The following is a 288,358-nucleotide window of genomic DNA, read 5'->3' on the forward strand; positions in this document are numbered from 1 at the left end:
AACAAGCATCTACAAAAATTATTTTATCCTTTGAAAAAGCTTATTAAGAAACTACATGATTGAGGCATACCTCTTAAAGGCTACATGTACAGTTAGGAAAAACTTCAAAATGGCATGCTAATTGCCAAATCGAAGAATACTAATGAGTCACTGAAATGAATATTCAGCATCTCATTAGCATGCTGCCGGCCACAGCACTTCAGAAGTCCTGCATTTCACTCACGCGCAGCTCATCTCTACGGGGATCCATTTCAGCTGATAGGAATATGGGGATTTCGAAGTTTGCAGGGTTCTTTCAAAAAGGACCCTGGTGTAGACGAGCCACGCATGAGCAAAATACGGCACTTTTGAAGCGCTACAACCACCATCATGCTAATGAGTCCCTCAATATTCATTTCGGGGCCTCATTAGCAGTCTTCAATTTGGCCATTAGCATGACCATTTTGAAGTTTTTCCTAAGAGTAGACACAGCCAAAGTGTAAAAGTTTATTTCTTTAGGACTCCCATGTTACAGCTAAGTAACTGGATGGCTATGTTGCAAATTGCCAAATAAATTATCATCACTTGTGATGTGTCTTTTCTCACTCTTCTTGTGAGCTCAACACTACAAACAAAATTAAATCTTTTCAAAATGTTTAGTTCTGTGTCTCACTCTCTCAAAACAAGAAAGAAAATCTTCCCTACATTACTAAGAAAATCTATTTGTCATTGAAGTGCTCCCAAGTTTGTAAAATGCTGAAAGTAGAAAATAATCTGAAAAGCCCTTTGAAATGTATTGGGTAGCGTTCACAGTGTGCATATTTTTCCATTGAAATTTACTCTTTTTACAGTGCCCAGACTTTAGCTAAAAGCAGTTACTTTTCAGCATCTGTGACAATCTGTTGGTGTTGGTTTCAAGCTGAAAGAAAATTGTTTCAGGTAGTGATTGTCAGCCTCCAAAAGATTTAAAGAGAACAACAGTAAGTTAGTAAAATAGTCTTGGCATTCAAATTTCATCAGATATACTCAGAGCATTTTTGTAGGATGAATTAGAAGGTTAGATAGTCTCAGAGGGGTATCTGTGTTAGTCTGTAGCTTCACAAATAACAAGTAGTTCAGTAGTAAATTAGGCTATGTCTACACGACAGTTATTTCAAGACAAAAGCCGTTATTTTGAAACAACTTTCATTTGTCTCTTCAATAATCTCTTTGACTATGGTTACACTAAAGAATTTTGTCAACAAAACAGGGGTTTTGTCAACCAAACATGCCCAGCTTTTATATACAAAATGGGTTTTGTTGACAGTGTGTCAACAAAACTCGGCTCTTTCTCTGGAAGCGTTCTTCCCCAAAACTTTGAAGCATAACACCTTTGTCAACAGATTTCTGTTGACAAAACAGCCGTGCAAATGCGCCAGGGGCCTCTTTCAACAGACAGGGCATCCACAACAAGGGACAGCCCTGTCTGCTGGGCTTCCGTGTGCTTGTCTTGTTGAGAAGGCAGCTGGGCTGTCCAGCTGCGGTGTCGACAGAGTGGAGCATCTCACGATTTGCTTTTGTGCATGGCTGCACTCTGTCAACAGAACTTTTGTCAGGAAATCTCTTCCAACTGTGATTGCTCTTGACAGAGCACTGTAGTGTAATTGTAGCCTTAGGTTTATTGCTAAGAATTCTGGTGTATCTTTCTTTTCCCTGAGTGGCTTCAGGTTTAGGACCTTCTTGCTTAATGTGGCATGAAGATCACATTCCAGACTAGAATCTTCTTACTTTTAAGTAAACAAGAGGTTTTTTTTTGCATTAAAATTGCATATGCAGAAAGATGCACACTACCTTGACTGGAGATTCCTGACTTCTGAATATTTAATGTTGCACCATTCACGTATTCTTAGTGTCGTTACTTTTACATGTAGTAAATTTTATATTTTATGAATACACGTCTCTCACTCTGACATGCACACACACACACACAAAAACACATGTAGGTGACAGCCATGTGGCAAATTATGTTGCTACATGCTAAATTAATGTATAACACTGTCATTGTTATGTTACATATTTTCCCCATTAAGGAACGAATTCCAAATCAGTATTTCTTTGAGAATGGCTTCTGCTGAGAAGTCACTCAAATAATTAATTATTATGAACTTTTAAGGTAATAACATAAGAAATTAGGTGATAACAGCAAATTCAAAGTTGGGAAAGTAGGCATAGGAAGGATGATTAAGATACAGGAATGGGATTCAATGGGTCAGATTCTCTCAGCTGTGCCATAGAAATGGTTTGTGAGGTTAGATTTAACTTCCCTGTTCTTTAGTGTCCTTTGCCAAATGTTTACCTACCCCATAGGTCACATTAGTTCCTATTTGTAATTAATTTGTATGTTCTTTGTTCACCTGACAGTGGGAAGCACAAAATGACTGAAAAAGTCTTCATGTTATACAATATTCATTCTGATCATTTCTCAAGATTCTGTTCTTTTTGCCACAAAATTACCATGTAACCTGAAAGAACAATCTTCAAGCAACATTCCAGAAAGTCACATGTTCTTCCTTACACCATGACTTCTTTGTCTTCTGATGATAAATTCTATGAAGATGGAAAGGAAAAGATTAAGTTAAACAAGCTTAGGTTAATTTACATATGGGTATATTAAGACACTCAGTCATATGCCATCAATTTTAAAAAAAGCTTTAGTGTCTTCTGGCTGTATTCATACTATTCACTTCTTTAAAAAATTAAGTTCAGATAACTAAATGAGGATACACATTTGATTTCTCGAGTTACAAAAATCTTCATTGTTTTGATGCAGAGAGCAGGCTTTCTGGAGGGCAAACCAAACACATTAATGGTTTGCAAACTACTAGATACAACTTGTCCTCAGCTGAAATAGATAATGAAAATCACTCAGTTTTTGATGTTTTTATCTGTTCATAACAGAGATTGTAACTTTTTCTAATCACAGCTGGATTTAAAAGTGGATTTCTTTTGACAGATGTTTGATAGGAAAAAAGTTGCTTAAGCACATAGTAGTTGGTCAAATAAAATTACAGGGGATACCATATGTGTGCTGGTAAAAGACTTTTTAAACTATTTTTTCTCTCTTTATTTTTAGAAAAGTATGTTATTCATTATAGACCCAACCCTGAAGTCTTTACTCAGGAAAACATCCCAGTGATGGCCATGTTAGCTTTGAACGAATAAGCACTTCAGAATTGGTACCCAGGGAAATGTGTGTTTAAAGACTTGAGAATTAAGTTTCAAAATATGTACATGTATATATATGTATATGTATGTCCCTTTTTCATCTTAAGAGATGGTGGTTAGCGATGGCAGTGAGGATCTATGGACAGTGTTTGAATCTGCAGCTTCTCTCAGGGCTTATCCATGGCTTATCCATCCAATATTGGATTTGCACAGTTGATTGCAATAATCACATCAGTCTATTTTCAAATTCTTGAGTTGGAGAGCTTCTAAGCTGAAGTTCTTTTACGTGGCTTGCACATATAATATTAAAGGATGATGTGCACTGTCATAGCAATTGTTGTCACGTATTTCTATCTGATTATGTACATTCCCAGGATTTTGGTTCAATGTTGAATTTTTACATGGCGCTTTTGCACATATCCTTGAAACTTAGCTTTGGTCTTCCTCTTGTTCTCAACCCACATGACAGTTCACCAAAGAAGATTTCTTTGGGAAGACATTCATCACCCATTCTTCTCACATGACCAAGCCAACATAGTCTTCTGCTGTTGAAGATCGCTATAAGTCTGGGTATGCCAGATCTTGACAGGACATCTGCATTTGAAACTTTATCTCACCAGTTGATATTCATAATTCTCTGGAGGCTGCGAAGATGGAAGCTGTTCAATTTTTTTATCCTTGTTGAAGTAGTTGTCCGTGCCTAAGAACCATATAGCATGATATTCAATACACATGGCTGGTAGATTAGTATCCTTGTTTTCACTCTCAGTTTAGGATTATTCCATACTCATTTTGTAAGTCTGCCAAAAATAGTAGCTGCTTTCCTGATTCTGATGTCCAGTTCTTCACCCATGTATAGGTTTGTGGTGACAGTAGATCCAAGGTAACAGAACTGTTGAACTACATCGAATGGGCCATTATCCAGAATGACAGAGGTATACCTTGAGTGAATACAACAGTTTTCTTCAAGTTTATGTCAAGGGAAGACAACTTGCAGGTTCTGGACAGAGAAGCCATCAGTGACTGTAGTGTGTGTTCATTATGAGCCACAAGAGCTGCATCATCTGCAAAGAGGAGTTCTCTAATGAGGACTTTCTTGACCTTAGTTTTAGCCTTGAGTCCTGCCAGGTTGTAGAGAGAGTCATCTAATCTTGTGTGGAGCAATACATTGCTGCATGAATTCTGAAATACGCAATTTAATAGAACTAAGAAGAATATGCCATAGAGGTTAGGGGCAAGAATACATCTTTGTTTGACTCCACTGTTCATCGTAAATGGTCAATGCAGATCCATCATATTGCACTGTTGCTTTCATGTTTTTGTAAAAGGGTGTGAGGAGCTTGAGTAGTGTCGGTGGGCAGCCAATCTTGGTTAATACTCTGTATATTCCTGATCTACTAATTCTGCCAATTGCTTTTGTGAAGTCCTCAAATGTTATGAAAAATGGTTTTTCTTATTCTCTGCATTTTTCCTGTAGTTGTTGATGAGAGAAAATCATGTCCTTTGTTGACCTGACAGCCCTGAAGCCACACTATGTTTCTGGATAGATTCGATCTGCAAGTTTTTGCAGGTATTTGGGAATCACACGGACAAGTGCTTTTCCTGTGATGCTCAGTAATGAGCCTCAAAATATACTTATCAATGAATTGTAATTGTTTTAATTCCTTGCAGCTATTCAGCAGTTTTCTTATGTCCATTCAGCAGGTCTTCCTATCCATCCATCCATCATGAGAAGTAAAGTGTCATCATCATCATCATCATCACCATCAATAACCATGGGCTCAGCGCCCATTAGGGTCTGATGCCTCTCTCACTATTCCTTTCCACCTTTCCTGTCCAGTGAGGAGTGACTTAGTTTCTGTAGAATGGCTCCACACCAATCTACTATATCATCTATCCATTCTCTGTAGCATCTTCCTCTCCTGTTCGAACCATCCATTATGCCGAATTTCAGGGTCTTGATTTTTGGTACATTGGTCATTCTGCAAATATGCCCAGACCTCTGTAGGTTCCATTTTATAACCTTCTGCAGCAGGTTCTCTTTCGGCTGTATCTTTCCATATAACTCCTTATTGGTGACCTTTTGCATTCATCCTATTCTCAGAACCTTTCCATAACAGCTCCTTTCGAATGCCAATATTCTTCTTTCTGAATCTTTCGTTATCACCCATGTTTCACATCTGTACAACATGCTGCTGAATACACATTTTCAAGATGCTCAGCTTTCTTCCTAAGCTAATTGCTTTGCTTTTCCACATCTTATCCATCATCTTCCAACTCACTCTTGCTTTTGTTATTCAAGTCGCTATTTGTTTCTTACAGTCTAGATCATACATTATGTTGCTCCCCAGGTATGCAAACTTGTCTATATTTTTCTAATTCAATACCATTGACACTGATCTTCCTTTCTATTTCCTTATCTCCAAATGCCATTGTTTTTGTTTTATTGATGTTCATAATCAGTCCGTACCGCTTCCGTTTTTTGTTTAGCACCTCACCGTTTTCGCTAGCTTATCCTCATCTTCCTCAATGATAACTATATCCAACTGACAGAGACCAAAAACTACAAGAACTTTACCAAATATTCATAAACCTGAATCACCCACCAGGAGAAGTAAAAAAACAAATTGACAGGGCCAGACGAATACCCAGAGACCAACTACTCCAAGATCGGCCCAAAAAAGCCAAGAACAGAACACCACTGGTCATCACCTACAGCCCCCAACTCAGACCACTGCAACGAATTATTAAAGACCTACAACCTATCCTTAATCAGGATGCTACACTCCAGAAGGCCCTGAATTACATGCCTGTTCTCTCCTACAACCTCCCAACCTCATGAGGATCCTCAATAACAGCCACAGTCTATACCCCAGGAATACCAGTCCTGGAACTTTTCCCTGCTACAAAGCCCGCTGCCAGCTTTGTCCACATAACTTCTCTGGAAATACCATTACTGGACCTAACCAGGTTACTCACAGAATCACAGGCACTTTCTCATGCTCCTCTACTAACATCATATATGCCATCATGTGCCAACAATGCCGAGGTGCTTTGTATATTGGACAGACTTCTAACTCCCTTAGACAAAGGGTCAATGGGCACAAAACAGACATCAAAACACTCCAGATCCTCAAACCAGTTAGTCAACATTTTAATGGAATGAGGCATTCTGTCAATGACCTAAAGGTATGTGTGTTACAGAAAAGGAATTATCGCTCCATTTTGGAAAGAGAAGCATCTGAACTGGCTTTTATATTCAAATTCGGCACATTAACACATGGTTTAAATCGTGATGGGAACTTTCTGAGTCACTATAGGGGCTTGTCTGCATACTTGGCTCAATCTAATTCTTGACCTTCCCCCCCACCCCTCCACTCTCTGATTTGCTCATCTTGATTATCTTTTTCTGACTTGTCCTCCTTGCTTACTGTTTTTGGTTCTCTGTGCCTTAAATATTGAGTCTGTTCTGGTCCGGCTACAGTCTGATGAAGTGGGTCTGTCCCACGAAAGCTCACCTAATAAACCATTTTGCTAGTCTTTAAAGTGCTACTTGACTGCTTTTTGTTTTTATATCATCCACGAATCTCAAGTTGTTAATTCTTTTCCCATGCACAGATATCCCTTCTACCTCTTCCTTAATCTCGTCCATCACCCTCTCTAGCTGGATGATGAAGATACTTGGCAATATTGGTTCTCCTTCTCTTATACCTGTACTTGCTTTAAAACAACTTCCCAACTCCCTGCGTGTTCTCACCTCTGCCTCCACATTGTCATTGATATCCTTCAACAACCCTATCAGTCTGCTATCTACTCCATATGACTTCAACACTGCCCAAGTCACTTTCTCATCTATACTGTCAAATGCCTTTTGAAAATTGACTAAGCAAGTGTGTATGTTCTTGTTCTTCCATCAAGCTTTCTCTGCTATCAGTCTTAGTGTCAATATCTGCTGTATGGTACTTTTATCTTTTTTGAACCCCGCTTGCTGATCTGCTATATATTCTTCTATCTGTGATCTTAGTCTCTCCATCAGTATCATCATCAGCGCCTTGCCTAGATAACTCGTTAGGGCTATCGTTCTGTAGTTCTTGCACTCCAATGTACTTCCTTTCTTGTGTATTGTCACTAGCACAGATTTTTTCCATTCCTTAGGTGCCTTCCCTTCTTTCCAGGTTATATTACATACTTGGTGTATTTCCTGAATCATGCTTTTTCCACCATATTTGATCATCTCTCCTGTGATCTTATCGTTTCCAGGGCTCTTGTTTTTCAGTCATTTCACTGCTTTTTCTACTTCCTCCTTTGAAATATCCGTCTCACTTTCAATGCTCAGTGCAGATATCTCTTTCAGATCTTCAGTCAATCTCTCTGAGACAGTCGGGTCCAACTGTGCTTTGTATAGATCAGTACAATATCTCATCCATCGCTGCACAATCTTCTCCCTGTTTATGAGCACTTCCTTATTCACATCTTTGATCACCATCTGCTTCAGTTGCCATTTCCTATTAATATTCCTAATCATTTTATATACCTCCATGGTCTTACATTCACCATAATACCTCTCTATATCTTCACATTGCTCCTCTAACCATTTCTCCTTATCCTTTCTGGCTGCTTTACTTACCTCATTGCACTTCACCCTATATTGGTGTTCTTCCATCTTGGAAACATCTCTTCTGATCTTCAACACTCTCTTCTTTTGTACCAACTTCAGTGTCTCCTGAGTAATCCACTTCTTTTTGATCTTGTCTTCTTCTGGAACAGTCTGCTCGATTACTTTTTCTATCGCCATAGCTATCCCTCGCACTCTGTTATCTAGGTCTTTCTCTGTGGTGATATTCCTAACCTTCTCTTCAAGCACTGCTCTGTATGCATTCCCTTTTTCTTCCTCACCTCGCCTCATCATGTTTCTTCTTTTCTTAAACTCTGTCCTACACTTTCTTTTGAGTTTTATCTTGATGTTTGCAATCACTATACTGTGGTCTGAGTCTATATCAGCTCCTTGGAAAGTTCGGCACTCCTGTACTTATGTCACCCATCTTCTTATCAAAATCATATCTATCATGTTCTTGGACTTCCCGTGATTTGATCACCATGTGCACTTCCTACAGTCATTTTGTTGGAATCACGTGTTGCAGATCACCATCTGATGCTCTGTAGCAAACTCTAGTAGTTTCTCACCTCATTCGTTTCTTTCTCCATATCCAAACCTTCCCATGACTCTCTCCCAACCTTCATTATCTGTTCCAACCTTTGCATTCCAATTTCTTCCAATGATCAATACATCTTTCTCTGGTATCTCCTCCACCGTCTTTGTCAAGTCTTTATAGAATAGCCCAATCTCCTCCTCTGTACTGTCTGATGTGGGTGCATACACCTGAATGACTGAGATGTTGAACAGTTTTGCTTCTAATCTCGCTACTACCATTCTTGCACTCACCGGTTTATACCTTAATAATGCTCCTCTAGCTCTTTTGCTAAGAAGGAATCCAACTCCTGCTTCATGCTTCTTCACAACCACACCTTTCCTGATGCCATCCAATGCATCTCTGCCAGTCCAAGTATATGACATCGATATCTCTGCATCTGCTTCCGAAGCAGCTCTAATTTTCCAGTTGCCCACTGTGTTCATTCGTTCCAATTGATAGCATATGTGTTAATTGTAATTTTCTTTCGGTAACCAACTTATGGACCCAACCCTGATCGTTGGATTGGTGTCACGGACCTTGTTTATCTGGGCGAAGTCTTAGTCGGCATCTTTGATCATTTAGTTGTACTGGCATCAGATTTAATTCATATTGTTGCTTCATGGTCAGCACACCGACACTCACCTGACCGACCCTCTCCTTCATCCAGGGTTGGGACTGGAATGGAGCTCATAGAGGCTTCATGGAGGAGTTAAGTAAAGTGTACTAGTCATTAAACCTGGCTCTGAGTTATGGTATTGCTGCTTACCTGCTGGGTGACTTGGCTCGAGACACTCAGGGACTGGTTCCCAAAAGAACAAGAATAAGAGTAATCAGCTGCACCTGAAATCAGAATTGGTCTTATGCTCTCTTACAGCTCAGTTTCTTTATTTGTAATTTAGAGTAATAGAAGATTAAGGCATTTTAGAGCCTTGGTTGTAAGGTGCTACAAATGTAATGTATAATTCAGCAAAGTGACTAAATTTACTAATTTTACTGCTGCATTTTTAATAAATCTTGCTTCATGAAGGTGGAAAACAAACCCTGGGTTTGTCAACACAACTTGTGGAGTGTGTACACCGAAAATGCATTCTGTCGATATACAATTGACAGAACTCCACACTTTTGCCGACAGCATTCTGCCTCTCCTCCCTGAGTCAGAATTCTTTTCCCAACAGAATCTGTCAATAAAGAAGCTGTATGGATGCTCTGGAGGTCCCTCTGTCAACAGGCAGGGCTTTGAGGTCACTGGACAGCCTTGTCCCCTGTGCTTCCAACTTGCAGTTCCGTTGAGAAAGCAGCTGGGCGGTCCAGCTGCTCTCTGTAGACAAAGTGGATCAACAGATCGATCCACTTTCATGTGTGGCCATGATCTGTTGACAGAAGTTTTGTAGGAAGATATCTACCGACAGTAACTTCTGTTGACAGATCGCTGTAATGTAGACAGAGCCTTAGGTAGAGGGGATAAGATTAAGAGAGTCAATTTCAGCTCCTCTATTCAGGAACATAGAACAAATTTTAGTGGTGATGGAATAGCAAAAACAGATGAAGACATGGAACAGTGTTTAAAGGACCTTTCTGGAAAAATCAACCAGTATATGTAGCGGAGAACATAGGTTGTAAGTTAACATGGATAGCCCTTGCCCAAACATACAATTATATCATGACAAAAATATGGAAATAAACTGAGTGCTCTTGACTGAATTAAACTGAGCTACTTGGAAGAGGTTTTAAAATCTCAGCTAGTATTTGCAAACTTCAACATATTTTAGGGACAACTTTCTTGAGAGAAAATTAGTTATACCTAGAGCACCGTCTGCAGAGAAAACCAATCAGTTTGCTTCTTCTCTTCCTCCCTTTTCACCCCTGGGGATCCTATCTGTGATTGGGAAGCATAATATGTGCCTATTGTACAATGAGGTGATGAGAGTGGTGTTGTCACCCTTAAGTGACTACCAGCTGGTGCCATCAAATCAAAAATAGTTGGAAAATCTGAGAGGGACACAGAAAAGTAATCCTTTCAAATTGCCACAATATTTACCGGAAAGGGAGGCTTTCAGGGGAAATCAAGCATGTAATCCTGTAAGTCCTCTGCCCGGACATAGCATGAATGAGTACACAGGGTACCTATTGAAATATGGTAATGATCACAGCTCTGCAGCCTATGGAAAGAATGAAAATGAACACATTTTTCTTTTTTCTCTTTTTTTTAAAGGCATGATAAAGACCAGCTATTCAACTCTCTGTTTCCAGGACTCAGAGCAATCTGTTCAAATCATAATTAGAAACATCCAGTTACATTATTCTGCTTTTATTATAGGTTGGATGCAATGGATGTTGGAGGCTTTTTGGCCCATTTAGATTCTCTATAAGCCCATATATGTTATATATTACCATATGTATGTAATAGACATTTTAACTTATAACATTAAAATACTGCTTAACATTAAACCCACCCATTTTATGGCTGTCCCATTTCCTATTAATACTACTGTGCAGCAGCAGTAACAAATAAGAAAGCCGATCGATTTAAAGTTCAAGTTAAGTTGCATGAGTTCCCTACAGTGAAGCAATTATTCCCTCGGAGGTTCTTATTTTCTTTATCACACCATGAATTCCTCAGACGTCAGTTGGCAGTTTCCACTGTGTATTTACTTGTATTGCGAAAAAGAATCCTAGAATAGTATTTAAGGACAGATAGATTTCTCTCTGTGGATGTTTACTAAATTTGGAATTTAACCTCTCAAATCACAAGCTTTTTTCCTTGGCAAGTCTTATGTGTGTTGTTCTAAGAAGTCTGTCTACCTTTCTGGCCTTGTGAATTATTTTCTGCAGAACATTTCACCCTTAAATATATATTACTTATATTTAAAAAAAATAAAGTAAATATATATAAATTTGGGTTCTTATAATAGCAACATTTACATTTAACTGTAAAATTAGAACTTCAGCATGCACTTGGGCTTGTAAGAATATAGAAAAATAAGAATGGCCATATTAGGTCAGACTAATGGTTTGCCTCACTTAATGTACTGTCTTCTGATAATGGCCAGAGCCAGATGCTTTAGCAGCAGTTCCTAAACTTTTCCAGATGGGGACCCATTCTGACAATTCAGGAAGACTTGGTGACCCAAGGCAATTCAAAGGGGTGTGGGGGAAGCAGTGTCATAACTAGATATTTTTTAGCCTGAAGCAAGAATATAAAATTGTGCTCCTTGTGTTTATATATTAATAATTATTCCATAAAAAGGGAAAATACATTAATAAAATAGTATTACTGTTTATTTATTACATTTTATTATTTTCTTACTATTACTTAAACTGAGCTGTGGTGGGGGAAAGACATCCTCAAACAGCTCCCCACTGCCCCTGGCTTAAATTCCACACTCTGAGGCTGGAGGGGCTGAGAGTGAGTCACAAAGAGAAATATGAAAACTGAGAAATCAGCTACATAGAAAAGTGTGAGGGGGGAATGGGGGGAGGGAGAATGGGAGGGTGAAAATTACTGCCAGAGACTATTAAATGGCGCTCCTGGGATCACTATGAATATCAAAGACACAGAAGCAGTCTTTGTAATGCGTAAGGCGGTGCAAGGTCCATTTTTTTTCACTGTGGGCCACATGGTAATTTTTTAAATGTTCCAGGGGCTGAACAGAAAATAGCGCCAAGCCACCACCAGCATCCAACCCCCCCCCCAGCTTTAGACCCGCTCACCCTAGCAGCCCCAAACTTCTCCAAACTTTAGAACCCCCACCAGCCCCAAACCACCCCCAGCCTCAGACCCCACTCCACAGCAGACCTAAATGGCCCCTGTTTTAGACATTCTCCCCCTTCCAGCCTCTTCACCAGGACTGCTAGGCTGGGCAGCACTTCCAGCCCTCCTGCTCTCAGCAGGTAACAGTTGTTAAGACCAATTAACTCAAGTGTTAGGCTTTCAGCACCTGGGCATAAGGTAATTGCTATCTCTAGTGATAGAGATAGCTCCTGGAGATGGCAGCTATCTCTACTGATAGATAGTTGCCTGAGATGGCAGTGTTAAGAAACTGCAAATAGTTTCTTGAAGAGTTACATGCAGCTTGGAGCTGCCCAGCAGGTGACCCTCAACAAATCTAATTTTGGCCCATAGATTGGGAATCTGTGCTGTAGAAGGAATGAACAGAGTAATTTAATAATTCATCAGTCTCTAGTTGTTTAGTCCCAGCTTCTGGAAGTTAGTGGTTTAGGGATATCCAGAGCCTGGAGTTGCATCCTTGAGCAATTTGACTAATTGCCATTGAAGGACCTTTCCTCTGTCAACTTATGCAACTGTTTTTAAACCCAGTTATACTTTTAGCCCTCACAACATCTCCTGGAAGTAAGTTGACTGTGTGTTGTATGAAGATTTTTCCTTGTGTTTGTTTTAAACTTGCTATCTATTAATTTCATTGATTGACCTCCTGGTTCTTGTGTTATTTGTAAGGTAAATAACTGTACTTTATTCAGTTACTCTGCAACATTCATAATCTTATAAGTCTCTATTTTATCCCTCTTAGTCATGTATTCTATAAGCTGAACAAGCTTATTTTTTTTAATCTCACCTCATATGCAAACCATTCCACACCTATAATCATTATTGCTGCCCTTTTGTATATTTTTTTCAAATTACAATATATCTTTTCAAGATGATGCAATTAGAAGCACATGCAATATTCAAGATATTGATGTACCATGGATTTATATGGTTGCATTATGACATTTCCTGTCTTATCTATCCCTTTCCTTATGGTCCCTAATATTCTGTTAGCATTTTCGACTGCTTCTGCACATTGAGCAAGTACATTCAGAAAACTATTCTTAGTGGCTTCACCATCTCTTTCCCGAGTGGTAACAGATAATTTAGACCTTATCATTGCACGTATATAATTTTGATTGACAGACTACTCAAACTACTTCTACGAACATATGGTAGTTATACAGAGATAGGTTTTGATTATTTATTGCCCATTATACCAAGTTAAATTAAATTGATAGTCCTTTTTTTGTTCTAAAACATGAAGAACTTTAGAATGAAATAACTGCTGTTTTTCAGGTTTATATTTCTTCTTTAAAGCAGCCCGGACTGCAATAGATGTATGGCATCAGTGTAAATATGTTATAATCACATCCTAATTCTCCTAATGATCACCAATCATCTATGCTTCTAAACTTATCTGGGTCTGGGCAGCCTCTAGCCACAAACTCTGGCACATTGGGCACATTATCCATATGGAGCCCTTATAGGGAACAGAAGCTAAGTCATTTGCTACCTGATGGTTATGCTGAACCCTGAACACACTCCAGATGCTGAAGTACACCCTCCCAGAATTTCACCCCTAGCGTACAGTTCAACCCTGTAGGGACACATAGAATCAAAGAATACTAGACGTGGAAGAGACCTCAAGAGATCATCAAGTCCGGTCCCCTGCCCTCACTGACAAACGTAATCTGCAAGCAATAATCTACCTTCCATCTCTGCACAAACTTTACCCTGTTAGGCTGCAGCTGCACATGCATGATCTTTCAGAAGAGTGCCATCTTCCTCCAGAAGATCCATGGAGTGTCCACACATTAAAAGTGCTGTTCTGGAAGGAATCCAGAAGACCACACCCCATTTTCCAGATTCTGTACTCTGCTCCCAAATCAGGAAGAGTGGCTTCTTCCAGAAGCGTCTTCTGGAAGAAAGCGTGTACAAATACTCCCTCACCCCTTCTTCCTAAAGAGCAGTCCACCATGGTAGTGACCAGATGGAATGCAGAGATTTTCCAGGCAGCCCCAGCGGGGCTCTATGGTCTCTGGCTCTAGCCACTTTTAAAGCTGCAAGGACCCAGAAATCCCGTGGCAGGAAGCTGAGAGTGTGGAGACAGGCAGCACATGCTGGGCTGCCAGGCACACTGCTCAGAGACACCCTGCAGTGATTGCTGAGCTCTGAGCCCGATTGATGGCCAACAGGCAGACACCCTGTGTCCCCCCAGCACAGCTGCAGGGAGCCAGTTGAGGGCATCCAAGATCACAGGGCACTTGAAGAATTCCCCCAACTTTGTGCATCAGATGGCCCACCCTGGAACACTCCCCAGGGCTGTGGCCATGTCTGCAGATGACACCTGGCATCCCCCTCTGTGGAGAGCCCCACGAGCTACACACATTCTCTGGAGGGCCCTCAGGTTGCATGGCTGTACTCAGCTCACCCACTCACGACGGGGCAGGGACTCCCCCGTGTCAAAAGCGCCCCCCCCACCTTGCCTGCTAGCCTGTTCCCGGGGGGGAGGGTCACACCATAAGCAGCACCATCACCAAGACTATGCACTGCATTGGCTGGCATGCTGGGAACATGGGACACTGCTCTGGGGGCATCCCTGGGACACGGCTGTCGCTTGGATCCAGGGTGTGGATAGCTCCCCAAGCAGGGCTGGGGGCATGACATCCAGGGCCAGGATGTGGTTCTGAACCCCCTCCCTTTCCCTTCCCTCCCCAGCCATCATCTTACAGCAACCCCATCCGAGGGCCAGGAGAGCCAAACGAGGAGCCCAGGTCCCACCAGCCCTGTCTAGGCTATTCAGCCACCCTCCAGCACCAGAATACACTGGCTGAGAGGCCACTGGCACTGGACAAGGCTGAACTTAACTGGTGGTGGGAAATGTGGTGAGAGGTTGTAGGGATGCTTTGCACAGTGGGTGGGGCCCTCACAGAGCTGCTCCAAACTGCTCTTTCCCCAGCCCCCCAGCTGCTCCTGCTCGAGTGGATGCCCCTGAGGCCCTAGTCACCCTACTTCCCCTGGGTCTTTCTGTGGCAGCTTTCATGAGCCTTGGGGCCCATGGAGGCCCTCCACTTCGTGAATCCTGCCCTCTGCCCCCACTGAGGCTGATCCTGTGGCTGACTGCCATGACCTCCTTGTGCTCATGGCCCCATCAGTATCCTGACAGGGATTGTTCACCCAGGGCAGGAGAGGCTCAAGGCTCTCCATCCCATCCCATGTGTAGGACCCCTTCCATCCTTGTCCCTGTCCCTGTCCCCATTAAAGTGGGTGTGCCTTCATTTCCTGACCCCCGCCCCAAGTAAATACTTGTACAGGTTTCAGTTCAAACATGTACACTTATTGTTTTCTAGTTATTGAAAAAAAAGTTTTAAAGTGTTTGAAAGTTCTATGTAAATGTAGTTTGATAGTTTCCAACCCCCTCTTGTCCCTGATTATTGTGGGGGTGAAGGTGGAAGGGAGCCTGTGGGGAGGGCTCGGGTGAAAGTCAGTACCACCATGGGCAAATGCCTCCCTGAGTGCTTCCCATATGAGGACTCTATCATGGTTGAGCAGCCGGTCAGAGACCATGGTGGGCTGCTCATATCTGCGGGCAGGCTCAGCCCTCCAGCCCTGAGGGAGGAGTCCCCTCAATGAAGTTGTGGAGGGTGCAGCAGAAACCTAGGACCTGGGGGACATTTTCCACTCCCACATCAAGGTGCATGAGGAAGAATCTGAATCTTGCCTTCAAGTGGCTGAAGGCACACTGCATAGGGTACTGAACCTGTGTGAGCCGAGCATTGAACAGTTCCTGGGAGGGGGTGAGGTGTCCCATGTATGGCCACATAAGCCAGGGATGCAGGGGGTAGGCTGGGTCACCCACAAGGCAGAGCAGCATGGCAATGTACCTGATTGCATGCTCTTGCAGGTGGATATAGGTGCCAGCCTCCATCCAGTGGTACAGAATGGAGTTGCAAAAGAGACATGCATCATGTGCCTGGCCTGGCCAGCCCACGTAAATGGCAGTGTACCACCCCAGAGAGCCCACCACCAACTGGAGCATGAGTGAATGGTACACCTTGTGGTTCACATAGCAGCACTGTGGTCCAGGGCCCTGATGGGGATGTGTGTCTCATCAATCGCCCCAAAGCATGGGGGGAACCCAAGCTCAGCGAAGCCCTTGATGACCGTGTCCAGGACCCCAATGCACATGAGCCTCTGTACCAACATGTTATTGATGGCTCTCACAACCTGCAGGAGACAGAGAGCGAGCACACCCTCAACCCCCTCTCCAGGCCCCCTTCCTGCCTACAGGACCCTCTGTCCCCACTCTTTGGTACCCCTCCAGCAATGAGCCTGTGTATGTCCCCCAGGGCTTGGCCTCCCTGTCTCCCCTAGTCCAAGCCCTCACTCCCCGATTCTCCCCCTTGCCTAACAGCCTTCTCCCTGCTCCTCTAGCTGGGCTGGGGCCAGGAGCATGGCTTAACTTAAGGATGGCAGCCCCAGCAGTGGACTTGCCTACCCCAAATTGCTGCCCAATAGACCGGTAGCTGTCCAGGGTCAACAGTTTCCATATGTTGATGGCCATGCACTTCTTTATGGACAGGGCTTGCTGCATCCAGGTATCCTGCCATTGGAGGATTGGGAGCAAGCCAGCTGCAATTCTCCAGAAAAGTCTCCTTCAAGGGACTCTGCATCCAGCGTGCGTTGTCCCACTCACGATCACCCTGTCCCACCAGTTGGTGTTGGTGGTGTGGGTCCAGACACGTGGGATGGTCGGGGGGGGCGGGGGGGCACAGCAGGGGCTGTGTTGGGTCAGGGCCTACTTCACCACAAGAGGCCGAAGAGGGTGTCCAGAATAATGGCCAGCATCTGGGTCAGGGCAACCCTATCGGTCTGCAGCTGCTGGGGGTCCATGACTGGTGGTTGGGGAAACCAGGACCACAGACAGGCTCAGCACAGCAGGCCTCAACAGCTTGCGCAGGGAGAGGGTGTTGGAGAGGGGCCCTTCAATGCCCCATGTGGCTGGCAGCCCCAGAAGAGCTCTCTGGCCATGCAACCCTATCCGTGGCATTTCGTGCCCTGTTCTTCTAAAACAGCGTTCGTGACGTGTAGACGTGATCTTCTGGAAGAAGAGGCGGCTCTTTTGGACTGCATTTTATGTGTGGATGCAATCTTCTGGAAGACGATCCTCTGGAAGCTGTCTTCCGGAGGATCCTTTTGCAGAAGATCATGTATGTGTAGATGTGGCCTTAGGGTATGTGTACACAGCACTGTTATTTGAAAATAGCAGCCACTGTTTCAAAATAACTGTGGCTGTATCTACGCTAGCAAGTTTTAAGAAAAGCTGGCCCTTTTTTGAGAAAACCCACGGAATGTCTACGCACAAAATGCACTCTTTCAGTCTGAAATAAAAAAAATGTGGCCCCTTTTCCAGCAGACCTCTTCCTCTCCCAGGTAAAGAAAAGCACCTTCTTCCAAAAGTTTCCTTCGAAAACAAGCATGTGTAGATGCTCTGCATGTGCTTCTTACAATATATTTTTATATGAAACTACTTCTGTATGCAGCAGTGATCACAGTTTTGTTAAGCCCTGTGCAGTCAAATACGAATATAAGCTCCCTTCCCCCAAAGAATTTACAATTGAAGGAGAAAACTGGCATAAGAAATCTGGAGGGACACTAATATAAATATATTCTGTGCTTATAGCAATGATTATTTCAAGATAATTATATAAATTTAGACATCCTTTGGCACCTTATAGACTAACAGATATTTTGGAACATAAGCTTTCATAGGCAACGACCTGCTTCATTGGATGCATGAGTGGAGGGGAGAGCGGTTTCAAAGTAATATTTAAAGAGTGGGGTCCCAGTAAAAGGGAGGGCCAGAGCTGACAAGGTCTATTCAGTCAGGGTGGAAATGGCTCGTTATGGGTAGTATGTATTAAAAGAGGAAAAAGCAAAGAAATATCCCTCTGAAACCCCCCGCGCCCCACACTAATGCATCTGACGAAGTGGGTCTTTGCCCACAGAAGCTTCTGCTCTAAAATATCTGTTAATCTATAAGGTTCCACAGAACTTCCTGTTGTTCTCGAAGACACAGACTAACACAGCTACCTCGCACATAAAATTAGACATAACTTTACTCATTTTTAAGCTGTTATCAGTTGGCTGGTTGTGTGTTGGCATCTGGTTAGAAGAAGACCTTGGGAAAAGGGAAGTGACTGAATGTCAGAGCAGAGAGGATGTTCCAGGTGCCATGGGTAGAATGGAAAAAGAAACTGGGAGACTTGTGAGATGCCAGCAAAACAAGTACACAAGGCTGGTATGCTTGCAGTAGAGGATTCAAAGAAACTGATAAATGATGATAGAGTGGACAAGGCTGTGAGAAGCAATAAAGGTGAGAACAAGAAGACAGCACTTAGTGCAGTCAAATGAGGAATGAATGGGGGAAGTGATGCTGTCACTAATGGTCCAAATTTCTCCTTGCTGTAAGTTCCAATAACTTCAGTACAAGTAATATTTCCCAGTGTGTTTCAACAGCTTCCATTACTCTGAAATTATAATGATGTTTCTGCGGATAATTGCTGGTCAGAGACCCTCCCCTCACTCACTATTCTGCTTACCTCCACCATTCCTTTTTTTTTCCCCTTTTTTTCTTTTTACTTAGTAATCTTATGATATTTAAGAGCATGCAATTTCATTCACAATTATTTTGTAATAGAAGTTATAATTTGACACTTCCATAACACATACCTGGGAAAGAAGTAATTGATTGCGGCTCTTAATTTTAAAATATGTATGGACCATCAGCCTCATTGGAGCAAAGGGTGCCCTGCAAGACAGGTCACAGAATGCACTAAATTGTAGTGTTACTGCAAATGGAAGTTACAGAAATAAGCAAAAAGGGAAAGAGCAATTGTGTCATCGGGAATTGCAACTGAAACTGCAGCTCACCAGCAATTTGATAATGGGTCAACAAGCAGCGCTTGCTAGTTCATGACTATTATCTACATATATTCCCACTTACTACATGCCAGCTGAGGCCAATTTTCAGATGGGAATTATAGCAGCTGTCCCTGTGGAAAATAAAAGAACGTCACTTTAAATTTTGCAAGAGTTTGGACAAGATGTCAGCTTGGTGCTGGAAACGTACAGTGATACACGTTTTTTCTGACCTGAACATGTTGCATCAATTTATGTTCATGAGGTTGTTATTTGTGACTTCCTCCTTTCTTGTTCTTTAACTAACTTCTGTCCAAAAAGGATATATTCTTCCTGGCTAATGACCACAGTGCAAATGCAGCACTCTGTTCTGCTGCTGCTGTCTGGAAAGCTTTCTGGATTTACATTTGTGATGACAGTGTTTTGTCATCAAATAAGTGTTAATTATTGGGGTTAAATCTCTAAAAATAAAACCAAAGAACCCCACGTAACCCCTACAACTCCCCCTCCCATCCAAAACAAAAAAGCAGTCCTGCAGCACTTTAAAGACTAACAAAATAATGTATTAGGTGATAATTGGTGGGGGGGGGCTGTCCTTTCATCACCTAATACATTATTTTGTTAGTCTTTAAAGTGCTATAGGACTGCATTTTTGTTTTTTTGTTTTTGTTTTTTTTAAGAATATGGACTAATACGGCTATCTCTCTGTCACTACCCCTCCTAGCCAAGTAATTTATGCCCCAGCCTAGATTACATAAACAGGTTTCTGCTTTAAGGGCTTTTGTGGACAATTGAATGTATCTGTTCAATTTGTTGGATGTCTTTCTGCCATTATAAATATATGTGAACTGGTTTGGAGTCATATAAGTGATTGGTACAGCTGATCTTTTAATAACCATTTCTGGTGTTATCTGACTGCTTGTGATTCATCTTCCACATCCTCAGAGAGGTTGTTTTTGAGTTCAGGACTAATACTATTCCTATATCAACTCAATGCTCAGCCCAAAAAACTAATAAAACGAGGGGGAGGGGGAGCGGAATTAATTGTCATACCTCAATTTTCCATTCCTTCTAGTTTTCCACTCCAATTTATAAAGAAATCCATCTTTGTAGTCTTTACAAATCTATAAAAAACCCACTTTTACCTCTGATAATCCTTTTATGCTTTTGCATTAATATAACTGAGTTGAGGACGTTATACGTCAAACCTTTCTCATCCAGCACCCTTGGGACCTGACTAGTGTCAAATGAGAGCATTTGCCAGACCATGGAAGGTAAATATTGCCTAGCACTTTACCAACACTTCCACTGCTCACTGAGCTCTTAGAAGACATTTAGGGGTAAATTACAGATAAATAACAGAACAGAACACTGAGAGCCAGGACTGGTGGCTGTCAACAAATTTGATAGGCCCACAGGAAACTTGGCCACCCACTTGATAAGTGATTGTACAGCTAACTAAAATCACGCCAGGTTATGCATGTTGCCAGACAAGAAAGTTCTGGATTAGAGAGTTTGAACCAATATTAAAGATGTAATGAGTAATGAGTAATATAATGAGTAAATAATAACATAATTTAGAGAACATGGGACTAGCAATTATTCTACTCCTAATGAGCTTGCTATAATTATTTTTCCCTTGAATCATAGAATCATAAAATTCTAGGGCTGGAAGGGACCTCAGGGCCATGTCTACACGTGCCTCAAACTTCGAAATGGCCACGCAAATGGCCATTTCGAAGTTTACTAATGAAGCGCTGAAATGCATATTCAGCGTTTCATTAGCATGCGGGTGGCCATGGCACTTCGAAATTGACACGGCTTGCTGCCGCGCGTCTCGTCCAGACGGGGCTCCTTTTCGAAAGGACCCCGCCTACTTCGAAGTCCCCTTATTCCTATGAGCTCATGGGAATAAGGGGACTTTGAAGTAAGTGGGATCCTTTCGAAAAGGAGCCCCGTCTGGACAAGACACGCGGCGGCAAGCCGTGTCAATTTCGAAGCGCTGCAGCCGCCTGCATGCTAATGAAGCGCTGAATATGCATTTCAGTGCTTCATTAGTAAACTTCGAAATGGCCATTTGCGTGGCCATTTCGAAGTTTGGGGCACGTGTAGACGTAGCCCAGGAGATTATCTAGTCCAGCCCCTGCCTAAAGAAGGACCAATACCAACCAAATCATCCCAGCCATGACTATGTCAAGCCAGGTCTTAAAAACCTCTAGGGATGGAGATTCCACCACCTGTCTTGGTAACTCATTCCTGTACTTTACCACCCTTCTGGTAAAAGAGTTTTTCCTAATATCCAACCTACAAGCAAAGCCATGTAAGGGACAGATGTTTCAAAACCAGTTAGGTGTGCAATTGTGCCTCTAACTTTAAACTGTAGTTATTTAAATTGTCTGTGAAAGGTAGACAAGAATATGTGGCAATGACCTGGATTGGCCGTTTGTGTATGTATTCAGTTTATTAGCATGAATAATCATCCCCCCAAATTAAGCACAGAGGTGCTCATGCATTTAGCAAGAGTGCCTAATTTTTTTAAAAAAATCATTTCCATAATAGCTGTTTGTATGTGTATATTTTTGTTAATCTAGTGAATCTAGTGTTTATCAAACACGATTAACTCCGATCCCAGATGTTTAAAATCCTCCACCCAAGCATGTATAAAGCATGGGCAGCGGCAATGAATGATTCTCAACGCTGCAGCACCAATATGCACCACTTATACCCTTGGAGGATGACCCTGGGGAGAGGGAAACAAGCTCAGTCTGTGTGCCTGTTCAGTACTTCATTTCTGCCGATACCCCCATGGGCTGAGAACTGTACCCTAAACATTAGACTAGGTGAGACCATTAACCTCCTTCACAAGGGCCAGTGAACAACTCTTGGATTAGGATAATTTTATTTATCATTTGTACCATGGTAGCAAACAAAGGTCCCAATGAACATAAGATCCCCTAATGGGATAGTGCTAGCATAATGTGAGCTGCTATACAGTAATATAGAAGATATGGGGTTCCCCCTAATAAAGCTTACAACCCTAAAGGATAATTCACTGGCGACATCTACATGTGTAGCATCTGTCCACAGAGGTCACTGTCAACAGAGAAACTGCAACAATACCTCCATCAACAGATTCTGTCCACACACCAAAGTGGCTCGCAACAGTGAGCCGCTTTGTCGACAGAAAGCATCTACGTGGACTGGCTGATCTGTTGACAGTACCCTCCCCATAAGCCAGGAAGGCAGGCATGCATGGAGGGAAAGCCCTTCCTGGAACACAGCTTACATGCGCCCTTAAAGGCCCCACCCTACCAATCCATGCTCCCTGCCTGTGCTGAGGTTTACCTGCCTCTTGTAGTGAACACTAAGCTGTTGCAGGGCTCCTCGTTTGAGCGAAACTGCTTTTTCCAAACCATTCTCCACCTCACTGACCCCTCTCCCTTCCTGATACCCAAACCCCCAACCCTACATCTTCCCAATCCAACACCTCCCTGCCTGACCCCCCAGACTTCCCGACTGTGACCATGGCAGAGCAGTTCCTGAGTGCACGCAGGAACATGGACCAGCTCCTGTTGGCCCTGCTACTGGCCATCATCAGTCTCTACAACCGTATCTGGAGGGATGACCCCAAAAGATGGCCTGCAAAGCAGACCCTCAAGGGCATATTAACACCACCACACTCACTCCCTTGGGTGATCAGGTGAATATGGTGGCACCTCACCAGCTCTGATTGGTGGGACCAGCTGGTCCTGGGGCAATGGGGTGACCCGTAATGGACAGAATTTCAGGATGCACAAGGACCCATTCCTAGAACTGTGCAACTGGCTTGCCCCTGCCCTGAGACATCATGACATCAACATGCAGCCAGCCATCTCTATGGGGAAGGGGGACACGATCACCTTCAGGAAGCTGACCACCCCAACACCCACTGCTTCAAGGATCACCAGCTTGGCATTGGCAGGTGTACTGCTGGGGCTGTCATGATGCAGGTAAGGAAACCATCCAGCTTCAGTCTGTGAACAGCAGAAATAGGTAGGCAGAGGGCTGAGGTGGGCAGAGGGAAAAGGGGGAGATGGACTGGGGGACAGGGAGTGGGGAGAGAGGGACAGGGCAGAGGGGACAGGGAGAGGGTGAGGTGGGACAGGGGCTGAGGTATGTGGGGCTCACTGTAACCCAGGGCCCCATCCCCCCAGACCCTCATGTGTGTGTCTGGTTTGCCCCACCCACAGGTGGTGGGAGCCATCAATTCAGTCCTGCTGTGGAGGTTGGTGTGGATTGGCAATGTGTATGCCCTGATCACTGGCTTTGACCACATCTGCTTTCCCAACTGTTTCAAGATGCTGGACAGGACCCACATCCCCATATGGGCACAAGAACACAGCTCTGGCCAATATCTTAATAGGAAGGGATACCACTCCATGGTGATGGAAGTACTGGTGGACCACCAAGGATAATTCTTTGACATCTACATTGGGTGGTTGGGTGTGAGCTATGAAACAAGGGTGTTCTGGAACTCCAGTTTGTTCCAGCCGATGGAGGCAGGCACATGTGTCCCCCGCCAGAAGCTGGCCAACAGGGACACACAGATGCCCCTGGGCATCATCAGGGATGCAGCCTACCCAATCCTCCCATGGCTAATGAGGTCCCCACACCAGGATCCTGGACCCCGCTCCCACCCAGGAACAATTCATTGCCAGGAATCCCATTGAGCTTGCCTTCTTGTGACTGAAGGGGAGGTTCTGATGTGTCCTGAACAGGCTGGATGTGGGGAAGCAGAATGTTCCCCATATTGTGGCCGTCTGTTGCACCATTCATAATTTGGTGGAGAAGAAGAGGGAAGACTTTCTGCAGGGGTAGAGGCTAGAGGGCAGTGGCTCCTACAAACAGCAGAGTGCCACACCTAGCTGTGAGGCACATGCCAATGGGGGGGAGGCACATTGAGGAGGCTATGCAGGGGTGTCTCTCCTGCAACCCCCAATAACCCTCCCCAGGTCAGCTCCAGGAGCCTCCCCATGCCTATGGCACTTCCAACTCCCCACCATCAGCCTTACTGTCCTCACACACAACTCACCGTATCCAGACCCAAAAGAAAGCACATGAGTGTGGTCTTAAAACAACCAAACCTTTACAACAAGAACCAAAATCATTTGCCAAATGATAGGTAACTGTGAAAGACCTAAACCAACTAAAGTTCTATATGGACTATACATGTGAACTATGTACATAACTATGAGGGAATTAAGATGGGGGTCCTCTGAACTGGGAAGGGGGCTCTGAACAGGGAGGAGCTGCTATCCTAGGGATGGAGTGGTTGGCCTCGAGCCATGCTGACCAAGGGTTCTCCATGCACCTCGTGTCTGGGGCCCAACTCAAGGCTGGGTCAGGGCTGGGAGCATGGGGAGGTAGGGGTGGGTGAGGCAGCCACAGGGTCAGGTTCAGCAGCAGGGCCAGGGAGAGCAGATGGGGTCTCGGGGGTATAGGTGTGGGTTAGTGCTGCTGCCCACTGCCAGGCCTATCACAGCACCTGGGGTGTGGTCTGAGGGGCAGCAGGGGTGGCCAGGGGGGACCTCAGCAGTGGGGGTCAAGGGGCTGGCAGGGCCTCAGGATAACAGGCTGCTCCTCGACCAGATCCAGGGCATGATCCACCTGGGGTAGCCACAGTTTTGAGACTGCACCTGGCTCTGCAACTGTTTCCTGCAGCTGGTCCCCATGCACTTGCAGCCATTCCCGGGCAATGGCTTTCTGCTCCCAGGTGGCAGCTACCAATACCCAGTAGCCATCATCTGCCAGGTGCCAATGGACCCTTGGACCGTGGATCCATACCAGGGCAGTGATGTGTCCTCTCTGGGTGACACTCGTCCAGGTTCCACTGGCTTGGAATCCTCACTGGGGCTGCCTGGATGGGTAGTGGGGCTGGCCTGGCCCTGGATAGGCAGCTGTAGGGTGGGGATGGTGGGGAAACTGGGGTTATGCCACTACGCAGCCCCTCCAGCCCACCCCCAGTCAGCAGCCTCCCCTCCCCCGCCAGCCATGGGATGGGTCCGTCTGAGCTATGCTCTTCCATGCCCCCTGGATGGTGGGCCATGCTGGACATGGACATTGTGGTGTCATGGGTGCTGGCCTGACCACTGTCCCCTTTCAGGCCAGCCCCAGAAGCTGGTACCCCGGGGGAGGGCAGCCATATAGCAGTCCCCATCTGTGGGCAGCAGGCACTGCCAGGTGCAGCTGGGGCCTCCCCTGGGCCTACCCCCTCTTGCATGCAGCCTGTAGCACTCTCCAGAGGGTTGGGTGCTGGCCATCACCTGTGGCCATGTCCCATAGTGGGGAGCCATACCCCACAGGTGGGGTGTGTGAGACGAGCCCATCGCCCAGGTTGCTGGTGCACTCCCAGACATGACAAGGGTAGGTGGCTGCCTGCTCTGAGGTTCTGGGGTTTGGCTGTCTTGTTGTGGGGCTGTGGGCGGCCCAACAACTGTGTTTGGTGGCCATCCATGGGGTCTGAGTGGGATGTCCCAATGGTGCATGGCACAGGTGTCACGACTGGGACGTTGGTGCCTGGTGGTGCTGTCCTATCAGGGACTGTAGCTTGCCCTTGCTTCCCCCACAAACGGGAATACACTCCCTCCAGGAGGCTCACAGAAGGGTGCCGGGAACAGGTCCAGGGACGACTCTGCCTACACCGCAGGGCTGGAGAGGCTGGAGGAAAGGGTGATTGTCAACATGCCCTGGCTGGAGTCAGGGTCGGAGGCCGAGACATCCTGTACCTCTGGGGATGATCCCAAGTCTGAAGTGGTGGCCTCTCTGGTGGGGACCATCACCAGTGTCCACCTTCTACTGGCCTGGTGCCCCATCACCGCCACCTAGCATGAGATGCAGGGCCTTGTAGCGGGGACAGGAGGACAGCTCCCTAGTGGAACCAGGCATCCCTGGCCCACAGGTAGCCCTCGCGCAGCTCCTTGACTTTTGCAATGACCTGTTGGAGGGTGCGCACCAGGTGCCAGTGCTGCAAAAGGGCTCCAGCAATGTGGCCATAGCCAGGGGCATTCCAGCATTTGGCACTGGGGTCCAGGATGAGTGGCTCATCCACCCAAAGGGCTAGCAGGTCCCAGACCTCAACACTGCACTAGGATGGTGTCTGCTTGTGGATTGCACTAGTGGGTTCCTGGGATGGCTTGCAGGATCCTGGGAGGTCCCAGGCAGCGTGTGCCATGTTTGTACCAGGTGGGGAGTGGCTGCTGGGGCATGGTACTGAGCACGTGCTGCCAGCATGCGGTCACTTCCCCAGCTTCCTACATGGGGCTTCTTGGAGCCCTCTTCCTTTAAGGTAGGGTGGAAGTAGTAATCATGGAGCCCTGCTGGCTGTGGAGAGTGTGGCTCCAGCTGTCGGCTGCCATGGAGGACCCACTGTGTTGACAGAACTGTCTCACATGCATCCTGTTAACAGAATACTGTGAACAGAGGCATTATACCTGAACGGGGAGAGGCATAACTCTGCCAACAGCCGAGTTATGTAAACAAACTGTTGACACAGAGCTTTAGCCAGAGGAGTTCTTCTGTAGACAGATGCTGGCATGTAGATGCAGCCATTGTGAGTTGCCGGGAAAAAAGGATGACACGTGCAACCAAATTTAATTTTTATAAAAAATCCCCCAAATTATGTGTCCCTAACTGACCTTCCTCTAGCCTATGTCTACACTAGAAGCATCTGTCAACAGAAGTTACTGTCGACACAGAAATCTAGATGCAACCTCTGTTGACAGATTGTTGCAACACACAAGTCCTCTGTCAACAGAGAACTTCCAGGCTGCACTTCCCCCGCTGATGAGAGAAATCAGAATGACAGCTCTGCAAACAGGTCTCCCTGGCAACCAGAAGCCCTCTCTATCGACAGAAGTGTCTGCACGGCACTTGTGTTGATAGTACTCCGTCAACAGAGCTCTCTAGTGTACACACAGCCCTAAGGTATTGCCAGTTCTCTCCCACCACTCCCTTTTTAAAAAAAAAATTAAAATCACCTCTAGCCTAATTTCTATTTTTATTTCATATGCCCACTAATACACAAATATTTATTGAGTGACTTTTTAAAGATTAAGATTAAAAATGAAAAAAAAAATCACTTTCCTAAGCTCCACCAACCCACCTCCACACCACCGCCAACATTCTATAACAAGTCAAACCCCAACATCGGCCTAAAGGCTTTCTGAATATTACTGGCTAGCAAAAATGACCAAACATTCTGACACCACTGAGGAGGCTTTGAGACCTTCCATGAAATTCAGCTGCATCTTCCTCCCCTTTGGGGCCCTTGCTCATGGGATAGTGGAGAGGAGATTTAAATCTGAGGCCTAAATCTCAGCTGTGGAGGGTGAGCAGGCACCTTCTTGGTGCCCATCTCCACTGCTGTTGCTTCATCTGCTGCCAAAGAAGTGTCTGATGCACTTTGCAGTTTTGGGTTTTCCCTTCAGAAATAAATGTCTTTGCACCGCAAATAGCTGCTCCACCTGGATAGTAGAGACCATGAGGCCTACTTCAGGGTTGAGCAGATACAGGGAGGAAGTTATTTTTAATCACAAATTAAAATAGTGCTGGAATAGTTATGAATCATCATAGATGCTTATAGTTCCATATGAGCAAAACATCCAGTCTAATCAGCATTATGCATAAACCAAAACATTAGAGGGGAAGAAAATACTTAGCTTCAATATTAAAGAGTTGTTATGTATTGTTTACTAGTGCAAGAAAGATATTCAAAGACAGAGCTTTGCAGTATGAGAATGAAGTGTGCTTCACTTAGATCAGATTCTGCACATTTATTTACTGTAGAAGTAATGAAAGAACCTGGGTTCAAAATGTATCATCTTTGTCAAGAGGAATTCTGGTGTGCCGATTTAAATGCAAATTTGCGCTCTTTTTATTTATTTGCAGCATATGCTCCTTGGCTGCAGTACATGTCCACACTTTGTATTGCTGCTTTAAAACAGATGCTGCAAGGAGACAAAGCAGCATGAATTTATCATTAATGTTAGAAATATTGAAATCTTTCAAGAAGAGCACTCTAAACATAGAGTGAAAATACCTGTGATTGTCATTAGAATTATAAATTGAAAAGAAGCTGTACCATAAATTGTAACAAGAGTCAGCTGTAAAATGACTTTGGGAAGACTTTGTTTTCAATTATCCTGAGCACTTATGAAACCAGTTAACTTGTCACTTTAGGATTTTTATCTATTGATCGTGCAGCAATATGAAATCCTTTGTTTTTGGAAGAATTTGTGATATATATATATATATATATATATATATATATATATATATACCCTATGTCTTCTTTGCTAGCTCAAACTCCCACCCCCACCCACCATCTTCATCTGACACACTTAGAACGTAATGTTTTCACAGTTGTTTTATTTTCAGAAAGTATTTTCTGTTAGGAGACATTTTGTGTCAAGTCAACTCATGCATTTTTGCAACATATTGGTATCATTGGCATGGTGTGTTCTCTTTGGAGTCTTGTTTTATCTCTTTCTGCATTCAGCAGAAATTCATTCTGCCATTCGAAAAGATGTGGAGTTTATCTAGATTGTCATGCCTTTCCACAGCATCATGTAAACCAGTTGGGTCAGTGACATTTTGATTGCTGCTGGCCAGAAGTAGCATAATCTAAGATGATGTCTTCTCTTATTTACAGACAGGCGAGTGAAAACTGGTGGTCAAATCTTATCGCCTCCAGCTTCTTGTTAGAGGAATAAATGTGGAAAATGCACAGGTTTTCATATTTACATGAATTGATTGATCAGCTGTCAGAACAGTGGGATTCCTAGCAGACAGCCAGTCCAACTTTTTTTGCTTCATCGAATTGTGACATGCTGCTTCAGATGAAAAAAGAAGTAGTTTGTCTCTTGTCTGTAAAAGGTCTTCATGTGAACTTGACATTGAGTGTCATCATGCTCCTTTTGGAATACTAGGATGAATTACACTGTCTGCCCCTAAAGGAATGCTTTATTTGTACACTTCAAAGAAATAATTTGTCTCTATACACCATTCAGCCTCATTTTGAGATGCTTTCTACAGGTAAGGAACTATATAAAAAGAAGCCTGTTGTCTTCCATAGTATTTTCTAGTAATGTGTTGTTTTACCAGTTGGAAACTGTTGTTTTACACAAGTAATGTGACAAATGAAAGTTCCATTCAGTTATCAAAGTGATCTAAGCAGTTAATACCTCTCTGAATTAAACAAGTAAACAGTGCACCTTAGTGTATACATATCAGGTGATGATTTTTCTAAATGGTACAATTTTATAGAGACTATTGTATATATTGAATGTGGGAAACATACCTCTCAGTAAAATGCTAAAGCCCATGCCTACTGTCAACAGAACTTGGCACTTTTGTCGATATCCTTCTGCCTCTTCCCCAGGAAGTAGAATGCCTTTCACAACAGAATCAACACGAAAGCCATGTGGACACTCCAGGGAGACCTCTGTCGACAGACAGGGCTTCCAGTCACAGGGCATCCCAGCCTGCTGTGCTTCTCGTCTGCTGTCAAGAAAGCGAACAGGAGATTTGCTTTTGTGTGTGGCCACAATCTGTAACTTCTGTTGACCGATCGCTCTAGTGTAGATGTAACCAGAATGCTTTGCGTGTTTTCTTAACCAGTCTACATGCTACCAGTATTGAACTTGTACTACGTAAAGTACTTGGGGATACTTGGAGAATTAAAGGAGCTATCTACATCCATATTCTATTCCATTTCAATTGTTCATGGTATTTCCATTTTGGGGGTCCTAATCCTGAGAGTTGTCCCAATCGATCACCACCTTGTTGGGGGGGGGGACGGGGGCAGGCTTGCATGTCTCAGTGACTCCTAAAGCTACGTCAGCAGAAGCCTAGTGCTTCTGTTACATCCACCCATGCTGGGAAGGTTGAAGGGTAGAGACCAGACTAAGTGTGATCCCCTCGTCGTCCAAGTTAGAGGTTCAGCTCAGGGCTCACAACCCAGACCTAGAAAAAGACTACGTTATGGAAACAGCAACAAAGAATTTTCCTACAGCTTTGTTCAGTGGCCTTCCTAAGTCTTCTATGGGGACATGTATGAGTGACAATAGTAAAATCTGTGAGAAGCTACTGCCACAACAATGGACACCAAGAGAAAGACCAGAATTGGATTCTGGAATATATGTACTATGTATGACACTGGAAAGCTAGCATAAAGAGTTGCCGAAATGAGACAATACCGCCTATATGTCTTTGGTGTTAGTGAGAGTAGATGGACAGGATCAGGGAGATTGAAGATTTCTTCAGGAGAAACAATGCTCTACTCTGGAATAGATAATGACCAGAATCATGAGGGAGTGGCCATTACTCTTAAGAAGGGGATTGAGAAATGCCTCAACTAATGACAGTGGTAAAGAAATTAAAGACACATTCTACGAGCAGCTTCAGGCAGAAATGGAGTCTACTATACACCATGACCTTGCTATAGCAAGGGTGATCTGAATGCCAAAGTGGTAAGTGACAACACACACTGTGACAGGGCCATGGGCAGATATAGGTGTGGCACCATGAATTACAACTGTGAGACCTGTAGGGTTTTGTTCCATCAATAATATGGCCATCAGAGGTATTCTCTTCCAGCACCACAACATTCACAGGCTGATTTGGTATTCACATTCTGCTTGTGTGCTAACCAGTTATTCTCTTTAGCACAAAGCTGTAACTGAATGCTTTTTATATGCTAAATTCATATCAATTATATAGCCAGTATATGGAGTAAATACTATAATTTGAAGATACGGAGTAAAGACAAAGGCTGAATTTTCTAGTTGTATCACGTTCATCATTTTGGCCTTTTATGAAAAGATCTTGAAATATCTCCTTCTGTAGATATGTATTATACTAAATAACTGTTAATAATAATAATTAAGTCTGGGTGCATACTTCAACAACACTTCTGTGAATATGTGCTCACATAAAAAAAAGTATGGCTTGTGTTCATGAGGCTTTTGTTTTTGTTTTGTTTTTTTCATATGTTCTAGCAAATAGTTGCATTAGTAGGATTATTAACTGAGTATTGGGGAAAATATTCACAGAAAAATTATATTAATTCATGTTAATTTTAACATTCAAATCTTTAGTACTGGAAACTGGGTTCTAAGAATAATATTCATCTAGTCTTAGAAGAAAAAAGCTTTATAACTGAATGCACAATAAGACTAACAGCTCATATTTTAAAATATAGGTATTAGTACTCATATTGAATTTTTCACTAACACTGGGCAGCCCTGTTTGCAGATCTTCCTGTCAGCCATTTTGTTGACGGGGGACAGGCAGTCTGGCTGCTCTCTGTCTACAGAGCGGATTGCCCTTTCAATCTGCTCTTTTGTGTAGACACAATCTGATGACAGAAGTTTTGCTGGTAAATCCCTTCTGACAGTGACTTCTGTTGACAGATGCATCTCATGTAAATGTAGCCTTTGTGTTTAAACAGTTATAAAGCTTTAATTTTTTGTATCTCAATGGCTACTGCCATTAAATAATTATATTTGACCCCTATAATTTCAGGCAACTCTGAACATATACAGTGATTACAAAAGTTTTAAAATAATCATTGTTAGCTTTCAAAAATATATAAAGAATAAAAATTGAATTCTGTCAAACCTACACATAACACGTTTCTTCTAAGATATTCTGTATTTTTTCTAATAGAACTACCAGGTACAAATGCATAAATATTAATAGGTATTTAAAAATCAAAAATTCTTTTGTACCTTGAAAAAGATAGTTCTTCTGTTGTCTATATTTACTATGAGCGTTGGTAAAACTATTGTTGATGTCACTGTGAATAGGCATGAGTGAGTAAATGTGGATGTGGTTTGTACTTAAAACATGTCGAAAAAACAAACCTTGCAGACTTTCCTCTTCCATAATTTCCATTGAAGCCTGTAGTTTTGTCTAAGGACTGTAGGATGAGTAAACTTTAGATTCAGTCATAACAGAGGCTCTCACACTATTCTTTCACAGGGTGGCTGTAGCAATTATGAAAGACCTTTGATATCCTTACTCAAAGTTTAAACTTCAGTGAAATCAGTGGAAAGACTCCCTTTGCCTGCAACTGGCTGTGATCCAGGCCTCTTTCATAGAACATTATAGCTGAAGTTTAAATGAATGGGATCACTATTGTGAGTAAAGGTGGGACAAATGTGCCTGAACTGCTTCCCTGAATAGAACTTACATTTAATGGTATTTCTGATGCTTCCAAATGATTTTTAAACACATCCTTAATAATAAGGACTTTGGTTTGTATAAAATTGACAAATCTGATTGAAGCTGTTCCATGGAAGTTTTTTTTTGTGTTTTTTTGTTTGTTTTTGTTTTTGTTTTTGTTTTTTTTTAAACCCAACATCACAAAGGCTACACCTACATGACAGAGATCTTTTGAAAAAAGATCTCCTGGAAGATTTCTTTTGAAAGAACTTCTTTCAAAAGCATGTGCCCACACACAAAAAAGCAGATCAAACGAGTGATCTGCTCTTTTGAAAGAGAGCGTCAACGTAGCCCCCACTCTTTCAAAAGAGCGGGCTAGGGATCAAAAATGAAGACTGTTCATTGGAAAGAAGGGCCCTGCAGAGCAGCTACACACATTTTCTTTCAAAAGAAGCTTTCAAAAGGGGGCGCTTTTCCTGAAAGAGGAAAGGAGGAGTGATTTTGAAAGGAGCACCACATTCTTTCGATTTACTTTCAAAAGAACACTTTTTGTGCGTAGGTGCTCCATTACTCTTTTGAAAGGGCCTCCTTCTTTGGAAAAATCTTTTGAAAGAACGTGCTAGTGTAGACTCAGTCATAATATTCTTTTCTAAAATATCCTATTAGAATCTCCATGATTTCAGTAGTCACTGGGAGATTGACACTGATCCCAGGAGACTCCAGGCCAATACTGGAGAGCTGGCGATCCTAGCAACTAATAGATAAAAAAGGGCTATGATGATGATGATTACAGAAGCTAAAGTGAGCTAGATACGCAAATTCCACTGACTGTCATGGGAACTGGCACTCTATCACAGTGCATGATGTAAAAAGGTGACCTTTTAACAGCTACCAGTTCTTGTCAGGTAAGATCTCTTAAGTGACAAGGGCAAGATTTATAAAAATAACCTAAAATAGTCTTAAAACAGTGAGCATCTACCCCCATGTATTGACTTCAGCAGGAACTCTTGCTTGGTCAGAACTTTGCTGTATTAAGGCTCACCCAGATTTGGGAGCCTAAGTTTAGTTTAGCTATAGTTTACAATCATACACAATTACATCTTATATTTTAAATTCATAATAGAGACTTTTTTTCTTCTCAGCACTGCTGAATTTTCAACAACTGTCTTTCTAGATCTTCCTGACATGATAGAACTTGTTATGTTCAGGGCTTAGTGTATTTTCCCTTTCATTCCCAATTTTAAAATTGCATTACAACATGGATTTAAGACAAAAATTATCAGCTTTTGGATCCTTTGAAACACAGAAGCAAACTGAGCCCTATCATAAGTGGGCATCATTTCATTAAAGTTAATGGGAATCATGGCAGTTTAGGGTGATGTTCAATTAGAGTTGTGCTCATCACATAGGCTCTGTAGGAAAGCTAGAAAATAGAAAACAATATTACAGAGCACTACCAGCAGAGGTCATTGGATAATTTCACTGTCCTCGATGGTAAAAGCATCTTCAAAATCTCTGGTCAGAACACACTGTATGCTTTAAACATTTGGGTCAGAATTCTTAAACTGAGTTTTTGGGAAGTTGTTTATTATTAAGCAGAATTAATTGAAACTTGGAATTTCCAGCCTGCAGAAAAGCCAGTATTTTAAAATTTATTTTAGTTTGAATAGGAATGCATTTTCTGCTAGCTCACTTGCAATGTTCTGTTTTGGTTTCTAAAACTGAAAAGCTTAATGCTTTGGTCTGAGTTAGCCTTCTTAAAGTTTTAGATTGTAGTTCATTGTAGTAAACAAAACTTCCAAACTAAAAAATGTTTAAAAAAAAAAAAGTTCCATTCTGGTAAAGGTGAAATAGTCTGTTTGACTATGCAACATCCCATTTGGTTTTTTTAAATGAAATGTTATTGGAATCAACATGTTCCTATATAAGAGGTTTAGATTTTGATTAAATTACATTTTCTCATGAACAAACATCCCAACCTTTTCTCCCTGCCACCCAGAAAAAAAAAGAAAGAAAGAAAGAAAGAAAAATTCTGCTATATAAATAAGGGTTTGTTGTGTGATTCAAAAATCTGTAGTTTTTAATAAATAATGAGTCACAATGATTTGTGTAAGCAAAACAGATGGGGGCAACCACCCCACCTGATTCAACATACGATATTTCTGTTTGACCACGATCCCTTAATTACTTAAATATTTGCTTAACTTTAGGCAGCAGGAATCTTTCTAGTGACATCAATGAGAGAAGAATTAGGCCACTGATGAGTCCCCAGTCCCTTTAAATTACCACCAGAGACCTTTTTCGACAGTCCAGGTAATGCTGAAGTACTGGTTGGAGGAGGCCAGCCCTAGCCCTGCCCCTTCTGGGGGCTCAGAGCTGGGCCTTTGCCGTCTTTCTCAGGTGCTGACAAAGTCTGTCAGATGCCCTGCTGAATTACCTATCCCCATCCTGTTTTTTTCTTTCCTCAATACCCATTCCCAAACAACCCCCTTCACCCCTCACTACAGATCATTTTCCATTTGCATTCTCCCTTACTTTTGAACGTTACGTTCCCTTCCCACCCAGTGAGCATTCACATACGCTATTTATTTTTCCATCAAAAATAGTTTCAGGAACATCAGAATAATCTGCTGTTGCTGAGATCATCTCTCTCAACAAAATAAAATAAAACTACAGAACATTCACCACCTATACCATCATGTGACACAGGTAGATTTTGCCTAGTAAGTCTCTGATTTCTCTTTCATTATCAGAATTCTCAGATTTCTGTTTCAAGTTGCTAGAATCTGTGAACTTCATTACTATTTTCCCAGGGGAAATGTATTTCAGGAACACCCTCATTCAAAATGATCCCATATTTGGGTCACAGAACTAGGGCAGGAGCAAGGTTTTTGACATCCTAAGCAAACTATAACTTTGCCCCTCCCCATTCACTACAGAGAAAAATGAGAAGTCCAGAATAAGTTTTCACATTGTTTTTCTTGGCATTGAAAATGAACAATGTAAAAATAAAAATAATTTCTTATTATTTTTTCTACTTTTCATTAATCTTAACACAATTTTGCTGCTTTATATACACTGACAAGCAGCTGACATTTTAAAGTTTTAATTGTTTTGAGTTATACGAATGTCTCTGGCCGGCATTATGAACAGTTGCATTTCAAGTTGCAATTGTCTTCCTTCCAAAGGACCTGATTTTTGGAAGTTCTGAAAATCTTTATTGCTTGATAATCAATGAAGTCTGTTTTGAGTTGTATTGGCCACCAATTTCTGCAAATATTTAAAACTTTGTCTTTCATGCTTTTGTTTTTGCAAATTGGGTAGTAAGTTGTCCGAGACAAAGTTTTTAAGCTATTTCATGTTCTTTTGAAATGGTGGTCAGTCCAACACATCTCTTTTACAGGATAGAGAAACAAAGGTATGCATTTGCCAATTTTAACTTTGAAAAGCTACACTGCCCACTAACGATTGAAATGGGAAAAGTCAAATGATTTTGAAGAACAATAAAGATGTTGGGAAAGCTGTCTGTGAGTGTGTGTACAAAAATAAACTGCAATACATCCTGATATGTAAGACATCTTGGAATTCACTATGAAGTAGCCTTCCATTCACTGCACTAATGTACTGTGTAAATATCTTTTAAATCTCCATATTTTAATTCCAACTCTAGCTTCAAGCAATGTGCTAATATCTGTTGTGAAGTCTTATTTTGCAAACTGTAGACATCTTTGTGGAAATCAAGCTGTTGTATCTGTTCAAATAATTTTTAACTAGCTGGATTGCAGTGTCCAGGATTGAAAATTATAAATTTAATCTGAATGTTCGTTTTGGATCCTGAACTAATCCATCTTTTGCCTCACACGTGAACAGTTGCTTCTTTCTCGATATATGTGCTGTTTCTTCTTTGAAGTCTGCTGGTAGTTCAAATTCTTCAGGAAGCTCACAAGAATCTGCTAGAGTCTTTTCAAACACTTCAGCACTCCAGCATTCCTTTCTTCTATAGCATCATTATGTCAATGTCCTTTGCCTGAAGATTTTTTATGGTAAAGCTAAAACAAAATATCATATTACAAAATGAACTTACAGAGGTCATTTGCAAAAGCTTACGAATCAAGGATTCTCTTGGTGAGAATGAAGACAGAAATCAATAGACAGCTCAGGGAAGAACAGTCCGGCCTCAGAAGAGAGAGATATCTTGTATTGACTGGCCAGATAGCAACTCTCAGAGTGATCATAGAAAACTCACTTGAGTGGAACTTCCCACTGTACATAACCTTCTCAGACTTTGAAAAAACCTTCAACAGCATTAACAAAGACACTTTGGCTACATCTGTACTACAAAATAAATTCAAATGAATTAATATTGATTTTGTAATTCTGGAATTTATAAGTTCGAATTTGACCATCCTCACTTCCCATGTGCTCCTTACAAAGTCGACTCACTGCTGCCACACTCAAATTGGCAAACATTAACTGTTGCAGTAGTGCATTGTGGGAACCTGTGCCACAGTTCCCTCATCCCTGTAGAATTCTGGGTATGCTCACTGGTCTTTGAAATCATCTTCCCACATTGCATTTTTCTCATTCCTCTCCCATGCTCAGCAAACGCCCATTTTTCCTGTTGACAGGAAAGAAAAGTAGGGCATCCACACAGACAGCAAAAAAGTTTACAGAAATGTCTTTCTTCTGAAGCTCAGTTCTCCATGACTGCATCCGATCCCTGAAAATAATACAGGGGCCCTGACTGTGTTCTCAATGTTAAAAGAAAGATGATAGAAAAGTTTAGGAAAAGTGGTTTTTGACTTTATTGAAAATAATACAGGGACCCTAAACAGCATAAAGAAAGAGAAGATAGGAAAGTTTTTCAGAAAAGATTATTGCTGAGGGGATAGTCTTTGGCTTTCTGGTGCACTATTAGTCTTCAGTGCAATGACTGTGTAGTCAACTGGCCATCTACTGAGTTCCCCCCTCCCATCCTTGCAAGTGATCCCTTAAATAATACTTTATTCTCAAAGATAGAAGAAAGAGGATACAAAAGTCCATGAAAAAAGAATGTTTGACTTTCCCCTTCATTATATGTATATTGCCTACATGGGTGCAAAGGCTGTGTTCTCAAGTGGCCATCCACTGACTGTCCCACTGTGTGTGATCCCTGAAAATAATACAGGGACCCCAAAAAGTGTGAAGAAAGAGAAGATAGGAAAGTTTTTTCAGAAAAGAGAGTTGCTGTGGGGACAGTCTTTGGCTTTCTGGTGCACTATAAGGCTTCTGTGCAATGGTTGTGTTCTCAACTGGCCCGCCAGTGAGTAAGCCCCCCTCCCATCATTGCACGTGATCCCTTAAAATAATACAGGTGCTCAGGCTGTATTCGCAAAGTTAGAAGAAGAAGGACAGAAAAGTCTAGGAAAAAAAGATTTTTGAATTTATTGAAAATAATACAGGGACCCCAAAAAGCATGACGAGAGAGAAGATAGGGGAGAGTCTTTGCCTTTCCGGTGCACTATAAAGCTTCTGTGCAATGACTGTGCTCTCATCTGGCTGTCCACTGAAAGTCCCACTTCCCATCATTGCATTACCTCAAAATAACACAGGGGCCTGGATTGTTTCCTAAAGTTAGAAGAACGAGGATAGAGAAATCTAGGAAAAAAGAATTTTTGAGTTTCTCCTTCACTACATAGATAATGCCAACATGGGTGGTGGCAGAGAAATATAATACACTAAACTTAAAATGCTGTGGGCATGGGGGTGGTCTGTGGTGGGGGGGAGGCAGTTGAAGTGGTCCTCCCCGTGGATCTTAGCCACCAAGGGAGACTTCTCCCCGGCAGCAGCAAACCTCCCAGTACCTTAGCTGTTGGGGGACAGTTCCCCCTGGGGGCAGCAAGCCCCACTGGTCCCACACTATGGGTGTGGGGGCATTCAGTGGGGGCTTAGTTGAAGTGATCTTCCCTGTGGATCTTAGCTGCTGGGGCATATGTCCCCCGGCAGCAGCAAGACCCAGTGGTCCCATACTATGGGACTGGGGGTGCCCACTGGGGGGCTAGTGGAGGTGGTCCTCCCCAAGCTTGTTAGCTGCCAGGGAAAACTTTCTCCCAGCATCAGCAAGACCCCTTGTATCTTAGCCACTGGGGGAGTCTTCCCCCCAGTGGCAGCAAGCCCCCGAATATCTTAGCCACCTTTGGAGCCCTAAATGTGTGCAATCTATGACATGGTGCTGCCTGGCAGCATGGTCAGCACCGAATGGCAGGCACATCCTTTTATTGGGTTGGGAGCGACCCACATGATATGGCAGACTGCGGGAAAGACCTAGACTGCCTGGCACTTGTGCAGAAGAAAGGGGGTTCACACACAAATGTAAGCTGCTGAGAAGTTTCTCAGCATCTTATGCAAGTATGACTCCCACAACAGCCTTGTTGACACATTGTGCGGCAGGGCAGTGGCTGGTACCAGGCAGCACAGAAGAAAGTAACAAGTGTAGAGACAAAAAAGCAGTCAAGTAGCACTTTAAAGACTAACAAAATAATTTATTAGTTGAGCTTTTGCAGGACAGACCCACTTCTTCAGACTATAGCCGTACCAGAACAGACTCAATATTTAAGGCACAGAGAGCCAAAAACAGTAAGCAAGGAGGACAAATGAGAAAAAGACGATCAATGTGAGCAAATCAGAGAGTAGGGGGGTAGAAGTGGGGGAGGGAGGTCAAGAATTAGATTAAACCAATTATGCAAATGAGCCCCTATAGTGACTCAGAAAATTCCTGTCCCAGTTCAAACCACGTGTTAATGTGCCGAATTTGAACATAAAAGACAGCTCGGCTGTCTCCCTTTCAACAGTGGTGTGAAAATTTTTCTTCAGTAACGCTCAAGTCTTTTTTTGTTAGTCTTTAAAGTGCTACTTGACTGCTTTTTTGTTTTGATAGCACATAGACTAGCATGGCTCCCTCTCTGTTACTATTCAAGTGTAGAGACAGAACCACACACTCCCTGCAGGGGCTATTTGTAATGGGTAGATGCACTCACAGCACTAATAGTAAAGAAATAAAGACATTTCTCAGGCTCTCATACAAACATGAGCCAACAGCCAAAGGCTTGCTGCTCCCTCTTGGAAATTCACGGTCTTCCTGTTACCTAATTAACTGGAGTGCAGAGGCCAGAGAGGAGTACTAACGGCATTGTGGGTTGTACAGGACACTGCTGGGGGCTAATAAATTTGATTTTAAGATGTGGTGCTTCCACAATGGCCTTTAATCGAACTTGTGAATTTGAGCTTGATGCTACACCCATCAGGTAACTGCAATATTGTATTCAATATTAGTGCTCCCTAAATCAAACTAATGGTAATTACAGTGAAGACAGTCACGTGGTAATACAGCGCTAACTGCCTTAAATTTGAATTTATCTCGTAGTGTAGACACAGCCTTAGTGGAAACTGTGGCAATACGTGGCATCCCGTCCAAAATTATTAACTTGATTCATTCAATGTATGAACCCTCGACATGCCAAGTTGTTCACAACGGTTTCTTGACAGAATCCTTCAGCATACTGGCGGGAGTGCAACAAGGGTGCCTATTGTCACCTTTCCTGGTCTTGATCACAATGGACTGGATTATGAACAGGACAAGAGATGGCCGTCAATGAGGCAGTTAGTGGACACTTTTCAAACAGCTAGAGGACATCGATTTTGCTGATGATATCACCCTCCTTTCACACCAATAGGAAAGCATGAAAGAAAAGGTCACAACACTAGACAAAACTGCCTTGATGACTGGACTGAGCATTAAAAAGGGAAGGACCAAGATGATGAGGATCAAAGCACTATCACACTAGGAGGAGATGACCTGGAAGACATGGAGCAGTTTACCTACTTGGGGAGAACTATGGGCATAGATGGAGAAACAGATAAGGATATCAGTGCCAGGATAGGGAAAACAACAGCTGCGTTCAAGATTCTCCATCCCATATGGAGTTCACAAATAATATTTGTGAAGACAAAACTGTGAATCTTCAACACAAATGTGAAGGGAGTACTCTTGTATGTATGTGAGACCTGGTGTACTAAAAAGTCTTTAGATCACAAGCTACAGACATTCATAAACAGGTGCCTGAGGTACAATCTTCAACTGGCAAGACTTCATCACAAAAAAGGCACTTGGGAACAGAGCAGGACAAGAACCAATTGACTTTGAAATCAAGAGAAGAAAGTGGGGATATCTAGGCCATGCTCTCAGAAAACCATCATCGTGCATCAAACTCTCACGTGGAACCTGCAAGGAATACTCAAAAGAGGAAGACCTTGGACAAAGTGGAGAATGTCTACTGAGACTGAAAGACAACAACTGGGGTACTCCTAGAGCCAGCTACTAGTTTTGCCCCAAGACAGAGTGAAAGGGAGGAGACTTGCAAATGACCTATATCCCACGCAGAGCATAAATGTCAAGTAGCAGTAATAGGCTTCATCTGCACATACCATATTTCTAGATGATCCTGTTAGGGTTGTATCATCAGAAATTTCAATTACTTCATTGTAGATAATTCCAAACTCTTACTGAAGAGGCCTTAAGACATTAATTCAACTCTATCATCTTGTTTGACTCAATGATTTCAGAGTTAGTAAACACATATGGAAATGAAGAACTTCCCAATAACACGTTTAACTTAAAAAAAACCCCACATGTATGCACTGAACCAGGTCAAAGAGATTATTTGCCTCTAAACAACATCTGACATTGTCATTGACAACCAAGTCCAAGGATTGTGTACTAAAAGGAATGATTATTGCCCACTGATTCATTTCTATTATTCTCTACTGTAAACCATTGTTGGTACCATTCATATTCTTGGCAGTCACTCAGTAATGAGTAGGATGTCTTCATGGCACCCTCCTATTTGTCAGACTATTTGTGAGTTCACTGCTCAGACCAAGTCTGTAGCCACAGGTCTTATCACAGAAAAAGCAGGTGTTGATAGCTGTTGGAGGGGTGTGGGGCATTTTTTGCTGCTCTTTTCTTCTTTCTCATCTCCTTATCTGTGCTGTAGCAGGACCTCTCAAACTGTGTTACCTCCTCATAGACTTCTGCTCTCCACTCTGGATCATCCTGGACAAGGTTCTCCAAAGTGTTGACACTGATGATACAGTTTTTCATGTGTGCCTTCAGCATGTCCTTAAACTGCTTTTTCTGCCCCCCCCACCACCACTTTTCCTGCCTTTCTTCTACTTGGAAAACACAATCTGTTTTGGTAGGTGCTGGTCAGACATCTGAACCAAATGGCTATTCCAACTAACTTATTGGTGAATGAAAATGGCTTCAAAGATGATCATGTTCAACTCTTCCAGGACTCTAGTGTTCATGTGCCTATCCTCCCAAGAGATATTTAGGATTCTCCTGAAGTAGTGTTATCATATGGTTCAAGTACCTTCAAATAACACTTGTATGTTGTCCAGGTTTCACATACATACAGCAGCATTGGAATAACCACTGCATGATATACACAGAGTTTTGTCTTGGCGTAGATGTCCCAGTTTCAGGCAGGCAAAAGGAGAACTTGCACAGCTCAGGCAATGCCAGATTTCTGCATCAATGTCAACTTTCACAGAAAGATGACTTCCAAGTTATGAGAAATGCTCCACACGTGCCATCATATTACTCCTATTGTTCTAGCTTTGGCTACATAAGTTCTCAATAGAGAATGACATTCCTTCACGCTCTAACACAATTCATTTAGTTATAAAAGCATGAGTAATCTCCTTCAATGGTACAACCCCCCAAAATATTCCACTTTCTGTTAACAGCACTGTATATTTTTTCATTCATCCCATGGAATGCTGAGTTTTGCTGACCCTCCAATATTTGACTCCAGTATTCTTCTTCCTGCTTGATGACATGTAAATTTTCTTCAGCAATAGTGTTCTGTTTTTTTATTGTAATGTAAGTTCTTTCCAATTTTGTAAATTTTCCAAATGTTCAGGACCTTTTTCATTGGAAGACAGACAGAATTGAAGACATGTTTTTTTTCCAATCCTTTGAACTATTTTCTGTAAGTGAGGTACTAATTGCATGACTGCCAAATAGCTTGCAGCAGAAGCAAAACACATAGTCTTTTGACTCTGAATATTGTAACCATTGCCAATATATTTCTTCCCCATTGGCAAGTTTCCTCTCATAATTGAGTGCAGAAAATTTTCTTTTATCTCTGTCCTTTGGGAAATGAAAATTCCTAATCTTGTTCTGGTCCATGTTGCACTAGAATTTGTCACACATGATCATCATATCTGGGCCATGAAGCACACTCTTCATACTGAGATGCTATGTCTACACTAGAGGGTTTTGTCAGCAAAATGGGCATTTTGTTGACAAAACCCGGAGAGCATCAAGATTCACAAGGCATTTTCTTGACGGTAAATATGTAGAATGCAGCACTTTTGTTGACATGACAGGGGAGCAGGATTTTGAGTTATGCTTAACTTGCATTAACACAAGTTGAGCGCAACTCAAAATCACACATTTGGAGGATTAACTGTTCATAATCTTCCTTGTGATTCTCCTTTAGCAACCTTATTAAAACCTTTTACCTTTTAAAAATTTTAAGTCCAACACAATAGGAATTCTTTCCGGACAGAGTGTGTTTGGGATCATAGCTCATAACGTGGCAGAACAGCTGTTGTGGGTCGCTGGCTTTCACTGAGCAGTGAGCAACACTGATTCAGCTATGTGTGGCAAACACTGGATTATCAAGAGTGACTGAACTGTCAGAACTCACTCACAGGCAATAAACCCAGGCAGCATCCTTGCAAAATAAGGCCATGACACATTTTAACTGTATGTACATATAAAGCCCTGTTCCACAATGTGAAATAAATAATATAACTCAAGTTCTGATGTGCTAATTATGCATTGTTTTACAAGTGCATTATTTCATATTTTCATTTATAATAGATAATATATGAATATATTGCTTTAAACAGAGAGAAAAAAACTCATTTCTATCTAATTTGGTGTTGCTTAAAGCCAGACACCTTAGACAGCCACCTAGTTTGCCTGTATCATCAGGTTCTCCCTACACTAAACTTGCCTCATACAAGGAAATTTCACGGCAATCCATGAAAGCCAGAATCTAGAGCACTTAAAGAAGCTTTCTTCTCAACAGGAGGGATTTCCCAGTGTTACCAGGAGCAGAGCGGCCACTCTGCTATACTATTGTATGAAATTAGAGGGAGAATGGAGGGGAGGAGCTCTATACAACAATCAGCAACAAAGCTCGTTCTGATGTGCTCTACACTACAGACCTATATAGATATTGCACGTTGAATCTCTTTAATCTGGAGCTCTCTCATCCAGCAACATCCGTAATCCAGCATGATTTTGGTTAGCTGGATGATCGCTTATCTTGGGTGAGGCCAAGTTTCCTGTAATCCCATGAAGTTCACTTCTGGCCACCAGGCCTGTTTCTCAGTGTTTTGTGCTGTTACTTAGTTGTAATTTACCACTCCATGGCTACGTCTACACTAGCCCAAAACTTTGAAATGGCCATGCAAACGGCCATTTCGAAGTTTACTAATGAAGCACTGAAATACATATTCAGTGCCTCATTAGAATGCCAGCAGCCACGGCACTTCGAAATTGATGCAGCTTGCTGCCATGCGGCTCGTCCAGACACTTCTTCTTTTCAAAAGGACCCCACCAACTTCAAAATCCCCTTATTCCTAACAGCAGATAGGAATAAGGGGATTTCGAAGTTGGCGAGGTCCTTTCGAAAAGAAGCCCCGTCTGGATGAGCTGTGTCAATTTTGAAGTGCCGCGGCCGCTGGCATGCTAATGAGGTGCTGAATATGTATTTCAGCATTTCATTAGTAAACTTCGAAATGGCCATTTGTATGGCCCATGTCTGCTAAAATACAAGTAATCAATGAAACTGTTGGTAATGTTGCTAGACAATATTGACTTACCATGCTCCAGCAAATTCTGCCATCCAGCACTGCTCAGGTCCTTAGGGGGCCCAATTAGAGAAATTCAACCTGTACGCTGTTGCTCAGGGACAATCCACATGCCTGAGTAATGCCTATGTGCAGAGCACTATGGAAACAGTAGAGTTTCTTCTGCACACATCAGCTGCCACCTCTCAGGGAGGTTTATTAAGTATAGTTAAAGTGTCTTCCTCAACCATATACAGTGGTGATGGAACATTTTACATGAAGACTTGCTCTCAGAGATGCATGGCATGGTCCTTTCAGCTCAATGAGATAGGCTCAGATGGAAGGTAATGCCCAGTGGGGACGAATGCCGTTTGAAACAGTAGCTTTCAGTTGTAGGAACTGGTCTTAGTGTTGGAGCATTTCTGATGAATTTCAAGCATGTCTGTTCCTAGCACTTCATCTCAATATCTGTAGCGTGTTCTTCATGTATGATCTGAGCACGTCTGTTCTAAGCTCCATGCCTAGAGGGGGCAGAGCTTCCTAAGATCCTGGCCTGCTTCCACAAAGGCAAGTGCCCTCCAGAGTGTCATTCACATAGAAGGAGTAGGAGGGTCAAAAGCCGATTGGTAGGCAGGGACCCCCAGATCCAACTGCGTATGCAAGACAGTGAGTAGGGCTCAGACCTCACTAGAGTGACAGCAGAGGCCAAGATTATGGAACACATATAGACAGGGCAAGGTACTCAGACGTATCAAATGTGTCACACAGGGAATGTGAGGTTGACTCTGCCCTTAATATGAACTGGCCCTCTGCCACTCATTCTCATGGCCCCTCAACCAGTGTCCTTCACCTTCCCTACCAGCCATCTATATAATCCCCGCAAACTCCTATCATCCATATTTTGCCTATTTCTACACCCACTAAAATACCTCTCCGCTACCAACAGGCATTTGTTTTGCGATATATTTTACCACAATACTTTGATGACTTCCCTCTCCAATACAAAATTAAATAAAAAAAAACCCCACTATTTTAGGAATATGCCTTTTGACCTTTTACAGCTTTTTTTTCCCCCAAGATGAGGCTTGCAAAGATACTGGATCATGCTGAACAGACTACCATTCATCCCCTTGAGCTATTCAACTAGCATGAAATGGCAAAGGCTAAAAATTCTATTATCACCTCTGTTCATATATGCCCTGTGTAATGCATTAGGTTCACAAGCTTTAGAAGTGCTTGGGATGCACCTAACTGCAAAGTCAAACTCTCTTGCAAACATTTTAATTTGATTTCTCCCAAAGGTCTGATGGGCATTATACACTGAATTCAGTCCCTGATCTGGTGTTCTGAGCCCTGGTTTCACCTCTGTCTGTATGTAAAAAAGTCTTGCCAAAGTAGATGAACGTAAGAAAAGGTGATTTGGGGAGAAGAGTGGAAACCCCTTGACTAAATGGTCTCTAATTTCGATCACTGAGCTCACTCTAAATCACCATCAGAAATATAAAATGTCAAAGTAATACAAGTAATCATTTCAGGGGGGCTGACAGCTTCCATGGGATCACTAGAAAGGTGTGGGGAGGCTCAGCTCCTCTACTGGAAGGGGTGTGGCCTTTGGAAGAAGGGGCAGGGCAGCTAGACCTCAGCACCACTCAGACCACAGAGATGGGTTCCCCACCCTCAGAGCCTCACAGACCATGTAGACTGGTGGTTCAGTGGCAATCTGAAACGTGCAGGGCTCCAATCGCAAATGCTGTTTAAGTACCAGTGGTGTCATTTGGGATCCCTGGGCCCCTTTGAATTGCCAGGCCCCAGGAGAACCATCTCCTTTGCTCGCCTGTAATGTCCCGTCGGCAGGCCTGAACCATCTGGGTTTGAGAGCACTTAGAATAGATGGGTTTCAATCAGAAAGGGCTTTTGAACCTACAGGATAATAGAGCTCGCACTCCACCCTAATTTAGGTCCAAACTTGCTAAAATTTATTCATGTGCACAAAATTGTGCACTGAGAGTAATCTCACTGAATTTATTTACCATGGCTGTGTTTACACTGAGCCCTAGTGCCAGCAGTTTCATGCAAGAAGCAGTCTTGAAAATGTAAAGCCGTGGCTCATTCGCATATGTGAGTGGCTGATGTGCACATCCATCAGGCTAATTTGCATATTAATGGCAGAAATCAAGCAGTGTAGATATGGTTCTGCCAGCAAAAACACTCTTTGCTGGCAGTCCCTTATGCCTGATTTTCTTCCACAAAGCGGGTTTTTGCCAGCAGAACCCCATCTACACAGCTTGAGTTTTCCTGCAAATATGCAAATTAGCTATATGAATATGCACATTAGCTGCACGAGTCTGCAAATAAGCACTGTCGTTAGGGCTCAGTGTAGACACAGCCCATGTGTAAAGTTTAGCATGCAAGTAATTCTTTGCAGGATTGGGGGTGAAATGTTCTGGGAGAGTGAGTATCTTTTTTTAAGTGTGATTGTTGTGGTTAGTGCTACAGCACACTGATTTCTTTAGTCAATACAAATATACTAATAATTAATAAGAATTATAACATTAATACTGGAAAGAACCTGTATCTACCTCCTCAGGCAGAGTGAAACTGATGCCTCTGACTTTGAAGGATTGAGTAGGATTTGGGTGGTGTATAGGCCTCATGCTGTTTCTCTGAATGAGGTCAGTTTCACCCCCCCAGTGACACAAACAACTGTTCTCAATATTTAACAGAAAGTATATTAATTTCTTAATAAACAATAACCTGGATGAAGCCTCATCCTCTTGATAGATGTCATCTACAGGACATCTGTTCATAGCCCATAAGTCTGCTTTACTATGGCTCACTTTACATCTCTGCAAAAGAAGTATCACAATATTATCCATAACATAGACTGACTGATTAATGTCTGAGACATGTTTGAGGTGAAAAATAAAGCAAAACTGTGAAAACTGTGTCGAGACAATGGACACATTGCATAGACATGGGCAGCTATTTCAGGACACCCTCACACCCCAAAATAGCATCCGCCATGTTGATATAGCCATAACGATAAAAGCTGCCAGGCCAAGTTTGTTGTAAACAAAGCACAGTCCTAACTTCCCCATGTCAGATGTCTACAGCCGAGGCTAACACCCAAATGCCCATTACAATGGACCCATCCAGTCAGTGCCAGGACTGTGGCACTGTCCCCAGGCCAGGCAAACGGAATTCTTTGAGGTACACTTTTATACACAAGTACAAAAACGTTACACCTCACTCCTGACTTATTAGGTTACCACTCTGTAATGTACATAGATCCACCCATTACCTTGTGCATGCATGGTGGTTTCTTCCAAACATTGCTATCCATCATTCTTTCATCCTGACCCTATCCTTCGCATGGGCCACTATTGTTCTTGTTATCTATAGGGAGTATTCCATCCACGGGTGCTTTGGTACTAACCAGAATGATTTTTATCTATCAGCCTATCAGTTCAGACTCTGTCCTGAACCTGGATCTGTACATCTGTTATTTGTGAAGAGTGTGTTGGTACCAAAACAATTCTTCATGAGCTGTTCTATTACCTGTCTGGGATGTGCTCCCAGTCTTGCTCACAGCTTAGCATTAGCAAAATCTTGACCATTGTGGCTTAGACCTCAGGGGCTTGTGTTTCAGTCCCTCATCTTACAACACTTCCATCACATCCTACGCAGCACAGAAGTGAAAATTCTCATGATTATGAGGACTATGAAAATTGTTTTGATTTCTTCATATTGGAAAGTAAATGATTGCATTTTATTGCCTTGTGGTAGAGAAGAATGATCCAGAAATTGCAAACTCCATCTAGGGGATATTGAAAATAAAAATGGCTAAAAGGTGTGTGTTTAGACAAAGTGATTTACAGTGCAGCTATTATGGCTGACTCTGGGATGAGATATATGGTTGTTTGCAAATAGACATTATACAGACCATCAATCTAACACTGGGGTCTTCTAAGTTACATCTTTTAGTCCCTGATGATTTTCACTTTCCCAGTGACTGTGACGTGTTTTGAGAATCATGAATTCTTTAGGGTTTCTTTCAAGCTTTTAAGCAGGGCTATTCAAAAGGACTTCTGTGTTGTTTTGTCTATTGGCTTTTACAACACATTGCCGGAAGTCAACACAAAGACTCTTTTAATAACAGGAACAATCCTGACTTGAGTAGCAATTATCGCTGTTACTGATTCCCTATCTTCCTCTTCTTTCATTTATTCTTACTTCAGTTCCAGACTCCTTGTTCTCGTTCTTTCTCTATTTCAGTCATCTTTCTTACCCTTCAGACTGTTTCCATACCTTGCTTCTGATTCATGTCTTTCTTTCTCCTTTCTCTGGAGATATTTATTTTCATGCCACAAACTTGTTTTATTTTTTCTTTTCTAGCCCTTTATTTTATTTAAAGTAAATTTTACAATGTGGTGTGGTGCTACAGTCTCTAAATTAACAGAGTGACAATTATCTTTGTTACTTGCTTCAAATTTAGAGTTTCTAGGTAAACAAAAACACCAAAGAGTGACCCCAGATACATTTGCTCCTGCAAGGTCTAGTCTATTTTATGTTTTATTAAAGTTACAATTAAAGTCAGTATTACCCAACCATATAGAAATTCTATAGTGACTGTACACAAATCATGAATATTGTTATACTAACATCCTTTACCACAGTGTTAGAGTCTGATGGGTGTCTGTTGCTTTGATCATCACTACAAGAATGTTTACAGCTAGAGTTCGCAGCGGGAGCTCAGTTTTCCCATTTTGGACACCTCAGTTTTATAATGTGATTCTCTCTACACCTACATTCTGCAAATGTCCATAAAGGTGACTGCCACATTTTCTTTTATAGGTCTGTGTCCCCTGGAAATTTAAGGGATTCCAATTTTCTATAGGCTGGGTAAGTTCCCTTTTTTCCTATTAGAAGTGACACACAAACTACATCATATGATTAAGACCCATGTATAATACAGATGTATCTTTATGATATATTTATGATCTAATATTAATCTTCAGGGTAATTGTATACAACATTATCACTTGGGGCCTCTTTTCCCGTAATCTTAGTGTATTGGGTTACTTTCTAGTCACTTACATCATCACTTTTTGTCTCTAAGACCTCAGATAGCTAAGCTAAAATATTGCAGACATCCACCTACAGGTTCTTGCATTTCATCTTGTTTTATTTATGTCTTACACATAGTTCATTATCTGTTTTATACTTATAGAAATTTACAAATGAACTCTAATGTACAATGAATATTTGTGATATAACACTAATGACATCACAAAATAAGTGAATAATAACTAAAATAATTGGCCACATTCTTGTTATTTAAATTTCCCATTTCACTGATTATAATTTTCATCATGGTTTCAATTTGTTAAAGCTCAAAGGTTACGTATAGCACCACCCAAATATGGGGCTAGCTGAGTGACACCTCCAAACCCCTAAATTTCATTCACAGGAGTTTGTGCTCTGCTAGTCGATTATAATTGTCTCCAAGCTCACGTTTGTGAATGAATTGGTACCACTTTACAGTAAATATATTAATCAGTGGAGGAGGCTGATTTTTTCAAAGAACTAATCAGAATAAAAAAACAAGATTTTTTTATATATATACTATATAAGTAGCAACACACAAAGTTAATTTAGCCCTAGGCTAATATATATATAATGCTGAATTAACTTCCTCTGTTGCTACTTATTTCCAAATACCATACCCAGCCCTGGGTTACTTTCTTCTTTTCACCTTCTTTTATTCTATCAGGGGGCCAATCCTGAATTTCTCACTCAGGCAAATGTCCTATGGAACTCAGTGACCTGTTTACCATCAATTACTATTAATTACTGTGGTTTAATTGAGTAAGAAATTCAGAACCATGGCTTCAATGCAAATCTCGCAAATGGATGTCAGATTTAGGTCCTTGAATTTTAAAGTCATGACAATACCAGCTAGAATAAAATAATATAAATTTTTGAATTAGAGTTGTCTTTATTGGTTTCCCTGACTCACTTTCTGCATGGACAAAATCAGTTTCTTCAAACCCAGAATGTGCTCTTTATTTCACTGATGTACATGCAGGGGAACTCCACTGACCTCCATGGAGTTACACTGGATTTGCAAGAGAGAAAATTGACACTTGTTTCCAGTCTCTATTGTATATGTTGCAGGTCTGGGCCACCCAGTCCAACAGTAAAACCTAGAAGAAAGAACTAAAGGGGAAAAAAGTCTCTGAAAAATTGTCCCATAAAAGATTAGTCTAATGATTTAATTCAAAAGGCCCCATTCAATCATGCCTCATTCAGCCTCTCCTCAGCAATTGAGGCAAACTGATGGGAATCCTTCGCTGGCAACTTTCTGAGGGAAATATCTTTAGAGTTGATGGGGTGTGAACCGATTGTGGAGTACCTGCTTCTTGTACAGCTTAGAGGGCAGTTTCCTTTCTTGATATATTTTCTTTGGTTATTTTCATTAGAACTCTCTGAGTTTTATACTTTACCCATCATTGACTTATTTGGGCATCTACTTTACTAAGATTTGACTAAGGCTGTTGGAAGATGGCATGCTTTAAAATATACTGTAGCCTCAAGCTAAGATTCTAAATAATAACTTATTGCCCTGTCTGTGTCTCCTCTCAATTACACTCATCTCTCATGAGTGTTGTCTGCAAAGCTTATTACAAAGCCAACAACTAAGATAACACCACAAAACCCAGTGTTTCTTTAATGAAGCACTAGGGTATCATGCAACTGACCTTTGAAAGTATATCTAAAATGGTAGTTGGTTGTTTTTATTCCTTATCAGGTTTCAAAGAAGTCAAAGCCAGAAAAAAGAACAATCGTACAGTACAAATGTTCCTGTGAGCTGACACAAAAGAGACGTAAGCATGGCAGAAGCAAATTAATTAGAAGAAATCACATGAATGAATTCACCAGTTTTTGTCTAGTTCTAAGAGGTACTGACTAAGGCATACAAGATTCAGCAAGATTCTTAAAACTAGGCACAGACTTGAGCACATTGCCAAATCTAGCTCCAAGGTCCTTATCTTGAAGACATTTTGCACACTCTCATCACATATCCGACATTCTATCATTCGGAACTCTCAAATAACTGGCATTTTAACCTGAAGTAGATTTTAGCTATGTTTTCCATAGGTACAGTGAAGTAAAAGTAAATAAAAATAAATACAGCAAATACAGTATAAGTGTACAGGGTACAATATGACTGTTGTTGGTAAATAAAGTACTATGCATATATTTTTGTTTTTTTTTAACATATAACCCTGTTTTTCCTTAGTGTTATGCATTACTAGGTATACCTCCACATTATCCAGAATATTTGAATATCTTGCAACCTCCTGGTCCGCGGGCTGCCGGATATGAAAGCGTTTACTGTGCTTTGTTCAGGTGAACAGTTTCAATGAGCTCAGTACAAGATCTCACTTATCTAAACATAATCGTATGCAGGAATTTGCATGACTTGGGGTTTAGGATTCAACAAATGTATTCTAAATTTGGCCTATGTGTCCCAAAGTGGAGAAGAGCTCCCTACTTGATAAATTATTTGTGTCACTCAATAATACACTAGGTGTTTTTCTTCTTTATGCATGTTCTATAGAATAAACACAGCAGTTGTATGCTCTTGTAATTAGTTTTCTTCTGTTTTTGCCTTCCCTTCAGAACAGTATATTACAGTTTATTCCAGAGTTCAAGTAACAGTAGGAGAGTATACTTACCTGATTTTTTTCCATACAGGGCAAATTCTGCTCTCAATAACACCATATTCAATGGCTTCTGTTTACTAAATTAGGCTTCAGTTAAGGACAGCTCTTAAGCACTTAAGTCCCAATGGGGATTAAACACATGTTTAACCCTTTTACTGAATAGAGATCATTTCCTAAAATGGGTCCTTAATTATTTTAATGAGGAAATTGCTATTGCCTTATCCCTCAATCTCATTTCTGTCACACTTACATGCAATATATAAATTCCAGCTTCTAGCCAGTAGCAGCACACAGAGCTTATTAGGGTAGGAAAAAGCAAGATGAAAGCCTGTGAGAAGGAAACCTCTTGTTTGTGAAGTATTGTGCATCACTGGTTTGATTTACAGCTATTGATGAAATAACGCTATTGTTGCCTGCTTGGCCGTTACTCCACTCATTGCCTCCTGCCAGTTTTCTTGGAGGTGGTGAATTGTGAATTGCACTGTGAATTATACTGTGCCCCTAGAAACAATGCATCAGTTTCCTGAACGTTGCTGCTGCTGCCAGATTGGCAGTGCTCTTTCTGATTAAAGAACATTCCTGACACACAACGCAGGGAAAAGTGTAAGTGATACAATACACATTTTGTGGATCTTTTGAGAGAGCTGGGGCAATGAGACACATCATCCTCTGCTGGAGAAAGATACTTTTTGAGGTTACAAATCAAATTATGTGATGGAAAATGTGCAGATTAAAAACTACAGCCGGTTTTCAGTTATATCTATATATTTTAAATTCAGTACCATGCCTTCAATATACCTGCTTTTTTAAAAATTAAGGACAACGCGCTAAACGGTCCATCTTTACAGTGAGGGAGTAGACAGGCTGATTATCCAGCCATCCTCTGACCAGTAACCTGAGTAAATAAGCTGTGGGATCTTTAAAAGCCTCTGGAAAACCACAGTGTCATTTCTTAAGAGAAATTTTTCAGAGCTGAACCACACTTGGAAGCAGAACCAGAACCAGAACCAGAACCAGAACCAGAACCAGAACATCCCCAAGCCCTGCAAGGGGTGATAGGTTTTGAATCTGAACCTGGCTCCATATGAAGCATCTCCTCCAAAGCAAGATAACTCCAGTCTTGAGGGTATGTTACTGTTTAAGTACCTCTCTGATTTAAAACCCTTTTTTAGAAGCCCCTGTAGAATCTGACAGGTGAGCAGATCAGTATCAAGATAAACTCTTCCTATTATGAACAGAAGCTATGTACCAAAGCAAGGAAACAACTTCACATTATTGCAGCTGGCCGCAGTGCTGCTTACCGGGTGCTAAAGATTTACAGCTCTTTACACACTCACATATACCTTTCAGACAGACACAGGCATGTCCTATCTGTCCCCAGATTGTGTATTTTGTAAAACAAAACAAGAGTAAATACATATTGATGCAAAATTTAAATCATAGACTCATTTCCACATTACATAAAAAGTTCTGTTTGACACAGTAAAGTTTGTAAGCCTCTTGTGCAGTAAGCCACAACCATCCTTTTCAGGGAAAATCCAGAAGTTATAGATGCCTCTTGGTGACTACGTGGCCCCTGGCTTCTCCCAGCTGACAGACACAAAGCTGCTTGTGGTGCAGTTTCTCCCAGCTGGGAGAAACTGTGCCACAATCAGCTGTATACCCGCCAGTCTCCCCAGCTGGGGGAGCCAGGGGCTGGAGGGGTGGGGGCAGTTTCCATTTGCTCTTAACTCATATTAATGCGAGTTAAGCACAAACAGAAATCATGCTTCTCAAGGGTTTACTGTAGTCAAATACCTTAATCCTGGGACCATCCTTTGAGCTCCAGCAATCCCCCACTGTCTTATTCAGAACACACATTCCAGCTTCTGCAATAAAAGAAGCAGGGCTCATCTAGACAATAATCTTCTTCATTATAGAATCCCGATTCATTGCCGGACTGGTCCACCCTGAACCTGGAAAAAACGACGACATGGGGATGTCTGCACTACAGAGTTGTTCTGGAATAGCTTGTTCTGGAGTTATTATTCCAAAATAAGCTGTTCTGGAATAACACGTCCACACTACAGGGAAGCCCTCAAATAAGCAAAACTTATTCCAACATAATCCACTCACAATAGACTCTATTTCAGATTGGATCCCCTAGAAATATTGCTTTCAGGGACTCTAGTCTGAATATTATGTCTACTCAGCAGCTTAATTTCTGAATAAAATATTTTGGAATAGCTTATTTCAAAATAGCATCCATTTCCTGTCTACACAATCCCTGTTTTGAAATACCTGTTTCAGAATAGGCATTATGCCTTGTAGAATGAAGTTTACCATATTTGAAATAAGCTGTCTGCTATTTCAAAATAATTTTGAAATAACAGTTGTATTGTGTAGACACTCGCAAAGTTATTTCAGTATACCAGATGTTATTCCGAAATAACTTTGCTGTGTAGACACACCCTACAGCTATGGCTACACTAGAAGCATGTATCAACAGACGTTTCTGTTGGAAGACTTTTTCCGACAAAATGTCTGTCAGCAAAGTGCGGCCATACACTGAAGAGGATCAAAAGAGTGATCTACTCTGTCAGCAGAGTGGCTGGACTGCACAGCTGCTCTCTTGACAAAACAACCAACCAGAAGCACAGCAGACAGGGCTTCCCAGTGTCCTGGAAGCTCTGTCTGTCTACAGAAGGCCCCTCCAGAGTGTCCATGTGTCTTTTTTGTTGATAGAATCTGTCAACAAAGGTGCTCTTCCTCATCTGGGAGAGGCAGAAAGTTATCAGCAGAAGTGCCGAGTTTTGTTGACAGACTGTCAACAAAACAAATTTTATGTGTGGACATGTGATGAGTTTTGTTGACAAAACTCTTGTTTTGTTGAAAAAAACTTTCTAGTGTAGCTGTAGTCTATGTGATCACATAACTAAAGATTAAATCCCAATTCAAACACCCAAGACAGCTGAATTAAGGTTGAGCAGACAACCTTAACTCTGGCATTTCCTAACATTGGAGTGTTTAACTTTGCAACTTTAATGTTCTTTTTGCATATTTTCCCCTCACTCATATATAATTTCTTAGTGACAGAGAGGGAGCCATGCTAGTCTATACACTATCAAAACAAAAAGCAGTCAAGTAGCACTTTAAAGACTAGCAAAAGAGTTTATCAGGTGAGCTTTCGTGGGACAGACCCACTTCTTCAGACCATAGCCAGATGGTCTGAAGAAGTGGGTCTGTCCCACGAAAGCTCACCTGATAAACTTTTTTGCTAGTCTTTAAAGTGCTACTTGACTGCTTTTTGTTTTGATAATTTCTTAGGTTTATAAAAAAACAAAGTAAAAAAACATAAATTTCATCACATTCTATAATTCTGATATCCACATGCTTCATCAGCAGGATTGGAACATCAGTTCTACTATACAGAGCTATGCTATATGAGTTAATGAATAACTGACAGCAATAGAAGATTATCATTTTTGTGGACCACCACTAAAAGGTGATGAAGCACTTTCCAGTGGCTTGCACAGATTTTGGCTGACAGAAGAGGAATACCGAGACACAGGAATCCTTTCCTAGCTCATCACAGTTCATCTGGTCCAACTCCTTTCTTGAGTTGTCTCTCTCCTTTCCCTAGCTCCACTGGGTCCCATCTCAGTCTTCCTTCATGGGATCCCCATCCAATCATCTTCTACCTCCTTCAGTTCACCCACAAGCACTCTATTCCCATTTCTTTGCATAAGGAATTTTCTGACATGCTTGGCCCTAGTCCCACTCTCTTTGCCAAGCCAATCCCAGTCTCCCTGTCATAGTTTATCTTTGTCCCCTCCACAAAAATCTCATCTCAGTTGTGTTCTCACTCAACTCCCCCTCAGGCTGTTTTTCCTAGCGTATTCCCCTCACCTCCCAGTCTGACTCTTGCCCCATTCTATCCAGACAGCTTCCACTGCCACACTGCTTAGTGTTAATACAATGACAGCACAATAGATACAGGCCCACCTGCTTTGGATTCTGGTGCTCAGTTTGGCTCCAGACTGGCCTACTGCTGCCACTTAGCACACTGAAAGCCTGGGTTAGAGCATGATCATCATGGATGAAATATTTGGAATTTTCATTGTGAAGGTCTAGTAGGTCATATCTGAACATGTACAAATTACACCTTTTCAAAGGTTTGTAAGTTGGCTAAATGAAGGTAGATTTTCCTCGAGATGGCAAAAGGCACCTCCCTGACACTAAGGACAAATTTCAACTTCCTGCTAGAGCTCCTCAAGTAAAAAGTCACTGGATTTTTTTAACATAATACCATGTATTTTTGAGTAGTGATATTTTCAGAAACAGCTGATTTTTTGTGCTGTTATTTTCCAACGAATTTCAATCTGAAGGAAACACCAAGGCTGTGCCTACACTGGCTCCTTCCTTTCAATATGGGCATGTTAATGAGGGAATTTGGAAGATCCTAATGAGCTGCTAACATGAATATGCAGCATCTTATTAGCATAATGGTGGCTCGTGTGATTCAAAAGTGCCACTTTCAGAATGCATGCCGCCCATATGGAGGGGAACCTTTCAAAAGGACTCCCCGACTTCAAAAGTTCCTTCTCCCTCAAATCAATAGGAAGAAGGGGCTTTCAAAGTCAGGGGGTCCTTTCAAAAGGTCCTGTCTACATGGGCAGTGTATGTTCTGAAAGCAGCACTTTCGATTCATCCACAGCTGCCATTATGCTAATGAGATGCTGCATACTTATGTCAGTGCCTCATTAGCATCTTCTGGACTCCCTCGTTAACATGCCCCTTTTGAAAGGGAGGGGCCAGTGTAAACACAGCCCAAGTACACAATATTTCAGCTCACACAACTACAATTTTTGTAAAGTAATAATCAACTAAAAACAAAGTCTAATAATGGTCATTGTCAGGCAAACTTTACAATACTCGTCTCTCTGACCCTACCTTTATCTATCTATCTATCTATCTATCTATCTATCTATCTATCTATCCAAAGCAGCTAAGTCAAAATGGGACATAAATATCTATCTATAGAATTCTATTAGCTTGTTAATAACAACTTCACTTCTGTTAAACAATATCTGATATTGCAGTTGTGAGTAGAGCTTTAAACTAGGTTCGCTGGATGACAGTGACCAAAACCCTGAGGGGAGAAAGGAACTTGGAGGCCAGGAAGAAATGCAAAGAGGAATGTACAACAACAGTGGACTCCCGGTTTGAGTAGACAGGGTGGGGAGATCGACTGGTTATCTAAGGTGTTTGTACACCAATGCCAGAAACCTGGGTAAGAAGCAGAGGAATTAGAAGCCCTGGCCCAGTCCAAGAACTATGACTTGATTGGGATAACAGAGACTTGGTGGGATGACTCACATGACTGGAGGGCTGAAAGGGTATAAACTGTTCAGGAAGAACAGGCAAGGGAGAAAAGGAGGAGGAGTTGCACTGTATGTAAGAGAGCACTATGATTGCTTGGAACTCCAGTACATAGAGGGAGAAAAGCCTGTTGAGAATCTATGGGTCAAGCTTAGTGGTGTAGGCAACACTGGAGATGTGGTGGTTGGTGTCTGTTACAGGAAGACAAATCAGGATGATGAGGTAGATGAGGCTTTTTTTGGACAACTGAGAGAAGTTTCCAGATCGCAAGCTCTCATTATCATGGGGGACTTTAATTACCCTGGCATCTGTTGGGAGACCAATATGGTGGTACACAAGCAGTCCAGGAAGTTTCTGGAGAATGTTGGGGATCACTTCTTGGTACAACTGCTGAAGGACCTGATCAAAGGTTGTGCGCAGCTCGACCTGCTGCTTACACACAGGGAGGAACTAATAGGGAAGGTAGAGGTGGGTGACAACCTGGGAAGCAGTGATCATGAGATGGTAAACTTCAGGATCCTGACCAAAAGAAGGAAAGAGAGCTTTAAATTACACGCCTTGGACTTCAGACAAGCAGACTTTGACTCCTTCAGGAACCTGATGGGCAGAATCCCCTGGGATGTTACCATGAAGGGAAAAGGAGTACAGGAAAACTGGCAGCATTTTAAGGAAGCCCTATTGAAGTTGCAGAAAGAAACCATCCCAATGTGCAGCAAGAGAAGTAAATGTGGTAGGAGACCAGCCTGGCTTACTGGGGAAATCCTTGGAAAACTTGGGCACAAAAAGGGAGCTTACAAAAAGTGGAAACTTGGACACATGTCTAGGGAGGGATATAAATGTATAGCTCGAGAATGTAGGGCAGTTATCAGGAAGGCGAAAGAGCAAGTTGAATTGCAACTCGCGACGCAAGTGATGGATAACAAGAAAAGTTTCTACAGGCATGTTAGCAAGAAGAAGGGGATCAGAGAGGGCATGGGGCCCTTACTGGATGAGAGAGGTATTCCAGTGACAGATGATGTAGGGAAAGCTGAAGTACTTAATGCTTTCTTTCTCTCTGTCTTCACAGACAAGGACAGCTCCAAGACTAATGCGATAAGTGATGCACTGTGGGATGAAGGTGGACGGCCTTTGGTGGGGTAAGAATAGGTTAGGAGCTATCTAAAAAAGCTAAACGTACATAAATCTATGGGCCTGGACCGAATTCATCAGAGGGTTATGAGAGATTTGGCATATGTCATTTACGAGCCCTTTGCCATTATCTTTGAAAAGTTGTGGAGATCAGGAGAGATCCCGGATGATTGGAAAAAGGCAAATGTAGTGCCCATCTTTAAAAAAGGGAAGAAAGATGATCCAGGGAACTATAGGCTGGTCAGTCTTACATCAGTTCCTGGAAAAATCATGGAGGTGCTCCCCAAGGAAGTCATTTTGAGGCACTTGGAGGAGGGGAAACTTATCAGGAATAGTCAGCATGAATTCATGAATTCATGCCTGACCAATCTGATTAGTTTCTGCAATGAGATAACTGGCTTTGTGGATAGGGGAAAATCAATGGATGTGATTTATCTTGACTTTAGCAAAGCTTTTGATATGGTCTCCAACAATATTCTTGTCAGCAAGTTAAGGGAATATGGATTGGATGAATGGATGATAAGATGAATAGACAGCTGGTTGAAGGTCGGGCCCTGCGGATAGTGATCAACAGCTCGATGTCAGGATAGTGGTCGGTTTCTAGTGGAGTGCCCCAAGGTTCAGTTCTGGGTCCTGTTTTGTTCAACATATTTATCAATGACCTGGATGTGGGGTTGGATTGCACCCTCAGAAAGTTTGCAGATGACACTAAGTTAGGAGGAGCGGTAGATACGCTGGAGGGTAGGGATAGGGTCCAGAGTGACTTAGACAAATTGGAAGACTGGGCTGCAAGATATCTGATGAGGTTCAATAAGGACAAGTGCAGAGTCCTGCACTTGGGCCGGAAGAATCCCAAGCATTGTTACAGGCTGGGGTCCAATTGGCTCAGTAGTAGTTCTGCAGAAAAGGACCTGGGAGTTGTAGTGGGTGAGAAGGTGGACATGAGTCGACAGTGTGCCATTGTAGACATGAAGGCTAATGGCATAATAGGTTGCATCAAGAGAAGCGTTGCTAGTAGATCCAGAGAAATGATTATTCCTGTTTATACAGCTTTTGTAAGGCTGCATCTGGAGTACTGTGTCCAGTTCTGGACCCCCAATTATAGGAAGGATGTGGATACACTGGAAAGGGTCCAGCAGAGGGCAACCAAAATAATTAGGGGGCTGGAGCATATGACCTATGAAGAAAGGTTGAGGGAATTGGGACTGTTTAGTCTGCAGAAGAGAAGACTGAGGGGGGACTTGATAACAGCCTTCAACTTACTGAAGGGAGGTTCCAAAGAGGCTGGAGAGAGGCTGTTCACAGTGGTCACAGATGGCAGAACATGGAACAATGGTCTTAAGTTGCAGCTGGGAGGGTTCAGGTTGAACATTAGAGCCGTGTCTACAAGTGTCGGCTACTTCGAAGTAGCCACGCCAACTTCAAAATAGTGCCCGCCACGTCGACACGTGGCGAGTGCTATTTTGAAGTTGAAATCGATGTAAGGTGGCAAGACGTCGAAGTCGCTATCCCCATCAGGAGATGGGAATAGCGCCCTACTTTGACGTTGAACTTCGAAGTAGGGCACGTGTAGTCAATCCGCGTCCTGCAACATCGAAAAAGCGGGGTCCGCCATGGTGGCCATCAGCTGAGGGATTGAGAGACGCTCTCTCCAGCCCCTGAGCTCTATGGTCGCTGCGTGCAGCGGCCCCTTAAAGCTCCCCGCCCCCTGCGTTCCTGTGCAGGAAGCTGACAGCGCGTGCAGGAGGCAGCACTGCCACACGGCCAGCCTGCACACCTCCCTGCAGCCCCAAGCCACCAGCCCCGCAGCGATGGCCACTAGGCAGCCCCCCAAGCACCCCCAGGGCACCCCCCTGCAAGGGGAGCCAGGGCTCCTAGACAGCCAGCCAGTATGGGAAGAGGCAGTGGGGCCCCTCCTGGGTGGAGGCCAAGATCTGGGACCTGCTGGGGCTCTGGGCCGAGGAGGAGGTGCTCCAGGTAATGGGTAGCAAGAGGCAGAACATGGATGCGTTCGCTTGGCTGGCCGAGGGCCTGGCTGCCCGGGGTCACCCTGCCTGCACTCCTGACCACGTGAGGAGTAAGGTTAAGGAGCTGCGGCAGGGTTATGCCCAGGCCCAGGATGTGGCCAGCTGATCTGGGGCCGCCACCACCACTTGCCCCTTTTACAGGGAGCTTAGGTCCATCCTGGGCCCCCGGTACACCTCCTCCCCGCCGGCCACTCTTGACACCTCGGCCGACGAGCCCCAGCAGGCCCCGGAGGTGGAGTCTGCCCCGGAGGCAAGCCCTTCACCCCGGGGCCCCCCCAGGAGCCCACCCCTGGGACACTGGAGGAGGAGGAGGGGCAATCCTCCTCCAGCGACGAGGGGCTGCGGATCGTCATCCCATCCCGGAGCTCCAGCAGGGCGTCCGCCCACAGGGTGTAGGAGCGGACCTTCAGGTATGTACCCCCCCGGAGCACACCCCCGGGGTTAAGAGGCGGGGACAAGAGCTATGACCAGGGCCCTCCACATGCCCAGATGACCATGGCCCCAAGGACAGCAGTGGCATGTCCCAGTGCATCAGTCCCTGTCCCCCAGCAGGACAGCGCCATGCCCCATTCCTGGGGATGTGGGGAGCGGAACCTAGGGTACCCCATGGGGGGTGGGACACCCATCAGCAGCAGCAGCATCTCCCAGGGACGGGGATGGGGAACCAGCAGCAGAGGGGTGGGGGGACAAGGGCCACGGCTCGGGGCCCACACTAACAGCTGTCTCCACTCTTCTTCCCCCCCGTGTTCTGCAGCTGTCCCATCGGAGGGCCCGGAGTGCGCCGGCGAGGTCTCCGTGGTCCCGGAGAGCCCACCGGGGCCATTGCTGCAGGCCAGCCCCTCGGCAGAGCACCGACCAGCCCCAGGATGGGGCCAACAGCGGAGCCACCACCTGAGGATGGCCACAGACCCCCAGCTGCTCGCGAGCCTCCGGTGTCAGCTGGAGGTGTCAGAGCGGCACCTGTGGGTGTAGGAGTGGCGGCTGGAGCTCCAGGAATGAGCGCTGGCCTGGCGCCAGGAGGCATGGGGGGCCTTCATGTGCACATTTGAGCTGATAGAGGACTACCTGCCCCCCATGCCGTGCCGCCCGCCACTCTGCCTGCCCTGCTCGCCGCTCCACCCACCGCTCCGACCGCTGTCCCACCACCGTCCACCACCCTGGGGCCTTCCGCCGAGGGGGACCTGGGGCCTGCTGACACCCACCGGCCATGCCTGCCGGTTCGCCCGGCCCCCACCCAGTCTCGTCCAGGGCTCAGGCCGAGGCGAGGGTCGGGTCCTCCAACCCTGGGCGCTGGATAGTAGAGGGGTGCGGGGCTGAGGAAGTGGCCCTCCCTCCCCCTTTGTACATATCTCCCATCATATATTTGTATATAGTTTGTGTTAGACCCCTGTTTTGTTATGGTACCTGCCCCCCATGTAAATAGTTTCCCCCTTTTGTTCTACTATAAATATGTATTTGTAGTATTAATAATAAGAGAATTCACTGTTTTTTGGTTTCAAAAACAATACGTCCATTTTTATTTGCAAGGAAAGTGGTGGGGGTTGTGTTCTTGGGTGGTCTGTGGTGTGGGCGTGGGGGCAGGGAGTGTTGTGGAGGATGGGGGGGTGCAGTGGGGGGCCTGCCAGCATTCACCCCACGGCCTGGTCGAAATGGGCCCGCAGGGCCTCCCGGACCTGGATCCCCTTGGGGTGCCCCTGGTGACTGGGGGCAGCGGGTGGCTGCATGTCAGCCCTGCCAGCCTCCACAGCCCAGCCCTGAAAGAATGCCTCCCCTTTGCTCTCGACCAGGTTGTGGAGTGCACTGCACAACCTGGGGGATTTTCGTGGGGCCTGCATCCAATCGGGTGAGGAGACACCTCCAGCACCCTTTGAGGTGACCAAAAGTGCGCTCAACCATCTGGCACGCAGGGTTCAAGCGTGTGTTGAAGGGCTCGTGGCTTGCTGAGAGATGGCCCGTGTAAGGGTGCATGAGCCAGGGCCGGCGGGAGTACGCCGCATCTGCGACAACACAGAGGGGCATGGTGGTGTCCCCCATAGGGATCTCACACTGGGGGATGTAGGTCCCTGCCTCCAGCCGGCGGCACAGGCCCGAATTCCTGAATACCCGGGAGTTGTGGGTGCTGCCAGGCCAGCCAACATAGAAGTCCAGGAAGCTGTCCACCAAGGCCTGGAGGACCACCGAATGGTAGCCCTTCCTGTTCAGGAAGCATCCTTTGCTGTGCTCTGGAGCACGGATGGGGATATGGGTCCCATCCAGAGCCCCAAAGCAATTTGGGAAGCCCAGGCTGGCAAACCCCGCGATGGCGGCATCCGGGTCCCCAAGCTGCATGAGCCTGTGGAGGAGCAGGGCATTGATGGCATGGACGACCTGCAGGGGAAGGACATGGGAGAGCACCAGTGAGGGGTGTGCAGGGTGTGTCTGGCCCTTCACCCCAGGGCTGCCCTCCACCCCAGGCCTCCCTCCCCCAGGGCTGCCCTCCACCCCAGGGCTCCCCCGCAGGCCTCCCCAGGTCCTCTTACCTCCATGAGGAGAGCCCCAATGGTGGCCTTGCCCACGCCAAACTGCTGCCCCATGGATCTGTAGCTGTCTGGAGTGGCCAGCTTCCAGACAGCGATGCCGACCTGTTTCTCGACCGTGAGGGCACACCACATGGAGGTGTCCTGGTGCCTCAGTGCGGGGGTGAGCTACTGGCAGAGCTCCAGGAATGTCTGCCGGCTCATGCGAAAGTTCTGGAGCCAGCGCTCATTGTTACACTCGCCGAGCACCAGCTGTTCCCACCAGTCGGTGCTCGTGAGGTAGCTCCACAGGCGGCGGCGTGTGCGGCGGGGGGAGGGTCGAAGGGCAGCAAGGTCTGGGGCTGCTTCCTCTTCCCCTGGGGGCAGCTCCTCTTCTGCGAATAGAAGGTGGTCAGCTGCCTCCTGCATAGCATTGAACAGGGCAAGCACTGCTCCTGCAGGGGCGGGTGGGTGGACCTCTGGCTGCTGCTGCTGCTGCTGCTGCTGCTGCTGCTGCTGCTGCTGGGGGTCCGTACTGCCTCGACGGGGTGTGCGTGCCTGTAGCTCTGCAGACCGCGTGCTGTGCAGGCTGAGTGTGTCTGGGAGGGGCCCTTTAAGGGAGCTGCTAGCTGTTGTCCTGGAAGTGCTAATCCGCCCTGTGACCCTGTCTGCAGCTGTTCCTGGCACCCTTATTTTGATGTGGGCCACTTTGGCGTGTAGATGCTCCCCTGAAGCGCCTACTTTAATGTGGTGCTGCCCAACGTCGATGGCACCAGCCCTGGAGGATGTGTAGATGCTATTCTCGAATTAAGCTATTTCGATGTAGCATCCTCGTGTAGACGTAGCTTAGGAAACACTTTTTCACTAGGAGGGTGGTGAAGCATTGGAATGGTCTACCCAGGGAAATAGTGGAGTCTCCATCCCTGGAGGTGTTTAAGTCTTGCCTTGACAAAGCCCTGGCTGGGCTGATCTGATGGGTTTGGTCCTGCCTAGGGCAGGGGGCTGGACTTGATGGCTTTTTTAGGTCTCTCCCAGCTCTATTGTTCTATGATTCTATGAATTGAATGAGCAAGGTGTATTCATTAATTAGCCCCAAATTGTGCTCACTAATTCAAATCCACAGATTCCTTCAGTTCCTACAGTGTGTATTCACAAGACATTTTGTTTCCAAACAGTTTTTCCCTCACTTCCTATTCAACTCTGTAATTGGCTACTCAATTCCTAATTAATATTAATGACTCAGTTTACCGGGGAAAAATGTTCAACAAAGCAAAAACTACAGATCGTACATGGATCATTAAAGTTATATTACCTTAAGCATTTGAGAGGTTACTTCTGCACAACATATAAATAACTCATCAAATCAGCCACATCACCTTTCCCTTGTTGTGTTTCCATATTATAGATGCAAGCACACTGTAGAAATGGACGAAATTTATTATTGCCTTTCACCCATGAAACACTCACAAAACACCTTTGAATAATTTCTTGTTTATAATAAATTGACGGACAAAAGTCAGAGTAACAATGGGAGGAAGGGATTAAAAAATGAACTTGGAAAAAAAAAGATGCTAAAAGAGGGCGGAGAGGGAAGACATTGTGTGCTGTGTGCTCTCCCTCACAAATGCCACTCAGTAAGGACTAGGCTGTGATTTGGACTGACAGGTGAGTAAGAACTCCCCAGTACATTCCAAGTACAAGTGCAGCGGAATAAGCAGGCACTATGCACTCACTCAGGAAGGCAGGGAAGGGAGAGCATCCTAGGAATAAAGCAATCTTTGTTGCATATAAGTACAAGTCAGGAGTACCTGAGGAGTCACTCCATTAAATTCAGTGTGGAATTGAACACATTCAGCATGTTGTTTTCAATACAAGAAATGGTTAATGGAGACCAATAATTGTAATTTAAACTTGTTCTACACTATACAGCAGTGGTTTTATATGGCACACTGATGCGCCGTGAGAACTGTCCAAATGTGCCATGGCTTTGCTGTGGACAGTGGGGCTGTTGCTGGCAGGATGATGACCCCCCAGAGGGCCCACACTGCTGTCCTCTGGAGGTTAACTGACTTCCTGGAGTGGCAGCTGCAGGAAGACTGGGGTGGTGGACACGGGCCAGGGGCCAGCTGACATCCCACTTAGATGCCATTACTGGTGTCGCGTGGGATCAGTTATTCCAGCCACCTATGGCTGCTGTCCCTACTCCCCCTGCCACCACCACTGCCCCACCCCTGCCCCCCTGCACTTGCCTCCTCCACCTGCCCCCATTGCCCTGCCCCCAGTAGCCATCCTCAAAGAGGTGTTGGATCTGGTTCAGGGGCTGATGTCTTTGCCCCCTCACTTGCCTCCAGGCCCTCCCTGCCATGCCAGCCCTCCCTGCTCCGCCATATCCCCCACCATGCCTTCCCCCCTACCCCACAGACTTCTCCCAAGCCCCACTCTGAGCCTGACCCCACGGCAGCCCCACTGGATTTGTACCACCCTATGCTCCGAGCCCCAACCCAGCCCCGACAGGGACCCCAAGCTTGCGGTGGGAGGGGATTCTGGGGTTGTCATCGCTCAGGGTCCTGATTTCCCATGGGGTTGCAGCCCCTGCACCCATTCCCTGGATTGATGCCTCCCACCCCCTGTACCATGACATCCCATCCAAGTTCACATGCGCCCCCATCCCAAGACCCCCCTGCCACTATATATAGTTAAAGTGCATTGCTCTGTGTAAATAGTTTGTTATGATGAAGCTTATTTTTCACGTTTATCTTTCTTTAAGTGAACAAGTTATTTGAACACCATGCCTGTGCCTGTGTTCAGTGGGGATGGGTCAGAAGGGTTCAGGGGGAAATGAAAGGGGTCAAGGTGGGGATGAGGTAGAGCTGTGGGCCTGAGGTCCCCTCTGGGCATGTCCTGGAGCATGTCATTGGGGTTCTTGAGAGAAGCTCTCCAGCAGGACCTCATGGCTGCAACCAGATGGGCATGGTGGATGGCAGCTGTGCCCAGATATGCATACCCATGTCTAGCATCTTCACCCCCCACCCCGGAAGGAAGGCCTCCCCATTTCCCTCAACAATGTTGTGGAGGGCACAGCACACCCCCATGACTTGGAGGAGACTATGCTTCCCCACATCCAGCTGGGTCGAGAGCCATCTAAACCATGCCTTCACATGGTCAAAGGCACACTCGACTTGGTTCTGTGCCAGGCACATTGAGCATTAAAGAACTTGCATGGGTCCAGGTGGCCAGTGTAGGACCTCATGAGCCACGGTATGAGGGAGTAGGCAGTCTCTCCCACCATGAACAATGGCATGTCCACATGCCCAACTGCCAGCTCCCAGAGGGGGACATAGGTGCCCACCTCCATTCTCTGGCACAGGCTGGAGTTGTGGAACATGCAGGCTCTAACTCCCAATGTACACATTGAGGAACTGTCCCTGGTGCTCTGCTAGGGTCTGCAGTACCATGCAGTGATATCCCTTGCAGTTTATGTACTGGGACATGCTGTAGTCTGGGGCACGGATGAGGATGTGGGTCGCAGTGATGGACCTGAATCACTTTTGGAACCACAGGACAGTGAAGCCAGCCACAACTGTGTCCAGGTCTGTGACACTGATGACCCTCCAGTGCAGGAGCATGTTGATGGCCATCACATCCTGCAAGGGGAGGAAACCAAACACACGAGGGACCGAAGGATGGTGTCCCTGGGTCCTGGTGGGCTCCTCTGCCCCATTCTGCCCCCTTTCCATCCTGGGCTCTTCAGGTGCCTCCCCATAAGTCCACCCCCCCCAGCGGGTCTGTGTGAGGTTGGGATGGCATGGTCCCATGGGGATAGGGCTTCCCCCCATATCCAACCCCAACCCTCACATCCTTGCCCCCACTCCTTTAGTGTCCCCTTTGGGAGCCCTCCTATTTCCCCACCCTGGGCAGGCCCTGCAGCTTGAGAGTGCCTGACCTGCAAGAGGATGGTCCTGATGGTGGACTTCACCATACTGAAATAGTTTTGGATGGCACATTAGCTGTCTGGAGTGGTGAGCTTCCAGATGGTGATGGCAACCTGCTTCTCCACAGGGATGGAGGGGTGCAGCCCGGTGTCTTCCCTCCAGAGGGCTGGGAGGAGTCAGAAGCACAGCTCCAGGGAGGTGTCCTTCCAACATGAAGAAGTTTTGGAGCCACTGCTGGTTTTCCCACTGCCCCATGACCTGCTGGTCCCACTAGCCAGAACTGGTGGTGTACCTCCACATCCACCTGGTCACCTGAAAGGGAGGGCACAGGTGGGCCCATGTGGCAGCCACAGTGTGCTCCTTAATACCAGTATTGGGATCAACCCTCAGAGGAGGTGGAGGACAGCCATGATTACAGTGAGCAGCAGCTCAAGCAGCTGCACATAGGTCCAGCGCAAGCCCAGGGACTGCTCTGGCACCATGGCTATCTGGAAAGTGCAAACTCTCACTGAAAGCCTGTGAGCTCTGCACCGGCTATGCTGTCCCTCAACGAGGTAGGAAAGCCTCAGCATGGGCAAGTAACATGGGTCAGGGGCGTCCCTTTAAAGATGCACCTGTTAGGGGTCCCAGAAGGGCTTGCCAGCCACGTGACCCTGTGTGAAAGGGCTCTGGGGACTGTTTTGTTGAGAAAGTGGCTGGACACATAGCTTTTTCAATCTGCTTTCATGTGTGAATGCACTCTGTCGAGAGAAGTTTTGTTGGAAGATCTCTTCTGACAGCAACTTCAGTCGACCGTTGTCTCTAGTGTAGACATAGCCATAGTGTGAAAAAGTCTAGTACGTTTCTGGTCTATCACAGGGTCTTACTGGTAGCTTTTGGATGGGTTATGTTCGTATACCATTCAATGCATTCACTGCCATGTCCGTAATACAAAAGATAAATGCTATATTTGGGGTGTTGTCATTCAATATGGATGTTATCATCTGGGCATGTGGTTTTACTTTGGGAAAACCAAGTGGATGAACAATCCTTGCTGGGTTGCTCATTTGCTATGGTTTTGCTTATGTTGTACCCCAATTTAAGAGTGTGGTGGCAACAGCTTTTGTCATGCTTGCAGTGTTAGATACCTTGGTATATGTACCAGATTTATATAATGGAAGTGGAAGAAGAAAAAAGTGCAGAGTTAAAATATATTCATTCACAGGGCAGTGGGTGGCAAAGTGGATATGTTCATAGCAGTTTGCAGTTGCTGGGTTGTTTTTTGTATTGCATTTAGTAAAAAGTTATATAAAAAGGCAATATACTAAGAAAGTCATATAAATAATATTCCTAATAGGAGTACTCACTTCAGTTACATAAAAAAACTGAAATCAGGCCATCAACAACTAATATAGCCCTTATCTTTGCTTTCGTGATTTCCTGTAGAAGTGATTCAGCCCAGATTACATGATGCATAAGGGGTAGAATTATCTTATACTCTAGTGTAGTCCTTCCCAGCTAGCAGATGGAGACAGAAGCCATTTGAAGCCATCCACTCTAATGTCTGCTGAGTCACAGAACCATTTATTGATTTCCCTCATTTGCATGCCTATTTTGAAAGAAGAATGTGAATATAGACACAGCCTTCATGCTTTCAGATTTCCGCAATAGGGACTAAGCTGGACTGAGATCTCTGATTGCCAAAGGTAGACTAGCTCATTTAGGCTACGTCTACACGTGCAGACAACATTGAAATAGCTTATTTCGATGTTGCGACATCGAAATAGTCTATTTCGATGAATAACGTCTACACATCCTCCAGGGCCGGCAATGTCGATGTTCAACTTCGACGTTGCTCAGCCCAACATCGAAATAGGCGCAGCAAGGGAACGTCTACACGTCAAAGTAGCACACATCGAAATAGGGATGCCAGGCACAGCTGCAGACAGGGTCACAGGGCGGACTCAACAGCAAGCCGCTCCCTTAAAGGGCCCCTCCCAGACACAGTTGCACTAAACAACACAAGATCCACAGAGCTGACAACTGGTTGCAGACCCTGTGCCTGCAGCATAGATCCCCAGCTGCTGCAGAAGCAGCCAGAAGCCCTGGGCTAAGGGCTGCTGCCCACGGTGATCATAGAGCCCCGCAGGGGCTGGAGAGAGAGCATCTCTCAACCCCCCAGCTGATGGCCGCCATGGAGGACCCAGCAATTTCGACGTTGCGGGACGCGGATCGTCTACACGGTCCCTACTTCGACGTTCAACGTCGAAGTAGGGCGCTATTCCTATCTCCTCATGAGGTTAGCGACTTCGACGTCTCGCCGCCTAACGTCGAAGTTAACTTCGAAATAGCGCCCGACGCGTGTAGACGCAACGGGCGCTATTTCGAAGTTGGTGCCGCTACTTCGAAGTAGCGTGCACGTGTAGACGCAGCTTTAATGACTGTAACAAGGTGACTTGCCTCATTGAGGCTGTTTCTACACATTCCACTTTTTCCGAAATCGTCATGCTAATAAACGGCCTGGAAAAAGCTAATGACTCCCAGATGTAAATTTCTGGGGCCTCATTAGAATACAGTCACATGATTTGATGTCTGGAAGAAGCTCTACCAGACTCCAAAACAGAGTATAGCGGCACAGCCCACAGGGGATTTTCAGGAAGAAGAGTCTTCTGGAAGGACGATGTGCTTCCTGGATATGCCCTGGGGGCTGCACCTCTACACGCTCTTTTGGAGTCCAAAAGAGCTTCTTCCAGACTCTGAGTCATGTGACCATATGCTAATGAGGTGCCAGAAATTTACATGCATGCCTCATTAGCATTTTCCAGGACATTTATTAGCATGCTGCTTTTGGAACAAGTGGTATGTGTAGAAGCATGCTACAGGTAGAGGTCTGGGGCCTGCCTGTCCTAATTATTAAGTAGGCCTACCTGAACTGGTATCATTGTCAGGCAATGCCCCTATAAGAGACTGCAGAAAAAGAGGGGAATTCCTTTTAGGGAATGCCCTGAGCACAAGGGAGCTGCCTGGACTAAGAAAGGCTGACTAGATCCTGAAACCCAAGGGAAATTTGGGGCTCTGCCTGGCTTAAGACGGGAGAAAAGATTTTCCTCTTTAATGTTGAACTTTAAATTAATGAATTAGATGCTTAGGAGGGCTGTTACTGGATTCATAAAAAGCCTCTTTTTGAGTTTACTGAGGATCCAGGAGGCAAAGCTGAAGGGAGGTCTTCCTTGTAGTCCTAAACTGAGACTAAGAGAGGATGCAAGGGAGAGTCTATCTGTTGGTAGTGACCCTCAGTGCTGTGTCTTCTGAGGAGACAGGAGGAGAGTGATGGTCAAACATGCTGCTTGCAGAGAGGGTCCCCTGGTAATCTGGTGGTAAACCCCTATAGGGTCCTTTGCAGATAAAGCGTCAGAGAAAGCATCAGTAAACTAGCTTTTGAAAGTAAACCCCATCTTCGAAAGAACAAAAAAAATGGGAAGAAGGGCTCTTTCGAAGATGGGTTTACTTTAAAAAAGAGTTGCGTCTACACTGCTTTTCTTCTTTCAAAAGAAGAACATGCAAATGAGGTGCCAAATATGTATATCTGTACCTCATTTGCATTTTCAATGTCCTGAATTTGCACACCTCTTTCAAAAGAGGAATGCAAATGTAGACAGAGCCTTAATGTTGTGTAAAATAGTGGCGTCTCCCACTTAAGGCAAATCACTTTTTTTGTGTTTGGACATGCAACCTGAAATATTCCTTTTCTTGGCAAGAGGGACAGTAGCTATAGTTCACTAAGCATCCCAGTTTCAGAAGTACAGGTATTACTCTGCAATTGTTCAGTTCCTGTCAGATGCTATGTGGTGTATATGAAAGGAATGGAAATAAATCCAATATCAGGAACTGGAATGCACACAACAAATGTACAATGAACACTTTAACCTCCCTGGACATTCAATGAAGGATTTAAAAGTAGCCATTCTTCTACAACAGGATTTTACCACAAGATTACAGAGGGAGACATATGAATTGGAATTCATTTTCAAATTTGGCACTTTTAAATTAAGACTTAACAGAGATCTCAATTATCTTACGTATTACAAGAGCAATTTCCCACCTTTAATACTCGCACGAATGGTACATATTCTACTTAACTTAATTTGCTTCATCTACTGGTCCTATTATTGACCGGTAACCTCCCTTTTTTTCCCCTCCTTCTTCCCCCCTCCTCCCATCCTTCTATATAAACCCAGGATTCTAATTGTCTTCTCCAAATGTGAAGAAGTGGGTCTTACCCACAACAGCTCGTTACCTACTAAATTTGTTAGTCTTTAAGGTGCTATAGGACTGCTTGTCATTTATGAAAACGTGTTCATCTCAACAGAAGATTTTTGTAAGAAACACAGAAACACAGAAATAAATGGACACTATGGTTTTTGAACAAAAGAAAGAGTGTCCACTTCTTGCCTTATTTTCTCCGTGACATTTCAACATCCAGACTCCCTCAAAAAGTGTAACCACAGCAACAGAGATAGAGAGATATGGAGTGACGGTGGCAACTCTGACATTTATTTTGAATCTTGAAAACAATATTATGCATTTACAGCATAGACATTTTCCTAATTGAATTCATCCTTGTGGACTTACCAGCTTTCCCTCCCTCCTTCTGACCCCCTCCCGCAATCTGATAAGCCTGCTTTGAGTTCTGCTCACATTTACTTTTCCAGTCATGGTTCATAGTCCTCTGAAAGGCTCCTGTTCAGGAGGGAGAGTTTTGGTTGGTTGTGTGGCCTAGTCTTTTTAACAGTCTGTGTAAAATGCAGTAAATGTCAGCACACCATTTTGTTCACTGCTGGTCGGGTACAGCTGTTGATCACAGCTCACCAGTAATACCAAGATAAGTGAATACATTTCCTTGGAAAACTAAAACTTTCCTTAGATTTTTCAGTTGCTTTCTCAGGTGGCAGTTTCCTTCTGGCATCTTACAACCACTACTGGAAGCAAGGGGCTGATCCATGCTGCCACGTTCCTCTTGGGGCACCTCTAAGTTCTGCACATTAATTTAAAATAAACTCCAAGGCTACGTCTACACTAGCCCAAAACTTTGAAATGGCCATCCAAATGGCCATTTTGAAGTTTACTAATGAAGCGCTGAAATACATGTTCAGCTCCTTATTAGAATGCCGGCAGCTGCAGCACTTCGAAATTGACATGGCTCACCGCCACGCAGCTCCTCCAGGCGGGGCTCCTTTTCTAAAGGACCCCAGCAACTTTGAAATCCCCTTACTCCTATCTGCCATTAGGAATAAGGGGATTTCAGAGTTGCCGGGGGTCCTTTCAAAAAGGAGACCCATCTGGACGAGCTGCGCGGCCGTGAGCCGCATTAATTTTGAAGTGCCATGGCTGCCGGCATTCTAATGAGGCACTGAATATGTATTCAGTGCTTCATTAGTAAACTTCGAAATGGCCATTTGCATAGCCATTTCGAAGTTTTGGGCTAGTGTAGACATGGCCCAAATGTTTAAGGCATGGTATGTAAATAAAATGAAAACCTGAGCAAAACTACCCACTTCTAGGTTCATTTTGCCAAGTCAGCCATTTTATTATGAAAGTACAAGAGCAGCAAAAGGATTTCTGATCTCACATTCAGCATGTGAATGGGTTGTGTTAGGCTTAGGTTTCACTGGAAGGTGTGCAATATTTAAATTTTATCCTAACCTGTATCCATTCCAATCTCACAACTGCCATTGAGCCTAAGAGGAGCTGGGCTGTCCTGGCTCCCCAGCCAGGATGAAGTAATACCGCATCTGAGTCAGGATCAGACCTTTTCCTTTCAGGCTTTATTTGTTATTGACATTCAAAACTCACTCATGAAGTAAAGCAGAACTAAGCTGTTCCTGTGGCCATGTAGGGTACATCCTGAGATTATGGCCCCTTTTCATCTTCAGAGATTGTGGTTAGCGGTGGTGGTGAGGATCTATGGGTAGTGTTTGAGTCAGCAGCTTCTCTCATGGCTTATCCATTCAATATTGAATTTGCATGATCAATTGCAATAACCGCATGTCAGTGTATTTCCAAATTCTTGAGTCTGAGAGTTTTTCCTTCTAAGACAAAGTTATTTTGAGTGACTTGCACATACACTATGGAAGGGTAATGCTCCCTGTCTTAGCAATCGTCACCAGGTATTTCAATCTGATGATGTAGATTCCCAGGATTTTGGATCAAGGTTGAATTTTTTCATGGTATTTTTGCATCATCTGTGAAGAGGAGTTCCCTAATGAGGAATTCTTGACCTTAGTTTTAGCCTTGAGTCTTGCCCAGTTGTAGAGAGAGCCATCTCTTCTTGTGTGGAGACATAAATTGCTGCATGAGTTTTGAAATGTGCAATTTAGTAGAACTGAGAAGAATATGTCGAAGAGGGGAGGGGCAAAAATACACCCTTGTTTGTAGATCCATCATATTACACTGTTGCTTTCATGTTTTCATGAAAGGATGTTATGAGCTTGAGTAGGGTCAGTGGGCAGCTAATCCTGGTTAATACTCTGTATAGTCCTGATCTACTGACGACTTTTTTTGTTCTCTGCATTTTTCCTACAGTTGTCTACGTGAGAAAATCATGTCCATTGTTCACCTGCCAGCCCTGAAGCCACCCTGTGTTTCTGGATAGACTTGATCTGCGAGTTTTTGCAGGCATTTGAGAATGACAGGGAAATGCTTTGCCTGTGATGCTCAGTAACGTGATGCTTCTGTAGTTGTTGCAGTCACCCTTGTCACCTTTGTTTTTATAGAGAGTGATGATGTTTTCATCCTTCATGTCATGTGGGACATCTCCTGCTCTCCAACATTTTAGGAGTAAATCATAGAGGAAGGGGAAAAGCAGGATGTTATTTGCCTTCAGGACTTCAGCTAGAATTCTGTCATTTCCTGGTCCTTTTCCACTGGAGAGACCATCAAGAGCTTGAGAAAGAGCTTGAGAAAGTTCCTCCTCCATAGACTCTGCATCTAGCTCAGACATTTCTGGAAGAGTTGGGATGAGGTTGTCAAATTCAGGTTGCGTGTAGATGCGTGTAGATGCGCTGTGGGATTTTTCAAAAAAACTCACTAGTGTAGACATAGCCCCTACGAAAGACAGAGAACTTTACTGGAGACCCAGGTTGGGATTTTGACCTGAAGATTTCACTTGATATAAAGGCAACTGTTAAGGGTAAGAACTCACAGGTAACTAGATTGTTAGGGGAGTAGAATTACCTGTGTGTTTTTGTTTGATTTGGAAACTCATTTTGGTCTGCTTATTCTTATCTATAAGCACTTACATTCTAATGTTTTGTTTAATAAAATATTACTTTGTTTATAATCATAACCAGTGTAAATTGTTATTATTTGGGTGAGTCACCACTGTGCACATCTCTCTTTCATACGTAAAGGGGGTTTACTTAATAAGCCCTCCCTGTTGCCATTTTTTGCACACAGAGGCTATGTCTACACGTGCACGCTACATTGAAATAGCTTATTTCGATGTAGCGACATCAAAATAGTCTATTTTGATGAATAACGTCTACACGTCCTCCAGGGCTGGCAACGTCGACGTTCAACTTTGACGTTGGGCAGCACCACATCGAAATAGGCGCTGCGAGGGAAAGTCTACACGCCAAAGTAGCACACATTGAAATAAGGGTGCCAGGAACAGCTGCAGACAGGGCCACAGGGTGGACTCAACAGCAAGCCGCTCCCTTAAAGGGCCCCTCCCAGACACAGTTGCACTAAACAACACAAGATCCACAGAGCCGACAACTGGTTGCAGACCCTGTGCATGCAGCATGAATCCCCAGCTGCCGCAGCAGCAGCCAGAAGCCCTGGGCTAAGGGCTGCTGCACACGGTGACCATAGAGCCCCACAGGGGCTGGAGAGAGAGCGTCTCTCAACCCCTCAGCTGATGGCCGCCATGGCGGACCCTGCTATTTCGATGTTGCGGGACGTGGATCGTCTACACGTGCCCTACTTCGACGTTCAACTTCAAAGTAGGGTGCTATTCCCATCCCCTCATGGGGTTAGCGACTTCGACGTCTCGCCGCCTAACGTCGATTTCAACTTCGAAATAGCGCCCAACACGTGTAGCCGTGAAGGGCACTATTTCGAAGTTGGTGCCGCTACTTCGAAGTAGCGTGCACATGTAGACGCGGCCAGAAAGCTAATTTATTTGGGATTTTGATACCTTCTCGGGGTTGGTTTCCTGGGTGTTGTGCCCTAGAACTACATCCACCCAGAGCTGTGGTTAAACAATGTCTGCCATTGTTCTGCAAGGGGGTGGTAACCCCAACTCTGTGCCTGGGCTGGGGGAGACCAGAGGATCTGGCTCAGCAGAACAGGGTGGTGGGAAACCTAGAGACCAGGAAGGTGTGTGTCACTGGAATCATCAGCATTCCCTGGAACATCTCAAGGGGTTTTCTGTGACTGAAGCCTGTCACACACTGCTTTATCGGAATCAACCAAGCCCCTCCCAACTGGGTCTGATAGTGCCCTTTACCTAGCCCCAAAACCTGATATGCTTCAGAAGAGTTATTGGCTCGACCCAAGCCCCTAGCCCTTAGAGGGTCAGACTGCCTGATTACATGCCTGCACCAAGAGTGTAAGGTTGGAGATAGATTTGCTACCTGTTCAAGTTCCCCAAGAATTATCCCTTTTGTGAGGTGGCTATCTCAGAACATCTCTAAGTGTCTTCAAAACATGATGCCAGGCCTACAGTTGTATACACTCAGGATCATCCCAGATTCCTCCTGTAATTTTGCATCGCAGAGATGGAGACCTTCACTGTGGGCAAAGCAATTTTCCAATGCTCCCAGCTTATTTCTGTCAGTCACCATTTTTATGGTAGTTTTCTAATGATTGTGAATAATTCTGTATTAAAATTTATGATATTTTCTATAACTGTATTTTGCAGTGGGAAGACGTTAAAAACTGTCCATCCATGTAATATTATGTTTTTCATTATTGCATACGCAAAGTATAAAATAAGACCAATTTAGAATTAATGCACTGCTTAGGATATTGCTATATCAATATTTTCACGACAGGATGAATATGCAGTAACATCAACATTCAAAAACAATACATTTCCAGGTAACCTATACTGTAACTAAAGGTAAGTCACTATAAAATAAGGAATTCACTTGTGGAATTTCTTAATTAATTGCATGAACCATCTATTTTTACTTCTGTATTAAAAGTCAAGATATGTTTACATTCAAATGAGACACAGTGTAGTTGTTCACTGTTTTAACACATTACCTAAATGTCTCATACCTCTACTGCAAACTGAGTCCATCCAGCCTCGGATACATAAAGAACAAAATGATCCCCATGAGTATTGCAACCTACTAATCTCTTCTGCCCATAATCTGATATCTCTAGTAAACTTAAATTAGTTTTCCTATAAACTGTCTGTATAAACAGTCTTACGGGAAAAGAAATCAATTGATTTACCACAGTTTTTCTATTAAAACGGTTATTTATAACCTATGTTTTAAATGGGTTATTGGCAGTCATTGTGTCAATATACATAATCATTTTGTGTTTGCAATGTACAATGTACATTGTTTGCAGTGTACATAATCATATTAATGTTTTATCTTTCATAGAGTGGCTTCCACCCCCATGCACATTACAGACATATGCATACAACTTCTCTGAAGTGCAGCAACATCTGGGGTGAAAAGTAGCAGCCAACTGCCACACAACAGTATGAAGGCTGGAGAAAGCAGAGTATTTTGGCAAAGTCCATTATTGTATGAGGGGTCTTTGGTGGCCATATTGAGTAGGGTGAAACTTCATTCTTAAAGTATTATAGAAAAGACCCTATGTTGATAGACCTGTTCATTCCAGTGCCTCCCCACTACAGCTAATTGTCACAAATGGGATATAGTGAAGCGCCCCTCCCTTCCACCACTAGCAGGCCAGCAAACCTGGGGAGAGCTGTTAAAGAAAACTGAGCACCTCATCTGGATGGAGAACCACTAAGGAAAGTGTTAGCCACAAAAGGCACATCTATTAAAAAGTATTTATTTGTTTCTTGTCACCATATAACCAAAATACATCATAAATACCTTTATATTTGTCTTTACAACATCACTTTGAGATAGGGAAGACCTAAGAATGTCCCTTTTTATAGAGAACTAGTCTCATGTTTACACTATAAGTTTTAGAGCCTGGGTCTACAGGCTTGGGTTTGAGCAATGGTGCTAAAAATAGCAGTGTAGATGGTCCCACTCAGGCTGGAGCACAGGCTCTGAAATTTGCTACCATAGTTCCACCCATACACCACCTTCATACACCTGGATGACTTGCCCACATTCATACATGTCAGGTGTAGAGCAAGAATTGGACTAGCTCTAGAGTAGATCAAATTATTTTGTGCTCAATGGCCAAACTGAAAAATGTGGACGATTATTTGGTTCGCTTGGAACAGACTCTAAAGTTGTTTTCCTCAATAAAACAATAAAAAATGTTGTTTGGGTCAACCAGAATAATTTGAACATGATTCTGAAATTAAATGTCAAGCCAATTGGTTTAGAAAATACCAAAATGAAACATTTCAAGGTTTATGAAATTAAAATTTCAGGGATTTTTTTCCACCAAAATTATCTCAAATTTGGGTCAGCACATAGCTTCAAAGCCCTGGAAAATGCATTTACTGGCAAATTTACTGGTCACAAAAATTAAAAATTCATCAATTCTTCCCAGATGTCTAGTGCCTCAGTCTATAACCTCAAACTCAAAGCCATTCTTTCTTCTCAGAGACCCTTTTAAAGCAGTGTGTTTCTGCAGCAGTGCCTAGATTAGGTTGTGACATAAATGCCACAATCTAGCTCCTAATTATTGAGCTAATCTAAGCATAACAAGGTTCATAATTTATGTTGTCAAACATTTTGCGAGAAAATTGCCTATTGTGTTCTGTTCGTGTTTTTCATTAATATCGTGTAACTTGGCTTCTGCAAAGATTAAAACCTAAGATGAATAACTTTGTGCTCAGCTTGAGCATACTATTTGATAATTCATCTGAGATCAGTAATGATTAAATGAATAATTTAATGTACCACTATGCATACTTTTAGGCAGCTTTATTTTGTTCCACCAAATATACTTATTATTTGCAATAATATGCAACAGTTGGAGAATTAAGAAAAGATAAAGACGTTACACTCCTCTTTGATTTTCTTTGTTTTCCATTCTGTTTCCCTTAGTAAGCACTTATTAAAATGTTTTCTCTTGCATAAATGATTAGATGTTGTTTGAGGGTTTTATAGTCTCAGCATTATTAAATTTCCTATAAAATATTGGTGTAAAATTTGCCTTTAGTTTCCATTTTACATATGTTCCCATGTGGATAATTATGAAGTAATTCATATTATTTGTTTTAATGATTCTTTTTAAGGGAACCAGATCAACTTGTTGCAAGTGGAGATTTCTATGTTACGCTAAATTTAAAACAACAAGAAATTTGTATAGATAAGGACATACTTTGTCTGGTAAATTTTCAGACTTCTAAATTTCTCAGACTAATTAAAATTTTAAATTTAAAACTGCATTTGTATTATACATTTAATATTACACTCTTTATTACTGATGGGTCAACAATTCATGATAAAAAAAAATATTTTAGGCCCTAAATCTGTAGTGAATTATCTGAGAATAAGCTTCATTATTTATAAATGTATTCATTATTTATCTTCACTATATCTATTATTGGAATCCCAATCATCCAAATTTCATGAGTTACAGATAAAAATCATGAGATTATCTAGCAAATGATGTTATTTAAACTAACAAATAAATGGGCGGGGGGGTTATGTGACTGATCGTGTGTGTGTGTGTGTGTGTGCGCCCGCACTCGAGCTTGCATTTTGGTGTGTACTAAGGTAATGTTTTCTAGCTTACCCTTGCATCCATGAGACCTGTAAATTTATTACTTTCAACAAAAATTAAGATTCATGTCTAATTACTTTACTTCAAGAGCTGGAACTTTAAGCATATCATGAGACTCACAATAAAATAGTAAGAGGTGGCAATTACTGAACTAGCATATGTTACTATACTTCTCCTGTACACTTCACCATGAGTTGCTTTGAATCTGTACTGTTCTTAGAATGCAGTTTGCACAGTAGAGCTGGTCACCTGGTGTGGAGCTTCTCAGGGCATCTGGGGCTGTAAGGCTATGTCTACACGTGAAGCCAACATCGAAATAGGCTATTTCGATGAGTAACGTCTACACGTCCTCCAGGGCTGGCAACATCGATGTTCAACTTCGACGTTGCGCGGCACCACATCGAAATAGGCGCTGCGAGGGAACGTCTACACGCCAAAGTAGCACACATCAAAATAAGGGTGCCAGGCACAGCTGCAGACAGGATCACAGAGCGGACTCAACAGCAAGCCGCTCCCTTAAAGGGCCCCTCCCAGACACAGTTGCACTAAACAACACAAGATCCACAGAGCCGACAACTGGTTGCAGACCCTGTGCCTGCAGCATGGATCCCCAGCTGCTGCAGCAGCAGCCAGAAGCCCTGGGCTAAGGGCCGCTGCACACGGTGACCATAGAGCCCCACAGGGGCTGGAGAGAGAGCATCTCTCAACCCCTCAGCTGATGGCCGCCATGGCGGACCCCGCTATTTCGAAGTTGCGGGACGCGCAACGACTACACGGTCCCTACTTCGACGTTGAACGTCGAAGTAGGGCGCTATTCCTATCCCCTCATGGGGTTAGCGACTTCGACGTCTCGCTGCCTAACGTCGAAGTTATCTTCGAAATAGCGCCAGGCATGTGTAGCCGTGACGGGCGCTATTTCGAAGTTAGTGCCGCTACTTCGAAGTAGCGTGCACGTGTAGACACGGCTTAAGTCACATTGTCATCTGCATGACTGAGTCTTGCTTGTGTCGGGTGTTAACTCCCTAATACTGTGGTTCCCAAACTTTTCGGCATCACAGCCCCCTTTCGATTTGTGAGAAAACCTCCCACCCCTCCCACCTCTTCTTTACCATCATCCAACTCTCCCTTTAACAAAAAATCAATTTGTAATTTACAATAAATGCAAAAACTCAATATAAAAATGTTATTTAAAATTAAAAATAAGCAGAAATAGTTTTTCTTGGCCCCTTGTGGGTGCCTGGTGCAGCCCCAGCTGGCCAGCTGCCTGAGCCCTGTGCCAGCTACCAGAGCTGCCCACGCTAGCTGCCCACCTACCCAAGCTCTGTGCTGACAGATCCACTCCCCAACCAGCTACCAAGGCCAGCCATCAAGGCCAGCTCCCTGCCACCCACCCAAGCCCTGTGAGCCAGCCGCCTGAGACGCCCACACAAGCCCTGCGCTGCCAGGGCCAACCACCCACCCACCAGCTGCCCTAGGCCCATGCTGCTGGGGCCAGCTCCCCACTTGAGCTGTGGGCTAGGCACCCAAACTGCCTACCTGAGCTCCACGCTGACAGGACCAACCCGAGCCGTCTGAGTGCCGCATATCAGTGGCCTGAGCCACCCACCCACCAGCTGCCCAAGCCCCACACTGCTGGGGCCTGCTGCCCAGCCACCAGCCACCCACCCCAGCCATAGGTCAGCTGCCCAAGCTGCCTGCCTGAGCCCCACACTGCCAGGGCCAGCCACTCACCTGCCAGCCTGAGCCACCTGAGTCCTGCACTGCTGTGGCCAGACACCTGAGCCCCGTGCTGCCGGGGACAGCTGCCCACCCTCCAGCCACCAGGGCCAGCCACCTGCACACCCACCAGCTGCCGGAGCCAGCTGCCCACCACCTGCCTAAGTCTAGCACTGCCGGGGCCAGCTGCCCAAGTCCCATGAGCCCCACAAGCTGCCTGCCTGAGCTCCTCCCACAAAGCTAGGCACCACAGCCCCCTGCTCTTACCCCATCCCCCTCCCTCGAGCCACGCACACCCAGCCCCCCAGCTAACATCATCCTATTCCTCCTCCCCCTCCCGCCCACCCCACACTCACTCCCCTTCGTGGGAGGCAGCTCGCTCCACGTGGGTCTTCACCTGCTGCCTGCTTTTTATAGAGGATGAGCTGGGTCACCCACATAAAATGGCAGGGGCTGAGAGCTGGAAACAAAGGCTGGATCTTTCTTCTAGTGTGGGAATGATGGGGGGACTGGGTCACCTCGCTCACCCCCTGGAATTTCTTCACGTCCCCCCAGGCACCCCAGTTTGGGAAACCATGCCCTAATACTAGCATCCTGTCAGCCTTTCAAGTACTGTCCTCCAAGCTGTATCAGCTGTGCCTTTACCCTACAGGGTGACAGTAGATGCACCCCTCTGTGGCATCAGCCGCTCCCTCTACCAAGCACTCAGTACCATCAAGAGCCACCACGGACACCAGGCAATGTAGGACTGGGGTCCAGCTCCACAACCTGGAAGGGACAGAGCCAATAGTGGAAGGGACGGGGCCTATGGCCCTCAGCCCCAGAGATGCTGGAACTGCTGGACTGACCCTTCTCCTCTACTCCCTCAAGCTGCACATAGATGGACCTGTGCTGCCATGGCAATTCAAAGGGGCCTAGTGCTGCAGCCACCACTGCTACTTTGGCCCCTTTCCAAGGCCAGGCCCAGGCCTGGGGCAATTGCTTCCTTTGCCCCTCCCACCCCCATTGGCAGACCTGCAAGCACTTGATACCCATGAAAATCCCAGATCCTCCTTTCCAAAAAGAACAGTGACTCCATTTTACCAGTTTTTATAGTAAAAAAAAAGGAAATGTATATGAGAAAGGACAGAGTCAAACAAAAACAGGTGAGAGAGACAAAAGAGTTACCTACACAACAAAATAATAAATTTGAACTAAGACCTACATTTACTAAGTTACTTAGTTTCTTTCCTATCCAATAAATTTGATTGCCACCCCAAAGTTCAGACTCTTGCAGTGCTTGCTAGTCCCCAAAAGCCCGGACTCTTTTAGAAAGTGCTCCCCCACTCATTTAGGTAAATCCTAAGGTTATGTCTACACTTCCATTCCTCTTTTGAAAGAGGAATGCAAATGAGGGAAACAGAAAATGCAAGTGGGGTACTGATTTACATATTTTGTGCTTTATTTGCATACTCTCATTTTCAGAAGAGAGTCTTTTGAAAGAAAAAACAGTGTAGATGGCGCTCTTTTGAAAATAAACCCCATTTTCGAAAGAAGTCTTCTTCCTGAAACAAAATAGGTTCCTTCAAAGACGGGGTTTATTTTCAAAAGAGCCCTCTCTACACTGCTTTCTTTCTTTCTTTCCAAAGAATCTCTTCCAAAAATTGATTACGCAAATGAAGTGTAAAGTATGTAAATCAGTACCTTATTTGCATTTTTAGTTCTCCTAATTTGCATTTCTCTTTAGAAAGAGGAACGCAAGTGTAGATGTAGCCTCAGTATCTTTCTCTGCATTTTGGTATACTGATTCCATTTTTCATTTTTCCTCCCAAGCATGGTGATACACTTGTTGTCATATCTTTCCTCTTCTCTTCAAAGTGGTTTTAATGTTCAGATTTTGTTTTCCATTCATTTTTCTGTGTTGTTCAATGCTGGGCAATTAAGTAATACATTATATAACTGGCTTCCCAGGAAGGGGCAAAAACACTTTCCTACTTGAATGGGTCCTCAGGAAACATGATTCCCTTATGATTCACGTTTACTCCAATGTGCGTCCAATTAAGGATGTAGCTTTCACTACTTTTAAATTATTCCTTGCATATGGTCATCTTTCAGTGTTTATGAGTATCAATATTACAAGCTTTCTGTGGAGAACTCACATGATACCTTTTATGGATTAATCCTGTGGAGGTGGTGCATGAGGTATAAATGACGTTGCTGAGTCTGAGACAGAGAATGAATGTTTTGCTACCTGGTGCCAATGCCTCTCAGTCATAACCAGTGTTTCTGGGCCTCAGATTGCTGAACGCATCTCTCAAAAAGAATTCCCCCAATGGTGATGGAAGTGCAAATGTTTATTCACACAAGAATGTGTGACACTGTTTCCATGATGTTTATGAATTAAAAAAATACCATTTATTCATGTGTTTAAGGGAGTGAATAAAAGCAGTTATCAATGCCACCGAAGGTTTTTTATTTAAAAAAATGTAGAATGCATCAAAAATGGAATAAATTTGTTAATTGAATGACTGTTGTTATGTCTCTGCGGTTAGATAACTTGTGCTCATGGGACTAAGGAGCTGTTTAATTGCAGTGTAGACATTTGAAACCGATTTCTGCCTGAGCTTAAACATCTACACTGCAATTAAACAGCCCCTTAACCCAGGTCATCTGAGCCTGAGTCTCCTGGCATGGGCCAGCTCTGGGTTTTTAACTATAACGTAAACATACCTGAACATGAAAAGTTTAATTCTTTCTCACTTTAACAAGTTCTTCTCTCCCCACTTTATCTCTAGCCTTGGAATATTTCTGGTTTTGTTAAAGATCCAGTGCTTGGAGTCATAGGATTAGTTTAGAATCTCAGTTTTTCTAACTATATCACTAATGGCTACAGGTTAAAACTTGAAAATGTGATTCCAGTGTTCAAAAACCAGGAGCCAAGTAACACCCATATTTTAATATCATGATTTTAAGTCATTCTTATTATTGTGGAAGAGCAGACACATGGTTTTTGAGCACTTGGGATGGGCAATACTGATTTATTCTCCAGGACAATGTGTCTGTTAACTGGGATGGTAGAGTATGCAGGTGGCTAAAAGAACAGCATATCATATATTCTTTTAAAGTGATCATGCAAAAGTTACAACAATAATTAAGTGTCATCTCTAATGGCAGAGTGAGATCTGATGACATTTATTTTAATAAGAAGTTGGGGATGAGGCCAGTTACTATGATGAAGTAACTTGCCCTGTGTATATGGGAGGAGGTGGTGGACTTGATATACCTGGACTTCAGCAAAGCTTTTGATATGCTTTCTCACAGTATTCTTGCCAGCACACTAAAGAAGTATGGATTGGATAAGTGGACATAAGGGCTACGTCTACACTAGCCAAAAACTTCGAAATGGCCATGCAAATGGCCATTTCGAAGTTTACTAATGAAGCGCTGAAATACATATTCAGTGCCTCATTAGCACGTGGGCAGCCACAGCACTTCGAAATTGACGCGGCTCGCTGCCACATGGCTCGTCCCAACGGGGCTCCTTTTTGAAAGGAGCCTGCCTACTTCTAAGTGTCCTTATTCCTATGAGCAGATGGGAATAATGGGACTTCGAAGTAGGTGGGGTCCTTTCGAAAAGGAGCCCCGTCTGGATGAGCTGCATGGTGGTAAGCCTTGTCAATTTCGAAGTGTCGCGGCTGCCCGCATGCTAATGAGGCACTGAATATGTATTTCAGCGCTTCATTAGTAAACTTTGAAATGGCCATTTGAATGGCCATTTCGAAGTTTGGAGCTAGTGTAGACATGGCCAAGGTGAATAGAAAACTGGTTATATCACCAGGCTCAATGGATTGTCATCAATGGCTTGATGTCTGGTTGGTGACTGGTATCAAGTGGAGTTCCCCAAGGGTCAGTTCTAGGGCCAGTTGTGTTCAACAGTTTCATTAATGACTTGGACTGCGGGTGAATTGCACCCTCAGCAAGTTCACGGATGACACTAAGCTAGGGGGAGACGTAGATATGCTGGAGAGTAGGGACAAGGTCCAGCGTAACCTAAACCACTTGGAAGATTGGGCCAAAAGAAATCTGATGGCATTTAAAAGAGCAAGTGCAGAGTCCTGCACTTACGTCATAAGAATCCCAAACTTTGCTGCAGGTTGGGCACGGACTGGGTAAGCAGCAGGTCTGCGGAAAAGGACCAGGGTATCACGGTGGATAAGAAGCTGGACATGAGTCAACAATGTGCCATTGCAGCCAAGAAGGCTAACAGCATATTGGGGTGCATTAGTAGAAACATTGCCAGCAGATCTACAGAAGTGATCATGGCTCTTTAGTTGACACTGGTGCGGCCATATTTGGAATATTGTATCTAATTCTGACCCCCCATTACCAAAATGATGTGGGCACATTGGAGAGAGTCCGGTGGAGGACAACAAAAATGACTAGGGGGCTGCAGCAGATGACTTATGAAGAGAGGCTGAGAGATTTAGGCTTACTTTGTCTACAGAAGAGGGAGGGGTGTGTGTTGGGGTGGGGGGTTGATAGGACTCTTCAACTACCTGAAGTGGGATAACAAAGAGGATGAAAAAAGTCTGTTTTCAATGGTGGCAGGCAACAGAATGAAGAGCAATGGTCTCAAGTTGCCATAGGAGAAGCCTCAGTTGGGTATTAGGAAAAACCATTTCACCAGGATGGTGATGAAACACTACAATGAGTTACCTTAAGAGGTGGTGGAATCTCCATCCCTTGAGGTTTTTAAGTCTCAGCTTGACAAAGCCCTGGCTGGGATGATTTCGTCGGGATTGGTGCTGCTTTGAGCAGATGGTTGGACTTGATGACCTCCTGAGGTCTCTTCCATCCCTTTTATTCTATGAAGAAACTAGGTAAGTGTAGTGAGCTTTTAGGTCCAGGAATCACTGAGAACAGGGAAATGCTTAGAGAGGAGGTTCTGAGTGACAGTAGGAGGAATGATTTCATTGTGGTTGGTAGCACTGATTTCAATGGGAAAGGAAAGACTATAGGGTGATGATCATGAGTCAGAAGGTCAGATGCTAGAGAGAGTCAGAGAAAGAGGGCAGTCCTGAACACAGGGATGTCTAGTCCAAGTGGATCCTTTGGGGGAGGGGAGATTGGTCGATATTTAAGGGAATTGAACTGATGTTAACTAGTGTACAGGACATTTTAAACTGCTTATTCCATTTGAAATCCTTGGGTATGGCTGTTAGCTCACTGAGAGTTCACTTGGAGCTGATCTCACTGACCCTACCCTTCAATCCCAGGGAAGTAATTTTTTCTCAGACACCACGATGGTGGATTTCTCAAAAGCATTTTCTGCATGTTTTCACCTGTAAAGGAAATGGTCCAGTTGTAGGACTTCAACTCTGTGCTAGTTGCCTTTATGGGGTATTCCAATGGAATCACTAACAGATTAGTCATCTCTCCCTAATTCCTCATGCTCTAACTTCCTCATGAGTGCTGGCCCAATGCAAGCATTTATGGCACGGCTCAATAGGCACAGTTTTTCAAATATCTTGATGTACCTTGATGATTTTTGAAAGACAACTGAGGTATGCTGATAAGTCATCTCTGAACTGGAGCCTGATAAAGGCACATATACTATTAAGTCTTTCCTGTCCTACTCTCCAGACAATCTAGAAGCCAAAAACTGGTCTGGTGACTGTCAGGCTAGGTACATAAACCTAACAGGAGGAAGAGCAGCTCAGTCTTCTCATCTTCACTCCAGGAAGTGTCAAGTTCACTGGAAACTCACCCCAGTGTGATAGTAGCAAGAAACTCCACAAATCTTAATCTTTCCATGCCTGGGTCTTTCTTCGGACCTGTTCCTAATTCTACTCCAGACATGTTCTAATTCTGGCTCCACTGGAACCCTACTCTGGAGTCCTGACTCCAGCCCTGACCCCTCGATCCAACCACTAAATCCAAGAGCCATGGCTTTAGCAGCTAGGCCTGAGCATCCCTATCTTGGTTTCTGACTTTTGAGGCCATGTCTGAATTTTTTTTCCAAAACAAATTTGCAAATTCACCTTAATCATATTATTTACATAGGGGTATTATTTCCCAAGCTAAACTCGATAGAGATGAACAGGGGCTTCAGATGTAAGATGTGAGGCAACTCCTGGCATGCCACCTGGAAAAAAATAAACCATTTTGTTAATCACCAAGGCTTTGTATCTATTATTCATCTTGGAAGAATAGTCAATGGGAGCCAGCATAGGTGATTTCCAGGTGGATAACCTCCTGCATTACCATGGCTTAGGAAGTGTCTCAGACCAGTCCCCAGCAATCTTTACAGGATCATTTGACAAGGGATCAAACAGCATTCATTAATTTTCTTAGTAATGATTCATTTTTGGGCATTTGCAGGGCTGGTACCTGAGCTTCCATACAAACTTTTACCAAACATTATGTTGGTATCGTAGCACCTCAGAAGGACATACACTTTGGGAAGGTAGCTCTTTAATCCCTTTTAAGTAAACTCCAAGGCCTACCAATACCAATTGTGAGTCAGCTGTAATATCTGTAACTAGTCAAAAAAACAAACAAACCTTATTTACTTGCACTGTAATTGTTGTTCTTTGATAAGTGATGGTGATGTGTATTTCATAACCTACCCTCCATCCCCTCTACACTGGTGTCTCTGATCTTGGATTTTGATGGAAAGAAATTAAGGATAGTCAGGCAAATGCTATCTTTATATAGCCCTGGCAGGAGCTACAAGGTCCAGAAGGCATGAGTATCACCCTAATGGTTGTTGCTAAAGCACTGTGCATGGGCTTCAGTGTGCTCGGTGCACACGCACCTTAGTGGAATACACCCACATCCTGAAGAACAATGATAGTATAGATAAATAGCTAATCTTTTCTTCTAAAGTAATTCATTATGGAGATTTAATAATTTTTTCTTCAGTATATTATTTTACAGGGGTCAACACTGCGAAGTTTGCAGTATATTTTGGGGATATTTTGAATGTCCCTTAGCCAGGAAAGGTTATTTGTGTGTGCGTGTGCGTGTGCGTGTGCGTGTGCGTGTGCATGTGCATGTGCGTGTGTGTGTGTGTGTGAGAGAAATTATTTCTTGTATAAAGAATTCCTTTCATACACCCTGCATTTTTCTTTCCCCAGAGGCAACGATGTCAAAACCCCTATTTGTCAGTCTGTATTTACAAATTGTTCTGGAATTGCACGTTAATGTGATAGAGAATAACCTTTTCCATTCAACCTCCAAAGATACATCTAACAGAAGCAATGTCTAATAAATGTATCAAGGAACCTGTTATGCTGCCTCTGGCAGTACAGGTGCTGCCAAATAGTGCAGTCCCACTGGAATAACAATAATCTTTTTATCTCTGGTTTAAAACCATATGTTTCCACAGCCTGCAAATGCCTGATTTTTAAGCAATCATGACAAATGGTTTGACATGGTCCCTTCCATTTCTATGAGATGTGATGTGTCTGTGACATAACCAGGAATTTTGACTGAAATGTCTGTGGTCACTTATATGAAAATCATATGGGTCATCAGTTGGGAAAAGAGTGTAGGCCTTCAGCAGAAAGAACATACACTCCGACCACTTTACATGACCAAGTTATTATTTCCACCATGCAGGCCAGTTAGCAGCCAGGATGAAAATGAGCTAGAGATGCAGCCAAGCACAGAACCACAGGAAATCCCAAAAACAAGACAAGAGGAACACACACCAGCTATATGCCTTGTGTGCAAGCATTGCCAGGGAAAAGCTGTGGATGGGGCAGGGGCGGGGGGAATGATGTTGAGAGCACCTTCTGGTAGGTGGCTAAAACCATGGGGGTGGACCTGTACAGTATCCAAGGAGGGTATTTATGCTCTCAAAATTGTCATCTGATCTTGCTCTGAGGTAGTCTCAAAGGATCTTCTCAGGCACTTTTCAATTTTCAGCTGAAGATTCCATGGGAGTGCAAGGGTCAGCTCATCCCTATGATAAGTTTCCCTGCCAATTCACTCCTGCAGCTGCAATGATGGCACCAGAGCAGGAGACAGCCTGGTAGCATATGGGGAAATTCTGTAATCACTGCCCTCTAGGAGAAGCTGTCATTTTCACTTGCCCAGCTTCAGCATAGAATTATCCCCCATAGATATGGCAGCCTGTGGACGGTGTGTGAGTTTATACGTATGTGGAATTTTAAAGCACCTTTTCTCACACATCTGCCGCATTACCCAGCATCACCCCCAACCTTTATCTCTATTTCCCCCCAACCCTTCCGAAAGTGGGGATAAATTCTCACCATCTCTGAGACCCTGAGGTCTCACTGTGGTTTCCACTCAGAAGGCAATGGTAAAATAAACCTTCTACCAGGACAGCCTGGAATGCAGGCATGATAAATGTTGCAATTGTTCAAAACAGCAAGCCATTGTTTTCCTCTTCTTTCATCTACGTATCCCTCAGGGAATCAGACCCCCCTGCCACAAGCTGCCTCACAAATCTTCAGAGAAGAAGGAAGAGGTCCAGGGAACACACCCTCAGAGAAATCGTGGGAATATGACCACAGAATGGAAATGCTGTGGAAGATTTATAGGGAAACCAGAAATTAGAAAACTGATCAGTGAGACATCAGATGGGAAGCACAAATGACTATGAGGGACCAGCCAATAAGGGAACAGTATAGGCAATAAAACAGCAAAAGGATTTAATGTGCTCCATAGCCCAGATCAATGAGCTGCACTGGTAAAGTCTCCCCAGTATGGAAAGCCAGCCTAATTCTGATGCCATGACCCCTCCACACATGTCCATGCCCACCCCGTCTGGGCATCTTTTCTCCCCAGCTCCAGTCCCCTTCCTCACCCACTCCACCCCCACACCTTAGCTATGACCAAGATAGTTGAGTTAAGGTTGGGATTAGGGTTAGTTTAAAATGGAACACAAGAGAGCTGGAAGCCTTGGGAGGATTCCAGGAAAAGCAAGAGCTGAAGGGTCAATTTCCACATTACCAGGAAACCTTGCAGTTCCTGGGGACTTCCCACAATGCCTACTGAGGAAGTGAGATGCCAGGCATGGTGGGATACACATCTACAATGCACTGCTGTTATTTTGAACTGGGGCCCTTTAAAAATGGATGCTTGGTTTTGCAATGTTGTGGCTGTTTGAATGCAATTTTTCAATTTTATATTTTTCCACTTTGAACCATCAAAAATGTATCACTGAAAAAAAAAGAAAGAAAAACATGCAGTGTAGACACAGCTTCAGTCAGAACTAACAGCCTTCAGAATAGGACAGTGAGCACTAGGATTCAGAGATCTTGCAGCTTCACCATTGAGTTAACTTTTGCTTGCTAATTGCTTTGGTCTCCTTGATCTCCTTCCTGTTGTGCTGCTTATAAACCAGACTGATGATATCCTGAAAATGCCTTCTAAATGACTTCCTTATCAGTAACACATTCTCTTCGCTCCCAGGAGGTGCAAAGGAGAGGTGCATTCTGTCATTTCCATGAGAAGACAGAGTGTCCCTCCCCTTCAGAAAAATTACAAACCACAAGACTGAAATGCTGTGATTAAGCCAGGCAGTTACTTCCATGCTATTTTTTTTCATGATGACAGTTATACCCCATGAATGTAACATGACACCCTACTCTGGTCCCTTTGCATAAAGCCTGTGGCACAAAAGGTCATGAAAACACTCAGATCTCCCTAGCTAAGGATTCTCCCAGGTAGCGTAGAGCTGGAATAAGTAGCCTGTATGCTGCCTCCCTTCAGCCCTCAATAGTGGAAGAATTCTCTGCATGTTTCCCAGGCAGAGACACATGACCAAAGTCCTGCTGTGCCTCAAAGATACCTAGCTAGTGGAGCGTTCCTTGAGTGCTTCCATTATAGAGACTTGATGATACCGTAAACTGCACTGAGGCACAATCCAAGACTTGATTGTCTCCAAATTAGGAAGCAAATATAAGCACGGATTCTGTGTGTGCTCCAGGGCTGTTTTCTGTAGGCAGGAGGCTCTGGGCAGAGACAAATGGAGTTGTGAGGGCCTACATTTGGGGAAATGGGGGTGGGTGTAAAGGCAGAGAAGAGGTGAGGTGGGATGGAGCAGGGGAAGGAAGAGGGAGAGCAGCTTGAGTGGAAGGGGTGGAAAAGGAGTGGTGTGGAAGCAGGAGAGGTGGTAATAAACAACAGCGGATTTTTAGATATAAAAAGTAGGATTTAAGTGAATGCAAGCGAAAACAGAGAGACCAAAGTACGTTTCTAAGCCAAAATAAACAAACCAGGCCAATTAAACCTAATGCACTGAGAAACTTGTTATCAGCAAATTCTTATCTTAGTAGTAGTTCTAATCATTTTCTCACAAGCAAGATAGCTTCCTTATTTGGACTTTATCCTTCCCCTCATTCAGTTTTAATTGTCTCCAGCATGTGTTTTGGGTGGTGAGTTTGGGGTCTCCGGGCATCTGGAAACTGTCTTCATTGTTTGGTTTCCCACTTCTGTATCCCCATTGCCCAAATCAGGAATTTCTTGTGTTTGGTTAAAACTTTTCTTACCTTGAATGGAAAACTACAAGATCCAGAATGGGTTCCAGTGTCAGGTTGCCTGGCAACATGACTTGGCAGGACCAAATATAACCCAAGTGTAGGAAAAACAAGACTATTCACAGGCTGTTGGTTTGAGCACCAAGCCATTATGTTTCGAAAGTAACACTAATGGCCTCTATTAGCACGTCTCAATTTATGAACAGATTCAAACTTCAAATTTCTAACTTCACATACAAGAATGGTACATTCACTTAAATAGAATATATAAATTCAGAAGATCATAACTTTAAAAATATGTAACATGATGCATTTTGCCTAAAGCTTCGAGTTATGCATATTCATAAGCCAATTTTCATAAAGCACAGGGGGAATGACAAACAGTTTAAAATATAGTTAAATTCATACTTTAAGAAAGGGTGAAAAACATGCCAGTTTTTGGCAAGAAAAAACTGAACATTTCCCTTTCCATTTTTGATCAACACTAAACATTTTGGAGAGGATTTTAGTTCAGAGCCACCAAACCGCTGCTCCCAATCAATGATTTGCTGAGCTGTAGTCACACTTTTTTACTTGTTCACTTGCCCTTTGAGATGGAGGTACGATGAACTAAGAGTCCAGTTTTGCTTCAGCAACTAGCAAGCTAAAGACCATCAGCCCAGGTTTCACTAAGAAATCAAAGTGCATTGGTCCCAATATAGGGTGCAAAGTCACCAAGGAGAGAGGGAGTATGTGGACCTTAGCTCAGCTGGAACTCAGTGGGGTAGCCTGGGAGGGGACCCACTTATTCCCTTACCTCTAACAATTTAAAGTATATATTACCTAAAAATGTATGATCATCAGGCTTTTTAAATCCATCTTTTTCTGAAGATAGGTAGATCTATTTTTTTTTCTTTGCAAGTCCACAGTGCTATCCAATAGAGAGAATTCTGCAGCACAGAAAATGTCTTTCTGGAATGCGGGAGATCAGTGCTATAGAAATAAACTTACAAAACAGTGCTCCTGTCAAAAACATCTAACAGTAAAATTAACTGCCCATCAAGGATGTCACAGTGGTCAGTACACTGTAGACAAAGGTCATTTACCAATTGTGGCAGCTGAGCACAGAGCCTCTGACTTCACAAGCCCTTGGTCTCTGCCACTGGAGCTCAAAGAAGAAGATTTGTTAACTGTTATCATACAGGAACAGTTTTAAATACACAGGTGAGCAGTTCTGATTTTCTACAATAGAGGAGAGGGGTTCAGTTCATTACAATGCACTTTGGTCCATATGTGCATGGAGCTCCTGATTATCGAAAGTGCTCAGTTCCTGTTTATGCACCTGAATGAGGTGACCAGCTTTTCAAAAGCATACAGGATCCAGGACTTTCCAGGGTTGCACAACAGGTAGCTAGGCCCTCTTAATGGTGGCTAACATAGCTACAGACTCCCTCCTCAAACCCTATGCCACCAACACTCCCAGCTATCTCCGAGATACCACTGACTTCCTCAGGAAATTACAAAACATCGAAAAACTTCCTGACAACACCATCCTTGCCACCATGGATGTATAGGCTGTGTACACTAATATTCCACATGAAGATGGATTAGAAGCGATCAGGAATATCATCCCTGATGTCACCACAGCCAATCTGGTGTCTGACGTCTGTAACTTTGTCCTCAGCCACAATTATTTCCGATTTGGGGACAATTTATACCTCCAGATTAGCGGATCTGCTATGGGCACCCACATGGCCCCAAAATATGCTAATATATTTATGGATGACTTGGAACAATGATTCCTCAGCTCTCGTCCCCTATTACCCCTCCTTTACTTACGATACATTAATCACGTCTTTATGATTTGGACACATGGTATAGAGATTCTAGAAGAATTCCACAGAGACTTTAACCATCTGCACCCTATCATCAACTTATGCCTCGACCACTCCACATGAGAGACACATTTCCTGGACTCTACAGTACAAATCAAGCATGGCCTGATCAGTATCACACTCTACCAGGAACCCACTGACCACTATACTTACCTACGTGCTTCTAGCTTCCATCCTGTACACACAACAAGATCCATTGTTTATAGTCAAGCCCTTAGGTACAATCGCATTTGCTCTGATTATACTGACAGAGACCAAAACCTACAAGATCTTTACCAAACACTCATAAACCTGAATTACCCACCAGGACAAGTAAAAAAACAAATTGACAGGGCCAGACGAATACCCAGAAACCAGCTACTTCAAGATAGGCCCAAAAAACAACAACAGGATGCTATTGTTCATTACCTACAGCCCCCAACTCAAACCACTGTAATGTGTCATTAAAGACCTTCAAACTATCCCTAATCAGGATACCACACTCCAGAAGGCCCTAGGTGACAGTCCTGTTCTCTCCTACAGACAACGTCCCAACCTTATGAGGATTCTCCGTAGCAACCACAGGCTATACTACAATACTACCAATCCTAGAATTTTTCGTTGCAACAAGCCCTGTTGCCAACTTTGTCCACATATCTATTCTGGAGATACCATCACTGGTGCTAACCAGGTTATTCACAGAATCATGGGCACATTCTCACGTTCTTCAACTAACATCATATATGCCATCATGTGCCAACAATGCTATGTACATAGGGCAAACAGTAAACAAGCTTCAACAAAGAATAAATACACACAAAATAGACATCAGAAAATTCTCAATTCACAAGCCTGTAAGCCAGCACTTTACTGGAGTGGGCCATTCTGTTAATGACCTGAAAGACTGTGTTTTACTGAAAAGGTACTTTAACGATTGCCTGCAGAAAGTGAGAGCTCTCTTTTATATTCAAATTTGACACGTTAATGTGTGGTTTGAACTGGGATGGCAATTACCTGGCCCATTATAAGGATTCTTTTACATATTTTGCTTTATCTGACTTTTGACTTCCCTCCCTCCTACTGCCCCTCTGCTCTTCTGATTTGCCCACCTTGATTACACTTTTTCTGATTTGTCAACCTTGATAGAAAATTTTGGTTCCCTGTGCCTTAAATATTGAGTCTGTTCTGGTACGGCTATGGTCTGAAGAAGTGGGTCTGTCCCACGAAAGCTCACCACCTAATAAATTATTTTGTTAGTCTTTAAAGTGCTATTGGACTGCCTTTTTCTTTTAATAGAATATAGACTAACGTGTCTATCTCTCTGTTACTATAGCTACAGCTTGTGGCTCACTTAAGGACGTATTACTGAGACACAATTTAGCCCATGGCCCAGTCTCTCTGGCTCTTTTGTCTTCTCCTACACCAAAGTTACTCAAAATTAACTGTACTGACGTCAATGAAGCCTCACTGATGTAAAACCAGTATGTGAGGAGGACGGAGTATGGAGGACAGAGTGGATTCTAAGGTTATGCTGCTGAATTCTGCAGTCACTACAGCCTGTGTGTGGTTTTCCAAAGAAGGACCCAAATAAAACACATTACAGTTAGTGGCTGTTACACTGAAGTGATGAAGCCCTCATAAAACAAGCCTTTATTAGTAGTACAGTGAACTCTTTCATATCTGGCATTCTGTCATCAGGAACTCTCAACTGGCATTTTAACCATAAGTAAATTTTATCCATAAGTACAGTATAGGGAAAGAAAAATAAATAAATATGGGAAATAAGTTTACAGTGTACAATATTACTTTTGTGGGTAAATATAGTACTCTGTATACATTTTTGTTTGTTTCTTAATATCTAATCTTGTTTTACTTTAGTGTTATGCATTGGTAGGTATGACTCTCTAGTACCCAGAATATTTGAATACCAGGCTACCTCCCAGTCCTGGGGCTGCTGGATATGAAAGAGTGTACAGTAATAAGCGTAGTCATAGGTTCAACTTTAACTAAGTGAGCCATTAAAAGTGGAATGCTGAAAGCAAATGAACTGAATGACAAAGTAAAACATGCCCACGGCAATAAACAGATTTTTAATTTGTTTAACTGCCATCTTGCTGGTGTCTGCTGTAAAGAAGGATGTGACAAAAGAATCCTCACTAAATTCTAAAGTCTAAATGCTAAATAAATTAGCAATCACAGTGGCACTGTGCACAGCCTATTTATCTTTCATGGTGCTACTATTGGCACTCTCCTCAATTTTGCTTTTGCTTTGTCAGGACTCAGAGCAGCCTCTCCCCTCCAGCAAAGAGGGTATATTTCAACAGGGTCTTCAGGTCCAAATCCTGAATTTTTAACACAATCGGGGCTCTGTCCCATCCTCTATTCTGACAGTTCAAAACAGGCAGAAAACAAGCATGACAAGCTGCTTGTGGACTTCCCTGGTCTACTGGGAATTTCCAGGCAGTGTTTCGCTGGAACCATGCCATCCCTTTCCCAACGTATGTAGGAGACATGATGAGGCATAGGGTTGGTTGTAGCAATGCTCTACTCCAAAAAAGCCAGACTGCAGGATGCAATTTATCCTGGGAACCAAGAAGGCTCCAAGATAAGAGTGAAAGGTTATGGCTACACTACAAAATACCTCTGAAGTTGCTTACTTCAAAGAAGAGCATCTACACATGAAAAGCAGCCCTCCTTTACTTTGAAATAGGGCCCCTCTACTTCGAAGTAAACTGTCTACAGACTAATAGCCCCTGCTTCGAAGTAAGGGGCCAGGAAATGATGCAGGCAGGGGTCACATGGCCGACAAGCCCTTTCAGGCTATCAGCCAGCCAACCCCTTAAAGGGCCCCTCCTGACACCCCCACCATGCATGGGCTTAAGGTTTCCAGGCTGCACACAGAAGAGCAGATGGCATGCTGGGCAGAAGAGCTGCACATCATGTTTGACCAGATGCTCCCCAAGGAGGACCTCCTCAGCATTGTGGCCAGCCTGCCTGCTGTGCTGCTCACCATGCTCTTCTAGCAGCACAGCTGGGTCACCTGCACTGGCCCCATCCTCCAGGGCCTGGCCAGGACCCTGCTGCCCATCCCTCAGGCCCCTCTGATCTGGCACTGATGGGTCTTTGCCACCAGCGCTGAATGGTGGGACTGGCTGGGGCTGGACTGGGACGATGAGTGGTGGCTGAAGGACTTTCACGTGACCCAGAAGACACTGGAGGACCTCTGCGACTGGCTCACCCCAGTCCTCCAGCACCAGGGCACAAAGATGCATCTGCTGCTCCCAGTGCAGAAAAGGGTGGCCATCACACTGTGCAGGCTGGCCACCCCGACAGCCACTGGTCCGTCACCCAGCAATTCAGAGTTGGCAAGGCCACCAGAGCAGTGCTGATAGAGGTAAGCCTGGTCCATACCACAGACCCACCCTGGGGAGGGGGCTACTGGACAAGGGGAAGGGGGCCCTTGGCAGGGAGGGGGCAAAGGGAAGCGGGGTGGCCACTTGCTCTGACATTCATGAACATGTCTCCTCCACCCTGCAGCTCATCCAAGCCATGAATACAGTGCTCCTGCAACACATCATCACCCTCGGGGACCTGGATGCCACCATTGCCGGATTCTCGGACCTGAGGTTCCCAAAATATTTTGGAGTCCTGGATGGGGTGCATGGGGCAATCTGGGCCCCAAATCACAGTGGGTGCATCTACATTAACAGTAAGGGGTACCTCTCGGTGATAATCCAGGCCCTGGTGTATGTGAGGGGCTGTTTCCTGGACCCATGCATGGGGTGGCTTGGCAGGGCCCATGACACCTGGGTGTTCTGGAATTCATGGCTGGGATGCCACATATCCACTACACCCATGGTTCATGAGGCCCTATACCAGATGCTCCACTCTGGCCAAGAACACCTTCAACAGCCACCTCAACCATGGCAGGGGCACAATAGAATGGGCATTTCAGAGGCTGAAAGGGAGGTTGTGCAGCCTCCTCATGTCTGGATGTCAGCCTCCCAAACATCCCCATGGTGGTCGCTGCCTGCTGTGCCCTCCACAGTCTTGTGTAGGAAAGACGGCATCTCTTCTACTAGGGCTGGGCCACAGACCCGGGGGCCGGGTATGAGCAGCTGCCTGCTGTCCTGTGTTGCCAGGCCTAGAGGGCTGGGTCAGAATCCTGGAGGCCTTGTGCCAGACCTTTGCCCAGGGACTGCCCTGACCCTCCCAGCCACATTCTGTGCCCTAGGCTCCCCACTATCCCTCATGCTCCCCCACCAAACATACCCCTTACCGGTCCTCTCATCAACACAGTCCCACCAAGCACCAGGGACCTGGGGTTAGGGTGGGACCACTACTCAGAACCGTTGGGGAATAAATTTATTTGACCAAACAAAACAGAGCATGTCAAACAATATACAGTGCATGGGGGGAATACTCCATGGAGGGGAGGTGGGAGGCTGGTTGGAGGGACCGAACCTGGAATGGAGCTGGGTTGGGGAAGGACTCAGTAGCCCAGAGAAGTGGAGAGCCAGGAACCATGGCAGCTGCAGGTGTAGATGCGTCTACCACCCGAGTTCTGGAGCCACCTGTGGGGATGCAATGGGTCTGGGCCATAGAGAGGTAGGTGTGGGTTGGGAATGCCATGGTCTCAGTCTCTGCAGGACATGCGGGTGAGGGTCCACTGGGGCCTGGGCAGGTGTGCCTACCCCCTGGCCAGGAGCCATTGAGCCAGCTTGACATTGGCATCCACAGAGAGATCTGCCATGTGGTGGGCACCCTTGGGTGAAGTCCTAAGTGGGGCATGTCTTCAGAAGGACAGTTGTGGGGAGGCAGCTGTGAGATGGGCTGGTGGTAGGACAGGAGGTTGGGCGAGGCAGGTGGCCAAGGCCTGAGCCAGGGTGTCCAGGCTGCCGGCCAGCTGCACCCACACCTCCCGCTCCATCACCAGCCAGTACCGGAACACACCAGTCATCTCCCGCATGACCACCCAGTTGGCAGCTGCCTCCTCGTCCAGCCAGTACTGTCTGCCACATGGGGATGTGGGCTATGGCCACATGGAGATGTGGGCTGGGGTGATGGGGCAGCATCCCAGCCCCCTGCAGCTTCATGCAGCCTGTTCTGCTAGGCTGTGGTGGCTGCCCAATGATGGACCTGTGGAGACAAAAAGGGACAGGGGGATGGCACATGAGTGCTGGGTCCCAAGCCTGGGGGCCGGGCAGGGCCTCTGCTCCACTGTCCCCAACCCCACTCCCCTGCTGTCCAATGGCTGTGGGCCCCATGGGATCCTAGTGATGGTCAGGCTGTGTTCAGTGCTCCACCTCCTTCTTTGGGCATGAGGGCTGCGGGCTGTTCCCATGTGGGGGGGCCCATCCCCGGGCTCTGTGACATCCCGATCACCCCATACCTACCAGCAGCAACTGCCAGAAGCTCGGGTGAGGCTCGGCTGGACAAGGCTTGGATGGTCATCCCACAGGAGGGCGATGAAGAGGGTCGCATCACTGGAGCCCTCGTTAATGCCCTTAGCCTCAGTGAGCCAGTCCCCGTGCAGGGGACTGATGGTGCTGGAGGTGCCTGCCTCCTCGTCGGTGTCTGCAGGTGGAGGCAGCGGTATCCACCATGTGCTCCATGGTGGCTGCCTCTCTCAGCCCCAGGAGCCTCTGTAGCTCCCTGTAGTGGGGCCAGTGTGCAGGCTGTGCCCCTGACCAGATGGCAACATCATGGGCTTTGCAGTAGGCCTGCCTCAGCTCCTTCACCTTGATCGAGACGCTGCTCCCAATGTGGCTGGGGAGTTCTTTGGCAGTATGCCCACTGGACAGCCTGTTGTAGGCCTCCTCATTCCACTGCTGGGTGCCAGTTTGGCTAAGGACCTCCTCCTCCCCCCATAGAATGAGGAGGTAGTTCAGCTCAATTTTGGTCCAGGAGGGTCCCCTCCTGGCACTTGCCTTGCACGGGTGCTGTGAGCCCTCAGACTTATCATCTGGGGACTCTGGGGATTCAGGGGAGTATTGCTGTGCTGCCATGGTGCCTGGAGCACGCAGGCACTGGCTGGAGCCTTGAGCAGGGGCAGTTGAAGTGGGAACTTTTGCTGCCTTTGCTTGTTGCACACTCTCAGCTTCCTGACTGGGGTTGCCAGGGGGCTGGTTCCTGTCAGGCAGCTGGCAGGGATCATTGAGCTGTGCCTGGACTGGCTGTAGTGTCTCTGTGCTCCTGGGGGACGCAGGGGAGGGCGCCGCCATGGTAGACCTTTTACTTCGAAGTAGTGAGTGCAGAACATCTACACACCCACTCCTTTAAAGTTAAACTTTGAAGTAGGGCACTACTCCACTCCCAGGAATGGAGTAGTGACTTTGAGGTTGCCTCCTTTACTTCGAAATTAAATTCCAAGTAAGGGAAAGCATGTGTAGACGCTCTGCAGGCTACTTGGAAGTAGTGTCTTGCTTTGAAGTTAACTTTGAAGTTATTTTGTAGTGCAGATACAGCCTAAGGCTGTGGCCACACTTGGCCAAAACTTTGAAATGGCCATGCAAATATTCAGTGCCACTTTTGAACGCCTGCAGCTCGGCATGGCTACACGGGGGTCCTTTTCTAAAGGAGCCTGCACCTTTCAAAATCCCCTCATTCCTCTCAGTGGAGGGGATTATGAAAGGTGCGGGGTCCTTTCAGAAAGGACCACCATGTAGCTGTGCTGAGCTGCAAGCGTTTAAAAGCGGTACTTTCGAAGCACCGTGGCCAGAAGCATCCTAATGTTAATAAAGTGCTGAATATTGGCCATTTTGAAGTTTTGGCCAAGTGTGGCCACATCCTAAGTGTGTGTGGTTTGGAGGTGGGGAGGACCGTAAAGGCTATCCACAGCCACTTTTCTCCTTCCTTTAAATCAAGGGCAGTGTGATGCATTCCCTTTAGAGTCACTGTGTCAGTCTTATAATTCATATACTGACTCCATGGCTTCACAGATTACAGAAATGTTTTTATGTTGTCCTTTTCGCTCTTGCAATCTTCCGTCTTCCTATGACCTAGAATGTGGTAGCTCAGTTTTCACCCTTCCTTAATAAATCGACCACCTCAGAGCTGTGGTTTTTCAAATTGCGTAGTTCCCAGAATGCCATGCATAAGTGAATTTAAACTGTTAGTTATATGTAAAATAGTATAGAGACCTTACTAGGCGACAGTTAGCTCAATGGCTAATAAATGAAGCAAAAATATTTTCATCTCCATTTTATCATCATAGTCCAAGTATTTAGATCTCAACTGTTAAAGTTTAATTTGTTTTTTAACAACAGAAACTGTTGATGCAGCGAGCATTTTTAATTTTATTTTATTATATTTTATTTTATTTAGAATGGCAACCACAACTGTGGTTTGGAACTGCTAGCTTAAAACATACCAAATTCATTTTCACAGTTAATATGAAGCTTAATGGTACGAGTTCCTGCACAGCAAGAACAGAGTCAGTCCACCAGAATAGAAAACGATTTTAAAACTAAGTCAGCATTTTAAAATAATTTGACTAAAAAATGCTGCTTTCCCCCCTTCAATAAATCCCTGAAAGGCATTATGAAAGTTTTCCTGCTTAATTTACGTAAACATATTCTGTCACAAAAATAGCTATTTACAATGTTTGGAAGTATTTTTTAATAAATGTGTTGTAAAAGCCATAAGTACCTTTGCACCTCTAATGTTGATTTTAACCAGTGTTGTGTCCTGCCCATTTAGGACCCTTGCTTTCCAGCTTCTTATGCAAAGAGAAGAAGTGTTTGCAGTACTCTCCTGGGACATGACATGCCTGGGTTCCCTATTCAACCACAGGCTTCATGTGTGATCTTGGCCAAGTTATTTAGCCTGCCTGTACCTCAGTTTCCCACCCTCCAGCTACAGAATGGTAATCACACTCCCCTGCCTCATGGAGCTGTTGTGATGATAAATGCATTAAAGACTGTGAGGTGCTCACATACTGTGGCAACAGAGGACAGATAAAAAAACAAGATAGTTAGATGTGTTTATTGTATGTTTAAGTACAGTGAAGCCTTGAAATGCACGAGTGCAGTTAGCACTTAACTCACATTAACACGAGTTAAGCGCAACTCAAAATCCTGCTCCATCCACCCCTTGTTCGGTGCCCCGACACCTTGTGGTCCCAGTTCAACCCCCAGCCCGCAGTCCTGCTCACCACCTGTGCATGGCTCCGGTTCACCCACCATCCCCTTGCCCAGCTCTGGCTCCAGCTCACCACCCCCTAGCCCTGGTTCAGCTGCTCCAGCCCCAGTTCAACCCCCTGTGGCCCAGCTTACCACCCAAGCACAGATCCATCTCACCACCTCCAGACATGGCTCTAGCTCCTCCCCACCCCCCAGCCCCAACCCACTGCCAGGCTTACCCCTCCCCAACTGACTCCCCAACCACAGACCCAAGACTTGCCTTCCAGAAGGAGCGCCATGTGCTTCTGGTGCTTCCTCAGCTGCAGAATGTGCATTCTGCTGGGGAAAAAAGCCACCCTCCAACTTATGTGTAATTTGAAGCACACGAGGGTGCATGGGAAAGCAACACTCATGTAAATCGAGGCACTACTTTATGCTTCATGTTGAAGCTAAGCTTTTTTAATTTACTTACTTTTGATATTAGATTACTATTGGCTAGATGGCTTTTTTAATTTTTAATTCCCTTTTCTAATGTTTAGTATCATGGTCCTTTTTTTTTTTTGCATGATTCCTCCCCTGAGGATATCGAACAAAATCATTACCTATTGCCTAGTGGCATGGCTGTAGTTATTTTTGGAAGCAATTTGTGTGAATAATATATAGCGTTAAGTAAATAACATATCCTCTCTTCTCACATGCTACAGCACTAGCTGCTTCAAGAATCAATCCATTAGAATGCCAAGAAGTTGCTTCCTTAAATTGTATCTTCTTGTGACATTGGACCACTACGTTTGAGGGTAAGCCTTCCACTATTCTTATTTTATTAAATTTCACTGCCTCTTTCATTTCTTTGGAGAATTATGTGGGATAAAAGTGGCAATAATTTATTTCCTAAGTAGCATTTGGCCACCTAGTGAGCTACTAATTTAAGACAAATATTTGTTCACAAATACACAATTTGTCAGTTAATAAGAATAATCAGTTAGATTATTCAGATATTACTCAACAATCTCTAATTCAGAGATTCATGAATTATTCAGCAAATACCAGTTTGCAAACTGTAATTTTACCTAACTTCTTCACTTAAACTGCAAGTCAAATATTATAAAATTTGAGTGATTCTACATGGGCCACAGATATTTTCCAAAGAAAGGTCCATTTGCAACCAGAAGTTTTATGTCCCCATGAGTACAGTCAAGTAAATGTATTTCTAATATGGCCTTTAATCTAGTTATAGTGATTTACTGAAATCATATTTTGAATAAAATTTCTTATTAGACAGGGTATTTATACTGTTATCCTATCTAAAACTTTAACCAGTTTCATTACAGTTACTTGTGCCTCGCCAGTGTTTCTGTGTTAAACAGTTCATATGACTAATTAAAATGTGGTTCTAAATTCTATTTATTACTTCTGTTATCTTATAGCATACAGACATAACACGTTTATGGGCACTGCATGCTCATCTAATTTAATATTTCTCTAGTCAGTGAAACCTCATCACACAAGAGGGGCCCTCAAAAATGAGACTTTTTTGTTTGTCTTCAATTTAGCCTGCCATATTCTATCCATGTGTTCTTGCTCTCAGTCTGGAGAGGTGAGGCTGTCTATGGGTGAAATGTGAAATGTACAAATAAAGATTTTAATTTAGGTTTCTGAAAAACAAGAGAATTGTGTATTTGAAAAACAAAACAAAAAAGCAAACCAAAAAACCTATGTTGTCCCCGTTCCAAGGGGGAGAACACACAAGGAGAAATTTTACTGAGAGAATTCTACATGGATTAGGTTTTCACACTCAATTGTATTCTCCCTTCTTTTTGGTTAATGTGACTGACAGCAGATAACAGGCAGGGAGGATGACTACACAACCATACTTGTCTCCTCATGAAACTATGAGTCCTATGGGTCTTGGAGTGTACTTTCTTGTATCTTCATGCCCCCCACCTAGAACAGACAGCACTATGGATCACTTGCCACATTCCTCCAGCCTGAGACAGTACACTGTTTTGCCTCTTCATAAGAACATTGAACTGAGGTGAAGTTAATTCTGCAAAATGCATTAACTTTAAGAAATGGATGCTCTATCTGTTTCCTGAAATAACTGTGGAGGCCAAGAAAGACCACTTCTTCAAATGGTGATATCTCTCTGTTGCTAGCTTTGGTTTCTGGAAGCTTGCAGACCCAAAAGACAGAGGCTGTGTTGGCAGGTTTATGTTTTCCTGTAAAATGCTCGGTGGACAATTGAGTGTTCCCTCACTACACCATGATTAAAAGACTAGGGTAGCTACAGCAGTGAAGGGTCCTAGAAAACATGGGATAGACTGGTTTGACTTGGATACATATACCCCTGGGTGTACCCAGAGGTCTTCCAGAGTAAGGGCCATCCTGATGTGGAGGCAGGGCCTGGGGCAACCTCCTTCCTCAGTATCTCAGGTGCAGGGTTCTGGGCAACACCCCCACGCCACAGGTACTGCCCCTTGTCTGCCCACTGACTCCTTCCCTACCTAGCCTGTCCATTGATTACTTGGGGCAGGCCATGGGCGGGGGTGGCAGGTGGCAGTAACATGGTGTCACCTCCCCTCAACCTCCCCCTCCAATCACCCCCCCCAGCACTCACCACACAATGTGAGTGGCAGCCTGCTCCACTCTGCCATGCCCTTCTGGCCCAATGACCCCTAACTCTCCTCAGACAATGGGGAATGGAGCCTGCTTCCCACTGCCATGGAGAAGCAGGGCTCAGCGGGCTGGGAGGCCATGGCAGAGCAGATCAGGGTGCTGCTCACACCATATGGTTCGTGTTGTGGGAGAGGCCAAAGGGAGGTCACCCTGCCCAAGTTATCCTCCCATCTCCATAGGATGGCTGGGATGGCCACTGCAGGACCCCCAAAAGTATGGGGTGTGGGGCAGCCATGGCACGTTATTCTGTGAACAGGACAGCTTTGTCCAGGGGGTATATCAGTTTATTTAGATATTTGCAAATTTTACAACAGACTACTTTAAAAGCACTAATGAAGTGACAACATTGATGTATATATTATACATGAAACATAAGTAGAATACTTATATTTCACATGATGTATTTTATAATTATATGGTACAAATGAGAAAGATAGAATTTCTTCTGTAATAATATTCTGTGACACTTCTAAATGGCTATGTCCGATTTTGTAAACAATTTGTTTTGAGGATACAAGAGACAAATCAATCATGAAACGGGTACAGTAGTCTGGAAAGTTTGAGATCTATTGCCCTGAAGCAAAGAATAGATAGCCACAGTGCTAAGCACAATTTAAATAAGCAGTAAAAGCTAGCCTCTGACTCAAAGATCTTACATTTTGAATAGCCAAGGTAGACAAAAACTTGAAAAGTCTTTAATATTAGTTTATGTATTTAAATATTTATTTATTATTATGCCATTGTATCTATCCCAGAACTGAAATGTAGAGGCTATGTCTACACAGCACACTGTTGCTGGTCGGGTCATGTAAATAAGGGCACTCGTTATTGAAAATGGCTGTCATTTGCATAGTCATGCACCTCATTTGCATAGTCACATGAGATCGCTGTCCCAGCAGAGGCTTCTGTAATCACAAAATAAGCTGTGTAGATGGGGTTCTGTTATCCAAAGCACTTCTTGTTGATAGCCCTTTATCCCTCATTTTTTTCAGGGATAAGGGTCTTTCAACAAATGGGGTTTTCCCTGACAGAACCCCATCTACACAGCTTGTTTTGTGATGACAGAAGCCTTTGCCAGGAGAGCGATCTCACATGGCTATGCAAATGAGGTGCATGAATATGCAAATGTGTGTCCATTTGCATTAACAAGTTCCCTCATTTACATGACTATGCCAGCAGTAGTGTGCCTTGTAGACATAGCCAGAGAGATTAAAATGACTTCACCTGGATCACACAGGAAGTCTGTGACAGCTAGAGTATAACACAAAAAAGTTCCAGATTGTAAAGAACATTTTCAGAGGACAAATAAGAAAAAAAACATAACACATATTTTTTAAAAATCTAATTATTTTTAAACCTGTCTTTTGATTCTGCATGGCCTGACTCATGACGTTTGAAAATTGGAATCTGGCAATCCTATCATCATGTGTTTTATTGAGGACACATCTATAGAGTCTTCCATTACAAACAGTTTAGAAACATGAATGAAGTATCATAACAGTCCTGACTGTAAAGTTATTATTCAAATTCTATCCATTAAGCAACCTTATTCTCAAAATTTTAAGATGCTTCTCTAGAGATTGTTGAAGTAGTAGTCTCAACACAAATTGTGTAAATTTTTTCAAGTTAACTTATTTCAAACATCTACCTGAAAAAAACTCTCCCAGATCCAGAGGGACATTGCCTTTCTCTCCAAATGCAGGAATATGGACATTGTACCCAAGGGACTAACAGTGAAAAACCCCTTTACAATCAATGTACTACGCCAACTACAGTGAGAATCTATGCCCATGCTCTTGAAAAAGTACAGACTAACACGGTTATCTCTCTGTCATTATTTCAAACTTGGTGCTGTCCAAACAGCACTGAAGTTCAAAATAAAGGACTATTTTGAGGTTTCATCTGTCCTTCTCATGACAAGGGACAGCAGAAACAGAATACCACACTTGACATAGCATGGCCAAAACCCCCAGAATTTCTACTTAGGGATACGTTTGTATCCCAAAATAGCAACAATAGTCAAGCCATAGCCCAAATGTTAAGTAACATATTTTTGAGAAACAGGAACAGGAATCCAAATGTATGTGGCAATGATAGCCCGCTAGACTGTGGAAGCTTAACTATCCTTGAAGCTGCTTATTTTAGAGAACTTTTTTGATGTCATCTTTTTCATCTCACTCTTTCATTTAACCAACATTAAGCTTCCTAAATAAGGACCTTCAAAAAGTTGGGAGAGAGGGAATAACGTGCCAATAAATCTTTATTCTCTGCTGTCCAATATAGAAGGTTAATTACTATAATGTAAAACATCTTGAGGAAAAATGTTCAATGCAGATATTACCAATTAGCCCACAAATCTCAGATGCAAAAATACACAATTAATAGCCATTGTAATTACATAGTCATTGTAATTACAATCTAAACGTGAGAGTCCAGTGTCAAAAGGAAGTGAAATCCTTTAATTAGCCAAGATTTAAAAAGCAAAAAGAAAATTGAAATGTTCTGGGTTAGACCGGGAAAAGAGACGTTATTGCATTATAATTGTGAGGAGAAGGACAGAGATTATAGTTCATTACAAGAAGAAATACCAGGCTTCTTCATACATTATGGTCGTCTTTGGACTGTGGAATGTTTATTAAACAAATTTGACCATTCCTAACAATGGCGCAGCTGCACTGGTTGTAGCAAACCCTTGTGATGTAAGGTCTGTATGTATAATCCTTAGAATCCACTCCTGCATGGGTAATACTGGCTCTGTATGTGCTGGTTAGGCCACCTATAACAGCAGCCAGGAGTATAGCTAAGACTGCTTATAGAATGTATCTTCAGTGTCTCACAGTTGGGATATTTCAAGAGGTAGAATTCTGCTCAGGGTAGGTGATTCAAATGACACATCTACCTTATAATATGGAACTGAGCTTGTGTATTTGTGGCCTGTTAATAACTGAGTGCAATTTTAGAATCATTTAAAATCCTATGCAAATAAAAGTGGCTCAAGACAAATCGGAAGAATGTGCAGTTATTTTTTCCCCATTCCATTCAATGGGATTCAAATTTAACCAACGATGTGTATGAAAATAAATGGATCTTTCTGTGCATTTTTGGAAGGGACTCCTCAGTGCTGGGCAGTTATGGCTACATAGTACATAAACATGAGCTCCAACTCAGTCTATGCAGTGCTATCAGTAAAGTTTTTATCAGTACTATAATAATTGTTACAGGAACATAACTGTAACTTAGACTTTATTAGGTATGGGGAACTTGGAATAGATAACAATGGAAGCATTCATTAGGATAATGAAAGACAAAATTAATAATACAGAAACTCTGTCTCGCAATGGTTACAGCCAATATACACCACTCTGCTCTCTCTCAACACCTCCCTAGCAAACAGTGAGTTTAAGTGCAGCTTTTCATGGATGGTGCAGTGCTGAAGATGATGGCTGTGTTAAAATAAAGTAGCAAAACAAATAAACAAGGATTTTTTTTAAAAAAAAAACATCCACATCAAGGATGGAAGGACAACTCTGGTGAATATCTGCTCTGGATTTTATTATGTGGTTAGGCTGACTTTTGCTAGTGCAAAGTGACTCTCCCTTCATCCTCCTGGGTTTCTGATCTCTGCTTAGTTGACACTGTTTGTTGTCACATGAATAATCAAAGGGATCAAAAGCTTCCCTGGCATAGGAATGGTGAAGGCAAAAGGGTCCTCTGGATTATGTTGCTTTTCTTTCTGCTATACACTCTAAACACAGTCAACCCCGAAAGTAAAATCACCCTTTAATCTCTGAGTTCTCTTGTTAGTTGGTTCTAGTAGTTTTGCTGGCCATTTCTGTCTCTGCCTTGGAACTGAGGCTGTTTGGATAGCTGGATTTCATTCTACAGTGGAATATTCATATACCATTAGAAGTTTCAGAAGAGTAGCTGAGTTAGTCTGTATCTCCAAAAACAACAAGAAGTCCTGTGGCACCTTATAGACTGACAAGTATCTGTTTAGGTGATTAAAATGACACATTTACCTCATAATATATCATTGAGCTTGTATATCTGTTAGTCTATAAGATGCCACAGGACTTCTTGTTGTTTTTACCATTAGAACTCGTTTTGCATAAACCATCTAGCTCAAACAAGGAAATCACCATTCACTAAAAGGAAATTAATGCTCATTTTCATTTCCCATATGATTCTTTTATGCTCTGCTTTGCTTGATTGCATCCTTTTTTTGCTTTGTTTCTGTAGTGTAGACACACTGACTATTCTTATGAGCTTTTCAAAAACAGAGTAGCTCTTGTATTGCCGTAGGCCAATATTGTTTACCAACATCATGTTTGTAATGCTTGGGTTGATTATTGCTTCTAACAAAACAATCCCTTGTGTTTCTGTGATACATTTGCATATGTTTCAGGCTTGTATATGTTTTGAAATAAGCATCTTGAAGGAAAATACATTTTAATTGGCCTGCTAGGGAAGGAAATACTGTGATTCACAAACTCCAGGCATGGAAACTTACATTTCCATGGGAAGCAGAAGACAGAGGCATAAAAAGTAATACAACATCTGCTGAAAAAATTCACAGAGAGCTCAGTATGATGTGTGTGACATACAGCATTTTAGAAATTTCCCTTCACACCTCTTTTTTTATTAAAAAAATCAGTTTCTGCAGAATCAAATGTTTTATGTAGAAAATTTATGATTTTTCTGTTGTAAATTTTTCAATTTTTGTCTGGAAAATTTGTACAAAATATTTTATTGTGCATCAGTTTGACCTGAGTCAAAATATCTCATTTTGATAAACTGAATTAAAACAATTTTCCTGCTGAAAACACAGACATTTAAAATTAAACTCAGGGAAAGTGTTAACTTTAAAACTATGGAAACCTGTATTATTTTGGATTAAAACCAAAATATTTGACCTAGGCCAAAAATAGTTCAATTAAGAATGATGCAACTGTGCCTCATTGGAATGATAGTTCAGGTGCCTAAGGTTCTCCTTCTTCCCAATGGACAGGGCTGTCTGGATGGACTACATCTCCCACAATGCATTACAGTCGAGCATTCAACATCCCATCCCTTACTTGGAAAAGAGAAAGTGGTAGAGCTGGGGAAAGTTATTCACTGTCATCAAAGCAGCACAAAGAAGCCAGAGTACACCTATTTATCTGCCCCAAATACTGTCTAGCAGAGCATCTGACTGCAGACCCAAATCCTAAAAGGCATTTATGGACTGAAATAACATTGACTTCAAGATCCTAATGCCTTCCATCTTGTGTTAGGTATTTACCCCTGTACAAAGTGAGTGTGAAATCTTACTATGTTCTAATGGTACACTAAATTTACAACAGTATAAAGGTCTACACGAGGCGCAAGTCCATTGTCCATTATGCTCTGTGATTCCCTCAACCATTACCCGGGTACTACATCTAACTTTCCCCAGGCCATACTGCACCAGGCTGCTCCTTAAGACTTATCATTTAACTTTGAGAATTAAATAAACTATGCAGTGCACATGTTCAGGAATTCTAATAACTCTTATTTTTGTGAAATAATGTTGGGGTTTTTTTTGGTCATAATTCCAAGGGAAGTCATGAACAGCAAGAATGCTGTACCTCTGGCAAAACTCTTCATTAAAGATTGCAGTTAAACTGCTCAGCACTTATTTTAGAACTGCTAATATTTACATCACTGCTGTTTCAGGCTAGTCATAACAACCAAGTCTCTTTGCCTAATTACTTCATTTCCTTCAGGGTCAGCTAAAAAAATGAGATGTGTACACGATGTGTCTAGATTTAAGGAGAGGGGCATAACACATACTCAAAACTGATCCTCGGGAAAAAGGAAAAAAATGTCCTTTGATCATAAATTAACAAATATTTTAGTATATATGCAGCTTTTTAAACCAGCCTCTTACATACAAAAGCAGTTCAAACATTTTTATTCTGCTTGGGCCTGATACTCTACTATCCTGGAAACTGTATAGATGCCTAGGAGCAAAGAATGCTACCCATACTTAAACAATGGGAGACTCGGTCCTGGGAAGCAGTGAATCTGAAAAAAAATTGAGGATTAGGTTGACTAATTAGATTAACAGGAGCTGCCAGAGCTATGTAGTAGCCAAAAAGGCTAATGCAAAACATGGAGGCATAAATAAGGGAATCTTGAGTAGGAGTAGAAAAGTTATTTTATATTTGTATTTTGTGCTTATGCTACTGCTACAAGAATATTGTATCCAGTTCTGTAGTAACAGAGAGATAGCTGTGTTAGTCTATATTCTATCAAAACAAAAAAGCAGTCCAGTAGCATTTTAAAGACTAACAAAATCATTTTTTAGGTGATGAGCTTTCATGGGACAGACACACTTCTTCAGACCATACCCATACCAGAACCGTCAATGCAATGCTGTAAAGATGTAAGGAAGACTGGAGGGAAGACCCCATCCATTCCAGATTGCCAGCCCTACTCAGTACAATGCACACACCTGCTATATGCAGCGGATCTAGAAATTTAACCAAAATGCATAAAGAGCAGTAGGATGCTTTTCCATTTAGGAGAAGGCCTTGAGCTACAGACACTAATTAGCACCAAACTGCAACACAGTTTTCAGAAATATCCAAGCACTTCGCCTTAGTGCTCTGGCACATATACATCGATTAATCAGATCTGCTTTCTTCACCCTAGTTCCTAATCTGAATTATTTTACAATTGATTTATAGTTACCTCATAGAATCATGGGGCTGAAAGGGACCTCGGGAGGTAGTCAAGTCCAGCCCCCTGTCTAACACAGGTTCAACCCTAACTAAATCACCCAGACAGGACTTCTTCAAGCAGGAACTTAAAATCCTCTAGTGATGGCAATTACACCATCTCTCTAGATAATGCAGTCTAGTGCTTCACCACCCTCCTGGTGAAATAGCTTTTCCTAATATCCAACCTGCACCTCCTGCTCTGTAACTTGAGACCATTGCTCTTTGTTCTGTCATCCATCACTATGTTTGTGTTTACACTTCCATTCCTCTTTTGAAAGAGGCATGCAAAAGAGGGAAATTGAAAATGCAGATGAGGTGCAGATTTACATATATAGTGCCTTATTTGCATATTATTCTTTCAAAAGAAGAAAAGTAGTGTAGACTTGGCTTTTTCGAAAGTAAACCCCATCTTCGAAAGAATCTTCCTTCTGTTTTTTTTTTAGGAAGAAGGGTTCTTTGAAGGTGGGGTTTACTTTGGAAAGAGCCACGTCTACACTGCTTTTCTTCTTTTGAAAGAAGCTTAACCATTCGGTACCTAGCCTGTAACAATGCTTGGGCTTCTTCCATCCCAAGTGCCAGACTCTGTATTTGTCCTTGTTGAATTGAACCTCATCAGATTTCTTTTCACCCAATCCTCCAAATTGTCTAGATCACCCTGGACCCACTCTGGATACTGACTACCCTCCAACATATCTACTTGTCCCCCTAGCTTAGTCTCTTCAGCACATTTGCTGAGGGTGCAGGGCATTCCCTCATCCAGGTCACTAATAAAGATTTTGAACTATACAGGCCTAGAAACAATCCTTGAGGCACTCTACTTGAAACCAACTGCCAACAAAACATAGATCTGTAGATCACTACCCATTGAGCCAGATCATCTAGCCAGCTTCCTATCTATTTATCCAATCTATACTACTTAAATTACATCAAGAAAATTGTGAGAGTGCATCAAAAGCTTTCCTAAAGTCAAAGTATATCATGTCCACCATCTTCTCCATATCCACAGAGCCAGTTACCTCATTATAGATGCTAATCAAATTGGTGAGGCATGACTTGCCCTTTGTGAATCTATGTTGACTATTCCCAATCATTTTCCCCTCTTCCAAGTGCTTCACAATGGATTCTTCGACAATCTCCTCCACAATTTTTCTGGGGACTGAGGTAAGGCTGACTGGTCTATAGCTCCCTGGATTGTCCTTCTTTTCTTTGCCTTTTTCCAATCATCTGGGACCTCTTCCGATCGCCACAAGTTTTCAAAGATAATGGCCAAAGACACTGCAATAACATTTGCCAATTTCCTCAATACCCTTGTGTTCATTAAATCCAGACGCATGGATTTGTGTGCATCTAGCTTTTCTAAAAAGCTCTTGACCTGTTCTTTCCCCGCCAAGGGCTGCCCACCTCCTTCCCATTCTGAATTGCCTAGTGAAGTACTCTGGGAGCTGACTTTGTCTGTAGAGACAGGGGCAAAAAAATAATTGAGTACTTCAGGTTTTCCCACTTCATCTGCCACAAGGTTACCTCTCTCATCCAATAAGGGCCCCATACCCTCCTGGACTACCCTCTTATTGTTAACATGCCTGTGGAAACCTCTCTTGCTACCCTTCACATTTCTTGCTACCTGCAATTCCAAGTATGCTTTTGCCTTCCTGATTACTCTCCTGCATTCTTGACCAGTATATTTATACTCCTCCTTAGTCATCCATCCAAGTTTCTACTTCTTTTATGCATCTTTTTGGAGTTTAAACTCTCCAAGGGTTTCATCAGTAAGCCAAGCTGGCTGCTTACCATATTTGCACACTTTATATTTTTAAGTTAGAATGTTACAATTTGTATCTTTTCCTTACAAATAATACACTAGTTTTAAATATTTAGGCTATCTCCCTTTTAAAACTTGACAGGCTGAGAAGATGCAAATATGCTACAAATATAATCTCTATCTTGCTTTTCAGTCCCTCTTGACAAAAAATAAAGCAGGAAAACAGCTGCACTATACCTTTTATCTCCTCAAATGCCCCAGGCTAACCAAATCAACTTCTTACTTTAAAGTGTAAAGCAATCTCTTAATTCATGTATTTCCATGTTTCCAGCATCGTTAGCAGTTGGTAAGGAGAAGCCTCTAAATCCAGTCTAAATCACTAGGCCTCTCTCCTGCATAACACAAACTTTTAAAGAATAAAGTTAGATCAGACTGTAGTGACTAACATTTAATGCTACTGAAGAACGACTTCCACTGTACTTAGTAATGTTGAGACATACTATTAATGCTGTCCTGACGGAAAGTGATGTACTACTATTCCCGCCAATAGATTGTATTTATTATTCCATGAACTAAAAATGACTTCTCTGGCCAGGTCTACACTGAAACCTGTGCTGGTATAATAATGTCAATAGCAGTATGATATTTTTACAACATATCTATCCCAGAAGCCCTAGGAAGTGCATAGTTATAATAGCAGAAAGATTTTTTCTCTCTATCCCTTGGGACACTTATCGGAACATCCTACATACTACTGCAATATTTGTATGAAATGTTCCTTGTTTGAAAGCTAACAACACACCGGTTATCAGAGTTTTTTTTTTTTTCTAGAAAAAAGATGTCAGAACTCAAGCCCCAAACTGCCCTCCCCCACCCTCAGGTTTAATCCCCCCACTGCCTGCAGCCTCAAACTTAGGTCCAGTGATGGTATCTCCAGAATAGATATGTGGACAAAGTTGGCAATGGGCTTTGGTGTAAGAAAAAGTTCTGGGAGTGGTGTTCTTGTGGTATAGACTGTGATTGTTGGTGAGAATCCTCATAAGGTTGGGAGGTTGTCTGTAGGAGAGAACTGGCCTGTCACCTAGCACCTTCTGGAGTGTGGCATCCTGATTAAGGATAGGTTGTAGATCTTTAATAAGGCTCTGCTGTGGTTTGAGTTGGGGGCTGCAGGTGATGACCAGTGGTGTTCTGTTCTTGGCTTTTTTGGGCCTATCTTGGAGTAGCTCGTCTCTGGGTATTCGTGTGGTCCTGTTGATTTGTTTTTTTTTTACTTTTCCTCGTGGGTAATTCAGGTTTATGAATATTTTGTAACGATCTTGTAGTTTTCAGTCTCTGTCAGTAGGATCAGAGCAAATGCAATTGTACCTAAGGGCTTGACTATAAACAATGGATCTAGTTATGTGTGCAGGATGGAAGCTAGAAGCATGTAGGTAAGTATAATGATCAGTGGGTTTCCGGTAGAGTGTGGTACCAATCAGGCCATCCTTGATTTGTACTGTACTGTCCAGGAAATGTAACTTTCGTGTGGAGTAGTCGAGGCATAAGTTGATGGTGGGGGGCAGATTGTTAAAGTCTCTGTGGAATTCTTCTAGAGTCTCTATACCATGTGTCCAAATCATAAAGATGTCATCAATGTATCGTAAGTAGAGGAGGGGTAATATGGGTCTAGAGCTGAGGAATTGTTGTTCCAGGTCATCCATAAATATATTAGCATATTGTGGGGCCACGCAAGCGCCCATAGCAGTTCCACTAATCTGGAGGTATAAGTTGTCCCCAGATCAGAAATAATTGTGGTTAAGAACAAAGTTACAGAGGTCAGACACCAGACTGGCTGTGGTGACATCAAGGATTGTAATCCGTCATTATGGGGAATATTAGTGTACAGAACCTCTGCATCCATGGTGGCAAGGATGGGGTTGTCAGGAATTTTTCTGATGTTTTGTAATTTCCTCAGGAAGTTGGTGGTATCTCAGAGATAGCTGGGAGTGTTGGTGGCACAGGGTTTGAGGAGGGAGCCCATGTAACCGGAAAGTCCAGTGGCATGGGTGCCAATACCTGAAATAATAGGGCATCCGGGGTTTTCCAAGTGTGTGAATTTTGGGAAGTAAATAGAATAATCCAGGTTGGGGCTCAGATGGTGTGTCTGAGTGAATAAGGTCCCAAGTGGTAGCAGGGAGCTCCTTAAGTCATTGTTGCAATTTCTTTTGGAATTCCAAAGGATCAGTGGAGAGAGGTCTGTAAAATTCAGTGTTGGAGCGTTGTCTGTCTGCCTCCTGTTCATAGTCTGACTTATTCATGATGACAACAGCACCCCCTTTGTGAGCTGGTTTGATTATAATGTCTGTGTTATTTTTGAGACTCTGGACAGCATAGCTTTCAGCATAGTTGAGATTGTGGCTCGTTTGGTGTTGTTTGCATATAATGTCAGTCTGAGCATTATATATAATTATATACTATATAATATCAGTATGAGGATTCTCACAATCACAGTCTATAGTGCAGGAACACCAGTCCTGGAACTTTTCTTTGCAACAAAGCCTGTTGCCAACTTTGTCCATATATATATTTTGGAGATACCATCACTGGACCTAACCAGGTTACTCACAGAATCACAGGAACATTCTCATGTTCCTCAGCTAACATCATATATGCCATCATGTGCCAACAATGTCCCAATGCTTTGTATATTGGACAGATTTCAAACTTTCTTAGACAAAGAATTAATGGGCACAAAACAGACATAAAAACACTCCTGATCCACAAACCTGTCAGTCAGCATTTTAATGGAGTGGGCCATTCTGTTAATGACCTGAAGGTTTGCGTCTTACTGAACAGGAATTTTCACAACAGATTGGAAAGAGAGGCTGCTGAACTCTCTTTTGTATTCAAATTTGACACATTAACATGTGGTTTGAACCAGGATGTGAATTTTCTTGGTCATTATAGGGGCTCTTTTGAATACTTGGCTTAATCTAATTCTTGACTCCCCACCCCCTTCTACCCCTCTGCTCTCTGATTTGCTCACCTTGGTAATATTTTTCTGATTTGTCAACCTTGGTTACTACTTTTGGTTCTCTGTGACTTAAATATTGAGTCTGTTCTGGTATGGCTATAGTCAGAAGAAGTGGGTCTGTCCCACGAAAGCTCATCACCCAATAAATTATTTTGTTAGTCTTTAAAGTGCTACTGGACCACTTTTTAGTTTTTGTCCTAAACAAAGGAACATATCAGGTTCTCCACACCTCATTAAAGAGAGAAGTGAGGGTGTGGCTGTAAAATCCCCCTCCAGATGATACTTGATCCTCTTCAGAGAGCTAATGAAAGGTCTATGAGCCACTGAAGTCTTATTTAACAAGTGGTAGCTAGGTGGTGCCTGGTGGCATCCTGCTCTGGTTCTCATGGAGAGAATTCCACCCTCCTTGCCTCCTAGTCTTTCATGGATTTTATCTTCGCAACACCACTGTGAGGTAGGGAAGCATGATCCCCACTTTTCAGATTAGGAACTGAACTACAGAATAGGTGAGTGATTTACCTAATCTTACACAGGAAGTCTGGGACTGAAACAAGGACTGAGTACAAAGCTTTCTGAATCTCAGTCCTGTGCCCTATTCACCACACATTCCTTCTCGCATGCTTCTTTCTAAAAGGCTTTTTCATGCTGGTGACAACATCACTTTATATGGCTCCCCTATATCAGTTAGATCTTCCAGTGTCAGTTTTAGGGATTGTCTACATGGTTCTTTAGGCTTTATTATCAGGATGTAAACTCAAGTGTGTATCACTATATTTTACGCTATCTAGCCAATGTAGACATGGCTGGTGTGCGCTAAACTTTCCCGAGGCTGTGTCTATACTACAAGATAAATTCAAATATAATTCAGTTAGCTCGATATTACCATGTGACTGTCTCCACTGTTAATACCATTAGCTTGATTTTGGGTGCATTAATCTTGAGATTACAAAATCACGGTTACCTGATGAATATAGCACCGAGCTCGAATTCTGAAGTTCAATTAAATGCAGGTGTGGAAGTACCACATCTTAAAAGTGAATTTATTAGCCTCCAGAGGTGTCCTGTATGTAACCCATAATGCCCTTATCAGTGCCCCGCTCTGGCTGCTGCTCTCCAGTAACAGCAAAAACCTGCATTTACAAGTGGGAGCCGCGATACTTTAGCTTTGGGCTCATGTTAGTATGACAGCCTGAGAAATGTCTTTTTTTCTATGCTATTAGTGGTGTGTGTGCATCTACCCATTCCAATAGCTCCTTCTGGGAGTTTGTGGTTTTTTCAGTACACTTGCTATTCTTTTCTGCACTGCCTGGCATTTCCAGCCCCTGACATACCACACCACATGTCAACAAGACTGTGCTGGGGGTCATGCTTGCAGAACAAGCCAACAAATTTCTTCTCAGCTGTTCACATTTGTGTGCAAACCCCCTTCATTCCTCCATAGGTGCCACACAGTCTGGATCTTTCCTGCTCTCAGTCACATCATATGGGTAGCCCCCAACCCAACCCAATAAAAGGATGTTCAGAGTTTGCAATACTACCAGTCACGCAGGAAAGAAAGTCTGGACTTTGCTGCTTCCATGGGCAAGTCTCCCCCAGCAGTTAAGATACTAGGAGCTTTGCTGCCACCACAGGGAAGTCTTCCCCAGCAGCTAACGGGCTGGCTGCTGCTGCCGAGAAAGGAAACTCAACTGCTCATCCATTAACCATCCCCCTCAGCCCATACTTAGGCTTGCTACCACTGGGGGGAAACTAAAAATTCTTTTTTACCTTCACTTTTCTCTCTCCTCTTTCTTCTAACTTTAAAAAAACAGTCCAGGACCCCATATTAGGACTCTTCCCAACACAGTGTATAAGGAAAATATAATTCTTTATTTCTACATTCTTCTCAATGTACAAAACATTCCAGGCCCCTGCATTATTTTCAGGAATGACATTTCTGCAATGATGGGAAGTGCGATACTCAGTGGATGGCCAGTTGAGAACACAGTTGCTGCACCCATATTGGCAATATAGTGTATGGGGAAACCAAAAATTCTCTCTTCCTATCTTACATTCCTCTCAAATTAAAAAAAATTCCAGACCCCTGCATTATTTTCAGGAATAACATTCCTGCAGTGATGGGAGGTGGAATACCCAGTGGATGGCCAGTTGAGAACACAGTTGTTGCACAGAAGCTTTAGAGTGCACTGGAAAGCCAAATACCCTTTCCATTAACACCATAATGAAGGGAGAACACAATTTTTTTTCTTCCTGCATTCCTCACAAATTAAAAAGCATTCCAGGCCTCTGCATTATTTCCAGGGATCACATCATGTAATCATCAGGGTGTGTCCAGTTGAGAACAGAGTCGCTGCACCTGTGCTGTCAGTATAATGTGTGGGGAAATCAAAAATTCTTTCTTCTAATTTTGAGTGTCTTCTGCATTATTTCCAGGGATTGACATATTTTCAGGGATCGGGAGGGGAATCATGAAAATGCAACGGGGGAAGATGATGTCAAGACCCATGAGCAGACCCAGAATGCTACGGGGATGAGGAAACTGTGGGCTAGCTTCCCACAATGCACTACTGCAACAGTCAATGTTAGCCAATGAGTGTGTGGCAGCAATGACTCAACTTTGTGGGGAGCATGGTTTAAAGTGAGGATGGTCAAATTTGAACTTATAAATTCCAGAATTAGAAAAGCGATATCAATAGATTCAAATTTATCTCGTAGTGTAGACATAGCCCTAGCATACATTACCGTAGTCTTGTTTCAAACAGTACTAGGGACCTTCCAGGATTCACCACCGGTCAGTTAGTGTGCACAGGAGGGTACACTAGAATTTACACCTCTAGGGCACATTAACATTGGACAAGCCCATAGTGTCATAGGGTTTAGGGCTAGACAAGACCATTAGATCATTTCACAAAGTTGTCTTCTGTGCTGTACAGCTAATGAGATGTCCAAATGAGGGCAGAATTAGTACTGCACATTACCAGGATAGAAAGAGAATAGAGGAGAATAAAAGTGCACTTCTTAATCTAAATCAAAATACCAAAACAAAGCCTGTGAGAGGAAAAGGCTCCTTCTATGTAGAAAGGTTTTATTAATTCCAGGTGACAAACTTGCTGTCTTTATGCACAGAGAAATAATACCGGAGGCTGAAGTGCATTGTATCACAGACATTGTATTTGTAGACTGTAAGCGCTGGCAAGGACAAGCCAGAAAAGAGAAGCATTTTTCTCCCTTTGTCCGCTTCCCCCTGTAATAATGTGAAAGCAACAGGCCGTTATAGCGGTGTCTTAGTAGCTGGATATGAGGGAGAGAGATGATGGCAAGCTGTGCTGCTGACACAGTGTCACAGTGTAATGGGGCATGATGAATCGTCTTGGTGATATGTCAAGCCTGGGAAATTTCAAATGGCCTGGTTAAACTGCCCTAAAAGATTGAACTGCATAGAAGGGTTCTAACAGGCTTCTTAAGCTGCTATTGTTTGAGGATTGGGCAGGCATAGGTAAAACTCTGAGGGCTTGCCCCATCATCATGGAGTGTTGCACATGATGGCCACATGATGGAAAGGTCACTAGTTTTATGTTTGACAATCTAATAAAATATTTCTCTTCCGCTTCTTCCTTCCCTTACAGAAGTGTTCTATGACTGTTGAAGTGGTAAGGCACATTTCTGGCATGCTCCTAAAGTTGATATTTCCAGTTTTTAACATCATCTTCAGGTAAAGTCAACCTTTGCTACTATCTAGTTCTAGTAAGCTCAGTAGGCATTGTACATTCGTTATTATGATATGCAATAAGTTACATAGCACATTTCATCCAAGTATTTTACAAGTGGCATTAATTGTTTTACAGTATGATTATGTCAAGGCTAATCTCCACTCTGATATTCTCATTGGAGAAGATGGGGCCTCACAAAAGACTTTAAAAATGCCTTGACTCTGTAGACTTCTGATTAAAAGGTTCCCAAAGTTACAGATTCCCTGACCCTGGGACACAGATGCCACCACCCAAGTGAGAAAACCCCTCTTTAAAACCCAGAAAGACACACTTGGGATGTCTCACTGTGGGCTAACCCCGAGCTCTTAACTCTCCCTTAGGAGAAAGCTTGAAAACAAAAAGGAAGAAATTAAGCTGCAATCTGACCTTAGGCATGCATATACACAGACCCTTCTCTAGGACACAGGAATCAAATAATTGACTTTAAGCAAAAAAGTTTAGTTATTAACAAAACAGAAGATATAGTATACAAATAAAGCAGTAAAGCATACATGTTTGCTAGATGTTACAGAGCAACTTAAAAATAAAGTTAGATAAAAGTAGAGAATTACTAACCTAGGATTCAGTTTAAAAGTTACAGTACTGGGTGGGGGGTATATCAGCCACCCTAAGAAGATCCACATCGAACCCAAAATAAAAAATATCCTGATCACCACTGACTGCGCCCTTCCTTTCCACTTACCTATCTGTATGCCCAGATCTCCTTGGGGCTTGGATATTTATTGGATTAATTAAAAAAATCTCTGAATCTCTCTCCTCCAGCCACAGAAAAGAAAGGCCCCTCAGCAGGAAACTGTTTCAATTCAAAAGATCACTTTCTCTTCCCATTGGCTTACCTGGCTGCTTACCAACAGAGAACCCACTCTATCTCTGGGTTAACCCTTTACAGGCATTCATTCTTTCATGACAACTTACGAGGTTAAGAAGTATAAGTATCCCCATTATGCAGCTGCATAAATTAGGATGCAAAAATGCTTATGTGTGTTTAAGGCCAGGCCATGGACAGTCCTGCCTAATGGTCACGGAGGGAGCAGAACTTGGAGTAGAGTGGACCAGGCTGAGTAGGCAGAGCCCTAGCCAGGTGTAGACTTACGATGTGTAAGGATGATCCAGGCCGAAGGGCCAGGTATCTGGAGTCGAAGGTCAGAGCTATAGTCAGGAGTCCTTGAGAATCAGAATCCAAAGATCAGAGACAGAACATCAACCAGAGTAGGGGAGGAACCATGAGCAAGGGCCAGGCATGAGGGAGGAGCTAAGCACAGAAGCAGGGTCAAAAACATAGCTCCAGGTATGGAAAGCTATTGAACAGTCAGGGACCCATGCTTGTTGCATTGCTTAAAAATACACCTACTGGACTCCTCACCCTATCAGGAGGCCAGGTTCATTAGCTGAATCACCCGAAGGCAATCAATTGGTTCAGCTGTGGGTCTCTGACATAGAGACTTGGCCAATTGCCCTACAATGCACAAAATGTCTGTTGCAGAACCAGAGCCCAGGATGGACCACTGAGGTTTCATGGTATACTATTGTTTAGGCAATGTGCTACCACAAGAATAGCTATCAGAGAATTTGAGTTCTAGCTTCAGCTCTACAAGGCAGCAGATCATTTCAGCTTTCTGTGCCTCAGGTTATCTTCTGGTCAGGTAGGAACAAGCTTAACTCACAGAGGTTGGGATACTTAATTAATAGCTCTAAACAGCTTTGTGGTACACAAATAAAAGGTTCTATACAAATAGACATACTATCATTGTTAGACCTGTAAAATGTGGCTAATGCTGCTAATGGAGTGTTTTGTTTTAACACACTGCCTCTGTGAGGATTTTATCCATTGAAGCACTTTGAGGTCTTCAGATAGAAGACACTATGGAAGAGTAAAGGGTTTATTAATTATGCATTATTGTTACTGTATTTACTTCAAAGAGGTCCTAGGATTAGTTTTCGAGGATTAGTTTCTATTTTTAATTTTAGTATGGTGCTTTGAAGATTAAACAACAGTATATTTTCTCCTTATACTTCAGGGCAGACAGAAAGGCTATGATAAAAATTAATTTGATCAGCAGTCTAACTGGTCAGGATACTAGAAGGCAAAAATTCTTCCCCTTCACATGCAGCTGTTTTGAAATGCCTAAGACATATGCGAAACCTCAGCAGTTTGTGTTGGTACAATTATATTTGAATAAATTGAATGGCTTTCCTCATAGATGCTTATAGAAGGCCACCTAGAGTTATAGGAACAAAAACAATTTTGCTCATCAAAATGCCCAGATTTGGATCAGGACAACATGTCAGCATTTTTACCATTCAAACTTCAAGTCAGCACAAGGTTCTTAACAACATTCCTAACTTTTTAAACATATGATTAGACTCATGGGCTCAAAGTAAAGATCATGCTGAAATGAGGGTTGAAAACCAGCTCAAGCTTTTGTGATACTATTTGGTTAATTTCCACTTTACAACCAGTTGTAACTCATCATGTATTTGTACAAGGTGACAAATCACCACTTTTCTTCAGAAATAGTTTTTTTCTCTTTCAGGAAGCAGTACAACATTTGAGTCACAGTATGGAGTATATTTTCCTGCAAGAGTGATAAAAATGTTATGTAGCTTTGTTGTTTTCCTCCCAGAGGTGTCTATTTTTGGTAAAAATCATTAAAAAAGTTAAAAAGGGCAGAGTGAAGGGTACTTGGTCAAGTCAGTTGGCCAAATCAATACAGAAAGAAACGGATATATTTAAACAAGCTGTCAACTGACTAATACTAAGATCTAATGTCCTAATATTAGGATAACATTAATAGATGTATGCACTTAAGCAAAGATACAGATGTAGTATGATTAGAGCTGGGCCATAAAAGTTTACATTTAAATCACTTTAGTTATTTAGAATTGAACTATTTTCACAAGCCCACCCAGAGCCCCTCAGAATTTTGCCTTTGACTTCAGTGAGAACAAAAACAGGTCCTTGTATTTTAAATGCCATGAATTTTAAGAATAATTTAAAAACACTGACAGCAAGTAATAAAGTTTTATTAATGATATTTTACCATTGGCAGTGACTGCTGTCAATTTTCTTTTTGTCGTGTCTGTGCAATGGAGTTGGAACTTCTGAGCATTATGACATGGAACAAAATGTCTCATACCGATTATTTCCTTTCAGGTACCAACTCCCCTATTAAAGACATGAGAGGAAAAAAGAAGAAGCAAATGTTTCTTCTGTTCATTTGGCGGGAAGCCCATGAACAATCCTGCTTCTTCCAGCCATGACTCTGATTGCTGCTGATCATGTGTGCGTGATATTCAGATTGCTAATGGCAGGTCCAGAGAGTGAAATTTAACCTCACTTGAATTTCCTCTGCACATTTAAATTCTGTTTATTCCAAGTGCAAGGTAATTTCAAAGGCACAAATTACTTTTCTCCTATGGTGAAACTAAACTAAGCAGCATTATTAAAAGTCAAACTTTTGCTTTGAAAGGATAAAATCAATTCAATCTGCTTTGAGCATGAAACTTTTTCCTCATCTCCAAGTTACTTCTGAATTAGCTACTGGGGAAAGAAAGACCATTGCGTTGTTTTGGCTTCTATTGCTTCCTCAACTTGAATGTAATTGAAGAAGTGAATTTGATAATGGTATAGCAGTAACAAACAAACATTTTAACATAATTTTTGGTCTTTCTTTTTGACAATTCTGGTTCATATTGAAATTTTGTCTGCAAACTAATTTTGTACTATTACACTGTTCTGGATACCATTGTGGAGCCACCAGCAGGGTATAAACATATTCATCATCATCATCATCGTTATCAATAACCATGGCCTCAGCACCCATTGGTGTCCAAAGCCTCCCTCGCTATTTCCTTCCATCTTGCTCTGTCCAGCACACAGTGGCTTAGTTTCTGTACACTAGCTCCACATCCATCTACTATATCATCTATCCTTTCTCTGTGGGGTCTGCTTCAGTATCTCCTCCAGTGTCTTTGTCAAGTCTTTATAAAATAGCTCAATTTCTTCCTCTGTTCTGTCCAACGTGGGTGCAAACAGCTGAATGACCAAGATGTTGAACAGTTTCACTTAGAAGCTCACTACTGTCTTTCTCTCACTCACCAGTTTGTATCCGAATAATGCTCCTCTATCTCTTTTGTTAAGAAGGAATCCAGCTCCCGCTTCATTCTTAATTTCGTTCCCAGTCCAAATGACTTCGCAACTGCACTCCTCTCCCGATGCCATCCAACGCATCTCTGCCAGTCCAAGTATATCTTATTGGTATCTCTCTGTCTTCTTTCAAATCAACTCTAACTTTTCAGTCACGCAAAGTGTTCAGATGTTCCATATTCAAATTGATATTATAAGTGGTAATCGTATTTTTTTTTTTTGGTATCCAACTTATTGATCCAACCGTGATCACTCGATTGGCATCATGGACCTTGTTTATCTGGATGATGTCCGAACTGTCATCTTTTATCAGTTAGTTGTACTAGCATCAGATTTCATTTTTATTGTTGTTTTATGATCATCTCATCAACACTCTTCTGACCAACACCTCTCCTCTACACAGGCTTGGACTGGCATGGTGCCCCGAGAGGACTCATGGCAGAATTATAAACATAGTCAAGAACCCCATTAACTCATCTCCCCAACCTACTTTCTGCAGGCTTTCACTTAATTGCTGTTATCTCAATTTTTCAAGTGAAATAACAAGACGCTCTAATGTCATGATTGATAATTGAGTCCCAATTACCAATAACCATCCTGTGTGCATATCAGAGACAATGTGAGGACTAAGGTGACATCTAAACAGCAAAGTTATTTAAAAAACAAACAAACAAACAGCTGTTATAAATAACTTTGCAAGCATCTACACTACGCATATGCCATTTTGAAATAAATTCAAAATAGCATGTCCATTATTTCAAAGTTCATGAACCTCACTGCAGGAGGAATAATAGCTATTTCAAAAGAGCTATTTTGAAATAGGCACTGTTAAGACACAGCATAGTGCTATTTCGAAATAAGCCATACTGGCATCCAATGGCACTATTTCAAAATGGGCACTAGATGTCCAGACACATTATTTTGAAATAGGTGGATTCTATTTCAAAATACTTTCTTTTGTGTAGCTGTGTTATTTTGAAATTAGCCATTTCAGAATAGCTATTCCAGAATGGATTTTTTTTCAAAATAATGCTGCTGTGTAAATGTAGCCTAAATGTCCAATTTTGTAGCACTCCATTTACTTCCATCAGAATCATGCGCATGGACAGATTGGTACAGCTGGCCCTAAGTTTTATTAAACTGGGATTGATACTGTAGGTGACAAATCTGTCCTGTTAAGGATCTTCTCTTCTATGATGCCTTAGACCTTACTCCCATCACCTGCATTCTACTGGCTCCCTCTTATGACACATTTAATAATTGAAATTGGACTTTGCAACAGCATGGAACACTTTTAAATTTTGGATTTCACTGAAATCCCATTTATATGACCTATCCTAATGATGATTGTTGATCAATACATGCTGGCTAGTATAATTTTTTATTACTAATGATAGTTATATAGCTCAAATTGGCTTTTTATAATTCAGTTCAATTGTGGTAAATATCCCATAATATCCTGCACTGGGTGAAATAAGTTTTGGCTTAAGTATATAAGAAGATGGTCAGGGTCAGGTGTTTTGCCATTGCATAAGCAGGGGGTTACTCTCATGGACCACTAGTGGAATGCTGCAATGGAAAAGAACAAGATGTGTGATTGGTCCATCTTGCTACACACCTAGGAGTTCATTCCCTGACCAGGAACTGGAATGTTGCCATCCAAAAGGAAGATAAGGACAGTAATGCAATAACAAGTTAAGGAACTGGGGAGAACCATTAGTTTGGGACTTAAAGATAATTTTATAACTTGTAAAATCATCCTATAAATATTCCAAGCCTAATATGTCAGCTCCAGGAGCTCACCTGCCTAAGGCGAATGTAACAACACTGCACAAGCAAGCTTCCTGGAGACTGGTAACACATAAAGTCTTTTTCCTGTGCTACACTATTATTGACTCAAAGCAGAAAACCTGACTGGCATGGGTTATTTGGTGTCTTGAGTATATTCTGTAATGAATCAAAGTGTGGTCAAGTAACTGACTGTACAAGTTAGCCACAAATTGGTGAGCTGAGACAGGAGCTCTCGAGCCAAAATGTCAATCAAACCAACCACTGAGGTTCACAGCCTAACTGTTCAGAGGGCAGAACATGCAGTAAGTAGTGGAACGGTAGTGTTTGTGAATCTCACATACACTTGCACAGCTAGCCAGATGCCAGGTCAGATCTTCTAGAGGGAGGTGTTATAATAATCGTTTTTTCAGGAAAATGCCTTTTAAAAGGATCCAGTTTTACAGACAGAGCATGGTAAAGCACTTTAGAAGACATGCTAATGAATGAATTCCTGGGTAAAAAGCCATCTTTTAATAATATATATAGATTAGTCATAAGTGAAATTTTCTGAGAAAAAGGCACAGATGCAACAAAGGCTATAAACAGCCAAACACCAGGGCCTTAAAGTTAGCACTAATAATAGACAAAAGTAATAAAGGAGCTCTTTAAACTTTTTGTAAGAAAATATTTAATTAAATATGGGGTAGTTTACCCATGCAGGATATAAGGCACAAAAACAACCTCAACAATTCATTATGGCTACGTCTACACTAGCCCAAACTTCGAAATGCTGAGAGGAATAAGGGGATTTCTAAGTTGGTGGTGTCCTTTTGAAAAGGACCCCTATCTGGATGAGCCACGCGGCAGCGAGCCATGGCAATTTCAAAGTGCCGTGGCCGCCCGCATGCTAATGAGGCGCTGAATATGTATTTCAGCACTTCATTAGTAATTTTTGAAATGGCCATTTGCATGGCCATTTCGAAGTTTTGGGCTAATGTAGACACAGCCTATATGAAATAAAAGTTTAACAAACAACTTAATCAAATAAGTAACCAAATAAATAAAAGAAGGGTCAAAACTACAACAAAATCAAATAAAAACACAGCAACTGAAAGACATATGGAAATATAATATCCCTCTTGCTTACAGATTACAATATAGCTGTGGCCACACTTGGCCAAAATTTCGAAAAGGCCATGCTAATGGCCAAATTGGAGGATATTAATGAAGCATTGAAATGAATATTCAGTACCTCATTAGCATGCTGCTGGCTGTGGTACTTTGAAAATGCCACTTTCGATCATGCATGGCTCAGCTGCATGGGGGTCCTTTCTAAAATGCTAATTGGGGCGACAGGAGGAATAAAGGCACTTCAAAGTAGCATGGGCACTTCAAAGTGCCTGTAACTACACGCATGCTGGCACTCCAAGCTTTGATTCTTTGAAGTTGCTGTGGGGGAGAAGTAGCCTAATGAAGTGCTGCATATTCACTGCAGCACTTCATTAGTAATCTCCCATCACCCTGATTAACATGCCCCCTTTGAAGTTGGGGGCAAGTGTAGACAAGCTCTTAAAGAGTGAAAAATCCACTTATTCTTCTATCACAGGCTGTACAAATATATAGATTGCGTTATGAACAATTTGGCCTTTATTCCACTTTATTCCACTGTAAAAAAACCAGAGTTAATCCATGTATAAATTAAGGTTAGTGAAAACAAGAGAAATGTATGACGAACCAACAACAAAGAAGTTTATCATGTTAACCAGTGTAAGTTGTTTAAGGGTGTACTTCACAGACTGGGAGGATAGAAGATATATATGCACAGAGAAGAAACCTCCAGGTCTCAGAAGAAGCAAATATATTGTATTTTAGAAATGTTAGACTAGCCAACTACACTTCAATCTGTCAGATATAGACAAGTGAGTAGGAAATTGATTATGCATATACTATACAAATCACTAGCCATGACAGATCAAACTGTTATTTAAATTGTATATTATCAAGCAAAGTTGAACAGGGATATTATGAAAATAAAATATAATACTCTTCTGAACATCGGGCACCAGAAACTGTGTCCAAATCCACAGTTCATGGCATTAAGTGCTTAGATTTGAGATAAAAGAACTGGTATGAACAAAGCGTTCCTTACGACCATGGCTGTGAAGATACAGGGTCTTGCAGACATAAAAGCAAAGACAGACAAGACAGGGTCAGAGAGTGCAAAGATGGATCTTAAAGTATCATAGCATGACAAAATCATTGCTTCTACGAATATGGACTGTGACTAAAGTTTACTTTTTCCCATGCTGACCTAAGGCCTCTCATATTAGTGTTTGGAGTGAGGAATACATTCTACTTTGATTTGAAAAGACTGACTTCCTTGCCTCATTGAAAATACTTAACTGGTTATCATAGAATCATAAAATTCTAGGGCTGGAAGGGACAGTCCAGCCCCCTGCCCAAAGCAGGATCAGCCCCAACTAAATCATCCCAGCCAAGACAATGTCAAGCCAGGACTTAAAAGCTTCAGGAATGGAGATTCCACCACCTCTCTTGGTAACACATTCTAGTGCTTCACCATCCTCCTTGTGAAATATTTTTTTCTAATATCTATCCTACACCTCTCCCTCTGTAATTCCAGACCATCGGTCACCACTGTGAAGAGTCTCTCTCCATCTTCTTTAGAGCCCCCTTTCAGGAAGCTGAAGACTGCTATCAAATCACCCCTCAGTCTTCTCTTCTGTAAACTAAATAATCCCAGATCCCTCAGCCTCTCCTCACAGGTCATGTGCTCCAGCCCCTTAATCTTTCTTGTTATCCAAGGAAAGACTCCATGGAAGTCTAAATTAAAGTGTAAGAAGTGATAGTGAGAGAAACTGGAGCCCCGAAGTCAGTCAAAGAAGTATTGAGACTGCTTTGCCCACTCTTGTGGAAAAGGGTGGAATCTTGGGGTCTAACATGCTAAAAGGTTTACTCACAGAAGGCTGTTTAAGCCAAGACATGGCAAAAATTCTGTAAATCCATTATCTCTTATGGAGGGTGTATTAATAATTTTTAAAGTTCTTTGGGGAAGAAAAAATATATAAGTGTTATGGGGTAATTGATAGACGTATACTTGTACACATATTTAAAGAACTCAGAATCAAAGAAGAAAAGAAAACATGTTAAATATCAAATACAAATCAACTTTCTTTTAACTTTGAACATAATACTTAACTCAAAAAAACTTCTGTTGGTTTTATTTATTTATTTATTTAAAATAAAACCAGGTGCAGCAACTACAGCAATTAATATTAACCTGAATTTGATTATTTGGCTCTTCAGCATTTCATTGGATTATGTTGACTTTGTAATTTGATTGCTACGCAGATGTGAGCTGTGCTGATTGCATTAAAATATGCAAAGGAAGTGAAAAAATATTAGCAAGCAATATGCAGAAAATCTCTTCCTCCCCTATTGCTAATACTTCCTTTAAGGGAAAGAAAAACATCGGGTCTGAACTATTATAACAAAATCTTAGCCATTCTGATTGCTATTTTATTCTCTCTATATCGAAGCTAATAACTAGGCTGTAATAATATCAGGAACTGAAGAAGAGCTCTGTGTAACTCAAAAGCTTGTCTCTTTCATCAACAGAATTTGGTCCATTACAAGACGTTATGTAACCCACCTTGTCTCTGTGGTGCTATCTGATATGTGAAGGCACTATCTTCTTGTGTCTGTCCCTCAGATGAAGTTCTTAAAAGTAATATACTTGAGAGTGATGTCACTGAATGTGTCCAGTGAACAACACAATATGGTGACAAGAATTATGGAAGATCTTGTTTTAGGTCCTAACACTAATAAGGGATGCCACTGTCCCACAGGTATCTTAGGTTTTGTCACCATATAAATATATGATACATTGCACTCTTAGGCTGGAGGATATTGATTGAAGGACCTGAAGAGGAAGGAAGGGCAGTTTCCCTGTTGTTGCTTACATTGCCCTAGTTTGATGTAATTCTCTCTCTATGGTCTGGAACAGAGTCACCGTGTTGGTTTTTCTTAGGCCTATATAGTTTCAACAAATAGGCTAATTAACCTCATAATTCAGTTAATACCTCCCCTTCTTTACCAGCTTCTATTCTCCTGATCCATGAAAGAATACAAGGAAGTCTCCAGATGGGAACTCACCATACTGATGCATCTCTGTGAGGGAGAACCCATAGTTAGTCTAGCACTAACTTGCCTCCAATTGCCAGTAAAAGTGTTAACTTTAAAGTTTTAAACTTAAATAAACTCTTAATATTATTCATAAATAACTCAATAATCAGGCATATACATACAGTTTTTAATTGCTTCTACAAATACCTCTGGTGTCTAATATTGTACTAAACCGTGGTAGCAGGATTTCAGTTACTTATGCAAAAATCACATCTGCAATTGATAGAAATATTTATCAGTGTGTTCACTAAAATGAAAAAGCACTGAAGCAGGTAATAACATTTAAAACAAATAGGAAAGCACAAATAAAAATGAAGCATTTGAATAATTACACAATATGTGCCACAGAATAAATGATATCAAATTCCACTTCTGTTTCAAATCAATAACATTGAAATGTGACAGAAACTTGATGATGGTGTGTAACTAAAAATTTAATCCAGTCCAAATATCTTTTCAAAACACTTGCAGGCAATAAAATTTTTGCAATTGTTCCTTACTGAACAAAAAAAAAAGGTTCCTAGGAAATGATTAGCTTATTTTATAGCTAATAATAAAAGAATAGAGAGCTTGTCAGGAGTCCTGTTCCCAAGTTGAATTTGCCAAATAAAGAGAAGTAATATATGACTGAATAACACAATATTTGCTATATATTTAGTTGCTTTGAGGAGGTTTTATATAAAGGCCATTTGACAAAATGTACCACAAAAAACATACATAATCAAGAAAAAAATAAAAAGACAGACCTCTGTAGAACACTTCCATTCACCAATGAGAGCTTGTGCTGGAAGTAATGTCATGGAGAGAGGGCTTTACAAGTCATTGGCTACGTCTACACGTGCCCCAAACTTCGAAATGGCCATGCAAATGGCCATTTCGAAGTTTACTAATGAAGCGCTGAAATGCATATTCAGCGCTTCATTAGCATGCGGGCGGCAGCCGCGCTTCGAAATTGAAGCTCCTTGCCGCCGCGCGGCGCGTCCAGACGGGGCTCCTTTTCGAAAGGACGCCGCCTACTTCGAAGTCCCCTTATTCCCATGAGCTCATGGGAATAAGGGGACTTCGAAGTAGGCGGGGCCCTTTCGAAAAGGAGCCCCGTCTGGACGCGCCGCGCGGCGGCAAGGAGCTTCAATTTCGAAGCGCGGCTGCCGCCCGCATGCTAATGAAGCGCTGAATATGCATTTCAGCGCTTCATTAGTAAACTTCGAAATGGCCATTTGCATGGCCATTTCGAAGTTTGGGGCACGTGTAGACATGGCCATTAGGAGCTTGGTCTGTCTCATACTTTTTGTAGGGCATTAATTAGAATGGGCATGTGTACACTAGACAGTTTTGTAGACAAATCTGGGACTTTGTAGAAAAAAATTTGCAGAATGTCTATGCACAAAATGCATTTTGTCAACAAAAACTGGAGCATCTACATAGCTTTTTTGTCAACAGCTTTTGTTGACAAAATGCAGAGCAGATCAAAAGATTGATTCACTTTTATGTGTAGACAGGATTTGTTGACAGAAGTTTAGTCATGCCATCTCTTCTGACAGTAACTTCTGTAGACAGATGCTTCTAGTAGGACATAGCCAATGGGTGTTGTTGGTCCATGTCTTCAGAAGGAAATTTTGGAACAAACTGATAAAATAAGCAGTAATAAGCCACCAGAAGCAGATGGTATTTATCCAAAAGTGCTGAAGGAACTCAGGTATGAAATTACAGAACTACTAACTGCGCTCTTAAAAATGACACTTAAATAACTAGCTAATGTAATGCCAACTTTGAAAAAATGTTTGAGGGACAATCTTGTCAATGATAGTCCAGTAAGCCCATTACTAAGGAAATTGATTGAAATTATAGTACAGAACAGAATAGTCAAACACATAGATAAACATGATGTGTTGGGGATGAGTCAAATCAGCTTTTGTAAAGGTAAGTCTTGCCTAAGCTAAGTATCAGAATTCTTTGAGATGGTCAAAAGTAGGTGGACAAGGATGATTCCGAAAGTCTTTGACAATGTTTGTCATTAAAGGTCCTTTAGCAAACTAAGAACATATCTGTACTACTAGGGTAATGACAGAAAGATAGCCGTGTTAGGCTGTACTCTACCAAAACAAAAAAAGCAGTCATGTAGCACTTTAATGACTAATAAAATAATTTATTGGGTGATGAGCTTTCATGGTACAAGATCACTTCCTCAGATCATAGCCTTACCAGAACAGAGTTAATATATAAAACACTGAGGTCCAAAAATTGTTTTCAAGAGTGGCAAATCAGAAGAGCAGAGAGATGGTGGGAGGGGGCAATTTGGTGGGGAGAAGTTAAGAGGGAGGTCAAACATCAAAGTATGTAAAAGAATCCTTATAAGAGGTCAGGTAATTGCTGTCCCTCGTCAAACCGTGTATTAATGTGTCAAATTTGAGTCTGAATGTTAGTTCTGAGCATTCTCTCTACAGGCAGTTGTTAAAGTCTCCTTTCTGCAGAACACAAACTTTCAGGTCTTTAACAGAAAGGTTTATTCTATTAAAGTGCTGGCTGACAGGTTTGTGTATTTGGAGATTTTTGATGTTTGGTCTATGTCCATTCATTCTTTGTTGAAGAGTGTTTGCAGTTTGTCCTATGTACAGGGTGTGAGGGCATTGTTGGCACATGATGGAATATATGATGTTACTTGAGGAACAGGAGAATGTGCCCATGATTCTGTAATTAACATGGTTAGGTCCAGTGATGGTACCTCCAGAACAGATATGTAGATAAAGTTGGCAACAGGGCTTGTTGTAAGGAAAAGTTCCAGGTTTACTATTACTTGTGACATAGCGTGTGGTTGCTAGTGAGAATAGTCATAAGCTTGGGAGGTTGTCTACAGAAAAGAACAGGCCTGTCACCTAAGGCCTTCTGGAGTGTGGCATCATGATTTAGGATGGGTTATAGGTCTTTAATGATGCATTCCAGTGGTTTGAGTTGGGGGCTGTAGGTAATGTCAAGTGGTGTTCTGTTTTTGGCTTTTTGGTCCTATCTTGGAGTAGCTGGTTTCTGGGTATTTGTCTGGCCCTGTCAATTTGTTTTTTTTACTTCTCGCGGCGGATAATTAAGGCTTCTGAATGCATGGTAGAGAGCTTGTAGTTTTCATTCTCTGTCAGCAGCATCAGAGCAGATGCATTTGTATCTCAGGTCTTGACTGTAAATGATGGATTGTGTTGTGTGTGCAGGATGGAAGCTAGAAGCATGCAGGCAAGTGTAGCAGTCAGTTGGTTTCCAGTAGAAAGTGGTATTGATCTGGCCAACATTGATTTGTACTATAGTGTCCAGGAAATGTGTCTCTCATGTAGAGTGGCCAAGGTCTAAGTTGATGGTGGAGTGCAGATTGTTAAAGTCTCTGTGGAATTCTTCTAAAGTCTCTTTACCATGAGGCCAAATGATAAAGATGTCATCAATGTATCATAAGCAAAGGAGAGGTAATAGGGGATGAGAGTTGAGGAATCGTTGTTCCAAATCAGTCATAAATATATTAGTATATTGTGGGGCCATGCAGGTGCCTATAGCAGAGCCACTAATCTGAAGGTATAAATTGTCCCCAAATCAGAAACAATTATGGGTGAGAACAAAGTTACATGGGTCAGACACCAGATTAGCTGTGGTAACATCAGCAATGATATTGATGATAACCTGAATTCCTTCTTCATGTGGAATATTAGTGCAGCGACCCTCTACATCCATGGTAGCAAGAATGGTGTGGTCAGGAAGTTTTCTAAAGTTTTGTAATTTCCTCAGGAAGTCAGTGGTATCTCAGAGATAGCTGGGAGTGCTGGTGGTGTAGGTTTTGAGGAGGGAGTCTCCATTTCTGGATAGTTTGGTATTAAGGGTGCCAATAGCCGAAATGATAGGGTGATCAGGGTTTCCAGGTTTGTGGATTTTGGGAAGTAAATAGAATAATCCAGGTTGCTGCTCAGATGGTGTGTTTGAGTGAATAAGGTCCCGAGTAGAAGCAGGTAGTTACTTAAATTGATGGTGTAGTTTCTTTAGGAATTCCAATCTGGGATTAGGGGAGAGAGATCTGTAAAATGCGGTGTTGGATAGTTGTCTGGCTGCCTCCTGTTCATAGTCTGACTAAATTATAATATTCTGGCTGTTTGAGTAACAAATCTTGAGTTAATGTAGCTTAGGTTGACTTACTGCAGTGTCCACATCATTTTGTGTCAGCAAGATATGCTCTCACATCAACTTACCTTACTCTTCTCATTTCAGTGGAATACTAGAGTTGACCATAGAGCTCTCTGTGGTCAGTTTAGTGGGTCTTCACTAGACCCACTAAATTGACCCCCACTCCATCTATTTCAGCAAAATCAATCCCCTGTAAGTGTATATACATGAAAACAATAATGAAATAAGGTCTTCTCACGGCTGAGTAAATAGCTGAAAGATACAAAACAAAGGGTGCGTGTACACTAACTGGCAACTTCAAAGTAGCTGGCACAATGTTGAAATAGTATGCATCGCATCTACATGCACCGTGCGCTATTTCGACATTGAAATCAACGTTAGGTGGCGAGATGTCAAAATCGCTATTCTCATCCAAAGATGGGAATAGCGCCCTACTTCAATGTTCAGCGTCGAAGTAGGGTGTGTGTAGATGATCTGCACCTTGCTACATCGAAATAGTGGGGTCCTCCATGGCAGCCATCAGCTGAGGGGTTGACAGACGCTCTGTCCAGCCCCTGCAGGGCTCTATGGTCACCACGTGCAGCAGCCCTTAGCCCAGGGCTTCTGGCTGCTGCTGCTGCTGCTGCTGCAGCTGGGGGTCCATGCTGCATGCACGGGGTCTGCAACCAGTTGTCGGCTCTGTGGATCCCATCTGTGCAGGTCGAGTGTGTCTGGGAGGAGTCCTTTAAGGGAGCAGCTTCGGGCTTTGCTGGCCCTTTATTTCGATGGGGAGCGCTTGTGTGTGTGGACGCTCTGCATTTCCTTCTGGGGCGGCTCCTTTCAACGTTGTCCAATGCTACTTCGACATTGAACATAGATGGTACCAGCCCTGGAGGACGTGTAGATGATATGCGTTGAAGTAGCCTATTTCGAAGTTCTTAAGTCAAAATAGTCTACTTCAACGTAGTGTGCTAGTGTAGACATAGTCCAAGTGCGGGAGTTAATGGACAATTTTCTCAACTGAAATAGTTAAATAGCATGATTCCCCCAAGGATATTTACCTACACTCCACTTTTCAACAAATTAATAATCTGGAAAAAAAGCAGTGAACAAGGAGGAGGCAAAATTTGTAGATGATACAAAATTACTCAATATAGTTAAGTCCAAAAATGACTGCAAAGAATTACAAAGGAATCTCACAAAACTGAGAGACTAGGTGACAAAATGCAATAGGTAATTCAACACTGATGAGTGCAAAGTAATGAAAATTGGAAAAAATAACTCCAGATATACATACAAAATTCTGGGGCCTAAATTATCTGTTGCCATTTACGAAAAGAATCGTGGAGCCATTTTGGATATTTCTCTGAAAACATCCCTTCTGTATGCAATGGCTGTGAAAAATTACAACAGTGTTAGGAACCACTTGGAAAGGGATAAATAATAAAAAAGAAAATATCACAGTTTTGCTATATGGTCTGCCCACAGTTTGAATACTGCATGCAGTTCTGACAGACTGCCCTCAAAAACATATTTGAGAATTGGAAAAGTACAGAAAAGGGCAATTACAATGACCAGGGGAAGGAGCAGCTTCATATGAGGAAAGATTAAGTAGAAAGGGAGATTCATTTAAGGAAATGAGTAACTAGGAGAAGGGATATGATCAAAGTTTATAAAATCATGGATGATAGGAGAAAGTAAATAGGGAAGTGTTATTTCACCCTTCACATAACAGGACAGCCAGGAGTCAGCCAATGAAATTAATAGGAAACAGGTTAAAAAAAAAGAAAAGGAAGCATTTCACATAATGCAGTCAACCTGTGGAACTCATTGCCATTGGATATTGTGAAGGCCAAGAGCATAAATTGGATTAAAAAAGAATTAAACAATTTCACGGAGGATTACTAAATCAATTGCCATAAACCAAGATGACCAGGGATGAGTCTCACACTCTGGTATCCCTCAAGCTGGGACTGCCTGAAGTGGGGATTGGATCAATGAATAAATCACCCCTTTGATTCATTCCTCCTGAAGTAGCTGGCAATGGCAACCATCAAAGGAAGGGATACTGATTTAGATGGTCTGCTGGTCTGACCCAACACGGCTATTGTTATGAGAAAGTGCTCTGGCTTAGCGTAGGTCCCATCCCTTAAGACCCTCCCCTCTCTCTCAGTTTCACAACTGAGGCTACAACCCAAGTGCAAATGTCTACTCTTCTATTACCATTATTACATGAGCTTCATATCCATTGAGCTGAGTTCTGATACTTGCTGCCAATGATTTATTTTGTTGTGTAGACATAGGTACCAGAGTCTGGGGTTTAGGTGCTGTAGTACCTTTTGGAATTGAGCCAGGCTATACTAAAGTTTCAAGCTGAAGAAACTCAGCAACTTGTAAGATCAGGTCCTATATACCTAGGGCAGCTTGCCTGGTGGCGTAAATCAGCATAGCACTATTGGAATCAGCTAACACACTTGAGGATCTGGAACATTCCAATTAATTCATTTTAAATGCTTATTGCTTTCCTTTCCTCAGATAAATGTTGTATTTATTAATGATTAATTAGTATGCATTATTATTAATTATTGTTATTATTAGTTTTACCTTGCTCAAGAAGATGCTAAAAAAAGAAGGGAGGAGAGACAGCTTCCTTAGACGTTGTGAATCTTTATCTCTGACAGAGCAGTAGTCAAAACATTAAAGGGAGAAAAGAATTAGATTAGCTACTGAAATGTAGAGTTTAATTTAAGTAAGCACACTTGAAAATGAGCTGCTCAAGGTAATTAGGAAAGCTAGGTCCATCTAAGCCCAAGGGTGAGAAGGCTTTAGAGATACCTTATGTCCAGTGATAGCTGCAAAACACACACAACCGCTTGCTCCTGCAGTAACACAAGGTTATGTGATGTGTATACCTCCTTGTAATGTTTTGAATGGCACCTCTTTTGGAAACCATATTGAAAATGTGATTGGAAGCTATGCAATGAATAAATAGAATAGAACCATTTCACAGAAGTAAATATGCAGCAGATATACCCTCAGAAAAAGTAATGGTGGGCTATTGTTGAGAGCTTATAATTAAATGTGTAAATGGCAGGAAATTCACATTTCTGGTTCTCCTATCAGCTGTAACATGGCCCTGTTGGCTTCATTTTCCTTCACACATCTTCTCAATATGGTCATTAATTACCTGTCAGCCATTCTTGCTAAAAATGAGTCCATCATGGCCAAATCCAGTCAGGTGCAAGCAATGAGCCTAATATAGCCTAAGATATTACATCTGCCCCTACAGCCCCTCTTATTGCTTTCTTATTTAGAAAGGAAAAGAAAATAAAAGAAAAGGAAAGAAAAGAAACCTCTTGTTCCCACATGAAAGAAAACAGGAAAAATACCAATGCACTGCAAATGGAAAACTGGAAAATCCCAGGGCACAAGGAGCAGAGGCACTGTTGTAGTGAAGAACCTCTGTACAACTATGCAGGGATGGGGGCAAGAAAGGCTAGAGGGCAGCCTATAATGTGACAGACTGTGTGCTATGGGTGAGCTGGGGACACATTTAATAAGAAATCGCATGTCTGTTTAAGGTGCCTCAAGTTCGTCTCCCATAGATTGAGACACCCAAAATCAGCAGCCACTTGTGAAAAATCTTGGTTATACCAAGAAAACATGCTTACCGCTGTATCAACACAGTGTCATTGAATACTGCATACAGATGTGGTCGCCTCCTCTCAAAAAGATATATTTGCATTGGAAAAGGTTTATAAAATGGCAAAAATAATGAGCAGGGGTATGGAATAGGTGCCATATGAAGGAAGATTTAAAAACCCTGCAACTTTTTATCTTAGAAAAGAGGAAAGTAAGGGGGGATATGGTAGAGGTGTATAAAATTATGCCTGGTGTGGAGAAAATGAATAAGGAAAATGTATTTATTTTTCCCATAATATAAGAACTAGGGATCACCAAGGCTACCTCTACACTAGCCCCTCCCTTTTGAAAGGGGCATGCAAAATGGCTAATTCAAAACGCAAATTAAGTGCTGATTTGCATATCAAGTGACTCATTTGCACAATAGCAGCCACTTGCTGTTCCAAAAGTGCTGTTTTCTGAAATAAAACAGCTATGTGGACAGGGTTCTTTTGAAAAAAAGAGCCTTTTTCAAAAGGTCTCTTCTTCCTGAAACAAAGTAAGAAGAAGGGATCTTTCAAAAACAGGGATTGTTTTTGAAGGAACCCCATCTACATGGCTGTTTTTTTTTTTCTGAAAACAGCACTTCCAGAATAACGAGTAGCTGTCATTATACAAATGAGGTGCAGAATATGTAAATTACTACCTCATTTGCATTTTGAACTGCCAAGTTTGCATGCCCCTTTCAAAAGGTAAGGGCCAGTGTAGGCGTGCCCAAATGAAATTAATGGTAGCAGATATAAAACTAACAAAAGGACGTTTTTTCTTCACACAGTACATGGTAGGCCTGTGGAACTCCTTGCCAGATTATGTTGTAAACACCAGGACTTTAACAGGGTTCAAAAAAGACCTAGATAAATTTATGGAGATTAGTTTCATCAGTGGCTATTAGCCAGGTTGGGTAGGAATTGTGCCTGGAGCCTCTGTTTGTCAGAGGTTGGAAATGGATGACAGAAGAGGGATCACTTGATGATTACCTGTTCTGTTCACTCCCTCTGGGTCATCTGGCATTAGCCACTGTTGGAAGACAGGAAATTGGGCTAGATGAACGTTTGGTCTGAGCCATTATGGCTGTTCTTATGTTCTGTTTCATACAGAGCATAATCAAAGCATTGTGAGTTACAGCCATATGTGTACATTATTTTCTTAATTTTTTTTTTTGCTTAGCATCCCTCTTCTTCAGAAAGCAAAATACAGCAGCAAAGTGGCAATATGGTGATTAATTATACTTTTCTGTTTTAGAGTAATGAATTGTGAAGGGCATTTATTTAACAAGCCCCTCTTGAAGTGTTTGTACATGATTGCAAATGACATGTGTGACGTCCAGCAGTTCTTTCTTTTGCATAATGGTCACAGATTATACTTAGGAAAAGTAACATGGAGGTAAAGTGACAGCTCCAGTCACTTAATGAGAAGTTTATTAAGAAACTAGGACTGATTATCAGCTGCAAATTAGCCATAATGTGAGTAATCAGCAGAGATGTCACATTGGTGGAAGAAAGATGATAAACAGCAGAATGCTCATCCCTACGCTAATCAAAAAGTACCTACAGCTCATTACAGGACATCATTTGCAGGAATCCTGGGAGATTCAGGAGACATGGAGGATACAGGAGACATGGTTTTGGAGATTATATTCATCAATATCACTGCAGTTACCTTTAGTGTTATATGGTATACTACACCAATGTAATAAAAGCATTTATGTGTTTCACGAGACAGGCATTTTGAACCTCTAAAATTTTGAAAGAACAAAGAAACAAATGACACCGATTGAAATGTATTGTTTGATCAATACCATCCAAATATTTTTAAATTGCTCATGCTACCAGAATAAAGCCCAAGAGTAACTTATTATGGCTAGTTCCAAGTGTTCTTAATTATTTCAAATATATTGTTAATTATTTAGTGTTACAGTAGTTCTTAGAGGCCCCAATCTGAGGCTCAAGCTCCATCATACTTAGTGCTGTACAAACCCATATGCCATGTCTAGCAAGTTATTTCAGAAAATCAGGCCCTTTCTCAAAAGTCCACACACAAAATGAGCCCTTTCAATTCAAAATTGAAAGAACGTGGCTCTTCTTCCGGAAGCCATCTTCCATCCCTGGATCAAGAAGACTGCCTCCTTTTAAAAGCTTCTTTTTTAAAAAAAAGCATGTGTAGATGCTCCACAGGCCCTTTTTAACTCATGGTGCTGGAATTTTCGATCCTTGGCCCATTCTTGCGAAAGAACAGGAGCTGCATAGACACTTTCTTTCAAAAGAACAAATCGATCTTTTGACCCGCTTTTTAGTGCATGGTGGCTCTCTTTCGAAAGAAGTTTTTCAGAAGAGATTTTCCGGAAGAACTTCTTTCAAAAGATCACTGTTGTGTAGCTGTACCCATAGAGAAAATGTCAGCCCTGCCTCTAAGAATTTGTGGTCTTGTTTAATTATAAGATACAGCCTATGACTGAAATGAGCTGGGTGGGAGAAGGGGAGGACAAGGTCAGAGTCAGAGTATTCATAATTTAAGCTTGTTAAACTGTGAGAACATCCAGCCATGCTCAATTACTAACACAGATTTTAGTTACTATTGGAGCAAGTCTATGGGTGGTGTTATGAACTGGTATTGTTTTTAATTAGTAAGATTATTTCCCCTGAAGATGCTATGGTGTTTTAAAATATTCCCCACCTTTTGCAATTGAAATCATTATATAGAATGATTATCTGTGAATTCAAAGCTCCTCTGACACCCTCTTTAACCCACAGTTGCTCTGTAGGTCACAGAATAGAGTACATTCCCCAAATGAGTTGAATGGTTCTGTAAACCTGGCAGCATTAGAGAAACTCAACAGCTTTTTTGAAAACTGAGCTCTTCTGTCATGGCCATGTGTTACCTTGTCCCTATCATTATAGTTATTTCAAGCACTTGGGGACCAAGGCTTTCTGAGCCTTTTTTTGTAAAATGAGGTTGAGAGACTCAGTACCCTGTGATAAGATGCTAAAATCTCTGTACTGTTAAACTCAATAAGAATTTTGCCATTGACTTTGTGGAAAACAAGACTAGAAGTGAAACTGGTGAAGCTTTCATTTTTCTTCCAGAGATAATTCAGATTCTCCTTATTTGTTTAAACAAGTGTCTACATGGACCTCTTTCCACTGAAGAAGTTTTCTCTATGCTAAAGAAAACACAGGCTACATCTTCAGGCTGACTCAAGGAAGCAGACTGTGTCTGAGGTTAAGAAAAATATATAATGCTTCCTCAAGTTCTATACATCTCTTGTATGTATTCAGAGGAAGAACTGCTCTCTGACCAGTGATCTTTTCTTCTGAAATGAAAACTGCCTGATGAAGGCCATTTTTTTTTTTCCACTGAAGCCAGATGTTTTTGTAGGACACTTGCAAAATGATGTTTTTAATCTAAAAAACAGTTTGTCCACATAGATTTTTTCTTCTTCTGAACCCAGATCTGCTCATTTTAATCAGTTTCCATCTTCTGAGTACTCAACAACATGTAGTGAGCCCAATCTCTGATTAGTAGGAGGGACACTGACTTCACTGTTGCAAAATAAACGTGAGATTGGGGATCTGATCAGCAGAAAAAACATGAATTTGGCCTCAGGAACCAACAACAGCCTGAAACTTCAGTTGTAATACCACAAAATATTTACATTTGCTAGTTTCATACTGCCTTAATAAAGATGCTGGATTTAAATTACTACAAGGGTTTTCATTGTGTCATTTCTTTATGTATTGGGGTTTGCAAATTTTGTCAATTGTCCTGTACCTGTGTACTTAAGTGTCAGCTACACACGCAAACACCTTTTACTAAACCAGCTTGGTGTAGCAACAGGTTGCATAATTTGCTTCTTCAGTGCAGGGAAGTCTAAATTGGGATTTTTGTTCACCAGGTTGAATAGAAATAAGAGCAGGACGCAGATCAAAACATCTAGATTAAAGCATTTTGCAGAAAGAGCTTTGGAAAAGGCTGTTCGCTTAATCTCTTGGCTATATTGGGAGTGCTGCGTGAAAATAACTGCTGTGGGCAACTTGGGATGATCAAAGGGAACAATGCAATGAGCAAAATGAGGGCTGTGCTCCATATGTGGTTGGGTGCTTCTTTCACAGAAATAGGAGGTAGATATACAAAAGGAACTCAGGCACAGCACTTCAGTGCCTAACTTCAAGCACTTGGCCCTCTGTTGAAATCCAGGGCCCTGGATGCCCAGGCTCCCTACACCATGAGTAGGAGAGGAAGACGGCCCTCCAAGACAGAGATTCATGGAGCTGCGTAAATAAGAAAATCAGATGAAAGAGGTGTGGCTGATTTACCCAATTCTGGCTGTAGGAGGTGCATTTCTTGTATTTCAATATGTCTCGCTCTGCGAACACTCTCCTGGAGTTAGGTGCTTACTCTAGGTCAGCGTCACCTCATGGAAGAGACTAGCTAATCACTGGGTAAAATTGACCCTATAGCATAGGGGTTAGGATACCTCCCAGGGAAAAAGGTTCAAGTCCTGGTCCCATCTCCATTTGTTTTACACCAAGTGGAACAGCTTCCATGAGACAACCTGAGAGAAACCCACCCCAGAATATCCTGTGACTAGTGCACTCACACAGAATAGGAGAAATGAGGGTATAACAGCTGCTTTAAATCAGCTGCAACCTAGATAAGCAAATGAAACACTTTTCTGTAAAAAGGCTACAACTGCCTGTCTCTGCGTTCTGTAGCTTGTATGTTCCCTGTTGCATGGGGGTAGGGGACAACCCTTTAAGCCTACCCAATAGGAACGAAAGCCACTGCAGACCTGGGGCTAGGTGGGGAAGGGAGGGCTCTGTGCCCCTTTGAAATGCTGAGCACTGGGGCAACTGCCCCTTTTGCCCTCCTCCATCTCCCCTCCGTTGGCAGGCCGGAGCACAAATCCTATACTTCTCCAGGCATGAGGATGGGAATCTCCCTGATTCTGATGCAGAAGGGGCCAGATTTAAATGTGGACTTTCTCTGTCCTTCCCAACCACTGCGAACATGCAACAAGGGAGATATTTGGTCCATTTTCAATCAAGTTTAACAAATAATAATGATACATAAGAGCTGACCATCCTTCCATATTAAGAGTAAAGATCGTAAATGCTTTCTCAAGCTGGTGTAATTTGGATGGAGCACCACACACACACACACACACACACAGAGGGAACATTGTATTGTCCTACTCAGTGACCTTAATGAGGTGTCAAGGGGTTAATAAGAAAATTAATTTATCTTTTTAAGCACAAGAACTAATTAAAGTCAAAGGGATATCTGTATCATAACTGAAAATGAGTAATGAGCAAGTGGGACGTGAAGGAAAAATGAGTTTGGTAATTAAGACAGGAACTTCAGTATAACGAGAAGGAATAATGTATTTGTCACCTATGGTGCAATTCTATTGTGCTGATATTAAATGGGGGAGCTTTAAGTGGAATCAGAACAATGGGCCCAGTTAATGATGAGGTGCCAGATACTAGCACTGTATCTTCAGCTGGCAGAAGAAACTACTTTGGGGACCAATAATAGACAGAATTTTGATAATATCTGAGCAGTCAAATTAACAAAACTGAAATGCATTAAAAGGATTAAATAGCAATTTTGTCAGTATTAATATGAAAACTCCAGCAGTGATTACTTTCCTGGACCATTTTTTTTTTTAAGCTGTGAGTTAACTCCTGGAAATGTCTGGTTTCTCGTTAAGGAAGCTGGGCCAATGTTATTCTTGGTATATCTCCACCAAAGCCCATAGTTACCTTAGGCTGTTTCTACACAGGCCACTTCCTTCAGAAGTGGCATGCTAATAAATGGAGTGAAAGATGCTAATGAGGCATGGATGCAAATTCCCCATGCCTCATTAGCATAACATCACATGATTTGGAGTCCGGAAGACCGTTCTTCCAGACTCCAAAATGCCATGTAGAAGCACAGCCCCCAGAAGGGGCTTCTGGAAGGATGTGCTTCTTCCGGAGGCCCCTTCATCCCAAAAATTTTTGGGAAGAAGGGGTCTGCAGAAGGACTTCCTTCCGGAAGCCTCCCAGGGGGCTGCGTGTCTACACACTGTTTTGGAGTCTGGAAAAACGGTCTTGCAGACTCTGGATCATGTGACATCATGCTAATGAGGTGCAGGGAATTTGCATTCACCCCTCATTAGCATACCACTTCTGAAGGAAGTGGCCTGTGCAGAAATGGCCTTAGTGATGAACTTGGTTCCTTATGTTGCCTATGAAATGCCAACAGAGCCAGGGGATCAAGCACCAGGGATTGAACCTATGATCATAGGCACTAAAACCCTTTGCTCTACCACAGAAGCTAAAGGCCAGCTGGCTCTCAGCTGAGGCTGTAGAGCAGAGACTTCACTCACCTTAGTATGAAGTCTGAGTGTTTCTGTCTACTCCACATATTTCTAATTTACGTTCTTAATTTTGAGAGTTTGCAAGACAAGGGAGACAATACCTCAGCTGCACTGAAATCAAAGGAACTATAACAATGTATGCCAGCCCAGGATCCACCCCAGCAAATTCAAGTTATTTCCTTTGGAAAGCACACCCCATATTTTAAATGGATAGAGGGTGCTATGGTGGTGCTCAGATAGCATGAGAAAGTGGGTAGTATGAGAACCTGAAATGAATTGAATAGATGTTTCCTACATTTTCTTATTTCCCCTACCTGAGGACACATGCAAGTTTGGTACAGTAGGCTTAAAATTAGCTCTGCCAACATTCTTCTGTTTCTTCATGCATGTCATGCTTTCCCTCCACTTTCCCTGACAGGCTTTCTTGAACAGACAGGGCATTGAAAAAAAAAATGAACGTAAATTTCTGTCATCAAAGAGCAAGCTGTTCACTTTCCATTAAAGAGAACAGGCTTCTTGTAATATCAGTTTCTTGAATGCACTCACAAATAGAGGAGGAAAGCTGAGCAGAAGGATAGCATGATGCTTGTGATTACAAACAATTCCAGAGCTGTGAGTGGGTTGTCTGCCAGTTGCCCAGATGAGTAGCTGTCATTTCCAGCCCTCAGCGTGGATGGTCAGTAGATCTTTCTAGGATTTGAATCAATTTTATTTTAAAATAATGTTGTTAGTGGGTGTTAAATTGCTGGTCTGTTGATGCATAATTTTTCCTTCTAAGGAGTCATATTTGCAAAATGCTGGACAGAGTATTTGTTCACTGCTCTTCTCTGATGTACAGTGTTCTGTTTCTTTGTGACTCTTCTACTCTGTCTTAGCTGGACTGAAAAGAGAGTACAGGCCAGTCAGTTATCCCGGAACCTTCACTATCTGACACTTTGGAAGATTGGCTTCTATGAACGTTGACATGAATGAATGCCTATAAAGGGTTAAACACAGATAGTAGATTCTCTGTTGGCAAGCAGCCAGGGGAACCAATGGGAAGAGAGAGGGGATTTTTTAATTGAAGTAGTTACCTGCTGAGAGAGTCTTTTTTTGTGTTGTCACAGGAGAAAGACACAGAGGTAATTTAAGCCTAAACCACGCTTGGAGGATTTCAGTTAATATCCAGGCCTTGAAAGAAATCTGGGCATACAGGTATGTAAGTAGAAAGGAAATGGTTGATCAGATTTGATCAGGTTACTTTTTTATTGTTATTTTGGATTTGATGAGAGACTTCTCAGGCTAGTTGATATACACCCCCCAACCCTCGTATACTGTAACTTTTAAACTGAATCCCAGGGGGAATCGTCTGTGCTTCTATCTAGCCTTTTTTATTTGTTCTGTAACACCTAGCAACAGAGTATGTTTTATTGCTCTATTTATATACTTTATCTTTTGTTTTTTTAATAAATCACCTTATTTTATTTAAAGTCAATTATTTGAATCCTGTGTCCTAAAAACAGCCCATATGCATGCTTAAGACTGAAAGGTCAGCTATCAGATTGCAGCTTGATTTCTTCTTCTTTGTTTTCAAGCTCTCTTCTAAGGAAGGGCAAAGAGCTTGGGGTTAACCAACAGGAGCTACATCGACATGAACCCTTCTTTTTGAAAGGGGCATAGTAATGAGCAAGGTCGGAAGATGCTAATGAGGCGCTCCATGAATATGCAGCGCCTCATTAGTATAATGGAGGCAATTTGAAAGTGGCCAAGTAGGAACAAGGGGCTTTCAAAGACTGGGCGGTCCTTTCAAAAGGACCCCGTCTACACAGGTGGCGCGTGATTTGAAAGCAGCACTTTCAAATTGCCGCAGCTGACATTATGCTAATGAGGTGCTGTCTAGTCATGGAAGCACCTCATTAGCATCTTCTGACCTTGCTCATTACCCTGTCCCTTTCGAAAAGAAGGGGCTAGTGTAGACGTAGCCAGGGAAACATACCAAGTTCATCCATTTGGATTTTAAAAAGGGATTTTCTCACTTTGGGGGAGGCAAGTACCTCCCAGGGTTGGGCAATCTGTAACTTTAGGAAGCTTTTAAGCAGAAGCCTATAGAAGCAAGGTATTTTTAAGGCTCTGATGGGCCTCCACCTTCTGCAATCAGAGTGTCAGAGTGTGGGACAGGTTTGACAAACATACATTCATTCACAATCAACGTTACATGTAAGTACATAGGATTTAAGAGGTGATCTGTACAGATTTACAACCACAAATCATTCTAATTATGGTTACAAACAATTTTTATTCAAAAAAATTCAACTAATAAAACCAAACATACAGAAGGAGAAGAAAATAAATGAAACGCGAGTGACATAAACTTACCTGTCTTCTGCTGTTTACTATTCAGTTAAAGAACTACATTAAGGTAATATTAAAATTAGATAATTAAATACTCAAAAGTCAGTAAATGTCAGCTATGAATGTGAATGCAGCTCTGAAACACAGATGAAAGATGCCCTAGCAAGCAGAAACTACAGACCCTGCTGCTCTTTACAGAAGAAAATTGTTCACAGATCTAAGTAATCCCATAGATCCATTGACAGTACTCACCTTTTTGTCTTGCCAGTCCCCTACACTAAAGTTTTGTCCTGCCAGTCCTGTATGCTAAAATTTTGGGCAGCGAGTCACATTGCACTGTGTGCTTTATATCTTGACATTTCCATCTCATCCTGCACCATGGAATGGCATAAATTCTCATATAGTCATGATCCTCCATTCCCACAGGAGCAGAATTTATGACTTACATCATAATTAAACTTTCCAGAGGCTTTGGAAGCATTCTTTTCCAAACTTGGGCCATTGCATTTAGGTGACAAATCTGAGGAACTGTCCCTAACTGAGGTGTCATTAGAGATTTTGGAACAAATTGATAAATGAAACAATAAAAAGTCACTAGGACCAGATGGTATTCGCTCAAGAGTTCTGAAGGAAATCAAATGTGAAATTACAAAGCTACTAGAAGTGGTATGTAACCTTTCATTTAAAACAGCTTCGGTACCAGAAGACTAGAGGATAGTTAATGTGACACCGAACTCTGCCATGAAGACACAGCGAGCTCCATGCCAGTCCCAAGTCTAGATGTAGGAGGAGGGTTGGTCTGATGTGTGTCGATGCGCTGACTGTCAAACAACAACATGAATGAAATCTGATGCCAGTACAACTAAAAGTTAAAAGATGCCATCTCAGATATTGCCCGGATAAAAAAGGTCCATGATACCAATCCAGCGATCGGGGTTGGGTCGATAAGTTGGCTATCAAAAGAAAATTACAGCTAACGCATATGCTATCCATCCGAACATGGAATGCCCGAACACTGTGGGCAACTGGAAAATTAGAGCTGCTTGAGAAAGAGATGAACAGATACTGATGTGATATACTTGGACTGGCAGAGATGTGTTGGACAGGATCAGGAGAGATATTCAGTTGCGAAGTCATTTGGTCAGGAAATGAAACAAAGCATGAAGCAGGAGTTGTATTCCTTCCTAGCAAAACAGCTAGAAGAGCATTATTAGGATACAAACCGGTCAGTGGAAGAATAACGGTAGTGCAATTCGAAGCAAAATTGTACAACATCTCAGTCATTCAGGTGTATGCACCCATGTTGGACAGTACAGAGGAAGAGATTGAGCTATTCTATAAAGACTTGATAAAGACGGTGGAGGAGATACTGAAGAATGATGTGTTGATCATTGGAGGAAATTGGAATGAGAAGGTTGGAACAGATAAAGAAGGTTGGGGGAGAGTCATGGAAAGGTTTGGATATAGAGAAAGAAATGAACGAGGTGAGAAACTGCTAGAGTTTGCTAGAGATCATGAGATGGAGATCTGCAACATGAGATTCCAACAAAAGGACTGTAGGAAGTAGACATGGTGATCGAATGACAAGAATTCTAAGAACATGATAGATATGATTTTAATAAGAAGAAGATGGATAACATCAGTATAGCAGTGCCGAACTTTCCAAGGAGTGGATATAGACTCAGACCAAAGTCTAGTGATCGCAAACATCAAGATAAAACTTAAAAGAAAATGTAAGACACAGTTTAAGAAAAGAAGAGATGTTAGGAGGCTATGTGAGGAAGAAACAGGGAATGCATACAGAACAGCACCCGAAGAGAAGATTAAGAATATCACCACAGAGAAACACCTAGATAACAGAGTCGCAGGAATAGCCATTGGTATAGAAGAGGCAATTGAACAGACTGTTACAGAAGACGAAAATATCAATAAAAAGTGGATTACCCAGGAGACACTGAAGTTGGTTCAAGAGAAGAGAGCGTTGAACATCAGGAGAGATGTTTCTCAGTTGGCAGAACAGCAATATAGGATGAAATGCAATGAGGTAAGGAAAGCAGGCAGAAAAGATAAGGAGAAATTATTAAAGGAGCAATGTGGGGATACAGAGAGTTATTACGGTGAATGTAAGACCAGGGAGGTGTATAAGACAATTAAGAATATTAATTGGAAATGGCAACCGAAGCAGATGGCGATCAAAGACGAGAACGAAGAAGTGCTTATGAACTGGGAGAAGATTGCTCAGCGATGGACGAGATATTGCACCGATCTATACAAAGCACAGTTGGACCCAAGTGTCTCAGAAAGACTGATTGAAGAATTGGAAGAGATATCTCCCCCAAGCATCGAGAGCGAGACTGACGTTTTGAAGGGGGAAGTATAAAAAGCAGTGAAATGACTAAAGAAGAACAGGAGCCCTGGAAATGATAAGATCACAGGGTAGATGATCAAATACGGCAGAGAAAGCATGATTCTGGAAATACACCAACTATGTAATATAGCATGGAAAGAAGAGCGGGTGCCTAAGGAATGGACAAGATGTGTGCTAGTGACAATACCCAAGAAAGGAAATACATTGGAGTACAAGAACTACAGAATGATTGTCCAAACGAGTTATCTAGGCAAGGTGCTGATGATGATACTGACTGAGAGTCTAAGATCACAGATAAAAGAATATATAGCAGACAAGCAAGCGGGGTTCAGAAAAGATAGAAGACCCATACAGCGGATATTTGCACTAAGACTGATAGCAGAGAAAGCTCGATGGAAAAACAAAAATGTATACACTTGCTTTGTCAATTTTCAAAAGGCATTTGACACTATAGATCAGAAAGTGACTTGGGTGGTGCTGGAGTCATATGGAATGGATAGCAGACTGATATGGTTGTTGAAGGATATCAGTGATAACGCAGAGGCAGATGTGAGAACATGCAGGGAGCTGGGACCAATTAGACTGGTATTAAAGTTAGGCTAACTGGTCAAAACTACAGAAAAGAAAAAAGCTACCAAACACATGGATGAAATTGGTTTGTTGGTAAAGAGTCAACATACTTTCTCTAAAGGCAAACCATCCCTCATAAGTCTACAATAATTCTTTGAAAGGGTCAACAAGTACGTTGAAAAGTTGGATCTGGTGATTTTAGTGTGCTTAGGTCTTCAGAAAGCCTTTGACAAGGTCCCACCAAAGGCTCTGAAGCAAAGTAAGCTTGTAAAGAATAAAAGGGAATGTCCTCTCATGAACTGGTAACTGGTTAAAAGATAGGAAATAAAGAGTAGGAATAAATGGTCAGTTTTCAGAGAAGAGAAGTGTCATAGAGCGGCAGCACTGGGACCAGTGATATTTAACATATTCACGAATGATCTAGTAAAAATGTTAAACAGGGTGGTAGCAAAATTTGCAGATGACACAAAACTCGTCAAGATGGTTAAGTACAAAGCACACTGTGAAGAGTTACAAGGGGATCTCACAAAACTGTGTGACAGCGCAACAAACTGATAATGTAATTCAGTGTTGATAAATGCAAAGTAATGCATTTTGGAAAATATAATCCCAAGTATACACATAAAATGAGAGGGTCTAAATTGGATGCTACCACTCAGAAAGGAGATTTTGGAGTCTTTGTGGGTAGTTCTTTGCTAACATACACTCAATGTGCAGCAGCAGTCAAAAAAGTGAAGAGAAAGTCGAGAAAGGAAAGGGATAGATAATAAGATAGAAAATATCATATTGTCTCTATATAAATCCCTGGAATACCCAGATGTTTCATAATGTCTGCTGATGTGTTTGCTCCATCTAAAATATAAATTAGAATTGGAAAATATACAGAAAAGGGCAAAAAAAATGGTGAGGGTATGGGACAGCTTCCACAGGAGAAGAGAGAAATAAGACTGGAACTTTTCAGCTTGGACGAGAGACAACTAATTTGAGATATGATGTCCTATAAACTTATGAATGTTATGAAGAAAATAGATAAGCAAATGTTATTTACTCCTTTTCATAACACAAGAGAATAGCGTCACCAAATGAAATTAATAGGCCATAGGTATAGAAAGAAAAAAAAGGAAGTATTTCTTCACGCTACACACAGTCAACCTGGGTAGCTTTTTGACAGAGGATGTTCTGGAGGCAAAGCTATAAAAGGACTCAAAAAAGAACTTGATATATTCATGGAGGATAGGTCCATCAATGTCTATTATCCAGGATGGGTAATGATGGTGTTCCTGTCCTCTTTTTGTCAGAAGGTGAGAATGAGTGACAGAGGTTGGATCACTTTATGATTGCCTGTTCTGTTCATTCCCTCTGGGGCACCTGGCATTGGCCAATGTTGGAAAACAGGTTATTAAGCTAGATGACTCTTTCTTCTGATCCAGTTTGGCTATTCTTGGCTACGTCTACACGTGCACGCTACATCGAAATAGCTTATTTCAATGTAGCGACATCGAAATAAGCTATTTTGATGAATAACGTCTACACGTCCTCCAGGGCTGTCAACGTCGACGTTCGACTTCGACGTTGGGCAGTACCACATCGAAATAGGCGCTGCGAGGGAAGGTCTACACGCCAAAGTAGCACACATCGAAATAAGGGTGCCAGGAACAGCTGCAGACAGTGTCACAGGGTGGACTCAACAGCAAGCCTCTCCCTTAAAGGGCCCCTCCCAGACACAGTTGCACTAAACAACACAAGATCCACAGAGCCGACAACTGGTTGCAGACCCTGTGCATGCAGCATGGATCCCCAGCTGCCACAGCAGCAGCCAGAAGCCCTGGGCTAAGGGCTGCTGCACACAATGACCATAGAGCCCCGCAGGGGCTGGAGAGAGAGCGTCTCTCAACCCCTCAGCTGATGGCCACCATGGCGGACCCTGCTATTTCGATGTTGTGGGATGCAGATTGTCTACACGTGCCCTACTTCGACGTTCAACTTCGAAGTAGGGTGCTATTCCCATCCCCTCATGGGGTTAGCGACTTCGACGTCTCACCACCTAACGTCGATTTCAACTTCGAAATAGCGCCCAACACGTGTAGCTGTGACGGGCGCTATTTCGAAGTTGGCGCCACTACTTCGAAGTAGCGTGCACATGTAGACGCGGCCCTTATGTTCTTTCACGAGGGAAAAATAGAGCCATATTTTCTGCTAATGTAAATGGTCACAGTTCCACCTATGTACATCAGCAGAGTCTTTGATATCTATGATCAAGCCTATGATATCTGTGATCAAGTATCTAGAATTCTTCTGTATATTAAATTGTAATGATCTAAGATATCCTCCTGTCAGAAGGTGCACTTCTGTCAATTACACAGAGACTCAGTATCCCAGCAGATAGACACACTGTTGTAACATGAGGCTGATCAAGATTTTTGCAAATCCTAAGCAAGTGGTACTATGGTGCTGCAGGGCCTGAGAAACAGGACAGGGACCATATCGTGAAATGGAGAGGACTTGGTTCCATTATTATCCAAGGGATAGGAAGTAATTTGCACATAATCTGACACAGCTTTTATATCAGCTTACTTGGAGATTTGAGGAGAAAGATGCATTGCTCCCCACATTTCCTCTACCCCTGCTCGCTCCCTCACACCCATCTATGTTGGAGAAGGAGTAACAGCCCCACTGTTCTCTGCCATGCACCTTGAACATCAAAGAGGTAACAGAGAGGGAGCCATGCTCATCTATATACTATCAAAACAAAAAAGCAGTCAAGTACCACTTTAAAGACTAACAAAATAATTCATGGGACAGACCCACTTGTTCAGACCATAGCCATACCAGAACAGACTCAATATTTAAGGCACAGAGAACCAAAAACAGTAATCAAGGTGGACAAATCAGAAAAAAAAAAAGGATCAAGGTGAGCAAATCAGACAGTAGAGGGGTAGAATGGGGGGTAGGTCAAGAATTAGAGTAAGCCAAGTATGCAAACAAGCCCCTATAGTGACTCAGAAAAGTCAAACCACGTGTTAATGTGCTGAATTTGAATATAAAAGACAGTTTGGCAGTCTCCCTTTCAAGAGTGAAGAGTGTGTGTTACTGAAGAAATATTTTCACACCACTCTTGAAAGGGAGACTGTGGAACTGTCTTTTATATTCAAATTCGGCACATTAACACGTGGTTTGAACTGGGATGGGAATTTTCTGAGTCACTATAGGGGCTTGTTTGCATACCTGGCTTAATCTAATTCTTGACCTCCCCCCACCCCTTTCACCCCTCTACTCTCTGATTTGCTCACCTTGATCCTTTTTTTTTCTTTCTGATCTGTCCACCTTGATTACTGTTTTTGGTTTTCTGTGCCTTAAATATTGAGTCTGTTCTGGTATGACTATGGTCTGAAGAAGTGGGTCTGTCCCACGAAAGCTCATCACCTAATAAATTATTTTGTTAGTCTTTGAAGTGCTACTTGACTGCTTTTTTGTTTTGATAATACAGGTAAGTCCCTGGATGCAGGGGGGAAGAGTACTAGGATGCCCTCACTGAGCTCAGTGGGACTTTGTGTGCCTTCCTTTGAAAACGATGGTCATATTCCCTTTTGATTTCACTGGGAGAAGAATCTGATTTGTAGTCTACTTTCATAAAGGAACTAGGGAAAAGGACAATTAAATTGTTAACATGAAGGGAGCATGAGCCTCTGGAGAGAGAAGAACTTCTGAATTGTCATTTTACGGTTGCTATATTTAAGTGTATATGCAGTATGGGTGGGGTGAGGATAGGGGAATGTGCTTCTTTCAGAGACTGACCCCACTACAGTTACTAGGATTGTACAAAAAGAAATTCTCACTCAGTTTTCAGTTAGCTAACTTGTCCCTCACCTCCCTCCACCAACCAGCACCAATATTTCAGCTATATCAGTTGGCATACAAAGGTTTTGGCATATCACTCACCCATGCAGAACTGAATTCCATTGTGTGTAGCAGGCCATACTGAAAATAAGCTGGAACTGACAGGGACAAGACTATGGCAGTGGCATCATGCTGAATATTTTTATATACATTTTGCACGTGCATACACACACACACACATGCACGCATGCACTCACACACACACGCACACGCACACACACACACAAGCAGCATTTTGTTGCAGAATAGCTCAAGCATCAGGGCTTCAATTTCCTTATCCCCTTTTCTGGGCTGGGATCAACAGTGCTTTCCTGCCAAAGGAGCTCCACTCAGGCAGATCTCTGCTGTGTTTATATCATGCTGTGTTATGCTGATTTGGATGATATCAGTTGAAAATAATGCAATGTGAGAGCTGGGATGATCTCAAACAAAAAAATGACAAAGCCGAACCTAGTGTATCAGTGCACAGAAATTAAAGCAAACAAACCCCATCTTTTGGATCTAATGCCATGAATTCATTCAGATACTAAGTTTTCTTTGTTTTGTTTTGTTTTGTTTTTTCACTCTGGATGGATACAAAGGAAAAAGACTGGGCCAAGTGCCCAGTGTGAAATTCATGGTTTGCTGACTACCTAAATTACCTGGCACACTACTAGCCCTGACTTCAGTACTGCTTAGGCAAGAATGTGTCATTAAGGGGACAATTAGCATTCTATTTAATGTAAACTGAGGCAGAAATGGAGAAGAAAATAAGATGTGACACCAAAGTTCTGATGTTCTTGAAACTAAACATATAGAACCATCACTAATTGCAACTGAGAAAAATCTTAGCAAAAACTGCTGCAGAATGGACCCACATTGACAAGTAAGATGCTTTGTTTTGCAGTCACATGGAGTTGACTGATCTGGTCAACACAGTCTATTTACTGCTCCAAATGTTATAATACAGGGTTATCAGAATGATATGATTAACTATATACTATGAGTGAGCTAAGGCTATGTCTACACTCGTGTGCATATTTGACTGTGTACAGTTTTATGAATGTTCCCCGTGCCGGTGCTAAGTGTCCACATATGTTCTACCGGATCTTTATATAAAGCTGTGAACACACATATAGTCTCATCCATACTGGCACTTTTGTTTCACCTTTTCAGCTCTAACATTTCAAAGATGGTATCCCAAATTTCTGTCTGTGTATCACAGGAAATAACTTTCCTGTGTGCTGTATAGCAAGAAGCTCATTGTAGTATCGGCATTTCTGGGGAGATGCCCCAGATCAACTCTTCTCTCTCTTGCATTTCTGGTAGCTCTGCTTCAGCTCCTTGATCTTCAGGTGGTCCTGCTGAGTGTCTCTGCTGTACCGTTTCTCCATCATGTTCACAACATTTTGGCTTAAATATCTGCATTCCTTTTGATGGCTTTTAGCTGTTGGAAAATAGCTTCTTCACCCCCCACTGAAATGAAACCCAAGATCTCATGATGGCTTTGTGCTGGGGCCCTTTTGCAATCCTGGGAACCCATGGCTACAAGCTGTGCTAGGTGTGCTGCAGAGATGTGATCCAACTGTCTGCTTGCCATGCTGGCCAGAAAGTACAGGAAAGCTAACCAGATTTCCCAGGCTGATGAACACTGCTTCTTCTCATCTACTTGCAGCTCACCTGAGCTGTGTCTACACGTGCACGCTACTTCGAAGTAGCGGCACTAACTTCGAAATAGCGCCCGTCGCGGCTACACGCGTCGGGCGCTATTTCGAAGTTAACTTCGACGTTAGGCGGTGAGACGTCGAAGTCGCTAACCCCATGAGGGGATCGGAATAGCGCCCTACTTCGACGTTCAACGTCGAAGTAGGGACCGTGTAGACGATCCGCGTCCCGCAACGTCGAAATTGCCAGGTCCTCCATGGTGGCCATCAGCTGGGGGGTTGAGAGACACTCTCTCCAGCCCCTCAGCTAACTGGTGGCCACATGGAGCGGCCCCTTAAAGGTCCCCTCCCCCTCCATTCCTGTGCAGGAAGCTGAGGGAACGTGCAGGCTGCAGCCTGCACACGTGGCCAGCCTGCACCACCTTCAGCCCCCCACAAAGCTGCGATGGCTGGCCGGCAGCCCCCCCAGCACCCCCAGGGGACCCCCCCCCAAGGGGAGCCAGGGCAGCCAGGCTGGGAAGTGACAGCAGGGCCCCTCCTGGACGGAGGCCGAGCTTCGGGACCTGCTGGAGCTCTGGAGCGAGGAGAAGGTACTCCAGGTAATGGGGAGCAAGAGGCGGAACGCGGATGCGTTTGCTCGGCTGGCCGACGGCCTGGCTGCTCGGGGTCACCCTGCCCGCACTCCTGACCACGTCAGGAGTAAGGTCAAGGAGCTGCGGCAGGGTTACTCCCAGGCCCGGGATGCGGCCAGCCAATCTGGGGCCGACCCCGTCACTTGCCCCTTTTACAGGGAGCTCAGGGACATCCTGGGCTCCCGGTACACCTCCTCCCCTCCGGCCACCCTTGACACCTCGGCCGACGAGCCCCAGCAGGCCCTGCAGACGGAGTCCGCCCTGGAGGCAAGCCCCGCACCCCGGGGGCCCCCCCTGGAGGCCACCTCCGGGAAATCGCGGCAGGAGGAGGAGGAGGAGGAGGAGAGGGGCTCCTCCTCCGCAGAATCCGGGCTGCAGATCCTCCTCCTGCCATCCCGGAGCAGCAGAAGGACCTCCGCCCCCCGGGGATCTCCGGACCATGGGAACGGACTGACAGGTAGGTACCCCCCTCTGGTGGACACCCCTGGGCTTGAGGGGTGGGGGTAAGAGATATGTGTCCAGGGCCCCCCACATGCTCACATGGCCATGGCCCCAAGGACACCAGGGCCATGGCCCTCACAGCACTGCATCCATCAGCCCCTGCCCCCCCCGCACCCTGCATGACAGTGCCATGCCCCATCCCCGGGCCAGGGGGGAGCGGAACCTCGAGGGGCCCCCGGGAGGAGGGGGTGGGACACCCCGCAGCAGAAGCATGTGATGGAGTGGGGGGAGTGCCAAAGGGAGACTCAGGCTACATATGAGCAACAAGAGCCGAATAGCTCCCAGGGGCAAAGGAGGATCCTGGCGCTACAGCTGGCAGGTGACACCTCTGCCCTGAACAAACAGGAGGGAGGAGCCGAGCTGGCTTGGACTTGGGGGGCGAGGGCAGGTCCCACAGGTAGAGGCTAGGGGAAGGGAGAGCTGGAAGGCAGCCAGCCTGAGGAGGGGGAAAGCTGCATCCCAGAGGGGCACCCCTTGGGGTCTTCTCCCCAGGATGGGTTGGAAGGACTGTCTCTTCCGACAGCTGGTGCTGTCACTCCTGGGAGAAACTGGTCATCTGTGGCCTAAGAAACCTCTCCTGCTCTCAGACCCTGCGGGGTGAAGTGAGAGTCGGTCCCACCAGGGGACGGGGTGCAGGGCAGGGGGACCCCTGAACCCCATCCATCACAGCAGCATCTCCCGGGGACGGGGATGGGGAACCTGCAGCACAGGGCTGGGGGGACAAAGGCCACGGCTCGGGGCCCACACTAACGCCTGTCTCCATTCTTCTTCCCCGCCTCCTCTCCTGTGTCCTGCACCTGCACCATCAGAAGGACCAGAAGAGAGCGCCGGCAAGGCGTCAGTCGTCCCGGAGAGCCCTCCGGGACGATTGGTCCAGGGCAGCCCCTCGGCCAAGGACCGACCGGCCCCACGGCGGGCTAGACGGCGGACCCCGCGCCACCAACCGCCAACGGCGACGGACCCCCAGCTGCTGGCCATCCACTGTTGGCAGCTGGAGGTCACGGAGCAGCACCTCCTGCTGCAGGAGCGGGCACTGGCCTGGTGCCAGGAGGCATGGGGGGCCTACATGGAGACATTTAACTGCTTGGTGGACTACCTGGCCCCCCATGCCGCGCCGGCTGCAACATCGCCCGCCCTGCCTGCTCCTGCAGCCCCACCACCAGCTGTTCCGCCCGTCGCCGTCCCGTCCGCCTTTGCCCCGCCACCCACCGGCGAGGGCCAGAGTGCCAAGGGACCCCTGGAGCCACCTGACACTCGCCGGCCACCGTACCTTCCAGTCCAGCCCACTCCCACCCAGCCACGGACCAGGCTGCGACCGCGGCAGGGCTCCCGGCCGCCAACGCCCGGTGCCGGGCTATAGGGGCGTGGGGCCCGGGACGTGGCCCCCCCCCTTGTATATAGTTGGACCTTGTTGTTTTCAGCCCCCAGTTTGCCCCGTCCCCCCCATGTAAATAGTTCTCCCCTTTATCCTCCCGGGTTTTCTTTTTATTATTGCGGACAGTTGTTTCTTTGTATTGTTTTATTTTTGTACATATTGCTTTTGTTCAACGTTTGTACTTAGTTTTTGGTTTGTGGTTCAAATATTTATTTACAGTTAAAAAAAAAAGGTTCGGAAAGAAAAAAAAAAGTTTACATTCAGCCACAAGTGCGTGCTGTCATTTGTCCAGGACAAGTGGGAGTGGGGTGCGGTGGGGTGCTCCATGGTGTAGGCGTTGGGGCAGGAGTGTGGGGGAGGAAGGGGCGGGCAGTAGGGGGCCTGGGCAGAGTTCACCCCGCGGCCTGTTCATCGAAGTGGGCCCGCAGGGCCTCCCGGACCCGGGTCCCCTCGGGGTCCAACTGCCGACTGGGGGCAGCAGGTGGCTGGACGTGTGCCCTGCCGTCCTCCGCAGCCCAGCCCTGGAAAAAGGTCTCCCCCTTGCTCTCGACCAAATTGTGCAGGGCGCAGCAGGCACCCACAATCTGGGGGATGTTGTTGGGGCCTGCATCCAGGCAGGTCAGGAGACATCTCCAGCGTCCCTTCAGGCGGCCAAATGAGCGCTCCACCACCTGGCGCGCGTGGTTCAGGCGCTCGTTGAAGCGCTCCTGGCTAGCGGAGAGATGGCCCGTGTAGGGGTGCATGAGCCACGGCCAGAGGGGGTAGGCCGCATCTGCGATGATGCAGAAGGGCATGGTGGTGTCCCCCCGAGGGATCTCCCACTGGGGGATGTAAGTCCCCGCCTCCAGCCGGCGGCACAGGCCCGAGTTCCAGAAAACCCGGGCGTCGTGGGTGCTGCCAGGCCAGCCCACATAAATGTCCTGGAAACGTCCCTGGCTGTCCACCAAGGCCTGGAGGACGACAGAATGGTAGCCCTTTCGATTCAGGTATCGTCCTCCACTGTGATGCGGGGCACGGATGGGGATGTGAGTCCCATCCAGAGCCCCGAAGCAGTTGGGGAAGCCCAGGGTGGCAAAGGCGGCGATGGTGGCATCTGGGTCCCCCAGCCTCACGAGCCTGTGCAGGAGCATGGCGTTGATGGCACGCACAACCTGCAGAGAAAGCACGTGGGACAGCACCAATGAGGGGTGAGCAGGGTGTGCGTGGCCCTGCCCTGCCCTGCCCTGGCCCCCCTGCCCTGCCCTGCCCTCCCCTCGTGGGTTCGCTTACCTCCATGAAGACAGCCCTGACAGTGGCCTTGCCGACACCAAACTGCTGGCCCACGGATCGGTAGCTGTCTGGAGTGGCCAGCTTCCAGACAGCGATGCCGACCCGTTTCTGCACTGTGAGGGCACGCCGCATGGCGGTGTCCTGGTGCCTGAGTGCGGGGGTGAGCCACTGGCACAGCTCCAGAAATGTCTGCCGGCTCATCCTGAAGTTCCTGAGCCAGCGGTCGTCATCCCACTCCTCAAGCACCAGCCGCTCCCACCAGTCGGTGCTGGTGGGGTAGCTCCACAGCCGCCGGCGTGTGAGGCGGGGGGGGCGGGGTGCTGCAGGGGTAAGGGTTGAGCCCTGCTGCCCTGGGGGCATCTCCTCCTCTGGGGCAAGGAGGTGCCCAGCTGCCTCCCGCATGGCACGGAGCAGGGCAAGCCCTGCTCCTGCCGGGAGGGCTGAGTGGACCTCTAGCTGCTGCTGCTGCTGCTGCTGCTGGGGGTCCATGACTGCGGCGCCCGGGGTCTGTGTGCCTATGGCTCCTCAGACCGCGTGCTGTGCAGTCTGAGTGTGTCTGGGAGGGGCCCTTTAAGGGAGTGGCTAGCTGTTGCCCCGGAAGCGCTAGTCCGCCCTGTGACCCTGTCTGCAGCTGTGCCTGGCATCCCTATTTCGATGTGTGCTACTTGGGCGTGTAGACGTTCCCTCGCTGCGCCTATTTCGATGTTGGGCTGCACAACGTCGAAGTTGAACATCGACGTTGCCGGCCCTGGAGGACGTGTAGACGCTATTCATCGAAATAGCCTATTTCGATGTCGCCACATCAAAATAGGCTACTTCGATGTAGGCTTCACGTGTAGACGTAGCCCTGGAGAGCAGCAGGGGTGGAGCAATGGCCAGAAAGGACGCCTCAAAGGGCATTGTGCAACAGTTTAAATGCTAATAAAATCAAATCTTAATAACACTGCTGTCTCCATCTGTATAGTTCAGCTTTGCAAATTCTTCCTATCGAGTTACTGTGGGGGGGTGGGGGGGAAGTCAGCAGTACAAAAGTCAGCATTAGAGTCCCTTAAAATCAACCTGTTGAATGCTGTGGTGTAGGTGCACAGCTTACAAAATTGAACTTAGACCCTTACATTCAACTTAAATGCTGAGGATGAGGATGAGCTTTCTGAAAGCTGCAGGGGATATCAATGATAGCCACATACCAGAACTCTGCCCGTAAAAGGAATAAGTGAACTGAAAAGGATATTGTCAATTTCTTCTGCAAGGTTTATTAGACCACTGAGGCAGGTTCACGGATGTCAACATTGAAAGGTTCATGTCACCAGGGTGCTGAGCAGCTGGAGATTGTATCTGAGGAGTGCAGAACAGATTTTATTTCTTGGATATACTGTGGTTCCCTATGGTGTGAATTTACCAATCGTTATTTTTGGGAACTCTGCATATCTGTTCCTATCTTGGCTCATGAAACATACCTTGAAATCAATGACCATGGAAAAGAGAATTACTGTAGCTGCAGAATGGTAGTGGGGTGCCTGGTTGGTAGGCTGCAAAACTCATACCATAGTACTGGAAGGGACCTTAAGAGTCATTGGCTACGTCTACACATGAAGCCTACATCGAAGTAGCCTATTTCGATGTGGCGAAATCGAAATAGGCTATTTCGATGAATAACGTCTACACGTCCTCCAGGGCTGGCAACGTCGATGTTCAACATCGACGTTGCGCAGCACCACATCGAAATAGGCGCTGCGAGGGAACGTCTACACGCCACAGTAGCACACATCGAAATAAGGGTGCCAGGCACAGCTGCAGACAGGGTCACAGGGCGGACTCAACAGCCAGCTACTCCCTTAAAGGGCCCCTCCCAGACACACTTGCACTAAACAGCACAAGATCCACAGAGCCGACAACGAGTTGCAGACCCTGTGCATGCAGCATGAATCCCCCGCTGCAGCAGCAGCAGCCAGAAGCCCTGGGCTAAAGGCTGCTGCCCACGGTGACCATAGAGCCCCGCACGGGCTGGAGAGACAGCATCTCTCACCCCCCCAGCTGATGGCTGCCATGGAGGACCCCACAATTTCGACGTTGCGGGACGCGGATTGTCTACACGGTCCCTACTTCGACGTTGAACATCGAAGTAGGGCGCTATTCCGATCCCCTCATGAGGTTAGCGACTTCGACGTCTCGCCGCCTAACGTCGAAGTTAACTTCGAAATAGCGCCCGACGCGTGTAGCCGCGACGGGCGCTATATCGAAGTTAGTGCCGCTACTTCGAAGTAGCGTGCACGTGTAGACACAGCCCATATGTGTACACAGCTTGGCACAATAGGGAGGCAGAGGACGGCATGTGCCTGTGCCAAGGGACACTACCATACTGTGCAGCAGATGGGAAAGCATGAAGAGGAATATTAGCACATACTTGTCAGGCTCCATAGTATCATAGTAATTTTGTTCCCCCATAGCTGGCAATCACGTTATTTGTTCCTGTGACCACCATTAAATTGTTCACCAATTACAGACAGTTATAGTACGGTTCCTTGTGCTAACACCTTGAGAGATGGGTATGTGCTGTGGTGGTAAGCAGCCAAGCTGTAATTTGAGCATTTTATTGTGTATATGAACCAAGTCATAGAGATCTTTCAGTACCCATTCCTTTGTGATGTGTGTTTTGCTGCTTTTAAAACTACCACATATAGGCTACGTCTACGCTAGCACACTACGTCGAAGTAGCCTATTTCGACGTAAGAACTTTGAAATAGGCTACTTCAACACGTATCATCTACATGTTCTCCAGGGCTGGTGCCATCGAAGTTCAACATAGAAAAAGCGACGGAGAACGTTGAAAGGAGCCGCCCTGGAAGGAAATGCAAAGCGTCCACACGCACAAGTGCTACCCGTCGAAATAAGGGACCAGCAAAGCCCCAAGCTGCTCCCTTAAAGGGCCCTTCCCAGATACACTCGACCTGCACAGCACGAGATCCACAGAGCCAACAACTGGTTGCAGACCCTGTGCATGCAGCATGGACCCCCAGCTGAAGCAGCAGCCAGAAGCCCTGAGCTAAGGGCTGCTGCACATGGTGACCATAGAGCCCTGCAGGGGCTGGACAGAGCGTCTCTCAACCCCTCAGCTGATGGCCCCCATGGAGGACCCTGCTTTTTCGAAGTAGCAGGATGCGGATCGTCTACACACGCCCTACTTCAGATGGTAATAGCAATTTCAATGTCTCGTCACCTAAAGTTGATTTCAATGTTGAAATAGCACATGGCACATGTAGACGTGATGCGTGCTATTTCGACGTTGTGCCGGCTACTTCGAAGTAGCTGGCTAGTGTAGACACACCATAATGTACTTCTTCTATCCCTGCCAGTGTGTCCTTGGGATTAAGTTTAGATACTTCTTGACTTCAGGTGATGTTGTGGCGCGGGAAAAGTGTTTGCAGAGTGATGGTAGCATTCAATTATGCTATTCAAAATCTTGTGTTGTGAATAGTGGGGCTCAATCCCGTACCTTAAACCATCTGATGACATTCCTCATATTTGGAATAGATGATCCACACACATCAAGGAAACCACATCATTCATTACAAGTAGCATGTGGGATGTGGAATCTAAGTATTTGAAGAGGAAACACAAAGAAACCAAAAAAGGCAGAACTGAATCTGTGGGCAATGGTCAAATCCATCTCTCTGCTAACCACTTCCTCCTTCCCTGGATAATGTGGGAGTAAATGTGGAAAAGTGTTCCTGGAGACTACCAGGGCCATCTCACATGCAAAGCTGGGTGCGTTTGTTTGGCTTCATGGGCTTTTGCAGGTTCACTATTCTCCTTCTGCAAGTTCAGCAGAGTCCCCCTGTGAAGGATTTCATGGTCTGGTGGAGGACATAGTCCCAGGTGTCTGTCAGGCTCCTCTTGGCCTCTTTGGAGGTGATGAGGGAGGGTTTTCTGCCTCAGCAGCTCTCTGAGCAGCAGCCAGAGGAGGAGGTGGTGGAGCTTCAAGGAGAGGTGTGGTGGCCATGGCAGCAGGCACACCCCTAAACTCATTCATCAACTTCTCTATTCGTATCTCTTCCCACACAATATAATTCCACTGTCAATGGCACAATATTTGATACTTTCCAGCAGCCTGGGAATGAGACTGTGCTAGAGTATCTTTGGTTCTCAGACAAACTTTGCAGCTACTGAGAAAGGAACAGAGGTTAACAATGGTAACATACCTGCACTGATTTTTTAAAATAAAGTTTTTATGGTCTGAAGCAGAAGGGTGGTACTGTCTTCTTGGGACTGTGTTACCAGTTTGCAATTTCTTCTTTAAAGGCCAGCCAACATTTGGAAAACAGTATTTTTTGAGGTAGCATAATAGAAGAGAAAGGCAGCTTTCCAGTCCTATAGAATCCACCCAAGAATCTATGTCAGCACAAGACTGTGAGGCAACTTGACTGGAAACTGGCTACATTCTCAGCAGCATCAGTAGTTTCCATGGAAAAGGAGGAGTTCTGTTTACTGTAGATTAAGTTCAGAACCATAAGCTCTCAACATCAAAGGGACATCACATTGTGTTTTTCCAGTTGCCAGTCTATAGCCTTCTCTCTGTTCCTCCTGGCTTGTGCAGCATGGCTTTGTTCAGAGAAGGAGACAGGGAGAAGATTGTTGTGATATTCTTCAGGCAGCTGGTGTCCCATTCCCCTCCCCAGACCTAACTTCCCTCCACCTAATCCCTGCCTCTGATTCTGTGTAGTTCCAGTTCATAAGAAGGCAGTAAGACATGAAAAGAGAAGCACTGAAATAGTGTTATTATCCAAGGAATAATAATAATAATAATAATAATAATAATAATAATAATAATAATAACAAATAGTTGTTTCTGACTAACAACAACCAACTATGCATTTTTCTACAACTATCCCATCCTCCTACTGGGATCTTGCCAAACAAGTCCCTTTCTTTCCTTCTGCCCATGTTGCCCTTGGGACCTACATTGCCAGTATGCTGGCCAAGAAATGAGAGACACACAGGTACAATGATTGTTCCATAATAACCCTTGTTGTAGCTTCTGCCAAAGGCATACTAGTGGTTCATGGAGAATCAATATCATTAGAGATTTATAGCCATTCCTTGCTTTGGAACCATTTCAGAGAAGAACAGATCAAGGCTGGACTTAAATTCGGGCATTTGTAGTCAGAGAAAGAGGGAATAGTGGACGGGAGGGGAGAGTTCCATTGTAAACCAACTGTCTTAGATTCTGGTACCTGCTGTGACTCAAGCACTTTCTTGGGTTCATCAGATAGGGCTTTCACTCAGATCCTTTGGGTAAAGACAAAACATGACATACTGCTCTTCCTCTGAGGCATCATCAGCCATTTCTGCTGCCTCCTCATCCCGGCCCTCATTGGCATCCCATTTGAAGATGAGGCCAGGGGGACTGAGAAGTGGGTCATGAATGACTTCAGCCTGTACTCTGGGAGCTCTGGAGGATACCCAATCCCGTTCACCATAGAAGAACCATGTATGATGATTTGGCCTGGGGCAACAGGTAGAGTATTTTGTCTTCCTGTACAAAAGATTTCAGGTGCTAGCTGCAGCCCCAGTACTGATCCAGAATGCATTTAATTTCCCAGTAGAGGTGAAAATTCTTGCCACAGCAGATGAAGGCACAGAGGACAATATACTTTTAACACATAGTCATCATCACCCTGGTGTGGCCAGCAGACCATACAGCTGTTCTCAGTGAAGGCATAGATTCACCTGTATAGCTGAAGACTGCAGTGAAAAGCTGCTCTGATATGATGTGTTTGCTTGCTAATTCCTGTGAAAATGCATAGGGTAGGGCTACATAACCTTTATACATCAGATAAGAGTCAGGCAGAAAAAGATTCAGTGCCTTGTGGAGGTGGAATGGATGTCTATTGAGACTTGAGACCTGCTACACATCTTTTGACTCTGTCTACACTGCAGACTTGCATGGTAGAGGGTCCTGTCACAGCCTGAGACATGCACTTACACAAATCCTGCTAAATTACTTACCCTGCAGTCACCTTCAGACACATACTTCTGGGATTAGCTTGTGCATAATAATGAGGTGATATCACTTCTACTTGCACAGACATATTTACAGTCATTACTATGTATGTCCTGTAATGGGGTTGCACTCATCTCTTACTAGCACCTCCTTGACCAACTGTGTGTGCCTGCACTCTCTTTGTCTGTGGAGGCTCTTTAGTAACTCAGACCTCTGGCTGAGTCACACACGGCTTCTGTACAAAATAAAAGAGCCCCCTGCTGGATACCAGTCCAACAGGGCCTTCTCAGTGCCCTCTTTAACGTCTGTCTATTTGTTCCCACTCTGGGTTAGAGCAGTATGCCCAGGACTTCCTTTCTGGAGGCAACATCTTTGCACTTCCAGGGCCCTTCATGGTCCAAACTTTTGGCTAGGGCTCTATAGTCCAGTCCCCCACCCTGTGTTACCTCATTATCTAGACCAATTCTCCCACTGAATATCTGAAAGTGAAATAATGAAAGGTGCAGAAACTAGCTCATTCATTGCAGGTCAAAATCTACTCCCCTGCCCCAAATTAAAGTCAGTGGAAGTTTTGTCATTGAATTCCGTAAAATCAAGATTTCCTCCATGGCACTGGGCATTGTTGGAAGACAGGATACTGGGTGAAATTTACCTTTGGTCTGATCCAGTATAGTACCAATGATTCCACATATCCTGGGGATTGTATATTCGAGGTTACTCACAGTGCAATGATTGCACAGGTCTGCAGAACACATGCAAAGGAAAGGAAACCTGCTAACCACTCTCACACTGCACTCTCCTTTTTCTTCTTTTCCCACAATCCAGATATGCTCTCTTTTGGTTTGTCTAACTGGGCTGTTGCCAAAATCAGGAAAGTGAGATCTAATCTCTTTTCCAGTCCACTGCCCCTTTCAAATTAACAAGCACTCTGAACCACATTCCTACATTGCCACAATTCTTGTGAGAGTGGAGAAAGAGAACCTGAAATAACAGGATAACCAAATATCAGAGACGTAGCCATGTCAGTCAGTAGCTTCGAGAACAGCAAGAAGTCTTGTGGCACCTTATAGACTAACAGATATTTTGGAGCATAAGCTTTTGTGGGCAAAGACCCACTTTATCAGATGTATGAGTGGGGGTGGGGTTCAGAGGGTTATTTAAAGAGTGGGGTCCAGGTAAAAGGGAGGGCCAGAGCTGACAAGGTCTGTTCAGCAAGGTGAAAATGGTTCATTATCAATACTATGCATCAAAAGAGGAAAAAGCAAGTCAGATCAGATGGGGGATATGAGCCATTGTCAGAGTCTAAAGGGAAGATCTTAACACTCAGGGGAGAGAAGCTGTTTTTTGCTTTTTTGTCTCTTTTCATACAATGTGTCAGTGTGTCCAATTTGAATATGAACTCTAATTCACAAATCTCTCGATCAAATTTGTTGTCAAATTCTTTTTGTTCCAGGACACAAATTCTCAGGTCTTCAACAGAATGGCCCACTCAGTTGAAGGGTTCACTGACCGGTTTACGTGCATTGAGTTTCTTGATGTCTAGTCTGTGTCCATTGATTCTTTGGCAAAGGTTTTACCCAGTCTGTCCAATGTACATAGTGTCAGGGCACTGTGGGCAAATAATGGCATATATAATGTTGCTGGAAGTGCATGAGAATGTGCCTTTGATCTTGTAACTAACATGGTTAGGTCCAGTGATGGTAACCCCAGAGTAAATATGTGGACAAAGTGGGCAGCGGCGTTTGTTGCAAGGAAAAGTTCCAGGATTCGTATTACTGTGGTGTAGCCTGTGATTGCTGGTGGAAATCTTTCTCCAGTTAGGAGGTTGTCTATAGCAAAGGATAGGCCTGTCAGCTAGACCCTTCTGGAGTGTAGTATCCTGATCCAGAATAGGTTGTAGATTTTTAATAAGGCATTGCAGGGGTTTGAGTTGGGTGCTATAGGTGATGACAAGTGGTGTTCTGTTATTGATCTTGGTCTTATCTTGAAGTAGCTGGTTTCTGGGTATGCATCTGTCCCTGTCAATTGTTTCTTGCTTTTTCTTTTTTTTTCCTCTTCTCCTGGCAGGTAATTCAGTTTTATAAATGCTTGATAGAGGTCTTGCAGTTTTCTGTCTCTGTCAGTAGGATCAGAGCAGATGCTATTGTATCTAGGGGCTTGACTGTAAATGATGGATTGTGTGGTGTGAGCTAGATGGAAGCCGGACACATGTAGGTAAGTGTAGCAGCCAGTGGGTTTCTCGTAGAGGGTGGTGTCGATGTGGCCATCAGAGATTTGTACTGTAGTATCCAGGCAATGTATTTCTTGTGTGGAACAGTCAAGGGTGAGATTGGTGGTTGGATGAAGGTTGTGAACATCTCAGTGGAATTCTTCCCTAGTCTCTTTATCGTGGGTCCAAATGATAGAGATGTCATTGATGTAGCATAAGTTAAGGAGGGGTAGCAGGGGACGAGAGCTAAGGAATCATTCTAAGTTGGCCATAAAAATGTTAGCATGCTGTGTGGCCATGCAGGTGCCCATAGCAGTGCTGCTAATCTGGAAGTATAAATTATGCCCAAATTGTAAACAACTGTGGGTGAGAACAAAGTTACATCAGTCAGTCACCAGATCTGCTGTGGCAACATCAGGGATGATATTCCTGATAGCTTGTAGTCCATGTTCATGTGGAATATTGGTGTAGAGAGCCTTTATATCCACCGTGTCAAGGATGGAATTGTCAGGAAGATTTCCAATGTCTTACATTTTCCTCAGGAAATCAGTGGCATCTTGGAGATAGCTAGGAGTGCTGGTGGTGTAGGATTTGAGGAGGGAGTCTACGTAGGTGGATAGTCCAGTATCGAGGATGACAATACCTGAAATGATAGGGCATCCTCAGTATCCAGGTTTGTGGATTTTGGGAAGTAAATAGTATAATCCAGGTCGGGGCTCAGAGGGTGTGTCTGAGTGAATTTGGTCACAAGTAGAGGCAGGGAGTTCTTTAAGTAGATGGAATAGTTTCTTTTGGAATTCCAAAGTGGGATCTGAGGAAAGAAGTCTGCAAAATATGGTGTTGGATAGTGGTCTAGCTGCCTTCTGTTCATAATCTGTCTTATTCTTGATGACTGTAGTACCCCCTTTGTCAGCTGGCTTGATTATAATATCCGAGATGTTTCTGAAACTTTGGACAGCATAGCATTCAGCACAGTTGAGATTGTATTTCATTTGGTATTGTTTGCGTATAATTTCAGTTTCTGCATTGTTGCAGAAGCATTGTATATAGTATGAGTACCTAGTTACATACATTCGCTCAAAGTTTGTAGCATAGACAGGAATCAGATCCTTTTACCACTTGACTTAGATGATGCGGTGGTAAAACACCAAATTCATGTTTACATGATAAGCCTCCATTTTTGCTACTCCCAATGCATCTGGAACAGTGGTGAATTATGGCTCCAGATTTGTTAGTGCAGAAGCAGCCAAGGTGTATAAGCCTTTGTATGTGCAAAAGAGAAAGAAAGTGAATAAGTGGTTGATACAAGAACTCAGAAACAATAAATATCAGAAGCAAGATTTTGAAAGGCACCTAACAGTGTTAGATACATTGTTAGATACCTAAATCCTGAATGACAATAGAAAATTCAATGGGATTTGTACTCCTAATTCCACAGACTCCTTTGAAAATTCCCACCTACAAAATTGGATTGTTTCTGCTGAAAAAACCATAAAGAGAATCACTATAAACTCAGTCATATATTTAATTTCACTTAAGCAAAGACCTCTAGCTTAGGCACTTCATATTTTTCAAGCAGATTAAGAGTATAATTCTGTACTCTGCATACCAGTAATAATCAAATAATTCCCACCGATGACAGTCTCAGACAAATCCCTAAATAGTCTTTTATTTTATCCCTGAAATAAAATAATTTCTAGATATTTTAACTGTACTGACTGTAGTTATTTATTCAAGAATCTGGATACACCAGATGGTTCCTACCCCAATCTGATAAATGATCAATGTTATTGTTGTCCTAAGTAAGAATTTATACTGTGAGAGAACCAAACAGCCCCAGTAAGAGATGTGCTATGCATAGGAAATGACTCTATGGGTTCTCCATGACAGAAGAAACCACAGGGGAAACGTACTGGGTGCAGAACACCTATTGGCACCCAGCTTTTCCTCTTTGCCCCCATCCTCCCTGCACCTCTCATGAGCCAGTGGCCATACTGACCTACTCCTTGCTCTGCTCTCCAAAAACTTCTGAAACTCCACAAACAGGTAATTCATAGAATTCAGGAAGCTCTGTGGGGGCAGGCTGTGGACGAGCAGGGAGGCATACTCAGGAGGAGGCAGGGTGTGGAAAGAGGTGGAGTGGGGATGGAGGTTTGGGGAAAGGGTGCCATTGAGGTGGGGTGGGGTGGGGTGGGAAGGGACAAGTGAGGATGGAGCAGGGGTTGAGCATTCTTGGTTGGTGGGAAAGTTGGCCTCTATGGAGCAACGTTCAATTCGTGCCCTAGAAGGCTCAAAATCCAGTGCCCTAGTTGTGCAACTGTACCAAAATAACTGGATGCTTTATAAGACCCTGTAAAGTCCTATTGACATCAGAATGGATCTACCAATTTACCAGAATCCACTTACCAGCCTGTGGTTTCACAGTTGGGGCCTGGAATCAATATATATTAAATCTGTTTGATCCTATGTTATAATAGGAAATGCTATAGAACTTTTTGCGGATATTAATTGGCTCATAATAGTTTCAGTGAAGCTCAGCTGCTAAGGTAAAAAATCTTCCCTACATTTTTTTAATCCTTCCACAAAATAAATTCAGTATGTGTAACTATAAGAAGAAAGAACGCATATGGGAAACTGCACATATCTAACTGTAAACACCCTAGTTTCTCCCAGAAAATGAGCCAAAGCCTCTGTAAATAAAAGAACAGTATATAAACTTAGATGTATAACAGTACTTTACTCTCTAAATGTGGCCTTCCAAAATGGATTGATTTCTGAAAAAAAAAAAAAACACATATGACAGCATGAAGCTAGCAAGAAGCTGATAATGGACTATCTTCAAAGAGGATCCTTTTATTCCACACACAGCAGTAGGTGATGAATAGTTCTAATGTCAGTGCTTACGATTTTCTCCTACTTTTTGTTTCCTTGCAGCATATCTCAGATCAGAGACTAATAGCCCCCCAGGATAAGATACCTTGACACAACCTCTTCCCATCTGTGATGGCTGCAGTTATCAAACATCTGTCAGCAACATGAAATGTGGAAGATGCATATATTTTCTGCTTGACTACTGCTGTAATTTTTCTCATAAACAGAAAAGACTCCTACAAAAGGGTGGGGTTGTATTTTAGACTTTAGCTTGCAGAAATCTTTGTGTGTTGCTCTGAAGTATTTACGAACAAAATACTGATCTATTTAACCTCAGGGTAAGGGACTCAGAATGGGCTTGTCTTGAAGACTGAAAACTAAAGTATGGAGTGACACCTATTTTGGAGATGTGGAGTAAACAGCTGATGTCATCCCATGTTTTCACTTGGAACTGGTAATTTTGCACCATGGCAGAAAACAAGCAGTAAAGATGTGGTTCTGCCAGCAGAAGCCCCCTTTGTTGGCAGAACCAAGTCTTCATGGCTTGTTTTCTACTGTGAATATGCAAATGAGCCACTCAAATATGCAAATAAGTGTCATTTTACATTTTCAAGGCTGTTCATTTGCATCAAGCTGCCGGCACTAGGGGTGAGTGTAGCACTAGCCATATGTACTTTATTAAATGCCACTATTGGATTAAAGGAAAGGGGGAACTAGTTTTCAAGTGCACACTCACACTCATACCCTCCTGCACTCGCACTCTTACAAGCTGTGTCTACACGTGCACGTTACTTCGAAGTAGCGGCACTAACTTCGAAATAGCGCCCGTCGCGGCTACACGTGTAGGGCGCTATTTCGATGTTAACATCGACGTTAAGCGGCGAGACGTCGAAGCCGCTAACCCCATGAGGGGATAGGAATAGCACCCTACTTTGACGTTCAACGTCGAAGTAGGGACCGTGTAGTCGTCGCGCGTCCCGCAACATCGAAATTGCGGGGTCCTCCATGGCGGCCATCAGCTGAGGGGTTGAGAGACGCTCTCTACAGCCCCTCAGCTCAATGGTGGCCACATGGAGCGGCCCCTTAAAGGTCCCCGCCCCCTCCCTTTCTGTGCAGGAAGCTGAGAGAGCGTGCAGGCAGCAGCAATAACACGCAGCCAGCCTGCACACTCTTCAGCAGCCCCAAGAACCCCCCAGTGCACAGATGGCCGCCCGGCAGCCCCCCAGCGCCCCCAGGGGACCCCCCCCAAGGGGAGCCAGGGCAGCCAGGCTGGCAGCCAGGCTGGCAAGCGGCAGCGGGGCCGCTCCTGGACGGAGGCCGAGCTTCGGGACCTGCTGGGGCTCTGGAGTGAGGAGGAGGTGCTCCAGGTAAGGGGGAGCAAGAGGCGGAATGCAGATGCGTTCGCTCGGCTGGCCGAGGGCCTGGCCGCCTGGGGTCACCCTGCCCGCACTCCGGACCATGTCCGGAGTAAAGTCAAAGAGCTGCGGCAGGGTTACGCCCGGGCCCGGGATGCGGCCAGCCGATCTGGGGCCGCCCCCGTCACTTGCCCCTTTTACAGGGAGCTCAGGGACATCCTGGGCCCCCGGCACACCTCCTCCCCTCCGGCCACTCTTGACACCTCGGCTGAGGAGCCCCAGCAGGCCCCGGAGCTGGAGTCTGCCCCGGAGGTAAGCCCTGCACCCTGGGGGCCCCCCCTGGAGCCCAACCCCAGGGCATAGCAGCAGGAGGAGGAGGAGGAGGAGGAGCAGGGGGACTCCTCCTCCGCTGAGACAGGGCTGCACATCCTCCTCCCATCCCGGAGCAGCATCCGGGCATCCGCCCCCCGGGTGTCCCCGGACCGTGGGAGTAGACCTACAGGTATGTACCCCCCCCGGTGTACACCCCTAGGGTTGAGGGGCAGGGGTAATAGATATGTGGCCAGGGCCCTCCACATGCCCAGATGGCCATGGCCCCAAGGACAGCAGTGCCATGTCCCTCACAGGAGTGCATCAGCCCCTGCCCCACCCCCAGCACGACAGTGCCATGCCCCATCCCCGGGCCAGGGGGGAGCAGAACCTCGAGGGGCCCCCGGGAGGAGGGGGTGGGACACCCCGCAGCAGCAGCAGCCACAGCAGCATGTGATGGAGTGGGGGGAGTGCAAATGCGAGACTCAGGCTAGATACGAGCAACAAGCTGAATAGCTCCCAGGGGCAAAGGATGATCCTGGGGCTACAACTGGCAGGTGACACCTCTGCCCTGAACAAAGAGGAGGGAGGAGCCAAACTGGCTTTGAATCGTGGGGGGACGCGGGTACAGGCTAGGGGAAGGGAGAGCTGGAAGGCAGCCAGCCTGAGGAGGGGGAAAGGTACACCCCAGAGGGGCACTTCTTGGGGTCTTCTCCCCACGACGAGTTGGAAGGACTGTCTCTGACTGCTGTACTGTCACTCCTGGGAGAAACTGGGCATCTGTGGCCTAAGAAACCTCTCCTGTCAGACCCTGCTGGGTGAAGTGAGAGTCAGTCCTGCCAGGGGATGGGGTGCAGTGCAGGGGGACCCGTGAACCCCATCACAGCAGCATCTCCCAGGGACGGGGATGGGGAACCTGCAGCACAGGGGTGGGGGGACAAGGGCCACGGCTCAGGGCCCACACTAACGCCTGTCTCCACTGTTCTCCCCGCCCTCCTGTGTTCCGCAGCTGCACTATCGGAAGGACCGGAGAGCGCCGGCGAGGCTTCAGTGGTCCCGGAAACCCCTCCGGGGCCATCGCTCCAGGCAATCCCCTCGGCAGAGGACCAACCGGGCCCACGGCGGGCAAGACGGCAGACCCAGCAACACCACATGCCGGCGACGGACCCCCAGCTGCTGGCCATCCATCGTCGGCAGCTGGAGGTCGCAGAGCAGCGTCTGCGGGTGGAGCAACGCCGCCTCCACCTTCAGGAGCGGGCGCTGGCCTGGCACCAAGAGGCATGGGGGGCCTACATGGAGACCTTCAACTGCCTCGTGGACTACCTGGCCCCCCATGCCGCGCCGGCTGCCCCTGCACCCACCATGAGTGCTCCACCTGCCGCACCACATGCTGCTCCGCTCGTCGCCGTGCCATCCGCCGTTGCCCCGCCACCCGCCACCGAGGGCCGGACCGCCAAGGGACACCTGGGGCCAGCTGAGACTCGCTGGACGTATCTTCCGGTCCGCCCAGCCCCCAGCCAGCCCCGGACAGGGCTGCGGCCGAGGCGGGGCTCCCGGCCGCCCACCCCCAGTGCCGGACTATAGGAGCGTGGGGCCCAGCACGTGCCCCCCACCTTGTATATAGTTTTGGGACTTATTTATTTGTGCCCCCCGTTTGCCCCATCCCCCCCATGTAAATAGTTCTCCCCTTCCTTGTAATCCCTGGTTTTCTGTTTTTTGTACATATAATATATGCAAACTTTTTTATTATTCACTTATATAATAGTTTAGTTAGAAGGTCTTGTATATAGTTTGTTGTTATTAGTTAAAAAAACAGTTCAAAGAAAACCAGTTTCATTTCACCAACAAGTGCATGCTTTTATTGGTCCAGGAAAAGTGTGGGGGGGGTGTGCTGTTGGGTGCTCCATGGTGTGGGCGTAGGGGCAGGAAGTGTTGTGGAGGAAGGGGGGGCGCAGTGGGGGGCCTGGCAGAGTTCACCCCACGGCCTCATCGAACTGGGCCCACAGGGCCTCCTGGACCCGTGTCCCTTCGGGGTCCACCTGGCGACTCGGGGCAGCGGGTGGCTGGACGTCGGCCCTGCCGGCCTCCGCAGCCCAGCCCTGAAAAAAGGCCTCCCCCTTGCTCTCCACCAGATTGTGTAGGGCGCAGCAGGCACCCACAATCTGGGGGATGTTGTTGGGGCCCGCATCCAAGCGGGTCAGGAGACATCTCCAGTGCCCTTTGAGGCAGCCAAATGAGCGCTCCACCACCTGGCGCGCGTGGTTCAGGCACTGGTTGAAGCGATTCTGGCTGGCAGACAGATGGCCCATGTACAGGTGCATGAGCCAGGGCCGGAGGGGGTATGCCGCATCTGCGATGACACAGAGAGGCATGGTGGTGTCCCCCACAGGGATCTCCCACTGGGGGATGTAGGTCCCTGCCTCCAGCCGGCGGCACAGGCCCAAGTTCCGGAAAACCCGGGCGTCGTGGGTGCTGCCAGGCCAGCCCACATAAACGTCCTGGAAACGACCCCGGCTGTCGACCAAGGCCTGGAGGACCACTGCGTGGTAGCCCTTGCGATTTACGTAGCGCCCTACACTGTGTTGCGGGCCGCGGATGGGTATGTGAGTCCCATCCAGAGCCCCGAAGCAATTGGGGAAGCCCAGCGTGGCAAAGCCCGTGATGGTGGCACCTGGGTCCCCCAGCCTCACGAGCCTGTGGAGGAGTATGGCATTCATGGAGCGCACGACCTGCAGGGGAAGCACATGGGAGAGCACCAATGAGGGGTGAGCAGGGTGTGTGTGGCCCTGCCCTGCCCGGGCCCCCCTCCCCTCCCCTCTCCTCCCCTGCCCTGCCCTGCCCTGCCAGGGCCCCCCTGCCCCCCACCCGTGGGTCCTCTTACCTCCATGAGGACAGCCCCGATGGTGGCCTTGCCGATGCCAAACTGCTGGCCCACGGATCGGTAGCTGTCTGCAGTGGCCAGCTTCCAGACAGCGATGCCGACCCTTTTCTCCACTGGGAGGGCACGCCGCATGGCGGTGTCCTGGTGCCTGAGTGCAGGGGTGAGCCACTGGCACAGCTCCATAAATGTCTGCTGGCTCATCCTAAAGTTCCTGAGCCAGCGGTCGTCATCCCACTCCTCAAGCACCAGCCGCTCCCACCAGTTGGTGCTGGTGGGATAGCTCCACAGCCGCCGGCGTGTGAGGCGGGCGGGGGGCGGGGTGCTGCAGGGTTGGGGGTTGAGCCCTGCTGCCCTGGGGGCAGCCCCTCCTCCGGGGTAGCAAGGAGGTGCTCAGCTGCCTCCCGCATGGCATGGAGCAGGGCAAGCCCTGCTCCTGCAGGGAGGGCTGGGTGGACCTCCGGCTGCTGCTGCTGCTGCTGCTGCTGCTGCTGCTGGGGGTCCATGACTGCGTCGCCTGAGGTCTGCATGCCTATGGCTCTGCAGACTGCGTGCTGTGCAGGCTGAGTGTATCTGGGAGGGGTCCTTTAAGGGAGCTGCTAGCTGTTGCCCCGGAAGCGCTAGTCCACCCTGTGACCCTGTCTGCAGCTGTGCCTGGCATCCCTATTTTGATGTGTGCTACTTTGGCATGTAGACATTCCCTCGCAGCACCTATTTCGATGTGGTGCTGTGCAACGTCGATGTTGAACATCGACGTTGCCAGCCCTGGAGGACGTGTAGATGTTATTCATCGAAATAGCCTATTTCGATGTCTCCACATCGAAATAGGCTACTTCGAAGTAGGCTTCACGTGTAGACGTAGCTACAAAGGTGAAATCACACAGGTGAAGAGTTGCATAGACAGATTAGAGGAAGCCTGGGCATGGTGGGTCCACTGTATATGGCTGCAGAAGAGGCATATACATTCTTGACATAGAACTGGAAAAGATGCAGAGAAAACCCAAAAAAAGAAAAGTAATTAGGAGTATGGAATGGCTTCCGTGTGAAGAGAGAGTAAAAAGAGTGAAGTGTTCGTCTCAAGAAAAAAAGAGGAGACTAAGGCTATGGCTACACAGCAGCCCTATTACGAGATAAGTTATTCCAAAATAGCTATTCCTAAATAACTATTTTGAAATGCCTATTTCAAAATAGGTGCAACTCCTCCCTCAATGGCTACATCTATGCATGCCCTCTCTTTTGGAAGGAGCACATAAATGAAGTGGATTGAAAATGCTAAGGAGGCACTGGTATGAATATTCAGTGCCACATTTGCGTAATGGCAGCCACCCAGAGAATCTAAAGTACTGCTTTCAAACTGCAAACTAGCCATGTAGACAGGGTTCCTTTGAAAGGAAACCCCGATTTTGACAGCAACCTTCTTCCCAATGGAAGAAACACAAGCACTGTTATAGCCTGGGGACCAACCGGCCAAATAGCAGTGCAGAAGCAGAAGACTTGGGGAATACAGTGGAGAAGTTGGATATGAGTCAACAGTGTACCCTTGTAAACAAAAACGCTAATAGCATATTGGGGTAAATTAGGAGGAGCATTTCCAGCAGATCTAGAGAAGTTATTATCCCCCTCTAGTCGGCATTAGAGTGGAGTACTGTGTCCAGTTATGGGTTCCCCCCATTTTTAGAAAGGAAGTGGATACATTTGAGAGTGTCCAGCAGAGGGCAATGGAAATGATTAGGGGGCTGGAGCATATGACCTACAAGTTGAGACTGAGAGATTTGGGCTTATTCAGTTTGCAGAAGAGAAGAGTTAGGGGCATTTTGATAGCAGCCTTCAACTTCCTGAAGTGGGGTTCTAAAGAGTATGGAAAGAGGCTGTTCTCAGTAATGACGGAAGGCAGAACAAGGAAAAATGATCTCAAGTTACAGAGCCAGAGGTGTAGGCTGGCTATCAGGAAAACACATTTCACCAGAAGGGTGGTGAAGCACTGGAATGCTTTACCTAGAGAAATGGTGGAATCCGGGTTCCTAGAGGTTTTTAAGTCCCAGCTTGAAAAAGTCCTGGCTGGGATGATTTAGTTGGGGCTGATCCTACTTTAGGCAGGGGATTAGACTCAATGACTTCCAGAGGTCCCTTCCAGTCCTAGGATTCTGTGATTCTATGATTAAGATATTACTTTATAATTTAAAATGGTCCTGAAAAACCTTCTGTGAAATGTTTCAGCCTATGGTGTGCTACATCATTCAGCATGACCATTTGTACTCTGGTCAGTCTGCTTTGTGAGACAGTACAATTTCTACTCCACCTGTATGACAGTCCCAAAGAACTTTCATTATTGCAAGTACACCTACAGGCTTAATTTTTATTCCCTCAAACATTTACATTTTTTTCTGCAGTTGTGCTTATGAACCAAAATTTGCTTATGTGGAATGTGCAGAGGAAGTCAATAAATGCGTAGATGAAAATCATCAAAATTAATTCCTAGGTTTTAGTAAATTTCTATGCTCACTATTTTAATGCCATTTATCAGGTTTATCTTTCATCACAAGAACCCCATAAATCTGAATTTGAAGTTGATATGACTTTACCATCCACATCTTTTGACATCGCAAGCTGTAGTTCTATTGGCTATTTCAGTTGGAGTCCTACTCAACAGGAAGAAAGTGTGGTGAATATGCTGCATAGACTCTGATCTACATTACATTCCACTCTTCTCAAGCTGTCAAACTGATTTTTTCTGTAACTTTGTGAACACAATGTAAGCTAAAACTTTGTTTAGCCACATATAATGACCATGCATGTTTCTTTAATTGCTGATCTTCTCATTCTCTTTTTTAGGTTTTTTGTTTTTGTTTGTTTTGTTTTGTTTTTTTTTCAGGTTTGCATTAGGCATACTCACAAGGACATCTGAAAACCGAGCTGCTTCTTTTTAATGAAAGAGTGAAAAATTCTTACTCTTGCCATGATGGGGCATTTCTGTATTCAATGTAGAGCATCTAGGCAGTCAGTGAATTTATTTTCCATTGCATGCATGAGTTTGTGCATTTACATTTGTGCCCACGAGCGGTAGCTTAACAGGGCCTGCTGCTCTGAAACAGACACATTGTGTTGTTTCTATTGATAATGCTTTAATACTTTTTCACCTTTATGAGGACCAAACACATCATGTATTGCCAAATCATGCTGTGTGCAGGAGGCTGTCAGCCGAACGCTGATATTGTTTTCTTCATGCCTAAGGTAACTCAAGCACACTCTCCACATGAATCATGCTGTCCTCATTGCTTCAGTGGTTTGAAGTGTGACACAGTACATATATCAACTGCAATTTAGAGTCATGCTTTGATATTTCCCTGGTACAACTGCTAAGAAAATAAGAATTGCCAGAACAGAACCAGAGCACCATCCATTTTAACAGCCCATCTCAGACTGTAGCTATCTGCTTAGCAGGCAGACAAAATGTAACCATGTAAGAAATTTCTTCCTCATCCTCTGCTGGTGCTCTACTGATGCTCTAAAGCATGAGTTCTTGTTGTCCCTATTGCAGTTCTCTGAGTCACTGAAATGACAGATGTTATTTTTACTTACAAATGTGCAATCCTTTTTTGAATGGTATTAAATTATGTTTTAAGAGATGTGCCCACTATATCTGTAGTGCTGCTGAAAATGAGCCTAATCTTTCATCTTCTTTTAACTTGGAGTTGATTATTATTTTGGAAATTAGAAACATCACACCATCATTGGACATCACCAGATGGTGCTATTACAGATGACTGTGCTAGTTCTTGGAATGCATAGCTGTTGAAGGAAGTGTTTATCCTCTGCTGTGATGGAATTCTGTTTTGATGCTAAGCAGTTTATTCCCCATTGTGCTAGCCGTATACTTTCCTTGCTAACTTAGCCTACTTTATCTTAAAAAAAGCTACTGCCTAAAGGTTGTGCCCACAAAAGCAATATATATATATATATATTACATGGTGCCAAAAATATTCCATTGCCAAAAATAAACATTTCATTCTACACCATTTGACAAAATTTGTACTACACAGAAGTAGAATGAATGGCAGTCCAGCATCTGCTTTACTGGCTTATGAAGTAATAGAAAACGTCATGGCCATGCCTACACTAGCAATGAACTTTGAAATTGATTTCAAGGTTAGGACTTCAAAATTAAGCAAGGAGCATCTACAGATGTTATACATTACTTTGAAATAGATGTCAAAGTAAGTGTGCCCAACTTTGAAGTCCTTACTTCATTCACGGGACAGGAATAGCATCCTATTTCTAAGTGTAACTTCAAAATAGGACATGTGTAGATGCTCCACATCCCATTACTTTGAAGTAGTAGGTCTGCAATGGTGGTGGTCAGCAAGAGCCCGGACACTGTCCTTCCAGGCCAGACAGGGCTCTAGGGTCACTGCTGGTTGTGCATAAAGACATAGCTACCCAGCAACCCCAAGCCGGAAGCTGAGAGCATGCAACATGCAAGGGGGAGCATGAGCTCCCTGCAGCAACCCCATTCCCTGACAACAGCACAGCAACAGCCACCTCCAGCCAGCCATGTCAAACAGCCAGGAGCCCTATGTCCCCCCAGAGCCCACCAATGAGTCCAGCTATGGGTTCCAGGAGCCCAGCCAGTGCTGTCACAAAAGGAACCCCTCCTGGATGGAGGAGGAAATCAAGGACCTCTTTGCACAGTGAGGGAATTAGGAGGTCCTTCTCCAAACTGGGGTGCAGTGACAGAATGTGGATGAATTCTACTGGCTGGCCAGGGGCCTCACTGGCCAGGATCACCCCAGTCAAAGTGGCAAGCATGTTTGCACAGAAGTGAAGGAACTCAGGCAGGCCTACTGCTGAGCCTGGGATGCTGCCAGCCGGTCAGGGGGCATGGCCTACCCTGTGCCCCCATTATGGGGAGCTTCACTGCCTCTTGGGGCCAGAGGAGGTGCAACCCCTGGAGTACCTCCTGGACACTGCCACCCCTCAAACACAGAGACCAAGGAGGAGCTGGAGGCAGCCACAGATGAGAGGACCCAGGGGGACCAATGCCAGGAGTGAGGATGAGGGTCCAGCAATGGAACCCTTGTCATCGCCATCCCCTCTGGTCCATCCGGCCGGGACACCTCCAGCTTGGAGTCATCTCAGTTCATGGAGGTACCAGACAGTAGGTATGGGGCGTTCAGGATCCCTCAGGGCCTGGGAAGGGGGACACCACCTTCTGCCACAGGCGACAGGGGGCCACACATGCATGTGACACTCAGTGCCCACCCCTGCACAACTCCACAGTCCACATGCCCAGGGAACGGGGGAGCCACCAAACCCAGCTCGACCCTCACTGTGCGAGAACCCTGGGATCTCAGGGATCTGGGATCTCAGGCACCTGGGATCTCAGGAGGCCCTCCAGGACATCCAACAGGAGGGGGCAATGTGGGGGCCAGTGGAGTGGGGACCCCTTCTCTCAGGATCAGGACACAGGACTCAATGGCCATCCCCATGTCCCCTTCTGTCTCCACAGATTCGCCATGCAGGAGCCACCCCAGCCCTCTCCAGGACCAGCCTGCAGCTGCAGAGGTCCAGGACTCTGGCACCCCACCTTAGCCTGAGTCCCTGCAGGGTCACCAGTGGTCTGGGTGCCTCTGCTGATGGGGGGATGAGGAGGTGGCTGCCAACAGGGCTGTCCTGTGGGAGATGACCATCCTGCTCTGGGACTGGCTAGCAATGGAGCAGGAGGTGTGGGTGTGGGTGGCAGACACACTGGAAACCCTGACCCAGACTGTGGCCACCCACCTTGCCCAACCTCCCTCTCTCTCATCAGCCTTCACCACAGCACCTCCTGAAGCACCCCCCTGCCCCACTTCCAGTGAAGCTGCTGACTTTGGGGCCCTGAACCTGCCCACCATCCCTCCTGCCACCCACCTGGCACTCAGGCAGTGGCTGGTGGCCAGTGCCACCCAGGGTGAGCAGGACCCTCCCCACCCAGTGGACAAAGGTGTTGATTGCCCTGACAACCTGCATGGGGTGCCAGACAGGTGTAACCATGAGTGTGTGGCAGGGTGGTACCCATCCCCATGCAGGGCCACTCCTTTCCATTCCCACCCACTGCTGGGTGCATGGCCCCAGCTTGGCTTACCTTGATCAGGACTGCCCTGATGGGGGCCTTGCCCACCCCAAACTGATGTCCGATGGAACAGTGACTGTCTGGGGTGGCCAGCTTCCAGAGGCCAATGGCTACCCTCTTGCTCAGGGGAAGTGCGGGCAGCACCCTCATGTCCCGGTGCGGAAGAGCTGGGGTGAGCCAGTGGCAGAGCTCCTCAAAGGTCTGTCTGATAATCCTGAAGTTGCGTAGCCACTGGTTGTCATCCCAGTCCCCCTGCACGAGGCGGGCTCACCAATCAGTGCTGGTGGGAAAGCCCCAGCATCACTGGATCACCATGGTGGGCTGCAGACACTGCTCCTGGCACAGGGCCTGCAGGAGGGGGCTTATGCAGCTGACCCTGCAGTGCTGCTGGAGGAGATCCACCAGCAGTACTGCCAGCAGGCTGGTAAGAGCCTGGAGGAAATTCCCCTCCAGGAGCTGCTGAGGATCCATAAGCTTCTTCAGAGTGGCTCAGCTCTGTGCAAAGGGTGAGTTGTGTACAGACCAGCAGCCTTGAGCACATGCAAGGCATGTGTGTTGGGAGGGGCCCTTTAAGGGAGTGGCTGGCTGCGGGCCCTGGAAGGGCTTGTCATACGATCTCCCTCCACGGTGTTTCCTGACCTCTTATTTTGAAATAGGATTCATGGGTGTGAAGATGCTTCCTTTCAAAGTGCCAGGCTGTTATTTCAAAATAGTAGATAGTGAATTGGATCCACTTTGCATCTGTTTATGCGCATTTTTGAAATTCGTTACTCCAAAGTTGGACTTTGAATTAAGCTCCTTCGAAATTATGGTTTAGTGTAGACTTAGCCCAGGTGTTACATAACTTCTATTACTTAGAATTCTATCTGACTCCTTGGAGAAATCCAAAGATGACTATTTTGTCGTTATGGTCCTCAACTTACAAGAAAAAAAATTAAATAGGCAGTATGGAAAAAAATAATCAAACCACTATAGAAATTCCCCTGAAACTGACCAGAAGATGAAATAGTAGAAAATACCAGAAAAAGAATACTAATGCTGAATTGAACAACATTGAACATCTGTAACATAAGAGAACAACAAGAAGTCTTGTGGCACCTTATAGACTAACAGATATTTTGAAGCATAAGCTTTCATGGGCAAAGACCAGCTTCATCAGATGCATGAGCTGGGGGGTGGTTTCAGAGGGGTATTTAAAGAATGGGATCCCAGAAAAAGGGAGGGCCAGAGCTGACAGGGTCTATTCAGCAAAGTGGAAATGGCCCAGTATCAACAGTAGGTATGAAAAGAACTAAAAACAAGTCCAGGGGGATAACAGCCATTGTCAGAGTCTAATGGGCAGATCTTAACACCCAGGGCAGAGACGCTGCCTTTGTAAACTGCGAGCCACTCCCAGTCTTTGTTTAATCATCGGTTAATGGAGTCAAATTAACAAAAAAATTGCAGCTCAGAGATTTCTCTCTGCATTTAATTTTTTGTAATTTCTTTGTTTCAGGACTGCCACCCTTAAATATGCTACTGAGTGTCCAGGGAGATTGAAGTGTTCCCCCACAGGCTTCTGTACATTACCGTTCCTGATGTCTGTATGTCCATTTATTCTTTTTCATAGAAACTGTCCAGTCTGGCCAATGCAAATTGCAGTGGGGCACTGCCAACCTTAAACAACTCCTCACCAGCTACTACAAATCACAAACTAGTGGTTCTAGGCCTGGAACCAGCCTCTGCAACGGTCCTCGCTCCCAACTCTGCTCACACACCTACACCAGTGACATCATCACAGGAGCTAACATCAACCATACCATCAGAGGCTCCTTTAGCTGCATATCTAATAATATAATATATGCCATCATGTGCCAGCAATGCCCCACTGCAATTGACATTGGCCAAACTGGACAGTCTCTACATAAAAGAGTAAATGGACATAAATCAGAAATTTCAAAAATCAAATGCAGAGAAAAATCTCTGAGCAGCAATTTATTGGCAAAATTGACTCCATTAACCAAGGATTAAACAGAAATTGGGAGTGGCCTGCAGCTTACAAAGGCAGCCTCTTCCCTGGGTGTTAAGATCTCCCCATTAGACTCTGACAATGGCTCGTATCCACCTGTCTGATCTGACTTGTTTTTGACTCTTTTGATACCTACTATTGATAATGGGCCATTTCCACCTGGCTGAATAGATCTTGTCATCTCTGGGCCTCTCTGATATCTGTAACATAAGTCAATGAAGCAACTATTTTACTTAACATTTAAGCTATTGCTTCAACATATGCAAATTTATGGAATGAAAAACAAGACCATTCAGACAAATATCGAATTAAGAGACCCAAATCTGTAATAGCTTGGGTATACATAACATACACATATGCCTCTTCTAACCACACACAGGGTTTAGCACGTGCATCACATTTCACTTCATCCTAGAGTTAGGTAAGTATGTTCCTGAACTTGACAACCTCATCCCAACACTTCCAGAAATGTCTGAGCTAGATGCAGAGCATATGGAGGAGGAACTTTCTCAAGCTCTTGACTCTCACTCAAACGGAAAAGCACCAGGAAAGGATAGAATCCCAGCTGAACTCCTGAAGGCAAACAACACAGGGCTCTTCCTCGTCCCCTATGATTTATTCCTAAAATACTGGAGAGCAGGAGATGTCCCACATGACATGAAGGATGGAAACATCATCATTCTCATAAAAACAAAGGTCAAAAACTTGACTTCAACAGCTACAGAGGTATCTCGTTATTGAGCTTCACAGGAAAAGCATTTGCCCGTGTCATTCTCAAACGCCTACAAAAACTCACAGATTGAGTCTATCCAGAAACACAATGTGGCTTGAGGGCTGGCAGGTCAACAAAGGACATGATTTTCTCTCAACAACTCCAGGAAAAATGCAGAGAACAAGGAAAGCTGTTATTCATAACATTTGTGTACTTAACAAAGGTGTTTGACACAGTTAGTAGATCAGGACTATACAGAGTATTAACCAAGACTGGCTGCCCACTGACCCTACTCAAGCTCAAGACATCCTTTCATGAAAACGTGAAAGCAGCAGTGCCGTATGGTGGATCTACACCAGAATCATTTGCAATGAACAGCGGAGTCAAACAAGAGCATGTTCTTGCCCCTACCCTCTTGGGCATATACTTCTCAGTTCTACTAAACTGTGCATTTCAAAACTCAAGCAGTGATGTATTTCTCCACATAAGATTAGATGGGTCTCTCTGCAATCTGGCAAGACTCCAGGCCAAAACTAAGGTCAAGAAAGTCCTCATTAGGGAACTTCTCTTTACAGATGATGCATCTCTCATTGCTCAGAATGAAGACATGCTACAGTCACTGATGGATTCTCTGTCCAGAGCCTGCAAGATGTTTTCCCTTGACGTAAGCTTGAAGAAAACTGTAGGATTCACTCAAGGTATACCCCAGTGACCCAATGTCATTCTGTATAACAGCCTATTACATGTGGTTCAACAATTCTGTTACCTTGGATCTACTGTCACCACAAACCTACCCATAGATGAAGAACTGAACATCAGAATTGGGAAGGCAGCTACTATTTTTGTCAGACTCCCGAAACGTGCATGAAACAATCCTAAGCTGACAGTGAAATTAAAGGTACTAATCTACCAGGCACATGTATTGAGTATCCTGCTGTATGGTTCTGAGGCATGGACCACCTACTTGAACTAGAAGAAAAAAATGAACAGCTTCCACGTCTCTGCAGAATTATGAATATCAACTGGGCAAGATAAAGTGTCAAATTCAGATGTCCTGTCAAGATCTGGCATACCCAGCCTCATAGCAATTCTCAAGAGCAGAAAACTACATAGGCTTGGTCATGTAAGAAGAATGGGTGACTAACATCTTCCCAAAGAAATCCTCTTCTGTGAACTGTCATGTGGGTTGAGAACAGAAGAAGACCAAAGCTAAGATTCAAGAATACATGCAAAAATGCCATGAGAAAATTCAACATTGAGCCAAAATCCTGGGAATCTGCATCATCAGATTGAAATACCTGGCAATGACTGCTACAACAGGGCACATCAACCTTCGATAGTATATTTGCAAGCTACACAAAAGAACTTCATCTTAGATGGAAAAGCTCTCAGATTCAAGAATTTGGAAATAGACTGACATGTGGTTATTGCAATTGACTGTTCAAATCCAATATTGAATGGATAAGCCATGAGAGAAGCTGCAGACTCAAGCAGTGCCCATAGATCCTCACAGCTACTGCTAACCACCATCTCTTGAGATGAAAAGGGGCCATATTAGTGCTCTTGTGCACATGGAACAACTGATCACTTTGCTCTAGCCAGAAGCAAAATTAGAAGCTGTCTCTCTGACTCCCAAATTCCAGTTTAGTCTACTATATTATAACACCTAGCTAAACTGAAGATATTAACATGATTATAATTAGGAGTACTTCCATTACAAAAGTGTGAAATTATTTCAGTAATAAGCAACAAAAACACCATTTGCCATTTCATGTTCTTAAGTCTGCTTTTCCACAAACTCAACCCTGGGCAAAAAATATTGCAACCACCTTAATGTATTCTGTTCAGTAGCAAAAATTGGCACCACATGTGATACAAATGTAGAAAAAATGTAGTTTGCATCCATGTAAAAAAATAGAGTAAATACTATGTTCACAGCATAGACAGAGTGATTAGATAAATAACATAAGTGAATTGCTTGAAGGTCGCAACATAGTGCTAATTTATTTCTTAGAATTCAAACTGATAACAGATAGCCCTCCAAAAGAGAAAGAGCAAATTAGAGAGAGAGGAAACAGGAAGCTCCCTAAAGCAAAGAAGTATAACTCACCACCATATTTCTTTCAAACTGGCTGGATAACCGTACTCAGAGAGTAGTTATTAATGGTTCTCGATCCTGCTGGAAAGGTATAACAAGTGGGGTTCCACAGGGGTCTGTATTGGGACTGGTTCTGTTCAATATCTTCACCAACAATTTAGACATTGGCAAAGAAAGTATGCTTATTAAGTTTGCAGATGATAAGCTAGGAGGGGTTGCAACTGTTTTGGAGGATAGGGTCAAAATTCAAAATGATCTGGACAAATTGGAGAAATGGTCTGCAGTAAACAAGATGAAGTTTAATAAAGACAAATACAAAGTACTGCATTTAGAAAGGAACAATCAGTTTCACACATACAGAATGGGAAGCGACTGTCTAGGAAGGAGTATGGCAGAAAGAGATCTAGAAGTTATAGTGGACCACCAGTTAGGTATAAGTCAACAGTGTGATGCTGTTGCAAAAAAAGCAAACGTGATTTTGGGATGCATTAACAGCTGTGTTGTGAACAAGACGTGAGAAGTCATTCCTCCACTCTGCTCTGTGCTGGTTAGGCCTCAGTTGGAGTATTATGTACAGTTCTGGGTGCCGCATTTCAAGAAAGATGTGGAGAGATTGGAAAGAGTCCAGAAAAGAGCAACACGAATGACCAAAGGTCTAGAGAACATGACCTATGAAGAAAAGCTGAAAGAACTGGGCTTGTTTAGTTTGGAAAAAAGAAGATTAAGGGGGGGCGTGATAGCGGTTTTCAAGAAAGGGTATCATAAGGAAGAGGGAGAAAACTTGTTATCCTTGGCCTCTGAGGATAGAACAAGAAGCAATGGGCTTAAACTGCAGCAAGAGAGGTTTAGTTTGGACATTAGGAAGAAGTTCCTAACTGTCAGGGTGGTCAAACACTGGAGTAAATTGCCTAGGGAGGTTGTGGAATATCTATCTCTGGAGATATTTAAGAACAGGTTAGATAAATGTCTGTCAGGGATGGTCTAGACAGTACTTGGTCCTGCCATGTGGGCAGAGGGCTGGACTCGATGACCTCTCAAGGTCCCTTCCAGTCCTAGCATTCTATGATTCTATTATCTGGCTCTTTCTAGACTAGCTGATTCCAGCTGACTCATATAACCTAGATCATATGACTTCCTTCAACTCCAACTAGCCTGCAAGCAACCAGGAATTCTTCGCAGTGTGCTTGTGTACATTAGCGCCCTTCTTTGAAGGCGGCATGGTAATCAGTCCGATTGGAGGAAACCAATGTGGTGGTGTGATGCATACACAGCACCTCATTCTCATGATGCCTGCCAAGGGAACTTTGAAGTTTCTGACTTCGAAGCACTGTTAGGCAGCGTAGCTGTGGGCGCTTTGAAGTACACGCTGAACTTTGAAGTTTCCTTACTCCCATAAAGTTTTGGGAGTAAGAGAACTTCAAAGTTCAGCAGGTAAAGTTCCCATGGCAGGCATTATGTTAATAAATTGCTACTTATGCTTCACAGCACCACATTAGCCTCCTCCAATCGGGCTGATTACCATGCCCCCTTTGAAGAAGGAGGCTAGTGTAGACAAGCCCAATGATACCCAGAGATAACTTGTCCTTTTTAACCAGGTTCGAATCCACCACAATAAACATGACTGCTAATCTTTCTATCAATACAGTACTAGTGGCATACTTGTGAAAATATACAAGCTATAAAATTCTTCATATTAATACATAAATGATGATCATATAGACATTCTAGAGATACATGTTGTCTAGTAATGCCGTCGCTAAAATTAATAGGGATATATTTGAAATAATAAGATGCTGACAGAACTGCCACAAAATATGTAAAATTCATAAGCTGTGCCAGTGAATGTCTGACAGACTTTATTTGCTATCTGTGTTAGTGTCTGTGTCAAACTCTGAAACATCTGGCCCAAGGACCTTTCAATGAAGTCAAGCAAATTGTCAGTATATTTATGTTTTTCCCAAATACTGAAGACTTGCAATATTTAGCAACAAATTTAACAGGATGCAAATAGGGATGAGGACATTTAAAACATCTGTAAATTTAGCCTGGATAAGTCCCAAAGTCTGGGTAAGTCCTAATGGCTATATAAAGCTTAGTGGAATTAAGAGAGAAAGACAGAGATATTTAATCCTCAGCAGGCTTAAGGAAACCGTTAAGAAACCTAGCCACAAAGAGATCTGGGCATACAGATACGTAAGTACAAAGGACATTTTTAGTCAGATGCGATCATTTTTTTCTTTTTTTTTAAATTTTTTTATTTTGGGTTTAGTGAAGGCCTTCTCAGTCTGGCTCATGTACCACCCTATAAACTGTAACTTTTAAACTGAAACCTAGGAAAGTAATTCTCTGTACTTTAAAGTGCTTGTTTTTTAGTTGTTCTGTAACTCCTAGCAACCATGTATGCTTTATTGTGTAAATCTTTTGTTTTGTTAGTAAATCACCTTTTTCAAAAAATGGCAGTGATTTGATTCCTGTGTCCCATAGAAGGGTCTGTGTATATGCATACCTACAACTGAAAGGTCACCTATTATATTGCAGCTTAATTTCTTCCCTTTTTTTCATGGCCTCTCCTCAGGGAGGGTTAAGAGCATGGGGTTACCCCACAGGGAGACATCCTAAATGTGTCTTCCTGGATTTTAAAGGGTTTTTCTCATTTGGGTATTTCCACCCAGAGGCAGCAAATCTGTGACCTTGGGAAGCTTTTAAGCAGAAGACAGCAGAGGCAAGGCATTTTTAAGGTCTTTTGTGGGCCTCCACTTTCCACACATGGAGTGTTAGAGTGGGGATCAGCCATGACAACATCCAATGCTTAGTGGGTTTTGATTGAGTGAGAAATACTGTGATTCATGGCAGGTAGTCCTTACTTGGGTAAGAATTTTTCCCAGAAAATATTGAAATAGTATTCTGAATATTTTTTTCACTGAGTATGTTGATTTTGTTTTCTATCCTGTCAAAGCACAGAAGTAGGGTTGCAGATTGCATTTAATTTCAAGGATCAACATATGTTTGGGAGCAATTATTTCTATCTGAACTAATCATCCATGCTTTATTATAACTAGGCTTCCTCATATCTTCATGATAAATATTTGTGTAAGCAGGATCTGAATGAACTCTTCTCTGACCTCTAATTATGAGCTGGGGAAAAAGATCTCAACAGTGGACTATATTTGCACAGGCCCACCAACTTTACGAAGGGGTTAGCATCAAATCAGCATGACCTAAGAGAACAGTTTTGCCTGTCTGAGATTAAAGTTCACTATTGGGTTGAAGACAGGGGTAATGAAATGTTGCTGTCCTTGTGTTATGAGTAATGGGCAGCAGCACTGTACTTAGAAAACACTGATTGAGGGTGTCACCCTAACTGCAATGTCATTTACCAAGCAGGGGTTAATAATTCCAAAGTCAGAACTGAGGAGAGGGGAAATAAAGGAGAAAGAGAAATTTCTAACTGGTGTTATGGATGTGTTTAAAGAATTGTAAAAGTCATTTGAACTTTTCATTCTCTAGTGTTTAAAGGCAGGTAAATAGACTAATTTGAAAGTGTTGGTTCTCTTTGTTGGTGGCTTCTAGAGCAGATCTCTCTGATAAGTTAATCTAAGGTGGTTAACCTTAGAGTTGGTACAGAAATAGCATGTGGTGAGACCACAACGCAGGAGCTACTAAAGAGCTGAATTCACTGGGAATGGGACTAAGTGTTGAATCCTTGGAACATAGCATCATAGTGATCAGGGCAGTGACAGTGAAACAACCGGCAGAAACCACAGTGATATTGAGAAGCAGGAGCAGAGCCATCACTCAACACCTGTCTCCGTTCAGGTGTGGGCAGCAAACCCACCTAAACTCATCCCCAGACTCTAGAGCACTGATGATCTCAGACAACAAACAAACTGTGAACTAGGTGCAGCGCAGGAAAAAGGGAAATGTCATATCAGAGACATTTGTCCTTTGGAGATACTGAGGCCTTGGTTCTTTTCTTGTCAGATGTGCTCATTTAAGACCTTGCTGCAGCATTTTCCCAAATTAATGCTGAGTTTCTTCTTTAAACAAAAGTTGTCTTCAGTTAGACACAGACTCAGTGCTCATATGTAGAGAAGTATTGCATTCAAGAAACTCTGAGAGGCGATGCTCAGTTTTCCCAGATCACTGCGTGGGGATTTTGTGCTGATTGTGCTTCTTATTGTTAAGAAGAATCACTGGCTCTAAAACTCAGTCCGTGTTGTCACCTGACCACCACATGGCAGAAGAGTTACATTTGCTTTCAAAGGATTTGCACCAGAATACATATTTAGTGTGCACAGTTTTCAATCAAATGAACAACAATGCATCACAAATGACCACAACACACCCTTTCTCTAATGGTCTTACATACCTTTCCTTGTTCCACAAATGAGAGATTGAAAATTACCCCTTGGTTTCTACTGATTATTATAATATATACTATGATCTGGTAGATTAATAATGCCATATACAATAACTAGCTATATAACTTGAAATCTTCATCATTCTGGAAGATGGGAATCTTGATATAATGAGCAAATTATTTTAAAGTGGCTTCCAATTTTTTTAAAAGTGCAAAATTGCAGGTGCAGTAAAAGAGTACATGCTAGCATACAGATATCATTTTAGTTGATGATGCCTGTGAACCAGGCAGTTAGCTATCTAAATCTTATCATTTTTCAGATGTGATTCTGTCTCCATATTTTGTTCCCTTGCATATTTACTGTAGTTATGCAATTTTCTAATTGCAGTTTAGAAAGCTTAAAAAAGTGGGCTTGGTTTTTCTTCTGTATTTTAAGTCACTTTCACTGCCAACACGTGACCATGAGAGCCTTCTGGGTGGCCTTCTGAACTTCTGTTGGGAGTCATTGGACAATGTTCTTGCTTCTTGTATCAGACGGGTCATTGACTTCCCAGCTATTTGAATATAGGCCACTGTAATCAAGTCTTGTTTTTCACTGAAGGTACATTACTCTACTTCTCCCCATGATTGGGTCAGTACCTCATGGGGTAACAGTAAAAACAACAAGGAGTCCAATCACACCTTAAGATTGACAAATTTATTTGTGTGTAAAATTTTGTGGTCTTCAACCCATATGGATTCCAGCCCATGAAAGGTGATGTCCAAATAAATTTGTTAGTCTTTAAGGTGCCAGACGGTACCTCATTGTTTTTGCTGAAAGGGGCTAACACGACTATCCTTCTGAAACTTGGGGTGATGGTCTTGTTCCTCCAGTAGTTTACACATGACTAGTGGTTGTCATATCCTTCTATCAAAGCACAGAGTAGTATATTCATTCCTGGTCAGTAAACACATTTTTAAGCCCATCTAAGACAGCCATCAATGCCCAAGTATGAAGCAAATATATTTTTTCATGATATCCTTATGTAACAAGTGCAGGCAGCAGCTGTCTATTCTAAAAATATGAACCCACCTTGCACACTCAGGTCATCTTTAATTTGAAAATAAGATCCTGTGACTACGAGTGGGCACCTTTAATTTTCTACTACTCTGTTAGGATCACTCTCTTGACTGCCTGTAGTTGGATGCCCTTTTCTGTTGTCTTTTGGATTACCATCTGCAATCTGCATTATCATTGAGAGACAGTTCATCATATGAATGGCTTCAGCATCCTAACTCCCTTCCCCCACCTTCTAGATGCTGTGTATGTATGCTCACTTTCCTCCCAATACAACAACATAGTGGTTACTTGCTCTCCAGGGGGAAATAAAGCCACTTCACCTCCCTGCATTGAAGCAGTGATCAGTCCTTAGCTTGTAGCCTATCTGGGGCAAATGATCACAGGGGAGTGTGGGGAGAAGGCAGAGCAGTAAGCAGTCTTTAGCCCAATATCTCTCAGCTAGTCTTGCCAGCAAGACTTTAGGGCTCTGGCCCTCTAGATTGGACAGAGTATAACCCAGATACCTCCTGGGTGTGGTTCACTGTCCTGTGTAGTAGCACCTAGACCACTAACAGAAAGAATGAGTCTCCTGTACAGCTTTAGCTGACAGCCAGCTTGCTTTTTGCTCAAATTGTAGTCTCCTGCACTGAGCTCCAGAGGCCCCAGGTTTCAGTCTACTTGTGGGTGACGACAAGAGCATAAGCAGTCTTTAGCTTACAGTCTCCTGGATGGGGCGGACATTGGTTAACAGGCCCTAACAGAAGCTGTGGACTTCAGAGAGGTGCAGAGTGGGAAGCAAGGTTTAGCTTAAGTTTCTGGGTTAATACAAACAGAAAACAAAGTCCATAGGGTAGGCTCTGGCCCTTTGGGTGCAACAGAGCAGGGAGCAGGCTTTTGTCCAGGCCTCCTGGCTAAAAAGTCAACAGGTAAACAGTCTGGGGCCCACAGCTTCTTGTCTGGGGCAGACAAGAAGAAATGCCTAGGGTGAATAGGCTGTCACCACAGCAGTGGACTCAGCAACATTAGTACACTGTCCTGGCAACTCCTCTCCTTGCTCAGTCTCCACCAATGGCAGGTTGCTACATGGTGCAGGCTCAGTTCTGGCTGGAGAGGTCTACCCCCTTCCCTGGCTCCTGTTCAAGTGAGCTTAAGGCCCTCCCTTTTTACTTCCTCTTTTGCCCTACTACTTGCAGTGAGGAGCATGCTGCAGGTTTGGGCCCACCAAGGGAGTATAGTGTCCACTCATTCTTAAGTCTGGAGGGACACCTCTCCATTTCACTACACACTGATAAATGCTTTTTTTCCTATTTGGGGGTACCCCTCTTCAGCATCTGATAGGATACTGCTGGCATTGGTGAGCAGCTGCTCTTCATCATCACCATCAATAACCATGAGCTCAGTGCCCATTGGTGTCTGATGCCTCTCTCACTATTTCCTTCCATCTTTCCCTGTCCAGTGTGGAGTGGCTTAGTTTCTGTAGACTAGCTCCACACCAATCTGCTATATCATCTATCCTTTCTCTGTGGTGTCTGCTTCTTTTATTAGAACAGTCCATTATGCAGAATACTCGGGTCTTGATTTTTTGTTTGTCATTTATTCTGCAAATATGCCCAAATAGTTGTAGCTTCTGTTTTATAACCGTCTGCAGCAGGTTCTCTTTCGGTTGTATCTTTCTGTAAAATTCCTCATTGGTGACCTTCTGCATCCATCCTATTCTCACAATCTTTCTATAACAACTCCTTCTAAACACCAATATTCTTCTCTTTTAATCCTTCATTATCACCCATGTCTCACATCCGTACAACATTCTGTTGAATACACACATTTTCAAGATGCTCAGCTTTGTTCTTGTTAATTGCTTTGCTTTCCCATATCTTATCCATTGCCCTCAAACTCGCTCTTCCTTTTGCTATTCTAGTCACTATTTCCTTCTTACAGTCTAGATCATACATTATGTTGCTCCTCAGATATGTGAACTTCTCTACATTTTCTAGTTGAATACCATTGACGCTGATCTTCCTTCCTACTTCCTTATCTCCAAATACCATTGGTTTTATTTTATCGATGTTCATAATCAGTCCGTACCACTTCCCTTCTTCGTTTAACACCTGCACCATTTTCGCTAGCTTATCCTCATCTTCCTCAATGATAACTATATCATCTGCAAACCCCAAGTTGTTAGTTTTCCCTTGCACAGATATCCCTTCTACCTCTTCCTTGATCTTGTCCGTTGCTCTCTCCAGATGTGTGATGAAGATACTTGGGGATATTGGATCTCCTTGTCTTCTACCTCTACTTGTTTTAAACCAACTTCCCAACTCCCTGTATGTTCTCACCGCTGCCTCTGCATTATCACTACTATCCTTCAACAACCATATCAGTCTGCTATCCACTCCGTATGACTCCAACACTGCCCAAGTCACTTTCTGATCTATACTGTCAAATGCCTTTCAAAAATCAATGAAGCAAGTGTGTACGTTCTTGTTCTTTCTTTGTGCTTTTTCCACTATCAGTCTTACTGCCAATATCTGCTGCACGGTACTTCTATCTTTTCTGAACCCTGCTTGCTCATCTCCTATATATTCTTCTATCTGTGATCTTAGACTCTCAGTCAGTATCATCATCAGCACCTTGACTAGATAACTCATTAGGGCAATTTTTCTGTAGTTCTTGCACTCCAGTGTTCTTCCTTTCTTGGGTATTGTCACTAGGGCCGCGTCTACACATGCGCGCTACTTCGAAGTAACGGCACCAACTTCAAAATAGCACCCGTCATGGATACACGTGTTGGGCGCTATTTCGAAGTTGAAATCGACGTTAGGTGGCGAGACGTCGAAGTCGCTAACTCCATGAGGGGATGGGAATAGCTCCCTACTTCGAAGTTGAACATCGAAGTAGGGCACGTGTAGACAATCCGCGTCCCGCAACATCGAAATAGCGGTGTCCGCCATGGCGGCCATCAGCTGAGGGGTTGACAGAAGCTCTCTCTCCAGCCCCTGCGGGGCTCTATGGTCACCGTGTGCAGCAGCCCTTAGCCCAGGGCTTCTGGCTGCTGCTGCAGCAGCTGGGGATCCATGCTACACGCACAGGGTCTGCAACCAGTTGTTGGCTCTGTGGATCTTGTGTTGTTTAGTGCAACTGTGTCTGGGAGGGGCCCTTTAAGGGAGCGGCTTGTTGTTGAGTCCGCCCTGTGACCCTGTCTGCAGCTGTTCCTGGCACCCTTATTTCGATATGTGCTACTTTGGCATGTAGACGTTCCCTCACAGTGCCTATTTCGATGTGGTGCTGCCCAGAGTCGAAGTTGAACGTCGACATTGCCAGCCCTGGAGAACGTGTAGACGTTATTCAGTGAAATAAGCTATTTCGATGTAGCGTGCACGTGTGGACGTAGCCTAGCACAGACCTTGTCCATTCCTTAGGCACCTTTCCTTTTTTCCATGCTATATTACATAGTCAGTGTATTTCCTGAATCATGTTTTCTCCACCATATTTAATCTTCTCTTCTGTGATCTTATCATTTCCAGGGCACTTGTTGTTTTTAGTTGTTTCACTGCTTTTAGAATTCCTCCTTCGAAATCTCGGTCTCACTCTTGATGCTCGGTGGAGATATCTCTTTCAGTTCTTCAATCAGTCTCTCTGAGACATTCAGGTTAACTGCACTTTGAATAGATTGGTGCAATATCTCGTCCATTGCTGCACAATCTTCTCCCTATTCATGAGCACTTCTTTGTTCTCATCTTTGATCACCATCTGCTTCGGTTGCCATTTCCTATTAATATTCCTAATAGTCTTATACACCTCCCTGGTCTTACATTCATCGTAATACCTCTCTATATCTTCACATCGCTCCTCTATCCATTTCTCCTTATCCTTCCTGGCTGCTCTCCTTACCTCATTGTGTTTCATCCTATATCGCTATCTCAGAAACATCTCTTCTGATCTTCAGGAATCTCTTCTCTTGAACCAACTTCAGTGTCTCCTGGGTAATCCACTTCTCATTGAGCTTTTGTTCTTCTGGAACAGTCTGTTCAATTGTCTCTTCTATAGTGATGGCTATTCCTGCAACTCTCTTACCTAGATCTTTCTCTGTGGCGATATTCTTAATCTTCTCTTCGAGCACTGCTCTGTATGCATTCCCTGTTTCTTCTTCATGTATCCTTGCTACATCTCTCCTTTTCTTAAACTGTCTTACATTTTCTTTTGAGTTTTATCTTGATGTTTACAATCACTAGACTGTGGTCTGAGTCTAGATCCGCTCCTTGGAAAGTTCAGCACTGCTCTACTGATGTTATCCATCTTCTTCTTATCAAAATAATATCTATCATGTTCTTGGACTTCCCATCATTCGATCGCCATGTCCACTTCCTACAGTCCTTTTTGTTGGAATCTCATGTTGCAGATCACCATCTCATGCTCTGTAGCAGACTCTAGCAGTTTCTCACCTCATTCGTTTCTTTTTCCATATCTAAACCTTCCTATGACCCTCTCCCAACCTCATTATCTGTTCCAACCTTCACATTCCAATTTCCTCTGATGATCAATACATCTTTCTTCGGTATCTCCTCCACCATCTTGGTCAAGTCCTTATAGAATAGCCAAGTTTCTTCCGCCGTACTGTCCGATGTAGGTGCATACATCTGAATGACTGAGATGTTGAAGGAGTTTGCTTCGAATCTTGCTACCATCATTCTTGCGCTCACCAGTTTGTGTAATAATAGTGTTTTTCCTAGCTGTTTTGTTTAGAAGGAATCCAACTCCTGCTTCATGCTTCATTTTGTTTCCTGACCAAATGACTTCGCAACCACATATCTCTCCTGATGCTGTCCAACACATCTCTGCCAGTCCAAGTATATCACATCGGTATCTCTCCATCTCCTGCTGGAGCAGTTCTAATTTTCCAGTTGCTCACAGTGTTCGGACATTCCATGTTCGAATGGATAGCATATGTGTTAGCTGTAATTTTCTTTTGGTAGCCAACTTATCAACCCAACCCCAACTGCTCGATTGGTATCGTGGACCTTGTTTATCGGGGCGATGTCTGAGCCAGCATCTTTTACCATTTTGTTGTACTGGCATCAGATTACATTCGTATTGTTGTTTGACGGTCTGTGCATCGACACACATCTGACCAACCCTCCTCCTTCATCCAGGCTTGGGACTGGCATGGAGCTCATAGAGGCTTCATGGCAGAGTTATCTGCTCTTGAAAAGTGCTAAACTCAGTTCTTTCTTCCAGTGCATTGCACTGGATCATCTCTGGCTTTCCTGACTGGAAGTACTCCAGGACAAGGGCATGCATTATCATTTGTGTCAGAATATCAAATTGTTGCTGTTGGGACATGACCTATCCCACCCAGTATCCTGTCTTGTGAGCTTAGATATGTATTCCATTATTGCAGCCAGGTATGGACAGAACATAGACAAAAATTTCATCATTCCCCTGAAGTGGTGTACCTGTTTCATATCCACTGATGCCAGTATGTTTCTGACAGCTTTGATCTCATTGGGATCTGCACTGAGTCCCTTTGCTAGGTGCAGATGTCCAATGTGTGTCACCTCATATTGTTTGAATTGGATCTTTTCTAGATCAAGTTATAGGTTCCTGTCCCTGCAACATTATAGAAATGCTTGGCATTTTCTGTGATGGTTCCCTTCAGATTTTCTATTGCTGGCGTCTTCACCTAGAATGGGGAAATTATCTGCAATAATTTTCACCTCCAATCATCCTTCCAGGGGCTTGAATAAGTCTTCTCTAGAACATCTCTCACTCTGGGCTTATCCCCAACTGCGTTTGTAGCCATCTGTAGTGACCAAATGACATTGCAAAGGTTGTGAAAATGCTAGACTCACAAATGAGTCTTATGTGCCAAAACCTGATTATCATAACATAGATTGTAAAGATCATGGCATTAGAAAGTTCTGGTAAGATGCCATCAATCATGGGCAATGGATGATGGCATCTTTTCAGTGCCTGGTTCATTGGCCTCAGGCATATGTAGATGCATAGTTTGCCTGACGGCTTCTTTACCACCACCATGCTGACCACCCAAACTTACAGGCACCGTGACAACCTGATTCTTTTGAGCTCCATTGTACTAGAATTTTCCTTTTTGTTAAACACACAAAATACCACAGAGGGATCTCCTGCCAGCTGCACCTTTCCTTTGAGGCACCCCTTCATTTTTGAAAACATTCCCAGGTACTTTTAAAATTCTCTCCATTGTCCAAGATACTCCCCATTTTGATTTTCACACAGCAACTGTAAAACTATGATGCTGAACCTGAATCAGATCCATGGCTTGATGCCTGTATTTGCTCAGAGGGCTGAACAGCATTCTTCACCACAAACTTCAGCTGGTACTGTCTGCCATTTTTCAGGTCAATTACTACTAGGTCAAATTTTCCTATGGGTTGCATTATGTTCTATTTATGTATTATTAGGCTGCACCTGCTCTTCGTAATTAGTTTTTTCCAGTGAAATTCACCCTGAGGATCACATTGCAGGGAGCCCTACTGCACATAAAATCATATCAGAAGTTTCTCCATTAGCATTGTTACATAATACCGTAAGACTGGACATAGTGGGTCAGACCGGTGACCCACCTATCTCAGTATCCCAGCAGTCACAGGTTTAGAGAACCTTGGAGCATGGGCTTGCCTCTCTGACCATCTTGGCTAAAAGCTATCAACAGACCTGTCCACCATAAGCAAACTGAATTCTTTTTTGAAATCAGTTATACTTTTGGCCTTCACAACATCACTGTCACTGCATACCATGTATTGACTGTGTGAAGTACCGCCTTATGTTCGCTTAAAAGCTGCTGCCTGTTAATTTCATTGGGTGTCCCCTGCTTCTTGTTTGATGAGAAGGGATAAATGACACTTTCCTATTCCCTTTTCTCATACCATTTGTGAATTTTTAACTGTGTGACTGGAGGGACAAATTGTTGTCCCTTGTTGCTTTGCTGTGTTGAGAGCCTGAACCTGATATGCATTCAGATCCAAGGAGGGTGTCAGGATGTCATCACCACTGAATGATGCATCAGTCACCTCAACAAGTTTGACTGAATCTTGCTGCTTTTTCACACTCTGCTCAATTGTAACAAAGAGGTAGCCATGCTAGTCTACATACTATCAAAATAAAAAAGCGGTCCAGTAGCACTTTAAAGACTAGCATAATAATTTATTAGGTGATGAGCTTTTGTGGGACAGACCCACTTCCTCAGATCATAGCCTTACCAAACCTTGATTACTACTTTTTTGTTCTCTGTGCCTTAAATATTGAGTCTGTTCTGGTATGGCTATTCTGAAGAAGTGGGTCTGTCCCACGAAAACTCATCACCTAATAAATTATTCTGTTAGTCTTTAAGGTGCTACTGGACTGCTTTTTTGTTCTGCTCAATTGGGTCAACTTGACATGTCCGTTGCAGTGATGTCCTAGTGCTTGGAACTTCTTCTGCATCCATCCCTGCTGTTTCTGGCATAAATCCATCACACTGAGGGTCTGAACCCTGCTTATGTACTCTCCTTAGTTGTTGGCTCAATGTGTGTAGTTCTGAGCCTGTTTTGGCTCCATCTCTTCTTTTGAGGCATCTGCTGCTTGCTTCATTCTAAGCATTTGTCTGTTGTGAGACTGTCTTCCTGAAGTAGCTGCTCCTATGGAGGGTGATACCAAGTGCTGCAGATTATCCTGTCCTGTATCAGGGAGTTTGTCAAATCCCCAAAATCGCATGTGGCAACCAGTGTGCATTAGGAAATATTTGTGCAGGTGTATATCCCCACCTCTCCTTTAAATTGGACTCTAGTGAAAAATCAGAGACACTCCACAATTTGCTTTGTTTTGCAGTCTCCAGGGCTCCTAGGACTGCTGTGAGGTTCAAGGCAGAGGGATGCAGATCCTTCTATTCTGTTTAGCAATATGGCAAAATAATATATTTACTTTCCTGCTTTTGTCATCCCCCGCGTGGCCAGGTTTCTGCACAGCACAAGCACCTCCTTCCACTGGGTCCACCATTCAGCTAGCTTTGTGTCTGCCATATTCAGAGTGGGGTTCAGACTAAGGTCCATGGCACATGCTGCCAGCTGCTGCAGTGCAGAGAACTGCCATCATGTTTCATACATAAATTGTGAAGCTGAATGAAGGTTAAGTTGACTAAGTAAAACTTCATTAAATCCCATGCACCACTCGATCTGTGTGGCCACGTTATTTCTGCTGATAAGCTCTCCCATTTCCTACCCTGTCAATAATAGTCTTGCCAGAAAACATTGGCGATATGACTGTACGTTCATCATGATGCAATTTTTGAGAGGGGATTTTTGGTGTCCCATCTTAAGAAGGTGGGGAAATGGAACCTGACACTACGTTTCCTGCTGCAAGGCACGGATTTCCAGGTACACCTCAGAGGTCTTGTTAAGAAGTTATGGTTTCTTCCTGGAGTCAGTCCTATCCCTTGATTAGGCATTGGAATTGCTCAAGTGCAGTAGGGGTTAGAATGTTTGAGGTTTGAGTTCTGCAGCTGGTCTGCATCACACGGCATTGACCATCGCTGCTGACAGGTCAGGCTGCTTCTAGATGTTAACCTATTTGATTTTTCCTTGTTGGTTCCCAGTCTAGCCCTGAAGTGCAAAGGCATATGTAAATTAAAATGATTGACAAAAAGATTTTTTCAAGCTTTGCAAAAGATTCAGTTGCAGTTTGAGGTGAATAGCTGAGTATGCCTGTTATAGCCAAATACACAAATTTGTCCATTTCTAGATGTGAAATATGCTTAGTTTGAAAACTGAGGGATATTTTTCAGATTATGTGCCTCAGCTGGAATTCACCTACTTCAGAATGGATGGGTGATTTAAACTTTACGCGTAAAATAAAATTCCTTTTGGCATAACTATTTTGGGCTGGATTTTCTGTTCCACAAAGCAGTGTTCCCTGTAAGTTGTACACTTGTGCACCCTCACAGGAGAAATAGATTTGCTGCCCAGCTGATAAACAGAGTGCGCACAGCTAGGTTTTCTGTTTTTATTGGTGGTACACATTTGCACATGCCTCAATGTTCAGAAAAACTTATTTTGCACATGGATGCCAATGATTTGAAGGAACATTGCCACTAAGGCATCTTTGTGTTTTGGGTGAGCAACACAAAGTCACTAGTGAAAGCCAGTGGTGAATTCTTCCTGTGCAGGAGAATTCTATGTGGCTATATCTAGATAGCAGGGATTTGGCGACTTAAGTTTTTGTTGGAAGATATCTTCTGAGAAAACTTCGGTGCATAGCTCATGGCCAAACTGCCAAGTGAATTGAAAGAGTGAGCTGCTCTGTCAACAAAGAGCAGATTGACTGCCCAGCTGCTCTGTCAGCAAAACAGCTAACTGGAAGCACAGCAGAGAGGGCTGCCCGGCACCCCAGAAGTCCTGTCTGTCAACAGAGGGCTCTCTCGGAACATGCTGCACTCTGTTGATTTACTGTCAACAGAAGGCTTTGGGAGTCTGGATGCTCCCTGGGTTTTGTCAACAAAATGCCAGTTTTGTCAACCAAACCTTCTAGTGTAGACATAGCCTGTAGGTGTAAATCTGATGTAATTCTTCCACCTTCTGTACCAGTCTCCCCAGACCACTGACAAAAGTGCAAATAGGATGTGGCATGTGTTTAGGGGACTTTAGCAATGCAGTGTGGACAGAAGCAGCTTCCCCTCCCTTGGTGTTCACACCTCCAGATCAACTGCTGGTAGTAAGCCTCACCCTTGATGACTGAGCTAACCTTGTTATCCCCACTCTTCTTCTGGATTATTTATACCTAGCCCTGCAGATTCCCAAGGCCACCATCTGATGAAGTGAGCCTGTACTCACGAAAGTTCATGCTCAAAACTTTTCTGCTAGTCTATAAGGTGCCACAGGACCCTTCATTGTTATTACAGTTCCAGACTGACACGGCTACCCCTCCGATGCAGAGCTCTGTAATCCCCGATATTCCATTGGCATTAGGTACAGAGGGTAACTTGAATGTAGTGTAGAAGCAAAGCATATCAGTATTGTGCTTCACATGATGCACTTAGCTATCTGTGCAGCTGTGTTTATAATTCAGTGCCACCAATAGTCTTTAAAGTCCTCCATAGTCTGTGACACAGGCATTGTGGAGACCACCACCGTCCCTATGTCCTATCCTGACATCAGAAGTCACTGAAATTCACCGTTCCAAGCCTGAAGATAGAGCTACCTCCGCTGACCATCTGTGGAACTGTCTCTCTCTGACTGCGTGTCAGCTGCTAGATAGGGTGAGTTTCAGAACCTACTGCAAAGGTTCTGTATTAATCTGGACTTTTAAATAAATATTTGTTTTTGTTTCTGTCGTCCTCAGTTTTGATGGTTGGATGTCTCAAGACAAACAAATTTTATGAAAAACGCATTTGATTTTGAGTATTGAACTTTGTTTTGTCTGCTTTCAGTTTTTTTGCATATTTCTCTGGATGATTTTCAATGGAGCTCCAGAAAGGCCTGATTCTGGAACTTAAATTAATAAATGAAAAAAGTTAATTATTGTAATAAAGGATAAAGATGATTCATTGTTTTTTCACAGAAAAATTGACTAATGCCTCATTTTTGAAAAATGGTCATTCCAGCTGAGTGAAGGACTCTCTAAATTTTGCTTCCTGTTTCTGGGTACTCAAGTTACTCTTTAGCATACAAATAAGACATTTTGAGTGTACATTAGAAGGAATATGTTTACAGGGATAAATACAAATTTTAAAGTAGCACAATGAAATGATTGTGGAGAAATTTCATAAAAATATTATAGATGCTTAAAAAATAGAGGGTCCAGTTATATATTATTTGTTCTTCCTACTGAGGAAACCAACCTTTTTTCACTTGCTGTAGAATTATTTTGTTTAACCAGTCAACTTTAAGGTCAGCTGGAGGTCAAACCTCAGCACTAATGATATAATTAACAAGCAAAAGGTTGTGTCATATGTTCCCTTTTCTATTCAGTCTTCTGGATTTCTGCGCTGAAGCATGACATAGTGTATCAAAGTCTACACTATACAGGTCATCAATCAGCCATACAATAAGTGAAGCACCAAGAAATGCTTCTAAAAATTCAAGAGTCTTAAGGGCACAATCTTAAGGTCAGCATCACATAACAAAAACAGGCTGTGTAGGTTTGTTCAAGTTACCTTTTACCCCTTGATTTTTCAGTCATGAGGTGTGGTTAACGTTATATATCTTCTTCAACTGAAATATTGGGGAAATCATGTGGGAAGCTGGAGAATGCTAAAGTGTAGGCAAGGACCTTTGTGTAAACAGCATTCAATATTCAGCCTGTTGAGTAGAGGCTGTGAGTATTTGGGGTGTTAGAATGCTACAGAGCTTATACAAGAATGTCTGAAGAGGAGTGATGATGAGACGATAAGTAGGATTTTGGCAAGGAGCTTGCAGAAAAATACTGTGGATTTGACAAACTGGCATTTTTGACAGAATAGAGACTTCTGGTGCCTAATGTCTGCCCTTTGATTTCTGCTATTCACAAGCACTCTTACGTGCATAATTCAGTTACATTTAGGTGTATTCAGGGAAGAAATTTTCTAATGAATACCGTATAAAGAAACATCCTTCATGGGTGAAAGAGAGTTCATACCTTTTTCCAATGAAGTCCTCAAAAATTATATAGACGTGTCCAAATTTAACATTTTAAGGAGTGAGTTCCAAGGTCTCTATACAACCTGTCAGCAGGCTGGGATTCACATGAGAATTCCAGGTGTGTGATCTGGTAATGAGTAAAAAGATACACAGTTCTCTGAAACTTGTAGCACCCTAGGAGCAGAATATCCTGCAACAACCCCCTTCCCTTTACAAACACTTAGTTTACATTTGAGCTTATGTGAATGTTGGATTTGTAGTACTGATATGAAGAATATCCAAGCAGAACCTAGAATAGTTCAGCTACTTAAAGAGAACATAGTTCAGTTTAGTGCTTCTGAAAAATGTGTTTTAAAATTCAAGGCATCTTTTATGGACTCAGTAGGATTTAATGAAACTGTGCTGACACATAGGTGCTGAATTTTATATTTTCTTACTTCTCACAGCATTTAAGGTTTAAAGAAGAATCGTTCATCTACAGATGAAAGCTGGGATTTAAATGAATCTCATTTTCTAATAAAACATATCTGAGTAATCCATATTGTATTGACCTGTCTCTTTCTTCTGTGTAATAGGACTGAGTTTCAGCACTTTCTGTATTAGCTGTCTTAAGCACTGCTGAGAAGGCATACATATACACATTTATAGATAGCTCTCATTTGGCATTTTTCATTCGGTGACCTGAAGTACTTTACAAAAAAAAATAGGTAAGAATTATTACCTCACTGTTACAAACCAGGAGATCACATATAATAGAAACAATAGAACTCAGGTCATCTGACTTCCAGTCCAAACTCCACCCACTAGACTACACAGCTATTTGTATGCATTGTTAAATATTCCTGTTATTGTAGGACTGTATGGGGTCTGGGCCCCATGTTTTAGCTTCTGAACAGACACTCATAACAAGATACACTCCCATGTCCAATGAACATGGGCAAACCCTCACTAGGTCCTCCTCTTGCCTTGCACCATTAGAATGCATCTCCTTCTGAAATAGTATGACATAATTCCCCAGTCAATAAAAGATAATACATTCAATTGAAAATTAAAGTCTGCATGATGTGGGCAAATACTCAAGAGAAGATTTTTTTAGAGACTGCATTGACTGTATTAAAATGTAAAGACCTATGAATTCTTAGAAGTGCCTGTGTGCAGTTTAGACACGCAAATAGCTCTAAAATATTTTACACACCTAAAATTGACACAGGCATTTCTAAAATTTACCACCAGTTCAGAAATCAGATTATGCGTGTGAATAAATGAGAGCTGTACAGAAATGATATAAAAAGGAGAGCCAGACTTTCAAAAGTAGAATAGCCTGTTGATAGAAGTCAGTGCCTAATTTCAATTTATAGCCTTCAACATTGCCCTTCAAATGTGTACTCACAGTACATTTTAACATTTTTTAAAAATCCCTCAAAATAATTTGTAAAATCTGTACTTTGTCATTTGTTCTGATAAGAGATCTCATCATATTAACCACTGTATTTAGAGCTGTTTATTCTTTCTGAAGTTACACACTGGAGAGGCCCTCAGAGAGTGGAAATTATCATTGAAGAATGAAAAAATATAAATGCATATGTTAAGTCTTCCTGAACTTCCACTTAATACACCAATACAAAAGTGAATCCAGGTATCTTCACTGGAGTTATTCCTGAATTTATTTCAGAGACATTGGATTTCTTGTTCTACATGGAGACAAGCTCTAGAACATATGAAGGATTTTATAGCAGGATGCAATTAAAATAAATATCAAACCTCAAGTTCTTTAATTACAAATTTAATATCTAAGAACCTAGCATGGCAACTATTAGCCATGAATAAACACAGAAAATGAGAATAAACCATATAATATCCAAGCAATAAATAGATCTCAGCTTAGTTTTAAATGACGTATATATAAGCTTTCAGGAAAGCAGAAAGTGTATCTCTGGATAAGAGGTAGCACCTTTCGACAAGTAAGCAAACAGAAACAATTATATGTGTCACATTCCATGCCTATGCTGAAAAATCTGTCAGGTGCCAACCTACTTTTCCATCTGTTCCACCATTCTGTCTCCATTCCTGGTTTTTTAAATTTTTCTTCTCTCTACTCTCTGTACTCATTTTCTTTTGTCTCCTCTTCATTTTCTCAAATCACAGCAGTATTTTTAGTCTCTCACTCTTGCTTGCTGTTCTGCCTTTGATGCTAAAATCATCTCTTAACTTATCCTCAAGTCCTTCAAATTCCTGAAAAAGAGAAGGTAAATAAAACATATTTTATAGACTGTTTTTTGAGCACTGCTCACATTTACATCCTTGTAGGATCTCCTCCCTGTAGCATTAGAAGAAGCATAAAACATGAGAAAGGTTGGCCCTAAGACGTCTCCAAAATAACATTGTGTTCTGAAATAGTGTAAAGAATGCAGCAGTTTTCACTTATTGTGAATCTCTCTCATAAGTGCAAATAGTGTTTTGCAGTAATGTTTGAATGAACTGGCACAAATGTTAAGCCCTGTTAGCGGCATGCCTGAGACTGCACGAAGCAAAGCTTTTCTAGTGGGTAGGGTCACTGAAGTGCATAGAGCAGAAAAATAATCCACTTTAACAGGTATGGAAATGTAAGCACCTGAGTATTGAGAAAGACAGACTTTCAGCAATAATTTTGCAGGGGAATGTAATAGTGAAGAAGTCTGAAATCCTACCTTTGCAAAGTCAGTGGTGGTGCAGAAGTGAGTCAAACCAGGAATATGAAAATGGGTTGGAAAATAACGTGGACCTTGTATTACTTTTGACATTCGTAGCACAGTTTTATTAACCAAATGTTTTATGTGTTGAACATCAGATAGTTTTAAATTTGATGCAGAAATCCTGATTCCTAATTGCATCTCTGCCACTAAGTCACTTCTGACTTCATGCAAGTGACTTAACCACATAGAATCCTAGGGAGTGAAGAGACCTCAGGAGATCATCACGTCCAGCCCCCTGCCCAAAGCAGGACCAACCGTAACTAAATTATCTCAGCCAGGACTTTTTCAAGCCAGGGCATAAAAACTTCTAGGGATGGACGTTTTACCACCCGCCTAGGTTACCCATTCTAGTGCTTCATCACACTTCTGGTGAAATAGTTTTTCCTGAACTCTTGAGCAATATATTTATGCTTCTCTCTAGTCATCTGTCCAGATTTCCACTTCTTGTAAGCTCCCTTTTTGTACTGAAGCTCAGCAATGATTTCACTGCTAAATCAAGCTAGTCACCTATCATATTTGCTTTTCTAACTGTGCATCTGGATGGTTTGCTCCCATACCTTCAATAAGGCTTCTTTAAAACACTACCAGCTGTCCTGGACTCCTTTCCCCTTTGTGTTAGCATTCCCGGGGCATCCTGCCTATCAGTTCTCTGTGGGAATCAAAGTCTGCTTTTCTGAGGTCCAGGATGTGCATTTTGCAGCTCTCTTTTCTTTCATCAGGATCCTGAAACTGACCATCTCATTATCACTGCTTCTCCAGGTAATGGGTGATATATGTGCTGCATTTTCCTTTTATGTGAAATAAGGATAATATTAACAGGTACCCCACAGGGCAATTACTTGGAAAGTGCATGAAGACCCTTAAATGAACGCAGACTACTTCTTGGAGAAGAGAGGTGTTGGATCAATACTTATAGTGGGGATGCTGATGACAGAAGGGAGAGAAACCATTCATTTGGAGTCTGATGTTACTGTCGTAAGCCAGAGGGCTCACTAGCACCTCTGTTTCTAACAGCCCTGAGGATAAGGCTACTTGGCCTCATAGTTTAAAGGGAGGATTGGAAATCATTAAATCTAGGATAAATTCCTGGCTCAGCCACAGACTTCTTGTGTGACTCTGGGTGACTCTCTTATTCTGCCTATGCCCTCTGCTCCCTATGGCCACATCTTCACTAGCAAGTCCTTTCAAAATATTTTTTGAAAGAAGGGACTTTTTCAAAACACCCCACAGAGCATCTACCTGCAAAACACATTCTTTCAAAATTAATTTCAAAAGAATGTGGTCCTCCTTTCTAAAGTTCTCTTCCCCTCCCTTTTCAGGAAGAGCAACTTCTTGTGAAAGGCACTTTCAAAAGAAAATGTGTGTAGATGCTCCATGGCTGCTCTTTTGAAAGAGCAGTCCTCCATGGTACTGTCCAGCTCAAGCATGGAGATGCCCTGGTCAGCATGAGTGAAGCCCTATGCTTCTTGTGACAGGCCACCTTAAATTTTCAGGGAACCAGAAACGCCATGGCAGGAAGCTGAGAGCATGCTATCAGCACCACAGGCACAAGCCCAAGGCATCATCCCCTCCAGCCTTTCCTGCAGCCACCCAAGACAACTGAACTCCTCATTGCCAGCAGCAAGGAGCCCCACACCCACCAGGACCCCATCGCAGAGCTGGAGGAAGGATCATGGGACCCCCATCAGGGCACCAAAAAGAGGGCCCCTTCCTGCTCAGACCCAGACCTGTGGGACCACCTCGGCCTGTGGGGGGACCCAGAGGTCCTGCTGCAGACCACTGACTGGTTCTGAAATTCTGCAACATTCAGCCACCTATCTGACAGCCTCTCCACGTAGGGGCACACCCCACAGCACCCCAGACCAGGGGAGGTTCAAGGTCAAAGAACTGAGGAAGGCATATTGCAGGGCAGGCAACACAACTGTCTATTCTGGGGCAGCACCCACCAGCTGCCCCCGCTACAAGAAGCTGGACTGCATCCTCGTGTTGAAGGAGACAGCCCTCCCAGTAGTGGTGCTCAACACCGTGGGGCCCTAGCTGGAGCTCAAGCCACAGCAGGAGGACCAGCTGGGAACCTTGGGCATGACCACCTGCCAGGAGCTGGAGCAGGAGTCAGAACCCACCACTGACGATGATGGATCCAGTGATGGGACACTTGCCTTCACTCTCCTGTCTGGGTCATCAAACCAGGCAACCTTCACCAAGGACTCCCCTGAGTTGTTTGAGGGACCCTCAGGTACATACTGAGCATTTCAGGCACCCCAGGCATGTGGAAGGGGTGCCTGCTGCTGCCACAGCTGGCAGTGGGATGACCCCATTCCAGACACACCCTGGATGGCCACACCTCTGGGCTGTGGAGAGGGCTGTGGATGGCACTCAGCACCCACTCCTATGGACAGAACCACCAGCAGCATGCCTGGCGGGGGGGGGAAAACCATGTCCTGAGCATGTCTCACCCATGAGGGGACCCCTGTGTACCCAGGAACCCCCCGGGCCCAGCAGGTCTGTGAAAAGTAGGGCAGAAGGGCTGTCCAGGGGGACTCCCACAGGACTAATGGATCATCTCTCTTCCCTTTTGTCTCTACAACTCTGCCGTCTGAGGGGTGGGCAAGCCCTGTCCAGGGGCAGGGGAGCTCTGTGGCAGCAAGAGAGGTGACCAGGGCACCTACATCTCTGACTCTCATGGGCTCCTCATCAGAAGGCCACACTGCCACCCTGACAAGGAGCCTGCCACCTACTCAGCCACCTGGTGGGAGCAGGATTCCATCCTGTGGGAGTGGCTGAAGATGGAGCAGGAAATCTGGGGAGAGGTGGCACCCACACCTTCACACCCTCAGCCAGGCCATAACTGATCACTTGTCCCAGCCTCCCACAGCCCCTCCCACCATGTCTGCCCTGGCTGTCCTGCTCCCAGCCGACCTCCCCGCAGCTGCCCTGCTGAAACTGAGCAACAGGCTCATGGCCAGGACAGGCCACAATGAGCCAGCCCCTCTGCCTCCCCTTTCTCCCAAGGCCCCCACAGATCCCGAGGCCAATGCACCCCACCACACTCCCACATCCCCATAGTCCTGGCCCCATCCCAGCCCCAACCAGGACCCCAGACCCGGGGCAGTAGGGGCTCATGCAGCCAGCACAGATCACAGCTCCCCACCCCGCTGAGGACTAAGGTTCCCCTCCAGCCCCCCTGTAAGTTCAGGTGCTTCCACGCCCACCCTGCATTTTATGCAGTTCCCCTCCAATGCCCCCTGCATATAGTTTCTTTTACAGTTTTTCCTAACCACAAAGTTCAAATATTTAGTTAAATAGTTTATTTTTCACCACACATATTTCCCTTGTGAATAGCAGGGGAGTGGTGAAAGTTGGTTGTGCAGAGGAAGTCGTGACTGGGGAGTGGTGAGGTGTGGGTGAGTGGTCGGTGTCATGGTGGAGGGTGCCTGGGTGAGGGTAATTGGGGTCTCCTAGTGAAGGACTCCTAGAGGGCCTCCCTGACCTACACCCCATCCCAGAACACCTGGTGACACGAAGCATAGGCCAGCTGCTCATAGCCATGGCCAGCCTCAGCTGCCCACCCCTGCATGAAGGCCTCATGCTAACTCTCCATGATATTGTGGAGAGCCCAGCATACCCCCCACCATGGCAGGCACATTGTAGAGGCCAACCTCCAGCTGGATTAGGAAGCACTGAAACTGGCCTTTCAGATTCCTGAACATGCACTCCAAGGGATTGTGGGCTTGGTTCAGATCAGCATTAAAAGGGTTCTGGCTCAGGTCTGTGTGGTCAATGTATGGTCGCGCAAGCCACGGGTTCAAGGGGTAGGCAGTGGTGGCTACCATGCATAGGGGGCACAGTCAAGTCCACAACTGAGAGCTCCCACAGCAGGGTGCACTCTTTCAAAAGACAGTCTTCCAGACCATACCTTCTGGAATATCACCTTTCGAAAGAACACGGTAGTGCAGATGTAGCCTATCTGCATACTCCTAAAGATAATGCATACTTTGTACTACTGTCTCATCTATTTTGATAACATATTCAGGGAAAGTGTTTTGCTTTTTATTTGTGCCATACCAAATTCAATGGGGCCATATTGGTTGTGGCTTCTGGATGCTACCATGATAAAATTAATAATTATTTTATGATGAATTGCTTGAAATTAGACTGATAACACTTGGCAGGTTCAGCAACACCAGAAAATGGTGGTACCATTTCAAAGTTGACAGTGAGATAATGATGGTTTAGGTTTTGAGAGGTGGGTTTCCACTGTAATAATTTCACAGGTATTAGGCCACTTCCATATGCCAGCTAGTGACCTACTCTGACAGCAGAGAATTAAGCAGTTTTGGGGTCAATATAGGAAGAGTCAGGAGAAAAGTTTCTATATAATTACCTGCAATTCTTATTTTCCTGAAGCTGTAGATGTATAAATTAAAATGCTAGATTGCAAGGTGCCCCATCTGATTTAGAGAGCCTTTGCATTCTTCATTGCTCTTTAAATGATTATACACAGCTAAATATTAGCTGTTAATATTTATAAATACACTTACATCCAACAGGAAGAAATGAAGCTGACAACACTTCACCATAGTTATCCTCTAGTTCCACAGCCTAAAGTCCTGCCTCACACATTGGAACTGTGAAAGAATTGCCTCAGCCCACCTCCACAGAGTGGCTCCTTGTAATCGATTTGTCCAGGGAGAATAGGTACTTTCACACTCACACACACAGACACACACACACACACACAGCTACTCCAGGGTCTAGTCCCAGTGACAGAGTGCAAGTTGCCTAAAGTTGGTTCACTACTCTGTGTACTTGTAAACATCACTTCCTGGCCTAAATTGGGACATGCATTAGTTAGGACCAGGTGATTAATTAATTAATGGGGCAATTCAGCATATCAGTTGGGGATTGTTAACAGGAGACCAAAAGATTCAGGGAAGAATTAAAGACAGGACAAAGAAATTCAGACTCTCTGGGCTTGTCTACACTTATCTGCAACATAGAAGGGGGCATGGTAATCAGAGCCATGGGAGATTATTAATGAAGTGCTGCAGTGAATACGCAGCACTTAATTAGTCTAATTTTCACCTGTGGCAACTTCAAAGCTCAAACTTCGAAGTGCCGGGATGCATGTACTGGAACTCCCTTTACTGGAACTACAGGATAGCTATTTGAGGAGTAAAGGGACTTCAAAGTAGACCCAGTCTCTGAGAGTAGAGAATTTTCTTCCACACACTGTGCCAAAGAGGGTATGCTGAAGCCTGGGAAAATTCTTAGGGTGCTGGTATGTGATCTTACATAAGATATTGTAAATCAAGTGCATTGTGGTAAATTTACATAAGTTCATGTAAGGACTGCTTTCCGAGAGACATCCAGGGTGAGAAGCACCTCCAGTGACAGTCCTTAATCCATAGAGAATTAATATACCAGTAAAATGAACAGATTCTGCAAGATCTGATTTATAACTCACCAGTGACGGAAACCTGTGGTGATTGAAAAGATCAAGTAAAGCTGATTATGGATAACAGCTGTTGTTCTGTTTCTAGTTGTTTGCCACTTCCTCTCATCCTGAGGTAATCAGGAGTCTCTGTGTCCATGAGAAATGGTAACAGCTGGAAGCTCACCTCATGCCATCCTGCTGTAGTTGGACCATACAGTCTTCTGATATGTCAGCGATTTCAGTCACCCCTGAAATGTGGCATTTTCTGATGTTTGTTCACAGTGCCTCAGAACTCCATCATCCATTAGGTACCTATTTAGTCATTATAAGGTAGCTTAGGCAATATATAAGTACTAAGCATATGCAGTTAAATCTCACCCATAGACCTGTGGCTCTCATGCAAAAACATAGGACAGAGAAGCCGGAAAAATATTTATAGTTGAGGTGCTGGGGGCCACTCAACCAAACTGTAAATCTTGTATATAATGGAAACGCCTTCAAGTCACCCTTAGTTTCAGCACCTGTGTCATAGGATGGACTCATATATGTTCTGCCATTTTGATACCCTTGTGTACAAAGCGTGATATAGCTTGTAATTCTGCTTGTATTTGACTGATGTATGGCTTGCCATTTTGACTATTACAGGCATCGGTTGGGAAAATATAAATGGGGATACCAGTTGGTGAGGTGGCAAGGAAAGTGGGTGTGAAGGCTGAGAAGAGCTTGTATAATTTTACTTATTCTATAATGTTCTTCAAAAATAATTTCTTGCCGCTTTGTAAAGCAATTAACACAAGGCTAGGCAGTGACTTTAAAATATTGCCCTTTGTACGGGGTAGGCCACAGGTAAGCCCCCAGATGGAGACTTTGCCAAGGATAACTGATGCACACATATGATGTGTATCCTTTTCTACAGAGCAGCTACCTGGGCTGCCAGCTGTGAGAGAATGCAGTTTTGTTGTAACCATGTGGGAAAAGAGACACAGCCCTTCGGGGTGAGAATCCTTGTGTAACCACCCACAGGTGGACTCAGACCTGGAACCTCTGGAGCTTAATGCAGGAGCTGCTACGGTTTGAGCTAAACACCCACTGGCATTCAGCTTAGGCTGTCGAGAAGACTCGTTCTTTCTTTGTGCAAGTGGTCTAAGTACCATTATATGGGACAGTGGACTACACACCTAGGTTTGTAATTGCCAGAGCTCAGAAATCATAATTCCATCTGGCCCTTATGAAAAGCAGTGTTTGGTGGTATCTTGCATGGATGTTGTGAAGCTGTTAACTGCTATACAAAGTGTACTGTAGCTGAGAATCATGCCCCCAGTCTTTCAATTTATAGGTAGGTGGGCAATGCTACTTAAGAAGGTTTCAGTCCTCTCTTCTGGTTGGTGTTATTGGATTAACTGCTGGAATTCGGGCTCTGGTCAGGGAAAGTGTTGCCGCTGTGGTTTGCTCATCCATCTTATACTTTCCACAGTCTTCCATCTATCTTCACACATACAGAATGGGGAGAGACTGTCTAGGAACGACTACTGCAGAAAGGGATCTAGGGATTATAGTGGACCACAAGCTAAATAGGAGTCAACAGTCCGATGTTGTTGCAAAAAAAGCGAACATGATTCTGGGATGCATTAACAGGTGTGTGTAGTAAGTACAGGCCCAGTATGAGGCCTTAGACCTGAACCAAAGTAATGGTCAAGACTTTGCTAACAGAAAGCAAAGTGCAGCTGTGAGCTAAAGGAATGCATTACTCACAGAAGTTGGCAAGAAGAGAGTTGCTGGAGCACAAACATATCTACCTAGCATATTGAAGTAGGTACATGGTACCAGAACATCCTACCCTGGAATATTGCACAGATAAGAAAGAATAGGCCAATCCATCCGAATGACAGGGGCAAAAGGGTAATATGGCAGGTACATGGTACCAGAATTCCCTACCCTGGAACATCCCACAGACAAGAAAGAATAGGCCAATACATCCCAATGACGGGGCAAAAGGGTAATATGATGGTGTAGTGAGTCAGTATGGCCTCCTGAAGACCCGGAGGCAGGGGAGACTATGCTGAGGCCCTGGTGGGCGGGGCCGGAGCCAGGAGACCAGAGGCCCACCCCTCAGAGGGCGGGGCCAAGGGCTAGAAGAGCCAAAGGCGGGACTCAGGACCCATCCGGGCCTGGGCCTCCGGGCAGGGAGGACGTGCCTCCACGAGCTCCTCGGCACCAAAGGGAGAGGGCCTGCGGCCGCCCGGCCAGGCCGGAGGAGCAGGCCCCCAGAGGCTCCAAGCAATCCCGGGTCCATATGCCCCAAGGGGACTACCTGGACTTCCCAGACCTACCAGGACCTTCCCGCCAGCGGAGACCCCCCGCCTTGGAAGAGGCCCCCGGAGCGGGCTGCCCCAGAGTCCTGGCGGATCCTTACAGCACTCAGACCCAGGATCGCCTTGCGTCTCCTGTATTACCGCCGCCCGACTACCCTAACAACATTGTTATGGACGACTGGCCAGAGCCCCCGAGGGTGGATGACCCGGAGGAGACCGACCTAGGGGGACCCCTCGACCAGATGGACTGGGACCTTCCGCCGGCAGAGGGTGAGGTAGGAAGTGGCCCGGGGAACGACGCTCATGAACCAATGGCGGTGTGTTGCGGTCTGGATCCCCACTGCCGGGGTTGCGTGTGAGCAACCCCCAGGGCCCTGGGCCGGGTCGCAGTGGAGTGGGAGGGCCTGCGACCCCCTACCCGCCCTCCTTGACAGGGCCAGCCTGTGCTGGGCCTACATTTAAACCCTTGTGTTGCTGCCCCGCCCCAAACTGAGGGCTGGGCCTGCATTTAAACCCTTGTGTTGCTGCCCCGCCCCAAACTGAGGGCTGGGCCTGCACTTAAACCCTTGGGTTGCTGCCCCGCCCCAAACTGAGGGCTGGGCCCAGAACTGTGCTAGTACTTGGGGACTGCTGCCCTACCCTGAACTGAGGGCCGGGCCTAGAACTGTACTATCACCCGTGAACTGCTGCCCTGCCCTGGACTGAGGGCTGGGCCCAGAACTATACTACTCTTGTGAACTGCGGCCCCGCCCCAGGTTGAGGGCTGGGGCCTGTATGGTGTTGTAGCGGTGAGCTGCTGACCACCCGAACTGAGTACGGGCTGGTGCTCTAACCCCTTTTGCTGCCGCCCGCCCTAGGCCAAGAGACTGGGCATCTGTGGGCGTGCTACAGATGGATAGAGTTGTTTTGTTCGAACCAACATGTACAAGGTGAGAGGCGGCACCTAGAAGGGGTGTACCTCAATACGTCAGGAGTGATGTGTAAATTGTTTGTACATGTGTATAAGAATGTACTTCTGGGATGTGTTCTGGGTCTGGCCGAGGGGGTCGTGGAAAGTCCTGCCACTGACTGAGCCAAGTCCATTGACCATGGGTGCATATTTGTAGTATGCCCTGACTTAGACTAAGAAATCTACAGGGAACTACTATTGTATCCAATACGGCAATAAACCTGGCCGACGTGCCTTTGCACCTTACTAGACTTTGTGGTCATTGGGGGTTCTCTTCGGGTCTGCTGTGTCAGCTATCTGCAGAGCTGGGGCAGCACACAGAGGGAACACACGCATGCAGCTGAGTGATACCAACATTGGAGAGAGCAGAGCATTGCGCTGGAGGCAACTCTGACAACACTGGTGACCCCGACCGCTGATCTGGTGAGTAAGCGAGCTGCCCGCTGTAGGAATCGCGATCTAACATGGCAGAAAACCTCGAGCTAGGGAACCCCCTGATCCCTTCCCTTATGATCCCCACGGAGTTTGATAACTCTTGGACCCTCTGGATTGCCAGTAAAGGGGACCCATATGAATTTAAAAAAGAGAGTGGGGAAACATGGACTGGCATATGTAGAGCGATGGTAGAAACCGAGGCTCTGAAAAATAGTAATAAAAGTAAAAAAGCAAGAACTTTGTAACTTATGTCTATGGCCGTAAGATGGCTTAGACAGCATGCTGGCCTGCTGGCCAAACAAGTAATAGAAAAAACAGGTGAAGTAGAAGAGGTAACCCGGACAGTCGAGCACTGGAAAACCCAAGCTCTTTTAGCAGGGGAGCAGGCAATCCAGACTGATGATATGCTTGAGCAAGTAAAGCAGGAAAATAAACAATCGAAGACAGCTGTAGAAAACCTGCAGAAGCAAAAAGTGCTATCCTCTGGTATTCAATATAATTCAGGTGCTGTTACAGTGCCTGAGGAATGGGGACAGAAATGGAAACAGGTGGCTCTTGCCAAATTAAGAGATGGAACTTGGGACAGTTGGGATGGGCGTTGCACTGGGGACCTGTGGAATGGCCCTGCTGACCCCTCCTTTCATGACCCATGGGCAGGAGCTACCGCACCGCAACCGCCACCTTATGATGTAAGCCAGGTTCTGGATAAGCCCTCCCCAAAACCTAGATCAATTCCAGTAAAAACAGGAGAAATGGGTGAAAATGGGACAGAAATGGGACCCGATGCTACCCCACGGTCACATAGCCCTCCTGCACTAAAGTTATGGGATGAAGTGGAAACTGTAACAAAAAATTTAACTGAGCATTTGAGGAAGCCATGGCCACGCCGTAACTATGCAGAGAGGGAAAGAGATCAGAAACCTACCTCCCATCCCCCACGCATGAGCAGCTTAACAGCCCGGCTCGACACTTTAAAGATTAATAAACTAACTGCGCTATCTGGAGCTGTTGGACCTCCCACCTCTGAAAATTTCATTGAGTTTCTGGCGTGGCTCCATAAAGGCTCTCAGTTACTCAAAGCAGTGGGGATTGACATGTTGCAGAAACCAATTTTGGTGCAAACCCTGTTGGGACCCCTAAACTGTCATACCCTCGGTTTTGATGATGATGTTGCACAAATGCTTAAACGTGTGGTTCAGAAGCACTTTAAGTTGTCCAGTGAGTTAGCTACTCTCAAAGGAATTGCAAAACTGCAGGGGGAGGCTCCAGCCAAACTGGCAGACATAATTCAAACTTATCTCAGATTAACAGCAGGGTCTGCTAACGTGGAAGATTTGAAGCAAATTGTTTTGGAGGTGCTGCCTCCCGGTGTGTTAGACTGGATGAATGCTTGGTGTGAGAATGGAGGTAAAGAGGTACCTTGGAATGAATGGATTGCAAAAGTAGAGACGGCAATTAAGCAGCAGGAAGGAACTCCTGTTAATGAGCTGCATACTCAGTTAGGACAATGGAAGACAGAGGGTCCTGGATACTCTCCCTGTCGTGGTGGCCAGTGTTGGAAAGGTCGTGGACCAAGTAGAATTAGAGGAGGTGATAGAGAGAGTTTGTGAGTACCTCCTGGAGTTCTAAAATAGGAAAACTTGAACCTGAAAGGAGAGATTGAGAGGCTGCAGGCACAGCTACAGGCATGTATGATTGGCAAGGAGTCTCAACAGGAAAAAGATAAGACAGGGATGAAGGTAGCCAGGGCAACGGTCCTGACCTCAGGACTGAACGACCCAATCACTATGGCAATGGCAATCAACACTGCTGTGGTACACCCAAACAGTCATCACATGGAGTGAGAAGTTATAAGACCTATATTCCATATATTCCATGTGTCCATTGGAGAGAGCAGAGCACCGCGCTGGTGGCAATTCTGACAACAGTGTGTTGTGAACAAGACACGTGAAGTCATTCTTCCTTTCTACTCTGCACTGGTTATGCCTCAGCTGGAGTAATGTGTCTAGTTTTGGGCACCACTGTTCAAAAAAGGTGTGGAGAAACTAGAGAAGGTCCAGAAAAGAGCAATAAGAATGATTAAAGGTCTAGAGAATGTGACCTATGAAAAAAGGTTGAAAGAATTGGGCTTGTTTAGTTTGGAAAAGAGAAGATTGACGGGAGGCATGAAAGCGATTTTCAGGTATCTAAAAGGGAGTCATAAGGAGGAAGGAGAAAACTTGTTCTTCTTGGCCTCTGAGGATAGAACAAGAGGCAACGGGCTTAAACTGCAGCAAGGGAGGTTTAGGTTGGACATTACGAAAAAGTTCCTAACTGTCAGGGCGGTCAAACAGTGGAATAAATTGCCAAGGGAGGTTGTGGACTCTCCATCGCTGGAGATATTTAAGAACAGGTTAGATAGAAAGTCTATCAGGGATGGTTTAGATAGTACTTGGTCCTGCCATTGGGGCAGGGGGCTGGACTCGATGGCCTCTGGAGGTCCCTTCCAGCCCTAGTGTTCTATGATTCTATGATTCTGTGATCTACCGAATGTGTGTATTTAATCCAGTCATCTTTCTGTGTAGCAGCAATCGGTCACCACAACAAGTAATTAATCTCTGGTTCCCCATTACCCATAGGCACAGTGCCATCAAAAGTTGATAAGGTGAACATTCAGTGTAATGCCCATGGGCACTTAGATGTACATTTCTAGAGTATGGATTGGGTACAAGGGTGCAAATTATTGTTCTGAGGACCTTCTTTGCCAGGAGGTCTGAATACAGAGCCAAGACTTTCTTCTGGTCCCACTGGGTAAAGGGGTAGGTGGTGGGTCCTGCCACAAGGTTTCATGGGCTCCCAGTGGCTTTAAGAAGGGCCAGAAGCAGACACCACAGAGCATTGATTACTGTGGCCAGGGTGTCCACTGGGGCACATGGAGGCCTTTTTGGTCAACAGAAGAAAAAATTTTGTCACAAAAGTGACTGTCCTTTGAGACCAGATTTTTGTTTGTACTTGAACCAGAGGACATTGAAGGCCATGTGGTAGCTCTACAATTACCACAGTTCTCCAAGTTAGGCTTACAGCAATCAACCAAACCATAGCAAATTTGATGCTCCATTGCATGTTCAGTGTTTTGCTCATGTCTACTACATACACATACATTTACAGATTTTGTAGTGGGTGCAAGGATGAAAATTCATGTTCTGAGGATCTCCTTTGCCAGATCTAAACCCAGATCCAACAATGGGCCAGCTAGTAATAGGGACAAGTGGTGGGTCCTGACCCAGAGTGTCGCCAAGCAACCAAAGTAGCCATAACTGATTCAATGATCCATTGCATTGTCAGTGTAACATCCACGTCTACTTACAGACACTGAGGCCTTTTCAGTCAACTGAAGAAAAAACTTTGTCAGTAGCGTGGCTGACCAAAGGAGCCATAACTGATTTAATGATCCATTGTGTTTTCAGTGTAGCTCCCGTGTCTACTCACACATACATTTCAGGTGCAAATTCTTGTTCTGAGGTCTAACTAATTTAGACCTTTGCTAGAAGGTCTAAATCCAGCTCCAAGCCTCCAAAGACCCAGTGTTTTTGCATCCTGTTTTGAAAAGCTGTTGGTTGGGAAACCCAAAATCTATTTACTAACCTTTCCTAAGTGATTTACTACGTCTGTCTTCCCCTCAATTATAAAAACCACATCTCTTATACAGGCAAGCCAGATTCAATGTGGGAAAAAGGACATTTGGTTAACATGCCAGGGGAATGAGGGAAATGAAATGTAGGAAATGAAATGTGGGAAGATATCATCAGATATTCACAGCCACTTGCAGGGCATTTTTTCCCCATGTGCACAGCGAAAATACCCAGAATGCAAGGGGTCAGGGAACCGTGGGATAGGTTTCCACAATAGACTGCTACAACAGTAGAGTTATGTGACTTGTGTGTGGCAGCAATAAGTCGATTTTGTGGGAGCATGTAGGAAGGTGAGGATGCTCAACATTTATAAAACCCAGCATTAGTAAATTGATTTTAATGACATTGATTTGAGCTCATAGTATAGATGCAGCCTCAGTCAATTGGTGCATCAGACCTGCCTTTTCATATAACCCCCTCCCCTTCCATCTTATTCTTAGGAAATGCAAAGGGCTGATTTCTCCCCTAGGGGAAAGAGGGCATAGCATGGGCCAACATCTGCCCCCCTTTTGTCTAACCTGCTCCTGGATATCTACAGTAATGGTGATAATAGCTCAATTTGTTTTGGGACTTTTTATCTTGTGTCTATAATTAGAGATCTTCTAAAAGTTAAGACTGATCACTTTGCAGGTTTCATCATATGTCCTTATCCCACATCTTTCATTAACAAATTCCTACCACACTCAAGGAAGAAATTTTAAAATCCACTGCAGACAAACCATCTGGAAAAAAATCTGGTATAATGCCAGATCCATTATTATATGTAATTTCCCCTGTAATTATGCAATGCAAATTCCTTTTGCATCCAATTTACTATCATCTCACATACTTCTATGGGCACTCAAATGTCTACACATTTCATCAGAGCTTTGCCTGCAATTGTACCATAAACAAATCTTTTTTTATATCCTCTATAATTAATCCCGATGTGTTTTTCAGTACTGTCCTGTACCTCTCTCTCTCTGCATATATATAGACTTACAGTGGGATTGACTTGTAATATATATCTCTACACTTACAGTGGGATTGACTTGTATGTTTGGCAATATTTGGAGTACATCAGCAAAAGTTTCTGTATCATAGCCTTCTAATGGCTCTTAAAAGGGCAAAACACAGTACATGGTTTTCAGCTTGCCCTAAAAGAGTCCTTAAGCTCTCTGAAAGCAGCATTTTGGCTTTATGAGATATACACAATCTTGATACAAGTAAAAGCAGCAACACTATCGTTTAAATGTCAACACCCCAGTTGCATTTGTAGCCTATAAAAGTTTCATGGCAGTGCTGATGACTGAGCTGAACAAGTTTGCGGGCAGGGGGAAGGGAATGGTGCTATGTATGCTTCCATATGTGGATCAGTTCTTATTTTCAGTTGTGGAGTTTGTCAATAAGTCCAGTATTGGGAAGCCACCATCATATGTACATTTAGCAATGGCTACACTATAGTTGCTAGTTTGGGAAACAAATGTATCCTGAAATACCAATTCTGTAGCTATTTCACACTGTAGCTGTACCACACTGAAAATAGCAGTGCTATTTTGAGCACAGTATCTTGGTTCTGGGATCCCTCGTCATACAAGTGGTAGCAGAAACTTCAAAATAGACCCTTATTTTCAATTTGAGTGTCATGTGGACAGCTCTAAGTTCAAAATAAGCTAACTTAAAATAAATTACACAATTTTCACAATGCAGATTGCATAAATTATTTTGAGTTCTGTCTACAGTGTAGCCATAGCCCTCCAGTCCCTGCCAAGTTCAGGTTCCACATCAGTATGTCTACATAGCAGCATTAGTTTGGAATAAACTATTCTAGAAGAGATTTTCAGGATTTTAAGATTTTCCGGATTAATTTATTTCAAAATAGAATGTCTACACACAAAAGCTGTGTCTACGCTAGCAAGTATTTTTGGTAAATCCAGCCCTCTTTCAAAACTACCTGAAGAGTGTCTATGCACAAAATATTCTCTTTCAAATATAAAGCAAAAGAACACGGTGCTGCGTTCAGAAGTGCTCCTTACATCGCAGATCAGGAAGAGCATCCTCTTCTGAAAGATTGTTTCAGAAGAAAACATGTAGACACTCCAAGATGTGCTCTTTCAAAACAGGAGTCCTCCATGGGGCTGGCCAGTTGGCACATGGAGACCCCCAGCTATCATCAGCAGACCTCTATGATCCTTGTGTCCAGATGTGTTTAAAGATGCAGGGACCCAGAAAACCCTTGTCAGGAAACTGAGAGTGTGCTAGCAGCAAAGGCATGAACCAGAAGCTGCATGCTCCCCACGAACATTGAAAAGCCAGCAATGGCCACCAGCCAGCACCCATAGGAGCCTCGGGGCCCCCCTCAGAGTCCCCACAGGTCTTGCAGGAGCCCAGACAGCCCCCCAAGAAATGTGGGCCCTCTGGGATTTCCTTGGCCTGTGGCAGGATGAGGAGGTCCTGTGGACATGGGTGGGAAGTGCCAAATGCAGCCACCTTCACTCACCTTGAAACCAGCCTGGCCACCAGGAAACACCTTCCTCAGAGCCAGGAGCAGGTCTGGAGAAAGGTCAAGGAGCTCCAGCTATGCCCAGGCAGAGGACACAGCCAGCCATATAGGGGCAGGTCCTGCCTCCTTCCTCTTTTATTGGGAGTTCTGGAGCCTCCTGAGGCCCTGGGATACCTCATCATCACCCACCCTCCTGGACACTGCAGCCGATGAGTCACACCCCAAGGCTGAGGGTGAGGTGGAAGAAGAGTTGGGACCTGAAAGCTGCGCTACTGTGCCAGAGCTGGAGCCACCCACTGTCTGGTCCAGTGAAGAGGGGGACCTGGTCATAGACCTCCCCTTGTAGTCTTTGAGCCAGGCGACATCCAGCCAGGGTGCCCTCAGTGGCACTCTGGTAAGTACCTAGTGGGGCACATACCCTGGGTCATGGGGCAGGGGTACCTTCCCCTGCCACAGCTGCCAGTGGTCCACCCACATGCCCAGAGGCCACAGCCTGGATACATCCCAGATGGCCAGAGCTCCCAGAATGAAGTAATGGCCACCAGCGACACTCAGCACCCACTCCCATGGACAGTGCTTTGAGCTGTGTGAATGGGGAAGGGGTGTGTGGGGCCAGACCACACCCAGGGCCTGCCCCATATGGGCAGGAACCCCTCATGGATGCCCCATTCCAGCCCTGCCAGGGACCACAAACCTGTGGTGGGAGGGTATCCTGGGTCTCATGACCCTCCACCCTTGCCCTGGACTAGTGCCATCCTTGCCCCCTGCAGGTTGAGATGACCCCCACTTCCCCACCCCCCATTCCCCATTATAAATAGTTGCCTATGCATTAATGCATTTTGCAGACTACTCTTTCTTAGTGTTAAAAGATTTATTGTTACGCCATCCCCATGTCCCATGCTTCTAGTAGGGGGATGGTGAGTGGTGGTTATTCAGGCAAGGTTCTGGTAAGCAGATGGTGAAGGGTGTATAAGTGAAGGGGGGCTACATGGGATGGCTGTGTGTGGAGAGGTCACTGGCTCAGGAGCAACGAGTTATGGAGGGCCACCCTAATGTACAGCCCACTCTGTTGGGCCTGGCAATTCATGGCAGCAGCAGCTGTTCATAGACAGGGCCCGACTTGGACACCCAGCCCTGGACAAACGCCTTGCCCTTATCCTCCACAATGTTGTGGAGGGTGCAGCAGGCACCCACCACCTGGGGGACATTCCACAGGCAAACCTCCAGGTAAATTAGGAGGCACCTGAAATGTCTCTTCAGGCACCTAAACGAATGCTCAACCACATTGCAGGCCTGGTTGAAGCTGCCATTAATAAGGTCCTGGGTGGGGTCTGGGTGGCCAGCATAGGGCCACATTATCCAGGACTGCAGAGGTAGGCAGCATCCAGAACCATACAGAGGGGCATGGTGACATTCCCAACCAGGAGCTCCCACTGGGGGACATAGGTCCCAGCCTTCATGCACCGGCAGAGGCCAGAATTCCAAAATACTTGACCATCGTCTGTGTGGACCACGCAGCCCAGGTAGACATCCATGAAGCGGCCTCTTGCCTAGAGCACTACCGAGTGGTAGCCCTTTTGTTGATGTAGCAGCTGGTGCTGTGTTCCAGGGCACAGACTGGAATATCTGTCTTGCCCAGGGCACCAAAGCAGTTCAGGAAGCTAAGCATGGCAAATCCTGTGATGGCTGTATCCAGATCCCCCACATGGATGACCCTCTGGAGCAGCATCACGTTGATGACCTGGATGACCTTCAGGGGATGCAGGGTGTGCACATTCATGAGGGCATGATGGTGTGTGCCCAGCCCCTACCTCTCATGGTGCCCATGCCCCCAACCCCATAACCCCCACGCCCTTCCACCCCATATCCTCAGTTTCCAAGGGTTCCCATTCCCCTGAAACCCCCTCCCCACTACCTATGGCAAGTGCCTGAGTGGAGTATTTCTTACCTCCATGAGGATAGCCTTGATGGTGGACTCACCCACCCCGAACTGATGCCCCATGAACCATTAGCTGTTCGGAGTGGCCAGCTTCCAGACGAGGGGGCGGGGGGGAAGCAAGCTGCATTTGGGTGCTCTGGTGTTTGAGGGTGGGGGAGACCAAGTTGCAGAGCTCCAGGTCCTCACACAGGCCACCCCCCACATGGGATGTGGCACCCCATGGTGGCACACCAGCGATGCCCAGCACCCACCCTTAGTGGACATCGCTGCAAGCCACACAGGATTGGCAACCGGTCAGTGCCGGACAGCACCTGGGGCCTGCACACCACAGGCCAGGAAGGACTACCTGCATGAGAGACCCCTGGATGCACCCCCCCAGGCTGGGAGGCCTAGCCCGTGAGGAGCAGGTCGGTGCCCCTTGGGGGTCAGTGTCCTTTGGGGGGCCAGGAGCCCCATAGGGTGGGCTCAGGTGGGTGGGCCACAGCCTCGTCCCCTCAATCCGGAGCACATTACTGACATGCTGTCCTCCTCTCCACACAGCCGCACCATCCACGGTCCAGGAGAGCCCTGCACCATCCCTTGTCCCCGAGAGCCCCCCTGCAGCCCTCAGAGGTGCCCGGACGCCACCCCACGCAGAATGCCATGGGGGCCATGGCTGGAGGGCCCCCCACTGGGCTGAGGAGGACCCAGCTAGACAGTGCCAGGCCGAGGTGGCCAAGCAGCACCTGAGACTCACCCAGGCCGACATGGAGTGCTGGAGGGCAGCCTGGGAGAGGCTGCTGACCACCCTAGAGGACATTGGCCACACCCTCCGGGACCATGTGGCCACCATTGCCCACCTCCTGGCCCCTCCAGTAGATCCCCCCCACTAATCCTGCCCCCTCCATGCCCCCAAGCCTGCCCCCACTGAGCCTGGCCCCGCCGCCCACCCCCTCTGAGCCTGCCCCCTTGCCCCCACTGAGCCCGCACTCTCTGCCCTCACCAGGCCCACTCGCTGGCAATATCTGCTGGTGCTACCTGCACCCTTTCCTCCCCGCCGGGGACCAAGCACCTGGGGAAGCAGGGAGTCCACGGGCCAATGGCGGTTGCGGCCCACCACCCCTGCCCTGGAATGAGTGCCTTGCCCCCCTCCAAGTCAGGTTCCCCCCGCCCCCCTTCAAGTTAGGTTCCCACCCCCTGTACACGAAAATAGTATAGATAAATGAAAATAGTACAAATAATTGTTTCTTTCATTGTTCACCACTCCTTGCTGTGCTCCTTAGGGGGATGGTGGGTGGTGGATGTGTGTGGGATGTGGGTGTGCATGCGGGTCAGAGGTGTCTGTTGGCAAAGGCCTGCCTGAAGGCCTCCCGGATGCGGTGGCCATCCCGGTGGGCCTGGCGGATGGGGGCAGTGCATGGCTGCTCATAGCCGGCACCGGCTGGAGGGCCCCCCTGGGGACATAGGTGTCCCCCTTTCCCTGCACAACATTGTGGATGATGCAACAGGCGCCCACCACATTGAGGACCCTGACCTCCAGCCACGTGTGGAGGCACTGCCACCTCCCCTTTAGGTGCTCGAAGGCTCACTCCACAACGTTTCAGGCATGGTTGAGGCTCTGACTGAATGCCTCCCGGGTGGTGTTGAGGTGTCCCATGTACAGACTCATGAGCCACAGCTTCAGGGGGTATGCTGCATCTGCCACCATGCAGAGCAGCATGGTGACGTCCTCCACCACTGGGATGTCCCACTGGGGGATGAAGGTGCCGGCCCCCATGCACCGGCAGAGGCTGGAGTTCTGGCAGACCCGGGCATCGTGGGTGTGGCCAGCCCAGCCCACATAGATGTCAGTGAACCAGCCCCTCGTGTCCACCAGGGCCTGGAGCACCACCGAATGGTAGCCCTTCCTGTTCACATACTGACTGGCAAGGTGTGGCAGGGCGTGGATGGGGATGTGCATGCCATCCAAAGCACTGATGCAGTTTGGAAAGCCCAGGCCTCCCCCACCCAGGGGGACCACCCAGCCACCTGATATGATCGGGTGCAGCTGCGGTGATGGTGCACAGCACTGCCAGCAGGGCATCCATAATGAGAGCGTCCTTCTACAGGAGCTGTCGCTGGGCTTCCATTGTGGGCATGAGTGGGCTCTGCCAGGCTGGGAAAGACTAGGCAGCACTCGGCTCGTGCAGTGGGGAGGGCAGAGGGAGGGGCCCTTTAAAGGAGATGGCTGGCTGTGGCCCCGGAAGGGTTTGTCGGCCATGGGACCTCGTTCATGGCGTTTCCTGCCTCCCTTCTTTCGAAAGAGGGCTTGTAACCATGTGGACACTCTCTTTCAAAAGACCTGAGGTGGCACTTCAAAAAAGCAGATCAAAATGCCCGTCTGAAAAATGGCAACGGGTGCTCCCTTCCAATGGCCACTATTTCAACTGCCGAACTTCGATTTTCGCCCTTTGACAAGGGCACTCACATGTAGACCCAGCTTTTGTGTACCAGAGAACTTCCACAATGTATGCCTAGATGTGATCTTCCAAAACAACAGCGAATTCATATCTTACTCACAGCAATGTATTAATTGAATGACTTTCCCCACATCAGGAATTATATAGCTGTGGGATCAAATTGTTCACATTTAAAATTTGTTAATGGAGAGGGGGAAAGTATTGTTTAATTCTAAACTGCTGATGTCCAATTTTAATCTGATCTGGAGTATTGAGTGTGATTAAAACTGATTATAAATGACTTCATTCAATCTACTTAATGTTTTTAACCACTGCTACACCTACAGAGTTTGTACATATAACAAATTCATTATTTTAAGTACCCAAAGAAGATTCTACAAATCACTTCACACCTGTTTGCTTGGGACAGTAATTGAGGACAAATGTTCATTTCCACAAAGTCCTTGAAATGTCCATTTGTCCATATTCCATATAACAAATAAATTAATCTCCTTCCTCTATTTTCCCTACTTCCAGCTTTTGGCTCATAGTGGAAGCATCAGCCCACATATGGGCCGTGTCTACACTAGCATGTGTTTTCAAAATCGTTTTCGAAAGGAGGGGCTCTTTCAAAAGATCCCACAGAGTATCTACGTTAAAAAAGGAGTTCTTTCAAAAGCCCTATCTAAAGAATGCAACTTTTCTTTCGAATGTGCTTCTCCCTTCCCATTTCAGAAAGAACACCTTCTTTCTAAAGGCATTTTCTAAAGACAACATGTGTAGATGTTCAATGGATCACTCTTTCAGAAAAGGGGGACCTCCATGATGCTGGCTAGCTGGAGCACAGTGATGCCTCTACTAGCACAAGTGGGGCTCTATGGTCTCTGCATCTGGCCAAATTTAGAGGTGCTCCCAGCATCCCACAGGGCCACCAGGCCATAGGACGCAGGGTGGGTGGGGGCATAGAAGGTAGGGGTCATGGCCTCTGGGACCGGGTCACAGTACTATTGGCCTGTCCCTCTGTCCCCTTCTGTTTCCACAGCTCCATCATCCAGTAGTCGGCTGAACCCCATACACAGGCCAGGGAGCCCTGTGGCAGACAGCGAGGGGGACAGGATTGCAGCTCAACCAGCACTCATACAGGGCCAACACCCCTAATAACAGCCTGCATATGGTAGGGGAACCCCCGCTTGTCTCCTTTCCCAGACACCCGTGGTCCCAAGGGACCTTGAAGGCACTGGTGAAGAACATGCCTTTGGACACGGGACAGTAGGGGCTCCCATACGCAGAGTTCATCCCAGCCCTCCAGCCTGGTGCAAGAGTAAGGCTCCCCACCCTCACACCAGGACCCCTCCAAGTTTCATTGCCACACCCCTGCTCCAGGCCCCTTTTGTATATAGTTTCCCAACAATCTATCTCATAAATAGTTTAGTATTCAGTTTACACAGGTTGGAATCTCTTGCTGCCATCCAAGTAAATAGTTTCTTTGTCACCACTCCTGTGCCCCTCACCCCCATCCCTGCCCTTCACACCCAGCCCCAGACCCAGACTAGCACCCCTCTTCCCTATCCCCTCTGTAAACCCCCTCTTCTTTTCTCTCTGGGGAACCTCATCCCCCTTCCCTGTGGTGGATATGTCATCTGAGCATGTCTTACCTCCATATGAGGACAGCCCTGAAGGTGGCCTAGCCAACTCCAAACTGAGGCCAACCAACTGGTGACCAGCTTCCATATGGCAATAGCTACCCTCTTCTGCAGTGGGAGAGCTGGCCATATCCAGGTGTCCTAATGCTGGAGTGCTGGGGCGAGCCAGTGACATAGCTCCAGAAATGTCCACTTGGTAATGTGGAAGTTCTGCAGCAAGTGGTCATCATCCCAGTTCCCCCAGCACCACCCAGTCCCACCGCTTGGTGCTGGTGGGGTATCCCCAGAGGTGTCAGATGACCTGGGGCAGGGGGTACAGGCATCATCTTACAAGGATGTCCTGTACTAGGGCGACCATCAGGGTGACCCCCCCGGAGCTGCTGGGGGATAGTGGCTAGCAGCATGGCCAGCAGGCTGACGAGGTCCTCAAGGGGTTGGACATTGAGGAGCTGATGGGGGTCCATAATTTGCCCCAGAGTGGCTCCTCTGCATGATCGGGGTCTGAAGTGCTCTAGGCAGCAAGCCAGCCTTCAGGGTGTGCAGGCCAAAGGTGTTGGAGAGGGGACCTTGTCCACCATGCTACCCCAGAAGGGCTTGTCCTCCATGTGACTATGTCTGCGGCATTTCTTGTCCCTTTCTTTCGAAAGAGCACCCAGGGCCGTGTGGACCCTCTCTTTTGAAAGAGTAGATTTGCAACCTCAATATGCTTTCTGTCTGTAGATGTGTGACTTTGAATGGTGATCTTTTGAAAGTTGACTTTCAAAAGTTCACCTTTTAGAATTGCACTGTAGTGTAGGTGTAGCCATGTCTTAGGATCATTCTCTAGTGAGTGTTGGGGACTGCAGAGAGCTAATAATGGGTCCTTCTCTCTGAGGACTATTTTGTGCTGACCCCAGACCCAAATAGCCAAAACACCAGGGGAAGTTGGAATTAGTGAAGTGTTCCTCTGCCCTGTCCTCTCCAGTTATACAGACAATCGTTCTTCAACCAGAGGTGCACAAGGGGATGCTACCAAAGGATCTGGATCTGGACTAGTTGATTTCTGCCTAGCAAATGTGGCAATAGGGGTAAGAGGAGGGAAGACAGTGTGGCTTTGTTCTCCCTGATCAGGCAAAAGGTGACTGGGTTGATTTGAGAATCTGGCCTCTCATGTTTACCAATAGAGCACACTCCCACCTTGAACACTTAAGAGAATCTTAATGCTTTTAGTTTTGATTCACTTCTGCTATCAAAGTATAGCTCTCTCATTCCAACCGCTAAATCATGAATGCTGCATACACACACTTTCCTTAAATCTCTACTGTCTTTGCTTAATATTCTCAAAGCAAATCTCAGGCTTGGATTTTGTGGGAGTTTTACCATAGATGGTAATACAGTATGCATGTTATCATGTGCGGGTGCCATTTTTTCACATAACTATGCGACTTTATCAACCTAGATTTTACTCTGAAGACTAGAGATGCAGCTGTTTTATTTCTGATGCTCGTAATTTGTGTTACTATCTTCCTAATGTGATTTTTGAGGTCCAAAGGGCAAAATATCATCCATCTGTATTAATCAATAATTTGTCTGCTTATGTTCAATAGCATGTTTTAATAGACATTAAACGGAAGCAAAATCACCCTGACAAACAAGCTCAGATATTCAACAGGAAAATCTATCTGGAGGATACAGCACGAAAAATACATCAGATAATTGTCTAAGATTCCCAAGGAAGCAAAGCAGATTTGTATATATTCTCTCATCTGTTTATATCTGCGGGAAGCTAAGTCATCATCCATGGCTGTGTTCTTTCCAGATACACTAAATAGCTATTCAATTTTCAGTGCTTGAAAAGCAAGTGCTTCTCAGGCTACTATCTGGTGGTACATCTGTTTTGAGGCAGATGAATCAATAAGAATGCCTCTTGGTCAGGTAACTGTTCTGACCCACTTCAAATGAAGGTCATTTTCAAGGATGCCTCTAAGGCATGTTACTGTTCAGTCAGCATGCTCATCTGCCTCAGAAGCTGATAGCAGGGCAGACCTGTGTTAAAGCAAACAGTACCAGACAGGTGTCTGGACTCAGGTCTGCAGGACAGAAAATTGTTATATATGTAATTTATTCTATCAGTCATTCCAGCCAGTCTGCCTTCAAGGTCAATTAGATCCTGTAATATAAAGAGGGGAAACTCCAAAGTCTATTCTATGTTGCTCTGTTTATATTTTGTCTGTTGTATCTCCCCAGTCTGAATCCCAATCAAGGGTGACTAGAGGTAATGGACTAGATCTTCTTTAGAGGACAGGGGGCAAAAAGTGTTTATAAACCTGCTTTTTGGCACATAGCCATCCCAGTTCTGGCCCAGTGTGACGTAAACGAACCTCAGGGTTGCTCTGTTGGCATTGGTTGGTTTTAGCTGGGAACTTTTAGGAAGAGAATTAATAAATATACTACATGGGAAGCAGACGTTCAGTGCTGAATTTGAATTTGTGAACTATTCCAAAGGACAGCTAGAGAAAATGCCTAACTTTTAGAATGAAATAGGTCTAGTTGTGCTACAATAACGAGAATCAATATCCCACTATGAAAGACAACTGAACCTGAAGTCAAGAAAATTATTTAAACATTCAAAAACTTAGATTTTTTTCCAGAATGCTCCACCTTTGAACCTTATCTGTAATACGGATGCGAGCTGAGAAAACCATGCCCGTTCACAGAACCATAGAATCATACAACACTAGAACTGGAAGGGACCTCAAGAGGTCATCAAGTCCGGTTCTCTGCCCTCTTGGTGGGACCAAACATCATCTGGATCATCCCCAATAGATGTTTATCTAACCTGTTCTTAAATATCTCCAGTGATGGTAATTCCACAACCTCACTAGGCAATTTATTGAGGTGTTTAACTACCCTAACAGTTAGGATGTTTTTCCTAATGTCTAATCTAGACCTCCCTTGCTGCAGTTTAAACCCCTTGCTCCTTGTCCTATCCTCAGAAGCAAAGGAGAACAATTTTTCTCCCTCCTCCTTGTAACCCTCTTTGAGGTACTTGAAAACCGCTATCATGTCCCTCTAAATCTTCTCTTTTCTAAGCTAAACAAGTCCAGTTCTTTCAGTCTTCCCTCATCTCTCATGTTTTCTAGACCTTTAATCATTCGTGTTGCTCCCCTCTGGACCTTTTCCAGTTTCTCCACATCTTTCTTGAAATGTGGTGCCCGAAGCTGGACACAATACTCTAATTGAGGCCTAATGAGTGCTGAGTAGAGTGTAAGAATGACTTCTTGTGTCATTCTCACAACACTCCTGTTAATACATCCCAGAATCATGTTCACTTTTTTGGCAACACCATAACACTCTTGACTCATATTTAGCTTGCTGTCCACTATGGCTACGTCTACACGTGCACCCAACTTCGAAATAGCTTATTTCGATGTTGCGACATCGAAATAGGCTATTTCGATGAATAACGTCTACACGTCCTCCAGGGCTGGCAACGTCGATGTTCAACTTCGACGTTGCTCAGCCCAACATCGAAATAGGCACAGCGAGGGAACGTCTACACGCCAAAGTAGCACACATCGAAATAAGGGAGCCAGGCACAGCTGCAGACAGGGTCACGGGGCGGACTCAACAGCAAGTCGCTCCCTTAAAGGGCCCCTCCCAGACACACTTTCATTAAACAGTGCAAGATACACAGAGCCAACAACTAGTTGCAGACCCTGTATATGCAGCACGGACCCCCAGCTGCAGCAGCAGCAGCCAGAAGCCCTGGGCTAAGGGCTGCTGCCCACGGTGACCACAGAGCCCCGCAAGGGCTGGAGAGAGAGTATCTCTCAACCCCCCAGCTGATGGCCGCCATGGAGGACCCCGCTATTTCGATGTTGCGGGACGCGGATCGTCTACACGTCCCTACTTCGATGTTGAACGTCGAAGTAGGGCGCTATTCCCATCCCCTCATGGGGTTAGCGACTTCGACGTCTCGCCGCCTAACGTCGATTTCAACTTCGAAATAGCGCCCAACACGTGTAGACGTGACGGGCGCTATTTCGAAGTTACTGCCGCTACTTCGAAGTAGCGTGCACGTGTAGACGCAGCTTATGACACCTAAGTCTTTTTCCTCAGTACTCCTTCCTAGGCAGCCGCTTTCCATTCTATATGTATGAAGCTGATTGTTTCTTCCTAAGTGGAGTACATTGCATTTGTCCTTATTAAACTTCCTCCTGTTTACCTCACACCGTTTCTCTAGTTTGTCCAGATCATTCTAAATTATGAGCCTATCCCTCAAAGCAATTGCAACCCCTCCCAGATTGGTATCATCTGCAAACTTAATAAGCCTACTCTCTATGCTAATATCTAAAAAGTTGATGAAGATATTTAATAGAACTGGTCACAAAACAGATCCCTGCAGAATCCCACTTGTTATGCCCTTCCAGCGTGACTGCGAATGATTAACAACTACTCTCTGAGAACGGTTATCCAGCCAACTATGCACCCACCTTATAGTGACCCCATCTAAACTGTATTTGCTTAGTTTATTGATGAGAAGATCACACAAAACTGTGTCAAATGCCTTACCAAAGTCTAGGTATACCACATCCAATGCCTTTCTCTTCTCAACAAGACTTATTGTGTCAAAAAAAGCTATCAGATTGGTCTGGCATGATTTGTTCTTTACACATCCATGCTAGCTATTACCTATCACCTTATTTTCATCCAGAAGTTTGCAGATAATTCCTTAATTATTTGCTACGTTATCTCCCAGCACAGAAATTAAACTGACTGGTATGTAGTTTCCTGTATTGTTCTTCTTCCCCTTTTATAGATGGGCACTGTTTGCCCTTTTCCAGTCTTCTGGAATATCTCACGACTTCCAAGACTCTTCAAAGATGACAGCTAAAGGCTCAGAAACCTCCTCTACCAGTTCCATAAGCATTCTAGGATGCATTTCATCAGGCCCTGGTGACTGGAAGACATCTAATAAGTATTTTTTAATGTTCTTTATGTATTTTATCATTTAAACCTACCCCCTTCCCACTAGCATGCATTATGTTAGGTATTTCTGCATTGGTGAAGACAGAAACAAAGAAGTTGTTAAGCACCTCTGCCATTTCCAAGTTTCTGGATATTGTTTCTCCCTCCTCACTGAGTCATGGGGCTACCCTGTCTTTGGTCTTCCTCTTGCTTCTAATACATTTATAGAACAACTTCTTGTTACCTTTTTTGTCTCTAGCTAATTTGAGCTCATTCTGTGCCTTGGCCTTTATCATATTATCCCTGCATGCACACATTGTTTGCGTATATGCTTCTTTTGTAATTTCTCCTACTTTCCACGTTTTATGTGACTCATTTTTGAGTCATTTTTGAGTCATTTTTTGATTTTGAGACTATGCAAGATCTCCTGGCTAAGCCAAGATGGTCTTTTACCATACTTTCTAGCTTTCCTATGCAATGGTATAGTTTGCTTTTGGGCCCTTAATGATGTCCCTTTGAAAAACTGCCAACTATCCTCATTTGTTTTTTTTTTCTCTTAGTCTTGCTTCCCATGGCACCTGACCTACCAGCTCTCTGAGTTTACCAAAATTTGCTTTCCTGAAATCCATTGTCTCTATTTTGCTGTTCTCCCTCTTACTATTGCTTGGAATCATGACCTCTATGATGTCATGATCACTTTCTCCCAAGCTACCTTCCACTTTCAAATTCTCAACTAGTTCCTCCTTATTTGTTAAAATGAAATCTGGAACTGCTGCCCCCCTCTGAGTAGCTTTTTCCACCTTCTGAAATAAAAAAAATTGTCATCCATGCAGTCCAAAAACTTGCTGGATATTCTGTTCCTTGCTGTCTTAGTTTCCCAACATATGTCCGGATAGTTGAAGTCCCCCATCACCACCAAGTCTTGTGTTTTGGATAATTTTGTTAATTGTCTAGAGAAAGTCTCACCTCCTTCTTCTACCTGACTAGGCGGTCTGTAGTAGACCCCATCATGATATCACCCTTGGTTTTTCACCCCTTTTAACTTAACCTAGATACTCTCAACATGTCTGTCTCCTGCATCCATCTCCACCTCAGTCCAGGAGCACACATTTTTTATGTAAAGCAACATCACCTCCCTGTTTACTATGCCTATACTTCCTGAGTAAGTTGTACCCTTCTGTACCAATATTTCAATCATGCATATTATTCCACCAAGTTTCTGTGATACCAATTATATCATAGTTGTGTTTGTTTATTAGGATTTCAAGTTCTTCCTATTACCCATGCTTCTTGCATTTGTATATAGGCATCTAAGACACTGACTTGCTTTTGCCCCCCAGTTCTGCATGGTCCTTCTTGTTTCTCTGCTGTTATAGCCCATGATCCCTCCCATTTCCAACCCAACTCCCAGGTCTCCAGGATTTTACTTACTTGTGGGTTTTAGTCACCTGTTTCTATTGAACCTAGTTTAAAGCCCTCCTCACTAGGTTAGACATTCTCAATCCAAATACATCCCTCCCCCAATACATTGTGTCCTATTTTTTATTATTTTCAGACCTTTCAGGAAAGAGAAGAAAATATGCATAAGAATGGAAGTCTCCTAGGCCATCTATGCAGACTGAGTGTCCTTGTGCATAGCCATTTCTTTTATAATCGTCTGTTGCAGAAGATGCTTTTGCTTTTCAATGGAAGAATGCTTTTCTCCCTCTGCATATCGCCAAGGAACCTCTCCATCTGTGACAGTTGCTAGAGAAGGAAATGTATCTTCAGAAACAGCAAGTTGGTCACAGAACTCTACCACTCCACTGTTGTCCTATAGGTTATCTACCATGTTATGAGCTGTGCTCCCTACATAGCTGTGTCTTATACAAGCATTAGCACTGTGTGGCTGATTTCTTCACTATTGTAATAAACAATGAAGAAATCTTCATATCATACTTGGATAAATGTTTTAAAGTAAAAAATATGGTACTTCACAAGAGTATATTGACTTACATGAAAAGTTGGTGTTTTTTTTGTAGAGATGATACACAATGAAATAATTCACAGAGCAAATCTGCATGTAATACTACTCATTATTCTTTATTCACTGCTTACTATAAAGCTTTTGATCACTTTCCTTTTCAACATCTAACTGAATGTGAATAATTTTTTTCCAGATGATAGATCATAAATTTAGGCAAACACAAAACACCAAATCAAAACTCTCACAGTCCTCTGACAGAGAACTGCTCAGACACCTTTTCCTGGCTAGAAATTATTAGAATTTATTCTTCACCTTATACATTTGTACCATATTTATTCTTTTGCAACCTAGACATTTTGATTAAAAATTCGCTCTTGCCCTCTGAGGAAAAGCAATATATATATTTATTTTCTTCTTCCTCTAGTCCCAGAAACTAGCAAACAGGAAAATATTATATAGTTGACAGGGAATACAGTACTAAATTAAAGTGTATCTTCTATCCTGCTGCTCAGAGTATTTTCCAGTCAAAGAAACCATTTAAATAAAACTCCCATCCAGTTTGTATTCAATGATCTTCCTACTTTATTCAGACATTTTGTGATGGAACAAATGCCTATGTGTCACAGGAGGTTCACAGTTTTAAGAGCAGAGTGCTACACATGCCACTTTTGACCTCAACTTCAATACCTTTGTATACAGTTCTTCTACATACTTATGTTTTGCTTGACTGGATTAATGAATACAAGAATAATAGGACTCCAAAGTGATTTACATGCATTGATTAAATGTCAGCATTGAAACGAAGTAGGTTCAATTACAATGGATGTTGAGAAGAAAGAAAGTAAGATTGTGACCATTGTTTAAACAAGTTACTTAATTCTTTTCATCATGTGATAACATTTTATCATTTAATCAAAATGGTACTCCAAATAATAATAATAATAATAATAATAATAATAATAATGGAAGCTGCAAAATAACTTATTGCATTTTATACATTGGAAGAAACATTATTAATCTTTTTAGTGTTTTATTGTTCTTGAATGTTTAACATAGGCTGCGTCTACACGTGCACGCTACTTCGAAGTAGCGGCAGTAACTTCGAAATAGCGCCCGTCATGTCTACACGTGTTGGGCGCTATTTCGAAGTTGAAATCGATGTTAGGCGGTGAGACGTCGAAGTCGCTAACCCCATGAGGGGATGGGAATAGCGCCCTACTTCGACGTTCAACATCAAAGTAGGGACGTGTAGACGATCCGCGTCCCGCAACGTCGAAATTGCTGGGTCCTCCATGGCGGCCATCAGCTGGGGGGTTGAGAGATACTCTCTCTCCAGCCCTTGCGGGGCTCTGTGGTCACCGTGGGCAGCAGCCCTTAGCCCAGGGCTTCTGGCTGCTGCTGCTGCAGCTGGGGGTCCGTGCTGCATATACAGGGTCTGCAACTAGTTGTTGGCTCTGTGTATCTTGCACTGTTTAATGAAAGTGTGTCTGGGAGGGGCCCTTTAAGGGAGCGACTTGCTGTTGAGTCCGCCCCGTGACCCTGTCTGCAGCTGTGCATGGCTCCCTTATTTCGATGTGTGCTACTTTGGCGTGTAGACGTTCCCTCACTGTGCCTATTTCGATGTTGGGCTGAGCAACGTCGAAGTTGAACATCGACGTTGCCAGCCCTGGAGGACGTGTAGACGTTATTCATCGAAATAAGCTATTTCGAAGTTGGGTGCACGTGTAGACGTAGCCATAATGTATAGCTTGGAAAACATTCTCCTATAGCTTTCGATCTATAGCATATAATGCACATAAGAGAATTCAGAATGGCTCAGGGTCTGAGATTATGTTTACACTGCATCAAAGACTGGATTATTGGGGCATATATATATATACATATATACACACACACACACACACACACACACACATATCTCCAGTGCATACCACAATTCTCTATTGTAACTCCTCCGTGTGAATGCTGCAGGCATGAAAGAAAAGATTCCTTGTTCACATGAACATAGTCCTCTTCAAACAGGACTACATTAACAATAACTAGGAACTTTTTAATTCAGACGTGATGAGTTCACACGGGGAATTACAGTGAACCACTTTGGTGCGTGCTTCTTTTCACACCACTCTAGTTCAGCAGGACAGCGTAAAGCACTCTGAGTGTTATTGATCTCTGAGAAAACAAAATGCAAGAATCAAGTCTATATAAATTTTTAAAATATCTCATGAGAAGTATTTGAAAAATATATACACAGAAGGGGAAAAGGAACTGTTAATTACATCTTCCATGGGTCAGCAAGACGCTAAGGCCGTTTCTACACAGACCACTTCCTTCAGAAGTGGCATGCTAATACAGTGAGCAAAAGATGCTAATAAGGTGAGGATGCAAATTCCACATGCTTCATTAGCATAATGTCACGTGATTTGGAGTCCGGAAGACCGTTCTTCCGGACTTCAAAACGCCGTGTAGAAGTGTGGCCCCGGGGGGCTTCCAGAAGGAAGTCCTCCTTCCAGAGGACCCTTCTTCCTAAAAATTTTCCAGGAAGAAGGGGCCTCCGGAAGAAGGACTTCCTTCCAGAAGCCCCCCCAGCGGCTGCGCTTCTACACAGCGTTTTGGAGTCCAAAAGAAAGGTCTTTCAGACTCCAAATCACATGACATTATGCTAATAAGGCATGGGGAATTTGCATCCACACCTCATTAGCATCTTTCACTCGCTGTATTAGCATGCCACTTCCAAAGGAAGTGGGGTGTGTAGAAATGGCCTAAGGATGCATCTACATTTGCATTCCTCTTTCAAAGAGGTATGCAAATAAGGTGAATTGAAAATGAAAATGACGTATAAATTCTAATTTCGAAAGAGCTTCTTTCGAAAGAAGAAAGCCAGTGTAGACGCTGCTTTTTCAAAAGTAAACCCCATCGTTGAAAGAATCCTTCTTCCCATTAAATAAAGGGAAGAAGGACTCTTTCAAAGATGGGTTTACTTTTGAAAGAGCAGTGTTTACACTGACTTTCTTCTTTCTAAAAAAGCGCTTTCGAAATTACATTTATCAAATGAGGTGTCAAATATGCACATTTATACCTCATTTGCATTTTCAATTTACTTCATTTGCATACCTCTTTTGAAAGAGGAATGCAAGTGTGGACGTACCCTAAGGGACTCTAAAAGTTCAATATCATTTAATATCCTTATTATGATGATGACTATAAAGGATATAACTAAGAAATTATGCAAATCTGAGTCCAAATTTAGTACACATTTCCTAATGGTGAGATCCCATCGAAGTAAATGTTACAATGACAGTTATATAGGGTGCAAATTAAAAACCAAGGCATTGTGAATCCTGGGTCAGGTTTGGGTTGTGGAGGAATACACGGTTAGTTAACACAATTAATGACGTATGTAACAATCACAATCCTGTTTGTCCCAAATGTAGATTGATGGGTGTTTTCAGGAGTCAGGGGGTAAGTGTTTCTGGGACACAACCCATAAAGGGCAGAAGGTGGTGAACCAAATAAGTGTATGGGTGAAGTATGACCCTAGGTGGAGTGTGTCCCATAGCATGATGGTGAGAGCTTTTAAACAGTTGCGTAGACTTCTAAGACAAGTGGCAGAAACCCTGTCACTTAATTAGATAAAGAATTTGTTCGCAAAACAACAAATAAAATTCATTTTGTGTAGAGGGGCTGCACAAGTCCTCTGCAGTGCTCAAGCTGTGAAAGGACTATTTTGAGGTGTTAAGAGTATGAAAGCCTCGTCTTAATCCTTTGCACAGGGATGAATTTCACACAGGGAAAGGCATCAGTGGCAGCAGGAATATTGACTCGTTCAAACAGTGAGCACATTATTGTGAGACATTAATAACTGGATTTTTTGCTTTGAAACAAATGCAAAATAATACAAACTAGACACAGAGGGCCTCTAAATCCCCCTCAAAAATAACCAGTTGATATCTATTGTTATCATCCCCTTCATCTTGTTCTCTCCTTTCAGAGGAATATAAACCTATTCACAGCTCATCTGCAGATGAACAATTCTGTATCCCAGATGAATTTGTAGTACCCAGAGGCACTGAGATCTCCTCTGGGGTGAGTGAAGTCTCTGCTCTACAGCCTCGGCTGAGAGCCAACTGGCCTTTAGCTCATGTGGTAGAGTGCAGGGCTTTAGACCCTATGCTAGCAGGTTTTATCCCTGGGGCTGTCAACCTGGGTCTGTTGGCATTACACATTGTCCTACTGTGTATCTCCCTCCTATGATTTTCCCAGGTCATTTCCCATTCCTCCTCTGCTTAAACGGACCTTCATCCTGAATTCCTATTTTTTTCCAGTATCACTCTGATCTGGAAGAACTTCCATGGCCAGATTTCATCAGGGTCTGCTGAACAAAAATCAGCTGGTAATGATGAAGCTGTACTGATAATGTTGATGGTGGTATTCTCTTCTGGCATATCCATAGGAACAAAACCTTTTTAGTCTGGTCCCTTTTCATAATTGGGATGGTTCCTAGAAAAAACAGTGACATGCAATAATAAAGTTTTATATAATAGAAGATTGATCTTGCTGGCCCAGATTGTGATCCAAAGGCTAACAGCAATCCCTTTATAACACTCATATATATATGAATTTAATTTTATGTCTGAGGCAAACTGTAGTTTGTAACCTATTATTTAAATCACTTTATTGTACCAGATGACTGGATGATAGCTAAAGTGAAACCATTTTTTAAAGAGGGGTTCAGAGGTGGTTCTGACAATTACAGGCCAGTAAGTCTAACTGCAATAACACGAAAACTAGTCAACCACAGTAGATAGTTAGATGAACATAATTTGTTTGGGAAGAGAACAGATTTTTTGGAAATCATGCCTCACCAATCTACTAGAATTCTTTGAGGAGGTCAACAAGCATGTGGACAAAGGGGATCCAGTGGATATAGGCTGTGGGGCTTGGCCAAAACTTCGAAATGTCCATGTAAATGGCCATTTTGAAGATTACTAATGAGGTGCTAAATTGAATATGCAGTGCCTCATTAGCATTAGGACACTTCCAGCCACAGCACTTCGAAAGTACCACTTTTGAATGCTTGTGGCTCAGCCCAGCTACACGGGGGGTCCTTTTCCCAAGGACCCCGCACCTTTTGAAATCTCCTTATTCCTCTCAGTGGAGGGGAATAAGGGGATTTCGAAAAGTGTGGGGTCCTTTCTAAAAGGACCCCTGTGTAGCCACGCCAAGCTGTGAACATTCAAAAGCGGAGCCTTCAAAGCGCCATGGCTGTAAGTATCCTAATGCTAATGAGGCACTGAATATTCAGTTCAGCGCCTCATTAGTAATCTTTGAAATGGCCATTTGCATGGCCATTTTGAAGTTTTGGCCAAGGGTGGCCACAGCCCTAGTGTATTTAAATTTTCAGAAACGTTCCTCAGGAAGAGCTCTTAAGCAAATTAACCTGTCACAAAATAAGAGGAATAGTGTTCTCATGGATTGATAACTGGTTCCAAGATAGGAAGCAATGCATAGGAATAAGGGATCAGTTTTCAGACTGGAGAGACATACATAATGGTGTTCCCCAGGGGTCGTACTGGAGCCATTATTGTACCAAATATTAAATATATAAGTAAATATATGGAAATATGCCTATCTCATAGAACTGGAATGCTACATCTACACTAGAAGCATCTGTCGACAGTAACATGTAGGCTGTATCTACCACTGATAGGAATAAGAGGATTTCAAAGTTGCCGGACTCCTTTCAAAAAGGAGCCCTGTCTGGCCGAGCCGCACAGTGGCGAGTCGTGTCAATTTCAAAGTGCCGAGGCTGCCAGCAATCTAATGAGGTGCTGAATATGTATTTTACCGCTTCATTAGTTAACTTCAAAATGGCCATTTGCATGGCCATTTCAAAGTTTTGGGCTAGTGTAGACACAGCCCTTTTGACAGAGTTGTGTCGCCAGACATTCTATCTACAGAGCGCACGTATACACAAAAGCAGATCAACAAAGCCATTTGTTTTGTCAGCAGAGACCAGACAGACTGCCCTGCCCTCTGTCAACAGAATGGCTGACCAGTGAACCGGAAGCCCTCTCTATTGACAGAAGATAAACACTGAGATAACAAAATTGGCAGCTGATATAAAACTACTTAAGAGAGTTAAGTTGGAATCAGACTGCGAAGAGGTTTGTAAGGATCTCAAAAAACTGACTGACTAGGAGATAAAATGGCAGATGAAATTCAATGTTTATAAAAGGAAAGTAATGCACATTGGGATTTGTAATCTAAACTATACAGATCAGATGATGGAATGTATATTGGCTGTTAGCATGACAGAGAGCTTGGCATCACTGTGGGTAGTTCTTTGAAAACATCCACTCAATGTGTAGTGGCAGTCTAAAAAGCAAATATCATATTGACTCTATATAAATCCATGGTATGACTACCTCTTGGATACTGTTTTCAGATGTGGTTGCCTCATCTCAAAAATGATATTTAAACTTGGAAAAGGATCAGAAAAGGACAAGAAAATGATAAGGGTTATGGAACAGCTGCCATACGAGGTGAGATTATTAAGACTGGGACTTTTCATCTTGGAAAAGAGAAAGCTAATAGGGAATATGATGAAAGTCTATAAAACCATGACTAGGAATGAGAAAGTAATAAGGAAGTGTTACTTACTCTCTCCTAACACAAGAACTATGGTTCATCAAATGAAATTAATAGGCAAAAGTTTTAGAACAAAGAAAAGGATTCTTTCTTGCAACACACAGTCAAACTGTGGAACTTCTTGCTGTAGAATAGTGCAAAGACCAAGACTTTAACAGAGTTCAAAAAGTGTTTAATAAGTTTATGGAGGATAGGTCCATCTATGGCTATGAGTTGGGATGGACTAGGATGGTATCCCTGGCCTCCTTTTGACAGAAGATGGGATTGGATGATGGAATGGATTATCTGATGATTGCCTGTTCCATTCATTCCCTCCGGGGCATCTGGCATTGCCCACTGTCCGGATTTATTTTCTGCTTTCGTCTTCCTCAGTATGGCTGTTCTTATATAATGCTTGTCTCAAGGGATTTTGAAAAGAGGATGTTTTTAACATCTTGAGAGTTATCTGATTTGCGAACCTAAGAGCTCTGAGGCCACAGAAACATTCACCTTCAAGACCTCACTCAAATTGAATCAAGGACTTAATAATCCCGTAGATAGATTCCATAGATTCCAAGGCCAAAAGGGAACATTGTGATTCTCTAGTCTGACCTCCTGTATAACACAGACCACAAAAGTTCCCCAAAAACAATTCCTGAAGCATATATTTTAGAAAAACATCCAAACTTCATTGAAAAAATTCAGTCATAGTCTCCCGCCCTTTACAATTATATAGTCCAATCGGGGTACAGAAATACTACATAGTGAAGGTGACCAATCACAGACTGGTAATAAAAACATAGCAAACACATTAAGTACAGAGTCTGAGGGCAACCAGAGTGATAAAATATGTCCATGTGAAAAATTGATGTTCACTTTGAATCAGAAACTAACCAAAGAAAATCAAAGGTTGCTTGAAAACAGGAAAAATGGGCAAAGTTAATTGAATAAAACATTTGCTATGAATAATTTTCTCAGGTCTAGCCAGGATTTAAGATTTGAATAGCTAGTTTATAACACAACACCATTTTAAAAAAAAGGGAAATTAAGAATGTGCTGCAAAGGATTTTGGCATTTGCTAGTGACTATATACAAATTTGAGCCTTGATTAAAAGAGCTCTCGGATAACTTACTTTACACCTTACAACACTAGCAACCATGTGACTCTCCAGACCATGCCAATATTGCACCCATTCTCCTCTCCTTAATACGGGTGCTCTGTAATTCAGCTAAGAAATTATTCTGCTACCTCTTCTCAGATTCTTCATGTTTTTGATGGGTTTGCTGTTCTCCTCCTACATATCCTGCTCCCATATTGATTTGGGTATGAATGGTGGTAAGAACAGTAATATAGGCAGTCATGTTTCACATAATGTCTAATCCATACATTTTCATAAGAGAGGAAAAGTTCACAGTTCTCAGCTTTGAAGTGTACAGGGATGGAGATGTAAGGGAGAAGTGATGTATAGGGAACATATGCCTTTATTTTTAATGCCTCCAAGACATTATGGGGTGGGGAGGGGCAGATAGCAGGGAAAAGTCAGGCAGCTTATAAAAACATCAAATAGTTAATTTTCTCTTGTTCAGGAAAAAGAGAATCTCCCTGAAGGCTTCTGCTGCATCTTGGTATTTATTGAACTTTAAGCTACAACCAGCAGGCTGGTTAATAACAATTCATGCAGCTGCCAATCTTTTCGACCAATGTCATCAATATTTCACGCTGCCAAATAACAACAATTAAGAACCAGGACTGGAAGAAGCACTTAGGGCAAAAATGTTTCTAACACCATAATGAAATTGACTGTATGGGTCAGACATTTACAGTGGGCATTCTAAGAAAGGGTTTTCTGTGATTTTTTTCTAACCAGTGTATCACTGCTCTTTATTGCATACTCAAAGCACTGAGGTGGGGGTCACAGTCCACAATTTTAGCAAACTCCAGTAAAGGTGATTCTTTGAATATATAAGAAATGAAGATATAATAGCACATTGGATCTGAAAGAGTGAAGTGAATGTATGCTGTAGTGACACTCTTCCCTATCAAGTGAAGCTGGAAATCAGTCTGCCAGCATCTCACACAACTCTTCTAAAACAAGAAAAGATAATTCTCTTTAACTCTTTTCCTTATATGTTTATTTGGATGTTTATAATTCAGTTGAAAATGGCCCAATGGTATTTTAATATTACTGTACAAAATTCTGTATTCAGTGATTTAGCATACACAGTGCTGCCTGAAATATGAAGTTTTTAAAGCAACCATTTTATGAGTTTGAATGAAATAAGAATTTCTCCCTTCCCATCACAATGAACTATGGCTCACAACATAGAGTAGATCAATATTTTTCTCTGTTTAGCCTGCTGCTTCTGGCACATTTTGGTAAGTTTGACACACACTCTCTCTCTCCCTCTCTCTCTCTTAAAGTTTGTACCCTGTGGACTTAGCAAGTTCTGGTCCAGAAGAAAAATCAAAAGGATGCTCCTACATGACCGCCAAGAGGATTGGGCATATAGTGTATTGTAGAAAAGCTCTGGCTGTGCCCCAAGATTCTGTGCTTCTGGCAGATAGCATTTGCCTCAGAGGCTTGCTGTGACCATCCACACTGCCTCTTTCCCTTTACTAGAGGCAAAGGTTACAGCCTACTGAGCCATCCTCATCATAGGTCAGGCTACAGTCTGAGCTGAAACCCTTCTGTAGTCCTGGTTTCTCCTCTTGGCGCGGGATTCCCTGTCGAGGTCTTGGGAGGGCTCATGGGAGCCCCAGGCCTGCCTTCTACTCTGCTTTTCCAGCCCAGGGACCCTAAGATAGCAACGACAGACAAGGTATGCGCTACTCACAGTTTGGCCATTTCTTCCTTTGGCCGTTTCCCCAAACACTCGCTTCCAGTACTTTTCCTCTGGTGCCTAGCAAATCCATCCTGCTCCTCCACGGTATTATCAATTGCTCACAGTCTTCAGCTCTCCCCCAGTGTGCCTTTTGGGCTCCTGCTCTCCCTTTAGACAACCCTAGCAGGCCTTAATGGATTGCAGGGGCATTGATTAGTCTTCTGCTTCTGGCAAATTCTTAAATAGCCCCAGGTGTCTGCTTGATTGTGATGCACTACACTTGGCCCTAGTTACACGGGGAAGTGGAAACTGGTTGCCCAGAGACCAACATATCTGACTTCCATCAGTGTGCAGCAGCCAGCTTATCCAGGCCTGTCACAGTATCTATCTCCAAACTTCACCAAATAATTTTAAATTTCCTATCACTTCAAGGGACTTTTCTGGTTCTAGAATTCGGACAACAATACACTGTCTTGCTGTTAAGATGTAAGTCGTGCATCCATATTTGAACAGATCAATATTGGTATATTTTCTATAAAATGCCTTCTAGTATTCATTCTATTTTCCCATAGATAAAGACTAAGCATAAACTTTCAGCTCAGATTACTTTTATTTTAGATTAATGAATATAAAAGAACAAATTTAAAGTATGCAAGACAGCATAATGTGTGTCTCCCAGGCTGTATCAGCAGCCATCTTGAATACATTCACATAAAATGCTCATGCAAACAGTCTAGGAAGCCCAACTTTTCTCTTAATGGTATAGTGAAAAATACTTCAGTTATACAAAAATATATTGTACAGCATACTCATATTATTTTATCACCCAGGAATTTCTCATCTCCAGGTTCACAAATACAAATAGTAGTGTGTTAGAAGTGGGCCAATCACAAACCTGGAGGATATTTACATATTACCGGAAAAGCAGACCAATTGACCTCTGAATGAATCAATGATTGTCACTGAATATAATTGTTTGAAAATCAATGAAAGCAAAAGCTGAGATTTTTCAAAACAGCTTATGAGGTTTGGATTCACGCATACTTTTAACTTAAAATTTAACGGCTATGTCTACACACATGCTGCTGCTGGCAGGGTCATGCAAATGAGGGCACTCAGCAATGCAAATAATGTGCTAATTTACAAGTCATGTGGCTCCTTTGCATACTCTCACATGATCACTGCCCCAGCAGAGGTTTCTGTTGCCACAAAACAAGCCAGGCAGATGGGGTTCTGTCTACCAAAACCACGCTTGTCAACAGCCCCTTATCTGTCATTTTTGTCAAGGATGTCAGCTTTGTCTTAGGGGAATGCTGTATACTCTTTGTATTATCCATTTTATTAGTTAGTGCCATGCAAAATCAATCCAAAATCATTATGCAGAAATTCCAGTTTTGCCTCAGAATTTAGCATCAGAAAATTGTAGGAATTAAAAGTTCTTGCTGCTCAGTTCAAGCCCAGTTTAATACTGAATGCATGAGACTTCATGAAAAATGTCTATCTATATCTCTGCATGAGAGAGAGATTGGCACTAAGAGGTTTATTTGAAGCCACAGGTTGAAGGTAATGGGTATTATGAGCAATAGAGGGAACTACTTTTTTTTCCAAGGAATAATTTCTATGGCTCTTTCCCTTTCAGACAGTCAATATTTGTTCCTGTAAGCCTCTTGATATTTCCCTCTCCATGGCTATTAATCCATCAATATTTTCTACTCCTCCTATGTGCCTGTCTCCTCTAAGTTCAAGATCTAGCTGCTTGGTCCCAGCCATGTGCCATTTTATCAAAACTCTAGGCAACTTTTCCATGATGGCAGAGTTTAATTACCAATGTGGATGGAGAAATGAACCACCCTGTTTGACCTATGCATTCTACATTCCAAAATATAAAAAATCAATAATTTTTAAATATACAGCTAATTTTGCAAAGAACATATAGAACTCCTATTGATTAGAGCTCACTGAAAGACAAATTTCCATCCTCTGTTTTTTGTTTCTTTTTTTAATTGTTTTTGGTGGAACAAGAGACTCTGGTGGATTATGAGGGATGTGGTCTGGCTCAGGATCAAGGCCCATGGAGAGGAATAGGGATCCTGAGGGAGCCAAACCTACAGCTGCCATGAGGCACAGTGGAATTCCAGATGTACCTAGGTAGTAATGTTGACATTACAAATACATAATTCTCTTTCAGTTTTCCCAGTGGAAATCTTCTCCAAAATCAATAATTTCTGACACAACTTTTCAGTTTATATAAAACCTCATTTTTCTATGGCAAAATGTTTCATTAGATTTTTTTTCCAACCAGCCCTGCTGTCTGCTATGGATGTTTGGTTTACAACTTGCAAGCCAAGAGGTGAAATAACATGTTCTCAGAGAATAATTCCACAAGTAAATCTGTTTTGCCTCATGTAACTATTAAAACTTACTTAAGTCTGAGTCAGGCCATGAACTTTCAAAACTATGTATGACCCCGCATTGCGATAGTTTATGGAGGCCCTTTTTAATTGGGAGCAGTGACTGGACCAGGATGCTGTGCTAGGAAAGGCTGCCGCAAGGATTTCTCTTCCCTATGCAAGTAGTCACCTGATTCATTGTGTCATTTAATTTGGACATTTTTTAATGCTGATCCTATTGAATGGAACTGAGTGCAACAAGGCGGTAGTGTTAAAGTTTATTATTAAGGGGGATATTCAGGGACAGAAATATTTTTTTCCAATTATGTTTTCCAAGACTGACTAGAAAAGTTTATTGATCTTGGAAGCATGTGGAGAACCATAGACATGGAGGGCTGCAAGTCCATCTGCCCATGCTGAGGCAGGATTACTATGCCTTATTAATAATTTACCAAAGTGTTTTCCTGCCATGAAATGTTTGAAGCCAGGAAATAATCACCCTTCAAAGAAGGTTACTTTATTGTTAGTCAAGTCTGTTTTTACAGCAATTGCGTGATGTTTCAATAATTTTGTAAGACACCCCATTAATAAATACCACTTGGTTCCATCTCCAACAAAGTCTGAGAAGATGTCTGAGTGCAACTGTGCTGCGGATGTTTCAAGGAGTTCCTCTTTTGATAATGCATTGAGCTTTGACAACTGAACGAGACTGGTGTTTAACATTTTCCCTCTAAACTTAGGTGGCTGTTGTAGTTCTGTTGAATTAGAAAACTGATTGCCGTTCCACCACAGTAATGGTATGAAGCTGGATATCATGCACTGGTCCATGATTACCCAATCTAAAACAAAAGGATTTTTCATAAAGAACTGTGAGAAGCTTTGTAAGTTGTGCCACCGAGATTGACTCCACTCTGGTTGGTGCAACAAGAAGTGCCAGCATTTCAAAGATCATTGCCTACATGTTCTTACACCAAGAAAAAGCCTGATGTCATGGTACATTGAACCAAGCTCCTGATTCAGTGGGGGGCAAAGTATATGATTTTCTCTTGAGATCTACAGTTTAACTTTTGAAACCCACCAAAGACTTCAATGCAGAATGAGTTTTCTACTGTCTGTTCTATGAGCAAACAATGGCAAAAGAATCAGAGCAATTTATCAGCTCACACAAAGCTAGGATTCAATAGACATTGCATTTTATCTTCTTGCTGTGTCCAACAGAGCCAGGCTAAAAGAACTCCAGCAAATTGATTTTTCTTGTAGGCTGCATCTACACTTGCTTTCCTCTTTTGAAAGAGGCATGCAAATGAGGGGAAATTAAAATGTAAATGAGGCACTAATTTACATATCTGGTACCTCAGTTGCATATATTCCTTTCGGAAGAGATTCTTTCAAAAGAAGAAAAAACAGCATAGATGGGGCTGTTTTGAAAATAAACCCCATCTTCGAAAGAACCCTTCTTCCTATTTTGTTTCAGGAAGAAGGGTTCTTTCGAAGATTCGGTTTATTTCTGAAATATCCCTGTCTACACTGCTTTTTTCTTTCAAATGAATCTCTTCCAAATATATAATATGCAAATTAGGCACCATATATGTAAAACAGTGCTTCATTTGCATTTTGATTTTCCTTATTTGCATGCCTCTTTCGAAAGAGGAATGCAGGTGCAGATTCAGCCATACAGCAAAATGATTGAGTGCAGTCTCTGCAGTGACTAAATTTAAACTAATTCCAGTAGGTACTCTATACCATATTTCTAACAAGTTTGTAAAACCTGTCTTTAGAAGCGTATAATGTGTGTACAAAGCTATCTCTGTTTAAATAAATAATCTGTAAAAATAACATTAATATATGATAAGAATTAGCAATAGTTTATTTCCACACTTTTTGGACTGGGCGTAAGAGTTAAGTGATTGACTCAAGACTAGACAGCACATCTGTACTGAAGCTAAGCTATAAGCATCAGTTGGGCTAAAACCCAACCTGAAGCCACTAGATCAACAGCTGAAATTTGGAAACATGGATTATAGATGGTGATTTCATTGTATAACATTTTGCCCCAAAAAAGAGGAGTGGGAGTTAAATCCCACTAGATCCATTTTTGTGGATGGCTGGCAGGAGAATACTAATAGCTTCACGTCCATAGATTATGGGCTCTGTGTGCAATTTTTGATCATGACTCTAATTCAGTGTGTGATCATGTAAGGATCTTCTTTAAAAGTTACTATAGTTCCTTATTTCTTTTGGCAAATAAAATTTTCTATGCTGAGAAGTAAAATAAAATGGAGTACAGCTGTGACTTTACTTCCAGCCCTCAGTCAGCTCTTCCGATGTTCTCCACTTATAAGGTTTTCTCGGATGAACTTTTCTGCATTAAATTTTGACTCCTGCCCCTGAAGTTCTGCACAGTGCAGCCAGTAGACTCCTAGGGTGAAATTCCTTGCCCCATTGATGTCAATGGCAAAAAGTCCATTGATGCCCAAGAATTCACCAACAGAATGAGGCTTGAGCTGTGGGTCTGTACAACAAGAAAATTCAGACTGCCACCCTGGTTCAGACCACTGGTTTATCTGGCATTGTATCTTGTCTCTGATGAGTGCCAGAATTTCAGAGGCAGCGCACAAAACAATGCAATTTTGGAGGTATCCATTCCTCTTTTCTCCTGTAGCTTCTGGCAATCACAAATTTAGGTAGCTGCAAGTATGGGGTTGTAAGCCTGACTGCTGGCTAATAGCCATAGATAGACATGCCCTCCATGAAGTTACCTAATTCTTTTTTTGAACCCAGCTATACATTTTGGCATCTAAAGATCCTATGGCAATGATTTCTACAAGTTAGTTGTGCATTGAACAAATAAATATTTCCTCTTCTTTTTATTAAACCTGTTCTCTATTCATTGTGTATATTGTGGAAAACAATAAATAGTTCTCTGTTTTCCTACTCTAGTATATGCTATAGTATAGTATAAGTTGATCAGCCCTAATCTTTTTAGTCTCTCCTCATATGGAAGCCATGTCATACCCCTGACCTTCTTTGTTGTCCTTCTCTGCCCTTTTCCAGTTCTACGATATCATCCTTGAGATAAGGCCACCAGATCTTGATACAATATTCACCAATTTATATAGTGGAATTCTGATATGTTCTATCGTATTTTCTGAACTTTTGCTAATAATTCCTAATGCCAGGTAAGCTTTTTTGACTGCTACTATTCTTTGAGAACTATCAATGGTGACTCCAAGATCTCATTTTTTAGTGGTGACAGCTAATTTAAAGCTCATCATTATATATGTGTCACTGGGATTATTATTTCCAATAAGCATCACTTTGCACTTAAATGTTGAATTTCATATGCTATTCTGTTGCCCAGTTACCCATTTTTTGTGGGTAACTGGGCAACAGAATAGCATATGAAACTCCTTGAAGTCACCTTTACACTTAACTATCTTGAATAATGCAAAGTTTGCCACTTCAGAGTTTCTCTCCCTTTTCCAGATCATGTATGAATATTTTGAACTTCAGATCCTTCACTTTCCACTTCAGATCCTTACACCTATGCTCTTTACCTCCCTCCTTTGTGAAAACTGATAATTTATTCCTACCTTTTATTTCCTATCATTAAACCAATTCCTCATCCATGAGAGGACCTTCCCTGTTCTCCCATGACTATGACTTTTCTGTAAATGACATGGAGCAAGGCATATTTGTGAGGTGGAGAAATTGTTTGATAACACTAAAATAGAAACAATTGAGTGTAGTGCCTAAAGTGACATAGATCTTCAGAAACATATAAATGCAGGAGGACACTAGATAATGGCCAATGAAATAAAAATCTTTGTACTCCCAGGATGAACTGAAAAGCAAAAATTAAAATATCTTTGTTCATATCTTTCAATTCTCCTTTCTGAGTCATAATGAGACCTCCTAGTATTCTCCATCTCTGTTCACAAAAAAAAAAAAAAGTTGCAGCACTTTTGGAGGATGTGGGTGGGTAGCATGAGATCACAATTCCAATCATGTTTGGCCTGATTGCCTGGCCATCATGTTGAAGGGTAAGGTGGGCCAGATTTGTGGGACAGGCTCCATTGTTACCAGGTGTGGGGGCGATGGATTCACTCTCCAGCTCCAAGAGACAATTTGTGTTATATACCTTCTTTTGTCAATTGCATACTATGCTTGAAGAGGCACAATTCATGCATGCAAGGACTGTTGGGCAGGAGAGGGTCATACATCTGCACTTTTATCAACCCTCCCTCTTTTGGCAATAGCACAACTAAGGCTGGGTCTACACTAGCTGTGGAAGATCGAAGGCTTAGGTACAATCTTGTGGGGTGCCGTTTCAGGCATGCAGAAAGCAGCACGTTCTGGAATCAGTGTTGAATCTGGAACTCTGTGAGACACAAGGATTAAGGAATGTGAGTGTGAGGATCAAAAGAGTCTCTTTGCTCTAAATGGAATGGGACACAGGCTACATCTACACTTATCAGGAATGTTGATTTGTGTACCTAAAATTGATTTTGCAGCCATCAACATTGGGCATTCTTCAGTAAAGACAGGGACCAATGTCGATGGCTGCAAAATTGATTTTAGGTACGCAATTGGCATACCTAAAACTGCATAGCAGCCGTCGACATTCCCGGTAAGTGTAGATGTAGCCTATGTCTTATTCCATTTGGAGCAAAGAGAAGATTTTGAATCTCACACTCCTGAGGCCAGATCATCAGCTGGTGAAAATGGGTGCAACTCCAGTGACTTCAATGAAATGGCATCAATTTATACCTACTGGCCTCTATAATATTACACTGTCTGCTTCTTCATCTATTGCACACTGGGATTAATAAATCATTCATGCTTTTTCCATTCTGCGCCTCAGTCCCCATACCTTATTGTAAACCCTAGAGAAGCATGAGTTAAGTGAAAATCGAAACAGCCACCTGTAGCCAGACAAAATCTCCCCACTACAGACCAGCTTTTGCCTCCCCTCTAAGGTACCTCAGAGCACACAGGGCACTGAACAGCAGTTAAACAGCACAGTCTTTGATGTATCTCACTGAGGCCCAGATGTGCTGGCTCATCGTGACCCTGAGAAACAGAAAACACAGATAGAGTGCTAGCAGGCTAACTGTCAATAAGTGGGGGCCTCAGGAAATTACCCCAGCTGGCATTGATGGATTTGATGCACACACAGCCATCCCAGAAGAGAAATCTCCGCCCTTGTAAAAGAATGTCCTGTACTCCCAAATTGCTTATCTCCTGTCTTACAAGTGCAAATTAAGTAAGAATTGCCCTTGGAAAAACTGGCGTCACAAAAGACAGACCAGTACAATCTGGCACCACAGATAAGAAAGAGAATACGTGACCTAAGGGGTATAAAGATGGGCCCAGCAGCACTCTGACTCTGAGTGCATTCCCACCAACTACCTGCTGGACAGGTCAGGTGATTGCCTCCTGAGGTCCGCAACTGGGGACGCCCAACCTCGCATTCATCTTTCCGCGTAATTGAGTGACTGATCCTGGTTTGACTACGCAGGTATTGATAGACGCAAGGAGGGTAAGATACACCCACATTAAGGTCTCCTTTTCGGTGTACACAGATAAAGAATTAGAGCTGTGTAACTAGATGTTGTTCTATTAAGATACCATTGTGTTAGATGGTAACAGATATCTTTGTATTGGATTGTAACGTAACCTGTTAACACCTGTACTCTGCTAGCATATAAGAAGTAGACAATTCGCCTTTTGTAACCTCACGCTTATAACTGTAGCTTAATAAACTTGTAACTAGTTAAGATCTAAGCCTGACTCATGTTACTCTCTGTCACCGCAACACAGCCGGAACAATAAAAAGAACTTTAACCGTTTGGTTACCACAGCTTCACCATAGGTGAGAGTGCTAGGAGCTCCCTGCTCTAGCAGTAAAAAACTGGGGTGTTTAGGACCCAGGGGAATACCTCACTGCACATTACCCAGCCAACGGCTAACACCACCCTCCAGCCCCGAGGGAGAAGCTGGGGGGCTGCATGGCTGCCCCCCCCACTTCCCACAGCTGCCTACTGCCCCAGACAACCCCAGCCTCAATTTACATGAAATTTGATTTATGCAGAGGTTGTACAGGACACAACCTGCACGTAAATTGAGGGATTACTGTATTTCATTCTCCTCCACAGTCTTATTCATCCCTCTTTGGCTGCCTCACTGAGGTTTTGGTTCTTCAATGTTACTTCAACAAGCCTCTCGGAGCCAAAAAATGAGTTGAACACATAATAGTACATTTGAAACATTTTAAAAATAGTTGCTCCCCATGTCACACAAGCAATATCTGTCTCTGCCAATGTGTCCAACTAATGTAAAGCAGAGTAGCTCTTTCCCTAGAAAGGACATTATCATAATAAACCAATTCTGGCTAATTTATATTTTTACAAAGGCATCTCCTCTGGATGACCCTTTGGCTGCTGAATATTGCAGTTAAGTTGGTACATGCTGTTAAAAATATTGGTCTATTTTGCCTTTAGCAATCATGCAGCAAAATATTGCTCAGCATGAAAACTAAATGATAAAGATAAGGCAGTTAATAATTGGAAGATATGCCACAGGATCTCATATTATTAAAATGAGTAACATGAGATGATTTGGAATACATATCCCTGATTATTTTTGTTAGACTAACTAGGAAATATAGAACCAATGTCAAAAATAAGCTAGAATCAGCTTTGATTTCATGGGCTTAGAAAACACTGTTTTCCAGGGAGAGTTTTCATCTCCACATTAAGCATCTATGATTCCAATTCATTTTACTAAGTAGCTTTGTCAGTAATTTAGACCTAGTTATTGTATCCCATTGCAAATATTGAGGTCCTGACTCATTCCCTCTTCGATCTAGAGAGCTAAAGAGACTATTATTGTGTTATTGCATGCATCTGCCTGAAACTATGACTTCACAATACAGAGACTGATGGATGAAGTAATATTGGACCAACTTCTGTTGGTGAAAGAGTGAAGCTTTTGAGATTACACAGGGCTGTTTTTCAGCTCTTCCTAGTGTGGTCCTAGGAAGATAAACCTTATGGGCCAGATCCTCAGCTGTTGCCATTTGGCTACAGTGTCTTCCTCCTGTATTATAGCTTTTGTCTCTGTTATGCTGAGATAGGGATGAAAAAAGTTATATGCACTAATGCTCAAACAAAGTCTCTCTCAATGGCAAATACTTTGTGTAAAAGGAAAAACAATGCAGTATTGTAAACATCTGCCACACTTATTTGTTGGTACACTTCAAGGACCTTCCAGTCCATGGGCATTGTGCAAAGTGACAGAGAACAGAAAAAGAAAATGACACTTGTACAAGCAGCAACAGGAGACCCAAGTATGGGGAAAGTGTTAAAAATTATGTTTTTCCTTTAGCACCTAAGCCCACCCATGGAATATGCTTTCCATATTATTGCACATTCTTCTTCCAAAATACATTTTAGTGTATGTGTGCTTTTGAATCTATGGGCAACTGGAAGAGGACAGGCATGGTAATCAGACTATCTGTTACAACAGTGGATTTTGTGCTTGAGGGGCCACTGATCCCATAGTGAGGGATGGAACTGTGCAACAAGTTTGAAAAGTAAAGCTGGTAGAAAATTTCTTGATGTACTATTTTTTCCATCCAAAAAAGCTGGTTCATCAAAATCAAAAGTTTTCATTGGAATGTATCTAATTCAATGATATTCCATTTAGGAAAAAAAATTAATGAAACATGCTGGGATGGTTGAAATAAAAAAATTTTTTTTGTTTTGAACTTTGCATTATATTATAAATTACTTCATACAGTTAACAAGACATACCTTGAACCAAAGGTTTTGATTTCATCTAAAGAGAATGTTTCAATTGACCCATAAATTAATTCATTTAAAAATAAGCATGTTTCTCAGGAAATTTCTATTTTTATCATTCAGAGACAAAAAAATTAAAAAACACATTTTGGAATTTTGGAATTTCCAATGAGATTTAAATCCCTAGTTTCGACCTTCTCACTTTAAAAAAAAGTCTGAGGATGACACTGCTTGTACAGTCTCCTGTGCTCCACAGTACTCAGGAAAAGTCTGTTTATCTCTGTGGCATGATTCCTCCTGTGATATTCATGGGGTGTTTGGTGCATGGCTCCACTGCCCTCCACTAAGGCCATAGACTTAAATGTCACACTTTTACCCTGAAGGAGAGATTGTTCTAGCATTGCAAATGCAACTAAATCCATGGCAGGGGTCCAATGCTAACTGAGATACCACCATCTTCTGGAGTGTTAACATGCTTATCAGTCAAGATCTCTTCTGTAATCTCACAGGTCTCTGCTGCATACTCTGTCATACCAACCTTGGCAGGCTGTTCTGCAGCCCCACCCACTGTATGCTTCTTTACATCCCAGAGACATGGGAGCCAACTTTCAATATTGGACTGATCTATTTCAAAATTGAACAGTCCTTACAACAATGAAAATTTAAGTCTTTGTTCTTACAGAAAATACAGGGAAGTCTCTCAAATCTTCAGAGAAGTCTCTCCAAAAGACTCTAGACCATAAAGCTACTTTATGTGTCATAAATTTAGACTCAGAAAGCATAACTCACAATGCCATTCATTATCTCCTACCAGAGACAGCAACAGCAGGGACTATAGCTTAATTATGTTTTCAAATTTTAATAGCTACATTCTCTATCTTATAGCATATGGTACATCCTAAATATTTCTTTTATTAGTGCTGAAAGGAAGAGACTGAAGAAGTTGCCAAAACTTTTCAGCAACCATGAACTAATTTACTTTAGATTGTTTTAATAGCTAGGATTAAAGTGTTACTCAAGGTGTAAGGGCTGGAATCCTACTAAATTTTTTCCCCCAGGTGCATTAGCAAGTCAATCACCCAAGGTCAGTGAGCAAATTCAGAATATGTTCTATATAAGTCACCAGCAGGAGCAGGTGCAAAGCACTGAAATATTTGGCAAAATAAATATTGGTTCACTGTTGCAAATGCTCACTTTATTTTGTGAATCCTGCCTCTCACAACTCTAGGTCTTTTTCCCTGTATCTTGTCAATAAACTACATATTATTTTAATCAGCATCACCTGACTACCATTTTGACTTAAACAAACTTAAATGTTGGTCTCGTTAAACAACAAAGCTGAGTCTACACTATAGAGTTCTGTTGACAGAAGAGGCCTTCTGTCAATAAAACTAAGGAGCATCCACAATACAAATATGTTCTGTTGAGAAACTGTTGGCAGAATGCAGCAGTTTTCTGGCAGAGTTCTGTCTTGATCATACAAGTCATAACACCTCTGTCAACAGATTCTGTCAACAAAAAATGTAGTGAAGACACTCTGGTGGGTCCTCTGTCGACAGAGAGGACTTCTGGTTCACTGGGCTGCCCTGTTGGCAGAGCTTCCATTTGACTGTTCTGTCAACAGAGGCCTGAGCAGTCTGGCCGCTCTCTGTCAACAGAGGTCATTGACTGAGGGAGCCTGTACTAGGTGTGGACATGTCCTATAGACAGAGGTTCTGTCAGGAAATATCTGCTGATAGTGACTTCTGTGGACAGAAATCTGCAGTATAGATGCAGCTCAAACTAGTAATCATCTATGGACAATGTAGGGATGTTCATACTCTTGCTCGTTAATACATTTCTTTATGCATAGTTCCATTGACTTCAATAGTACTCTCCAGCAGAATTGATAGCTCTCTGTTTTGTTTTGTTTTTTCATAGTTGTCATTAAGGGTATGATGCATGGTTTGACAACTGCATATTCAGGGAATTATCAAGATACCTGGAATCACATCATGTGCGGAGAGCAGCAACTTCCTCCATACAGACTGTTTACATTTAAAAAAAAAGAGAGAGAGAAAAAGAAATTAACTTTCAAAATGTGCAATGCATCTACCACCTAAATGTGGTTCAGACATTTGGATAAGATGGAGGCTATTATTGTTAATCACCCAGTTTCATGCTGGTAAAAACATTTGCCAGTGATCTGTTGAGACTTCCTTCAAGACCATCTTCAAAAAGACCCCAACATTCTATTCTCTCCTTCAGATGTGACAAGAAATTTCTGCTTGTATCTACTTTTATGTGCAGAAGTTAATTGCTTCTCTTTTTTCATACAATTATTCGAATTAGCCTACGTGTTCATGAGCTTGTTTTCCCAACCTTACATTGGATATTGACATGCTTGCATGAGTTGGCTGTCTGAAACCAAGTTTCAGGTATAAGTACAAGTGGAATATATGCTCTTGGAACAACTACAAACAAATGCATCTAGGTTCTTCTGGGCATAGCATCTCACCAGCAAAATGAACAGTCAGTTAACATTTAGTTACTTTTGCACTTATATATAGTGCCTTTCATATGAATATTTTAAAGCATAACTAATGCCAGGAAATCACTGTTGTTCGTGAATGCAGAACTTGAGTTTAACAGGGTATCTAAAACTAGAATTAAATCTCAATAGAACAGTATTTATGGTGTAAATGTGATTTGCACCTTAATGCTTACCTGCATCTGCTGCATTTCAGGTCTCAAGTATGGGGGAAGCCATTGTAAATGTTTTTATTAGTCATTTAGGATGTGTTTAGACTGTATCCCTATCTCAGAATAATTTACATAATTTGTGCAATGCAAATAGCATAAATTATTTTGAAATAGGGACCTATTTTGAGGGATCTGCTACCGTTCTCAGGATGAGATGTAGCGGAATAGAAATACTGTGCTCTGAATAGTGCTACTATTTTGAGCATAGGGAGTAGCCATGGCATTGCTATTTCAGGATACATTTCTATCTGGAAATAGAAACCATATTCTAAGCATAGCCTTATAGTTTATTTATTAGTGACAAAGTATCTGCAATGGGTGTCCCATAACAAATACATGCATGGCCTGGGCCATGAAAATCTTGTAGCTATATGTTAAAGGGTTCACTTTCACTGACTTAGTCTCACCAGAAAAACCATTAAAGGGCCTCAGTGGGTAAACCTGTGAAATTGTAGATTATCTTCAAAGCATGAAGATGTTGATTTTATGCCTTCTACACTGTGGGAGAATAAGACTCATAGCCTATTTATCCAGAACATCAGCTAAAACATTTGTTGGCAAACCTCTTCTGGATCTTTTTGATATGAAGCAAAAAGCATTTAAAAATGGACAGGCACAGATCTGAATAGATTCCAGGGGAAGCTGGGAAGCTGATGGTAAATTTGTGGAGAGACCTTAAATGTAGTATCATTTTAACACTGAATATACCTTCTATGGTGGCTTGTGAGCAGAGATCGAATTTGCTGTGCTGATTCAAAGATCTGATACCGCTTTTTCACGTCTAGCTGATATGATCCTATCATTAGGTCCTGTGTTGCAAGGTTTGGGGAGCTCGTCTGTAAACCTTCTCAGGTCTGCACTTTTTTGGGCAAGATTATTTCCTGATTCAGGTGCCAGTCTAGGAGAGCACTAAAGCAGATCCTTACACATTACTCATGACAGGAGCCTCAAGATGGCAAACTATTAGAACAAGCAGAAATTTCAGTCCTGACAGATCTTTTCCTTCCTATTATGCTAAGCTCATAATTGATTACAATCCAGCTGGAGATCTGTAGACTGTGAACTGATACCTTTAATCTTCAGAATTATTTTTAAGAGAAGAACTGATATGCAATAGGTTTAAACACACACCTCTAAAAAGTGTTCAAACACCACTTTTAAAGTGTCAAAACTTTACTTTTGCAAAGATGGGTTTGAAACACATGCCAGTAATACAAAATACATGTGTATTTTATATTGGAAAATGCTGTGTGCTGGTGGCATCATGGGGGTTAAAGAGACTACAGCCCATTTTTAGCGCCTGAAGAAAAATCAAGGGTTTTTACTGCTCAATAAAAAAAATACAGTTCTTTTAATGAAGTCTGATAATTTGTAGTGCACTTTTACTCTGCTTCATTTAATGCCAGGCAAAAAAATATGTTTTTTTTTTTAGATGAGTAGTTTAATTAGTTTTGTGATCAACATTCTATAACCGCCAGCTAAGGGCCTTGCAAAGAACAAAAATGTATTCATTATAATAAACAGATGCTTTTTTATAAGTAATTCTCAGTAATTATAGTGGTGTTGTTTGTGCCACTGTAGTTGAGGCTGTGTCAGCATTCCCTTTGTGTAAACTCCCATTTTCTGGGACAGTCAGTCAGTGCATCTTTCTGGTATGAGATAATTGGCCACTCTTTGGGACTGTGATGCATTTATTTATAACAACTGAGGAGAGAGGTATTTTTTTAAACAAATTAAAGGAATATTCTGAATAAGAATAATAGAATACTAGAATGGGAAAATTTATCAAGAGGTCATGAAATCTAGTCCCGCCTCCCCTCACTCCAGGGACAAGCACTATCTGTTTAGCTAGCCTGTTTTTAAATACCTCCAATGATTGCGATTCTACAGCCACCCTAAGCAATTTAATAAGATCATAGACTATGCCCTTATCTTACCTAATTAAGCAGGAAATCAAAGTTCTTTCCCACCCTCCATGTTCAGGTGATTGACTGAGATCTTGGGTCTGGTGCAGAACAAACATTCTGCTTCTCATGTAACCCACACACCTCAGTATGGTTCACTGTCCCATGTAGTGGCACTTAGGTCGCTTACACAGAGAAAGGATGCGTCTCTTCAACCACCAGATGGTTTTCAGTTCAACGTGTAGTGGCTTCTGCAGTAAGCTCTAGCGGTCACAGATTTGAATCCACCTTTGGGTGGTTACACTTACATACTCCCCACTGCAAACAAATGGAAGGAGAGGAAACTGGGAGTGAGTGGTGCTTGGTTCTAGCACCCCTTTTGCTGGTTACAGAAGCCAGACAAACACAATGGAGGAAGCGAGTAAGATGAAATCTTTCTATGGGTACAATATCTTACACATTCCCCCAGAACATAAATGAGACTGGAGAAGAAGTGAGCCTGAGACAAGTGTTTCTGAGACACACCCACAGAATGGTGAAAGTTGCACACCAGACTGAAGAAGGGGCTTTTGACATCAAGGGGTCCTTCCAAAAGCCCCTGTGTACACAAGCGGCAGTGCTCCAAAAGCAGCACTTTTGAATTGTGCATGGCTGGCATTATGTTAATGATGTACTGCATATTCATGTCACTGCCTCATTAACATCTTCCAAAGAGCCTCAATAACATGTAGACACAGCTTTAGAGAATTCACTGGTGTGATGCTTTGGGTTTCACCCAAGACAGTAATAGGTTCACTGACCCCATGTCCTGCAACTCTAGGTAGCTAGAATACTGAGCTTCTGTGGCTCACAGCCCTGACACCAACAAACAGCCCACAAGCAAGGAGGTATCTCCCAACCTTCAACTGCTCAGCTATTCCTTGTAGAGTGACCCCAAAACTCCTCCAGTATTAAGTTCTCCCCAAAAGTATCTTTCCACAATTCTCAGCCCCTCTTCCTGTAGCACTAACAAAAACTTATCAGGTTCTTTGCTTCAGTTAAAGATATACTACGCAGATGTTTACTAAGTTAGCTAAGGTTCCCTTCAATCAGTTTGATAGTAAACTGAGTTTATTAATATAAGAACAGATGTTTAAGGACACCAAGCAGAAGTAATAGGAATAGAAAGGTTAGGGAAAAAAAGTTAAAAATGTGCTAAGACTGAAACTCAACTTCAAGTCTTTTATTCAAAATTTTCTTGTGCTAGTTGTTTTTTCAGCATGGCTGGAAAGTTCTTAGTCAACTTGCAGAGCCCAAGGCACTTGATTGTCTTTGTTTCTTCAAGTGAAGGATAACTTAAGGTTCTCTCCCCTTCATTTTATAGTTCAGTAAACATTTATGTGAAAAGTAAGACCAAACGTTCTCTCTCCTGCTGTGTTGTGCATTCCTTACCATCTTCTTCACCACTTATTAGGTTGATGGCTTTGTTTACCTTATATGTAAATGTAATGTAAATGTAATTTCATTGACTCTGACTGATAGGATGGTCAGACAGGCAAATCCTATACCTCTGTCTGCAACAGGGCAGGCTTGCACCTTTCTTGCCACACACTATTCAAGAAAATAATTTCAGCCCATATTTACAACTCTTTGCATGGACTTTTTGTATTTATACCATACAATGACTGCTGAGACCAGTGTGTTGCCAATTTGTATACGATACCTTATATGACACCTTTTAGATACAGATTATAATAACAGTATGCAAAGTACAGTGAGTATATCAGGACTAGCAAGAATTGCTGACAGTGGCTATGTCTAAACTACAGCAATGTGTCAACAAAAGTTACTGTTGGAAGATATCTGCCAACAAAACTTCCATCAACAGATTGTGGCCACATGTGAAAGTGGATCACTCTGTCAGTCCTCTCTGTCAATAGAGACTGGCCATACTGCCTAGCCACTCTCTCTACAGAATGGCCAACCAGAAGCACAGCAAACAGGGCTGCCTGGTGACCCAGACAGGGGGCCCCCTGGAGTGTCCACATAGCTTTTTTGTTGACAGATTCTGCCAAGAAAGGTATTCTGGCTCATGGGGTGGAGGCAGAAGGCTGTCAACAAAAGTGCTGAGTTCTGTCAATAGTATGTCGACAGAATGCATTTTTAGTGTTGATGCTCCATGCATTATGTCAACAAAATACCAGTTTTGTCAACAAAACTTTCTATCGTAGACATAGCCAGTGAGTGTTGAACCCTCAATGAGCTTCAGTGTCACACATTTAAGAGGGAGCAACATGTTAGAGTTGGACCACTGGAAAAAAAATACCACCATACATTTCCATTATCATACTTTCAAGAGAGTCCATTGAGAAAGGGGGCAAAGAGAGGAGGCTGGGAGCATCTTCACAGTTCACACCCCTGCCCTGCCATTCTTCCATTAATTCATCCACTACTCTTCTCTTCACTCAGAGCCACAGATCCATGAAAAGTGCTATGTAGGCGCCAAGGCCATGGGAAGCAGCTCTGCTCACCTACATAGAAACTGCCCAAACATGGATCAGAATGGCATGATCAGATTCTTAAGGATTTTTCTTTTATTTTACTTTTGGGGGGTGGTGTTTATTTCTTTATTGTCGTTTTGTCCTCACGTAAGCAAATTGCTATTGAAATCAGCCTTAGTTAAGAGTAATAACTGAATACCACCTGAATAAGGACTTTAGGGTTTGACCAGCAGTGTTAAGACTGACTCTTGACCCTCAGGGACAGCACAGCAATAATTCTAATAGCTATGATTTCAGGAGCAGAAGAGAATTCTTCATACCATTATGAGGGCCTCCACTGGGTGATGTACATTACTGCATCTCTCAGATGGGAGATATCCTATGTGCTGATTGAACGAGAGTAAATGACAGCTGTTCTTGGACAAGAGTCTCCCCAGTCACTTGACAAGCAGTCACACATCTTGCAAGGCATGGCATTGCCCCAGTGTGTTAGGTGGCAGAACTCGATTGATTGATTGACTGATTGATTTCTGTGTGTGCTAATTATTCTTATTTTAAAACATTTTTATCAACTTAAATGTTCATAATTGTGCAAAATTACAGCTTTTTATTTTCAAGGATTTAAGTTTTAATGATTGCATGAAATCATGGGATGGAACATAAAAATTCGCTAATAAGCATAAATCTTTATAGTCAAAGAGTTGAAGTTTTATGAATACTGTAAAACACAAATCGGCAGCACCACATGTCAACATGGACAAGGTTCATATCCTGAAGTCAACCTCAAATAAGTTCTCAATCAGAATTTTTCTTAGTTTGCCAACCTGTACATTTCAATTCTTCTAACAGAAATATTTTAGTTGCTTTGTGTGCATACAGTTAGGTCAATGTCAGTAAACATTTGCCAGTAAAAATCTCATCCTTCCAAACTTAACTAAAGAGCAATATTACTGCTTGTGCGAAGGGCAGAAGTTCTTTTCCCTCCCTCTGTTTAAACTGCAGAGCTACAATTCTGCAGCTGTGTGAATTGCAGAACGCATGGAACAATGGTCATAAAACACTGGAAAACAAGCAATGCTGTTTAACAATACAGGTGGTTATGCTCAAAAATTACCTTGTAAAACCTCTTTCTCCCAAAGTTGAGCTATGCTTTATTCAAAGTTAACGGTGGGTAGAGTTAGGAATTAGACTCCGGCTCTCTTACCTTCCAGTGTCTAGCCCTTAGGGCACCGACAGGCTGCTCTAAATTACAGTACTGTCAAAATACCATTGAAAGACAGAATTAACAGAGCAGAGCTCCAAGACCACAATGCCTGATGGGTTTGAGTGACTGGGTGATTCAGAAGCTGGTTCTTCTGGCTTTACATCAGCAATGAATTCAGCTTGAAAAAGGTAATTCTCCATTGGCAAGTTACAGACAGAATCAGGTCCACAGTGACAAGAGAATCTGGCTTCTGATCCTGTTTTAATGTAGTGTTTAAATGATGCTATCTCATATTGCTATCATTCAAGTCCATGCATAACCATATTTCAGCCCCATCATTACATAAAAATCTATTGGAAAAATTTTCAAAGATCAGAAAAAAAACAATTTTGAAGATGCATAATCAATTAAAATAAAGCAACCATCAATTAGCTGGTAGTTGAAAACCACGAACAAACAGCATCTGTGTTTATAAGATGATATACATTAAGCTGTAATCTTGTACATGTTGTTTAATGTTTGCTTGATGTCTTCCTTTGATTTCAAAATGTTTTAGCTCGATTTTCGCTATTATAAACTGCAGATGACTTCTGTTTGGATTGGAAAAGTTACATAATGTTCACATATTTTGCTGTCTAGTTCTTCCACTGTGGCAGGAACCCATGCAATTTATTTTGGTTTCTCAAATCAGTATTTACCTTCTGCTGTATTTGCACATATACCATTTGTGGTAAATGCTAATTGGAAATGTCAGAGTTTTCTTTCAATTTAATTAGCATAATTGCATAGACAAAAGAGCGGAAATCTCTTTTAATTTAAATAACATTTAATAAGATTGCCCAGAATATCATTGTTGATGGAGTTTCCTAGGTTACCTTAGGAATTTCAACAGTCAATTTACAGTATTTCTTGACATCTGAAAATATTGGTGAAGTTGAAACATTGGGGGAAAAGTGCCATTCAACTTTTCTGTGAAAAGTCCATCTTCCTATATTCCACCAAATAGATTTGAGCATCGGAATGCTCTGCTCTATTTTTTTTTCCCCTCTTCATTGATTCCACTTCTGTCATGTATTCTTTTGTGGGGACAATTCTATTTCTTGGGAGTTATATATCCTGGCCCACTATATATGAAGGAATACATTGAAGGGAATCCAGTTCCTCTTTAGCCTGCCACATACATTGTGCTGGGGGATCTGCCTGTTGGATAGATTATCATACTTGTATCTTTTTAAATATGGTCATCATGCAGCTAGTACCAAACTACATGTCTGACACTAGAAAAAGAGCATGAACTATGAATTCAAATGAAAGACAGCCTGGTAGAGCATAAATGAATGTCGTACACAGTACTTTTTCCAGTCTATAGGGATTTTCTGACTCTTACACACACACACACACACACACACACACACACACACACACACGCCCATGCAATTCCTGTTCAGGGATATACTGTCAAGCTTATTGCTATGAAGAAATTAAGCTCCAAAACAAAGCAATTGGGGTTGCTATATTCTGGGACATACATGTCAGGTGAAGTGAAAGGCATGTCATGTGTGCCTGCTTTTCTGCCATGACATGCGAGGTAGGCCATGAAATTCCATTACCAGCAGATATATGTGACTGACATTCCCTTTCACTTCACTGACATGCATGCTTCAGAGGCCATAAAGTGCTTCAATCACAGAATTCCTCCTGGGTAAGCCATTTCTGTTCTGCCATGTTCTCTCTCACCTGGTGCTCAGACATAATTACCTCATGCTTCTGAAATATTTCCAAAAATCAGTGCATCCAGCCATCTCACCAGTGGGTCAGTCTGGGGGAAATACTAAAGGCCTCATCCAAAGTTTACCAAAGTCAGTGGGAGTCTTTCCATTTAACTCAATGGCTGTGTCTGCAATATTATAAGACACTTTGGAATAGGTTAATGAGGCGCTGACATGCATGTTCAGCACCTCATTAGCATGATGGTGTCCATTTGCTCTTCAAAAGTGCTGCTTTCAAAATGCAGACTGTCTGTAGAGACACAGGTGCTTATGTTGAAGCACTTGCAACTATACGGACAGCCTGCATATTGAAAGCAGCGCTTTCAAAATATGCCTGGCCACCATTATGCTAATGAGGCACTGAATATGCATGTCAGTGCCTCATTACCCTGTTCCAAAGTGCCTCATTACGGTGTCCTTCCGAAAGGGAGGAGCATGTGCAGACACAGCCATAGTGACAAAAATGGGAATTGTATACATTTATGTGAGAGTAGATTTTGATCAAATGGCTATATTATGAAAATGCAGAGGGTAGGAAGAGAAATAAGAAACCAGGAGATTGAGACAAGGAAGGATCTTGTCCATATTTAGAATGAAAACTCTTTTTGGATGCAAACTATTATTTTATACAGAGCTGGTGAAAAAGTAAAAAACTATTCTTTCATGAAAAAAATCAAAAATTCAAAGTCGATATAATTTTCAGGTATTCAAATAGACTCCATTTTTGCTGTTTTCCAAAATTTTAAGAACTTTTTTTAAAATATTCATCATTGTTATCAAAAGCTTTCATTTTTTTACTCTATTTTTAAAATAACTATTACAACAATATTTCTATAAAATAGGAAGAAGAAACCACTAGGAAATAAAATATGATTATTTTTCTTTAAAAAATTAAATATATATAACCAGGGTAACAACTTCTCTTTAAAAATATTTGAAGAGAGGATGTTTTTCACAATTTTTTTCCAGTCATATCAATTGGCTTTAATTGAATGTAAAGAATTCAAGCTAAATGAAACAATTCTGCTTGGGCCCACTGGACACTACTGTAATAAAATGTGATATTCGGTTAGGCAAGCCTGGAAAAGAGACATACTGGTTCCTATTTATATTACTATTAGGGCTTGTCCATGTGGTACATTTACACATATTTTACACACCAAATGGCCCACGTGGACCATGCCAGCATACACTAAAATGTCCCTAGAATGCAATAACACAAATAGTTTAAAATGGGACTACATTAACATGCAGTAGAGAAATTTTGGTACACACTAGCAAGGTGCACATGCACCATGTTATGCTCCTTTGCTATGGACTAATGCATTCTCTAAACATGCCTTACCCTCCTACAATTGCATGCCTTTTAATAACAAAAAGAAAAAGTCAAGAAAGAAACTGTGAAATATAAAATTAAGGCCAGATCAACTTACTAAATAGCAAGTCACATGAACCATCCTTGCATTGGCAAGGGGATGTGCTATATAACTATTTTCCAACCTCCTACCCTTGCACACCCCTCTCCTCCCTATCCCCCCAACACTTCGGCCCCCAGTTAAGGGTTACTGCCTTGTGTGGCAGAGAATTCTAAAATACTGTAAATGAAACTATTTCACTTCAGATAACACTTGCAATTCTGATCAAGAAGACAGCCTACGCCTTGGTGTGAGTGCTGAGATGGTTGCTGAACTGCATGCATAGGTGTGATCTATGAGCTGCATATACATTGTTATATTAAATACCCCCACCCCACCTGACACATATATTTTCACTTGTAACTTATATGGGAAGTGCCAGGAAGGAACATGTTTTCGACTGCAATAGAAACAAATCATTCCTCAAAGAGCATTTGAACTTAGCTGTCTATTGTCATGGGACTGTAGCCAGACAAAGTCTCCCCCTTACAAGCCAGCTTGCTCGTTGCCCCCCCCACTGAGGAGCACACAGGGCACGGAAACGGCTGCTGACAGCACAGTCTTTGATGCCCTCATTGAGGCCCAGATATGCTGGCTTATCATGACCCTGAGAAGCAGAAAGTACAGCTAGAAGGCTAACAGGCCAGACTGTCAACGTGAGGGGGGGACCCTCAGAAATCACCCCAGCTGGCATTGATCAATATGATGCACACACACAATCACCCAGAAGGGGACGTGCCCTGCCCACACAAAAGAATGTCCTGTACTCCTAAATTGCTTATCTCTTGTCTTACAAGTGCAAACTAAGTAGAAATGCCCTTGTAACAAACTGGTGTCACAAAGACAGACCAGTATGATCTGGCACCATAGATAAGAAAGAGAATACATAACCCAAAAGGGGTGTAAAAGATGGGTCCAGCAGAACTCTAACTTTGAGTGCATTCCACCAACTACCTGCTGGTCGGGTCAGGTGATTGCCTCCCGAGGTCCACAACTGGGGACGCCCAACCTCGTATTCTTCTTTCCGCGGAATTGAGTGACCGATCCGGCTTGGCTACGCTGGTATCGAGAGACGCAGAGAGGGTAAGATACACCCATGCTAGGTCTCTGACTTTTTTTTGTGCACAGCTAAAGAATTAGAGCTCTGTAACTAGATGTCATTGTGCCAAGATATCATTGTGTTAGATGGTAACAGATATCTTTGTATTGGATTGTAAGGTAACTTGTTAACACCTGTACTTTGCTAGCATATAAGAAGTAAACAATAGCCTTTTGTAACCGCACGCTTATAACTGTAGCTTAAATAAACTTGTAACTAGTTAAGCTCTGAGCCTAACCATTTTGTTAACCCTTTTGTCACTGCAACACAGCCGGCACAACAAAAGAACTTTAACAGTTTGGTTACTACAGCCTGGCCGTGGGTGAGTGTGCTAGGAGCTGCCTGCTCTAACAGTAAAAAAGTGGGTTGCTTAGGACCCAGGGGAGTACCTCACTGCACATTACCTGGCCACCGGCTAACAGGGACTTCCAGCAGTTTTTAAAATAAAGTGCACATAAGGGAACTTGCACTGTATATTCAGCTACCCTGATATTCTAATGGGGGGGAAATACTCTCAGTTGAAGTATATCTGACAGGATGCTGAGTGAAGGCTGTTTTGTTATGGCAAAGGATAACAGATTTGACTCAACCCTGTAGGCACAGGGAGCCAGGGCACAAGGGTTTGGGGGCAATGTGCCGGCAAAAGCATTCAGTACCAGCCAGGACAGAGCAGGAAATTGTGTTGCTGTCATGATGTGCTAAGGAGGGCAATGTTAGAGCCTTGTTTAGCCTCTCCAATACCATCAGATGTTTGTTGTTGGGGAGGCAGCTCCTGCTGCGAGGAAGCTCCTCTGTGGAGCCCCTGCCCCGTTCCCCAGAATGGCAGCCCCAGGGACTCCTGCAATGGGGCAACTGCTGCATTCTCTCCCCAAACCCCTGCTGCCAGGAGGCTGTGAAAACTCTTTTCTTGTCACCCTCCCTCCAGGAGGTTGTAGAGCCCCCATCCTCTGCTCCCACTCACATGGAGCTGTGATGTCCCCATCCCTGATGCCACCCCATTGGGAGGCTGTGGAGCCCCCTTCCCTAGTGCCTCACCATAGGGCAGCAGTACCCACAAGGAACCCTGACACGAGACACCAGCACCCCATCCCCAGAGGCTGATGTCCCATATGTGCCATAGGACAGAAGTCGGCAACCAACATAGAAAGAAGAGCCATTTTTTTCAAATTTGGTAAAAACTCAATAAGTCAAGAGCCGCAGTGCATGTGAATATGAAACAGTTCTTAATAAATAACGTCAAACCATACTTTTTATAACTCCTTTTTGAAGAACAGTGCACATTCAATGATTTGTAATGTGATACATGTTTAGTGCAGGACATTCCAAAACTTTTTACATATTCTATTTCCTCACACTTTACATGTATATGTTTGTACTAATATCTTCTTGACTTTCACTCCCAAACTCACTTTATTATGCCTATTTTAATTCACATTTAATTTCTGTTTTCTTTCTTAAAATGCATGTTGCCCTTCACAGCAGGAATGCCACAAACTTCCTTTTCCTTTTCACAAATCAAGACTTTATTAGCAACACAATCAAAACACAGATACAGAATCATATCCCACAATGCACTGCACATATTAAAGGGAGAGTTATCCAAACTTACAAGATCGCATATCGTTTGCTATTTAGATATGAGCTGTTTATTGTTGGGCTTTTAGATTTCAATGTTTATCAAAAATGATCAAGAGGTTTTTTTAAAAAAAAACAACAAAACTTTGCAGTTATAGTGTCAGGTGCCACAAAGAAGTCCTTAAAGATCCACATGTGGCTCTGGAGCCTCAGGTTGCAGACTGCTGCCATTGGGTGATGCGGTCACCTTAAGGGAATAGTTTGTGTCGCTAAGCACTCAGCATTGGTAGACTTCCTGCTGTCTGAGGATGTAGCTGGAGCAAGGGGAAGAGTCATCTGGGGACAAGTTCCAAATTTTGGATGTGTTCCAGAATAGCTGAAGCTTTGCAGTCTCCTGAAGCTGAGGTAATAGAAATTTCCAGAGCCAGCTTCACATTTAAGGCATGTATTGTTGGGTTTGACTTTCTAGCTGAGCAGTTCAGCTAGTCCTACCTCGGCTCTGTATTTGTTATCAGTGATGCTGTCTTGCTGCTAATCAGACTCAGAACTTATTACAGTTTCTGTATTAGCAACTTCAGATTCTGCACGGTGGAAAAAATGTCATTGGTGGAATAAAATGCTGTTGAAAGCGGAGAGCGAAGGAGTGGAAAGGGCTGGACTGTGACTATCTCCTGGAAGAAGGGAGGGGAAGATGAGTGGAGGCAAGAATGTTTTCGACAACTTTGCACCATTCAGCAGGAGACAGGCGCAACTGAACCAGACAACAGAAGTCACTGCTCAAGCTAGCACTGACATTGGCGATAGTCCTTTGCACTAGGAATGGGGAGGAACAGGTCCACAGCCCTCCAACCCAGGCAGCTGAGTTGAATCACTGTGGGGGGGAAAAATAATCACTTTGAGCTTCCAAACACTGGCAGGCTTATCGTTCCAGCATGTTCTACTCAAAAGCACATATAAGCTACGTCTACACGTGTATGCTACATCAAAATAGCGACATCGAAATAAGCTATTTCGATGAATAGCGTCTACACATCCTCCAGGGCTGGTGCCGTCAATGTTCAACATCAACATTGGGCAGCACTACATCGAAGTAGGCGCTGCAGGGGAGCGTCTACATGCCAAAGAGGCCCACATCGAAATAAGTGTGCCAGGAACAGCTGCAGACAGGGTCACAGGGCAGACTAGCACTTCCCGGGCAACAGCAAGCTGCTCCCTGGTTGCAGACCCTGTGCCTGCAGCATGGATCCCCAGCTGCAGCAGCAGCAGCCAGAAGCCCTGGGCTAAAGGCTGCTGCACACGGTGACCATAGAGCCCCACAGGGGCTGGACAGAGCATCTCTTAACCCCTCAGCTGATGGCTGCCATGGCGGACCCTGCTATTTCGATGTTGGGGGACACGGATCGGCTACACATGCCCTACTTTGACGTTCAACGTCGAAGAAGGGTGCTATTCCCATCTCCTGTTGGGGATAGCGACTTCGGCGTCTCGCCACCTTACATCGATTTCAACTTCGAAATAGCGCTCGCCATGTGTAGACGTGGCGGGCGCTATTTTGAAGTTGGCGCGGCTACTTCGAAGTAGCTGGCACATGTAGACGTGGCTATAGACAATCTGGTTGAAATAGCCCTATTTCCTCTGCTTCACAGACCCTCAAGATTAGCCTAATCCCTCCTTCTAGTCCTTTGAGATTCTAAAAGAGTAAGGAACATTCTAAAACAATAATAAAGTCTATGCAGGTCACCTTTCTGTGATTCCCCACTGGCTTTGTTCTTTGTCCTGAAATCAGTTGCTACTGCTCCCTAGCACACATTCAACTGTAATTAAAATGTCTCCAGGGAACAGCACTAACATTGCATTCTTTCTAAACTATGATCACACAGCCTTCCTTCAAGTTTCTAAAATCCCAAGAGTGTTTCAAGTGGCCTGTCTCTCACTGAAGTCTTTTGATCATGAATACAAACTGGATAACATGACATACAATACAGCAGAAGCTTGATCTTGCAGAATACCATGTCCTTCACTTATAGATGAGCCCAAGACAGACTGATCCTTTGGACCATGTCAAGCCCTACTAATAAAAGAGTGAAACAACAATAGAAGTACATTGACACAACAGTCATATCTCTTTGAAAAGATCCTGACTTTTTGTTTTGCAACATTCCTAATTAATCTATAGAAGATATTTCCGACAATAGACTTTTGATGGATTATTTTAAAACTCTTTCAGACGTTGTGTACAATGAAAACTATAAGTCAGAATATGCACGTTGATTTCTGATAACAAATGGCACTACTTTTGGAATGTGCTACAAGGTGCAGAAATGTACTTTCTTCAAATTGTCTATTGCTGTGCCATTTTCACTTTATAACTTCCTTTCTTTTGAAAGCATCTGACATTTCCAGAAGCACTTTTGTGTATAAGGAAAGAGCTGACTGTCTCATCTGCCCTAATTACAGCTGTCACTTTCTCCAAGGAGGCTTCGACGAAGAGCAACACATGGTCAAAACTCCATGTATCAATGGGTATTGCACTGACCGCTCTCCCCTCCTGTATTACATGCTACATTCACAGTGCAGTACTCAGACGCCTTTGAGAGGCATTTCAGATGCTTAGCATGTCAGAATGTCACTTTTCAGGATGAAGTGTAGGCAGGTGAACAAATACACGAGGTAGATGTAAGTAGCCCCTGCCCTCTATACAAAAGTGCTAATGTGTGAGGGGAATCTCATGTGGCCTTAAGAGCCATTGAACTCCCTTTCCTCCCTGCACTCTGAAGACAAATGAATTAGAGCCAAGAGTGGTCTTGGCTTCCCCTAGGGAAGGAAAGGAGGAGTTGTAATCTCACCAACCCACCGTTACAGCCAGAAGAGTTGGCTTGCTATGACAGGAAATGCATTTGCACCTATGGGAGGGTGTTATTATGGCTATTCTGACATGTGCACCTCAATAGTTCTCGCGTCATTGCCTCCAAAAGCTGCTTCTGCACAGCCTGGCCCCTTCACAGCCTCACTTTGCAACCATAACTTAGTCATCAAGTTCCTTCCCAAATTGCTGGATTGTTTCCTTCTTTATATTTTCCTGCAAAGTATTTTCACTATCCTCATCACCATGCCATATTAGTCTGTAGTTTCACAAATAACAAGCCATGAAAGTTCATGACCTAATAAACTGTTAGTCTTTCAGGTGCTCCATGCCTGCTTGTTATTTGTGATCATCAAGGTCACTTAAACCAGGACTCACTCTTGGGTAAAAATAGAAGTAGGTTTCTGGCAAGGCATTTTCTCTGGAGTCCCTTCAAATCTGTCTCTTATTTTCTCACCCCTGCACTGCCGGATTCTATTTTTTTCTGAATAGACTTCAAGGCCCATCTATTTTCTGGGGCATTAGGAAGGGTGTGAATGATAGCAGGTTGTTAATATTATGTTTGTGATCAGAGGATTGATTATCACTGAATTGTTAGTGGCATTTAATGTTGTGTGATCATTGTCTTTGATGATTTTATACATTTTTGGATTTGTCAAAATTATATAAAGCACCCAATGTTTTTGATATCAGTTCTTGCTGACATGCCTGTAAATCAAAATGCATATCGAAGGAAAGTGTTACCAGAGCTATACCTACCCTGGGCCACTAAGTTCTGTGGATAAAGGCCTTTGGATATCCCTCTTCTAGAACTACAGAGGTCTATCCATCAAAATTATTTCATGAAATGACAAGTACTAACACAAAGGTATTCAAGTGTGAAACCCCTGACTTCTTTGACCTTTTCTCCCTGCAGGACTGAGGCTGTACTTGTAATCTCTGTGAGGCCTAGTTCCCTTCACGAGCTTTCTTCATGTGACCACTGGACTGAGAGGTTAACTACCACTGGGGATGCTTGAACCCAGGTCTCCCTTAAAAGGCCAACTTGCTCTGTGACTGACACATATCAGGTACCTGGGTAAGTGAGCTAGCTGCACTTCACAGATTGAATTTCAATGTGATGTCACCCTATTGCAGTGCAACTGTCCATATGTTCTCCATTACTTTGTCACCAACTGTTTTGCTTTGATTTGACAGTCACAGCTTACAGTGCTGACTTCCTCTCAAGAAAGATCTGACAGTCTCTCAGTATTCCAGTGCACCTAATCTTCAAGAAGTACATGAAGTTCACCTAGAAAGGTGTGTTCTGCCAATTTAACTTAAGGGCTTTTGCTCTGCGTGTTGCCCCAAAGTTGTTTGCAAAGGTAACAAGACCAGTAGTTCGATTGCTAGGGAGCCTGGGAATGAAAATGCTAATTTACTTAGATGGTGGGCTGAAATCAGGCTTGGTTTTAAGTGGGGACAAATAAGTCGGTGAAATTGCCCCAGCTGACACTAGGTCTGAATTGGTCGTCAGAACTTAACTGAAGCAACATCATGAATGAGCATCTCACATAAGGTCCACTTGTCAAAAATTTTAGGATTCTTGAAAAACAGAGGAATTTCCCAACCTTCTCACCCAATGTGCAGTACCCAGGATTTACATAGGTCCAAAGCCCCCACTGTGCAGTGATGTTGGGACAGAACCAAAGCCCTTCTATCTGAACACTGATGATAGTTGGAAATCATCAGTTCCAGCACCAACTTAGACCAGCAGGAATATGCTTCCATCTGGATCACAGGGAAAATAATATTTGATGACAATTTGTATGGTGCGTTTCTAGAGCACAATCCCATACCGTTAAAGACTATTCTGAGTTACTCTGCATTCTCTCCAAATTTTCCATAGGGCAAAGTGGCTAAAATTACAAAAGGTAAAATAAAATAAAATAAAATAAAGGGAATATGCTCTGGACTTGATCCTCATTTTAGTTAGATGAGTGTAAATCAGGAGGAACTCCATTAAAATGAATGGAGTTACATCAGTTTTAAAGCAGTGTGAGAAAAAAAACTAGGCCTTAATGTTTCCAAAGGAGAACATTAACTGCAGTAAGACTACAGGAATTGTTACTCTCTTCAGGAAGGCTGATAAATAAAGATCTCAGAGGAAAAACAATATGCATTTCTGTTATTTCTGTTATGGCAAAAATCAGTCATCAGTCTCCAAACATGACCATTTCTAGTTCCTTCAGAGTCAGGTACAGAGCTCACTTCACAAAAAGCAAGATGAGTGGTGGGAGAGAAAAGCTGTTGACGTCCAATGCTACACTAACACCAAGAACTCCAAAATGTTCTTCCATGTTATCAAAGCTGTATACGGACCTTCAAAGCCAAGTACTGCACCTCTCCTGTCTGCAGATGGCTTGACCCTCCTGAGAGAGAAGAGCAGCATCAACGATAGATGGAGAGATCTTCTCAAGAAGGCCTCCATTGTCGACACTGGAGCCCTAGAAAGATCCCTCAGAAACCCACGATAGACAGTCTTGACTTGCCCCCTATAATGGTTGAGATCAAAAAGGCAATCAGCCAGCTCAGCTACAGCAAAGACCCTGGGAAGATCTTGGCTTGAATCATCCTCAACCATCTGATAACCAGCATCTCAGAGGAGAACCTACCAGAGGCACAGTGTGGTTTCCGCCCAGGCCGCAGCACCATTACCCTGATCTTTGCTGTTTGTCAGGTCTAGAAAAAGTACATAGAGTGGAACTTGTATCTATATACCGTCTTTATAGACCTGACCAAGGTGTTTGACACCATCAAGAGAGAAGCCCTGTGGATTATCCTGTCAAAATTTAGCTCATCATCATCAATAACCTTGGGCTCAGCGCCCGTTGGTGTCTGATGTCTCTCTCACTATTTCCTTCCATCTTTCTCTGTCCAGTGCGGAGTGGCTTAGTTTCTGTAGACTAGCTCCGTACCAAACTATATAATCTATCCATTCTCTGTGGGGTCTGCCTCTCCTATTCAAACCGTCCATTAGACCAAATACCATTGTCTTGATTCTTTGTTTGTCATTCTTTCTGCAAATATGCCCAAATAGTTGTAGCTTCCGTTTTATTTTCTTTTGCAGCAGGTTTTCTTTGAGCTGTATCTTTCAAAATAATTCCTTATTGGTGACCTTCTGTATTCATCCTAGTCTCAGAATCTTTCTATAACAACATCTTTCGAATGCCAATATTCTTATTTTTGAATCTTTTGTTATCACCCAGGTCTCACATCCGTACAACATGCTTCTGAATACACAAGTTTTCAAGATGCTCAGCTTCATTCTTAAGCTAATTGCTTTGCTTTTCCAGATCTTATCCATCACTTTCAAACTCACTCGTGCTTTCACTATTCTAGTCACTATTTCCTTCTGACAATCTAGATCTTACGTTATGTTGCTCCCCAGAAATATGAACTGAAAGCCCAGCTTTGCTGAACAGGGCATGTCATATGAATGAAGGAGTCAAGAATCCCTGAGCAACTCCTCTTTGGTGAACTCTCCCACAGCAAAAGGAATCAAGGTAGGCCTTACAAGAAGTAGAAAGACTGATTGAAGGTCAACATTGCTCATGCTGGATTAAAGCCAAAGCAGCAAGAGCAGCATGCAGAAGACCGAACAGGCTGGCGTGCTCTCGTACAACACGCATATGACAACTTCAAAGAGCAGCAGCGCATATGCCTGACTGATGCTTGTGCGAGGAGGAAAGCAACAGCAGCAGCCGCACCAATGGAACCAGGATATTTCCTTTGTCCCTTCCGTGCACACCCATGCAATTCAAAGCTTGGACTCCTCAGCCACATGCAAGTCCACAACCAGTGAGCCTGTGCAAGCTCAAGATGTCGTCGGACACAATGGACTTCCAAGAATTTCATAGCCCTGCAATGTTGACCGTAGTCAGCTCGCCCAGGCTGTAAAATTCACTGTCTCAGGGCTTGTATTGCCATGTAGATATAATCTTGATGTGTAACCCCATTCCTCTGGCCTTTTTATTGGGTCCTCTTCCAGATCATGCAAAATTCTGCTGCCAAGGTTACATTTCCTCCCTTTCAATCTCACTCTTTCGTTTGACTCCCTCTATGCTTTAGCCATCACAAGCATACTATGAGTTATTGATTTAAAGAGCACTTCTTTTGCCATTCAGCATGTGTAGCAATTACAAAAAAATCAAATACCAGTGGCAAGCATTGTGAACCTTGTTAGACATTTGATGCACAATATCTAATTAAACCAAATAAATCCATATGGTGAAGAGCTGCTACACCTGAGGGAAAAATTGATAAGGGAGTGTATAATGCAAAACAAAAAAAAATAGTTACTATTGGTGGATGTATACACTCACTGTGCAATTTGAGAATCATAATGTGAAGTTCCGTTTTTATATTTTGCTTATGTAACATTAAGTTTTAATGTTTACTAAAAAAATCACTCACCACTACAGGAATGTTCAGTCATTAGACAGCAAATCTTCATGTCTTAGCAATGAATAAATTAAAGCAAACACTAGGTGTAAGTATTATACAATGAACAGGAGAGATCAGGAGGATGAGATATCTTTTGTTGGATCAACTTCTATTGGAGAAAGAGATGTACCATATGTAAAGGTGGGAATTTCAAGGGTACTTACAGAGTTACAGTGAATGGAACTGGTACACCTCCTTCTGGTACATCTTTCCAGTCACACAATACTCATTTTCCAGACCTGAAGAAGACCTCAGTTCTGCTCTGAAGATCGCTCCTCTCATCAATAGAATATAAAAGATATTACTTCCCTCACCTTTTCTCACTAGAGACTGACATGGATGCAACTAAACTGCATACATATAAAAAACAAATGAGAGAAATTTGGGAGTATCTGTTATAGTGCTAACAGAAGGCCTGATTTTCCTCTGCCTGCACAGTCATTCACACCAACACAAACAGAACAAATTAGAGCACTTTACCCACTTGTAATGGTGGTAGCACTTTACTCCCTATTTGTGCTGATGTAAATAACTATGCAAGGTACAAGACCATGGAAAATTAGGTCCAGGTGGCATAACTCTGTCATCATGGTGTAGCAATGACAACTCCCTTTGACTGTCATGGGAGAACTGGGTGCAGGGAACTCAGGAATAGACTCAGAAATTGCCTAAAGGTGGGAATTTCAAGAGCACTTAGAGAGTTACAGTCAATGGAACTGTTACACCTCATTTTCTTAGGTGCTTTTGCAAACTTGTCCCTAAATCTCCCAGATGTTTCAATGGCTGCTGTGAATGAACTGGATGGTTTTCAAGAGCAAGTTAGAAAAAAAGACAGCATATTTTTAGTCTTTTAGTGAAGCCATTCCTTCATTAACTAAAAGTGCATTGGAGCAGTGGTCTTCAGATTTATGGAAGAAATAGTCTCTAAAAAGAGATTAAATTATACAACAACAAATAATCCACCTTCAGAGTGCAGTACTCACATGTGTCCTGTGAAACTGAAATACCCACCTCTCCCTACATATACTTATTTCTAATTCTCCTAGTGTCCTCAGACAAATATTTCTGCTGTGGATGACAATTTCCTGCAATCAATCACAGCACCTTTCATGAACCTGCTTTGCCATTTATTAAGTGCTAAACAAATGGTCCAAAGCAGGTAAATGGCTGTTTATGAGGCTAGTACAAGTAATTCAAAGCAAGATAATAAATTAGCTCCATGTCATCTTCATTGTGTACATTAGAAACAGGATAATAACTAAGCTCAGAGAAGGAGGGTTGGTATAAAAACTCAAGTCCAAAGACAGAAAAGTCATCTAAATGTGCACTAAACACTTCTGTAATGCCAGTTGAGATAAGTCCTTTAATTTGTCTTTCAAGGTATTGAAAAGACTTGAGGTTGTTTTGGTTTTTTTTTTTTATCCTGAACACACATTGCCACTGATAAAGCTTTTCTAAAGACTGAAGGATGACATAGAGTATTTCCACATTAGTGGGCCTTCAAGAATTAATCCTAGCTGATCTACTCTTTTTATGGCTTTTGAAGAGGCTGCCCATTGTTACAGGTGTTACCAAGAGGCAGTGACCCAGGTGCATCGTCTTTAAGCAGGCTTTTGCATGCTTTGCTGGTGGTATACGAAATGGCCTTGGATAGCACAGAATTGTATTCAGTTTTACTCTAAGTCCCAGGTTCTTCCCTATGGTGGTGAACTATTAAGATGGCAGGGTCTGAATATAGACCTAGGGGAGAAGGTGCAGGTAGAAACTATTCCCCGAGCTCAATCTCGCAAGGGTCCAAGCAGCTGAGACAGAAAGTTAAGCATTTTGCTAATATTTTAAAAGCTACAGAGCTAACTATGGTAGGGACTTGTGTCCCCCCTTGATGGAATAGCTGAAGGCCAGAATCTGTGTGACAATAAAAGTATGACTCTTGTATTGTTAAAATGGTACCAGTGGGATGATTATGTGAGAATATAAAGGAAGCACTATGGATGAACAGAAAGAATTAATGGAAAATATAAGTGAACACCATAGGACTGATTTTACACTTAATTGTACTGGTTCTAAGTCTGATTAATTCTGTAGATTTCAATGAATTTCATTTTCTGACTTACACTGATGCCACAAAGAATAGATTCTGATCAGACTCATTATTTAGGGTTGCCTTATTTGACCTTTCAAAAATATATACTATAACACATTAATACAATAGTAAGAGAGAGGTAGCTGTGTTAGTCTGTCTTCTAACAAAACAAAACAGAGATGTAGTACTTTAAAGACGAACAAAATAATTTATTTGGTGATGAACTCTTATGGGACAGACCCACTACAACAGATCAATAGCATTTCCAGTACAGACTGACATGTGTAAGTACAGAGGTCCAAAAAAAAATTGCAGTAAAAACTGGCAAATACCTAAGAAAGATTCTCACTAGCAATCGCAGGTTACACCACAGTAATACTAAGCCTGGAACTTTTCCTCGCAAGAAAGTCCACTGCCAACTTTGGCCGCATATTTGTTCTGGGGATGCCATCACTGGACCTAACCACATTAGTTACAAGATCAAGGGCTAATTCTCATGTAGCTTGACCAATATTATGTATGCCATTATGTGCCAATAATACTCCACCACTATGTACATTGTACACACCATGCAAACTCTTCACCAAAGAATTAATGGATACAGAACAAACATTAGGAATCTCAATATACATAAGCTGATCAGTGAACACTTCAGTGGAGTGGGCTATTGTATTAAAGACCTGAGAATTTGTGTCTTGGAACAAAGAGATTTTAAAAATAGGTTACACAGACAAATTTGTGAATTGGAGTTCATATTCAAAATGGACACATTAACACGTGGTATGAACAAAGGCAACAATTACCTCATGCATTACAAGGACTGCTTCCCTTCTTTCAATGCTTGTAATTATCTCAGGCAAGACATTTAACATCCTCTACCCTTCACTCTAGTCCTTCAGTCCTATGTATTTGATTTGTCAATTGTTATTACTTTTTTTTTGGACCTCTGTACTTATAGATGTCAGTCTGATGTCAGTCTGTACTGGAAATGTTATTGATCTGATGAAGTGGGTCTGTCCCACAAAAGCTCATCACCAAATAAATCATTTTGTTAGTCTTTAAATTGCTACATTTCTGCTGTTTTGTTTCATTAATACAATATGAGTTGGTAGATACTGATACAGATACACTCCCTCTAGGGGTGTCCTGTTTTTTACATGGAAACCCTACATTATTTGTTTGCTGTACAGTGCTTATGCTGTCCTGCTGGTTGGCCCTGGAATGACTTTGTTTATCAGCTTGTCTCTGGAGTTGTATGAAATGTCTCTGTGTAAAACCTGGTTTGGGTTTAATTACAAACACAAATCTCAAACTAGATTGTTTTTTTCAATATGTTCTAAGAATCATGTGCCCTTCAGTGAACCTGGCCTGTTCATGGGTTGGCATCAAAATTATTTCTTCTGAAACTAGATGACACGTAACAGCTTTGAGTAAGTTCTTCTTTGGAATGTTGTAACATGAAATGATATTGATGGGGCATAAATCTGTGTATATCAGGAAGAATAGAAAGTTTTCATGGCCAAAAGAGTGGCTCTTATTTGTTTAAATTGATCATGAAGTGTCATTGGATAGCAATGACTGCATGACAGGACCCATTGGATATTTTCTTAAGCTGCGTTTACACGTGTCAGATCTTCTGGAAGAACACTGGCTTCTTCCAGAAGATATGGGGAGTGTCCACATGTGCAAGGCACTCTTCTGGAAGGAATCCGGAAGAACATACCACTTCTTCTGGATCCCTAATGCCAATTCCATAAGGGGAATAATACCTTCTTCCAGAAAATTCCTCCAGAAGAAAGCACATGTGGATGCTCATGGACTGCTTCTCTTGGAAGAAGTGGTGCACCATGGTGGTTCCTTGCTGGAGCCTGGAGACAGTCTATCAAGCCCCTGAGGGCTCTATGGTGCCTGGTTCCAGCAGCAGTTAAAGCTGCAGGGACCTAGAAACTCTGGACTAGGAAGCAGGGGCAGAAGTGACAGCCAGCAGTCAGATGGCCAGGAGCAAGCCCCGCCCCACATCCCCCATAGCAGCCCTGGGGACTCATATGATGGCAGCCCAGAGGAGGAGTGGCCACAGAAAAGGTGGGCGCCTGTCTGGACAGAGCCAGAGGTGTGAGACTTCCTCCCACTCTGGCGTGAGGAAGATATCCTGAGGGACACATCAGGGCAACAGTGAAACGCTCCCACCTGCGCCCACCTGGCCACAGCCCTGGTAGCCTGTGACCATCCTGCTCAGACCACAGGTAACGGCGGAGGAAAGCGTGCGCCAGCATGCTCCATGCCGGACTATCTGCACTGTTGGTGTTGAGAAGCCTCTGCAGGGCCCGGAGGCGGAAGACATGGACCTGAGTGCGCATGCAGGTCAGGCCGTGTCCCCCCTTTTCCAGAGGAAGATGGAGTACCCCTGCAGGGACCCAGTGTAGTCCTGGCCAGAAAAACTCCAGGATTAGCCTCTGGAGCTGGTCCAGGAACCCGGGGGGTGGGACCAGGATGCCGAGGCGGTGCCAGAGCATGGACAGGACTAGTTGGTTCAACACCAGCGCTCTCCCTCATAGGGAGAGACACTGGAGCAGCCCCGTCCACCTCCGCAACCGCTCAGTGACCCTGCTCTCTAGGCCTTGCCAGTTTTCCGGCAGAGAGGGATGCGTGGTGGATAGAAAGATGCCCAGATAGAGCAGCGGACCCGTGCTCCACTGGATGGCCTGAAGCGCAGGTGGGAGGCGGCTCATCTGCCATCCGGTCCCGACCACCAGGCCAGAGCTCTTGACCCAGTTGACCCGGGCGGAGGAGGCTGCCAAGTAGATAGCTTGGCAAGCCTCCAGACGCGCCAGGTCTCCCGGGTCCTGGACCACGAGGAGCACGTCGTCAGCGTACGCCGACAGGACGAGCCGCAGCCCTGCCTCTGGAAGCGCCAACCCCGTCAACCTTCGACGAAGGAGGCAGAGGAAGGGCTCGATGGCCAGGGCGTACAGCTGTCCTGAGAGTGGGCAGCCTTGTTGTACTCCCCGTCCGAAGCTGACCGGGGCGGTCAGGGTCCAGTTGAGCTTGACCATGCACTCCAAGGCAGCGTACAGCACCCGGAGAAACCCGACGAAGCGGGGTCCGAAGCCGAAGGCCTGCAGGGTGCCCAGGAGATACCTGTGGTCCACCCTGTCGAACACCTTCTCCTGGTCCAGGGACAGGAGGGCGAACGACAGGCCGTCCCTACACCCAAGCTCTAAGAGATCCCGGACCAAGGACAAATTGTGGAGGATGGTGCGGCCCGGGACGGTGTAGGTCTGGTCGGGGTGGACCACGTCCTACAGCACGGATCCCAAGCGACAGGAGATGGCTTTAGCGATGATCTTGTAGTCTGTGCTGAGGAGCGAGATGGGACGCCAGTTCCCGAGATCGCGGGGGTCCCCCTTCTTAGGCAGCAGGGTGAGGACAACGTGCCTGCACGAGAGGGGGAGCACCCCGCTTTGCAAGGCCTCGGCCCAGACGCTGAGCAGGTCTGGGCCGAGGACGTCCCAAAACACGTGGTAAAACTCCACGGTCAGCCCGTCCATGCCCGGGGATTTATTGGTGGGCATGAGACGGAGGGCTTCCGAGAGCTCGGCCAGAGTGAGAGGAAGCTCTAGCCGGTCCCGGTCGCCCGTGCTGACTGTAGCCAGACAGAGTCTCCCCCTTACAAGCCAGCTTGCTCGTTGCCCCCCCCCACTGAGGAGCACACAGGGCACGGAAATGGCTGCTGACAGCACAGTCTTTGATGCCCTCATTGAGGCCCAGATATGCTGGCTTATCGTGACCCTGAGAAGCAGAAAGTACAGCTAGAAGGCTAACAGGCCAGACTGTCAACATGAGAGGGGGGGTGAACCCTCAAGAAATCACCCCAGCTGGCATTGATCAATATGATGCACACACACAATCACTCAGAAGGGGACGTGCCCCGCCCGCACAAAAGAATGTCCTGTACTCCTAAATTGTTTATCTCTTGTCTTACAAGTGCAAACTAAGTAGAAATGCCCTTGTAACAAACTGGAGTCACAAAGACAAACCAGTATGATCTGGCACCATAGATAAGAAAGAGAATACATAACCCAAAAGGGGGTATAAAAGATGGGTCCAGCAGAACTCTAACTTTGAGTGCATTCGACCAACTTCCTGCTGGTCGGGTCAGGTGATTGCCTCCCGAGGTCCACAGCTGGGGACGCCCAACCTCGTATTCGTCTTTCCGTCGGAATTGAGTGACCGATCCGGCTTGGCTACGCTGGTATCGAGGAGACGCAAAGAGGGTAAGATACACCCATGCTAGGTCTCTGACTTTTTTTTGTGCACAGCTAAAGAATTAGAGCTCTGTAACTAGTATCAAGATATCATTGTGTTAGATGGTAACAGATAACTTTGTATTGGATTGTAACGTAACTTGTTAACACCTGTACTTTGCTAGCATATAAGAAGTAAACAATAACCTTTTGTAACCACACGCTTATAACTGTAGCTTAATAAACTTGTAACTAGTTAAGATCCAAGCCTAACTATTTTGTTAACCCTTTTGTCACTGCAACACAGCCGGCACAACAAAAGAACTTTAACCATTTGGTTACAACAGCCTGGCCATAGGTAAGAGTGCTAGGAGCTGCCTGCTCTAACAGTAAAAAAACTGGGTTGCTTAGGACCCAGGGGAGTCCGTCAGCCTGTCTTGGCTGCTTGCAGCGACGAGCTCTCTGCTCTTGTAGTTTTAAACTTGGATGATAACAAGGGCATAGTTGGTACCTCACCGTACATTACCTGGCCACCGGCTAACACTGACCGAAGGGAGTTGGTCCCAGAGCGCCCTGTAGGCATCGGCGTCGGTCGGCTCCGGGTGGTGTAGAAGGCGCGAGCCCTCTCGCGCATCTCCACTGCATCCGTAAGAGGGGTGCCATCCTCCGTGAGAAGGCAGAGGATATGTTTTTTGGCACCCCTCTTTTTCTCCAGGGCGTAGAAGAAGCGGGAGCCGTGGTCCATGTCCCGGAGGAGTTGGATTCGCGACCTCACCAAGGCCCCCTGTGCCCGGTGGGCATCGAGGGTCCTGAGCTCGTCCCGCTTCTCCTGGTACGTGTCGCAGAGGGATGGGTCTCCGGGGCTGGCGGCTAAACGCCTCTCCAGCTCAAGGACCTCCCGTTCCAGCTGCCCTATCAACACATCCCGCCGCCGGCTGGCCCCCCGAGTATAGTCGTGGCAGAAGAGCCGCGCGCGCACCTTTCCCAGATCCCACCACCGCCATGCCGAGGGAAAGGTGTGCTGCTGCTCGCGCCAGGCCAGCCAGAACTCCAGGAAGGACGCCGCGAAGCCCACGTCCTCCAGCAGGCTGTTGTTAAAATGCCAGTTGGCCGACCCCTGCTTCCCCGGCGAGAGGGAAGCCTTCACGGCCACCAGATGGTGGTCCAAGAAGGGGGCCAGCTGCACGCTGGAGGCGTGGGCCCGGGAGAGATTGTGACACGAGATGTAAATGCGGTCCAACTGGGAGTGTGCAGGTTTATGGCCCACCACCCGGACGTAGGTGAAACCAGTGTCCTCGTCCGGGTGGTGGCTGCGCCAGACGTCCACCAGGGAGCAATGGTTAACGAGCTCCCTGAGGACGTCCGCAGTGGCCTGGCACTGCTCGGTCCCCGTGCAGTCCCACTCCTCGAGGGTGCAGTTGAAATCCCCACCGAGGACCAGGCACTCGCGAGGATCGATGGTGTTGAGGAAGGCCGCCGCCTTCCGAAAGAAGGAGGTTCTCTCCGGGCCGAGTGTCGGGGCATAGATGTTGACAAGGTGGAGGGGCAGCCCCTCCACCCGCACCCGGAGACACAGCAGGCGGCCTGGCACGACCTCAACGCTCCCCAGCACCTCGGGCTACAGGTCCGGGGAGAACAGGGTCGCTACCCCGGCCCGGTGGGCCGAGAGGTGACTAAAGTGGACCCCGTCTCCCCACTCCAGCCGCCACTTGGCTTCGGCGGCCGGAGTAGTATGGGTCTCCTGTAGAAAGGTGACCAAGTACCCCCACTCTCGGAGGAAGGAGAGCACTCGGCACCTGCAGAGACCCGACCCGCAGCCCCTGACATTTAATGTGGAAATGATGAACGGCGCCATTTGGAGGGCTGGGGAGGATCCTCGCCAGAGGGAGCACCGACGGTTCCCGTGGGGCCACGCAGCAAACCGTGAGCTACGCCAAAGGTGACGAGGGCATCACAGAAGCCACGGGCCCGTTGGTAAACCGCGGCGTCCCTCTTCCCGGTCCCCTTGCCCTCCTTCAGAAGGGCCTTCACGGACTCTAGGGCGGAATGGAAGTCCCCCCAGCGCTGGAGGGCGAGAGTAACCTTGTTCTTGGAGCCGCAGATGTCCTCCAAGAACTGGCGCATCTCACACGCCAGCGCGTAGGGTGCCGAGGCCTCAGGGTCTTGAGAACCCGTCGGCCTCGTGTTCTTTTGGGCCCCACGGCCAGAGAAGAGATTGGGGTAGGGACTGGGGCCTGAGTTTGGGAGGGATGAGGGCAGCAGAGGGAGAGCAGCCCCGGAAGTGCTGGGAGAGGGCAGTACAAGAGGGGCCTCGGGGCAGGTATGAGTGGGCAGGGGTAGAAAAGAGGGGGAGGGATGGGGGCAGGGGAGGTAGAGATCAGTGGGGGAAGGGAGGGGTCATGGGGGAAAGGGAAAGGAGGGGGTGGGGGGAGAGGAGGAAGGGGAGGGTTTGGAGGGGGGGGATTGCAGGTTCTGGAGCAGGGCATTGGCCGGGAGAGGGTATGGCGGGGGTGGCAAGCAGTGAGGCCAAGGTGGGAGCAAGGGCAAAAATATGGGCCAAGGGGGCCTCCAGAGTGGGGGCTTCCTCGGGCACTGGCGGGGGGAAGGACGAGGTGCCGGCACTCCTGGCAGGGGGCGCCGGCAGGTCGGGGGGGTGGGTGTTGGGGTTTTCAGTCCCGGGGATGAAGGAGGGGTGCAAGGGGAGCCCTGATTCCCCTGGGGCGTCCGGGGGCTGGCCGACCTCCGCCGGGGGGTCGTCCCTAGTTGAGGGAGGGGTCACCCCTTGGGAGAGCTCAGGGCAGAGGGAGGTGGCAGTCACGGAATCGCTGGTAGGATGAGAGGGGGAGGGTGGGAGGGGTAGTGGAGAGTCCATAGGCAGCCCACAGGCCTCCAATAGCAGGCCTTCCATATCCAGGGCCAGCAGGGTGAGGCCCAGGGCCTTGACCTCCTGCGAGAGGAGGGCGAGGCCGGGGCCCACCTCCTCCGGGCGCTCCGTTACAGCTGCCTGGGTAGAGGCCGGAGGGGTGTCAGAGGAGGGCGCGGGCACAGGAAGGGCTGTCTCGGCCTCTTTTGGCTCTGGCTCTGGGGCCGAGGGGGTGTTAATTTCCTCGGCCGCCGCGGCGGCAACTTCCGTCACCCCTGGCAGATGGTTGGTAGCCGGAGGTTCGGCGGGTGGAGCGGGGCTGGCGGATCTCTTGGGTGCCTTGCGCGGCACCCCCACCCCATCCTCCGGCGGGGTGGGGTGCCGGACGCGCGCACCCCCTTTCTTGCTTTTCCCCCCCACCAACACCCAGCCCTCCGAGGAGGCGGGCTGGGCGGTAGAGGAGGAGGGGCCAGGGAATAGGGCAGACAAGGAGGGAGGGAGGGAGGAGGGGGGGTGGGGCGGCAAGGGAGAGGGGCGACCCGACCTGGGGTGGGCCCTCTTTTGGTCCTGCCTCCGGCCCTGCCTCCCTCTCCTCCGCGGGCCCAGCTTTTGTGCCCGCTCGGGCACCGGCACCCGCTTCTTCTCGCCCGGCACCATGCTGCCGGGTGCCCTCCGACGCCCGAGCGGCGATGGATCCGTCCGGGCCTAGAGGAGGAGGGGCGGTCCCAGGGCCTGTCGCGGTCGGGGCGCCGCCGGTCTCGTGGCTGACACCCCCCGGGTCGGAGGAGGTCCCGGGCTCCTCTTCGTGCTGGGCCAAGGGGCAATCCCTCCGGACATGCCCCGCCGCCTGGCACCCAAAGCACCGGGCCTCCCCCAGGGTGTAAAAGACCCGGTACTGGGCCCCTTGATAGGGCACCAGTATAGTCCCCTCCTGGGCCACCCTGCCCTGTGCTGCCGCCGGCAGCAGTTGGAGCCGAGCCTGCCGGCGGAATGAGAGCACGTGCCATAGGGCAGGGTCTTTACAGCCTAGGGGGAGGGGACTCAGGGCCGGCCCAGGGCGGTGAGGAAAGGCAGAAGGGCAGAGTTGGGAAGGAAGGGTGGGATGGACGAAAAGACCACCCGCACGCCCAGGTCTTCCAGCGGCTCCAGGGGCATGTGCATGCCCCCAACCGCCAGGCCCCTCTCCACCGCCTCCTGGGTGGCGGCCTCTGAAGCCAGGAAGAAAACGATCTTCCCGAACATCCGGGAGGCTGCCACCACAGCCGCGGACCCCACCACCCATGCCAACGCCCGCACGTAGGTTTCCACGTAGGGCAAGACAGCCACCAAGAGGCAGCGGACCCCGTGCCTCCTGGTGAGCGCGGGGAAGGGGCCGCGACCATCGGGGATGGTAGTCCTGGCGGAGGCGGAAGGAGCAGGGTGCGGGGCGGCGGCCGCCGCCTGGGCATACAACCTGGGGGCCGAGATGTCGGGGCCCCCAGGGGTGGTGGAGGGAACAGGGGGAAGGGAAGAAGGGGAGGCTGCGGTGAGTGCTTGGGCAGCCTGAGGGAGAGTCCCCGCCACGGGGGGTTTAGCCTTCCGGGCGGGGCTCTTGCCCTTCCTTTTCCCCTGGCCCTTCCTGTCCTTTTGGGGGGGTGGGTTCGGGGCCAGGTTGCTGGAGGACGCCGCGGCGGAGGTGGTAGGAGCCCCGGAGCCTGCGCCCGCGCCCTCAGCCGACATGGCGGCGGAGTCTTGGGCAGCCCTGGATGAGTGGGCCACCATTTCGGGGGTGGGAGGGGTGAAGGTGGAAGACGGGGGGAGGAGGGGGTCACCGGATGACCCTCCGGTGGGTGTGGGGGTCATGGTGGTGGGTTTTTAAGATGGGGGAAGTTTGTTGGGCATGGGGGCCTTTAAGAGAGAGCAGGGGAGGGGAGGAGAGTGGAGGGGAAGGAAGGGTGGAGGCGTGGCTGCCCCTCCCCCACTGGCCAGGCTGAGGACCCAGTCTGATGGGGGAAGGGCAGGGCAAGGGCAGTGAGGTCAGGGGAAGGAGAAAGCAAAAATGGCCACTACTCCCAGCACAAGATGTTAAGATGGCTCCTGTTTCTGCACTGGGATGTGAGGGATCAAACTCTGAGTGTAGGTGTGCGTGTGCGTGTGCGTGTGCGTGTGCGTGTGCGTGTGCGGTGGGGGGGGCGCTCAGGCACTTTGGCAAAGTGAAAATAAAAAAGGGCGGGGAGGGGGCGTGGGCACGTGAACGGGGGGAAGGAGGGATGGCACAGCCAACCTGGGGGGAACGGGGGGGGTGATGGGGGAAGGGGGTGCCCACGTGCGCCTGAGGAGGGGCCCACAGCAGCTGCTGCAGAGCCTCAAGAAACCAGGGGGAGAAGGAAGGGGCAGCTGGTTAGAAGGGGGCCTAGGTGGAGGAGGGGCCCCCAGCGGCGGCTGGGTGTGTGGGAGGCAGTAAGGGAGGGGGTGGCTGCAGGGGTGGGGCAGGGGCACACCCTAACACCCCACCCCTGGCTATGCAGCCACCCCTCTGGAGCCCCGGTTAAGAGGGGCCCTGCCCAAACTCACCCCTCCCAAGCTACTCCACAGGAGCAAGCCTGTGGAGGGGGCCCAACTGCCGCTTTAAGAAGCCCCTTACCTTTCCTGGGGGGTGAGGATGCAGCAGCTACTGGATGAGAAGGTGGGCTCAAGTGGGGGGCAGCAGTTCCCCCCCAGAAGATGGAGAGGAGGAGGGGACAAGGAGCTTCCCACAGGGGGGCTCAAGAGGCAGGAGAGCAAGTGAGCCTGCCCTGAAGAAGCTATCGGGTGAGAATGCTGATCTCTGGGTGAGTGAGCGTGTGCTTTAACTGCTGGCATTTGAACTGCCATTTTGATTTCAGGTGGGGGCAGTTTCAGTTGCAGTTGCAGTTGCAGTTGCAGTTGCAGTTGGGACTTCCGGACTGACCTTTTGCTTCCTTGATCAGCCTTCCCCTGTGTGACTCATAGGGGGAGGACCTGAGAGAGCCCAGCAGGCTTAAAAGCCAGAGGCAGGAGCCACCAGGGGAGAAAAGGGGACAGGGAGCTGCAGACAGGGGAGTTTAAGAGGGAGTTTGACAAAGGGAGTGTGACAGAGAGGACTATAATGGTTAGGAAGACCCCGCAACACCTATGCCAGCACTACTGCTGTCTCCTCCACTTGTGCCTGCAGCCAGACAGACTGCCTGACCATGGATGTTTCTACCCAGATGCTGGCGTGGTTCTGCAAGGACTGTGGCTTGCCGTTCCCACTTACTGATACCCTGGCTGAGGGGGATATTCAGTGTGGAAGGTGCCTGCTGGTGGAATCTCTCAGACGGCAGGTGGGGGAGCTACAGGAGGAGGTGGCCAGGTTGAGGAGTATCAGAGTCCATGAGCAGTTCCTGGATAGTATTCAGGTGGAGACTGCGGAGGTAACTGTCCCAGTGCACAGGACAGCTGATAAACCACTGGAGGAGGTGGACCAGGGTGGACACTGGCAGCTGGTTACTTCTCGCAGCGGGCAGTGTCCCACCCCTGCTCAGAACCCTCCCACCGTGTTACTGGAAAACATTATGCTGTACTCGATACAGGAGACCAAGAATTAACCCATACAGAAGGGGAGAAGACTCGTACCCCCAAGGCTGGGAAGTCTACTGCCACCCCTGCAAGAAGGAAATGTAGAGTAGTGGTGGTTGGAGACTCTTTTCTGAGGGGGACGGAGGCGCCCATCTGTCACCCTGACATTTCCTCTTGGGAGGTGTGCTGCCTGCCACGGGCCCGTATCCGAGACGTTACGCAGGCATTGTCGAGGATTATCCGGCCCTCTGACTACTATCCCATGCTTCTTATCCATGTGGGCACTAATGATACTGCGAGGTGTGATGCTGAGCAGGTCAAGAGTGACTTCAGGGCTCTGGGGGCACGGGTCAGGGAGTTTGGGGCACAGGTGGCATTCTCTTCAATCCTGCCTGTCAGAGGTAGGGGCGCAGGCAGAGACAGGTGTATCCTGGAGGTGAATGCTAGGTTGTGTAGATGGTGTCGCCAGGAAGGCTTTGGTTTCTTTGACCACGGGATCCTTTTCCGGGAAGGACTGCTAGGCAGAGATGGCATTCTCCTTTCGAGGAGAGGGAAGACCATATTCGGACACAGGCTGGCTAACCTAGTGAGGAGGGCTTTAAACTAGGTTCGATGGGGGCAGTGGAGCCAAGCCTCCAGGTAAGTGGAAAGCATGGATACCTGGGAGATGAACTTGAAATGGGAGGAAGTATGAACTACACTGGGAGAGTAAAAAGAGGGCCAGGGCAAAACTGGGAGGCAAGACCAAATCAATGTCTGAGATGCCTATATACAAATGCAAGAAGTATGGGAAATAAACAAGAAGAACTGGAAGTACTAATAAATGAATACAACTATGATATTGTTGGCATCACAGAAGCTTGGTGGGATAATACTCATGATTGGAATGTTGGTATTGAAGGGTACAGCCTGCTTAGGAAGGACAGACAGGGAAAGAAGAGAGGAGGTGTTGCCTTGTATGTTAAAAATGTGCACACTTGGACAGAGGTGGAGATGGACATAGGAGATGGACAGGTTGAAAGTCTCTGGGTTAGACTCAGAGGAGTAAAAAACAAGGATGAGGTCCTACGAGGCGTCTACTACAGGCCCCCTAGCCAGGTGGAAGATGTGGATGAGGCTTTCTTTAAACAGCTAACAAAATCATCCAGGGCCCGGGATTTGGTGGTGATGGGGAACTTCAACTATCCAGGTATATGTTGGGAAACTAATACAGCAGGGGACAGACTGTCCAATAAATTCTTGGATTGCATTGCAGACAACTTTTTATTCCAAAAGGTTGAAAAAGCTACCAGGGGGGAAGCTGTTCTAGATTTAATTTTAACAAATAAGAAGGAAATTATTGAGAATTTGAAAGTGGAAGGATGCTTCGGTGAAAGTGATCATGAAATCAGAGTTCACAACTCTAAGGAAGGGTAGAAGGGAAAACAGTACAATAGAAATAATGGATTTCAGGAAGGCAGATTTTGGTAAACTCAGATAGCTGGTAGGTAAGGTCCCATGGGAAGCTAAACTGAGGGGAAAAACGGCTGCGGAGAGTTGGCAGTTTTTCAAAGGGACATTATTAAGGGCCCAAAAGCAAGCTATCCCGCTGCGTAGGAAAGATAGAAAACATGGCAAAAGACTGCCTTGGCTTAACCAGGAGATCTTGCATGATCTCAAACTAAAAAAGGAATCGTATAAGAAATGGAAACTAGGACAAATTACAAAGGATGAATGTAGGCAAACAACACAAGCATGCAGGAGCAAGATTAGAAAGGCTAAGGCACAAAATGAGCTCAAACCAGCCACAAGCATAAAGGGAAACAAGAAGGCTTTTTACAAATACATTGGTAACAAGAGGAAGACCAAGGAGAGGGTAGGGCCATTGGTCAGTGAGGAGGGAGAAACAGTAACAGGGAATTTGGAAATGGCAGAGATGTTTAATGATTTCTTTATTTCGGTCTTCACTGAGAAATCTGAAGGAATGCCTGACACAGAGAATGCTAGTGAAAAAGGGGTAGGTTTAGAAGTTGAAATATGAAAAGAACAAATTAAAATTTACTTAGAAAAATTAGATGTCTGCAAATCACCAGGGCCTGATGAAATGCATCCTAGAATCCTCAAGGAGCTGATAGAAGAGGTATCTGAGCCTCTAGCAACTATTTTTGGAAAATCATGGGAGACGGGAGAG

This window comes from Carettochelys insculpta, chromosome 2 (assembly GCF_033958435.1).
Source record: "Carettochelys insculpta isolate YL-2023 chromosome 2, ASM3395843v1, whole genome shotgun sequence".
In the NCBI taxonomy this organism is placed as follows: Eukaryota; Metazoa; Chordata; order Testudines; family Carettochelyidae; genus Carettochelys; species Carettochelys insculpta.